This window comes from Saccopteryx leptura, chromosome 7 (assembly GCF_036850995.1).
Source record: "Saccopteryx leptura isolate mSacLep1 chromosome 7, mSacLep1_pri_phased_curated, whole genome shotgun sequence".
NCBI lineage: Eukaryota > Metazoa > Chordata > Mammalia > Chiroptera > Emballonuridae > Saccopteryx > Saccopteryx leptura.
The window spans coordinates 115,645,119-115,901,099 of NC_089509.1; the positions used below are offsets into that span (position 1 = coordinate 115,645,119).

Genomic DNA, 255,981 nt, shown 5'->3' on the forward strand with positions numbered 1-255,981 from the left:
TGGGGTCACAGAACTGACGGGCAGGCAGGGGGCACCGGGCTGTGTGTGCTTTGACGGGGGCGGGGGGCAGTGCTTTGTGTCTCCTTCCTTGCTGACTAGAGCCCAGCTTTTGTCCTGGGACACCTCCCTCCCACGTGGCCATCCAGGATTGGGTGTCATGGCTACCAGACGGTGGCCGCCGTTCTGGGCATCACACTCCCACTTGACCGTGTCTGGTGTAAGGAGTGTGTGGGCAGCGTTCTCTGTGTCTCTTTGATATAAAAGGAACCTTTTCAGAAGCCCTGGCCTCTCCCGATGTCTGCTTGTCATGGCTGAGTCAGTCAGTAAGCAGGAAGGGGCCTTGCCCACAGTGACTTTATCATGCAGGTGATGAGCACATTCATGCTATCTTATTAGCATATTAACTCCTCTGTTCCTCACAATGGCCCTACCAGGTGGGCCTTGGCGTTCTACGCGGGAGAAGGTTCAGAGACGTTCACAGTTTGTCCTAGGGTCATGCCTTGACTGCTGTGACCCAGGCCTGACACCAAGCCCAGCCCACATGACAGACAGGGCAGTAGGGCCCAGGTCACAGCAGGCGTCCTGACCTGGAAGCCAGGGTTCCTTGCTTGGTGGCTCCTGGTGACTTGAGCAGGAGGCCAGGCAGCTGGGCCAGCCATCTGCCAGCCTCCACCCCTGCACCGCGCGGCCCATCTGGCCAGCACCGGAGGCTGCTCCGAAGGCCTCCTGGGGGTGGGGGAGGTCGGATGCCATCACGGGGGGTGGGGGGTGGTTCACGTGTAGCGCGATGGCTGGATTAGCAGTAGCGTTTCCTGTGAAGAATCTGCCCACCACACACAGGCTGGCGCTCCGCTCGGTGTGAACATGCTCGGCTCTGGTCACGTGAGTTGTGCGTTGGGGCAGGCTCAGCTGCTTTAACAAGGAGCCCCCCAATGTCCCTGCTCTAACGGGACGCAGTTTATTTTTTTCCCAGAGCAATCATGGGTGTGTGTGTGTGTCAGGCACTCTGGGACCCCCGTTGTGGACATGGTTACTCAGGTCACCACTTCCTGGTGGGGTTGGAGCCTGGAGGAACATATAAAGATTCCTGCACCTGCTGCGGGGGTAGCGGTGCTGTGCCTGGCCGCAGAGGTCGCTGGGAAGTGCCGTCTGGTCCCGCCCAAGGGAGGAGGGGCCACGGGCAGGCCCCTCTGGGGCTTTTCAGCGATTTTGAGGGGTTCCTGTGTGCCCCTGAGGGAAGAGGAAGGGGAGGGGCCCCTTGGCATCTCAAGCTCTCCCTTGGCGCCGTCTGCTTAGCCGCGTCCCTCCGCCTCATGGCCTTTCCCGGCTGGCTATCTGTAACCAGGGACTGTTCTCCGGTCCTGGGCAGTGTTCCTGGTGGTGCTTTCTCCTTGGGCCCGGTGGCTGCAGCGGCTCGCCTCTCTGGCTCGGGACATGAAACCTTGGTGCAGGGGGGCCAGAGAAGGGGAGCTGGGAGACACATCTCACCACTGCCCCCTCCTCCTCTTCCCCTCAGTGGTCCCTGCGGAGCAGGACTTCTGCTCTGTGCTGTTCCTTCTTTCCACCCCCACCGGCTTCTCTGCGCCCCTGGGGGCCCCGGGGGTATGAGCCCGGGCGGTGTGACTGTGCTTGCAGACACCCAGGCTGGCCCCGGGGGTATGGGCCCGGGCGGTGTGACTGTGCTTGCGGAACAGAGGGGCTGCAGCAGACCCTGTAGACACCCAGGCTGGCCCCGGGGGTATGGGCCCGGGCGGTGTGACTGTGCTTGCGGAACAGAGGGGCTGCAGCAGACCCTGTAGACACCCAGGCTGGCCCCGGGGGTGTGGGCCCGGGTGCTGTGACTGTGCTTGCGGAACAGAGGGGCTGCAGCAGACCCTGTAGACACCCAGGCTGGCCCCGGGGGTGTGGGCCCGGGTGCTGTGACTGTGCTTGCGGAACAGAGGGGCTGCAGCAGACCCTGTAGACACCCAGGCTGGCCCCGGGGGTGTGGGCCCGGGTGCTGTGACTGTGCTTGCGGAACACAGAGGGGCTGGAGCAGACTCTGTAGACACCCAGGCTGGCCCCGGGGGTGTGGGCCCGGGCGGTGTGACTGTGCTTGCGGAACACAGAGGGTCTGCAGCAGACTCTGTAGACACCCAGGCTGGCCCCGGGGGTATGGGCCCGGGCGCTGTGACTGTGCTTGCGGAACAGAGGGGCTGCAGCAGACCCTGTAGACACCCAGGCTGGCCCCGGGGGTATGGGCCCGGGCGCTGTGACTGTGCTTGCGGAACACAGAGGGGCTGGAGCAGACTCTGTAGACACCCAGGCTGGCGTGACTGTGGACTCGCTGTGACTGTGCTTGCAGAACAGAGGGGCTGCAGCAGACCCTGTAGACACCCAGCTGGCCTGACTGTGGACTCGCTGCTGCTGTTTCTCTAAATAGTATGCTTTTCTGCATTAATTTGATCTTTAAAAATACTATATTGGAAAGTGCTCTTAGCTGGCTTACTGAATTTTGGGGTGCCTTTGAATTTTGCACCCAAGGCCTCACCTTACCCTAGTGCCAGCTCTGTGCTGTGTAATCTGATTCTGAACGTTAGAAGCTCAGACTCTTGGTTCTTGTGGAGCCACTGGGTGACGGGAACAGCAGGTCTGTCTCCCCCCTGCATCATCGGGGAACGCCCCGCTCACATGTGGCCGTGCACGGGTGACTGCGTTCTTCAGTCTCCTCTGCAACTTTACCGATGTGCTTTCCTGTTAGTCAAAATGATGTATTAACTGAGATTTCTAGAACATTTCCTTAAAAACATGAAGGCATGCCACTCTTTCCTCCTACTGCTGGCTGGAGGGTGGACGTGATGGCCGGACCTCCAGCAGCTAGCTTGGCCATGGGCTGCCCTTGAGAACGGACGTGGGTATTGAGGATGACAATTTTGTATGGGCAAAGCAAAAGCATATATGGAGAGACATGAGTTATACCTATTATGCCAGTGCGAGGCCAGGTGTCCCTACAACAGAGATGAGTAAACAGGTGCAGAACTTCCGAGCAGACCGGGGTGCGCCTGGGCAGGTGGCTGTGGCGTGGAGGCCTCAATGGAGGCGTGGTCTGAGCGCCGACTGGGCTAGGCCGGGGAGCTGCCTGCGCTGGGGAATGGCAGCTGTGACCGCGGCAGCCTGGCCGTGGTGCTGGGGTAGAACCCGCGTCCGCACGAGGCCAGAGCCGGGACTCAGCCTTCGCAGGCTGGATCACAGAAGCGTGAACAGGTTGCGGACGGACACAGGGAAGATGAGCAGCTGGCTGGGAACAGACACTGTCACTCACGGTGTTGACAGAAGCAGCTTCCGCCCTAAGTCTCGCGAGCTTTGAAGGGACTCGTGTTGCCAGCCAAACTCCACACTGGCGAACAAAAGCCTGGGCTCGCGAGCCCAGTGCAGGTGTACCCGGAGGGACAGTGGCCGTGCAGGGATCTCTGGCCAGCGCGCTGGGCAGGCGCTCACCTCGTGGGCGGGGTGGGGAGGGCGTGTGACCCTGTAGCTGCTTGAGCTTGTGACTGCTGCGTGGGTTGTCACTTCTTTTTCCCAGAAGAGAGGTCTCGTTGTGGCCATCCCCACCCCTGTACTGGTTCCGGGCTGGGCCTTAGTTTGTCATTCAGCCATGGACTGAGCTGTGAGGTCTTGCCCAGCCTAGAGGAATGTGTCGTCGACCCCCGAGACCCTAGACCTGGGCAGGGAGCGGGAGCTGGTGGGGCTGCGCTGCCTGCCTTGGAGAGAGGGACACGTGGTCGGCGGGGGGTGGTCGCGCTGTTAACGTTGATTGGGTGCGTCACATCCTGCGTTTCCGTGTGGGAAGAAGAGGGTGGTGGGTGGGGACCGAGGCGGCCTGGCCTCGCCCCTCCGCTGCTCACCGCACTTGGGGTCTCTGATGGCCAGCCCCGCCTGCCCTGTTCTCCCTCTGCTGTCATTTGAGTGGAGCGACAGCAGGGTGGGCGGGGCACTTATTTTGAGCCAGTGGTGGCAGGCTGGGCGGGGTACTCTGCATCTGACAGGGTGTCCTGGCGCCGCTGGTGGCATTTCGCCACACGGAGAAAGCCCGGGGGAGCTGGAAACCGACTTGGAGAGAAAGGCCCAGGGCGCTGGGCCGCATTGTGGGTCCCGGCGCCGCAAGCCCACCGGTGCTCAGGTGGTGGGTTGCGTTTGGTCGGCTGCGAGTGAAGCCGGTGGGGCGGGAAGGGTGTGGGGACTGCGAGCTGGAGACCTCCCCCTCCGGGCTCACGTCCTCATGGAAGAGCAGTGGACGCCCAGGACCAGCAGTACACTTGGTATGCAGGTTGGTGAGCTGTGTTCCAGCCCTGCTCTGGCTGGGACAGCTGAGAACAGAGTGAGGGGAGGAGCTGTCACGTCCCCTTCCTCACAGCGTGAAGGGCCCCTGATCCTTCACAGGGAAGTCTGTGAAGCTGTCATTTTGAGTTACTGAAGTCTGGCACACCCCTTCCCGCAATAAAATGTCCCAGGGCAATAACTGTCTGCAGGGCACCCCCGGCTAGTCCTAGTTGCTTCTTCCAGCAGTTTCCCAGGAGTCTGCACTCAGCTAGCACCAAACACGCTGTTGTTTTGTGGCGGCCCTGACGTAGTTCTCAGCATAAACGTGTTTACTCGTGGCTGAACGACACGGGAAAGGGGACTGAGGGGGACCTGAAGCAGTCAGCTCACAGCAGAAACAAAAGACAGCCTGACCTGTGGTGGCGCAGTGGATAAAGCGTCGACCTGGAAATGCTGAGGTCGCCGGTTCGAAACCCTGGGCTTGCCTGGTCAAGGCACATATGGGAGTAGATGCTTCCAGCTCCTCCCCCCTCCTCTCTGTCTCTCTCTCCCTCTCTCTCTCTCTTTCTCCCTCTCTCTCTCCTCTCTAAAAATGAATAAATAAAATTTAAAAAAAAATTAAAAAAAAAAACAAAAGACAGCTTGAAGAACCGTTTATTTGTAACAAAGTACAGCTCTCTCCCTACAGCCCCAGCCCGAATTTAAAGAAGGGCGGGAGCGAGCACCCCAGGAGACGGGGCCAGGCGTGCTCACCATGGACAGCAAAGGCATGCCCGCCGCCCTGGCCTGGAGAAGGCACATCCAGGAAGGCCTCCGGCTTCTCAGAAGCAAAGCTTTGCAGCGGTTACTTTAGTGTTTCATTACTTTGAAACGACAGAAGGGCAGAGCAAGACGTGGCAGTTACAGCAGAGGAAGGGCTGGGCTTCAGGCCGCATGTGACGCTCTGAGTTTGGACCGTCACTAACACACATGGTGCCCCAGGGAGACGACCCACACCCCACCGGTGTCCCAAGAGGCCGGAGCATCGCAGAACGGAATGTGGGCAGCTCGCCAGTCAAGAGTCCCACTGGTCACAACAGCTGCTCCAGTGCAAACTGACCAGTGTGAGACCCAGTCGCCTCAGACAAGTACGTGGAGGAGACTGAGGGTTCTGACTGGTTCCGACGGGCTAGAAGGGGCTCCTCCCCCAGGTGTCAGGTCCACGGGAAAGCCGCCTGGGTGCAGCATTAGCGGTCCACCTGGCAGCGAGCACGCCCTGGTCGAGTTGTCCTGGTCCCAGCCAGTGACACATGCTGCCTGCCCGCTGGCCGTGCTGAGGACAGGGAGAACCTTTGTCCACTCGAACGGAGGCTTCTCGGGACTGTCGGTGCACGCGGGTGTCCCCCAGGACCGCGGGGCCTTTCTGATCAGATGCAGTCTTCACTCAAAGCTGGGAGGACCATGTGCCGTGTGAGGACCAGAACACAGACTCCTTGCTGTCCAGCATGAGCCAGGCCGTCAGAACCTTGTCGTCCGCAGTGGGCGGGAAGCGGGTGACCGTGTACACATTCTGGCAGATGGGCCAGAGGCCAGCGGTGCCATCTTGTCCATGCCTGCAGCTAATGCAGGTCGAGAATGTTTCTCTAAGGGTGGTGGCGGGGCCAGGGGTGGTGTGGGGCAGCACCTGACTGGCACCTGTGACAGTGGCCCGGCCTACGCGAGCCCACAGGAGGACGCACTGCGTGGCCTGGTGGTCAACAGTCTTGCTGGCCTGACGCCCAGCATCCTGTGCTCGTGAAGTGGAGGCCGCAGGCCTGTATTCGCAGGGCGGCAGCCTGCAGGCCCACTGTCTGCACCAAGCACCGTGCCACGGGGTGGGGTGGGGTGGGGTGGGGTGGGGGTGCAGGGCCCTGCGCCCACCGACGACCAGGCCCACAGACACCAGCGGCTCCAGAACCAGCTCGGAGTGGACACTGAGCCCACGGGGCGTCGGCGGGCGCCGGCGCTATCTGAATCTCCCGACGCGGATGGACAGAGAAGCTTCTGGTTTGTGTGGCCGGCCAGGCGTCTCTGCACTGGAGACCGTGTCCCTGCTCTGCACACCAGTGGCTTCCCGGCTGTGGGATAGAGGCTGTCACTGACTCGCAGTTCTGACCCAGGGCCCACCCACACAGGACCACCGTGGGGAGCAGGGAAGGGGGACGTGGCGCCCTCGTGTGGCCTGCGCAGGGTTGACGGTGTGGACCGCAGTGAGTGGTTTCGGAGGGTGGCCCGGGAGGGGCCGGTGGGTTTGGGGTTTCTGGGCCAGAGAGCCAGTACGCTGGGAGAGGGATAGAGGGCCCGGCTGGGCGAGGGGCGAGGGGCGAGGGTCCAGCGCTGCGCACAGAACCTGGGAGCAGGAGGGTCCCTTCCTGCGGGAGGGCTCAACTTCACCGAGCAGAGAGGGGTCCAGGGAGTGGCTCGCCGCCTCCCGGAGGGAATGTGTGGGAAAGATGGGGACCAAGGGGCACCTGTAGTGCGGGGAGGCCCTGTCACCTTTTCCTTCTCCCCAGAGCGAGCTGTGTCTGGCTTTCTGTTCCAATGTCATCTCCGACGGTACTGAAGTCGTCGTCCTCTTCAACCAGGAGATTCTGCATTTGAAAACAAGGACATGTTCAGACGTCTTTCTAGCCTACATTTGAGCAAGGTAAGTGTATTCCTGTCAGCACCAGGGGAGAGCCACATGTATGTAACCTGAGCAACAGAGGAAACACTCCACTGCCCGATGGCCGCGGGCGCAGGCAGAGCGGAGAGACACCTCGCAGCTGACCTGGCTGAGTGCACCGGCCCTCCTGGAAGGGCGCCCCCAGGTCAGGGCTCCCGTGGCAGAGGGCCACATCAGCCACGCCCGCGGAGTCACGCTTTCGCCTGTGGATAGTCCCTTTCCACTGGAGGCTGCTAGGAGCATGCCTGTGCCTTTCACCTCCTTGGTATTTGCCAGAAGCTTCTAGCACAGTTATAGATGCAGGGCGGGCCCGCTGGTGCACTCAGTTTTGTGTGTACAGTCATTCACCGTGGACACTGCCCGCCACGCCTGAGCAGCATCCTCACGTGGCTTCGGGGAGCTGGTTCTGGCCACTCGGCTGTGACTGCTTCTCCTCTCAGAGCAATGTTTTCTCCACATTGTACTCGAGCCCAACAGCTGGTGCGTCATCAATGTGCTTTTTAAGAGCTGTGAGACCTTACAGAGTAAGAGAAAGTATGGAGATAACGGGACACCCGGCAGGATCCCAGGTAGCATAATGGGGGCTGGCAGTGTGGCCCGATGGTCGGCGCAACGGGGCTGGCAGTATGGCCCTGCGGTCGGAGTAACGGCGGGCTGTGTGGCCCTGCAGGCGGTATGGCCCTGCGGTCGGCGTAACGGCGGGCTGTGTGGCCCTGCAGGCGGTGTGGCCCTGCGGTCAGTGTAACGGCGGGCAGTGTGACCCTCCAGTCAGCCCCCGCCCCCAAACTGTCAGTGTGCGCACGGCTGCAGCTGTTAACAGTGCTATTACCCGTTCACCGGATTTGCTCACTTTCCAGTGTTTCTCGGGGAAAGACAGACTTGGTTGATGTCCCTCCTGCACTAAGCTGAGCCCAACACGAGTCTGGTCTCCGTTCCCACCTTCACTGTCCCCAACAGCTGCACAGCAGTGTGGCCCTCAGCACTCACACTCCGAGTGGCCATTCTGTGACATCGTTCTCTTTCTAGGCCGGACCCTCGGCCGTGTGCTCACCGTGGCGAAGGTGGCTGTGCTGTTCCCCTTACACTGCTGTCCCACAGCTGGTTCGGTGCCTTTTCCCCGTTTTATGTTTTCTGAGTCATGTAGGTTCTTCCATGAATGCTGTCCCAGGTTGTGCTTCAGTGACCGCTTCTGTCCAGTCCTGTGGGGAACACGCGGGGAGTGTCACCTCTCCTGAGCAGGGCCACCGTCCCCAGACTGGCTGTGCCGTGGGCACCCCTGCGGGCAGGGGCGCAGTTCTGCGGGTCAGGCCACAAATGGCAGCACCCTGCTCCTGGGTGCGGCTCCCTGGTCACCAGGCGGCTGACCGCCTCCCGTCGGCTTCCTGGCATCCCGTTTCCTCTTCTGAGGACTGTCGCGTTCTCCCGAGGGGCTGGGTTATCCTTTTGAAACCGATTAGAAGCACTTGACTCATTCTGTTGTTAGACGTGTCTTTTCCTGTTTCTGGCTTGGCTTTTTATGGTTTCCTTTGATGTACGAAAGGTTTTTTTGTTTTTTTAAATTTAGAAATTTAATGGGGTGACATTGGTCCAGAAGAATCCATAGATCTCAGGTAAACATCTGTATAGCATTTGACTTGTTCAATGTGTTGTGTGCCCACCACCCAAAGCCAAATCGTTTTCGGTTACCATAAAGTCCCTCTTTGCCCCCCTCCCCTCCCCTCCCCCTTCCGCTAGTAACCACTTCACTTTTATCTGTGTTCATGAGTCTGTTTTATATCCCACCTGTGTGTGAAATCATCTAGTTCTTAGCTTTTTCTGATTTATTTCACTTAGCATAACATTCTTAAGGTCCATCCATGTTGTCGTAAATGGCAATATGTCATCATTTATTATGGCTGAGTAGTACTCCATTGTAGATAGGTACCACATCTTCTTTATCCAGTCCTCTATAGAGGGACACTGTGGTGCTTCCATGTCTGCGCCACTGTGAACAGTGCTGTGATGAATCCGGGTGGGTGTGTGTGTCTGCGTACCAGTGTTTTCGAGTTTTCCCAGTAGATAACCAGTAGAGAGATTGGTAGCTTTGTTCTTTTAAATGGATTTTGGTGAAGGAAGAGAGACAGGAACATCCATCTGTTCCTGTGTGTGCCCTGACTGGGGATTGAACCAGCAACCTCTGCACTCCAGGCTGATGCTCTAACCAACCAATCAAGCTATCTGCTCAGGGCGGTAGCTCTGTTCTTAATTTTTTGAGGAACCACCATGCTGTATTCCATAATGGCTGTACCAGGTTTCATTCCCAGCAGCAGGGATTGAGGATTCCTTTCTCTCCACAACCTCTCCAACACTTGTTACTGCCCGTCTTGTTGATAACGGCCGATCTAACTGGTGTGAGGTGGTATCTCACTGTAGTTTTGATTGGCATTTCTCTAACTGTGAATGAAGAACATCTTTCCATGTATCTGTTGTTTGTGTGTCTTCATGGGAGAAATGTCTGTTCAGGTCCTCTTCATTTTTCTTTCTTTTTTTTAGTGAGAGACAGACAGGAAGGGAGAGAGATGAGACGCATCAACTCGTTGTTTAAGCACTTAAGTTGTTCATTGACTGCTTCTCATCTGTGCCTTGACCAGGGGGCTCCAGCTGAGCCAGTGACTCCTTGCTCAAGGCAGCGATAATCCTATGCTCAAGCCGTTGAGCCTGCATTCCGGTGGTGCCCTTGGGGTTTCAAACCTCGGACCTCAGCATCCCAGATTGATGCTCTATCCACTGCGCCACCAACTGGCCAGGCCTTCTCATTTTTTAATTGGATTGTTTGTTGTTGAGCTTTGTGAGTTCTTTATTATATACTTGGGATATTAACCCTTTGTCGGAACTGTTGTTTGTGAAGATCAACTCCCATTTGGCTGGCTGCCTTTTTGTTTTGTTGTCAGTTTCTTTTGCTGTGCAGAAGCTTTTCAATTTAATGTAGTCCCATTCATTTATTTTTGCCTTTACTTCCCTTGCCTTTGGGGTCAAATTCATAAAATGTTCTCTATGGCCAAGGTCCATCAGTTTTCTTCTATGTAATTTATTGTTTCAGATCTTATATTTAGGCCTTTGATCCACTTTGAATTAATTTTTGTGCTTGGGGACAAACTGTAGTCATGTTTCATTCTTTTGCATGTGGCTTTCCAGTTTTCCCAGCACCATTTACTGAAGAGACTTTTCTGTTCTCCATTGTGTTTTGGCTCCTTTGTCAAAGATTATTTGCCCATATACACGTGGTTTGACTTCGGGGCAGTTGATACCGTTCCGTTGGTCTGTCTCTCTTTCTGCCAGTACCATGCTGTTTGATTGTCATGGCTCTGTCTCTGCCAGTACCATGCTGTTGTCATGGCTCTGCAGCATAACTCAGTCAGGTAGTGATGCCTCTGGCTTCCTTCTCTCTTCTCAGGATCGCTTTGGCTATTTGGGGTCTTTTATGGTTCCATACAAATCTGATGACTTTTTGTTCTATTTCTTTAAAAAAATGACATTTAGATTTTAACTAGGATTGTATTAAATCTGTATATTGCTTTGGGTAATATGGCCATTTTAACTATGTTGATTCTTCCAATCCACAACCATGGAAAATATTTCCATTTCATTGTTTTTTTTTCAGTTTCTTTTAATAATGCTTTGTAGTTTTCAGTCTATAGATCCTTCACATCCTTTGTTAAGTTTATTCCTAGATATTTTTGTTGTTTCAATTGTAAAAGGAATTATTTTTTTTCCCAGTTGACTTTCTGAGATTTCATTGTTGGCGTATATGAAAGCAGAAGGCTTTTGTATATTCATTTTGTATCTGCGACCTGACTGCATTTGTTTATTGTTTCTAATAGTTTCTCAGTGGAGTCTTTGGGGTTTACTACATACAGGGTCACGTCATCTGCAAAATGTGATACCTTTCTTCTTCTTTCCCAGTATGAATGGCTTTTACTTCTTTCTCTTGCCTGACTGCTCTGCTAGGGCTTCCAGTACTGTGTTGAATAAGAGTGGAGGGAGTGGGCAACCTTGTCTTGTTCCTGATTTTGGAGAAAAAGCCTTCAGGTTTTCACCAGTTAGTATGCTCTGGCCGATGTTGTGCCATCGGCGGCCTTTACTATGTTGTTGAGTTCCTTTCTGTGCCCACTTTATTGAGTGGTTTAATCATAGTGGCTATTGTATCTTATCAAATGCCTTTCTTGCATCTATTGATATGACTGCTCATAGGGAATCCTTAACATAAAATATGAATTACTAAATCAAGGATTATATTAAATCAATAGTTTAATATCAATAAATTAAGGATTACAATGATATATTAACCCTTAATATAAAAAAATCACCGCATGACAACAAACTAGGTTAGTCCAGGGACTGTAGGATGGCCCGCGTCAAGGACACACTTACGTAGCGACACCACACTCGCTGGCAGGAATGTTACTCTAAAGACTGCATTTCCTAGGACAGCCACCCTCTAGATTCGTCACCCAGAGTCGATTAAAGAAGAAAAACCATATGGCTGATCAACAGATGCAGAAAAGGCCCAGAATGAAATTTAGCAGAAGGAACCCGAGCAAACTGGGGGCGGAAGGGCCCGGGCCGCCCGGCCTCGGCAGCAGCAGGTTAGGAGGAGACCCCAGGGCACTCTGGGGGCGGGAGGGCCCGGCAGCAGGTTAGGAGGAGACCCCGGGGCACACTGGGGGCGGGAGGGCCCGGCAGCAGGTCAGGAGGAGACCCCGGGGCACACTGGGGGCGGGAGGGCCCGGCAGCAGGTTAGGAGGAGACCCCGGGGCACACTGGGGGCGGGAGGGCCCGGCAGCAGGTCAGGAGGAGACCCCGGGGCACACTGGGGGCGGGAGGGCCCGGCAGCAGGTTAGCAGGAAACCCCGGGGCACAGGGATTTGCGGCAGGCCCAACGCTTAGCCTGCCCCCGCTTCATTAGTCGGCTCCCCGCTTCATTCCCTGTTCCCACAGACAACTTACACGGGCTGTCTGCGCCTTGAAGATCTGATCAAACGTCTCTACTACATCATGTAATCGTGGTGTTTCGTCAGAGCTGTCAACTTGCTGTTCAACAACTTACCTTAATACCAATAATATCTCCATCTCTCAAGTAGTAAGGCGGCCCCTGCAAATTATCTTGCCTTTTCTTCCTTTTCTTCTTGGTAACTTGCTGGTTCTGTGGAAAAACCAAGCATGTTGAATAAAGAAAACCACCTCGCACGTCCGAACGTCCTGTCTGTGGGCAGCGGTGGTGGTGCTATTCGTCGCAGCAGGGTGGCCCACGGCCCCGAGGAAGCCCCAGGTTACCCAGCGGGCCACCGGGAGCCACGCGGCCTTGTCGGGGAAGTACTTGGCGATCTCCGTCTTCTCCACAGGAAGGGAGTAGAGCTCGGCCAGGCGCTGCCGCAGGGAGCTGGCCGTGCCCCGGGCCGCGTCCCACACCACGTCCACGGGCCGGGCGTAGGCCCGCTGGCCGGGCAGCCGCATCTGTGTCCGCAGCAGCACGTCCTGGGGGCTGCGCCAGAAAACAGCCCGAGGTCAGGTCGAAACTGGGAACTGTGTGGTCACTGAGGGGGTGCGGTGGGCGGCGCTTCCCCTGCCTCCTCTCACTTCTGCAGGGAGCTTCCCAGAACCAGCCGCAGTCACCGCCCCGAGGCTGTATGACGGCAGTCCGCCCGCACTGGCTGTGACCACACGGCATCAGGGCGGCCCGCTCTCTCCCGGCACGGTGTTTCCGGCGGACCGCCGGTTGAGAACACTGCCCTAAGCCCTGCCTGCTAGCGGGAAACCCTTTTATTTTGATTTCCTTCAGTCTTGACCCAGGACAGAGGTGAAGCTCCCCTTCTGAGGCAACAGCACAGTCCTCTGGGAGGAAGCCGTCCGTGGGGCACGGAGGGAAGGGGCCAGCAGAGGGTGGGGGCCTGGGCACGGGCCGCAGCAGCTGGGAAGCTGGCAGGAGAAAGCTGTCTGAGCTGCTACACGGCTGAGTGCTGTGGGGTAGCCGGCGGAGGGCACGGGCAGGGACCTGGAGGACCAGGACTCAGAAAGGGGCTGAGTTAGATGCGGAGGCTGTGACAGGAGAGGAGGTGAACACCCGGGTCCGGTGGGGGTGGGGGAGAAATGCAGAGAGCTCCGGGCCGCCAGGGAGAGAGGAGGCGGCGGGAAGGGGATGGAAGCGAGTGCAGAGCACGGTCTTCAAAGGACACTGCTCGTTAAAAATCAAATAAACATGGCAGAGAGTCACTGTCATTATTACAGAAAGCTCACACAAGTTATACCCCGTTAAGAACAGGCAAAATATATGAAATAATTCATACACTCACAAAATACAAATGACTTACAAGCCTTTGAAAAAATGCCCAATCTTAGCAGCAAAGCATTGAAGCAAAGAGACAAGATAACCACTTTTCATTCATCAGTTTAGCAAACATTTAAACAGCATTCAGTGTTGGTGTGAGGGTGAGGAGAAGTTAAAACTCAGAAGCACTGCTTTACCCGGAGTCAAGTTACCTGGGTAGCTTACCCAGAGGAGAGTTACCAGTTTATTCTACAAGGTTTAAGATGTCCCTGCCATCTGACCCAGAAGCTCTCCAGGACATCGCTCCTGGTGACAGAGCCTGCACAAGGGTGCACTCGGAACCGCCGCAGCACAGGATGGTCACGCACGGCTGACGGCGTGCCACCGGCCGCTGGGCCACAGGCTGACCACAGGAGGGGCAGCCCCGTCTCATCAGGCAGCGGGACTTTAGGAACCTTAGTATTTGGTGATACTAACAAAAACGTCTTATAAAAGATTTTCCTATACTGAAAAAATAATAGAAGGTTTGATTGTAGACAACTTCTTCATTCAACAGATATAAATAATTACTGACTCTGACAAAGGCACCGTCCATGTCTGTGTCGGGGACACCACCAGGACCCAAACCACGAAGACCTTGCTTTCCCAGAGCTGACTCCCTAGTCGTGGGAGACAGGTCAGCACAGGTCACTGCTAAGTACCTCATATGTCAGCTTTGCTATTAGGAGGAAAACAGGGGCTGGAGTGACAGGTGCTTCTCTAAGTCAGTGTGACAACAGATAACCCAGATGCACCGACACAGCTGGATATGAGCATCTTGCTGATCCTTCGAGATCATTACAGGTTCAACGTGCATTTGGGACTTACTGAAAAATTCTCGTTTTTATGAGAAAATGAGTTTCACATTCTAGACACAGATATACAAACACATTTCTAGAACACAACCGGTTTTAAGTTGCCAGACTACTTAGAAGAAGTGAAGAAAACTGCTGTTCAGTTATTAGATTTTTTTCCCCCCATGTCCACAGCTAAACTTATCCCCAGGTCCCAGGGCAGGAACCCAGAGCCCATGAGCGGTGGAGCTGGCTGTAGCAGCCATCTGGGCCAGTCCCTGCTATGGGGGGAGCAGGGGCTGAATTTGACTTGGCTGCGGTCAGTTATTAGATTTTTAAGACGCTGCCCACTATGATAAGACGTGTAATTTTCTGTTACGGGATGACTTACCCTAAGTGTTCCTCGTTCTGAAGGGGCTCTAAGCAGATCTCAGTTCTCTGTCCCAGTTTATATTCCCTGATAATAGAAAAACAAACCAGTGAGTGGCATCGTTTAATTTTTTAAAACATCTTTTTGTCAATTTAAGCTTTTATTTTTTTTGTGAGAGACAGAGAGAGACAAAGAGATAAGAAGCATAAACTTGTAGTTGTGTAACTTTATTTGTTCATTGATTGCTTCTCATATGTGCCTTGACTGGGAGGCTCTGGCCGAGCTAGTGACCCCTTGCTCAAGCTGGTGATCTCAGGGTTTCACACCTCAGTGTCCTAGGCCAACACTCTACCCACTGCACCGCCACTGGTCAGGCAATTTTAAGCTTTTTTAAGCAAAATATTTTACATAACATTCAAAATTTAAGAAATTACTATGAACAATTATACTCCCAACAAATTGGCCAACTTAAAAGAAATGGGTAAATTCCTAGGAACATACAACCTGTCCAGGATGAATCATGAAGAAATAGGATATTGGGACAGACCTGTTATTAGTAAGGAGATTGAATCAGAAATCTCCCAATGAAGAAAAGTCTAGGACTAGATGGTTTTCACTGATGAATTCTACCAAACATTTAAAAAAGAATACCTATTCTGAAACACTTCCAAAAAATAGAAGAGGTGGGAACACTGCCAAACTTGATGAAGCCAACATCATCCTGATAACCAAACCCAGACAAAGACACTAAGAAAAGAGAATTAAAGGCTAATATCCAAGGGGCATAGATGCAAAAATCCTCAACAAAATAACCACAGGCTGAGTTCAACAACACATGGAAAGGACCACACACCATGATTAAGTGGGTTTACACTGGTAATGCCAGGTTGTGTCGAATATGTGCCCATCAGTTAGTGTAACAAACCACATTAACAGAATTAAGGATAAAGATTAGATGGTCTCCATAGATGCAGAAAGAAACACTTGATAAATTCAACATCTTTTCATGTTAAAAACTCAGCAAACTGGATGCAGAGGAAACGTCCATGACAAAGGTCACACGTGACAAGCCCACAGCTACCATCACCCTCAAGGGGAATGGCTGAGAGCTTTTCCTCTACGATCAGGGACAAGATAAGGACACCTACTCTTGCCACTCTTTTAATAGTATTGGAAGGACCAGTCAGAACAATTAAGTCAGAGAAAGAAATAAAAGGCACCTGAATCAGAAAGGAAGTAGTAAAATTATTTCTATTTGCAGATGACATGATGCTATATTTAGAAAACCTTAAAGTCTACACCAAAACACTATTAAAACTAATAAATGCGGCCCTGGCCGATTGGCTCAGTGGTAGAGCGTTGGCCTGGCGTGCAGAAGTCCTGGGTTCGATTCCCGGCCAGGGCACACAGGAGAAGCGCCCATCTGCTTCTCTACCCCTCCCCCTCTCCTTCCTCTGTCTCTCTCTTCCTCTCCCGCAGCCGAGGCTCCATTGGAGCAAAGATGGCCCGGGCGCTGGGGATGGCTCCTTGGCCTCTGCCCCAGGCGCTAGAGTGGCTCTGGTCGCGGCAGAGCGATGCCCCGGAGGGGCAGAGCATCGCCCCCTGGTGGGTGTGCCGGGTGGATCCCGGTTGGGTGCATGCGGGAGTCTGTCTGTCTCTCCCCGTTTCTAGCTTCAGAAAAATATAAAAAAAAATAATAAAATAAAACTAATAAATGCATTCAGTAAGTTTGCAGGATACAAAATCAATATATAAAAATATACATAAACAACTTTCAGAAAGAGAAAGTTAAAAAAATATCTCATTTATAACAGCATCAAAAAATAAAATACTTAGGAATACACTGAACTGAGGAGGTGAAAGAACTTCTGTCCACTGGAAACTACAAGACACCGATGAAGGAAACTGACAAAGACACAACTAAATGGAAAGATAGTCCATATTCATGGATTAGAAGAATATTGATGAAGTGTTCGTACCACCCAAAGTGATCTACACATAAAATTCAAACCCTATCAAATGTGGATGGCATTTTTCACAGAAATAGAAAAGCCAATCCTAAAAATGTGTGTGAAACCACAAAAATACCCCAAATAGCCAAAGCGATCTTAAGAACAAGGCTGGGGACATCACGCTCCCTGATTTCAAATTAGATGACAAAGCTATAGTGATTACAACACTCTAGTGTCAGTATAGAAACAGACGCAGAGATCAACAGACACAGTAAACCCACACATATGTGGTCAATTAACTTAAGACACAGGCACCGGCCCTGGCTGGTTGGCTCAGCGGTAGAGCGTCGGCCTGGCGTGCGGGGGACCCGGGTTCGATTCCTGGCCAGGGCACACAGGAGAAGCGCCCATTTACTTCTCCACCCCCACCCCCCTCCTTCCTCTCTGTCTCTCTCTTCCCCTCCCGCAGCCAAGGCTCCATGGGAGCAAAGATGGCCCGGGCGCTGGGGATGGCTCCTTGGCCTCTGCCCCAGGCACTAGAGTGGCTCTGGTCATGGCAGAGCATCGCCCCCTGGTGGGCGTGCCAGGTGGATCCCGGTCGGGCGCATGTGGGAGTCTGTCTGACTGTCTCTCCCCATTTCCAGCTTCAGAAAAATACAAAAAAAAAAAAAAAAAAAAGACACAGGCACCAAGGCTCGGCAATGGGGAAAGGATAGTATCGCCAATAAGTGGTGTTGGGAACACTGGACAGCTTCATGCAAAAGAATGAAACTGGACCACTGTCTTACTGCACCAGACATAAAAATCAACTCAAAATGGATTCAAGTCTTGAACCTAAGTCCTGAAAGCATAAAACTGGAAAAAACCACAGGGGGTAAGCTTCTAAGCTCCTTGACATTGGTCTTGGCAACAGTTCTTTGGACTTGATACCAAGAGCAAAGGCAACAAAAACAAAAGTAAACAAGTGGGACTACATCAAATGACAAAGCTCTGCACAGCAAAGGGAACCATCCACAAAATGGAAAGATGCGTGCTGGTGCGGATGTGGAGGAGAGGGGACCCTGGTGCTCTGCTGGTGGTGTGTGAACTAGTACATCCACTGAAAAACCAGTCTGAGGTTCCTCAAAAACTCGGCACAGAACACCAAGTGACCCCGCAATCCACTGCTTCAAGGTCTGCGGGAAAGGGAATGGGACAGGCTAGCCAAGGGACACCTACTCCCGTGTTGACCGCAGTCCTTCCTGTTCCCAACAGCTAAGATGGAAACACCCCAACTCCATCAACAAACGATGGGGAAAGATGAGGGGCGCACGCGACCACTCGGCCTCGGACAGGAGGATGCTGCTGTTTGCCACAACATGGGCTGAGGGACACGTGCCAGATGCTGTTTACTTACACGCGGAATCTGAAAAAGCCAAACCCACAGCAACAGAGACCAGAACAGTGGCTGCTGTGGGCTGGCAGTGGAGGACACGGTGCAATCTGCAGTAATAAGGTGACTGAGTTCGGGGGTCGAAGGTGCAGCACGGTGATTTCAGCTAACAATACTGTCTATACTGGAAGGCAGTCGCTGAGAGAGTAGATAGTAAATGTTCTCACCATAAACAGAAATGGTAACTGTGGGGTGTGACGGGGTGTCACTCACGCTGCAGTGGTTACCATTTTGCATTATGTGTGTATCAAATCAACAGGCTGTGTGCCTTAAACTCACACAATGTTGTATCAGTCATGGCACAATAAAGCGAGGAAGGAAAAAACAAAGTTTTGTTCCCAGTCTCCAGAGTGCAGTGAAAATACATGAAGCTACACTTTCTACTTGACCCGGGAAACTGAAGCTGTCCCTGAGTGTGACGCGACACCCGTGCCCTCAGTGGGTGTGCAGTCACTGAGCTCGGAGAACCTACCTGAGCCGCTGGTTTCCGCGCAGAAGCCGACCGGGGCGCCCGCCGTCCATTGTCCAAGCTCTAAGGAAGGTCGGGGCCTGGACGGCGCAGGCTGACAGGCGGGACAAGCTTGTGGCCTAGAACGGAGACAGACGTTTGGCCGAGGGTCTGAAAATGTACTCACAAACGGACTGCGTGGGGAAAGAGGGAGCACTGCATGGGACAGCTGGAGGAGGGGAGCCCAGTGGTGTCACAGCTGCTGAGACTCACAAACGGGCTGCGTGGAGAAAGACGGAGCACTGCACGGGACAGCTGGAGGAGGGGGCCCAGTGATGTCACAGCTGCCGAGATTCACAAACGGGCTGCGTGGGGAAAGACGGAGCACTGCACGGGACAGCTGGAGGAGGGGGCCCAGTGATGTCACAGCTGCTGAGACTCACAAACGGGCTGCGTGGGGAAAGACGGAGCACTGCACGGGACAGCTGGAGGAGGGGGCCCAGTGATGTCACAGCTGCTGAGACTCACAAACGGGCTGCGTGGGGAAAGACGGAGCACTGCACGGGACAGCTGGAGGAGGGGAGCCCCGTGATGTCACAGCTGCTGAGACTCACAAACTGCGTGGGGAAAGACGGAGCACTGCACGGGACAGCTGGAGGAGGGGGCCCAGTGATGTCACAGCTGCCGAGATTCACAAACGGACTGCGTGGGGAAAGACGGAGCACTGCACGGGACAGCTGGAGGAGGGGGCCCAGTGATGTCACAGCTGCTGAGACTCACAAACTGCATGGGGAAAGACGGAGCCCTGCACGGGACAGCTGGAGGAGGGGGCCCAGTGATGTCACAGCTGCTGAGATTCACAGGGCGCTCTCTTCAATGAAATGAGCCTTGTAAGTTTTGTACAATAATTTCTAAATCTGAGCCAAAAGCTCCGTTTTAATAATTGTTTTAGGAAATGAAACCAGTTCATTTCCACGTGAGGGTAACTCCGAAGAGCAGACTCGACTGGCTTTCTGCTGACCTGACTCTCCCACCGCGTTCGCTCTGCCAGGGAAAGAGCTGGGTTCTGAAATCCTTGACAATCTTTGCGTCTTACTGCTAGGCCCAACTGCTGAGTAGGTAACTATAGTATTTAGTTTATACTATATAAAGTGACCAATGATTTGTCCATTTTTAGCTTAAAAGAACAGCAATTTTGTATCTTTCAATCCAATACCAAAAAAAAGTTTCTTCCCACTTGTCAGAATATAACCATTTTCTTTTTTTGAGGAATGAGGTCACATCATGCACTGGGGACACACAGGTCAAATGTCAGTGACTGATACTCATATTGTCTGCCCCACCTTTTTCCTTTAAGAGGAAGAAGGGGCCCAACCTGTGGTGGTGCAGTGGATAGAGCGTCGACCTGGAACTTGGCAGTCACAGGTTCGAAACCCCAGCTTTGCCCAGTCAAGACACATAAGAGACACAATTACAAGTCGATGCGTCCTGTTCCTCTCTCCCTCGCCTCTCTCTATAATGAATAAAATCTTAAAAAAAAAAAGAGGGAAGGGGTGTTCATTTCAGTCCAGCATCTGAAGCATTTAATATTGTATTTGATCCAGCCTTTCCATTTGGACCGAACACTACGAATGTTAGCGCTTAAGAAGATAATATGTCTAGTTTTGCACCCCAACACAAAGCCGATATTCTGACCTCCTGGGAAACTGACAACTCCTTTTAACTAATAACACAAAACACAGAAGTCACAACAAAACAAAAACAGTGTACAGTGATTTTCAACCTTTGTTTCTCACGCACTCAAACTAATTACTAAAGAAAAAGGGGCCCTGACCTCTTCTTCCTTAGTAACTAATTTATTTGTGCCATGAGATGAAAATGGTTGTATTTAGTCAGGGGCACTGACCTTAGTAATTAGTGTGTGTTTGCGCCATGAAAAAAAAAGTTGAAAATCACTGTACTAAACTATGCTTTACAAATGTTTTAATAAATCAACATAAGCTGCAAATCACCACAGACACATGGAGATAAAAGCAGGGCATGCCTGTCGCCTGGCGGAGGGGAAGGCAGGCCGCCAGCCGTGCGGACAGAATGCCAGGCAGCAGTCCCAGCATTACCCCGCCCCCGGCATGTGCCACGTGCCATCAGAACAGCCTAGCGCGGGAAAAGGAGACGGTAAGAGATTAACCTCCCGGAAGAGCCCAGGCACGCGAAGGCGCGGCAGCAGGGGGTCTGACCTGTGCCTTCAGCTCCAGCAAGGTGGCACCTTCCGAGATTTCCACGTCTCCCAGATAGTGGAGCGGAGCGTCCGCGTCCACGTGCTCGTCACCAGGAGCCCCTACAAAGGACAGATCCAGGTGCTCGGGAGGCGCTTTCGGCGCACTACTTCCCAGTTCTGAAGTGCACGCACGGCGCGGTCTGCAGCTCCTCTAGTGCAATTCTGCCTGCGGGACCCCGGCTGAGCTCGCATGTGGACCCCGGCTCCGGAGGGGGCACGCCGTCCGCCCGTCCGCGGCGCTCTCAGTGGGGCGGCTCTCGGGTTCACACCGGTGAAATCCACCCAGAACGTTCATGTCCACACTCTTCCCTCAGAGGGCTTTGCTGGTAGGACACTGCCGTTCCGATGCCGCCTTCCTGTGTCCTCCTCCGCACACCGCCCCCGCCCGCCTGCCCCCGCTGTTCCTTGGCCGTATGTACAAGAACGTGACTCAGGAGAGGCAGGCCAGCGTCCTTACCTGTCTGTCCAGGGCCCGGGAGGAGGCCACAGTCAAGGTTTACTGACTGAAAGAACCCTTGACAATAAGAAGGCCTACATTTGTCTTAAAAAGGGGGAAATAAAATGCTCTCTCACCTGAAACTCTGTAAAAGCTGGCAACTGAATTTAAAATTCATAATAATTTACCTCAGTTTGCTTTAATTAAATGTCTGTTTATTGCTAGGCACACTGCTAATACAGAATAAAGTTAGATTATACATGAATTAAGCGGAAAAGCTTCAGAAATGTTTCTCCTTTCATCTCAAGGACACCAGAAGCCCACAGACCCTTAGGAATCTCTCAGGAATTAAGAATGTTTCTTATATGTTGCTATAAAAAGGAATACCAAAAAATGAATCTATTTTTATAGATAAACGCTGATTAAACATGATTTTTTAAGTTTGTAGCCAACTCTATATATAATTATTATTCTATTACCAAAGCATTTTTAGGGTTAGTTAACATATCTAACCCAACAAAAAAATAGCTGCCAATTTCATAGCTAATTCAATACGAGTATATTTTATTTCTCTAAACATATATTCCTAACTTAAAAAGAGTACAGAGATAAGATTTTGATTTTCTATAATTTCAAAAATGAGGTTTAAAACATAAAAAATACAAGTGTGTAACACTCTACCCCCCCCCCCCCCGACATTAAGCATGATTAAACATGTAGAGAGTTGGTCCTACATAGTTACAAAGGCAAGTGACTGGTGCTTTCTTTACAAGGAAGTGGAAATCCACTATTTACAATGGACATTCCAACTCACTGTCAGTGAATTCCGGTGTGTGCGGAATTCTGTCTGTGGGGAAGCAGAGAGGCAACTCAGAAGTCAAGCCGGTGTCTGCAATGCCCGCTGGCTCTTAGAGGCAGTGAGGCTGGTGGAAGGCCCCGGGGCAGGTCCTGGGGACCCACTGGAGCACGGGCTCAGCCCTGTCTCTGCCCAGCTGTGGCCCTATCAGAGCTCAGCATCAATACCCCGTCTAGACGGCAAATGAGGCCGCTGTTCAGACTGCCAGGAGGACCTTGAGAGATGACATATGAAACTTCCCTGAGAACCTTTACTATACTGATACAATGTAAAGACTGGGACAGATAGCACCTTAGGGAGGTTATGAAGCCCGGCATCAAACAGGATGCTGTGACTGCTATGGAATGACTCACGGAATAAAGAGGTTCTGATTTCCAACTGTACATTTAGAAAATAACTACGTCACCTGCCCCTCAGCAGAAGCAGTCATTTCACTTTCTTTAGGACACGCAGGCTGCGGGGGCTCTGCTATGTTCTCACCTGGGGCAGCGGCTCTGCAGATCCCGCCTGGAGAAGGGGTCCAGTGCGTCTGGTCTCGGTGGCTCTTCCTGGGGGCCGCGGGCCCCCGAGGCTGGTACCACCAGATGGGCACCTTCAGGAAACCCTGCAGAAGGAGCGTGTCTAAGCTGTGACGTCACAGATCACAGGGACTCGCACTCCTGCTTCCAGAGAGGGACATCTTGGTAACAGAACATGTCCCTGAATTTATCCCTTTCCCTTTTAGATGTGTAACTGCCACACATTATTTTATACTTTCTGTTTTTACAATCGAAGGTTTAGGGAATGAAAGTCATACTAAATGGTCTTTGCTTAGAAGTATCTCAGTAACTACAATGAATGAAAAGTATAAACAAACTGACAGAACCAACCACATCAACACTCGGGCGCTGGAGAGCAGCACCAGCGCGATGTGCCAAGCACGCCGCCCAGCACGCCGCCCAGCACGCCGCCGCCTCTTCCTGCACAGCCCCCAGCGGCCTCGGAGCGCCAGCTGCCTGCCACCTAAGCGGGGTTCCTGTATGCACACCACGTGAAATAAGCCCGTCCTTAAGCATCTCCTGTAACTCCAGTTTAACTGGTGAACTGGTTCTTCCCTCCCCTTCCTTCAGTTAGTGAGGAACTTCCGGGGCTCATAGGGATCAAAGATGCTGTTCCAGCGCTGAATTTCCAAGAGAAGGGAATGAAAAAACCCACATAAAATATTTTACATACATATTCAAGAAATGCATAGTGAAATGAGAATCTTTTCCTCTTTATTATATAGGAGATTAATATTATATAGGAGAAGATTAACTTAACCTCCGTTCAATGAGGAAGTATAGCCAGAACAGTGGAATTCTATCAGTTCACGTGTCAGCCATCAGAAACCAGGAAGCCCAGCACTCCGTACGCTGCTAAGAGGCGGGCAGAGTGGGGACAGGAGCATGCACCGCCCCAGCTGGGGGTCACCGCACTGCCACCCTGAGCGCCCGAGCCTGACCGGCCGTGCCGCGGTCTAGACTGTGTCTCCGACAGGCTGGCCCCCGCATACAAACAAAGCCACAGGAGCGAGGACAGTCACTGCAGCTGCTTATGGGGGCAGGGTATCGTGGTGGGTCCAGGAATCTACCCTGTCCTCGTAGACATGCAGAATGGCACCGTTAGGGACTGTTTTGCAGTGTTATCGATGTCAACAAGACTGGCAACAACCTTGATCATCTTCGAAAGGAGATTGGTTAAGTAAATTATGGCACCTCCATACAGTGGAAGACATATATGTCCACACAGTACAGGGCCACCAAACGGAAGGAAGATGCTTTGTGTGTACCGGTGCAGCACGCACGGGTGGGCAAAGCAGGTGTACAGCTATAATACAAGAAGCAAAATGAATAAATTACCAGAATAATTCTGTAGTTTGTGTACTCACAACTGTACACCCACTTTTTCCCCCTGTGTATGGAGAGGGAACGTGTGTAATCCTGTGTGCACATGGCTGACAGAGGACTGCAGCCGGGGAGGGCGCCTGCGTGGCTGAGGGCGGGACACCCACCTTTCTCAGGCCAGCTCTTATACACCGGGGATTCTCTATCGTGAGTGTCAGCAATTACTAATTTAACTTTAAAAGCCACGGTATAAAACACCACCGAATCCACGAAGCCATGAAAAAGAAGCAGGTAGGTCTGCATGTGCTGGCATGAGGGACTCTAAGATATATTAAGTGAACAGAAACAAACCAGCAGGCGTAAACACCTGTGGACTAGGATCCCCTGGAGGGAACGAAAAAGGACACACATCTATTTACATTTAACACACACACAGGCACCAGTATTTTCTTGGAAGGACATACGAGGAAAAATAAGTTAATTGTGGCTCTTTCTGGGGACAAAGACGTGGTAGGAACTTGTTTTCCACTTTATAGCCTCTGCCATGCACGTTTCTAATCACAAGCAAATGGTTTATCTGAGTGCTAGAATTTTGGCTCACTTTTTTTATCTTTATATGTGTCCACATTAAAAAAACTAATAAATAATGGTTTTTAAAAACTGCACTGAGCATGTTGATGAAAGAGCGGGGAGTGTGCCCTGTCACACACGCTTCCAGGACTGTAAATCTGGTACAACTCTTCGGGCAAACAGTTTGGCAACATATATTGGCGAATCTTTAAAAATTTCATACCTTTGACTTGTTAATTCCATCTTTAAAAGTACCTTAAGAAGGACTGGTTTTTAAGTACTAGCATAAGAAAATATTTAAAACAAGCTAAATTTCCAACAGTAGGGATAAAGAAAATTACCTGTGATAAGTCATACACTGGACACAGTCATTGTTTTTGGATTTCACAGTCAGGTTAAAAACTCGGTGTGAAAGGACAAACTGTGTCTACACCTGACTTCACGGGACAGACGTGCGACGTGGGGGCTCCGGGCCCGGCACGCTGCCCAGCAAGCCCCTGGTCCCCTCTGTGGCTATTATAGCGCCTCAGTCCCCAGTGAGGACATGCCACCTTTGAGGTCAGACAACAAGAACTAATACTCACAGAACGTCTGTGTGAAGCAAAGTCTTACCAGAGGAAGAAGTTTTCCTTCGATTAAAAGCAGAGTGTCCCCAGAACATATCATTAGCTCTTTCAGCGTCGCATCCTGGGAACACAGAAAACTCTCTTTTGTTACTTGTGACTTCTGCAAGGAACAAACAGACCACTGGACTTTTTTGTTGAACCCTATGCCTCCATTACCCTAAATGAATGAATGAATGATAAAAGCAGATGTTGAAGAGTAGGAAATGATCTAGACCTATAAAACAGTCTGTCATTATATAAATTATGAGTGTGAACTCTAAGTCTCCAAAGAGATTAGAGGAGGGGGAGAGCGACGAGTCGAGGGTGACGAGAGCCCGAGTTACAGAAGGTGGAATTTTAGTTCCGCCTAAAAGACGGGTTGGAGTGGGAAAGCTGGAGGAAACAAGAGAGGGGAAGGACTTTCCCGTGAAAAGGTGAACACAGCCACGTCGAGGTTATGACAAGAATAAGGGCGGCTTGTTATGGAAAGTGCTCAGCCACAGACTGATCGGAGTATGCAGTATCAGTTGGAGAGTAACGGGAGAGTAACTGGGTAGGGAAAGTTTGTCAAAGCTCGAAAAGAGCCTGACCAGGCGGTGGCGCGGTGGATAGAGCGTCGGACTGGGATGCAGAGGACCCAGGTTCGAGACCCCGAGGTCGCCAGCTTGAGCGTGGGATCATCTGGTTTGAGCAAAAGCCCACCAGCTTGAACCCAAGGTCACTGGCTCCAGCAAGGGGTTACTCGGTCTGCTGAAGGCCCGCGGTCAAGGCATGTATGAGAAAGCAATCAATGAACAACTAAGGTGTCGCAACGAAAAACTGATGATTGATGCTTCTCATCTCTCTCCATTCCTGTCTGTCTGTCCTTGTCTATCCCTCTCTCTGACTCTCCCTCTGTCTCTGTTAAAGAAAAAAAAAAAAGCTCGAAGATGTAGAGTAAGAAAAAAGGAGTTTTTAGTTCTTTTGAAAAAAGCCATTCAAGACTTCGGAGAAGGGGTGTTTAGAAATCAACCTGGCTGCCACACACGTGACGTAAGGAAGTGGGGAGCACCCGGGCTCGGGCAGCCAGCTGCAGTGATTCAGTGAAGAGGGAACGGCTTGAACCAGGAGGCCAGCAGTGGGCACTGACAGGCCTTGGGGCGCTGAGCCCAGAGCTGAAGGCTGGCAGGTAAGCAGAGGAAGGCGCTCCTCAGGTGACCAAGGGCCAGATGGGGAAGACAGACAGCACATTCGAGCAGAGGAACCCGTTTTGAGGGTAATGAGTTTGCTCTAAACAGTTCTGGAATTGTTTGATACCATTTTGGGACTTATCAGAGAAGAAAATGTGGAAATCATCTGACTAGATTTTATTCTTCTGACATCCAAACTGTCCTGAAGAATCTTTGAGGTCCACTTCTTACTCTGGGCAGTCCAATTCCTGGCCAGGATTCTATATTGTTACAGACTGCTTCACAGCATGGAGCGTTCCAGAGGACAACCCCACTACACCTGCTTAAAGCAACCTCTGTTGATGTTCAATGCCACCGTCCACTACTGAACAGAAGCAGCAGGCAGATGCATGGGGAAGGGGCGGCTGACCATGATTGGCTAAACGTTCTCTCAGACCTTTACTTTGGACTTACTTCTAAGGCCATGAGTTTGGACGGGAGGCTTCACGTTATTGTGATCAATAATAAGATTACCCAGTTTCATCTAGCCTGTGATCGTTGTTCCTAAGGCTACGCTAAGACTTTGGCTGGATTTAGAGATGCAGCTTGGATCAAAGCCTAGGTGACTGGTTGGTAAGATGAATTCTGCCATCAACTTACAGAGAAACTCTGAAATTAAAATATTCAGGTTTCAAAATTCAGAGCGTATCTTCATATTCTTTTGTCAGTTCAAATGTCATTTGTTCTCTAAAGTTCTCCACCTCCTGATGAACTACTGTTCCTATTATCAAAAGAGGACGTAAGCCCTGGCCAGAGAGCTTGGTTGGTAGAGCACTGCCCTGATATGCAGAGGTTGCGGGCTTGATCCCTGGTCAGGGCACATATAGGAACAGATCGATGTTTCTGTCTTTCTCTCTCTCCCTTCCTCGCTCGCTAAAATCAGTAAGTACAAATTAAAACGAAAAGGAGGACTTACTACAGACGTTAGAAACATTCCCCCTTAGCTGACGCTTCCCTCCGAATGCTCTCAAACAACTACAGGAAGGCGAGTGAGAGCAGAACCATGTGCACATTCCTGTCTCTTGAACAAACTGAAACGTTCTCTAAAATGTATTCACGTGGGTGAGGTGGGCACTGCATGCGAACACCACACAAGCACCGCCAGGTGGGAGTGGATGGATAAAGGAAGTCTCACTTCTTCACGCAGAGGCTCCCCGGCTTCGTAGCACCAGTCCATTTTCCGTAAGTGCCACGTGCCTCCTACGAAGGAACCGAAATCAGAGGGGACACAACTTCACAATATGTTTTCAGAAAGAGTTTGTCAGGATGACCCTTCTGGGTAAGCAGATATCAAATGGGACTTGATCTAGTAATTTTTTTTTTTTTAAAAAAAGATCTCTTCCAGAGCTTGAAAAACATTGTTCCCCCAATTTGGTTAATTTTCTTCCTGTTTCACCAAGAACAGATGTATAATTGCATAATTAACATACAGTTGCCAATAAAAATAACACTGCCTACTACTCTCCAAGCTACACGAGGCCTTGATTATTCACATGCACACACATGACATGAGGTATGTGCATACTGGGCAAAAGTAGGTTTACAGTTGTTCATATGGAAAATAAGAATAGATGATACAAGAATAAACTTTTGTGTACTCATAACTGTAAACCTACCTTTGCCACACCCCTGTGCGTAAGTATACAATTTATACAATTCCTTCTACATCATGAAGTTGAGTCTCATTGCACTGCCTTGGCTGAAAGTATACACTAACATCACTCAGCAACTGATGACATGTACAACAGAAATGGGTCCCATCCAACTAGCGGTGACTCTAACAGAAAACTGCGTTTGGAATAGCACTTAATGAAGCTGGAGTCTGTTCTCCACATGCTCGCTGCCCCGGGAGAGGGGAGAAGACTTCTGGAGGAGAGGAAGCAGAGGGGAGCAGCAGCTGGAAATCCCGGTTGTTGAGAAAAGCAGCAACGTCTTCTGAACAGACGACTCCCTGACACCCAGCCGAAGGCACAGACACAGATCTCCCATCTGTCCTGCACGGGCCACAGGCTCTGAGCCCCACTCTCCTTCGCAGACCCTTTTGTCATTAGTTCTAGTTCTAAATACCGTAAGACATAAGAACATTTAACTTAATCTAAGGACGTTAAAAACCCACACCAGCAGTAAGTTAGACGTGAACACCGTTCCTCCTAGCGCAGCAAGGCGGGAAGAGCTCAGGCTCTGAAACCAGACGGACTTGCTCTGGAAGTCCGGGTCAGCCTGTCCTGTCCTCTGTGTCCTCTGTGAAATGGGACCGGGTGGGAACCCCTGCCCGGGAGCCCTGCCGGTGAGGAGAACCGGGACAGTGCCCGGCAGCTCCGGAGCATGCGGCCTTCCCATCCAGACGGCGGAGCCTCAGGCTTCCACCTGATGAGGTCGGAGGACGGCAGAGCATTCACCCGGAGCCCCTGCAGATGTCCTGCACTGATCATTTCATTCACACCACATTCCCTGATCGAGACCTCAAAGCAGCATGAAACAGTCACTGAGACTGAATCAGTGAGGCTGAACCTTGTCTCTTGTGCCTCTGCTGGGCCCTGGCCAGGTTCTCTTTGCTCAGGGTAGGGACTTACGACTAGTTTTCCTTTCGCTTGCACACAAAAACCAGAATTTATCACATACATGCAAATGTAAAGTGTGACTGGCAACCCCGGGAAAAACAAAACGTTTTCATCAGGTTTATAACTAATTTCTTATAAGTAAAGGATGTGGACAGATCATATAGCATCGTGCCCTGTAACGTACCTGGTAGGCCAGATTTCTCCAGCATTATCTTTAAACACTGTAAAAAAAAAATGTTTATTAGTTTCTTGTTTCTGAGTTACAGAACTGTGAGAAACAATATTTTTGACCTGGGCCTATTTAAGTCTGATTACTTTTAATACTTTTCAAATAAAGATGTACATGATTAAGATGCTTAAGGGAGCTCTGCTTCCTCAGAGCTGGGTGGGCGCCAGGAGGGAGGCAGTTGCCCGTTTGTAACCGGGACTCAGTTCCAAGGTCTGTTCGTCCACTTCCAGGCCTGTCCTATGGCTTTCTCTGTGTGAAGACTAATAGTGGACTCTGAGTAATTAGGCCGATTTCACACACACACACACATCAAACTCTGAACCTATAGGAGGAGATCAGCCTTTATTTGGCACTCATGTAAATGGATCTAGCTCACACTCGCAAGGGTCCTCAGCTGCCCGGTAAGAACAGACCCTAGGAGGTGCAAGGTGCAATGAAGATCCGTTAGGTAGCCGCTGGAATAATCCAGCTGAGAGATGAGCACCGTGATGGCAGAGGTGGGAATGAGATCCTGGATGCAGCCTGATGATAGAACCAAAAGGATTTCCTGAAAAACTGGATGTGAAGGAGCACAGGAGAGAAGGAAGGATGACGTCAAGGTTTCCAGCCCCACGCAAGCAGAAACAGCCGCTGGGTGGGCTGGGATTGGCGGAGGCTGCCCGGGAGAGCCGCTGGATGGGCTGGGATTGGTGGAGGCTGCCCAGGAGAACGGCTGGGTGGGCTGGGATTGGCGGAGGCTGCCTAGGAGAGCCGCTGGGTGGGCTGGGATTGGCAGAGACTGCTGGGAGAGCCGCTGGGTGGACTGGGATTGGCGGAGGCTGCCCGGGAGAACCGCTGGATGGGCTGGGATTGGCGGAGGCTGCCCAGGAGAACGGCTGGGTGGGCTGGGATTGGCGGAGGCTGCCTAGAGAGCCGCTGGGTGGGCTGGGATTGGCAGAGACTGCCGGGAGAGCCGCTGGGTGGACTGGGATTGGCGGAGGGTGCCCGGGAGAACCGCTAGGTGGGCTGGGATCGGCGGAGGCTGCCAGCGGGATGTGCAAGCCTGCAGTTCTGGGCAAGGCCCAGTTTAAGAACTGGGCACGGAGGTGCTCATGGGCAGAGGGAAGAGGAAACAGCACACTGAGAAAGGTGGCAAGGGACACCACCAGAGCTGCGGTTTTCTGGAAGCACGCGACTGGTGTCTCAAGGAGCAGCCATCACACACGTGCCCGCCGTGGAGAGAGAAGGATGAGGACTGGGAACTGCTCACCGTGAGCAGCATGGGCCACGTGGTGGGAGCTGTCAGTGGCGCAGTGAGGGGGCAAGGCCGCCTACCATCTATTCAGAGAACAGACAGGAAGACAGACACATCGCACCAAGGGAAGGTTTTGTGGTTTCCTTTCTTTGAAATAAAAAAACAAAAACACTAAAGTTCAAAGGCAACTGAAAAACTCCGAAAATCTTTATAGCATAGAGCAAAGGGTAAAAGAAAAAACTTACTGAAAAAATGTTTTCAAATGGAAAACTTCAAACACACGCAGAGGATGGTAAAGGACTCGCAAGTATCCGTCATCCAGTCTCAATCAGTTCAAGGCCACTCCTGTTTATCACACCCCAACCCAATTCCCATTTTGTACCCCAGATTCATTTGAAGTAAATGTCATCACATCATTTCATGTATTAATATTTACAAAAAGATTAAGACTCTTCTAAAAAACATAACCCTAAAACAATACATTAAAAAACTAAGAATTCCTCAATAACTAATATCCAGTCAGTGTTCAAATTTCCCTACTTTCTCCTAGACTAGTACTAAAGTCAAGTTCTTTTGGTCTGAATTAGGACCACACACTGCGCCTGCCTGCTCTTTTTATTAAGACACTTTTACCTACAGGCCACCACACCCTGAGTTTTCCTCTTTGGGACTGTGCATTTAACACATCCCTCTGTCCCTGTGCATCTTATAAACTGGTACTCAGACCTAGAGACTTGATTGGACTCAGGTAATTTTCTTGGGATATTTTTGGGCAAGTGAAGGATGGGAATTGCTTTAAACTTTTTTTTTCTTCTTTTCCAAGTAAGAGGAGGGAAGACAGAGAAACAGAATCCCACATGCACCCCAACCAGGGCATACCTGGCAACCCCCACCTGGGGCCATGCTTGCAACTGAGCTATTTTTAGTGCCTGAGGTGGAGACTCCACAGAGCCATCCTCAGCACCTCAGCACCCAAGACCAATGCACTCAAACCAATCAAGCCATAGCTGCAGGAGGAGAAGAAAGAGAGACAAAGAGACGGAGAGAGAGAAGAGGAAGAGGGATAGGGGGAGAGAAGCGAAGATGGGTGCTTCTCCCATGTTCTCTGACCAGGAATCAAACCCGGGACATTTATAAGCCAAGTCAACACTCTTATCACTGAGCCAACCGGCCAGGGCCAGCTTTAAACTTCTGTGATGCTTAGGTGTGCTCTTTTTGGTTGTTAGCCTAAATCCATCAAATCATTGGGAGTTGAAAAACTCATAGTCTAAAATTCTTTCTTCTTTTTATTAGCTGGGAATGTCTATTAAAAACCTGTTATCGCCTGACCAGGCGGTGGCACAGTGGATAGAGCGTCGGACTGGGATGTGGAGGGCCCAGGTTCAAGACCCTGAGGTCGCAGGCTCATCTGGTTTGAGCAAAAGCTCACCAGCTTGGACCCAAGGTTGCTGGCTTGAACAAGGGGTCACTTAGTCTGCTGTAGCCCCACGGTCAAGGCACACAGGAGAAAGCAATCAATGAACAACTAAGGTGCCGCAACGAAAAACTAATGATGGATGCTTCTTATCTCTCCCTGTTCCTGTCTGTCTGTCCCTGTCTATCTCTCTCTCTCTCTCCCCCTCTCTCTCTCTGTCTCTGTAAAAAAAAAAAAGAAAAGAAAAGAAAAAGAAAAAATGTGTTACCTATTTGTTTTGTATAGCCTACAAAACAAAAACAGGAAAAATACTTGATTCTTTCCACTTGGTTACCCATAGGTAGCCAACAAATACAGCATTTTTCAGGATCACATTGAACTCATGGGTTTTATGTCTATACCAATCTACTTTCATTATTATTCCCACTGAGGGTCAAACAGTTTCATTTTTGACCAGTGGAAGCCTCTGCAAGTTGGCGAGTTGGCTCCCGAGTCTCTGCCAATGCCAGTCATCTGTGCTGACGTTATAGCTTTCTGTTCTTTTACTTTTATTATTTTGACAGAGACAGAGAGAAAGAGAGAGGGGGACAGACAGGGACAGACAGACAGGAAGAAAGAGAGATGAAAAGCATCAATTCTTTGTTGCAGCTCCTTAGTTGTTCAGCGATTGCTTTCTCATATGTGCCTTGACGGGGGGGGGGGGGGGGGGGGGGGGGGGGGCTACATCAGAGCGAGTGAACCCTTGCTCAAGCTGGCAACCTTGGACTCAAGCCAGCTACCATGGGGTCATGTCTATGATCCCACACTCAAGCCAGCGACCCCTCACTCAAGCTAGTGAGCCCGTGCTCAAGCTGGATGAGGCCACGCTCAAGCTGGCAACCTCAGGGTTTCGAACCTGGGTCCTCTGTGTCCCAGTCCGATGCTCTATCCATTGCACCACTTCTTGGTCAGGCATGACTTTCTGTTCTTGACCAGGTGTTCCAGACTCATCTGACACTTTCCTGACCTAGATATAGAACCAGCCACCATTGCTCCAAGACACCCTGATTCCTTCTTGTAGGAAATGGTATTTAGCAACCACATTCTGGGTGGTAGGGTGCTCACTACTACCAGGTTGGTCATTGTTTCTAAGCTATTTCAGGGGGAAGAATTAGAAAAATACTTCTTTAAAGAAAAAATACAACTGCCTGACTTGAGTGGTGCAGTGGACAGAGCGTTGACCTGGGATGCTGAAGTCCCAGGTTTAAAACCTCGAGGTCGCTGGCTTGAGCATGGGGTCACTGGCTTGAGTGTGGGATCATCAACATAATCCCAGGTTGCTGGCTTGAGCAAGGGATCATTGACTTTGCTGGAGCCCCCTGTCAAGGCACATATGTGAAGCAATCAATGAACAACTAAAGTGATTCAACTATGAGTTGATGCTTCTCATCTCTCTCTCTCCTGTCTCTCTTGCAAAAAAAACAAACAAAAACATCAAACTCATCTGACTGTTCCTAATTCAAATTCAAAATACAGACTTTCCTTACCCACACTGATGTTATTTTCTCTCCATTTCTAACACTGAAAGTCCCAGTTCTCAGTGACATCAATAACTATGTGTTTGCTTTATCATATAAACACACACCTGCATACAAATACTCATACCTATGTGTATGTGATTATATGTGCACAAGTGAAAACACAAAAGAAATATGCCAAAATGCTGGTATTAGTGGCATAAGAGATAAAGGAGTTGTTTTAATTTTTTCCTTTAATCCATTTCTACATACCCAAAATTTCTACACTCAACAAGTATTAATAAAAAAATAATCTAATTTAAAAATAATAATTTCAAAAATAATTACAGTTGGTTCAGCAATCTTCAGGCTCCCAAAACTATTCCTTTAGTGAGCACATAGACTTCTTTAAAGTATATTATGTAAACCCTAGCCTTAGCACTTCCAAATTCTAATACCAGTTACCACTGTTCCCCATACCAACACCTACAGACCCCTCCCCTCCCCCCTCAAAAAGTAAAATTACTTACATCTCTCACAGATATTGTTTCTTCTACTATGATTTCCATCTCTGCCCCAGGTTGAATGTCACTCCCCACAGCAAAAAACAGGAACAGCTAAGATGGAGAGAGAAGTACGAATTCAACTTAGTCCAAATTTTAAAATTCTACAAATGTATAATTTACTTCCAAAAAAAAAAAAGCCAATATAACCATAAAACTTTAATTAAAAAACTCAAATTATGTAAAAACAAGACTATATTGGGTGATTAATTAAAAAAATCTTTGAGTATAATTTGATTTTTTTGGTATTTTTCTGAGGTGAGAAGTGGGGAGGCAGACAGACAGACTCCTGCATGTGTCTGACTGGGATCCACCCGGCATGCGCATCTGGGGCATTGCTCTGCTGCAATCGGAGCCATTCTAGCACCTGAGGCAGAGGTCATGGAGCCATCCTCAGTGCCCGGGCCAACTTTGCTCTAATGGAGTCTTGGCTGCAGGAGGTGAAGAGAGAGAGAGGAAACAGAGGGGGAGGGGTGGAGATGCAGATGGGCACTTCTCTTGCGTCCCCTGGCCGGGAATCAAACCTGGGACTTTCACATGCTGGGCCGATGCTCTACCACTGAGCCAACCGGCCAGGGCCAAGTATAATTTGCTTTTTAATGAGAATAATGTGTGTCAATGACAGAATGCACTACTGTGCACAGATGGTGGTCACAGGATACCCATCAAGGGCTTTCTGCCCAAGGAGGGGAGGGTATGTTGGGTAATTTAGTGTTACAATGTGAACAATAATATTGACCACCTGGAAATGTAAGATGCTTTATCACCAGTATTTCACTCCTAAAAAAAATCTCTCACAGACACTTTATTCTTCTATGATCTCCATCTCTTTCTTGTCATTCATCAACGGGATCTGTGATTACTACAGAACGTAAGCACTACATTTGGCTGTGACCTTATGCTCCGTCCACATCCCGCAATTCCCAAGGCCCCACAGGGAAAGGGAGTCTGCCCCATCAGCTCTGTCCTCTCTAACTCTACCCCTCCCCCGCCCCCGCATCCGCAGCCCTCCTCCAGCCTGCTGGCCTGGCCCAATGGCCAGAGCTCAGGGACGAATAAATTAAAGGAGGTGGTTGGGTGACTAAGGCAGCAAATTCAGAACCAGGGAGCCCTGATATGGGCCTAGCCAACCTGGATACAGTCTCAGCAGTGAGGACAGAAACAGGACTTGTGGGCTGCAATAAAAGTTTACTAATTCGGTAGGGCCCTACAGAACTACATGGATGTGTTCCTAAGATAAGAGGTATCACATAATGAAAACACTCTTAAGCATAGGACTATTACTGCAGCAGTGACGGTAGGACTTATAAAATGAAGACAGGGCTGTGGGAAGGCGGGTTCTGTTGCCAAGGACCTCTGTTACCTGACAGGAAGCTGGTGCTTTTCCCGGACAGAGGCCCAGGGTCCTCCCCGTCCTCAAGTCTGCTTCCTTCAAAGGAGAGCTGTCCGGCACTACAAAGAATTTTGAGAACATAATGAATGTTATTAATTCCTACCTGTCTCGGTGTGTGTACTGCAACTAGTTCTTCTTTGAAAATCAAAAATGTCAAGAAAGAAAAAAATAGTTGCAGTCCAGTTATGTTTGATCTTCAATTTCTACCCCTAGGACAGCGGCTTTAGGTGACCCCTGTGTTTTGGTCATTCGACCCCCGCCGGGGTCGCAACCCACAGGTTGAGAACCGCTGCCCTAGAATATATTCTTCTCATTATCTGCACAGCAATGCTAAGACATAAGGGGTGGTTATGAGTATTATAGTCATATTCATAAATATCAGAAGGCTGTTGTTCATACAGATTAAAATTTAGATATTCGGAATCGATTCACGATGTACTAGCTTCTTCTAAGTTGGCTGCCTTAGTGACCACCATTAATAATTACACTCGTACATCTAATGACAATGTGTCACAGAGGCAGGAACAAAGACGCTATTCTTTAAAAGTACTGCAAGAAAGTCAGCAAATAAAAAACTGACAGTAAATCTAGAAAGATGTAACAAGATCAAAATCATGACTAAAATGAGGATCGGCTGATCAGAAAAACATGTTTCACTTTACAAAATTCAAGTATTTGATTTTTTGGTTGAGATATCTGTAATATATGAAGAGGACACCTGTCGGACAATAGGCCCTATAAATCAACTTCTAAAAGGTAACAATAATATAAGACATTGGAGGCCATTATTTAAAGCAAAAGTATTAAGAAAGTTGATGGCAAGAACGTGTGTCAGCTTTTGAAGGCTACTGCAGAGATTTACCTGGACAAAGCAGCTTCCCATTTCTATCAATAGGTCTCAAACAGCTGTTCTCCACTACAAGTAAAAAGAAGCTGGTCAGCGCACCAAACAACACTGGAGAGAGTCTCTACTGTGTTACTAAGCAGGAAGTCACAAGGGAAGGGAAAAGAAAAACCAAACGCCTACCCACCCCCCCCCCCCAAGGAGCGCAGTCTCCACTTGCACTGCGATCCCCACCCCCGCAGACAGGGGCGGAGTCTCCACTTCGCACCGCAGGGCAGGACTAGGGACCAAACACCCCGACCCCCGCAGACAGGGGCGGAGTCTCCACTTCGCACCGCAGGGCAGGATTGGACCGCCAGTGCCAGCTGCAATCTCAGTAACAATGAGAAAACTACAGTTGTTCCTGACCTTGAAAAATTTTTGTCAAAACATTGAAAATTGTCAGTTATACATGTGAAATGACAAAAAAATTGTGACACTGATATTTACATTGTAATTTTAAAAACTAGAAACACTGATGATTAAAATGTTTCCCTTCTTTGAAAAACACATCAAGAATAGTTAGGGTTTACTTGCCTCTCACCGTATGGCTCACAATACAGCGAGTGTCTTTTCTGTTTCCCAGTGACCAACACACTCAGATTCCTAGGTTTGGATCAGCTTCCAGTACTTGACGTTTTGTGCCTTGAACCTCATGAAATATCTCCAAGAGCCCCGTTCATGTGAAGCTTTTTGCCAGCGTCACTTCTCCTGGGACAGGCCCACTGTCCTCACCCTGGGTAAACTCATGCTCATTCGGTCCTCCACCTGCGAACCTAGTCTCTCAGAGGACCACTGGCCATGGTCAGCTATCTCTTCTGTCCCTCCACACTGTTTTGTTTCCCTGCTGTACTTTGATCGTTGGCCAATTTGGTCACCTATTCCTATGAAACGTCACATGGGCCTACCGCTGGGAGGCAAGGAGGCAATGGACCACACGCTGCTATCTACGCGGTGAAGTTATCGGACACGCAGTGATGCACATCACTTCTGTGGTGACCTGTGGACTGCAGCAAGTAGCCAAGTTTGTGCTTTATGCAACTACTCAGCTAAATGCAGTGGTAGCTGAAGTTTGAACCGTGTTGCTGGGTAACTAATGTTATGTAACAAACTGTGATCACTGCAATTCGTGCACATTGGAACCTTGCAGAGACTGCCTCTATTTAAAATATGTTAGGTGATTTTTTTATGCCCATTAAGTGGATTACGGCAGGGGTGCCCTATTTCCGAGGATGCAAAGATCCTGCTTTGGGGGAAAGAGCATACCAGATTTAGTCCAAACAGGATTCTTACAAAGTTGGATGTGAAGCGGGCAGCAGGGGAGAGGTGGAGCCCTCTGAGAGGGCAAGAATGGCATGGGTCTGAGGTCTAATTTTATTAGACCCGGGTGGAATCTCTCGCTCAGATCCTGAGATCTGTATCTTCTATTAGTCATATGAGACTAGCATATTTATTAACTCTAATATAAATTTGACAACTGACTCAGCTTATGAAAAGAATTCACCTGTTACAAAGTATATTTTAAATACTGTCGCCTTAACTTTCCTTTCCTTTTCATTCAGAAAGCACTGTACATCTTCCCGGAGCTGGGCGCTGTACTGAGGCTGACCACACAGGGGTAAGCGGACAGCCGTGGGCTCTGCCCTCGGAGCCCTGTCTGCGGGGCAGGTGGACATTCGCCACAGACACACAGGTGGGCACAGCATCACTGTGACAAAGAAAAGTACATGGTGTTGGGAGAGTAAGACAGAGCCTGAGACCGTGTGCTCAGGGCAGCAGGAGAAGCAGCACATCAGCTGAGACCTAGTGGCCGACTAGAGCGGAGGACAGTTCGTGCGCTGGGAGCTCCCAGACCCCAGCCTGGGAGGGTACATGCGGACGCAGAGGAGCGGACCGCAGCAGGGTCAGGCAGGCAGTGGTCAGACAGAGGGGATCTGGCCGAGGGGGTCTGGCCGGCGGGGCTCAGGGAGCCGCCTCTTTGCAGTGGCAAAGCCCATGGGGCTTTGGGCAGAGGGGCTGCCCGACCGGCACACATTTGAGAAGCTCACCTGCCGTAAGAGGAATGGTTTGGAGGAAGACTGGTTACACAGATTTTACTTGTAATAAAACAAGGCAGTTTCACTGCATAGTGCAAAATGTTTGATACAAACACTCAGCAACCACCAGCAAATCAAGATATAATTTGCACCCCCCACAGTTCCCTCATGCCTCTCTGTAGTCAACCCTCCGCCCCCCAATTCTGGTCTGCCTCTAACTGTAGCTTATCTTCTTCAGAACCGCCACAGAAATGGAATAGGAGTCTACTCTCCCGTGCCTAGCTTCTGCTTGGCATCATGCCCCGATCATCCACGTGTTGCTTTCATTGGTGGCGGTGTCCTGCTGTGGGGACCCACCACAGTCCCGTCACTCGCTCCGCTACCCGTAGGCATCTGCACTGTCTCCGGTTTGGGTTAAGCACATCTGTGTGCACCATGTGTGAGGACATGTGCTACAATTTCCTTGGCTAAATATCTAGCAAACTGGTAAGTGAATAAGTTTAAAGAGGAAGGAACAAGCTCACTCCACCCAGACGACTCTCACTGTACTTGTGGCAGTAAGGACGCTGTCATAGTCGCTCCACCTCTTTGCTACCTCTTGGTTCTGTCAGTATTTAAAGCTGTCACCATCCTACGGAATGTGTAGTGGGTGTGACAGTGGCTTCAGTTTGGTGGCTAACGACACGGAGCACCTTTTCCTGCAGACTGATCATCTCTAGGTCGGTCTTCTTTGGTGAAGTGTCCTCCCAATTTGGGTTACACTGTTTCTCTTCTGATTAGCTTACAAGTATTTTTTTTATACATCCCAATGTAAGTCTATTGTCAAACATGTGCTATAATTCTTTTTCTCTCAGCCTGTGGCTTGTCTTTTCAAATGTCTTTTGAAGAACAGAAGTTCTAAATTTTGAGGTAGTCCATTTTATTAGTTTTCTCTTTCATGGTTTATACATTTTGAGTTGTCTAAAAAAAATCGTTTCCTTATGACAAAAGTAACAACGATTTTTCTCCCAGCAATGTTAGCTTTAGGTTTTTCCATTAGGCCTGTAATGCAGTTTGAATCTGGTTTTTGTATGACCTAAGGCAAAGCTGGAGTCCTTTCCCGTTTGTAGCTGTCGGCGGGGTCCAGCACTTCCGCTGAAATGTACTGCTTTCCCATGGAAATGCCCTGGCATTCTGCTGCAAGTCAGCTGGCTAAAGATGTATGTATCGGTTCTGGATTCTCAGGGTAGCTCTGGTGTGTATGTTTGAGGCTTCAAAAACTAGTTATGAACACTGTGGCACATTCTTCATAAAGGGGCTCTTTTAAAGTGTGCAAACTCTTGTTAGCTCACTGGCTATACAGAAACAGGTCACTGCTTGGGGCCCTGTCTGTGCGCCGCCGCAGCCTGCTGGCCCGGTCTCGTCTCCGTGTCACTCGTATGCCAACACACTACTGTCTCAACCACACAACTTTACAGTAGTAAGTCTTGAAATCAGACAGTGCAATTCTTCCCAGATTGGTGCGCTACTTAGGTTATCTGCATTTCCACATAAATAAGTCAGCTTGCCAGTTTTCACCACCACCACCGCCAACAAAAATCCTGCTAGGATTCTGAGTGAGATTTCACTGATGCTATAAATTAATTTTGGGAGAATTAGCCTCTTACATAACAATATTGTGTTTTCCGTCCCAAGAACATGGCACATCGCTCCATTTATTCAGGTCTTACATTTTTTACAGCAATGTTTCCTAGTTTTCAGTGTACAGGTCTTACACACATTTTGTTAAATTTAGCCCCAAGTACTGCATGATATCTTGTTCTAAGTGTTTTCCTAATTTTATTTTTCTTTTGTTTTTGTTTGGAGTAAGCATACAATGGATTTTTGTCTATTGATTTGAGTTCCTGCTAAACTCATTCTTTCTAGTAGCTTTTTAATGGAATCCTTAGGATACACAAACAGATAATAAGCACAACAGCACTCACCATCACTGCATAAGGGGAATGCAATTAAACATACCATGTTACCAGTTCATAGTTACTAGAATGGCTACAATCCAAAATACAATTACAACTATGGCCAAGGATACGGAGAAACCATATCCCTGACACAGTGCTGGTTCAGCCACTTTGGAAAATAGTGTGGCAGTTTCTTAGAAAGTTAAACACAAATTTGCCATTTGACCCAGCAATTCTAATCCCGTATATCTACCCCAGAGAACAAAAACACATGTCTACACAAAGACAACGTGAATAGCACACTATCATAAAAGCCAAAAGTGAATGGATTAATCAGCTGGTGATAGATAAACAAAATGTGTTCTATTCATACAGTGGGACACCAGTCAGCACAGGAAAAAGGGACACATTACTGATGCAGGCTAGAATCACGGATGAGCCAAAAATAGAATGCAAAGGGAAAGGAGTCAGATACAAAAGACAACAAAGGACACGGCTCCATTTACAGGAACTGCGCAGAAAAGCCAATCTGGACAGACAGAAGGGAGAGCAGCGCTGTCAGGGGCTCGGCATGCAAACAGGAGGAGAGATCGTTCGGAGTGATGCAGATGTTCCAAGGCTCAATTACGGTGATGGCTGCACAACTCGAGGTGCTAATAATCACTGAACTATACTCCACCGTGTGTCTGACAGTAAGTAAATTACACCTCAATAAGACTGTCTGCCAAGTGAATAGTACGATAGTTTATGTAGATGTAAAAACACAGTATACAATAAACACATATGGAAGCATAACATGTATATAACATGAATACACGGACTGGACACATACCCAGACCAGATACACTGGCTGCGTCTGGGGAGGGGAGGGAGGAGGTCTGAGGAGGGGGATACAGAAGACTCTGCAATGTTTCAAACAAAAACAAACACAAGGCGGAATGTTAACATCTGTCCATTTTGGGTGGTAGGTGCATGAGTTTCCCCTAAATTATTTTTTGTACTCTCCCATAATTTTTCTCAATTAAAAACCAAAACATAACTAAATTGAACCAAAAAACACCCAAGAGCAAACATAAATGATTACCTAGTTCCTTCATTAATTTTAATTCCTTTATGGCTTTAATTCGAATATCAAACACCACCTAAAATAGAGAAACAGACTAATGACCGCATATAAGTTGAAAACAATGGGAGACGGAGAAAATGGAGACGGTCAGTGTGTGCACACAGACAGAGTTATTGATTACCTGAATTGAGACAGTTTTAGCCTATTCGAAAAAAATATTTTCCATCACTGAAATTCATTTTCTCTTCTACAAAGTTAAAATAAACAACTTAGATCTTAAAAGTTTTTACCGAACTGATGTTAACTGCAACAGAAAGGATTCCTACAAAAAACCAGAGAAAACAATTCCAGCTAGAAAAATTTAAAAACCACTAAACTTTTGGTAAGACCAAATAAATTTCAGGTGATCATATCTTTTTAATGTTAAGAATGATGAATTCAGTGCCAATAAAGCATAAATAATATAAAAATGTACAATACTAATCCAAAGGCACTATTTAAAGTGACTATTTAGATTACTTTTACAGCTGTTCTTCTTTTTCCTTTTTAGTTTAGGCTAACTGCCTCTAGGGCACACAACTGTGGCCATGTCAGGGTAAAAGTGACCTCAGAGATCCACTGTGCCCTTCCACCATGCACCACACGGGGCGAAAAAGGGTCAGAGCCTTTACCAGTGTCCCACTCAGGGTGAGGGAAGCAGGTGTCCCTTTACTGTCCCAACAAGTATTATCGCACCTTAAGAAATTATAATACTCATAGAAAAGAAATCATTCTAATGTTTCTTTTAATGTTATAGAAAAAAAACTTAATGAATTGAGACTACTTATATATAAAAAGATGCTTTCTGAAATAATGTTTCAGGACCAATATCACAGTCTTCAAATGGAAGACTGAAGGAATCCCTTTTAAGAATTTGGCTTTAGCCTGACCTGTGGTGGCACAGTGGATAAAGCATCAACCTGGAATGCCGAGGTTGCCGGTTCGAAACCCTGGGCTTGCCAGGTCAAGGCACATACAACAAACAAGCAATGAACAACTCAAGTGAAGCAACTATGAGCTGATATTTCTCTGTCCCCACCCTTTCTCTCTGTAAAATCAGTAAAATCTTAAAAAAAAATATTGGCTCTGGCTTTATATAGAGCACAGGGTATAATGTAGCAATTTCAGTTAAGCTTAAGAAAACAAAAACAACACAACACAAAAACAAAACATATATAAACATATTGAAAATACCAAAAAGACCCTTGAAAATAGCGTTTCATATTTTGATAAATTTAATATAGATTTGTATTTTGATGTAGCAGTATATATTTGGTGACAAAGCTGGAGGATTCCAGGTACTAATTAAAAGCTAACTCCCACATTCTAATTCTAGGCTTTGGAGAATAAGAAGGCACATATTTTCTTGAGATATGCCAAGGATGAATAATAGGTAAACAAGCAATAATCAAATGTTAAAAATAAAACATTGTATTACATTTGGAGAAGTAAAAAATTTTATAAAAATAAATAAATAAATAAAACATTGATTTCTTAAGATTTTGAAGTCTACTGAGACTTTTCTGAAAGAATAAACTATACCTTTCTAAACAAAATTCTGTGAACTAAAACACTGTCAACCAAACTTTAATTATAATCTACTCACTGTGTTAACAGTGGTCGATATTCTAACTTGCTCCTCTTCGGACTCTGAGTGACAGAAATTTTTAACTTGGACCCAGTCCACCTCATTCTCACTGGTGATCCAGTTCCCTTGCTTGATCAACAAACTGTAGGTAAAAAGATGTTTTAAAAAATGTGTCATTACACAGCACTTTTATGAACAAGGAAGGATCAGAAAATCAATGTTTTCTTAGGTACCACTTCTAAAATTCAGCATGTGTCCCTTAATGTGATTAAAGGTGACCAGCTTGTACTGAGCTGGCTATATGCAAGCTATCTTTTTAGAGTAGTGTGAGGCAGTACTCTATGGAGTCTATGTTCACGACTCGAAATATTCTTTGACTTAGACAATTTGTCGCCACACTTTGCAAAGAGCTGTTGGAACTGAACTTCCGCCTGCACACTGGAATCCCGAGGCCTTCAGAGAGCAGCTGGGCGGGAGCCCAGCACAGGACTCCCCTGAGCTGAGTGACAGGACAGCCAGGTATTGGGCCAACTAACACTGCATCAAAGAGCCACAGCGAAGGGGCCGCTCCGTCATGCACACTGTGTATTTGTGTCTTTACTCTAGAGTGCTCGTCTGTGAAGGAACACAACAGTGGAGCAGCTGTTCTAACAAAGCTCTCCCGGGGAGGAGTACAGGGTCCTGAGGAAGGCACCAAGGGGGCCCGAGAAGTCCTCTTGGGGGGGGGGGGTCAGAGCCCTGACCCACAAGTCTCCCCTCTATTCCAGTTATCCTCTCTGCACTCCACCTGAAGTTAGCAGTCCTACACACAGCCACGTTTTAAGCACAAAGATGTTCCCTGAAGCCAACCTTAAAAAATAGTGAAAAGCTGGATGATGATGACAACGATGACAATGACAATGACCATGATGATGCTATCTATGATAATCAACACTTAACTGTGTCTCCTTTGTAAGCACTTAACTCTTCCAAATCTTCCAACTCTGTGAAGCTGGTACTAATTAGGACCCGCACTTTACAGAGACACTGAGCAGAGGGATGAAGTGAGAGGCCCGTGGGCACACTGACAGGACGTGATGACGCTGGAAAGAAGCGCTGGCCCCGGAGTGCTGTCCTGGCCCCTGCCCTCTACAGGTCCTCCCTCCCAGCGAGCTAAACCGGAACATCAACAGAGGTTTCTCTGCAGCCATGGAACGAGGGCTGTGGGACTCCACACGGGAAAGCAGGACAGGACTACCTACAAAATAATCACTATGCTCAAAAAGAAAAAACCTTCAAAACAAAAAACCAATTCTCTGAGCTCAAGCAGGAAAGCTAACAGCGACTGACATTACGCAGGAGGTGCAGGGACACTGTTCTCAGTCTCCTGTCTTCATGCCTGGACTTCCCAAGTCCTAATAAATGTATTATCACCTTTAAAATATCAACACATAATGAAATTTTAATTACATACACCCGGTAGGGAAAGAAGTGTTGGAAAACGCCTGTCAAAGAGCAACAGTGACAGATCTACACAAAACAGGCAGCGCCCACGTGCTCCGCCCCGAGTCAAAGCCACCGTTGGGCAGCCACCACCAGAAGCGGCACAGGCTCTGGGACCGAGCATGTTCATGGCACTGATACGCAGGCGCTCTTTCACTGTCTGTAACCTAAAGTCCCCAATATATGGAAACGGGGGGGGGGGTACAGTGTATGACAATGACTATAGAAACTGACATTATATACTGTCAAGACACAGATAACAAAAATGAAGAGAAGCAGCATTTCTGGGTTCCAAATGCGACCTAAGGAATCTAGGGCATAATGCCCCATGTGACTGCACACGGGGGCAGCTGGGAGGACCCCTAGAGGCATAAAGGGGCTGTGATGAAAAACTGAATCGCCTATGGGATTCTTGCCGCACACAGGTCATTCTGGCCATGACCTTAATACCCTCATAAAAAACCTCAGGAACTTTCTCTGTGAAAGTGCCTTCAGCTTTATAACGAGCAAGAATCAGCGTTCCTCAGATAGGAGTTTCCTTCATCACCAGCTCACCTGGACTGCATCTCCCTACGCCTACATTACTCAGTTATCCCACTGACAAAAAAAGTCACATTACATTTTCCCCCAACTTGCCCAACCTAGATCATTCCTACTTACAACATGCAAAACAAAATGTCCAGAATTAAAAAAAAAAAAACATTTAATTCTTATTAAAGTAAAGCTTTAGAGTTCTAAGAGACAGTGATTTAAGTAACTAAAAAATCCTCTTTTTAGCGAGTCACCTGCTCCCGTTGGTCGTGGGCTCCTGCACCAGAATGGAGCTCCCGTCTCGGAGGCCCTGCTCCCTGAACGTCTTCCGCAAGCCCTCCTCGGGGACGGCGAGCCAGCCGTCCTCAGCCGCGGCCTCCGTCCCGCAGATGGAGACGGCTCCCGCAGGGATGGCCAGGGCCGCGAGCACAGCGCCCAGCTCCGCGTCGGCCGGGAAGACGCGCGGCGCCTCCGCCAGCCGCCCGCACCCCGCGCCGCCCGCCGCCAGGTGGAGAACATTCAGAAGCAGCGGTTCACAGTCGCGGCCCGTCGGAATCCGGACTCCGCCCACCTGCAGCCACCGCGACACAACCGTCAGCACAGGTTACACTTGTCAAAAGTCAGTCAGCGTGATAACATAGTAAAGACTCCTCTTGCAGGGTAATTCTCGTGTTTTTTTTTCAAGTAAAATCAAGTTTTCACAAATGTCTTATAAGTATCAGAAAAGCAAAATTTTTCTTTTGAAACTTTCTTAGTTGCCTTTTATTTTTTAGAAGAGTAATCTGGAGTGGGGACAGAGATGGGGGAGTCCTCGGTGGCGGTAACGAAGCCTGGGAAATACGGGACAGGCCCGGGACAGGCCCAGGCCAGGGCACTGCGTGGCTGAGCTGGTCCTGTCCGCCCCAGACTTAGGAACTCACTGCGCTCAGCCACTCCGCAGCTCCGTGCGCTGTCCGCCCCCTCTGAGCTCCCACGGGGAGCATGCGCACCCCCCCATTGAGGCCCAGGCCAGGGCACTGCGTGGCTGAGCTGGTCCTGTCCGCCCCAGACTTAGGAACTCACTGCGCTCAGCCACTCCGCAGCTCCGTGCGCTGCCCGCCCCCTCTGAGCTCCCACGGGGAGCATGCGCACCCCCCACTCGGCCCTGCATCAGGGCAACCGCACCATGAAGCCTGCATCTCTGTTCTGGCCATCTGGCACACAGCCTGGCACAGTGGGGCGCTCAATAAATCTCTCTAACACACAACCACTAATGGACTAGACCTGAAATTAATAACTATTTCACTAGTTTTCTAATATCTAATTGCCTTTGCATATGCTGAATAAAATTTCATAACAATGGCTTTAAAAACTCCACAACAATCATGAATGTTTCTTTAATCCTTTTTACCTCTACTCCATTCCACACAAAGATGTCCTCCTCGTCAGCAATTTCAAGCTCACACAGTGTCAGGTCGTCTCCTAGGAAGATGACATCACCGGTGAGACCGTTCATCCCGACAATTAAAAATAACTTAGAAACAGAGCTGACACATTTAATTTTTTTTTTTTTTTTTTTTGGAAAAATCAGTTAAGGAAAATTAAGAAAAACACAGTAACTATGTTTATTATATTAATATTATTTTTATCTTTATTCCCTCCATCACACTCTTCAGTTTGTTTCTTCCATTTTAGGTAAGCCTTCCCCCGGTGCTATATAAGCTTTGTGAATAGAAGGGCCATTGTACTGGGCACTGTGAAGGGGAGTAATGCTTAACCCAGGCCCCAGTAATTATCTGTCATGTCCTTGTGTACTTCATGTCTCTACGCCTCAGTCTGCTCGTGTATAAAGTGGGGCTACAGGGATTTTGTGACAATTAAATGAGATAGTTTACATAAAACACGTATCTCAGTATTTGGCACAGTGAATTCCCAAATAACTGACCACTAGGACAGCTGTTATGACCGTCTTGTTATTTAAAGGAAGTACATACTTTTAAGCTTGGAAGTACATTTGTTTGTTTTGCTGCAAAATGTGAAGCTAAGAGCTGGGTAAAAAAATCAAGTTATAAGAGCTAAAGGGTTTCAAATCATTTTGCTCAGATATTCATGGCATTTAAAAAAAATTTGCAAAGCCTTATAAAAAATTAATTTGGTAGAGAGGCAGCCTTAATTTCAGAAAATATAAAATTTTTCCATGTTAACAGAATTTCACGTTACATACATTAGACACTTTCTAAGATGGATAAATTACATGGTTAAGAAAGCAGCGTGAAGGGGGAGAGGATGGCCAAAAACAGTGAATCACAGGTGAACCCCACAAAAATCACAAAGAAACAAAATGATTTACTGTGTCTCACTCTTATCTCACCATCAAGTGTCTGGTAGATGTGAAGTCCGGCTGGTACAAACTTTGCAACACTAAGAACCATGTCTCCTTCCCAGAAGTCCAACAACTACAAAATATTTATAAAAGAAAAGAGAACAAGGAAAAGCAACATATATCACATCTCTAGGTTAAATAACACAGGCAATGTGCCAATTTACTTTACATATGTGGAGGCTACAGAGAGCAAACAAATGAATATCCCACCCCCACCAACACCAGAAGTGAGGGAAAAAGACAGCACTCCTTGTTGAATTATTTAACCTCATGCACCAGAGACGGGAAGGTCCTGGCATACACAAAGAGCACAGGGACCATCTAAACCAGGGGTCTCAAACTCGCGGCCCACAGGTCGCATGCGGCCCGCCGAACAATTTTGTGCAGCCCGCAGACTAATCCACGAAGTTCAAAATATTTTGGATAAAATTAAGTAAGCCTAGGGGCCTACTTGTATTTTTCATTTCTCTAGCATCCTAGCTAGATATTAGCTTAGTTAACAGCAGTTGTGATGCGAACTACAGTTTCTGGTCGTTTTGTGACACTGAGTAAACTGCATGTACGATTGTGCTTGTTGTACTGATTTTTTTTTGTTTTCAACTGCAGTGAGCAAAGTGTTGCGTAACAGTTGCCTTTTGTAGACCGAGTGCGGCCCGCCGAACAGCTGTGATCTTGCTCTGTGGCCCACATGCTGAGTTGAGTTTGAGACCCCTGATCTAAACCAGTCTACAGAAACTCTGGGGAGACCACTCCTCTCAGAGGTAAAGTCATCAGCATGCCCACCCCAGGATCTGTCTGAAACAGCAGAAATGCTTTGTTTAATGAGTGCTGTTCAGGAAAAAGCAGCACAGCTCTAACACTAATATTCTCGTTACCTGAAAAAAATGTCTCCCAGTGTAAATTTAAGAAGTGTAAAAGATTACCAGAAGTTTGTTTTTTAAGTTTGTAGATCCAAGACTCTGGGGACTGTGGTCACCTCACCAAAATGACATCACCCATAAAGATGAGACCCTACACAGCCTCTCCACACGCCACACGACAGGTTTCTCAAAGAGGAACTTCATGTTTACAAGTGATTAACTGTGTCAACTTCAGGGCCACTTCTAAGGTAACAGATGTGCACTTACAGGTCCTTTTTACTTGTCACCTAATGTCACCCTAGATGGGTCAGATCCCTGACTCCACCTATATCAACACTGCCAGAATTGGCTCAGAAATGAACTTTTAATGCAAAAGTTCAGAGATATTAAACAATTTTAGAAATCCCAATGCTGATCCAATATTTAAATATCCTTAAATCAACTAAAGTTTAAAAAGAAATTGGCCTGCTTTTCTTTGTACAAGAGGAAAATCATAAAAAAGCTAATAATTTTGGTAACTGATACAGTTTTTCAGAAAACTTATTTATTTTTTTTTTTTTAAAGCTTACATTTTCTACCTCCCTTTTCCTTGGGGTGCAGATGTGTGATTAAATGGGAATAGAGAGTGGGGAGACCAGGACTGGAGTCCTCGTCCCACCACTAACCAGGAGCCTGACCACGGCCAGTCACAACTGATTCATCTTAAAGGGGCTACTGAGCTGGTTCCCACAAGTGGAAGAACCAAATGATGTCATTAATATGAAAGCACTAGAAGTAAAATAAAGAGCACCGTGGTCAGTGTCATTAAAACACAACTGCGTAAATTATTTGGAAACAATGATTAGAAGGTTGTTTTTACTAGAAACCAGCAGACACTTTCCTCCACTTAGCAATCTTACTAATAAACTGAAAGGCAGGAGAGCTCGCTCCTGTTGTTCAGCAGTTCTTGGTTTCAGGCAGCACGCCCACCTTTATCTCTTCATTCCCTTTAAGAACAATTCTTATATTTATTTTTCAAAACATAACCCTGCACTCTGTCTCTCCCCAGATAAAACACTCTGCTGATTCTGCCCGAGCAGCCCCTGGCCGGGCTGCAAGGCCGCACAGAGAAGCCTCCCTAAGAGACTTACCAGCCAGGGGGACATCGGGCCCCTCCCTCTACAGAGCTGGAGACGCAGGGTTTTCCTAAGCAGCTTTGAAACAGAATTGTATCTTAAAGGGGATTTTTTGAAAAGAAGAGTCCAGTCTGAGATGGACCTTAATATCTAAATTAAGAGGAAGTGCAGCTAAATTACCTGAAATATTGATTGTCGAAGATCTCCTAAAGTTTTTCTTTTGTCAAAAGTTAAATCCCACACGCTTTCTGTTTGAGAGACTACTGGGTGCAGGGCCCCATTGAAGAAATGATAATGAGGGCCCAGGTGGAGATGCAATTCAAAATTATTGTTCGTAGAATCACATTCTGCCCTTTAAAGAGGCATAAAAAATATGTAAATGCTATGTCTTTTTATAACAAACATGGTTCCATCTCAAACCAAAAATAGTTGCTTTACAATATAAGTAAATTCTCCATTCCACCTAATTAGAATTAACATCATTTTCTTCCATTCTCCAAGAAGACTCATTTCAGTTTTGAATGAACAGCAAACTTGCAGCTCTGCTACTGTGAACTCCAAGCAAGGTGAGCTTTAACGTGCACCGTGCAACGCTGCTCTGAGTACTGACACTGCAAATCTTCCAACCCTGAGATTATAATTACGAACAAAATGCTAGAAACCTGCCCCTAATAAGTCAAGTGTCAGATTAACAAACTTCTACTTCATCCTTCCTTCCACTGGGTCCTTAGACTCTCCCATAAAACATCTGATGTTGAGCTCATGACCCTCCTGAGGCTACTGCCCGGGTCAAAGGCCCTCAGCAGCCTTGGGGTACCGTGCCAAACACTCTACTCCAGGCAGACGGACCACTGGAGGGCTGGACGAGGCTATCGCCACCCATCAGGTACTTCCGACACATTCTATTAGTGCCGTCAAAGACAGCATGAGCTTTGCTGATGACCACCTGATTGAAACCTCTGGGTGTGTGTGTGTGTGTGTGTGTGTGTGTGTGTGTGTGTGCGTGTGTGTGTGTTTTACACCAACTGCTAAGCCACACCACTCATGCAGGTTTTTTTCACGCTTAAGATAGTTTAATTTTAAGTGTTTATATTTTTAGTGTCTTGATTTTTACTGAGATTTCTTTTCATCTTGGTTTGCCATTCAATCTACCTGCCATTTTTTCTACAGCTTCAAGTCAATGATTAAAATGTTGAACACATCCCTGTTACATAACCAGCCGTTGGGGTCCACAAAAAGACCACTGACATCCATTTCTCTAACCCAATACCCCACCAACCGTGTCGGAGGACAAATAAAGCTCTTCAGGGTCGAAGGTTGGACCTCAATAGAGATTGCTGCGACCATCCCTTTAATAACCCACGACGGGTTCTGCCCAAGACGGACAACAAGCCCAACAGGTGGTAGGGTCTTTGCCCAGCTCTGGTCGTCTGTCACTAGACGCCAGCTCTCCACAAGGACATAAATATGAGGGCTGATTTCCACAGCAGGTTCTCCTTGTACCGAGGGAGTAACCTGATAGGCCGGGGTACGATTCATTTAGCTAACTACAGGCTCATGGATTTCTCCAGCTTTCTCAGGCTTCAACTCCTACTCAGCAATGGCCAGTTCTGTGTCATTGCTTTGTTCATTCTCACAGATGAGGATAATTTCAAAGTAGAAGATACCCTCACTATAAAAATTCAGCAGCTAAACAGATATTAGCATAAACTAGTTGAGTTTTTTTCTTTTTAATTTTCATTATTGAATATTTAAGATCTAAATTAGATCCCCCTTCTCCAGAAAAACCATTCAATCTTTAAAAGTACGTTAAAGTTACCTTTTTGTTTGTAGTTCAATGTTGGCTGCATCCATTTCACTCAGCAAATGACAGGGGACTTTGTACCTCGGGTTAGCGTGAGCTGTGAACAAAATGTCACGGCCTTGGGCTGACTGGCCGAACCCAGCTGCGGAGAGGCTGCAGGGAGGCCGGGAGGGGCTGCCCGGGGCCAGGGAAGCCCTGCCTGCCTGCCCACCCGCCCACCGGCCTGCTGCCCTCACCTGCCCGCCAGCCTGCCTGCCCTCACGCCTGCCCGCCCGCCCGCCCGCCCGCCCGCCTGCCTGCCCTCACGCTTGCCCACCCGCCAGCCTGCCTGCCCTCACGCCCGCCTGCCCTCGCGCCCGCCTGCCCGCCTGACTTGCTGGCCTGCACGAACACCCAGCTTCAGGGGATCTCAGCTCCATCCAAAAAGTGAAAACATTAAATTAGGGAAAGGTAAACAGTTCTTTCAGCCAAGCTAGAAGAATCCCACTTCTTCAACTCTCTTTATACTTTTAAAAAAGCATACCCATCGGTTTCTTCCTGATAACTGTAATAATTTAGCACTGTAAAAATTCTGAAAGTTGTTTTTAAAAATGTAACAGAAATTGGCCCTGGCCGGTTGGCTCAGTGGTAGAGCGTCGGCCTGGCGTGCAGGGGATCCGGGTTCGATTCCCAGCCAGGGCACATAGGAGAAGCGCCCATTTGCTTCTCCACCACCCCTCCTTCCTCTCTGTCTCTCTCTTCCCCTCCTGCAGCCAAGGCTCCATTGGAGCAAAGATGGCCTGGGCGCTGGGGATGGCTCCTTGGCCTCTGCCCCGGGCGCTAGAGTGGCTCTGGTCACGGCAGAGCGTCGCCCCGGAGGGGCAGAGCGTTGCCCCTGGTGGGCGTGCCGGGTGGATCCCGGTCAGGTGCATGCGGGAGTCTGTCTGACTGTCTCTCCCCGTTTCCAGCTTAAGAAAAAAAAAAAATGTAACAGAAATTGATGTTACCTATAATTCCACTCCCAAGAGATACTGCTAAAAGCTGGTATATGTACATCTGGTCCTTTGTCCATACTACCCAATGTGTCTTGTACATACACTTATTTAAAGCAATTAAATTTGTTACAAGATGGAATTGTATCCATCAAATTTGCAACTTGCTTTTCCATTGCACTTATTATTTTTCAAAGCTTTAAATGACTGCACAGTAGTCCATTCTTTAAATAGCTTAATTAATCTAACCCATTTTTTTCTGTTAGACATTTAGGTGATTTCTAGTAGTCATTATTACAAAATAATGGCAGTAACAAACATCTTTGAACATAAACATTTATACTCAGTTCTAATTATTTCAAGACAAATCTGCAGAAGTAGCATTAATTTAAGGGTTTTAAACACACGCGGCCAAAACTGGCTGTGCTACTTTATCTGTCCGCCAGCTGCTGAGGAAGTCAGCTGCTGACCCGGCTCTCAGAAACATCTGACTCAGTAGGAAGTGTGTCACCTCGATGCTGTTCCGACTCCCATTTTTGATTACAGGTTAGGTTTAAAATTTTTGGCCCTGGCCGGTTGTCTCAGTGGTAGAGCATCGGCCTGGCGTGCAGAAGTCCCGGGTTTGATTCCCGGCCAGGGCACACAGGAGAAGCGCCCATTTGCTTCTCCACCCCTCCCCCTCTCCTTCCTCTCTCTCTCTCTCTTCCCCTCCCGCAGCCAAGGCTCCATTGGAGCAAAGATGGCCCGGGCGCTGGGCATGGCTCCTTGGCCTCTTCCCCAGGCACTAGAGTGGCTCTGGTCGCAACAGAGCGACGCCCCGGAGGGGCAGAGCATCGCCCCCTGGTGGGCATGCTGGGTGGATCCCGGTCGGGCGCATGCGGGAGTCTGTCTGACTGTCTCTCCCTGTTTCCAGCTTCAGAAAAATACAAAAAAAAAAATACAAAAAATAAACACAAAATTTGAAAAGTTTATTGGTTTGTTCCTACTTCTTTATTTTTAAGTTGCTTATTTATATCCTTTTCCCAGTTTACTCCTGAGGACAATGGAATATACGTAAGAGCACACTCCAGATAGGGGAGATGTATTTGCTGTGTATCTTGCTGGTTTTAACTAGCTTATCATTTGCCTCTTGATATTGTTTAAGGCTTATTTATAACATTTCCTTAATTTTTTATTTCTTTTCTTTTAAGTTTAGAAAGGTCTTTCCTATCTTAAGATCAGAAAAATATTTATATTTATACATATTAAGGTTCCTTTTTTACATAAACATTAAAAGAACTATAATTTTAGTCAAGTGATTAGTATAATTTTAAACAGTGATTAGGATAATCATAACATTATGTTTTTACTGAGAGAGCAAATTTTCCTCCATTAGACCCTTCTTCAACTTTCATTAATTTACATTAATCTTCATAAATTTTAGAGTCACTTTGTTCTATTCTTTCTTCCCCCAAAATAGTCTATCAGAGTTTTGGCTGGACCTTTATTCACTTCCTGAGCAAATTAGAAAACTGTCGTTTACTACATATTCCAATTATGTACATATTAAATTTCAACTTAGTGGAAAAGATAATACATTTATATAATTGTTCCACAATGTATTTATCAGAACCATTACCGTATCTACTTCTCCCCTTAGAAAAATATAAAGTCCTTTCTGGTTATGTAACTGTTTCAGATGCAGAAAGTTAATTTCCTTTGACTGTATTAACTGCTTTTTTTTTTAACTGATCTTAGACAGAGGAAGAGAGAGAGTGAGAAAGTGACAGGAACACCAATCTGTTCCTGTCTGTGCCCTGACCGGGGAGCAACCTGGCAATCTCTGTGCTTTGGGACAATGCTCTAACTGGCCAGGGCACTTTAGTCTTAGTCTTTATAAAAATGATCATTATTCTCATCCTCTAACAAAACTATCCTCATCTCTAATCACATATATGTCTCCATCTAAAGAGCTTTCCTAGTGAGGATTTTTTACATTTGAGTAGACCTTGGGAAGTGATCAAAGTCTTACAGATTGATTCATGTTAGTGGCTTTAATTAAAAAATTTATCACTGTCTCAACATTTAATCTCCTTGGGATGAGTTCTCTTAGAAGGTTCAAGAAAGAGTACTTCAAAGACATTTCAATGGCTCAGAGAACAAACACATTCCCTTGAGAGAAAGGAAACAGGAGTGAAAGTAGGAGGGGACATATGGAAGTAAGACCAAGGCCACTGACAACACAAAGGCACCACATGACCAAACGATGGGGCTAGGCCTGGGGGTCGGGCAGCCGCACTCAGACGTGCCCGCCCACAGCCGCACTCAGACGTGCCCGCCCACAAGAGCCACTCGTCCAGTGTGTGTAAGCTGGGAAAATAAATTATGTTAGTAGAAAAATATGAACTTAAAATATAACAGGCCCTGGCCTGACCTGTGGTGGCGCAGTGGATAAAGCGTCGACCTGGAAATGCTGAGGTCACCGGTTCAAAACCCTGGGCTTGCCTGGTCAAGGCACATATGGGAGTTGATGCTTACAGCTCCTCCCCCCTTCTCTCTCTCTGTCTCTCCCTCTCCTCTCTAAAAAAATGAATAAATAAAAAATTAAAAAAAAAAAAAAAAAAAAAAAAAAAATATAACAGGCCCTGGCCGGTTGGCTCAGTGGTAGAGCATTGGACTGGCGTGCAGGAGTCCCGGGTTCGATTCCCGGCCAGGACACACAGGAGAGGCGCCCATCTGCTTCTCCACCCCTCCCCCTCTCCTTCCTCTCTGTCTCTCTCTTCCCCTCCCGCAGCCAAGGCTCCATTGGAGCAAAGTTGGCCCGGGTGCTGAAGATGGCTCTATGGCCTCTGCCTCAGGTGCTAGAATGGCTCTGGTTGCAATAGAGCGACGCCCCAGATGGGCAGAGCATCGCCCCCTGGCGGGCGTGCCAGGTGGATCCCAGTCAGGCACATGCGGGAGTCTGTCTGACTGCCTCCCGGTTTCCAACTTCAGAAAAATACAAAAAAATAAAAAATAAAAAATAAATATAACATACTGTTGGGTTTCTTTTGGCATCATGCATTTCTTACTTTAGCTTAAAAATACTGTGTTTTTAAACGTTCCAAGAGTAAACCTCCTTTTAAAAGGGTAACAATACAAATCACATTTTTTTTTCTTTTTGTATTTTTCTGAAGTTGGAAACGGGGAGGCAGTCAGACAGACTCCCGAATGCGCCCGACTGGGATCCACCCGGCACGCCCACCAGGGGGCGATGCTCTGCCCATCCGGGGCGTCGCTCTGTTGCGACCAGAGCCATTCTAGCATCTGGGGCAGAGGCCATGGAGCCATCCCCAGCGCCCGGGACATCTTTGCTCCAATGGAGCCTTGGCTGCGGGAGGGGAAGAGAGAGACAGAGAGGAAGGAGAGGGGGAAGGGTGGAGAAGCAGATGGGCGCTTCTCCTGTGTGCCCTAGCCGGGAATCAAACCCGGGACTTCTGCACACCAGGCCGACGCTCTACCACTGAGCCAACCGGCCAGGGCCCAAATCACATTTAATATTTATATTTTAAAGTCATCAACCTAAACAAACAGGAACATTTTTCTTTCCATACCTTCGGGGGGTCTCTGCAGCTGGGACTTCCGGTAAAATAACATGTAGGCACTCTCTTTGCCCTGAAATTGCTGCTCAATATCTTTTTCCTCAATGGGCTGGACCTTGGAATCATTTATATCAAACCAGTGGGGGCAGGACGGTCCATCGTTCAATCCTGGAGATTCTAAATTAAGTGTCTTGAAAATCTGTTGCTCCTTCCTTTGGAAGTCAGACTCGGCTTGCAGAGAACAGTTCTTCAACAGACTAACTGTATTTTTATCTGAACTGAGTAGAAATAGCTGAGAATGAAGCTGTAAGAACTAGACAGAAACAAAAACCAAATATTAGGTTAACGATTTTCTTTTAAGTAGAAATTATTTTTAAAATCTTTCATCTTCCTTTTTGTTATTAGATATTTTAACTTGACCTTTATTTTTGGCCTGGCCAGCTAGGATGAAAAAAATTCATTTGGGCCATAATAAAACATTTAACAGAAATCAGAGTTCTGCTTGAGTGTGGTAGTGCAGTAGATAGAGCCTAAGGATGCTGAGGCCCCTGGCTCAAAACCCCGAAGTCCTGGGCTTGAGCGTGGGCTTGCCAGCTCGAGGGCAGGGTCGCAAGATTGAGTGCAGGACCATCAACATGATCCAAGGTCTCCGGCTGGAAGCCCAAGGTTTCAGGTTGAGTCCAGGGTCACTGGCTCAGCCAGGGGTCACTGGCTCGGCTTGAGCTCCCACCCAAGGCACAAATAAGAAGCAATCAATAGACAACTATGAGTTGATGCTTCTCTCTTTCTCTCTAAAAAATCAGAGTTCTCTCTGTTAAATAATCTGTTACATCATGAAAGAATGTTGTCATGTCACAATCTAAAAATATTTTAATTATACCTCAATAATGCTATTTTTTAAAAAGTACTTTACAGGAACAGATTAGGTAGAACAAACAGTCTTGAAATATTTAAAACAATCTAAACAAAGAAAGCACAAAACAAAGACAATAGCACAGTGAAGCCTTAGAGAAGAAAATTTCAAAACTAGTGACTCAGACAAACTCTTCTGGATTAAGGTAGTAATTGAGCCTAATTATTGTTCAACATTAACTACCTTGAATGTGTTCTGTCCTGGTAGCTGTCAGCTAACTTGGGAAACTGCAGCATACACAGGCTTAAGCCTTAATCCAAAGACCATTTCTCAGGCTCCTCCGGCTGAAGGGTCAGGAAGAAGACACTGTTCTGTCCCCCCTGCCCACCCCTTCTCCCTGCCTTCTCTCCTCTCCGTTATACAGGAAAGTACCCGGCAGGTACACATACCACTGGCTGAGCCAGCCACCATCATGGAAAGGAAGGCGAACACCTTCTCTTGGGAAGAAATACTGTGTGGTCATGCCATCTTTCACGTCAAGTATTATCTTATCACAAATAGAAGGGCATGCGGCCTATGACATGTATATAACACTGTATAACAGGTGGTAAAATAGTTTTGTAGCTAACCTGTTTAGGTGCAATAAAAGATCAACAATTTGAAACCTGTGAGTAGTGAGTGATCTTACTGTATAGCCAATTTTTAATTTGTTGGGTAGATGAGGGGTAATCCTTCTAGGCTGCACACTTCAGTGCAGTTTGCTCCCAGTACCGGAGGAGAACTGCCACTGAACTGGCCCTGCTGATAAAAATGCCAACCTCGCCCTGGCCGGTTGGCTCAGCGGTAGAGCGTCGGCCTAGCGTGCGGAGGACCCGGGTTCGATTCCCGGCCAGGGCACACAGGAGAAGCGCCCATTTGCTTCTCCACCCCTCCGCCGCGCTTTCCTCTCTGTCTCTCTCTTCCCCTCCCGCAGCCAAGGCTCCATTGGAGCAAAGATGGCCCGGGCACTGGGCATGGCTCTGTGGCCTCTGCCTCAGGTGCTAGAGTGGCTCTGGTCGCAACATGGCGATGCCCAGGATGGGCAGAGCACCGCCCCCTGGTGGGCAGAGCGTCGCCCCTGGTGGGCGTGCCGGGTGGATCCCGGTCGGGCGCATGCGGGAGTCTGTCTGACTATCTCTCCCTGTTTCCAGCTTCAGAAAAATGAAAAAAAAAAACAAAAAAAACAAAAAAAAGCCAACCTCTAGATAAAGTAAGGAAAACTGTTTGCAGAGCAACCAAAAGCAAGTCTAAAGTGGAGGAAGCATAATCCTTCAAAAAAAGAGAAGCAAGCTCGATGAGCTCCACATAAACACACTGCCTCTCAGTCCGTATCAGTGCACAGGGCAGGGAAGTCAAGCAGAGCCTCAATAAACCCAAGGATACTACAGTCATCGCGTGTTCTCCAAGCACAAGGGAATCAACCAGAAATCAACTTATAGATATAACAAAAAGGTAACCAGAAATCCTCCACATATTGGGAAATTAAGCAACACATTTCCAAAATACTGTGGTCAAGGAAAGAATCACAAGGCAATGACAAAATATTTTGAACTAAATGATAATGAAAACACATCAAATTTAGGTATAGCTGAATTGTGATTAGAAGGAAATTTATAGCTTTAAAAGCATGTGTTGAACCACAGAAAGCACTGCTCTAGAGACTGAGTTGAGAGATGGCACTGCAAGCGGAGGCTACTTCCCAGGAGAGCTGATGCTTTGTTCCTTAAGGAAGATGCACTCCATATTAACAGAATAAAAGAGAAAAACGATATGATCCTTCCAGTATGTAAAACAAACTGCATTTGATAAAAATTCAACCCCAAGATGAAACCATCAGTCAAGGATGAATAAAAGCTAACTTCCTCAAACTTAACACTGAGACACTGACCTAATCATTTAAAATGAAGACCTTGGCCTGGCTGGTTTGCTCAGTGGTGGAGCGTGGCCTGGAGTGCAGGAGTCCCGGGTTCGATTCCCAGCCAGGGCACACAGGAGAAGCGCCCATCTGCTTCTCCACCCCTCCCCCCTCCTTCCTCTCTGTCTCTCTCTTCCCCTCCCGCAGCTAAGGCTCCACTGGAGCAAAGTTTGCCCGGGCGCTAAGGATGGCTCTGTGGCCTCTGCCTCAGGCGCTAGAATGGCTCTGGATGCAACAGAGTGACGCCCCAGATGGGCAGAGCATCGCCCCCTGGTGGGCGTGCCGGGTGGATCCCGGTCGGGCGCATGCGGGAGTCTGTCTGACTGCCTCCCCGTTTCCAACTTCGGAAAAATACAAAAAAAAAAAAAAATTAAAATTAAAATGACCATAAAACGTTCCATGAACTCCGGTCACTAAGCTACATTCACTTATGAACTGTGATCTGACTTAAAGACGCACCTGAGCACTCCCTGAAGTACGTGAGCTCTCTGCTCCCGTAAGAAACAGCTCTGAGTCATGCATTATGTGTTCTGCTGCTCTGCTTGTTTTCGGTCGAGTTATCTCTTACTTCTGGCAGTACCAGTTCTTGCATCTGATTTTACAGCCTAGGAAACCAGACCACCAAGTTTACCAGAACTGTGCATGTATAAAAGAAAGATCACGTGAAATGTAGGTGAATACCTGAAGATATTTCTCTGAGTAAAATGGTGTTAGGGTATGAACTTTGTGACTCTTCTTTGCTGTTGTGATTAAAAAGCCTTCCCTCTTTTGCTTACTTCTTGATTCTATAATAAATTACTTAATTTAATTAATACTTAATAAGTAAGTTAACTGAATTCTAAGCATTAAACAAAAACACTGATTTTATTTTCACGTAATTTAAATTTCCTTCTGCAAAGGAGTCTGCATTGCTGGGATAGTAATGTTTCCTGGGCAAAGGGCATTCTGTAAGAATGTCATGTATTACCTTTCTCAGTGGTCCATACTGTTTTCTGTACTTCTTGTTCCAAGATACTCCTGTCTTTTTCAGAAGTTTCTGGCCCAGCTGATCAACAAGAATTAGATTACTCTCCTCCTTGTGAAAGAAAGACAAAGTCATTGAAGAAAATCTGATGAGATATAACAGTAACAATAAGTTCAAAGGGACCAACAGAATTAAAGGTGCTTCTAACAGCAAACATGTAAGTAGATCCATCATAATTACTTCAAAATAAAAAGTTTTCTAAAAAGTAAATTAAACATCAGTTTAAAACACTTGAACTTTGCCACATTCCATGTGCCAAATTTAAACATTTAAGGAGCAATATCCAAAGAGTATCCTGAGGTATAGTAAATTTCTCATATTATGTAGGACTTTTAGAAGAAATATTTAAATATAAAGAAGTTCTAACAGAGGGTAAAAAGTGACCAATACAGGGTGAAATATGTCCCCTACCTTCACTAAAATTCCTATATTGAATCTTTAACCCTCAAAATTTCAACTGTGACTATTTTTGGATAGGGCCTTTAAAAGTTAAAATGAGGCCACAGTGTGCGCCCTAGCCCAATCTGACTGGTGTCCTGAAGAGGAAATCTGGACACCCACAGACACTAGAGATGCACATGCACAGAAGGCCTGTGAGGACACAGGGGGAAGGCAGCCCTCGACCAGCCACGGAGAGAGGCTTCAGAAGAAAGCAAACCTGCCAACTCCTGGATGTTGGACTTCCAGCCTCCTGAGCTGTGAGAAAATAAATTTCTGTTCCTTCAAGCCACCCATAACAAGTATTTTGTTATGACAACCCTAGCAGACTAATACAATGACCACAGACCAATCGGTTAAGGGACTCAGCTTAGTTCTCAGTAAAGAACTATAAAAAACTGTTTATTGAAAATGAATAAATAAATGAAAGGAAACCTACCATCGTTACAACAGGGTGCTGAGCAAACATTAAAAGTCACCTATGTGAGGTGTCACCAATATAAGGAGTGAAAAAGGGGGACATAACTTTAGGTCCTACGACTGTTAAAGAACACTGCAGGAAACGGTAAGCTCTAAAATACATAGCATGGTAAGTGAATCCCAATCCTATTTAAAATGACAATAGTAATCCCAAAGACACCCCAACCCACTCCCAACAGACGTGCACAAACACGGAGGAGACGGAACGCAGAGAGCACACGTCAGTGTCACCAATGCCTGAGTGTTTGCTTTATTCACACTTACTTTCTTCACACAGTTTCTAGTTTTCTTTCTCTCTCAAGTATTCTACCATGATTATATGTTTTCTTTAGAACCAGAAACTTTCCAATAGAAGAAAAGTTTAAAAATAGACATAACAGCCAAAAGAAAAAGACAATATCAGGTCTACCAAGTCAATCTCCGAGATCAGATGAGATCAGGCCGTTCCGGGTGGTATGGCCGTAGACATCAGCCCCATTTCCATACATCTGACACGCACGCGCACACACTCACTCTACCTCGGATAAGATTGCTTTTAGAAGCATCAGTGGATCTTCACTCTGAACACCTTCCAAATTCACATCTGGCTGACTCTTTTTCTCCTAGGAAAGTAAAAAATTAAAAGTTTCTATCACAAAGGGGAACCCTGTGTATAGATTGTCCACCCACTATACAGTACACTTGAAAACTAATACAAAATAAAATGGGATGTAAGCTAAAATTGAAAATAAAAGCATTTTTAAAAATTTAAAAAAAAAAAAAGGTTCTCTCACTAATCCCTTAAAAGGTAATTTACAAAATAGGAACATTTACGCTATGGAGGTTTCATGATGGAGAAATGACAATAAAAACAATACAATGTGTCCAGGACTTTGGCTTCCAGGTCCGGCGGAATAAGCCCAGACAGCCGTTTTAACCACTCCGGCCTCTTCTACAATGAGAACAGCGAGTGGTTCAAGCCCACGGCACCCGGGAGCCGCGGCACCTTCCCGCTCAGCGCGTTCCGCCCTGCTGGCCTTCAGCGTCATTCTGCTCAGAACACCCTCTGGTCTTCGTCCAATGTGTCCTCTTGTGTCGGCCTAACAAAATCTGAGCCCCCTTTGCAGGCTCAGCTCAAACACTTCCCTCTGCTTCTGAATCCCCGTTTTCAACCCCATTCTATCAAGTTACTGGGAACGTGTCAAAATTCCTAGTATGGCACTTTTAATGATTTATTTTTTCATACATGTCATCTTGCAAAAGTATTTTAAATTGGCTTAAAACCATATATTTAAATTGACCTAAACAATTAACACAAGACAAAAATTGTGAATAAACAGTAGAACAATATGGCAGACTAAATACAACCGTCCTGCTGTAAATTACTAAAAATGCTAGATGAAATAAAACAGAAACAAAAACCTTGCACTAAACACATGCTGAGCTAGCTGGGGAACAGGAGGAAAACCCTCGGCCTCAGGCAGGGGGACCAGCAGGGAGGTGCAGAGACGAGGCTGCCGGCTGCCCCGTGGTGGTGACACGGGCTCCCAACATGCGCTCAGACCCGACAGGGTCCGGGAGACCAAGCCCAGGGATCGACCGTAGGAGGGAACGGAAAAGCAGTGTGGAGAGCAAAGCCCAAGGCAGTAGGCCCGCCTGCCCTCCCGAGCCACGTCAGAGGCCCGGCGGAGCCCGGCCCAGCTAGAAAAGACAGCCCAAGTCTGAAGGAGGGAGCACAGAACCGCAGAGACAGCCGGAACCACAACCCAGAAGCAAGGCGGACCCTTGAGACACACTGCCTCACTGCAGCGTGACGCCCCCTCTCCGTGCGTGGCCTCAACGGTACGCTTGAAGATGAGACTGTGAATAACATTTTATGCGCCAAAGGGCTGAGGATAAATCCCACCAGCTAAAAGAGTGCCCAAGATCTGGCCCAGCTGAGGACAAGCTGCAGCAGCCACGGGAGGCGGAGAACTCGCCACAGTGGAGGCGGAGCTGGCAGAGGACAGCACGCTGTCCAAGGCTGAAGAGACATGGCAACGCTGGAAAAAGGAGACAACAGATGGAGGCATAGCGGGAGGAAAATAAACAAGAACAAGGAGAGAGCTACAAGGGGTGAGGCAGGGAAAAGTAAATGAAGAGAATAATAAATACGGATCAGCCCTGCTCACAAGCTCCTATCAGAATGGAATAAAGGCTGCAAACCCATCTTCTAGAGAGAATGGGGAAGAAAGCGAACACAACTGCGGGAGAAGGTGGAGAGGATGCTGTACAGAACACAAACACGCTGCTCCAGGGCCCTGGAAATGGGACAGCGGAGGGAAGGAAGGTCACACGGTGAGATCAGCTCACACTCAGCACGGACACACGGAGGGCTGCACAAAACCAGAGGAGAAGCGTCTCTCCATCTGAGCGCGATGTGCCCAGCACCCTGGTGTCCTGACAGATGAGGCACAAGCGTCTGAGAGTGAGGCTTGTACGGCTTGCTCAGCCCAGAACCGGAGCTCCAGCAATGACAGAAGTGGAAGGCGAAGGACTGGAAGACGTGCACAGACTGTCTTTGCCCAAAGACACCCAAAACCTAAGAAGACTTAGCAAGATGCTGGCTATAGAATCAGTATGCTAAAATTAACTGCATTCCCATACACTGGCCACAGACAGTTTGAAAATACAAAGTACAGATCTAGCCACAGAGAACATCACCCTGGTAAACATTTTCCTGGTAGAACAGTTTGGCTTTTCTAATATTCAAACTATAGGAAACATACACATCTCGCAATACACTCCAAGTCCAACTGACGGAGCATCAGAAATACACAGATGTTGTGAAAAGCAAACTGAACGTCAACAAATGTGCATCTTGAAGTTCGGGGGCACCAAGAGAAGCCATAGTACTACATGTGAGCAACTATTCATTAACACTATTAACTATCTGATAATCTGAATGATATGTTCTAAGCATTCTACATCCTACCATAATGGTCTGTATATTACATTTAACTGCTTTAGTTACATTTAAAAAGCTGATTGAGAGCTTGGGGTTGGTGGGTGATATAATTGCAAATAACTGCAAATAATTGGAACTAGATTCTCAGTTTGGGTTTTTCCTCAGAACTTCTGCAAGTTTTTTTTCTTGAAAATATTAAAAACTTTTTCATGAAACATTATAGAAGCTCTAAAAAATGAAGACACATTGTTTTTATATGTAGACTAAAACCCCCACTATGTATGTGTGTGTGAGAGAGAGAATACTGACAAGCTGATTCTAGAAGTGTTCATAGGAGCATCAAAGCCAGGACAGGACCTGACCTGTGGTGGCGCAGTGGATAAAGCGTTGACCTGGAAACGCTGAGGTCGCCAGTTTGAAACCCTGGGCCTGCATGGTCAAGGCACATATGGGAGTTGATGCTTCCAGCTCCTCCCCCCTTCTCTCTCTCTCCCTCTCTCTCTCTCCTCTCTAAAAAAAAATGAATTAAAAAAAAAAAAAAGCCAGGACAGGCCCCCACCCCCACAGAATAGCACCCAGGGAGTCCTTGTCTACCAGGTATCAGGACTTCTTCTAAAACTACAGAAATTAACAACACGGCATCTGCCAAGGAACAGAGAAAAAGAACAAAGGAACAGAAAAGAGAGCCCCAAAATGGATTCACACATAAACAATTGATACAATAGGAATGGCACTGTACATTGGTGGGCAAAACCTGAATTATTCAATAAGTGGTAAAGAGCAGTTGGGTACTCAAATGAGAAAAAAAACCCCTCAAACCATTCATAGGAAACCATTCCGAGAAGAATGAAGTGTTCAATGTAAATGAGAAACAAACTTAACTTCAGAGGGGCACACACAAAACAATATATAGATGATGTACTACAGAACTGTACACCTGAAACCTCTCTCATTTCATTAACCAGTGTTGCACCAATAAATTAATAATAAAATAAATTAAAATGCCCCCCCACCCCCACAGGAAGAAATCTTCCTCTTTGGTTGGCGCCATGAGACAGACGGAAAGCTCCGGAGTGATTCTGAGGGAAGGAGACCTGAGCGACAGGCTCAGTGAGCCTAACACATGACCCCGGGCTTGACGCCACAGGAGGGAAAGAACGCGATAAAGAGTCTGATCAGACACCTGGTGAAACTGACAGACGACATGTTAGATAAAAACATCCTGTCAGCATTGAAGCTCCTGGTTCTGATCTGCACTCATGTAAAGGAATGTCCTTGTTTTCATGAGATAAGCACCGAAGTATTTAGGGGTACACTTAATTTCAAATGGCTTAGCACTAATAATCATAATGTCAACTGTGTGTTTATGTGTATGTGTGTGTACACAGAGTCTGTGCTTGCACAGATGTGGCAAAATGTTAACAACTGGAGAATCTAGGTGAAGACTGCACAGGCAGTGTTTGTACTATGCTGGTTATGTTTCTGTAAGTGTGAAATTATTTAGAAATAAAAATTCAAGACTTCCACCTATACTAACTTTCAATGCCTTTAAAAGTATTCTATAAAAATACAATAAATGGCAAAACATTATCGTCACCAATAACAGGACTAGAAAAGAAAAAAACATTCAAATATACTTCTAAACTAGTATCTGTGCTCACTTGAAGTTGCCAGTTTCCCAAATGATCGACATCTTTAATGTACACATGATAATGTCCTCCATAGCAACCACCTTTGTGAATAATAACCGAGAAGAGGTCGTACATATATTCCAAGTCCTCCAGGTCACTCTATGAGAGAAAAGAACATAAACACTGACACAGTTTACACAAAGCGAGACGATACATAAGCAAAGGGAAATAGAATTTTAACTATTGAAATTAATAAAAATTTCACTGCTTATTATAATTATTTAAGGGTAAATTAAAATAAGTGTGAACACTTGACTTTAAATTTTAAAATTCCTAGTTCTTAGAAAATTATCTAGCATTGATCCAATACCAAACATTACCCCAACCAAATTCTGTATCTGGGTTAAACACAAAAACATAAACCCAAACAAGATGCCGTTTTTATGTACTGTGGCTAAGATCACATAAGCCAATGCACACTACCCTATCAGTGAGTCATCTATCAGTCTTAGCAAACCTGTCTTTGTATGATACCTATTGTTCTGGTCTATAAATATGCTCTTTAGCTGAATTTTTCCTATATTCCATCTAGATTTGTTACGTGCCTCTAAGTCAAGGCCATGGCCACCATCTGTCACTGCACCTGACACTTCAGTCCTCTGCATACAAGAGGAATTTAGCAATTGTGAAAACTAGCTGGTTTTGTTTAGAGGCAGGTTAGTGGAATGAAAAGGTTTTTCTTTTTTTTTTTTTTCTTTATTCATTTTAGAGAGGAGAGGAGAGATAGAGAGAGAGAGAAGAGGAGGAAGAGCAGGAAGCATCAACTCCCATATGTGCCTTGACCAGGCAAGCCCAGGGTTTAAAACTGGCGACCTCAGTGTTCCAGGTTAACGCTTTATTCACTGCGCCACCACAGGTCAGGCAGGTTTTTATCTTGATTCTTAATTCTATGATTCAACTTTTTTATAATTAATGTACTCTATAATTATGACTGATCCAACAGATGAACACCTATACGGGCATTTAAAGAAAAATCTACTTGAGCTTAAGAGATATTTTGCATATGGGTGCTATTTGAAAGGGTGCCAATTATCTGAGGATCTTGGTTGCTTAAAAAATAATACTTTTTGCCTGACCTGTGGTGGCGCAGTGGATAAAGCATTGACCTGGAACACAGGTCGCTGGTTCAAAAAATAATACTTTTAAAATAAGCAGCATTTTTTAAATGTCTGGTTCAGGCAAAAGACAAGAGAGATATAAAGATGCTAAGTGATCTCTTTTTTCATTAATACAGACATCAAAATGAAATAATTCTGAAGTGCTCAATGTTTTATTTATTTGTTTTGTTATTTCAAAGTATGTTAAAATTGTTGGACAAACTGCTTCGTAGAAAATGACAAACGGGCCCTGGCTGGTTGGCTCAGTGGTAGAACGTCAGCCTGGCGTGCGGAAGTCCCGGGTTTGATTCCCGGCCAGGGCACACAGGGGAGGCGCCCATCTGCTTCTCCACCCCTCCCCCTCTCCTTCCTCTCTCTCTCTTCCTCTCCCGCAGCCGAGGCTCCATTGGAGCAAAAGATGGCCCGGGCGCTGGGGATGGCTCCATGGCCTCTGCCCCAGGCGCTAGAATGGCTCTGGTCGCGACAGAGCGACGCCCCAGATGGGCAGAGCATCACCCCCTGGTGGGCATGCCGGGTGGATCCCAGTCAGGCGCATGCGGGAGTCTGTCTGACTGCCTCCCCGTTTCCAGCTTCAGAGAAATGCAAAAAAAGAAAAAAGAAAAGGATAAACATTTTCCTGTATGAGATGATGGATGTTAACAAAACCTACTGTGGCAATCAAGAAGAGTTAAATAAAAAGAACTGAGAACAAATCCCTACTTGGAAATTCAAAGGGACTGTAAGGAGCCAGTGGTTCTCGCTGGAAATGATTCTACCTGCTGCCCTGCCCCCAGAAGGCACGGACATGTGACAAAGTCTGAAGACATTTCTGTCACTAGGGAGGATGCTGCTGTCACCTAGCAGATAGAGCCAGGGACGCTGCTTCGCACCCCACAGCGCATGAGACACAGCACAGCGCCAAGGCCGAGACTGGAACAGGTCAACTGAGACCAGGTTGGTTTTTGGGTTCAACCCTGAGAAGGGGGAAAAAAAGAATTGGAAAATAAAAGAGTTCAAACCTGTTCACAAAAAGGCTTCAGATTGATCCGGAGAGGGAATGTATAACAGCTGGTTTCCTTGTACCGTTCACACTTCACAAAATCAAAATTAAATCTTAATAACGAAACAGTAAGAAAGGGCGGCAGCTTACGTAATTTGGCTGACTGTTAAAAAGAAAAGATTGTTTAGGTTTTTAAAAAGCAGTTTATAGAGAAGAATACATAATGTTTCTGAACATATAAAAAGGCAAGTTATGATACAATAAAAGAGAAGTATGTCCTTAAGTCACAAGCTCATCATGATGGACTGAATATAGATAGCCCTTGGTATAAACTCATCTAGTTCATAGGACTAACAGTGATCACTTGTTTACGCTTACACCTACACAGTAACGACCCGATCTTATGTTTTTAGTGTTCACCCCCTAAGATCAAAGCTTCCTGAAGAAGCATGTCATAACCGGGCCTTCCCTCTCTAACAGGCTTTCCTGCCCGAATCCGGGCCTTCCACCGTCTTCTTTTCATTTCCCAAGAACTGGAGCTCTTACTCCAGGGCCTCAGGAGCGTTTCAATGGAGCCCGACCCTGGAAATTACATGAAAAATTGCACATTTATATATTTTTCTGAAGAGAAAATCCAGCTTTCTTCAACCTTCAAAAGTGTCCTAACTCCCCAAATGTTAAGATCCACTGACTGGTGTTTTAGTTACTGTTCTTCAAAGCTGGTAAAAAAAACTTTTCTTAATTCCTTGCTTTAATACAAAACATGAAATTAAGCTGCTTTTTGTTTAAAAGTCACCAGCTTTTTCCAACCCCTTTGTACTAATGGCATGTGGGAGGGGGGGCAAAAAATCCTTCCCCATATATAAAATTACCCCAGATCACAAATATCTAACATTCCTAAAAATAAAACAGCAATCCTACAAATCGAGTGGATAATAAAAAGAAGTTAAATGATAAAAAGTGATTTAACCACACAGCAGATTTTTGAACAAGCTCGAAAAAATACATCTAAAACAACTAACTCAACTACAATGCGGCCGAGAAAGATGACCGCTCCGGACAGGGAAATCTGCATTACCTGAGGCGGTACAGCGACACCAAGATTCAGAATGCAACCAATCTCATGCAACCAGAATAGAATGTAATTTTTCAAGTATTAAGATCAAAACATTTCCACTAAAAAAGAATTAAACCAACGATATAAAAGGGACACGAAAGAGCTGCTTTTGTTTTAGCAAAAGGTTCGTTTTACTGATGTGCAAATTGAGTGAAACTAAAACTAAGAATGTAGTTAAGCATCTTTCCAAGACTTTTTATGCTCTGAATTTTATATTTATTTTGTTAAGACTGTAGTTGTAATGCCAAAGGTGAGATACAAAGTACATAAGCAAACAATGTATCGATACTGTAAAATAACTGCATGTGTAGCAATGAAGAAAGCTATCTATTTTCAGAGTAGCAGACAAAGAAAGTCCAACAAGCTTCTTAGTTGGCAGACATAAATCCATATTACCTTCTTCATAATGGTAATTTGAAAAAGCAAGTATGGTGGGGAGTTTATCAACAAAAGGTGTATTTAAGATACACTGAGGCCTGACCAGGTGGTGGTGCAGTGGGTAGAGCATTGGCCTGCAACTCTGAGGACCCAGGTTCAAAACCCTGAGGTCGCCGGCTGGCTTGAGTGCTGGCTCACCAGCTTGAGCACGGGGTCGGTGGCTTGAGCGTGGGATCATAGACATGACCCCCTGGTCACTGGCTTGAGCCCAAGGTCGCTGGCTTGAACACGGATCACTGGCTCGGCTGGAGCCCCCCAGTCAAGGCACGTATGAGAAACAATCAATGAACTAAGGTGCTGCAACTAAGCTGATGCTTCTCATCTCTCCCTTCCTGTCTGTCTGTCCCTTTCTCTCTTAAAAAAAAAAAAAAAAAAAAAAAAGAAACACTGACATACAAATTTTTCCTGGGAAAGAAGTTGAGAGAACTATTGGGCTGAAAGCTTAACAAATTCTTTACTATTGAAAATTAAGATGCAGAGCTGTATGATGTAAACGAGTTTCCGCTCCTCAGTACTAAGGGCCTCATGTGTGTCTTCGGGCTGCTTCCGACACGCGGACCCTGCCTGGCAGGCTTCCCGCCACCAAGCACTCAGTGGGCACTACGGAGAGGCAGAGTGTGTCTGTACCTTTGCTGCTCTCACCAGCCTGTCACAAGTCCCACAGCGGTACAAGTTGTCAGAGTCAAAAACTTCCTCTTCCACATACATGTTCCAGAGAGCATCTTCCAAACCTGATACGTTTTTGACTGCTACTGTTAGATCTAAGAAGTCTTCCTGAAATACACACAAATACAATACCAAAATAACAATTTCACAGAAGGTCACGTATACATCACCAATTCGCATACATACTGGGAACAATCAGATAATGTTTTCCTAAAACACTGTACACACGAAGATACAGCTCTCCTCATCAGACACTGAAATTCACACCACCAAATTCCCTTTCCTAAAGCAAACTGTAACTGAGCTTAAACTATGTCAGGACCCAGTTTACGAGTTCACTGTAAACTGTAAATGCAATAAAGCCTATTTTATGAGGAGCTGCGACAAACCAGCGCGCTCCCATCTGACAGCAGCGCGCGCAGCTTTGTGGGCACTGAGTCTGGACTAGAAGGCTGGTGGGGCTGCGACCCCAACGGGAATCTGCCCCCCACCTCCAGCCCATGCTGGTTTAAGACACTCTGAGGAAGTTCTAAGAAAAAAATTAATTTGAACCAGGAAAGAATGTATTCTCATGAAAATTAAGAAGAGGGTATTCTGCAAAACGGGAGTCTGTAAATTCCATTATAACTACATTTGATTTACTACATGTTTCTAGTAATAAACACTTAAAATCTGACAAGTTTAAAGAATATTTATTTAGCTTTAACAGCACTAAAGGGATTATAGGGGCTGTAAAATAAAAGTTCTAGTCAGTTCGTGGTGGAAATCTAAAGTTACAAAAGTAACAATAGATATGTGGTTTATAATATAGGTAGGTGAAAAGTTAATGTCTGTAATTTATCATGTGCCTTTATATATTGATATATATGGTTTGAAATTAGTCTGTGAATTATCAGTATAGTTAAGTCAATCATACACTAATTCAAAGACACACACAGCTTAATATTTCCAAATTAGGTAGGGCCAAACATATCAGCACAGGCAATAAGGGTCTAAAAGTATCTTTCATCACTAGTGCTCATAAAAAATAGAAAAAGAGAAAAGATACATATTTTTTTAAAAAGGCAATTAATTCAACATTTAGAAAATAAAATTTAATTTTTTACTCATACAGTTACATACAGAAAACTTTCTGTCCTTCCTGTCATAACACAAGATTTCTATTAAAGGACAACGATGCTGGTGAAATCATTTGCTGTCTACGACCAGTAGAGCAAATGAAGATGGTTTTTATCAGTGGTAGTCAACCTAGTCCCTACCGCCCCCTAGTGGGTGTTCCAGCTTTCATGGTGGGCGGTAGTGGAGCAACCAAAGTATAAATAAAAAGATAGATTTAACTATAGTAAGTTGTTTTATAAAGATTTATTCTGCCACACTTAGCGAAAATCCGACATAAAGTACTTGGTAAGTAATTATTATTATATGCTTTAACTTGCTGTAACTCTGCTTTATAAGTTTTATAAAGTAAAACTTCCCTACTTTATAAATCACTATTACTATGGAATCGGTGGGTGGTTAGAAAATTTTACTACTAACAGAGATACAAAAGTGGGCAGCAGGTATAAAAAGGTTGACTACCCCTGACTTACACGAACAAATTTCCAATTTCCAATTAGACTAAATGGGCAATCTGTGTCATGACAGGAACTGAAGGTTATATGGAGTTTAAACCCAATTATAATGGCTTTCTGTATATATCTGATATATAAACATATTTAAACATGTATAATATTTAAACATAAGCACATACAAATGAACTTTCTCAAAGACAATAAACTAAATCCAATATTTAATTACGGATGTTTGTCAATACTTTATTTTTATTACTCCTCTAATTAAATCGATAGTACTCTAACCACTAACCATGATGAAGTCGCTTTCCTTATGAGGCCACAGACCTCTACTTGTAAACATCCCAATTCTATTTTCTAAATATTAGAGTACTGAATAAAACTGTAAAACTGTGTTTTAGGTATCTGCTTCTTTCAGTTCACACAGAGAAGCCTGGATTATAAATTTATGACTTAGATGTAGCTAGAGTATAAAAAAGCAAACAAACAATACAGTGATTTCTAGTAACAGACATTTTAATCATCACATGGTACTAGAGGTGAATTATATTTAACGAAGTAACTTATTACTAAAATACTCTTGCATATTCACCTGCTTTTCACTGACATTCTTACATTCTTTACAAACAATCTGGTTAACAACGGTTCCGTGATAGAGGCGATTGATGAGGTCATGGCCGGAGGTCCCAACTAAAGAGGTTTCCAAAGCACTAAAGAGAATCCGATTCAGTTCCTGCACATCATGTTGCCTCATTTCCTATAAAACAGGTAACTTTTAAATGTGACTGTGCGCTTCAGATTTTTTAAACAGATATTTGAAGTGAAATTAGTTAAAAAACAAGATTTATCAAGAAATCCAGAGGTAAGAATCAATCAAATACAAGGATGACTAATCTAAGTAAACTGAGAACAATTAAGAGATCACCACCTATTTTTATCTTTATTACAGAATGAAAATCAGCAGGCGGTGTTCAGGGTACGCACGTAGCTCAGCTCACAAGAAAACAGGACAGTGCATTCATTCTTGTGGGAACACGTGCATGGCCACAGAGAGGAAGGAACAGGACAGGCGCCCGGCCGGCCATGAGCTGGGCGCACGCACAGCGAGACGTCACTCGGACCGGAGGGACTGCCGAATGACCAGTTATCATCGCTTCGACGTACAGACCAACGGAAACAACACCAACGCAGTGCTACTGACAGAACTTCCAGTGGAACTGTTTTAACCTGCTAGGAGTCAGGCCACTGTGTATGGACCTCTGAGCTGCTCCTTCAGAACCATCTATAAACCAAAGCCACAGGGGACACCACACTTCAAGTGGCCCAGGAGCGGAGGAAGAACGCAGGAGGGGAGAACCCGGACAGCGAGGTGGCGGGGGCCGCAGCAGCTGGGGCTTTAAGGGGGGCAGCGAGTGCTACTAAGAGCCCCCTGAAAGCAGAGAGTCTCCTGGACTTGGCACATGCTGGTCATGAGTGACCCTGACCAGAAAGGTAGAAAGGAGGGAAGACAGAGGAACAGATGGAAGATGCAGAAGTAAGGGCGGGGAAGGAAGGCAGCTATAGAGACAGGCTGCGTGTGGAGAGAAGCCGGCGAAGCGGGTAAAAGCCGCAGCAAGAAGTGGGGCTCAGGGTCTTTGTTCCTCCTTTCTGTCTAAGTCACCAGGACCTAAAGTTCTTCCGTATCACTGGCTCTGATGGGGCAGAGAGCTTGTAGAAGTTTTCAAGCTCTGTTTCTGAACAATCCTGTTTGCCAAAAGTGTCTCAGAGACCCTGTCTGCCTCTGCAGGTCCTAAAAGGTTTCCTGCAGATTTTATTTAGAAATAAACGAGGTTTTCATAGCTTTAAGAAGTATGAAACCAGCAAATTAGTGGAAGCTCATTATCCAACACAAAGGGAAACCCATCAGCTGATGACTAGACTAAAAAAGGCAACCTGTGGCGCCTCCGTCCAATAGAATATCACTCGGCAGTGAAACGGAAGGAAGTGTCCACACAGCTCCCGGCTCCGCTGCTGTGAAATGTGCAGGAGAGGCATCTGCTGCCGACAAGTGTCCCGTGTTGTATACAGAGAGACACCGTTCAGGGACGGACAGAGAAAACGAGAGGAAGTCGGACACGGGGACACAGGAGGACCCTGAGGAGAGCCAGGGCAGGGCAGGGCAGGGCAGGGCAGGGCACAGGCAAAGGCCTGCCAAGGACAGTTTCCTAGTTCTGCCTGAAGCAAATGTTCAAATCAGAACACCAAGACTGAAACACCAAAGCATGTCACAAGGCAGACAGCGTGACTGCCGCCCCGCTTTCTCAGCTGATTAAGCAGTCGCGATACAAATGGTCATTTCCACGTAGCAGGTGTTGTGTCTCCACTAAGCCACAGAAAGGTTCTCGGGGTATAAATCGTCAAGATCAGCTCCCACACTTCTCCCGGTGTTACCACCCTCTCCCCACCCCCAAATCACAACCATTCCTAAAATCCTGCAAACAGTAAGTGTCCAAAAATATATTTCTGGATCACAATTATGTAAAATGAGAATAAAACATTTAAATAGCATCTTGAGACCCAAAATCAAAATTAAAGAGGTTAAGGAACATATTAAAGCGGGTTTTTCTCTGTCTCGCTGCTCGGTTCCCCAGAGGCGCCCGGTACCTCGCTGTCCGTCCACCCGAAGCTGTCGGTGAGGCCGGCGGTGGAGGCGGCGTCCTGGTCCAGGAGCAGGAGCTGGGCAAAGAGCCGCTGTAACTGCAGAGGTATGGCCCGAGCCTGGACGAGAGCAAACGCGTTCCTCAGCGAGTCTGGCCAGCGGCCGGCTGCTGAGAAGAACTGCGTGCTAGGTTTCCTTATCTCCTGTTCACTCCGCTCACCCGGGAGTTTACAAATAATCACAGACGGCGAACTAGCTAAGATTCATTTTTCTTTGAAAATTAGACCCAAAATGTTTCAGCTATCTGGCGTTTCCTAGCTTGATACAATTCAGACCAACATTAAAACCAGAAGAGGCCGTAATCAACTACCCAACTGATTACAGACGGAGAGTCTCTTAAGTCTCCCAACAGCTCGTTTTTCTCTCAGGTCCCTCGGCCGCAGACACCCCCCACGAGGAGCTTCCCGGTCCCCGCTGGCTGCAGACCCAGCCCGTTCCGCCCCATCGGGCCCTGGGGGCCAGGCTGACAGAGAACGCCACTCAGCGCCTGGCCTGCACACCAAAGTTAAGCATCTAAAGTGAGAACCAGTCTTTAGAAACTTTCTTGGCAACTGGACCTTGCCATGACCTCTTTATTATGTCCTACAGAAGTAGGATCTGCAACAGGTCGAAAATTTAAAAAAAATACACAAAAACTGGCCCTTCGCCACACAGGTGGTCTGAGAGGCACGGGGCTGGCTCTGAGATACTCCTTGTAGGAAGTACCGATTTCAGCCGAAAGCGACAAAGTTAGGACGCGTGAGCAGGGAGGCACATGATTGACCTGCACTTACGAAAACACCCAACTGAAAGCACACTGGTCTCTATTTGTCCCTGTTACGAATGAGTGCACGAGGTAGTTCTGGTTTACTAGTGTGGACGATTTGCAGGTATTTCCTTCCCCGGAGGAATACACACAGTAGAGGTATGCCTGCAAAGTGGCAGCGACATCACATTTGGGAAAGCAATTGTTTCTTGAAAGGAAAATTCCATTACCACTCGGGTATAAGCCAAGTCACTTTCTGAAAACAGGAATCATATTTGGTAATAAAATTGATTTCTATATGAAACTTAATTTCTTCCTTAAAAAAACATTCCCTCAATACTCCAGAAACAAACAAACAAACAAAACCCTGTAAACCCCAGACTTAATACCTTTGCATCAGGGTTATCCGTTTCCTCTAAAGAACCGAGCTCTTCTGGGCCAAGAGAAAATAGTGCTTCTAAAGAGAAAAGCAGAACCAGAGATGTAGATGGCATTACTTCATCTTAGAGAACCAAGACCACCAGTGAGTGAAATCAGTAACCACCCAGGAGCGTAACTGCGCCAATCCTCATACCCTTACTCTTCACGTGTTACTTTCTGGTGACATTATCTTTAACCACTGACTATGAAGGCACGCTAAGGTTTCGGTGTGAAAAATCCATAAAAGGAAAATTATGCCTATAAAGCTAAGAATAGTGACATCAGAAATCTGTGATGGCTTCCTACTGCCCATGGCAATGGGTCCCTAAAGCCACACAGGGAATATTGGGAAATATGACAAATATATCATAGTGTCATATGTGATCAAATAACAAGCCACATGGGAGGTTCCCAATCATTCTTTTCTGAGAAGGACTCCCTTTTACCCTGAGAGCATGCCTTCCTTTTCTGAGTATGCAAATGTTTTTCCTGTGTTGAGGGCACTAACAGATGGTAGTGGTCTTAACCTGGAAAAATAAGTTGGTAACCCAGTGCCAGTCTCCAGAATATTTTGTATAATCCAGCATCCAGCTATGCCACCCAGTATGGAAATATCGGAATCTTTTGGGAAGGCTATATTCAGACCCAGAGAGGAACGCCAACCGGGGAACCCGGATACGCCAGAGAGAGAGAGAGAGAGAGAGAGAGAGAGAAGGGATGGGATGGGCGTTGCCTCCCACTGGCAACCACTGCTGCCTAGTGGTCAGGAATGTTACCTTCCTGCTGAGTTCCTGGGAGGAAGCAGGAGAAATGAACTACAAACATAAAGGCAAAAGCTTAAAAACCACACAAAGACTTTCACAATTATCTCCCCCTATCTCAGCTGCACCGGCCTGGGAGCACAGTGGAACCCCATCTAGCACAGCATTTACACTCCATAAAACAGGACTCCAGCCTGACCTGTGGTGGTGCGGTGGATAAAGCACTGACTTGGAATGCTGAGGTCACGGGTTCGAAACCCTAGGCTTGCCCGGTCAAGGCACATGCAATAAGCAATCAATGAACAACTACAGTGAAGCAACTATGACTTGATACTTCTTGTTCTCTCCCCTCCTCTCTCTGTAAAATCAATAAATAAAAAAAAATAAATAAAAAAAAACCCAAAAAACAGGACTTCAAAAAGCTCCTTCCCCAGTTCTCCGGCAGTCCTTACTCTTTCCAAATGACACCTCCCCTGCAGTAAGCATCAGGATTCATGCTAAGCCTTACAAGGGGGGTCCTTCTGCTCTAAGATGTCAAGCCATGTGCTTGGTCAGCGATCTTTGCTTGAGATGTCCCGGGACTCAGCCCTCTCCTTGCTGAGTGGTGCCCTCCATAACCTGCACCTCCCCAAACACCTGCCTAGGTCTCTCTTTAAGGCTACTTTTCTACTTCAAGTTGCCTTTTAACTTCAACTATATCAGAAAAGTTCTAACCCCCCTGGGAATCTGCGTATCTGTGCTGAGAATTCCCAAGGGCGGAATTACCGAATGTACCGGGGACGTCTTGTTACGGAGGGAAGGAGTCAAGGACTAGAGGCCTTGCTCCGAAGTCCCACATGCAGTCCAAACCACCAGAACGGCCCTGCAGAGGGGATGGTGGCAAACAGTTACAGAATCTCCGGAGGCAGGGAGTCTTTCTAAGCCGAGAAGCAACAGAAAATGCTACAAAGACTGGAGCAACGTGCTGTGGTGTGAAGGGGACGCGGCCACGCCGACACGGCCAGGCCAGCTGTCCTCAGAATACGGAGACACTGTGGAGGGCTGAGCTACAAAGCCACAGGAAGGCAAAGTAATGTTCACACTGAAACCAAGACAACACTGAAACTAAGACTCGTGCAGGAAGCTGTTTGGCAGAGATGGAAACGGGACAAACATGTTGAAAGAAATAGGGCCAAAAATGAAGGGTCCAATAAGGTCGACTGGGTTCTTGTATGTCGTTTTTGGGAGATTCTCCTATACTCTGACCATAAATCCCCCCTTTAAGTGAGAGGAAGGGAGACAGACAGGCTCCTGCATGCGCCCCGACCAGGATCCACCTAATAACCCTGTTCTAGGGCCGATGCGCGAATCAGCTGAGCTATCCTCAGTGCCTGGGGCCAATGTGCAAACTGATCCAGTGCTGGCTGCAAGAGGGAAAAAGAGAGGAGGGGGAGAGGGAGGGTTAAGAGAAGTAGATGGCTGCTTCTTATGTGTGCCCAGACTGAGAATCAAACCCAGGACGTCCGTACACTGGGCCAATGCTCTATTCACTGAGCCAACCGGCCAGGGCCACAATAAACCCCTTTTAAACTGAGCTAACTTGAGGGGTTTCTGCACACAATTCCTTTGTCCAACATCTTGGGTCTTTGGAATTCCCTATTTCCAGATTTTAGAAAGGTAATACAAAAAAAGGGCTATCATCATGTTAACATTATACCCCCAATGCTAATGTCTGGTACAAATAGTATCCGTTGATCAAGGAGATTAATAAATATTCTTGGAATAAATGAATGAATATTCACCCAAGTGCGAGAAACTACCAGGGGTTCCCAAACTTTTTACACAGGGGGCCAGTTCACTGTCCCTCAGACCGTTGGAGGGCTGCCACATACAGTGCTCCTCTCACTGACCACCAATGAAAGAGGTGCCCCTTTCGGAAGTGTGGCAGGGGGCCGGATAAATGGCCTCAGGGGGCCACATGCAGCCCGCGGGCCGCAGTTTGGGGACACCTGAACTAGACTATAAAAGGCCTCACATCAGGTCAGGTGACCCTAAACAAGTTCAAATCAGATCAGGTTGTCAAAAGTTTTCTGAATTTCAGGTAAAATGATCACAGACTGTATAAATAATGTGAACACCCCCTCCCCCGCCCTACTTCCAAAAGGCAGGATATAACTCCTTTGGGTAAGTCTGGCTCACATGTTTATTCCTTTGGAGAAATTTTAAAAGTTAAAAAATACAGTATAATAGTCATGAAGGCCAGCACTTAGGACAGAAAAGAAAGATTGCCTTAGTTTTTAGTTTTGTTAGTCAACATTACTACAACTACACAGAATATGCTTAAAATAACTTAAGCTTCACATGACCACTTTATGTGTTACAGTAACAATAAACACATGCTGTAGAATACACCTTTGATACTTTGTCTCTTTGTGATCTCACTGGAATTAATGACACCTTTGATACTTTGTCTCTTTGCCATCTCCCCGTAATTAATGACATGTAGAGATGAGCGCATGTAACACAGCATTACCTCTGAATTCAGGTGTGAAATGCAGAGTCTGAAGAAGGGAATTGAGGTAGCAGGTGCCACCCTGGTTTCTAATCCCGCTTAACTTGGTGAACTCTCTGGGCGCCGGTGGCTCAGCAGCTGCGGTCTTTAATTTCCTCCCTCTTCCATACTGATTATTTGACACACTGGAATAATCCTCTTCAAACAGGTTCCCAAACATTGTGGAACTAAATGCTACCCTTTAAAAAAACATGACAGGTTATGAAATGCTTTATTTTATTTTATATTTTTTTACAACAAACTTTCTCCATGTCTCCCTGTCTTGAACTTGGGTCTACCTCTTTCCAAGTCGTTCCTTTAGAAAGTACACACGGTTGTTGGGGCTTTGGAGACATCCAGACCTGGAATTCTTTTATCGCTGGGCCAGTTAGGAAACTTGAGCTCCTGGTCCGTAAAATGGGATACCACCCATCACGCTATAGGTCATTTAAACAAGCAAATGACATATAGTAATTAAAGAAAAGCATTTAGCCCATCATGAACGAGATGTTTTTTAAAAGGCATACTGGCATCACTAATTAAAAAAGACAAAACAAAACAAAGAAACCCCCCCATCACCACCCCTAAAACTCCGGCTGGGGTGGCGAAGGCAGTCCCAGGTTCTGAGAGCTGTCCGTCAAGGGCCTGGGGACCGTCAGTCCCTTGCTGAAATCTCTGCTTCTCACACTTCCTGTCCCAGGTTACGACACTGAAGTTAGTTAAACGGAACAGATGTATCTTTACAGCAGCTCAGGGCACGGCCCCAGGGATGGAGGGTCGCTGGAAGGGGTGGGGGGTCACTGGGGAAAGAGGACTGTCATGAAAACCACCGACCAAAGGCCCTCTCCGCGCTGTCCAGTGACCCCGACAGGAACCCCGGGCCCGGCGCGGGCCAGCCCTCGCCTCTCCCTCCTTGGGTCGTGTCGCCCACACGATCCCTAGGCCTCCCAGGTCCCTCCCGAGAACCCGGGCCGCCGACTCCACTTACTGCCTAAAGCCCAGACCCCCACCCCGGCCAATGCCCGACACAAACGGACGCGCCTCGACTAGGCGCCGCCATGTTGGCGCGGGCGCGTCTCCCGCAGCCTCGAGCGTGAGCACTTCTACGGAAGGCGTGGACTACTCTTCCCAGAATGCCCCGCGACAGCTCCGGCCTGTCGCGCACAGCCTGATGGGCAATGTAGTTCTTTTTTCTCGGAAAGGTCGGGAGTCCGGATGGGAGGGCTGCGCCTGCTTCCTCGTCGGTTCGTGTTAGCGAGTCCGCGGGTCCTCCAGGACAGCCGACCACTCATTCATTCATATTTACCGTGTACACTAAATGCTGTTCGCAATCCGTACTAGTTGCAGGAGATCACTTGTCTTCTGTAATGGCTAATTCCCGTGTTACTTATACAATGGAAGGCATTATCACGTTTGCCGTGCACTTTCAAAGACATTTCCCAGTGTGTCTCGAGTGAATAACGTTCTGCGTAACCTCGAACCTTTATAATACCCTCAGTGTTTGTTTGCACCAACTCTAAGTAGCATGCACAGAACACACCAAACATATCTCAAAATGATCCTGTCTTACTGCTTTGAACACCGTTAGTGGCCTGTTTCAGTAGCGTGTGTATGTAGGGTCTCCTTCTGTCCTCTCCTGGATCCAATCTAGCCTCCACTCCGGAATGAATGAGGGAGACGGGGAGAAAATCCTTCGGACTTCAGCTAAAGGTTCCAGAGATCGAGAACAGCTGCAAGGCAGCCCAAGTGAATGCCAGCCTAAAGGATTTGTATTTGGAACACTAGAGAGAGACTCCTGCATCTGGAAATGTTCGGGAAGTGTCGGTAGAGAAAGAACTGGAGGCAGCGGACCAGGACCAGCGAGGAGGCCAAAGGTCTAGAGCAGGAAACCACAGTGGGAGTACCCTGTTCTCAGCATTCTTCACTCGGCCGGCCATTGCCCCTTGGCAGCCTCCGTGGCATCCTATCCCCTGCTTCTCTTTCTGCCTGTTGTCTTTCCTTGGCCGGCTGAGCTCCACCCCCCTCTTCCAAATTAGTAGATATTCCTCAAACTTCCATTCCCCGATCAAGAATGAGCACTGGGGGGTTAGCTGCACGAGGACACAGGCTGTTAAAACCAGAACCATTGTTGGCATGGAGGCTGAGATGTCTCCGACGTGAGTGCCTCAGCCCTGGAAATTCCAGGGCGTGACCATGGCACGGATTAGGAGAGGCCAGACACGCGGCAGGTGCCGTGCAACCCGGTGGGTAAAAGAAAAACACCCAGAGGGGATTCAGTAGTTCCCAGCAAGGGGCGACGAGCTGCTCTTCATTTTTTCATTTGCTCATTTAGTCTTTCTTTCTTTTTTTTTTAAATTTCTTCTTAAATATTTAGTGAGTATGTTTATTTAATAAGCATCTACTATAAGTGACAGGCACAGGAATTTTCATATTCATCTGACTGACAGAGGTCCCTAAATTCACGGAGCTCGCTTTCCAGTGGAGGAAACTAAGAAGAAGCGAGGTGATACTCGTAGTGATAAGGAACTTGAAGGAAATAGCAGAGGAAGGTGACAGTCAATGACAAGGATTGGGGTGGGGCTGTTTCTGATGTTGGTCTCAGAGCAGACTTCTTAGAGGAGAACTCACCAATGAGGAGGCACCTGAAGAGCCCAGGAAAGACCCCTCCAGGCTGGGAGAACGGGCGGTGGAGGGGGTACACAACCGTACTTAATTTCAAGTAGTCTTCTAAATATTTTTTCACTAGAAGTTTACGTTGTTGCAGGGCCTCTACATTAAATAGAATAACTCCACCCCTACAGGCTCACAGCAGCTAGAAATCCTGCAGTGATTCCCCAGATGTCAGTGCCCCCACCCCCTGCAAGCAGTAATAATTTGGGGCTAGCTCTTTTTGAGCCTCATCATTACTTTAGAACAAAATTGGGGCCTGACTAGGTGGTGGTGCAGTGGATCGAGTATCGACCAGGGATGCTGAGGACCCAGGTTCAACACCCTGAGGTCGCTGGCTTGAGCACAGGGTCACCAGCTTGAGCACCGGGTTGCCAGCTTGAGCAAAGGATCATAGACATGAACCCTTGTGTTCGCTGGCTTGAGCCCAAGGTTGCTGGTTTGAGCAAGGGGTCATTGGCTCAACTGAAGCCCCCCACCCACCATCAAGGCACATATGAGAAAGCAATCAATGAACAACTAAGGTGTCACTACTACAAGTTGATGCTTCTCATCTCTTTCCTCTGCGCCTGTCCCTCTCTCTCTTTCTCTCTCAAAAAAAAAAAATAATAATAATAATTGGGATTTTGACTCAAATGGTTGACATGAGGTAAAAAAAACCATGACATTGGCCTGAAAAACTTGCAATTTCACTTTATTTTTTGTTTTCTTATCTATGCTGTGCTACTTCATCAATTGGTTATGCAATCTGTGCCCAATGCTATAAACAAGACCCTTTCAAACTGAAGGTCATGTCTTAATAGTGGGTTACCAAATTTATTGAGAGGGGTGGTAAACAGCATTTAAAAATAGAGAGAGAAGGGAAAAGAAATACAATAACATTGAATTGGATAAAAATATCAGAGTCCTGAGGATGAAGGTAGTTATGTGGAGCTTTAAAATTTTTTAATTTATTGAGTTTTAGAGAGAGAGAGAGAGAGACAGAGATAGAGGTCAATTTGTTGTTCTACCTATTCATGCCATCACTGGCTGATTCTTGTATGTGCCCTGACCAGGAATTGAACCCACAATCTTGGCATGTCAGGACAACGCTCTAACCCACTGAGCTACACGGCCAGGTCTGTGGAACTTTTGTTTCAGACATAGAGATCTATACTTGTGGACTGAGTTTCCATGTTTCATGTAAATTATTGCTGTAGGTCGTGAACCAAGTTGTTTGAAAGCCACTCTCTCAACCCTGTCAGGCCCTTGTGCCAGCATCCTCAAGAAACTATGTAAGCATTACAGAGTGTGGGCCAGTGGTCATCTAGCGGGAGGAACAGACAATGTTTTTGGAATACTGAAGTGAAAGAGTAGAACTCGTGTTGATACGTATTCCTTAATGACATTATTGAGGTTAATTGCATATGATAGTGTGCATATATATGACACATAGAATTTCGTAACTTTCGATGTATGTGAACTCCAGTGAACTCGTCACTACACTCTGGATCGTGATTAACCCTGTATTAGTTTCCTGGGGCTGCTTGAACAAAGTCCCTCCAACTGGTGGCTTAAAACCCTACCTGTATCGTCTCGCAGTTCCGGAGGTCGAAGTCTGAAGTCAGGACGCTGGCGGGGCCTCGCTCCCTCTGAAAGCTGAGGGGAGCAGCCTCTCTCGCCTCTTCCCAGCTTCTGGGGCTCCCCTGCCTTGGGCAGCTCCCAATCTCTCCACCTTTGGCATCAGATGGCCTTCTCCTGTGCGCTCCTGCCTTCCAACGGCTGTCTTCTTAGAAGGACATCACTCAGATTGGGTTAGGGGTCCACAGTGCTCCAGGATGGCCTCATCGTAACAGTTATATCTGCAATGATCCTATTTCCAAATAAGGTGATGTCCAGACATACTGGGGGTTAGGACATCAACACACCTTTATTGGGAGAGGGCACAATTTAACTCATAACAACCTCCATGAGTTTCCCTGAGCCCATGTGTAACCCTTCCAGCTCCACTTCTGCTCGTGCTACCCCCCTCCCTCCCTCCCAACCTCCCGGGCCACTCACCACTGACATGCTTTTTTGTCACAATAGATGAGCTTACATTTTCTAGAATTTTATATAGACCTGATTTACCTAAACAGAATTACACAGTATGGATTCTCTGGGCTGGCATAGTTTATTCTGCAGAACCATTTTGAAATTCATCCTTGCTGTTCCTATCTAAGAAGTTTGCTCTTTTTTTTTTTTGTTGCCGAGAAGTAGCCACTGTATGGATATGCCACAGCTTTGTTCATCCATCACCTGCCATAGGTACCTGTGCTGCTACAGTATATAACTGTCTTTTATGTGACAGGGAAAGTCCCACGGATGCTCATATACAAGTTCCTATTTGGAAGTATTCCGTATTGTTTGTGTGCTGGTCCTTCAGGTGTGGCCACTGGAGGAGACACAGGAGAGGCTCAGGAAACCAAGTTTATTATGTTCACAGGTCCTCGGGACAGGAGGGATGACGGGCCATCAGGGTCACAAAGGGGAGCTACGGGGTTGGTCAGGAGGCAGGAGGAGCAGGAGCCAGGGAGAGCCCCGGCCAGAGCCTTTGTTGGAGTTGTGTGGAAAGGCAGGGCAGGGCAGGGCAGGACAGGACGAGCAGCTAAGACTGGCCACTTAGAATATTCAGCTGTAGGGGTGCCCCCTACTTGCCTGTTCCCCAGCCCTGGGATGATTGGCTAGGGAATATTGTCCCCAGTGGCTCCAGATAGGTTAGTTTGTAGGTCAAAGGCAGGCACTGTGCTGGGTCCTCTGTTATCTGTGTAATGCTGGGTAGCCAGGTGTAAGATAGGTGCGTGTTTACCTTTTAAAGAAGCCGCCAAACCATGGCACAATTTCCCCAGCAGCACGTGGGAGGCCCGGCTACTGCACACGTTCACCAACACGTGAACCATTCCAATCGGTGTGCAAATTTAATTGTGGGTTTACTTTGATTTCCTGAATAACTTATAATGTTGAGCATATTTTTTATGTCTCTACCACCTCTATATTTTCTTTGATAACATGTCTGCTCAAGTCTTAGCCTATTTTTAAAACTTTGGGGGTTTTGGTTGGTTTGTTTTCACATTAATAAATTTTGAGAATTCTTTATATATTTTGGATAGAACACATCCACCACAAATAGATTCTCCCACTTTGTGGATTTTTTAAAAGTAAAATTTTAATGTTTGAGTAGATTGAGATTTACACCAAGCTTGCAAAAAGCCAGTTTAATAATTTTTTATATACCCACAAGGTGAGGTTATCAATCTTGTCTCCCCTCTGGTGGCCACACCCTGGAGGCCTAAGGGTTTGGAGATGGGATGAGAAGGGCGGTAGTGCTGGGCGCCGCAGAGACCCCTGGGAAACGTCGTTCTACTGCCAGCGAGGAGGTCAGTGGGGAGAGGCTTCCAGGCTTTCCTTGCGAGCTGGGATGTCAGTCTTTTTCTGGGCTCGTCTGTGGATAAAAGTCAAATTTTCCTTTGAGAAAAATTCCAAAAATCCAAGCTGTCTTGAAATTGACTTTTTCTTTTTGATCGTTGCGAGCGCACAGGGTTCAAAAATCACGGCTTAATAATTCTCTTTGTACACTGGCATGGCAGCTCGTGGCACAATCTAATCTGTGCCCAGGCAAAGATCAGAACTCCTGTTATCTGGAGAACATGCCAGGAAGTCCTTCTCCCTCAGTAGGCGCTGTCATTCATTATATTCTGATGAGTAAATCATTGGCCATAAGTGTGTGTGTGTGTGTGTGTGTGTTTATGAGTATGTGACTACACGCCCTCTCCCGGGGCAGGCTGTGTGCCTTTACTTCTTCCCTTGACAGTGTGGCAGGAGAGCTGACTCCAAGCAGCTGGGCTGTTCCGGGCTGCCGCTATCCGATGGCTCCACAGGTGCTGGCTGGCCTCCTTCCTCTCTGTGTGTGTCTCCTGCTGGCACCTGGCTGTACCCAGGCAGGCAAGCTGCTGGTTGTGCCCATGGACGGGAGCCACTGGTTTACCATGCGTGCTGTGGTGGAGAAACTCACCCACAGAGGGCATGAGGTGGTCCTGGTCATGCCAGAGGTGAATTTGCACATGGGAACGTCATTCAATTATACGGTAAAGACTTACGCGACGCCTTACACCCGGGAGGATTTTAATCGTCGGTTACAGACTTTCGCTGACATTCACTGGAAAGTTCGGGCACAAAGTTTAACTCCTATGCTAATGGGCACATCCAACAGTACTTTTGATTACATTTTTTCACGTTGTCGGAGTTTGTTTAACGACAAAAAGCTAGTGCGGTACTTAGAAGAGAGTTCTTTTGATGCGGTGTTTCTAGATCCTTTTGATATGTGTGGCTTAATTGTCGCCAAATATTTTTCCCTCCCGTCGGTCGTTTTCAGCAGGGGAGTGTTTTGCCACTATCTTGAAGAAGGGGCGCAGTGCCCCAGTCCCCTTTCCTACGTTCCTCGATATCTCTTTGGGCTCTCGGATACCATGACCTTCAGGGAAAGAGTGTGGAATCACATTATCCACTTGGAGGAACATTTATTTTGTAGCTATTTTCTCCGAGTCGGCTTAGAAGTTGCCGCCGAGATTCTCCAGACGACTGTCACAGCCTACGACCTTTTCAGCCACACATCCATTTGGTTGTTACGATCGGACTTCGTTTTGGAATATCCCAGGCCTGTGATGCCCAACATGATTTTCGTCGGGGGTATCAACTGCCAGTCGGGGAAGCCCTTGCCGCAGGTGAGCTGCCTCTCCTTTTAGCAAGCTCCGAGTAATCCGGCTTGGACACGAAAGGAAAGCCGAGATGTACTGAACCATGGTTTGTAATTTACACTGGCTGCTTTTGCAATTCCTTCCTGGTTCAACACGTTATTTTGTATAGTCAGTGCCTTTCATTGTTGAGTTAGCTCATTTTATAAAGCTGTCCCCTTTGATACTCATGTGTATACAGTTGAGATAACTGTGAACCATTTCCAGGCTGCATTTTTTAAATACTGTTTTGGAAAAAATACTGAAAAAGACGGTAAGAAATGAAACTCTTTTCTTGTTAAGCAGATGCAAGCGACCGTAGGAAAATGCTTTTAGCAGTTTTGTGTGCATGCCGTCCAGATGTTCTGAAATTGTTTTCCATATATGTAGATAGCTAATGTAAGTCCTCACATTCGTCTTATGAAAATGAAATCTGGTCTCAGACTGGCCATATTTCTCTTGACCTTCCTGTTTTCACTTGCTGATAAAACATGGATCTCTTTACAGCTAATACATACATTCTTTTTTTAAATTTTTAAAAAATTTTTATTTATTCATTTTAGAGAGGAGAGAGAAAAGGAGAAAGAGAGACAGAGAGGGAGAGAGAGAGGAGAGAGAAACAGAGAGAGAAGGTGGGGAGGAGCTGGAAGCATCAACTCCCATATGTGCCTTGACCAGGCAAGCCCAGGGTTTCGAACCGGTGACCTCAGCATTTCCAGGTCAATGCTTTATCCACTGCGCCACCACAGGTCAGGCCATACATTCTTTTTAAGAGTTGCATAAAATTCTTCACTTTGGATACACTGTAGTTTATCAAGTAACCAATACTGAGTCATAGTTAAACTATTTTTTCTTGCTTTTTCGTTTTATAAGTAAAACTATACCAAAGTTTTTAAAAACTGAGTTCTTTACATTCCTATATTTCCATCATCTCGCTCTTATGGTAGTAGGCCGGAAGCCTCAGGAGTAGGTAGGGTCCCTGGGTCTAATGTATTGTGCGTTTTACCAAATTAACACATTACTTTCAAAGTATTAAAAAACCTTACACAGCCGGTTGGATCAGTGTTAGACCGTCAGCCCAGCGTGTAGAGGTCCTGGGTTTAATTCCCTGGCCAAGGCACACAGGAGAGGTGCCCATCTGCTTCTCCACCCCTCCCCCTCTTGTTTCTCTCCCTCTCTCTCTCTCTTTCTCTCTCTCTTCCCCTCCTGCAGCCATGTCTCAATTGTAGCAAGTTGCTCTAGGCACTGAGGATGGCTCCACGGCTTCCACCTCAGGCGCTAAAGAAAGAGCTTGGTTGCTGAGCAACGAAGCAGCAACCTCAGATGGGCAGAGCATTGTCTCTTAGTGGGCAAGCTGGGTGGATCCCGGTTGGGGTGCATGCAGGAGTCTGCCTTCTTGCCTCCCCACCTGTCACTGAATAAAAAAAAAAAAAAGGAAAAGAAAGAAAGAAAAATCTTACACTTTGGTCAACATACATGAGAGTTCTTGTTTTTCCATACCCTCTCCAGCTTCAGATGTGTTTAAACTTTTAACTTTTTTGGTAAAAAAAATTCTACACAGCTGCTTCTATTTTGGTAGATATGTTTGGTCCTTTGCATTCCTCTTTGGTGAATTCTATTCGCATTCTTTTCTTTTTTCTGAAGGAAAAAGATGAGAAGTATCAACTCATAGTTGCTTCCCTTGTTCACTGATTGTCGCTCATACGTGCCTGGAAGCATACAAACCTCATTTTATTATTTTTTTCTAAAAGGATTGTCCATTGTCCTAACATGATTTATCCATTGAATTGAAAGTCATCGTTATCAGATTTTGAATTTCCATATTTATTAGCATTTGCCTCTGAACTCTCAGTTTCGGGAAGGGAGTGAGGAGACGGGTCCATAAGGAATCCCGCGACCAGTGAGAAACCACTGGCGGCCCAGAGGACTTTTAGGAACAAGAAGGTCGATTGCATGGTTTTGAGTAGTTTTCTCTGTGCTGTGCTGAGACGGCTCCTATCTTAGGGACCCTTGATCTTCATGAAAAAGTTTTGCTACCTGAAACAGCCCGGTCTTTGGAGTTGCTACAGGGGTGTGGCATTAGGAGATTGAGTATATGTTTTATTTGAAATTTTAAAAAAATATCCTGGAGACATAGAAGGGAAAGGACAGCAGGATCCAGTAGAAGTTGCAAATAGGAGTTGAAAAGGAATGGTGATTGGGGAGGGCCCGAGACTCCGGACAGGACAGACAGGACGGTGAGTGGACGTTTGGCTCAATCTTATCTGGATCTTAAGGAGTAAACTGGCCCCAGCTGACATCGACTCGGCTCTTAATTTCCCAAAACCCTTTTGTGGACTTTTCTCTTTTCCTGTGTCCTCCGTCTCTCTTCCTTGCAGCTCCCTGCTCCGTTTTCTTTCTGTTCCACTTCCCTTCTCTGTCTCCTTTCCCCACCACATTTTTCCTTCCTCACCATGAACGTCTCTTCCTCACCACGAACCCTGCCACACAGAGGGGGCAACAAGAAAGGGCACCCCACTGGCTGAATCCTGCGTGGCGGGTGTTGGTAGTTAAGAAGTGGGCAGTGAGGTCATACCCCAAATCATGCATTAAACACTGGCGGGCGGGGTCAGGAGGTGGTGCTATCTTACACTGTTTGGGCAAACGGACTCCGGGGTCATCCAAACCCGAGTTCACACGTGAATACTCCAGGTCTGACACTGAGCAGCAACATAACCTTCGGTAAGATCTGCAGTTACTACAACCAGTTAAATGGGGATAAAATAGTACTTAGTCTTTTCCAGATTAAATACGATGATGCCCGTTAAAGTGCCCGATGTGTGGCAAAGAATGGGGGATAGCTCTAATTGGGTGGGTGATATGCATTTCCTAGCACAGTTATTTCCAATCTCCACACACAGTGTTAACATTTAACTATAGGATCAGGCTCTTTAAAACAAACACACAAACACACAAATAAAAAGCTATGATCAGATGTCAATAGTCCCCTTTTTGGGCAGCCTCTCAAGAATTATTTAACCCTCAGGCCCTGGCCGGTTGGCTCAGCGGTAGAGCGTCGGCCTGGCGTGCAGAAGTCCCGGGTTTGATTCCCGGCCAGGGCACACAGGAGAGGCGCCCATCTGCTTCTCCACCCATTCCCCTCTCCTTCCTCTCTGTCTCTCTCTTCCCCTCCCACAGCCAAGGCTCCATTGGAGCAAAGATGGTCCAGGCGCTGGGGATGGCTCCTTGGCCTCTGCCTCAGGCGCTAGAGTGGCTCTGGTCGAGACAGAGCGATGCCCCGGATGGGCAGAGCATCGCCCCCTGGTGGGCATGCCGGGTGGATCCCGGTTGGGCGCGTGCGGGTGTCTGTCTAACTGTTTCCCCATTTCCAGCTTCAGAAAAGTACAAAAAAAAAAAAAAAAAGAATTATTTAACCCTCAGATGGGTGGACTGTTCCTTAGGGAGAGTTTAAGAATTAAATAGAACAAAGGATAACACAGATCGGCATCATTTTTGGCCTCCTCTTGCAGATAACAGAATTGGAGGCACAGAGAGGTTGAGTGACTTGCCCATGGTCATGCCTGTGGGAAGTGGGGAAGCCAATCTTTGAACCCAGACATTCTTTTTTTTCTTTTTAATTGAGATATAATTCATATCATAACTTTCATCCTCTATAAACATACAGTTCAGTGATGTTTAGCATATTCACGAATACCGGCAACCATCCCCACCCTCTAACGCTGAAACGTTGTTCCCACTCCAGAAACAAACCCTGTGCCCCCTGATAGTCCCCTTCCCTGACAGCCACGAGTCTACTTTGGGTCTCCACATATTTGCCTATTCTGGGTATTTCACACAAATGGAATCCTGTGATGATACATGGACTTTTGTGAGTGACTTCTTAGTGTTCAAAGTTTATCCATTTTGCAGCTTGTACATTACGGGTACTTCACCCTTTTCTCTGGCTGAATAATATTCCATCACATGGTGAGATATATATATTTGCATATATGCATATATATAGCTTGTTTGATTTTGTTTTAGTGAGAGACAGAGACGGAGACAACGGAGACAGACAGTGAGGGAGAGAGATGAGAAACATCAGCTCTTAGTTGTGGCACTTTAGTTGTTCACTGATTGGCTCTCATACATGCCTTGACCTGCGGGCTCCCAATGAGCCAGCGACCCCTTGCTTAAGTCAGCAAGCTTGGGCTCAAGCCAGTGACCTTGGGCTCTAGCTGGCTGAGCCCGTGCTTAAGCCGGTGACCTAGGGGCTTTGAACCTGGGCCCTCAGCTTCCCAGGTCGACGCTCTATCCACTGCACCACCACCTGGTCAGGCATATTTTGTTTAAACGTTCATCAGTTCATGCATGTTGGTTGTTTCCAGTTTTTGGCTGTGATGCGTTTGTCGCTCTGAATATTCTTACACAACAAACTGAACCTTCTGACTTTAGAGCCCTCGTACCTGACCTTTACACTTGACGGCCTCCCTTTTTCGACTGGACACTTTTTAGGAAACGTCCTGCCCGTGTGGCCTTTTGCGAAGTTCTGTGCTGTGAAACTTGCCAAGGGTGTGTTTGACTTAGGTCACGAGGCCTCTAATCACTCAGTGGACCTGACATTTGTTGGTTTTTGCAGTGTTAGAGGATAACATACTGTTGACCCTTTTTTCTTTTTCTTACTTAAAGTAAAAGATTCTTTGATGAAAAAATATCTATGGGCCCTGGCCGGTTGGCTCAGTGGTAGAGCGTCGACCTGGCATGCAGGAGTCCCGGGTTCAATTCCCGGCCGGGGCACACAGGAGAAGCGCCCATCTGCTTCTCCACCCCTCCCCCTCTCCTTCCTCTCTGTCTCTCTCTTCCCCTCCCGCAGCCGAGGCTCCATTGGAGCAAAGATGGCCCGGGCGCTGGGGATGGCTCCTTGGCCTCTGCCCCAGGTGCTAGAGTGGCTCTGGTCGCGACAGAGCGAGGCCCCAGAGGGGCAGAGCATCGCCCCCTGGTGGGCATGCCGGGTGGATCCCGGTCGGGCGCATGCGGGAGTCTGTCTGACTGCCTCCCCATTTCCAACTTCGAAAAAATGAAGAAAAAAAAAAAAAAAAGAAAAAAAGAAAAGAAAAAAAAAATCTATGGAGAACTTTAGGTGTGCGTGGCATGCCGTCCAGTAGGGAGACAGACATTAATCAGTGATAAATCAGGAAACATACTTTGTAAGAGAAGTAAAAGGCGTAAAGAGAGCTGATGGGAGGCCTGGCAGGGTGAGGAGGCGAGACCGAGGGGCCTTGGGGGAAGAGTGTGCCAGGCAGGGTAGACAGCAGGGGCAGCAGGAAGCCAGAGGCCTGGCAGGGTGAGGAGGTGAGACCGAGGGGCCTTGGGGGAAGAGTGTGCCAGGCAGGGTAGACAGCAGGGGCAGCAGGAAGCCAGAGGCCTGGCAGGGTGAGGAGGTGAGACCGAGGAGCCGTGGGGGAAGAGTGCGCCAGGCAGGGTAGACAGCAGGGGCAGCAGGAAGCCAGATACCCTGAGCTCCTGAATGTTTGGAACCCAGGCGTGCTCTTCCCCCCTCACCCCTGTGCTTGAGGGTTACTTTGCCACAGTAACTGCAGGCAAGTGGAAGTCATATTTTAAGGGTCTTCTGAGTAGCTCCTTTGTCACGGCTCCCTAGTGGCCTGTGCCCTTCCCCAGTGCTCTTGGCTACTGAAGCCACCACCCGTGTTGATGCAGTCCCCCCCCCCCCCGGGGAGTCCTGGACCACAGCCCCCACGGTAAGACAGATGTCTCACCAGGCAAGCCATTCTTCTCTGGACTACCTTGTTCCATCGCTGGGTGACTCAGACCTGACCATGTCGGACCTGCACCAAGTCCTAGGTGCAGAGCAGTGATTACTGTGGCCCCCACTCCACAGGCTGCCAAATGGATTAAATTCTCCCCACGTCCCTCAGCATATATACCGTCTAAGTCACTTGATGCGCTGATCCACAGCAGGACCCACCCACATGTACCTGTGTCTGTACAGCTCTTTAATAGCCATTTATTAATTTCATTGTGCCATTTTTGTAGTCTGGATTCAGTAAGTGTCTTTATTTTCAGGTCTCAAACATTTTTCAGGTCTTTTTTAACTCTTGTAGGTCCAAGCCCTGTTCCTCATGAGTTTGTGGGTCAACCTTTCTAACACATTCCCTTTCCTAGTATGACAACACTCCTCTGCCCACGAATACGGCTCCCTTCCACTTAAAAGGCCAGGTGTCCTCTGTTTGCTTTTCTGGAAATCTTGGGTCATCCCATGATCTCTCTCTCTCTCTCTCTCTCTCTCTCTCTCTCACACACACACACACACACACGACCTTGTAAGAAAAAAAGAGAAATGTTTCCTAAAGGTTTCTGAATTGGCAAGGTGATGTTTCTCTGGTGATGTTTCGGAACATGGTATTAATTCTTTCTTTCATCTCCTGCCTCCAGTGAATGTCCCTTTGGGCCTCAGCGGGCCCCACAACCAGGCCATACCCTTCTGACAGGCCTCGTGTTTAGCAGCACAAAGACGGAAGCAAGGCTGTGCTAGGAAGGGCCCGCCCCGGCCCTCAGCAGAGCGGGGTGTGGGAAGCCTCGAGGTCTGTAGAGCACCTGCTTCTCTGGCTCACACACCCTCCCTCCCTGCAGACGCACTGCTCTTAGAAAGAGCTTGCTGAGCCGCTGCCCTGTGCCTGCCCTGGACGGTGGGGCCTGCAATGCGCTCCCTTTGTGACCATTTCGGGGCCTCCTTGTTGTCTCTAGATGGACCCAAACCAGCCAAGTTGCTGCCACCTGCTTGGCTCTGGCCACTGTAAATGGACAACCTTGCTGGTGCCCCTGTCCCTGGGAGGTTGCCTTCCTTGGGACCAACCCTGCGCTTGGGATGGTCTCTTCCAGCCTGTTCCTGGGGCGTCTTCTCCTTTCCCGGGGCGTCTTCTCCTTTCCCGGGCCCCAGCCTGCCTCCTGAGCCAGCGGGCGTGGGTCAGAACGGCACCTCGCGTGCCAGCGGAGCTGTGCGTGACTGGCAGCGGGCGAGTCTGCTCTGGCTCCCACATCCCTCCCTTTCTCTGACCTCCTTCAGCAGTGTGACGAATCAGGCAGGACACACCGTGCGTGACCCTCTCTCCCTGGCTCTCACTTGAGAAACCTGAAGATCGGGAGTTGGGCCACGCCCTCGGCTGGGGGGCAGGGCTGGAAGCAGACTCCGAGTTTTCTGACTCCTCCTCCTCGGGGTCTCTCGCCGCCCCCGCTGCTTTGGCTGATAACGTCTCAGATCTTAATGTCCAAAAGGCAAGGGACAGATTCTATGCTCAGAGTGCCCTTGATTGGCTCTTTTCAAAAAAAGAGCACATGGTTCTTTAAATGATCTATTTCATGTGCGTATCCTTACATCTTAAAAAAAATCAATGAAATGTGAGTGTAAAGCAGGCAAATCAAAACTGAGTTCATTCATCCAGCACACGTGTCCCGAGTGCCGACCGACCCCATGACAGGCGTTGTTCTGGACATGGGGCGCGCAGCAGAGAACAGAAGAGATCATCTCCCCCCCTGAGGTACCCCCATTCTAGGGGAAGGGGTGGGGCACACAGTAAGCAAACAACAGATGGGTTGAAGCCAAATAAGGAGGGAGGTGGGGCGTCCGTGGGAAGGGCTGGGCTCCCTGAGAAGGGGTTCATCAGAGAAACCCTGGAGAGGACACTGAGGGGGCCTGGGGTGCAGGGGGGGAAGCAAGCCATGTGGACATGCAGGGAGGAGTCCACCCCTTGGTTCTGAACACTGTCTGGAGCCGAGGTTGGCGCACTGCAGCCAGGAGCCAAATCTACGCGGCTGCCTGTTCTGATGAATGGAAGTGGAGGGAACACAGCTGTGCCCGTCTGTTCCGTGTCTATAGTTGCTCTCCTGGTACAACCGCAGGATTGAGTCGTTGCCAAGGAGTCCAAGTGGCCTACCAAATCCAAACTACATACTGTGTATGCCTTCAGAGAAAATTATTTGCCAGCCCCTGATCTAGAACAGCAATTCTCAAAGGACGTTCTGGAAGCCCTGAGGATCCCCGAGACCCTTTTAAGGGTCTGCGGGGTCCAACTATTCCCGTAACAGTTCTAAGATGTTCCTTGCCTTTTCCACTCTCTTTTTCTCCTGGGGGGTATCGAGGAGTTTTCCAAAGACTTCACGAAGTGCAGCCACGACAAGCAAGTACACAAACAGGTAGGATAGTCCCCGTCTGTGAAGACAGACATTAAAGGGACTTGCAAAAAATGTAAAACAATCTCATTCTTTTAACTACTTTTTGTTGTTGTTGTTTTTGGAAATACTGTATATTTTTTTTTCAGGAAAGATGTTAACTTGTAATGAGTCTATTCTTCTTATCTCAAATTAGTAAGGATGTATTTTTAAAGAAGAGTCGGTTTTCATTTCTGAAACAGTTCCTTTGGGCAGACATGACCACATGACCCAAAGTTCTAGAGGATCCTCATTCATTGAGAGCATAAAGGAACCCTGAGACCAAAAGGTGGAGAATGGTTGATCCAGAAGCAGCCAATTCTATTTTTCCTTCTGCAGCTGCAGAGGTGTTACCAAAAAAGGCCATTCCGTAGGCAGCGAGCCGCAGTTTCTCCTCTGTAGAAGGGCGGTCAGCTTGGGGTTTGAGTTACGTGAGACGATGGATGAGTGTTGGGGTTGAACTTTGTTCCTCCACAAAAAGGTAAGTTGAAGTCCTAACACCCAGAACCTCAGAGCGTGGCCTTCTTTGGAAATACTACAGTCGCTGCAGATGGAATCATTGAGTTCATTGAGGTCATTAAGGTGGGGCCCCCTCCGGTAGGACTGGTGTCTTTACACAAAGGGGAGCTCTGGACACGTGCGCGTGGGGAGGACGCCCTGTGACGAGGGAGGCAGAGGCCGGGTGGTGCTCTTCAAACCCGGGAGAAGCAGAGGTGGCCGGCAAACCGCCCACCGGGAGCCGGGAGGGAGAAAGGCTGGAACGGACCCCCCTTGCGGTCCTCAGAGGGAACCCGTCCTGCCTGCCCAGTCCTTGACCTCAGGTTCCCAGCCTCCAGAATTGTGCAAATAAATCTGTTTATCGGGCTGCCCGGAGAGCGGTGCTTTGTTAACAGTGGCCCCAGGCCACGAAGGCAATGGGAAGCTGTTTTAGAAGCCGACGAGAGTCAGGGGCCCTGATGCTATGGCCGCCTTCTTGTTCCAACCGCTGGCTGGTCGAGTCACCTCCATCAGATGCTCTGTCACCTGCTGACTTTTCATCAATCCATATTCCTCCATGTTCTTCTTCATTGCCCCCCCTCTTCTGTCCCCTTCACCCCGGCTACGTAGCTCTTACGTTCACAGTGTGGGGCCGTGAGAGGTGTTAGGAGCGCTCTTTGACCACCAGAGTGCCCCTCGGTCAGTCCGTGCCAGTGGGCCGCCCGGTCCGCGGGACCTGCACTCAGTTCATTCTCGCAGCCCCCTGGGGCAGGCACGGAAGCAAGCTCACCTGACAGGTGCAGCCCTGCCGGTGAAGGGAGGGAGGTCTCCCAACTCAGAAGGGGAAGGCCGGCTCTGGAATCTGTGCTCCTCCCCACAGCGTGGGGACTGTGGTGTCAGGGCACCTACGTGAGAATGAGAGTCTGTCTTCTGATGGAACAGAACCCTTCAATAACAGTGATACAGCCGGGGCGGGGGGCAGGTCCTCCAGACTCCTCTGTGCCCGCCTTTTCATCCGGCCGCCGCCGTGGTGACCAGGGTGTGGGGCGGGCAGCTCCACTGTGCTGTTCAAACCCTGCATCTGGCCTCTGCTCACGCTTCCTTTCCGCTGGGAGGCAAGCGGACAGGAGGCGGGAGCCCGACGGGCACTGTCTGCACACTCATCGGTGCTCGGGGGAGCTGCCGCGCCATGCCCGGGGCCTCGCCCAGTGTCCCCACCCGGCAGAGGCAGGCGGGTGGGCCCAGACAAAGACAAGTTCAACCCAAAAGCTCAGGCAAAGGCAAAGAAGCCAAGTTGGCTCAGGTGTGCTTAAAAACAGTTAAATATTAATTTAGGCTCCTGTACTTGTAAGGGCACTGTCCGGAGCCAGGAGGGGCAGGCCGGGTCTGGGCCGCGGCCGGGCTGGCAGGCAGGCGGGGAAGGCGGCCAGGAGCCCTGCAGGGTAGGGAGGGGAAGCCCTTGCCTTCCGCTGCGACCTGCTCTCCGGCAGGATGGCCTGCCGGCTCCGGCTCCGCGCCCCCCGGGGGCTCCCCGCGGGGCTTCTCCTCCTGGCGCTCTGGGGCCCGGTGCTGGGTGACCGGCTGCTGGTGGTCCCTCAGGACGGGAGCCACTGGCTCAGCATGAAGGAGATAGTTGAGATGCTCAGCGACAGGGGCCACGACATCGTGGTGCTCGTGCCGGAGGTCAACCTGCTTCTGAAAGAGTCCAAACACTACACGAGGAGAATCTACCCGGTGCCCTACGACCAGGCGCAGCTGCGGGACCGGTTCCGCGCCTTCGGGAACGGACACTTCGCCGAGCGCTCGCGCCTGACGGCGGCCCTCACGGAGTACAGCAACAACATGATCGTGGTGGACATGTTCTTCACCAACTGCCACAGCCTCCTGAGGGACTCCGCCACCCTGCGCTTCCTCCGGGAGGGCGCCTTCGACGCCCTGTTCACGGACCCGGCGCTGCCCTGCGGGGTGATCCTGGCCGAGTACCTGGGCCTGCCGTCCCTGTACCTGTTCCGGGGCTTCCCCTGCGCCCTGGAGCACAAGCTCAGCCGGAGCCCGAACCCCACGTCCTACATCCCCAGGTGCTACACCCAGTTCTCAGACCGCATGACCTTCTCCCAACGGGTGGCCAACTTCCTTGTCAGTCACCTGGAGGACTTTCTCTTTTACTGTCTGTATTCCAAGTACGAAGAGCTGGCCTCAGACCTCCTCAAGAGGGATGTGCACTTACCCACCTTATATCGGAAGGGCTCCGTTTGGCTCTTGAGATACGACTTTGTGTTCGAGTACCCCAGACCAGTCATGCCCAACATGGTCTTCATCGGGGGGAGCAACTGTAAGAAGGAGAAGGAGGCTCTACCTCAGGTGGGTGGCTTTACCTCTTTGTGATCACCCTGCTTCTTCAGGGGCAGACATCGTTCTTACACCTTCTGCTTCCCCCGCTCATTTGGCTCCTCCAGTGACGGTCACCTGGGAGGGCTGCCTGGAGGAGGTGCCAGGTGTGAAAGAGAGGGTGGAGGAGACCTGAGGTTTCTGAATGATGCCGAGGCTTTGAATGAAAACAGGGCTCATGCCTGGCGAAGGCAGGAGATACTTTTTAGCTAGGTAATCTGGGGACAGTCACAGGTGAGTCTTAGGAGTTTCCAGGCCGAATCCTACCCTTACCTGTTGAAGAAAGAGATTAAGAGGACAGTCTGGGTAAACACCTGTTCTTCCAACTCCATGTCATGGCTTTTTTCCCCAGCCTGAAACCAGGGGTCAGCAAACTACAGCCGATGAACCAAATCAACCCAGAAGCCTGTTGCTAGATGGCCCAGAGCTAAGAATAGTTTCTATATTTTTAAAGGGATGTTGAAAACAATAATAAGAAATCTGGCATGGAGATGTAGGTGGTCCACTAAGCCTACTTCGTTACTATCTAATCCTTGACAGAGAAGGCGTGTTGACCTCTGACCTAAGGCAAGCCTTTGTAGACACCCTCTGGCACGTGGGGAAGAGGGCTGAGCACGACTTTGGAAAATGAAAACTTGTGAGTTTGGGTGGATTTTCTTGGGTTATTGTTTTACTATGTATACCTTTAAAAGGCTCCAGATCACTCTGCCTGTCAGTCATACCAGAATTCTCTTTTCCAATGCGTTTTTTGTTTGTTTTTAAATCAGAAAGAAAGCCTCACATAGGTTCCAAGATTTTTACCGGCCTTCTTTGCCATCTGCTGATTTCTGTGTTAACACAGCAAACAGCAGCTAGGAGCCAGCAGGGCCAAGGGTGGTGAGCATAACTGGACGAGTTCTGGGGAGCACGGGGCCTGAAACAGAAATCTCCTGTGTCGGCAGCACTTAATCAAGACGTTAACAAACAAAAGTGTAGTAAGAAATACTCGGCATGAGAAGGGAAAATATCAGTTTTGGTACCTTGGTACTAACCATGTATTTAAAAAACACACAAACTGTATTTGGTCATATCCAAAAACCAGATGGTAGCGACCATGCTTTCTGAGCCCTGTGAAACTTGACATGTGCTTGATGTCCGTCTGTCCGTCCACATCCCAGGCATCGTCCCTGCGTCTCGCCGCAGAGAACAATGTGCACTTAGCAACTTGTGTTTATCATTATGAGAGGCTAAATTACAGCGATTCAGATCAAGTTCCTTTGGTCAAATGATCAAACCGTTTCAACAGCATGAAACAAAATGTGCGCTTTAAGGTAATGAGGACGTTTTGGGGTCATACAGAGGTGGTAGGGGCACAGCCTCGTGGAGGTACTGAAGGCCACGGAATCGTTCACTTGAAAATGAACGGTTTGTTTTGTTGCAGGGCTTTGTCTCAATAAATTGTTTTTTTTTTTTTAAAGACACGTTATGGGTCAGAAAAAATAAAGGCCCGATTTATTGCTGAAAATCTCCCTGACCACTCCTCAGTGGGCAAATATCATGATCAGGCAATATACACAACGTAAAGAAGACAAGTGGCCATTAGAAGTGTGGAAACCTATTTAGCTCCAGAAATAACCGGACACTTTCAAATGAATAAACAATGAAGATTTCTGCATAGTAATTCAGCAGGCATGTTGTTTTGGGTAACTATTGGCCTGCTTTCAAACATATACTGATATATATATATATTTTTGTTGTTGTTGTTGTTGTTGTATTTTTCTGAAGCTGGAAACGGGGAGAGACAGTCAGACAGACTCTCGCATGCGCCCGACCGGGATCCACTCGGCACGCCCACCAGGGGGCGATGCTCTGCCCCTCTGGGGCGTCGCTCTGTTGCGACCAGAGCCACTCTAGCGCCTGGGGCAGAGGCCAAGGAGCCATCCCCAGCGCCCGGGCCATCTTTCCATCTTTGCTCCAATGGAGCCTCGGCTGCGGGAGGGGAAGAGAGAGACAGAGAGGAAGGAGGGGGGGGGGTGGAGAAGCAAATGGGCGCTTCTCCTATGTGCCCTGGCCGGGAATCGAACCCGGGTCCCCCGCACGCCAGGCCGACGCTCTACCGCTGAGCCAACCGGCCAGGGCCCCTGATATATTTTTTAAATATGCGCCCAGCCTTTGGGAAACCAGAGCCTTTGGCGAGTGTTCCGTGGGTCACACTCTGAGTCACAGCCCAGGAGAGCGCACCGATTCCCAGGGTAGCCCGCGCGCCCCTGGCCCTGCCCGTGGGGGCGGCACCAGATCCTTCCCACGTATGCCCACGTTAGTGTGACTCTAACCACAGCCCCTCCAGCCTCCTCCACCCCAGGAGGACCCCGGCCCCCTCAGAGGCTTCTCTGGTGTCTCTGCCCAAGATGCCGCGGAGAAACCCCTCGGCTGCCTGGCTGGGGGTTCCCACTGGGAGGCTCTCAGAGGCCAGGCGGCCCTGCCTAGGGCTTCCTCCCCTGCCCCGTGCGTGCACACTGTCACCTGGCCCCAAAGCAGTCGTGTCCGTGCCACGTTCTCGCAGGTACCTTTCTTTCCCTCTGCCCTCCCCCCCCCCCCGGGGCTCTGGATCAGGCTGGCTGTGAGGACACTCTCTCCCATGTCCTTCTTAGTCAGTCGAGACCCCGTTTGTTGTCTCTTGGCTGACTTCTTTTTCTGTTGGGAGGCTCAGGTTTCAACATCTTCATCTGAGAAGAGCTCTTAGCTTCACATCTCATTATTAGAAGGGCCATTGGAGTGCTACTATTAGAACAAAGGAATTCAGATAAATCCTGGTGTCTTCCGCTTGCAATGCAAGCGAGCAGCTCAAAGTGTCCAAAAACCCCCGGTTCTACTCCCCCCATCAGAGCAACACGGACCTTGGAGGTGAGTCCTGGCCAGAGCCAGGCTCCCGGACCTGCACATCCCCTCTGCCCAGCCTGCTCTGTGGTGGACTTCTGCTTCCTCGTCTGAAAATGAGGCCAAAGGCTTGCTCAGCCCTGTCCGGGTTGTTTGAGGGTCCCATGGGCAGCACATAAAAGTGCATGAGAGAGAGAGAGAGAGAGAGAGAGAGAGAGAGAGAGGAGAAGGAGAGAGAGCTTTGTGGGCCTTCGGGCCCCTACTCCCCTTATCTCTGCACCTTCACTCAACACAAGCTGAAACTCTCTGTGAGGTGACAAAAACAGTGTAGTTTCCCTGCACCTGCACACTCTCTGGGGAGCATTTCCTGAGTGTAACAGATCCCGATTCCTCAGGACTAGCTCTCTGTTCCCAAGATTTCTCCTCTTGTGTTCTGGAATCATCTAGATAGTGGTTCTCAAATGAGGGTGATTTTGTCCCTCAGGGGATAATGTCTGGAGACATATTTGGTGTCACAATGGGGAGAGGTGGCGGCACTGTCCTCTACTAGCCAAAGTCCAAGGATGTTGTTAAAATTCTTACAAAGGACAAGAAATACCCATTCACTCGCTCCTAACAGAAAGTTATGTGGGCCAAAATGTCAATAATGCTGAAATTGAGAAATGCTGAGCTGAATAAATTCCAAGTGACTCTCAGCGACCTCTACCCAGCAGGGCCTGGAGCTGGGCGGTGAGGGGCACCAAGCCTCCTTTGCCCACCCATGAGCTCACCTTGTCCGCCCCCCTCCATAAGGGCCCCTGCCAGCAGCACCCACTCAGCCTGCAATCTCAGCATTTATTGGTTGAGCTGAGGATTGAGCTCTCAAACAAGTCAGGGGAACCAAACCCCAAAATGCCAAGTCATTCTTAATAAGCACTTTTCAAAATACACGACTCGGGCCAATGTCTACAGTTCTTATAGTCTCTGGTTGGCTTCTCTTTCCAAATCCCGTGTTTATCTTTCATGACTGTTTATTTCGGAGATTAACAAATGTGTGGAACATTTTGAGAGCACTGTTTCTGTTACTAAGCAGTTATCCATAGAGTGGCTAAATACTAGAATGGGTAAAGGTTAAAAAAAAAAGTATTCAACATAAGTAACTGAAAAACCAGACACTTAGTTGACTTGTAATTTAGACAATTCGAGGAGAATGAAATTAAGTGAGCTATTTTATATTGAGATATAATTCATCTACCATACAATTCATTTAAAGGTTACAATTCAGTGGTTTTCAGTATAATCACAGAGTTGTACAGCGTCACCACAATCATTTTTAGAACATTTTTAATCACTCACCAAAAAAATCCTCCTGTACCAAAAAGCAGTTACTCCTCCTTCCCTCTTCTCCCCGACCTCTGGCAACCACTAATCCACTGTCTTTCTCTCTGGGTTTGCCTATTCTGATCATTTCATTCAGAGTGAATCATATAATAATGTGACTGACTTTTTTTCACTCAGCATAATGTTTTCAAGGTTCATCCACATTGTAGCATTACTTTTTATTACTGAGTGATTTGTTCCGCGGATATACCACGCGTGTATCTACTCATCAGTTGACAAACATTGGAGTTATCTGCACTGTCCCCAGTGCCTCTGTAGCTTTGATTCAGGCCCTCAACTCTCACCAACAGGCTCCCAATAGGACTCCCTGGGTCCAGGCTGACCCCCTCTAAATCACTCCCTACTTCTTTGCAAGAGGGACATTTCAGGAACGTAATGCCAACGACCACACCAACCTCAGTGGCTGCCCCAGGCTCTAGGAGAAAGCTCAGACTCTCCTGCTTGGCGCACAAGGCTGGCGGCATTGAGACCCCCTCCAAAAAGACATGTTGAAGTCCTAAGCCCTAGCACCTCAGAACGCGACCTTCTTTGGAAACAATCTCTGCGGAGGTCACCAAGTTAATTAACACGAGGCTATTAGGGTGGACCTGGATCCAATATGAATGGCATCCTTATACAAGGGAGGAATCTGGATACAGAGACAGACATATACAGAGGAAGACAATGAGAAGACCCAGGGAGAAGACGGATGTGTGACTGGAGAGATGCATCTATAAGCCCAGGAAGACCAAGGATTCCAGGCAAACACCAGGAGCTGGGAGAGGCAAAGAAACGCCCCCCCCTAGAGCCTTCACAGGGACCTTGTCCCTGCTGACACCCTGATTTGGGCTCTGCCCTCCAGATCGTGAGACAACACAGTACATCTTCCTTGTCCTAAGTCCCCCAGGACGGGCACTTCTCAGCAGCCCCAGGAAGTGAATGCCACATTTGCCGGCAGCCCCCTGCTTCCTGCTCGCATGCTCTGGGAGTTTGCCGAGCCATTCAGCTCTCCCACTGCTCAGAGTGCTTCCTGCCAGCGCCATGCCTCTGTGCAAAGTACGGGGAGGACATCAGAGCCCTTGAGAATGAGTTTTAAGGGCGGGGTGTGGCTCCAACCGTGGCTTGGCCTCACCCAAAGAGCCTTGGGCTGGGAAGTCTTCCCCACCATGAGCCTGTGCCACCTGATCACCTTGTGTGCGGACGTCTTTCGGGTTTCAGGCGCAAAGAATGCTCCTCTGCCTTCGTTTGCAGCGTGTGGGTCCCACGGCACCCGGCCAGCTCTACTGCTCTATCTGTCCTCTGAGGGGAGGGAACAGGGTGGCTCTGCTGCAGCACAGTAGGGGTGCATGTGGGGGAACTGCTCTGCGTCCCCTGTTGTAGACACCTGCGGGCCGGGGAGGATCAGTGTGGGAGCGGATCTCACCCTGCCTCTTCCCCATGCCAGTAAAGCGTGTTGCATCCAGTGTGTGGCTACATTGTACTCTTCTTGGCGACTCCAATAATAAGATGCAATGGGCAGAGGTGTTGGGCTGTCTGTCCCTGGTGGCTGGCACGGCAGTGGTCTTCACTGTCCTCCGTGAAGTTGGAGCTCTCTCCTGGGATGGGTACCCAGTTCTGACGGTGCAGTGAACAGGGTTGCTGAGGAAACATACCCTGTGGGCTTCTCAGCCCTACTGGTCCAGGGTGGTGCTGGCTTCCTGGGGTGAAGGGCTCACTGAGGTGATGGCCACCCTCTGGCCACACGGAGACAAGTGAGTTGTAGGTAAACTCGCTATTAACAGGGAGGAGCTAGTACAGTGGGTGTGGGTGGACATCCGCAAGCTGGGTGCTAAGAGGAGCAGGGAACCTCGACCCGGGCCTCTGGCCACTCTCCGACTCCCCCGTCATCGCTGTCCCCTCTTCCCCTACAGTTTCTGCCTGTTTTTGCTTTCTCTCTAGTGCTTTCAGACATCTCAAACTTTTTTTTTTTTTTTGGTAAAAATTTGTAACCATTACCTGTGAGAGCACTGGTCTGATAGGAGCTACTCCTGTAGCACCAGGAGACCAGATTGCTTCCAGGTGAGTTAAATTTATTTTCTGCCGTGTTAAAATCCCAGTGAGATGTTGTTTGGCCTTGCATGAATCTGGGACAAAACCAAGATGGTTACAATGTGAAGTCGTCCCTCCCAGGGCGCTGCGTGCCTCTTCATTGATTCTATCCAACCGGAGCAGAGCAAACACCATCACCACCCCCGTCCCCTAGGTTACGGCCGTCTTCCTGTTGGGCTTATCCCCTCTCATCTGGCTAGACTGTAACCACAAGGCAGATGATCACCGTGACAAAAGCTGGAAAGATGGCCCTCCGGCAGGTGTCCAGTGTGGTTACACTATACAGGGAACAGGGACTATTTACTGAGTTCTTACCAGCATGAAGGTGACCCAACCCTGGTGACTTGCAGCGTCTGCCACTGATATTGGCAAGAACCCTTGATGGCAGCTTCTCTTGCTAAATGATGATCACAGCAGTGGCAGCAGCACCGATCACAAACCTGAGGTAGAGCCTTCCCAGTTATCGGCTCTGAATACTCGCCCTCCCCGCCTTTAATGTAAGACTCGAGCAGCCCCGAGCCTACACACACAAGTAACGCTGCCTGGCTTTTTGTAGAAGTGATTGGAGGACAGAAATGATAGCTGGGATTTAACCTGGGAGTAGAGAACAGAAACGGAGCCTTGGGGGGAAACACACAGTATGTGTCTGACAGGAAGGGGATCTGAAAAGGGGAACAGAGAAGTCGCTGCTGGGAGAGGCAGGAAGAGAACCGGGACATTAGGCTCAAAACCTACCAGGAAGAGTTAAACCAGACGCTGCCTACCCAGGGTGGCTGGTGTTACATGGGAAGTGCCTTGGCATGCACGCATTTGTCCGGTGGTGGGATCTCTCACAGGGGTCATTTCCTCCCAAAGGGGAGTCTCAGCCTCGCATCCCGGTGACCTCGGATGCGGAAGGGCACACTCAGTGAGAGAGATGAGTTGGACAGCTCAGCTCAAGGAGCCCACCCACATCACCGTCCCCTCTCCTGCCCCGGGGCGAACAGGACAAGGAGGCGGCAGCCAAGCACATATGGGAGTCACTTTCTGGAGTGGGGTTGGCCTCACAGGCATGTGACCCATGAGGCTGCACAGGGCTCCTCCCTCGGAAGGAACCCACCGATTATCTAGCCCATCCTGTTCTGGAGGAATCTGTCCTTATGAGGACTTAGGAGTATAAACGACCTTGCAGAAAAGCCCAAACACGACCTGCAGAATGTATTAAAAGCCAGGTGAAGGTACGTCCCTGCCCTAGACAGAGCAGCAGGAGATGGGAGCCTTCCGCGTCCAGGAGAAAAGGAACTCAAGCCCTGGCCGGTTGGCTCAGCGGTAGAGCGTCGGCCTAGCGTGCGGAGGACCCGGGTTCGATTCCCGGCCAGGGCACACAGGAGAAGCGCCCATTTGCTTCTCCACCCCTCCGCCGTGCCTTCCTCTCTGTCTCTCTCTTCCCCTCCCGCAGCCAAGGCTCCATTGGAGCAAAGATGGCCCGGGCGCGGGGGATGGCTCTGTGGCCTCTGCCTCAGGCGCTAGAATGGCTCTGGTCGCAACATGGCGACGCCCAGGATGGGCAGAGCATCGCCCCCTGGTGGGCAGAGCGTCGCCCCATGGTGGGCGTGCCGGGTGGATCCCGGTCGGGCGCATGCGGGAGTCTGTCTGACTGTCTCTCCCTGTTTCCAGCTTCAGAAAAATGAAAAAAAAAAAAAAAAAAAAAAAAAAGGAACTCAGGCAGAGCTTGGTCTGAGCCAGGTGACAGCTCCCTCCTGTCCTGTGGTGAGCAGGCCCTGGGGGGAGGGTACTCTGTGACCCCATTGCGTCACTGCCCACTTATGCTTCAGACAATAGCAACTCTCGTTCCACGAGGTAGGTGTAGACTTCTCAACAAACCCGTGTGCTGTTTTCAAGTCTCCAGTTCAGGGTTTCTCCAGGTATTTCCACACTGGACAGCTGCTTCAAGTAGATGCTTCCCTGAGTATTGCAAGAGCTGTCCTGTGTGGAAGAGGAATGAAACCAGAGAGCAAGGGTCCCCGTCCCGTTAGAGAAAGCTGTCTCAGCAATGTTGTGTCTATCTTCTGGGTGTGCTCTATTTTACCCGCCAATAGGAGGAAAGAATGATCAAATATGGTCACATCCAGCAGAGAGCTTTGAATGGAGGTGAGGACTAGGCACTGGTGGCTCCTCAGACCTCAGTCCCAGCCCCGAAGACACGGTGAACAGGAGTGGGTGGCGAAGAGAGGACACGGGCATCCACAACCTTGTTTGGGGAATGGAACGAAAAACAAGAGAGTGAACTAGGAAGTCCCCTGGAGAGAGCAGCAGACTCAGTTGAATTTCTCCAAAATCAGGGGGCTCGCTCTCACCCCAGGAAGAGCAGAGGGTGAAAGGCCAGTGGTGAAAGGGGAACAGTTGAAGGAAGGGCATTCTATAATGATTAACCTAAGTAGGGCACCTTGCCCTCCAATGACATGCCAATCCTGTTAATTGGCTTGATGATACGATAAGACAAAGAAAACAGGTGTAGGAGACACAGGGAACATGAACTGCTTTCGCGTCTACGGAGATGGCCGCAGGACCCCAGCTGCCCCTGCTGGTGCTCACGGGGCTACTGCTCTTCCTGTGTGTCGGGCCCCGGGCGGAGGGCGGGAAGGTGCTGGTGGTGCCCATGGAGGGCAGCCACTGGCTCAGCATGCGGGAGGTCGTGCGGGAGCTCCACTCCAGAGGCCACCAAGCAGTGGTCCTTTCACCACAGGTGACTATGCATGTCAAGAGGGAGGACTTTTTCACCCTGAAAACCTATGACATTCCCTTCACCCAGGATGAATTTCAGTATCTCCTAGGGGGCCAGATTAATGTGATTTTTGAAAGTGAACATTTTCTGAAAAAATTTTTTAAAATGATGCCAATTTTGAAAAATACGTCTGCAGTCTTTCAGAAGTCTTGTGAGGAGCTGGTGCACAACAAGGACCTGTTGAGGCATCTGAACGCCAGTGCCTTCGATGTGCTGTTAACAGATCCCGTCTACCCCTGCGGGGCAATGCTGGCTCAGTACCTGTCGCTTCCTGCTGTGTTTTTCTTGCGTAATATTCCATGTAACTTAGATTTTGAGGGCACCCAGTGCCCAAATCCTTCCTCATATATACCTAGGCTTTTAACAGAGAATTCAGACCACATGACATTCCTGCAAAGGGTCAAGAATGTGCTCTACCCTCTGGCCCTGCAATACATATGCCACATTTGTTGGCCTCCGTATGCAAGGCTGGCCTCCGAGCTTCTTCAGAGAGAGGTGTCGTTGGTGGATGTTCTCGGCTACGCATCCGTGTGGCTGTTCAGAAGCGACTTTGTGTTCGACTACCCCAGGCCGATCATGCCCAACATGGTCTTCATCGGGGGCATCAACTGTGCCAACAGGAAGCCGCTATCTCAGGTCTGTATTAGTGCTTCTATCCAATCGGTGTGCCAAGTTGAACACATTTGATTTTTAAAACTAATTCCAAGCGCTTATGTGCCTCCCAGTCGTTCTGTAGATTTCTACCTCTCCTTTTCCACCAAACGGTCCTGGTGAGATCAACTGTTCGAGTGCCTCCAGTGGTGTAGTTCAGGTTTGCAATGGTCATTAAGAGGAATGAGGGGCAGGGGTGAAGTTCCGTAATAGGATGTACAAGCAATGGTGTGATTCACCCAAGATGGTCCTTTTCTAAAGGTGCTGTCTTCATATACTCTTGTTTCTCTTCATATCGTATAAATCTTTCGCCTTTTTAAAGGTGCTGTCTTCAAGGTCGTGCAATTTTCTTCAGCTGTGTAGGAGCAGAGAAATTGAGTTGTGATCAGATCCATCAAGGGTTTTTTGCTTGAAGTGGGTGTTCAGTGGAAGGATAAAGGAACCAGCAAACTGTATTTGTTGACATGATAGCTTATAGTGGTCCTGTCTCAGAAAGGACCAATAGAAATATAATGAAAGCCACATGTCATTTAAAATTCAATTTTGAAAAAATTGTCTTAAACTATTCCCTATTTCACTAAATTTTGCTCAATTTATATTTAAAATTTTAAGTTTTTGCTTATATAGTTGCAGGATTAGTGCACATGATCGTATTGCTGTTGTATTTTCTTCCTAGTTAGCCTTAAAAAAAATTAAATTGTGGTGAAATAAACCTAACCTAAGATGTATTACCCTTAACCATTTTTATGTGTACAGTTTAGCAATGTTAAGTACTTCAAATTGTTGTGCAATTAAATCTCCAGAACTCTTTTCATTCTGAAAATCTGAACCTCTATACCCATTAAACAACTACTCCCCACTTCCCTCTTTCCCCAGCCCTGCCAACCATCATAAAGTAGTAGTCTCTACAAATTTGACTACTTTAGCTATCTCATATAAATGAAATTATACAATATTTGTTTTTTTGTTACTGGCTTATTTCACCTAGCATAATGTCTTCAAATTTCATTCATGTGCTATATATGAGAATTTCCTATCTTTTGAAGCTGGACAATATTACACTGTATAGATACACCACATTTTGCTTCTCTGTTTATCCTTACTTAGATGGACACTTGGATTCTTTCACTTTTTAGCTACTGTGAATAATGCTGCTGTGAATATGGATGCTCTTTAAGATCTTGGTTTAAATCATTTTGGGTTTTTATCCAGAAGTAGAATTGCTGGATTATATGGAAATTTTATTTTTACTTTTTGGAGGAACCAGCATACTATTTTTCACAGTGGCTGTGCCATTCTACCTTCCCGCCAACAGTGCACAAGGGTTTCAATTTCTCCACATCCTTTGCAACGCTATTATTAAGTAGCCAACCTAATATGTGCGAGGTGGCCTCTCACTGTAGTTTTGCTTTGCATTTCTATAGTGATTTGTGATGTTGAGCATCTCTTTAGGTGCTTATTGGCCATTTGTAAACCTTCTTTGGAGCCCAATGTCTATTCAAGTCGTTTGCCCATTTTTGAATGTTTTGTTATTGTTGAATTTTAGGAGTTCTCCATATATTCTGGACATTAATCACTTATCAGATAAATGAGTTGTAAATCTTTGCTTCCATCATGGGGAAGTTTTTTTACTCTGTTGATGGTATCATTTGATACACAAATTTTAAAAAGTGTCATCAAGTCCAATTTGTCTATTTTTTCATTACTGGTATCTTTGGTGTCATATCCAAAATCCAATGCCAAATCCAGTGTCTTGAAGCTTTGTCCTGTGTTTTCTTCTGGGAGTCTTGTAATTTTAGGTTTTACATTTAGGTCTTCGATCCATTTTGAGTTAATATTTCTATATGATGTTAGGTAAGGGTCCCGCTTCATCCTTTAGTATATAGATGGCCAGTTTTCTCAGCAACATTTGTTGAAAAGCCTTGTCTTTTTCCCATTGGTCTTGCCATCCTTGCCAAATATCATTTTACCATATATGTGAAGTCATCCATTTTTAACTTAAAAACTTCATAAAAAGTTTGCTTAAAGAATTTTTAATGACATTAAAAAAAATCCTCTTCCAACAGTTTCTTTTGATGTAAGAATTCCATTCATTCACACATGTATATACTTTAATTTTATTCCTTCTTTTTTTTTAAACAAGATTTTGTTGCTTTGGGAATTCTCTGGCACTTTTCCATTTCCATGTAAGTGAAGTGTTGCACCTTTAAATCTCTGCTCTCCTGCCTCCCTCTTTCACTCATTGGTACTCTTGTGGTTACACTGAGTTTACTCAGATAATCTAAGAGAATCTCCACATCTCAAGATCCTTAATCATATGTACAAAGTCCCTTCTGCCATGCCAGGTAACGTTCTTACAAGTTCCAGGATTAGAATGTGGACATATTTACAGGGCCACCTTGTGCCTACCACGCATGCTAAGCCTAAAGGTAAAGCCTGATCTTACTGAAAACTTTCAAGTTTTCTTCTAAGTTATTGAAATTTTTGTTCTCGTTCCTTTGGGAATGCCTGCCACCCATAGTTTTCTATTTTCCAATCTATGTTACTATCATCTTACTCTCCAACTTTATCTCCTCCATTTTTCTGATGTATCACTGATTTTACTTTCCGCATTATCATCTGTGATATTTTTAACTTTCAATGTGCATTTAAAAAGATTCATTTTTGGCTTACTTCAAGACAGTTACTGCCTCCTCCCCTCCAATGATAGGAATATGCTCATTTTCAATGAATAATTTTGTTTTCATAAGGCTCTAAGGCAAAGAATTTTTCTCAATTTTGTCAAGTGTAGTTACATCAAATGAAGCACTCCCCCTGGTCTTGCATATTCTTATCCCTTAAGTGGGAAGAAAAATGAGGTCCCTTTAGAGAACTCCACCTTAACAAAGCTTACTTCTGATTGGGTGTACTACAAGTTGCATGCTGGTGGAAGGAAGAGTTTTCTAAGTTACTAAAAAGTACAGAATTCGGCTGAGTGGGATAAAGATCAACAGGCTATTATATTAATGGGGCCATGGACAACGTCTTGGAGTGTAGGCACACTGGATTGCTGGTAATTGAAGTTATACTGAAAGGGTTAAAAGGAGAGTGGGAGCAGAGGAAACAAAAGGACTATGTGTTTATTGAGAAAGTGGAATTAGAAATTCGTAGAGATGAACATTGTGTGAATGATTTCCTAAGATGAGGAAGGTCTCTCTCTCTCTCTGTTTGGAGACAGAAGAATGGATCCACAGGAGAAGACACATCCTTTAATGATTATTCGAAGAGCATTCTCTCTTCCAAAGCTTTCTGTTGTGTGCGGAAAGCGGAACTAAAACCTGCTATGTATGGAGCTCCAGCCTGGGGAAGCATTTGGCTACTTGGATTCCGCTGAGATGGTCACAGGTCTCCAGGTCTCTTGAGACTCATAGGAATGTGTCTCTCCCTGCCTGGTGTGCTCTGTGGGAAGGTGCTTAGTGATTCCATGGTGGGAACTCCCGGCAGGGGACTTGAGATGGTCATCTTTGCAACAAAGGAAATTACTTTTTTTCTTGATCTGAAAGACCTCTCAAACTCTTCCATAAAAGATGAAAATTGATATACAGGTCTGTAGCAGCAGTATATATATATAATAATAAAATAAATAAATAAAATTTATTTATTTTAGAGAGGAGAGAGAGAAGAGGGGGAGGAGCTGGAAGCATCAACTCCCATATGTGCCTTGACCAGGCAAGCCCAGGGTTTCGAACCAGTGACCTCAGCATTTCCAGGTCGACGCTTTATCCACTGCGCCACCACAGGTCAGGGCAGAGCCAAGACATTTTAAAAGAGATGGTCAATTTTGAAAGTTCTTGAAATAAAATGCTTTATACTTCTGTAAAAGAGCAACTTCCCACTTAGGAGCACTAACCCAGGATATGTCAAAACTCAATGTTGTGTTTATCCTCAACTATTAGAACCGGCCAGTGCTGCTAAACACCCGTGACCTCCGAGTGACCCTGGGATGCCAGACTTTTACTGGACCCAACTGAAGGCTTTCCTGACCACTGAACAATGGGGACTTCTTAACCAACTGTGTAGATCCAAATGCACTAATTCTCCTATTCAGAGTGTAAAGTTTCGACCCTTAATTGGTATATCTACCATGAAACTAAGCACCCTTCTTCCTATCACTTCCAAACTCCTAACATCCTGTCTCCCCCTGATCCCTCAACCCTTTTTTCCAGCAAATTACTCAGGGAATGCCTTCACTGGTGTGAGTTCCTTTGCCTGGCAAGCAAATGACCTCATTTTAAAAAAGTTCTGTTCTATTCTGATATTTTTTTATATGGTGACTGCTTGCTGTGGTTTTTACAGACTCCCTGTGCCCCTGTGGGACAGTGGTGGCTGAATCCTATATTCCTGCTGCACAGTTTGCATATCACTCCACAGGGAAACTATTATAAGGGCACTAAAGGGTACCAAACCCATTCTCTTACAGTCTTTGCAGTTGGTCTAGTTCACTGTCTTTTTTGCTCTCATGCTTTACCCAAGCCTTTCCCTGGAGATGACCCTGGGGAATGAGGCACTTTGTGATGCCCAAGCAACCATACCCAGAAAGGGTTTTTGCTGGCGTAACAGACTATGCCAACAAAAAGCTACTCCTTCAGACATATGCATGTTGCCTTACACAGTCAACATGCCAAGTGAAACCTGGCTTTCTGTCATCCTAATTCCATATGAGATACCTCCTGCGCATGGCAATGGGCTGGTTTTATACAGTATAGCCTTACAGAAAGGCTTATTACATTTTCATCAGTCATAGTTGTAGACCCAAGATGGGTCCAGGCTAGCAATCAGATCTGCACTGATGAATTTGAGACATTGCTACCAATGTTTTATGAAGTCGAGTGACCTGAATATGGTTCTAATATATGAGAAATTCCGTTATTTTGCCTAACATGTTCCTGCCAACACTGATTTCAGTTCGGTGAAACTGATTTTAAGCTTCCCACCTTCAGATCTTTTAACAGAATGAATGTGGATGTATGTTTTTTAAGCCACCAAGCATGTGGTAATTTGTTACAGCACCCAGGAAACCAATACATCCACTTTGCCATGGTTATCTTCTTTTAAAGCCTGGGCTTACTGTCCTTAAACAACAGTTAACACTTACTAAGTCACCAGCATATATATGGAACGAATAACCATCTTTAAGCAGAGGTCTTATTGATATAGTCATATCTTTTGCAACTAACAACAACAAAAAAAGTAAAGTAAACCGTTTTATCTGGACAATGTTAACTTCAGAGCAAACTACTTGGCTGATTGCTATTTCGAATAAAATGGAAAGGCAACGTTCAAGGTGCTGTGCTGAACATTTTGTCTTCAGTACTATGAAATTAACACCGCCTGCCTCAGCATTGTTTAATAAATAGCAAAGCGTATACAGACATTTTACAACAGTTTTTAAAGAGAAACAAACAGTGGTCTTACTCTTGTGGTCCTGACAATAAGCACAAATCTGCATTGGTTGGCATGAGCTGTTTATACATTCTTGAGCGCAGTTATTCTGAGAGTTCACGCGCAGTCTTCCAAACAAACAAAGAAACAAAAATGTCCTCACAATGCACTTTCAGTGACACGTGGAGTGGAATTACTGGGTGTCGATGCGCAGCAACTGCTCTTTGCCATTTATTATCAGGGACTTTAACTCTCCGTCTTCTTCCACTTCCACCCTTTCTTGGCCATTCTCCACGATTCTCCTGGTGGTGACTTTTTTGCCATTAGTGATTTCGGTGGAGGTCGACACGGATTTGAAGTTCCCCATCCCACCACCCCTGCCGCAGGACATAGAGAGGGAGGAAAGGCCCCCGCTGCCCAGGGAAGCGAAGGGATCAAATCCTGTGTCAAGAGAAGAAAACCCCCCGAAGGATGGAAACGCGCTGAAGCTGGAGAAGAAGGAGGCGGGCCCTCTGCGTCTGCTTCTCCTGGAGCTCCTCCGATCCCCCAATATGTTCTCCAGTGGGTCGCTGAAGAAGTCAAACGAGAACGGGTCCTGGCTCCGGAACACCTCCCTGAAGACCTCGGCCGGGTCGCGGAAGGTGAAGATGCATTCAAAGGGGTCCTCGAAGGGGTGCTCGAAGCGGTCCTCGAAGGGCCTGCCGCTGCCGCCGCCGTCCTCCACGCCCGCCTGGCCATACCGGTCGTAGACGTCCCTCTTCTTGGCGTCCGACAGCACCTCGTAGGCCTGGGCCACCTGCTTGAACCTCCTCTCCGCCTCCTCCTTGTCCTCAGGGTTTTTGTCCGGGTGCCACTTGAGCGCCAGTTTGCGGTAGGCCTTCTTGATGGCGTCAGAGGAGGCCTGGCGGGGCACGCCCAGCACCTCGTAGTAGTCCACCATGTTGGATCGCCGGGCGTGGCCCCCCACGGGCCACAGGCCACGGGCTTTGGGCTACGGAAACACTGAGCAGCGGCGTGGAGAGCAGTCGTGGAGCATGGAGACTGCGCAGTGCGGCAAGGGCCGCCCAGGAGGACCGCCTCTTGTGACGTAGCTCGCAGCTCATTGGGCGAGGCCGTGTCCTGACCGCAAGCTAGCAGGCGTGCCCGTGCCCCACCCCACGCCCTACGCTTCAGCTTGCTCTGTGTCCTGTTTCCCGCGGGAGCAGAGGCCCCGCCCACTCCAGGCCCCGCCCGCCACTGGCACCTCTCACCTCCCGGCTCTCTGTAGACCTGTGTTCTCCAAATACAATACAAGCAAGAGGAATCTAACCCGTGCAGAATAATTTTCTTGAGGTTGGCTTTTCTGCAGGCTTTCCCTTGGCCTGAGGTACAGGTGGAGTGAATTTAGTTGTCTCCTGGGCTGAAGGACAGTCATTTATTTTGTCGGTTCTCTCAACTGTTAGGCTGCAGGACCCATCTGCTTTTGTTTAGGTGGATTAATGTCTATCGATGCTTACTCCATTCGGAATTAAAAGTCAGAAAAGTTCATTATTCAACTTAACAGTAAACCCATTACATGCAAACATTAAGTCACATTTTTATGGGAAAGTTACTTTTATAAAACAAAAAGATTTAGTGAAGATTGGCATCATTTTACTTTTTTTTTTTTTTTTTTTTTGCATCTCTCTGGCTTGGTCAAAGAGACATAGGTTTTTATATCTGCTTCTGCATTCTGTCTAGGGCCATACCACATGTCCTGAAGCCCCTGAGAAACCCCTCTCCCTACCCCTGTACACCTATGAGAGAACGAGAGTGACAAAGTCCAATATCATGATTATGGAAATAGTCTTGACTTTGTAAAATTCCCCTGAAAAATTCTTGGGGATCCCCAGAGTGCCCCAATATCAAAACGATTGAAACTTGCCAGCTGCGTTTCTAGGGGTGTGGCCAAACTTGGGATGCTGTGATTATTTCCACTAAAATTGCTATCTCACAACCACAATTTTATTTTTGACAGTTCTTGACATCAGATTTATCTCCATTTTCTCATTTTCTCTCTGACCCTGCATCTTTTGCTTTGATAAAGGGTGAGACAACACCAATAAAGGTCACTTAGTTCTAAGAGGAAAATGATTAACGAGTGAACTCTTAACATTTCATCATAAAAGGTGATAGATCCAGGAGGGTGCATGGGCTCCATCGCCAGAACACATTGCCAACTTTATAGGACCTTAACCTTACTGAGTGGAAAGCCGGGGACCTGGCCCTCGGTAAGCACGCAATAGACAATAGGAAGAAGCCGAATGGGAATAGAGTCCAGGGTGAACAAAGCCATGTGGGAAATTACAAAGCATATTTGTGGCAGAGCAAGTGATTTAGAATGGCTGGAGGAAAAGAGGCAGAAGGCAGAAGAGCAGAATGGCTTGAGAGGAGGAAGGCACTGGGACAGGGGGCTGGGTCCATTCCCAGCAATGAGGGCAAGGCTGAGGAGTCTGAATTTCATTCTGGCCCTTGGAAGCTGTTGGCCAGAGTTTCACCAGTGGTGGTGGTAGGGTGGGGCCGTGCAGGGGCTGCTGATGCCTGGAATCAGAAGACACAGATAGGGGTTGGGGACCCTGGGGGGGGGGGAGGCTGAAGCCCTGAAATAGGAGCATGGCAGCTGGATCTGAGAGGCAGTGGAAGAATTATGTGGATTCACTACTTCCTTGCTTGCATATGGGGCCTAGAGCACAGGAAGAAGGGATATCACAGCTACGCAGAAACATTTACTGAGTACTAAGGTCTGCAGAACCATGGACCGGCACCTGCCTGAGAGAGTGATTCCAAAGCTGATGCAGAAACTCTGCCTATAAGAAATGTAGATAGATAACTAGGCACACATGGGGACCGGAGACAGATGCACACTGCTAAAGCACACCAGCAGAATTAAAAGGAAAAAAAAGCTACAGAGAAAGACCACTTTGTTCCGCCCGGGAAGGTCTCATACATTATCAAGAGGTCAATGGACTTGTTTATGCAGCTCCTTTACTTTGGGAGCTTAAGCAACCTGTTCCCACCAAAGCAGCGAGGAGTGCGTGGAATGGTGGGTCCCTTAACGACTGGCTTCACCTTAAAAAGAAATTGTCTTCCAGTGGGTTCCAGTAGCTCTTTTGCAGATAACCACTCTGCAGTAGTCCCCCGAGCAAGACCACATCTCTGCCCTGCTCTGTGTTTCCTTAGCCACCTGTGTCCCCCCTTCAGAGCACATCTCACCGCGTCCTGTAGTTACCGGGGTGTTTGTCCACTGGAGTCCCCTGATAGGCACAAACTATATCTGACTTGGTTTTCTGCCGCCCGTTCTTAGCACAGTGCTAGCAGGGCCAACGCTTCACATAAGTATTTGGTGAATGGGAGAACTAGCGGTGGGTTTTGTATGTCAGGTCTGCTCAGGTTCTCGGGTAGAAGTTATTTTGGATTGCTTAGTAGTGGTTCTTGGTTGTAACTCTTGGCAGGGAGTGTAAATTGCCTACTTTTCATGTTAGTAAACTTAGTCATGGGCAGAGTTGGGCCCCAAACCATCTAGGTGCTCAGAGGTCCCAAGCAGCTCTGAGGGGCTGCATGAGGCAGGAAAGTCATAAAATTATTACAGCAGTGACTGTGTTTATAGTTCTTTGGCTCCATGTAATAATCTACAGATGAACTCTTGTGACATTGAGACTTCAGGAGAATTATTGCCCTTAATGTTGAAACTGGAGTATGAATTTCAGAATTGCAGATGAAGACACATCAACTAGCTGAAGCAGGGGTCCCCAAACATTTTACACAGGGAGCAAGTTCACTCTCCCTCAGACCGTTGGAGGGCTGGAGTATAAAAAAAAAACTATGGCCCTGGCCGGTTGGCTCAGCGGTAGAGCGTCGGCCTGGCGTGCAGGGGACCTGGGTTTGATTCCCGGCCAGGGCACATAGGAGAAGCGCCCATTTGCTTCGCTAACCCCCCTCCTTCCTCTCTGTCTCTCTCTTCCCCTCTCGCAGCCAAGGCTCCATTGGAGCAAAGATGGCCCGGGCGCTGGGGATGGCTCCTTGGCCTCTGTCCCAGGCGCTAGAGTGGCTCTGGTCGCGGCAGAGCGACGCCCCGGAGGGGCAGAGCATTGCCCCCTGGTGGGCAGAGCGTCGCCCCTGGTGGGCGTGCCGGGTGGACCCCGGTCGGGCGCATGCGGGAGTCTGTCTGACTGTCTCTCTCCGTTTCCAGCTTCAGAAAAATACAAAAAAAACACAAAAAACAAAAAAAAAAACTATGAACAAATCCTTATGCACACTGCACATATCTTATTTTAAAGTAAAAAAACAAACGGGAACAAATATAAATACAATATTTAAAATAAAGAACAAGTAAATTTGAATCAACAAACTGACCAGTATTTCAATGGGAACTATGGGCCTGCTTTTGGCTAATGAGATGGTCAATGTCCAATTCCATATTTGTCACTGCTAGCCGTAACAAGTGATATGATGTGCTTCTGGAGCCGTGACTCGTGCATCCTGCGTCACTGGAAGTAGTACTGTACGTGAGCGACGCTGCGCTTTGCGGCGCCGCCACATACAGTACTCCACATACAGATGCATCCGCATCCTGTGCTCCTCTCACTGACCACCAATGAAAGAGGTGCCCTTTCTGGAAGTGCGGTGGGGGGCCGCATGCAGCCCACAGGCTGTAGTTTGGGGACCCCTGAGCTGGAGCATTGCTCCCTCTTTTCTGTTCCCCCAGACTCGTACTGGGGGCAGAGTGCTGGGGTGGGGTGGGGTGGGGGACTTTAGAGTACGTGTGCATGTGTGTGTGGGCACACAGGTGTGTATGCTCATCTGTCAGCCCAAGACCGGAGGTTTGTGGAAGAAGAATGGTCATACAAGGAAAAGAGATTCTAAGGACCTACTCTAAGTGGCAGAATAAGAGGTGTCCTGTGAATGTGCCCCACAGGACACCAACACTTTACAGTTAGCAGTTTCTCCATGACTCTCCTAACAGATCCCCCAAGTATGGGTGGCCACTGGTGTTCATGGTCCAAATACTGGGGGGGGGGTGCTTTCATCCTTGGATGGTATAGAACAGCAATTGATCCCAAGAGGAAAGAGCGAGATGCTCAGTCCTGTCTGCACTCCAATTTGTTCTTTCTGCAGCAGGGGCGTTTCTATTAAGCAACTGCCATGTTTGTTCCCTGACCCTTCACCTGGTTGTTTGGGGCACCAGTGTGTGCTGGGTATTGCTGCACGAGCACATTCTATTGTACTTGGTCCCAAAGTCCTGCCCTCTGCCTCCTCTCTGTTTATTTCGATTGGATAACGACGGTGGGGACCACAGCTCTACGTCTGACTTCCAGTTGTAGATTTCTATAGTGGCCTCACATACCATTTTCCGGGCACTGCGGGAGGCCAGTGAGAATTGAGGTTAAGAGCAGGGTCTCTAGGCCCTGGCAGTCACGGCCTGGGTCTCAGTTCTGCTACTGAGTAAATGCAGGATTCTGGGAAATCCCTTTGTCTCTCTGAGGCTCGGTGCTTTTGTTGGTGAACTGGGAATAACTGTATCCGTCTGTACAGGATAATTCTAGGAGATCCCCTAAGATGTGTTGTCAAGTGCCTCCTACCATACTTGGCCCATGGTAGGAGGTGAATGCTCAATAAATACACATTATTTTTGTTCACCTCTCTCTTTTGCTTCAACAAGGTCATCAGAATTCCCCAGTGTCTTCCTTTCTCTAGCCCTGTGGGCCTGTGATAAGTATGAGTTTTGTTTGGTTGTCTATTTTAGTCTTTTATGTACAGAGTTCTTCTCACTGCCTCTCTGAATGAATACAGGGCTGTTCTGCAGAAGGCCCTCTGTGCTCATGTGCTCAAATCGGCTCCCACCACTCTCCATCCCGTCAGCACTCGGTTCCTTCTTAGCCCTTTGCACAACCTCTAATGGGTCTGTTTATCTGTGTAAGTCGTCAGCCTGTCTCTCTTGATGGAGGATGAGTTCTGGGGAGGCGGGAGCCTCCAGGCCCAGCGTTGGGCTGGATTCAGTAAATACTTGTAGGATAAATGAATCACAGATGATTGAACTGCAGAGAAGGACATTCTTAGAGGTTTCCATGGGTCAAAGGTGGGCTTGCAATGTCCTATTCTTTTTTTTTTCCTAAAAGGCATAGTTAGCTTTCTCTTTCATTTCTGGAAAGGAAGTCTAGTTTTCACCATATAGCACTCTTTCCTCTCGGGTAACGCTCTCTTGGTCCACGGAAATACCAACGTGACCGAGTAAGAAGTGCTAGAGGTGCTTTGCCTTCTCTGTCCATTCAAGAACGTGATCTGCCCGGTTGCTGAAAAATTCCAGCCAGTTGAAACTCTTGTCGCCTGTTAAGAAACCTAGTAAAGCCCTGTTAATTTCGAGAAGTGAACTTCCTGCTACCCTTACCTGACGGACAGCCGTCATCACGTGACACAATCAAACATTAACCTGGCGTATAGATTGGTTCTTGGAACAGGTACATGGGCGAGGACAAACCTCTGGCAGATGAAGTCTTGGTAGCAAAGGCCAGGGCACCATGGCGGCAGGGTACCAGGGTCCACGTCCGCTTGTCCTCGGCCTGCTGCTGTGTGCGCTCGGTCCGGCTGTGTCCCGGGGTGGGAGGCTGTTGCTGGTCCCCATGGACGGCAGTCACTGGCTGAGCATGCGCGGGGTCATCCAGCAGTTGCATCAGAGGGGACACGACGTAGTGGTCTTATCGCCTGACGCCGCGGTGCACATTACCGAAGGACCGTTTTACACCTTGAAGAGGTACCCCGTGCCGTTCCGAAGGGAGGACCTGCAAGCGTCTTTTATCGGCCTTGGGCATAATGCATTTGAGAAAGAGTCTTTCTTGCAGCGTTTTATCAAAACGTACAAGAAAGTCAAAGAAGACTCGGCTATGCTTTTGTCCGCGTGCTCCCACTTACTGCACAACGAAGAGCTGATGACGTCCCTGGCCGAAGGCAGCTTTGATGCCATGTTGACAGACCCTTTCCTTCCTTGCGGCCCTATCGTGGCCCAGTACCTGTCTCTGCCTTCTGTGTTCTTCTTGAATGGACTGCCATGCAGCCTGGACTATCAGGGTGCCCAGTGCCCCAACACACCATCCTATGTGCCCAGGGGTCTGTCCTTTAACACAGATCGCATGACCTTTCTGCAGCGGGTGAAGAACGTCCTCATCGCCTTGTCCGAGAATTTTCTGTGCAATGTGGTTTATTCCCCATATGAGTCCTTGGCCTCGGAGGTCCTTCAGAAAGATGTGACTGTCCAGGACCTGATGAGCTCTGCGTCGGTCTGGCTTCTCAGAAGTGACTTTGTGAAGAATTACCCCAGACCCATCATGCCCAATATGATTTTTGTTGGTGGGATCAACTGCGCCGGCAAAAACCCGTTATCCCAGGTGTGTAATCTGAGTGGGAAATTTACAAGCCTGTATTCCCGCAAGTACTTTGGGTAGATAGATGAATTTGCCGCAAATATGTTTGAATGAGCATGCCTTGTTTCAAATGTCCTCTTGTGTTAACTTCTACCTTGCAAATTTCCTAGGTTGAGTTGTAATTTCTGTCTGTCTTTGGCATTGTCTTCTTGGTTATGTCTTTGGATCTGAGACTTTAGGAAATATTCTTCAGGACTTTAATTCTGTGGGCTCCAGTGGATAATCATCAATTAGAGGCAGTAAGAGTTAAATACCATATGCTTAAAGAGCCCTGGGTTCAGGGTTCCTTGCAGAGAACAAAAGTGTTTGATTGAGTCAGGCATGCAAGATTCAAGATCGCTGAAATTTTGACATCTGTAGGCTCCAGGAGGGAAAGTTGTGTTACTATTCCTAGTTAAACCACCAGTTTCTAGATATTCCAGTGTCCTAATCTGTATTCTACAGTCTCATTTTGTCTAAGAAAGAAATAACCAGGTAGCCAGGCTCTGACATTGGGCAGAAGGGTGACGAGTCTCACTCTCTACAAGGCTCATCTGTTAATTTCTTTCTCAGAATTTAAGGTTGCAAAAATGTAGCGTTCACGTCCTCTTCCTGGAGGTGATTGAGGATAGCAGGAGAGGTGCCTCAGGAGATGGGTTGGGAAGGGTGCTCGAGGTGCCATCTCAGTGGGCATTCATTCATTTATTCTTTAAGCATTGTAGTGTGCCTTCAACGTGATGCACATTTTAAATGGTGATGTAACTGTCATTGCAAGGAGAAACTTTGGGTGGGGGAGAAAACACCAAGTGAGACATCAGGGCTGGGTTGTGCCTCCACCGCACTGCCGCAGACCAGCTTCCCTCAGGGGGTGCTCTGGTCCCTCACCTATAACGTGGGGAGAGACGCAGTGATCCCTGGAAGATCTCGTGGCAATAAGGTTCTGATACTCGGTGGCCTGTTGGGCAAGTTTGTGTCTGATTGGGGTGGTCTGGTTAAAAAAATAAAAAGTAGGTGCTATTGATTTTCTAAAAGCAAAAGGAGAAACCTGAATGGTATAGACTCCCATTCATGATTCTCTTTGAGACACAGGAAAAGGAAGAGATGAGATACATTACCAGACCAATGGGTACATCTCAGGTCAGAGGAAAGAAAGCTAGTCAGCATGTCCAATGAGAGAGGTATGAAAGAGAAATATTTTTGGTATCACTATGAAGGGTCCAAGAGAAATTGATTGTGCTTCACATTCATCTTTAAATTTGAAAGTCTTCACTTTGGAGACGTGCATACATAATGGAATTTCCTTTTGAAACAGAAGGGCTTCTCTATGAACTTGCATGAATTCCCGGTTACACTGGCCTTCTCATAGTTCCTGGGACATTCCAAAAAGCTTTCCCAGTTCAGCACCGTTGGACACTCTGTTCCCTCTTTCTGAGATGCTGTTCCCTGAATTTGTTAGGTAACCACCTTCTCATTTTTTCAGGTCAGCTTCAATGTCACTTTTCCAAGGAATCCTTCTCTCTAAGACAGCGTCTTGCTATTTCTTTGATAATACATCAAATACCATGATTATTTCATTTAGATAATCATTTACTGACTGTCTCTCTATGTGTGGGGACAGGGACCACTTCTGCCAGGGCACTGCATCTTTAACACTTGGCAATGGGTGTGCACATGACTGGTGTCCCATAACACCAGCATCTGAGGCATAGAGTAGGTGCTCACTCAATATGAATGAATGAAAACAAACAATATAAACTGAGGACAAGTCACCAGATAGGTAGTAATCCCCAACAGTTCTTTATATTTCTACAATTGTATACAAACATATGTAGACGTATAGAATTTTTGGTTGCTCATTGAGCACTGTATGCGCAGTTATCAGTATGTCATGGGTGTTGCTCTAGATCTAAATATTATATATGTGTTTTTAATTGCTACATAGTATTTGGTGATATTTTTGTGCCACAGGGTGTTCTGTTAGCTATCTATTCTAGTTGCCCAAGGAGGAACATTGAAGTTTATATTCCAGGGTTTTTTATATTCTTGTTATTTGAAACATTAATTAGCAAAGATAAAATGCTGTATAGTTTTTAAAGATATCAGGAAGTGTGTGATACCTTCCACTTTATTCTTCTTTTTCAAGATTGCTGAGGCTATTTGTGTTCTTTTTTGGTTCCATGTAAGTTTTTGGAATATGTGTTCTATATCTTTGAAGTATGTCATTGGTATTTTAATTGGCATTGCATTGAATTTATAAATTTCTTTGGGTAATATAAACATTTTAATGATGTTTATTCTTCCTAACCATGAACACAGTATATGTTTCCACTTGTTTGTATCTTCCTTGATTTCTTTTATCAATGTTTTATAATTTTCTGAGTACAAGTCTTTAACCTCCTTGGTTAAATTTACTCCTAGGTACTTTATTTAATTTTTTGTTGCAATAGTGAAGGGAATTGTTTCCTTAATATCTCTTTCTGACATTTTATTGTGTATAAAAATACCTCTGATTTCTGTGTATTAATTTTATATCCTGCCACCTTGCTGAATTTGTTTATCAGGTCCAGTAGTTTTTTGTATTTCTGTTGTGACAGTTGTTATTTCTCCATTCTCATTTCTAATTTTACTTATTTGAGTCCTCTCTCTTCTTTTCTTGGTGAGTCTCGTTAAAGGTTCATCGATCTTGTTTACCCTTTCAGAGAACCAGCTCTTGGTTTCATTGATCCTCTGTATTGTTTCTTTAGCCTCTATGTCATTTATTTCTGCTCTGATCTTTATTATTTCCTTCCTTTTACTACCTCTGGGCCTTACTTGCTGTTCTTTTTCTAATTCTCTTAGATGTAGGGTTGTTTATTTGAACTTTTTCTGGCTTCTTAAGGAATGCCTGTAATGCTATGAACTTCCCTCTCAGAACTGCTTTGGCTGTGTCCCATAAATTTTGAGTTGTTGTATGTCCCATAAATTTTGAGTTGTTGTATGCTCATTATCATTCATTTCTAGGAATTTTTTTTATTTCTTCTTTGATTTCATTGTTAACCCATTTGTTATTTAATAGCATGCTATTTAGTTTCCATGTGTTTGAATATTTTTTAGTTTTTCTGTTGTGGTTAATTTCTAGTTTCATGCCATGTGGTCAGAGAAAACGCTTGATACTATCTCAATCTTCTTAAATTTGTTGAGCCCGCTTTTGTGTCCTAACATGTGATCTATCCTAAAGAATGTACCATGAGCACTTGGAAAGAATGTATATTCTGCTGCTTTAGGATGAAAGGTTCTAAAGATATCTATTAAATTGAATTGATCTAGTGTGTCCTTTAAATCTGCTGTTTCTTTGTTAATTTTCTTTCTTGAGGATCTATCTAGTGATGTTGGTGGGGTATTGAAATCTCCTACTATTATGGTATTGCTGTTGATCTCGCCCTTTATATCCATCAAAGTCTGTTTTATATAATTAAGAGCTCTGATATTAGGAGCGTAGATATTTATGATGGTCATATCTTCCTGCTGGATTGTTCCCTTTATCATTATTGAAACCACTTTTTTGATATTAATATCACCACTCTTGTATTATTTTGGTTTACATTACATTTCCCTCATACCTCTTTAGTTCCTTTTTGTCTTTAACCTTTTGTCTTTTTTTAATTATTTTTTTAATTTAATGATTTTTAAAATTAAAATTATTTTTTTAATTTTAAAATTATTTTTTTTAATTTTATGATTTTTAGAGAGTGAGAAAGGGGGAAGAGATAGAGAATGAAAAAGATCAATTGATTGTTCCACTTATTTATGCATTTACTGGTTGATTCTTGTATGTGCCCTGACCAGGGATCAAACCTGCAACGTTGGTGTATTGAGACAGTGCTCTAACCAGCTGAGCAACCTGGGCAGGGACCCAGAACTGGTATTTTTAAACTGGCCTGGCAAGCTCCTTTAATTGGTGAATTTTGCCTGTTTGTGCTCAACAATTGATAGATCTGATTGTAAGTCTTCCAGTTGAGTTTCCTTCTATCTGACTTTATTGTTGCCCCTTTTTCTGATTTTTGCCAGTTTGTCAAGTTGCTGTTTATTTTCAGTTTTCCCCTTTATTAAAGAATGCTACTTGTCAACCGATGGTCATTGGAGCCAATTGAACACCAACAGGATTTCCTAGATTGGGGTACTGTGAAGAAGGACACTTTGTTCACTGCAAACAGCTCTGTGACACAGCACAGCTGTGGGCAACACAGATGTGGAGCAGCTCAGTAGTGTTACGGCTCCAGTATGATACAGCTGGGCTGTGAGGAAGACCTTGGGTAAGGCTCCTCTCCGGCTAGATAGCTCTGCTCTGCTCTGGCGAGAAGTCTGCATTTTCCAGTCATTGGTGGAAAGGAAAAGTGCACTCTCTGAGCCACAGGGGCACTGATTTATATAGAGAGAAGTCCTTGCTCCTGGCCTCTGATTGCTCTGTCCTCATGCAAATGAGGAATACAAATCCTTGCAGTTTGAATGGCCAAGAAGCACTGTCTTGATTGGTCAAAATGGAGCCTCCCTGATTGGTTGCTGAAGATGCCAATGGGAGGGATATAGCTGCGCAGCTCTAATGGGGGAGAGTCTTAGTCTTATTAGTTAAAATAGGGTTCAAAGAACCCCTTTATAAGGGTTGGCTCAGACAGCAGGAACACGGCGCAGGTAGGAGGTTCAAAGTGGGAGGCAGGCAGCTTAGATCTGGCTTCTTCCTGAAGCAAGGTTTGCATGAGAGGCCCCTGTTTAGACACAGCTGCTAGGCTCTCTGTAAGTTGGAGCCCAGTTAGCCACCAGGAGCCTCTCTTGGTAGGCATCTTCTTTCTTGGGGTCAACATACTCTACACTTCCATTCCTCTAGTGAAGATTGTCTTGTTCCCAATGCTCTTGGTAAAAGTCCTGAACTTCAAGAATAAATGTAAAAATCTATATTCAATAAAGAGAATCCACAGAGAAAGCATGGCCTGGCATCGGATAAACTTTTGGGATGCCTGAAAAAACAAAAGATGGCAAAATAACACTGAGGGCAAAGGAATGGAACTCAAGGATTCCAAGGTGCCATTGCCCTCACAGGGGGAGACCATCTGTGTGGACATGTAGAGATTCAGAGATGCTATTCACACGGACATGTTGGTCTGGGGAAAATAGCCAAAGAGAAGGTCAGTGAGAACAGAGACTTGACAATGGCAAGAAGAAAGACTGGGAACCAGGGAAGCTTGCTGTAACCGTAGGTGACTCTGAATGCATAATGGGAAAGTGACAGGTTTTCAACATGCTAGGTGCTTAATAAGGGTTCTTGCAAAACAGAAGACACTTGGGAAGGGAAAATTTAATAAAAGCCTGAAACTAAAAATACTAAATTATCAGCAAAAGTAAGGAACTCTTTTAAAGGCCTCATAAGAGGCAGGAAAGTCAAGGGTTATTCTCAGTTCACAAACACGTTGCTCCACTCTCGGGCTGTTCCAGAGTTTGTGAAATTGCAGCAAGGTTCACGGGGAAGTTTTGCCAAGTAGGTGGTGGGTCTCACCATCACTGAGTCCCATAGGAGCAGGTCCAGAACAGGCGTGGCCATGATAACACAATCTACGCAGTTTGCCCTTGTGATCTCTAGGTGAACTTTGGCGCCATTTAAACTTTAGCCAAACGCTGATATTTAACCTTGGGTGCTTCCAGCGCTGTGGGTTCCTTTTGTGTTATCACACCCTGCTGATTGCCGAGGGGGTGTGGAGGGTATGCAAGGAGGGGAAATGAAATTTGCTCCTTCCTTGACACCATTCAATGGTCAAACGATTCAATGGTTAAACGTTAAGAGTGGTTTCACTCAGGAGTGAAAGTAATGGTCACTTAGAGCTGAACTGTCACTCCCCAGGAATGAGGGCTCTGGTGCAGATCTTAAGGTGAAAGGACCTTGGAAAGAGAGTCTTCGGGGTGTTCTTGCAGCAAACCCAAAATACAGTGTGGTGGTGGAGAGGATGACCTTTCGGATGAGCCCAGTGGAAAAGGCCAAGACCCAGCCTCTCGGAGTCAGAGGCTTGGAAGGGAGCTTGGGGCTGGGAGGGTGCACTGAACAGGGGGCTCTCCTTGGAGGAAGGCTAGGCCAGTGTTTTAGCTGCTCATGCTCTGCATCACGCTTGGCAGGAGTCTCTGAAAACCGTGTGTGCTGAGCCCTGCCCAGAGTCTCCAACAGCTTACATCTGGGGTGACCAACATCTGGGTCTGCCCATGGCTGTTCAGGTTCTCACACTGAAAGTCCACGCTCCAGGAAACCCTCAGTTCTGGGCAAACCTTGCCACACTGCACACCTCACTCATGCCCTTGGCATTCTTTGGAGACATATACCATCTGGAAGGCCCTGGCCGGTTGGCTCAGTGGTAGAGCATTGGCCTGGCGTGCAGAGGTCCCGGGTTCGATTCCCGGCCAGGGCACACAGGAGAAGCTCCCATCTGCTTCTCCACCCCCACCCTCCTTCCTCTCTGTCTCTCTCTTCCCCTCCCGCAGCGAGGCTCCATTGGAACAAAGATGGCCCGGGCGCTGAGGATGGCTCCTTGGCCTCTGCCCCAGGCGCTAGAGTGGCTCTGGTCGCAGCAGAGCGACCCCCCGGAGGGGCAGAGCATCGCCCCCTGGTGGGCAGAGCATCGCCCCCTGGTGGGCGTGCCGGGTGGATCCCAGTCGGGCGCATGTGGGAGTCTGTCTGACTGTCTCTCCCCGTTTCCAGCTTCAGAAAAATACAAAAAAAAAAAAAAAAAGAAAACCATCTGGAGACTCTCCGAGAGTTGATAACATCATTAATAACCTATAGTTGGAGGCAGAAATGACCTTCCTTATTATGCCTTGCTCTGTTTTCTCTAAGTGAATTATCACTGTGTGTGCACGTGTGGCCTTGCATGTCTGCGTGTGTGCAGGTGCTTGCCTGTGTATGTGTGTGTGTGCATGCTTAGGTTTCCTGAAAACGGGAATTGGCTTTGAAGGGTGGGCACAGAACAGGCTGAGCTCAGATGACGGCAGGGGGTGAATCCAGGGTCTTCCTTGTCCTCTGCCCGGAGACACGGCCACCGCTCTTACCTCCAGCTTCGCGTTTCAACGCCGTGGCTTCCTTTGCAATTCTTCTGACCGCCGCATCCTTCCGGAGCTTTCGTTCGACACCCATCTCTCAAGTCTGCTCCCTGGTATTTCAAGGATAGGTCTTTGACATTTGTGATCCGTATTCAGCTGAGTGGTTGGGAGTCCCTGCCATCACTGTCTCTCAGCCCCCCACACACGGACAGTTTCTGGACTTCCACGGTGCTTCCTCCAAGGAAACCCCTGACTGCTTTGTGACGTTCATTAGTAACTAGAAAACCACTCACTGTTTACAGTTCAGCTATATCCGAGCTCATTTGATTGAAAAGCAATTACTCTTTGATAAAAAAGATGACTTATCGGCAGGCAATAAGGATGCCATCAGCACCAGGAGGAACTTTGAACCCAATCAAATGAACCAAACCGTTCGCTAATGATGCTGTCTTGCGTGCAGCAGGGAAACCAGCTGGTGTGACCTGCAGGTGGCTTGTCGCACAGCCCCTCTCTGTTCTTCATTCCTTATTCCTTGGGTCACCCGGCCCAGAAGTTTCTTCAGAAGCAAGTCTCATTGTCTTGAGTTTCATCCTTAAAGAACCAAGACTGTAATGCCCATAAGAGGCCTTTGGAGTGGACTGCTAGGGGTGACCTTCCTTGGGTGACAGTGATGGACAACTTGCTATCAGGAATCAGCTTCTGAAACAAGACATGGGCAGTCGGTGAGGGTCATATGCTAGGTGGGTTGGGACTCAGGTCTGTTCGTCCCTCCCACGGTGGCTTTGGTGACCAAGGTTTACTCATGTGGCCTTGCCAGGTCCTGCACCCCACAGGAGGGGCTCAGATTGCTGGTGCACACTTGGCCAGGGTTTCTGACCCCCACCTTGTATCGCTCATACCTAGGAAAGGACATTTTGCTTTTATTGCACCTTATGGAACTCGCAAAGAAAGAGTCAGATGTCTTCCTGCTTGTTGTTCTTGCTAAAGCAGGAAAGTTGATTGACACTCTTTAGAAAGCCCTTTTCCAGGAAAGCTGGAAAAATGCAAGGTGGATTGGTTAAATGTCAGCACTGAGTTGACATGAGTATGCTTTCTAGTCATCCAAATGGGTGGCTCACTCTGGAAGACTCTGCCGCTGACGGCAGGGCAGCTGGAGTCGTTGAAGGTCGTCTCCTGGTGGAGTTCTTTCCTCAACTGTGAGCCTAATTCTTCACGTGCTGAACCTTTGTGCTTTGGCTCTATTCGTTCTTTCCAAGTGAAAGCAATGTATTCTAGAGGCCTTGAGAAGTGGTACAGGCCTTGACTACAGACTTTCTTAAAGGAGAAGGCAGGAGTGTTGGAGTCCACAGGAAGCTCTGGACTCTCTCTCAGCAGCCCTCCTGTCCCCTGGGACCCCGGCTCACAGCCCAAAGGGCTCCCTCCTCTCCACGTTCAGACTCACAGCCCAAAGGGCTCTCTCTTCTCCACGTTCAGACTCACAGCCCAAAGGGCTCCCTCCTGTCCCCCGGGGCTCTGGCTCACAGCCCAAAGGGCTCCCTGCTGTTCCCCGGGGCCCTGGCTCACAGCCCAAAGGGCTCCCTCCTGTCCCCCGGGGCCCTGGCTCACAGCCCAAAGGGCTCCCTCCTCTTCTGCAATGCGCCCTTAGCTCGCCTTCCCTCTTTCCCTCTTTCCCTCCCCACCGCCATCTGCTCTCTCCTTCCGCCCCCCTTCCCTGCAGCCTGCTCTCTTCCCCAAACCTTCCAGGGGCCCAGCCCGATGTCCTAGGGAAGTGGGTCAGGTGTAATCTCTGATAGCTTTCCTTTGGGAGAATCAATTAACACATTCCCTGAATTCTACTTCTGGAAGAACCGGAGAGATAACTCAGCACTGAAGCCTGTGAGCAAGACGCATTTCTCCCGTGAAATGGAGTGAGGCAGGGAGACATGCGGTAACACGCTAATACACGCTATAACACACACTAATACATACTGTAACACATGCTGACACACACACACACACACACACACACACACCTTTAGTCACATTCTCAAGAGGAAGATATCCGAGTTATAGCTTAATGTATGCAGTCGCCCGAAGACTAGGAGAAAAAATTAACTGGAAATTTCTCCCCTGGCTCTAGGAATTTGAAGCCTACGTGAACGCTTCCGGAGAACACGGAATTGTGGTTTTCTCTTTGGGCTCAATGGTCTCGGAGATTCCGGAGAAGAAAGCTATGGAGATTGCTGATGCTTTGGGCAAAATCCCTCAGACAGTAAGAAGATTCTCTGCTTATTTATCTCCACAAGAGGTCTAAGCCCAGAACTTGCAGTTCTGAATTAATTCTGATAGCTGCGCGTTAGACTTGGGTCTCCTGCCGTGTCCCAGTCATCAATAATACCAAGTTCTTCTTTCTGCAGTCCCGCTTCTAACGACCCTGCAGAGCCGCGGCCCACTTCGCTGCTTCGCTTGGGTGTCTCATTTACTCTAGGGGACTCATAAGTGTAGTAGGGGGAGTTTATTTTAAAAATAAAATAAACAAGATACTGTTTCTTCATATTAAATAGAAATATTCCTCCAAAACGCTGCTGGTTAGGACAGTGGTATATAAATGTAGATCTACACCCACTCGTTTATTAAGTAAACTTTCCCTTGGAGTGCTGAAAAGTGCAAAAATCGTAAATGGATATAGCTTGGTGAATTTTCACAAATTCGCAAAATGTTACCAGTCCCCAGAACCTTCTTAGTCACTACATGCCCTCTCCCCTTATCAAGCTTCTGTTCGTTGAGAAAACTCCACTTTCTAGCTACTATAGCAGATTTTGAAAAAAAGAAAAATCATGCTTTTTAAACTCTCTCCTTGTCCGCAAGGTCCTGTGGCGGTACACGGGGACTCGGCCGTCGAATCTGGCGAAGAACACGATCCTCGTCAAATGGCTGCCCCAGAATGATCTGCTTGGTACGTGGAGAGGATGTGACGTGTAGGTCAAAGCAAGGTTACATTCAGCACAGCAGTTCTAAAGGGTTGTTGAGCTGGGAAGTATGACGGCCACCATATTCCGCCCTGCTTTTTACCCAGCGGGGGCATCTCCGCCCCGTTTTCTTCCGCCAACTTCTGCTAGGGCCACACGCAGACGGCGCCGAGTGCTTTTCAGACCTTAGGTGATGCCAGCTCGGGACACTCAGCGAAGTGACCGCCGGCATCCCTCCCTTTTTCCTTCCCAGGCCACCCGAAGACGCGCGCCTTTATCACGCACTCTGGCTCGCACGGCATCTACGAGGGAATATGCAACGGCGTCCCCATGGTGATGATGCCCTTGTTCGGTGATCAGATGGACAACGCCAAGCGCATGGAGACCCGGGGGGCAGGCGTGAGCCTGAACGTCCTGGAGATGACGTCCGAGGACTTGGTCAATGCCCTCAAAACCGTCATCAATGACAAAAGGTAAGAGAGAAGGGGCAGAGGAGCGGCACCTGGGTTTCACCTGTCAGATCCGCAGCAGACAGTCACACAAATACGTAGAAATCCACCTCTGAATCAGGCGAGTTGGGATTACTATTCATTCTATGAAAGAGGGCTTGATTCGTATAGAGTCGTAGGAAGGATCTTAAATGTCCTTTTCCCTCATGGATTTAAAACCTAATTAAAAAAAGAAGGTCACCATCAGAAATGCCTGATCTAGAAGCCCCTACCAAGAGAGAAATATTCCATTACGGGAAGCATAGTGTCTGTAAGATAAAGACAAACCAGGTGCTCAGAAGTACAGTCTTTCCCAGCACTGAAACCTGTGAGAAATTTTGGCCATCAGCTTTATGAATGGGGTAGGGTGGGGTCATGTGCTGTCACTCATAATGAAAGGCTTATAATAAAGAGCAGGGATCACTTTGTTCAAATGGGGCTCTGAGAATGGTTCAAAAGGCAACAGAACAGCCATCAGATCAAATGAACCTCTACATGAAATTTATCGTCTGGTTGTCAAGCTCCCCAGTAATAGGCGGATGAAAACCTCGTGGAAAGAAGCGATGCCCAGGGGTAGATTTCAACCAGCAGCCAGTAATGTGTGTGTGCGATTGCGTGTGTGCGCATGGGCATCCATGTGTGAGTGCGTGTGTGTGTCTGTGTGTGTGTCGATGAGAGTGTCAGGAGACTTTCCCTGTAGTAGTTGCTTCATTTCAGGAAAGACGTCTGTCAGGAGGGCAGATGGGAAACCGGGAAGTAGGTTCAGATGGGAGGAGACATGGGAGGGGGGTGCATACTGAGCCTGGAACAAGCTGCCCAGAGCAGTAGGCGTGGTTCTCATCCCTTCACTCTGATTGGCTGCTTCTGGAAGCCTGGCTGGTCCGGGTCAGACTGGGATGCTCACACATCAGCACAATTAAAATTGACCTTCTCAGCCCTGGCCAGCTGGCTCAGTGGTAGAGCATTGGCCTGGCATGCAGGAGTCCTGGGTTCAATTCCTGGCCAGGGCACACAGGAAAGGCGCCCGTCTGCTTCTCCACCCCTCTCCCTCTCCTTCCTCTCTGTCTCTCTCTTCCCCTCCCGCAGCTGAGGCTCCATTGGAGCAAAGTTGGCCCGGGCGCCAAGGACAGCTCCATGGCCTCTGCCTCAGGTGCTAGAATGGCTCTGGTTGCAACAGAGCAACGCCTCAGATGGGCAGAGCAACGCCCCCTGGTGGGCATGCCGGGTGGATCCCGGTTGGGCGCATGCAGGAGTCTATCTGACTGCCTCCCGGTTTCCAACTTCAGAAAAAAAAAAAAATCCACCTTCTCTCCACGTGCTCATGAAGCTCATTCTTGAGGTTCCCATTAGGAATATAAATTTCATCTGTTATTCAGCGGTACAGACAACTACCCGAAAACTAAAAATGACTTGGTAGAAGTTCTCTAGTACATTATTACTATTATTTTAAAAAAAGACACTAATCCATCAGCTTAAGTTATTAATTCACTTCATCTTTTCCTTTTTTGAGCCACCATGACCTGTGAATTATCATGTTTCCAGCCCTCTAAGCTTAAACTATACATACATAAAATAAAGAGGAATGGAGAAAATCTAAACAGCAGATTATGTGACCAGGCCCTAGCGGGTGCTCAATAGTCAATGAATGAATGAAAGTCCAAGGAAATCTATCTTGCTTAAGAGCAGATTTATATAAATGAAAGATGCTGACCAGGATGTACAGATGCGTATCCCGATAGAATGACAGGCATGTTTAAGGACAGCGACGACCATAATTACTCCTGAGTAGAAGCATTTTCTCCCTCTTCCTTCTCTGCCCCGTCTTTCTTCTCCTTCTCTTTCTTTTTCTAGGGCATGAATACTAAGCTTTGAAATGTGGAACCCATCTTGGCTTGGGGGGCTCCGATTCAGCAGTCAGCACTGTGCCAAATAAACAGGACTCCATTTTTGCCTAAAAAGGCTGCATAGACACAGCCTCGTGCAACATTGAGATCAATTAAATTGACAGTATTAAAATGATCAATTCAAATGGCATTGTCTTGGAGATGGCACTTGAAAATGGCTTTTGCTTTGGCTAGATGTGATTGTTCACAAATTCAAATGGGAAGCTGTTCGTAACCTCTTTATCTTACTATCATATAAAGAAAATATAATTTAATTTTACCAAAATATCACTAAAAAGAAAAGAAGAAAGTAGCAAGTAGGTTTCAAATACTTTAAAATTATAATTTTGACTTCCAGTTTTCTTTTTTCCTTTCCTTTCCTTTCCTCTCCCTTTCCTTTCCTTTTTCCTTTTCCCTCCCTCCTTCCCTCCCTCCCTCCCTTCCTATAAAGAACATTGGGTATGTGCATGCATGTGTGTGTTCTTTGCTACTTAAAACAGAGACACATTTTTTCCTGACCAAGTTTGGGAAAACCTGGTAGCGTTTCTCACCGGAGGTAAGCGTGCAAGCATAAAGGGACTTCACTGCCGTCGGCGTTCCAGGCATTCATTGACACTGCTCTCTGTGTTTAGCTACAAAGAAAACATCATGCGCCTCTCCAGCCTCCACAAGGACCGCCCCATCGAGCCACTGGACCTGGCCGTGTTCTGGGTGGAATACGTGATGAGGCACAAGGGAGCTCCACACCTGCGCCCCGCGGCCCACGACCTCACCTGGTACCAGTATCATTCTCTGGACGTGATTGGCTTCCTCTTGGCCATTGTGCTGGGAGTTGTCTTTGTTGTCTATAAATGTTGCGCCTTCGGCTACCGCAAGTGCTTTGGGAAGAAAAGGCGTCCTAAGAAATCTCACAAATCCAAGGCACACTGAGGCGAGGGTGGGAAATGAGAGGGCCCCAAGGGGCAGGACCAGTGTTCAAGTCATGTGATGCTTACGGAAGAAACACTTCGCTGTAAGTTAGGTACGCAGAATGTTTTTTTTTGTTTGTTTGTTTTTTTGTTTTTTTTTAAATAATAATTGCTAGTCACACGTGTAGGTAGAAATATTTGAAAATGATTTCGGTCCCCTCCAGTACCTTTCATCTGGACGACACTCGTTACCTTTCCAGTGACTTGTCAGGAAGGTTGGACGGGTCTTTCCTTCACTCTGAATTGCTTTCCTTACTCAGACACGGGGCCTGTTGGGGACCCACGGCTGCCCCTACCTCCAAGGATATGGTTCTGACACCACCTGGCTTCTGTGGACTGTTGTGATGTAGTCCTTCAGTCATAATAGCAGGTCCTAATGCATCCCCATGCTCCACTAATGTCACTTTGTGTATTTATAGAAGGAAACGTTCATTCCTTCAAAGCCCAGTGCCTCCTACTTGAAATGAATGAATGACACGAGTGTCCTTTGAGAACAGCATGTGATTTCTTTCTTTGGGGTAAAAAGAATGGTGCACCAAATTGATGAGCCGTGTATTTGAGAGGATAATCGTCGCTCGTGCCGAGTGGGTCTGCATTTGATGAAAGGCCGAAGTGTTGCGTCTGGCCGGTGCCCTGTCCTCTGCCGTGTGCCTTCCACCGCTAAACACACGTTAATAAACTTGTATAAATGATCTCTCTCCGGTGTCCTTTTCATTGATGTTGCATTGATTTGTTGTTAAATGACATGTTCTAGTTACAGAAGTCATGCACGATTATGACAGAAGATTTGAAAAATACGGAGTTGTACATGTACACACACAATAAAAATGGCCTGCAGTCACGTTCCTCAGAGATCAGCCCGGGTGCTCTTTTGGCAAACGCACATACACTGTGGCAGCCAAACCATGTGTTTCCAGTGGGTCTCTAACACGCTTTCTCGCTGCACGCTGCCCCGAATGCTCCCCAGGTCTCCGTATAAACACTTCATTCGTTTTTAGGGGCCAAGGTCTACCCTATGGCATGGATTTACCAAGATGTATTTAACCACAGCTTCCGGGAAGATCCATACTTCTTTTCTTTTATAAAAGGGGAAAAAAAAACAACAGCTAAGTTTTTGCACATATTCCCGACTATTTCTGTGAGAAAGAACTTTCCAACAGAAGATCCATGGTTGTCTCAATTTGGGTTCCTCGGTGGTGAGGATTCAAGAGCAAGTTGGTTATTTGGGAATCCCAGGAAACCCTGTCTGTCATGGGCCAGCCGTGGGGAATTGGGACAGGGAGTGATGGCGGGCAGGAAGCCGGCTGTCCTGTGGGTGATGGAGCTGAGTCCCCCTGGTGGATGCCGGGAGTCGGTGCAGAAAACGCGCCAGGCCCTCCGTCTCTTGTCTGAGCACTTGCCTTGCCAGTAATTGGCTGCTCCCAAGTGGTTATTAATTTTCTCTGGAAGCCAGAGCGCCCACAGGAGAGAAAGGCAGGGGTGTGGGAGGTGGGCTTGTGTGCTGAAGAGAGAAGAACACGGGACATCTGGGTGGGGCAATGTCGCATCTCATTGCAAGCGCTTGGAAGTGTTCCTGGACTGCATTTCGAGGTGGTGTGAGAAATGTTTTAAATTTGCTTTGATTTTATTATTACAATTAAAAGTTGATTTTGGGTTTTTTAATTTTTTTTTAAATTTTATTCATTTTAGAGAGGAGAGAGACAGAGAGGGAGAGAGAGAGGAGAGAGAGACAGAGAGAGAAGGTAGGGAGGAGCAGGAAGCATCAACTCCCATATGTGCCTTGACCAGGCAAGCCCAGGGTTTCAAACCGGCGACCTCAGCATAAAAGTTGATTTTGGTTTTTACAAAGGCATGAGCCATTCATGTTTCTTTTTTAGTTCCTTCACTTGTTTTTTGATGGGGTGCATTACCCCGAGGATTTGCTGAGAGCACTGACTGCCCCAGGGAGAGTATCCTCTGTCACGGACTTGGGAGTATTTCCTCCACTTGTTCTTTGCCTTTAATCTTGTTCACGCCGCTGCTTGTTGCTTTGCGTTACTTGTAGGTGTTTTAAACTTACAGGCTTCCAACTTGGAGCTGGGTGTCCCGTGGAGAGCGAGGACTTCGTCCTGATCCCGGCCCCATTTGCTCCTTCCCTGGGCTGCTTTGGAACACAGGCTGTTCACACCAGTTCCCTCCCATCTTCAGGCCCTGGGGTGACCCTTGGACCATGTCCACCCTCCTTCCAGCCCTTCTGGTCCACCCAGAGACCACCTCCTGATCTCACTGACCATGCTCCCTGCCAGCCCTGTCTCTTCCAGGGACCCTGAGCTGTTCTGACCTCCCGGGTGCTCCTCAGCACTTCCATGTGTCCAGCCTTTATGGCCTCTTGTTTACAAGTAAGAGAACCCAACTCAGGATACCTTAAGCAGAAAAAAGGCTATTTTTGTAAGGAAATGGGTTTTCTGAGGACTCAAGGCTCATGGCCAAGCCTCCAGAGGGGCCGGGTGGAGGGGAGCCTCTCCTGTCTCTCCTGTCCCTGCGTGTTCTGAATGACAGCTTTTTCCTCTTCCCTCTTCTCTCGTCCTCTGCTCCTCAGTCCCTAGATCCCACAGGACACTGACTGGGTCCTCTCACACCCAGAGTTCAGAATTCCTGGGAGAGGGAATTTGATTGGTCCAGCTAGGTTAAATGTTCACTCCTTGTCCAATCAGGAGTCTTGGGGGAGGGATACCAGATGAAAAAAAACGGTGGCCACCAGGAGGCTATAACTGTGACCCCAATGGTCAGAGTCTAAGAGGGAACTTTGTGACCTGGGGAGATGCCACTAAATGTATTTACTACATACGTACATTTTCTCCACTCTCTGCCTTGACTCATATTTTTAAGCTCGCAGGTTTCTACAAAGATAATATTTTCTCATTTTCAAGTTAGTTCCCACGGAAGTGGAGGTGGGAAGACAGTGTAGGGTGTCTCATTCTCTGAATAGATTGCACCTGAGTCAAATATTGTTGTCACGATCTGGAAAATAAAAAGTACTTTTATTCTGGAAAACCAAGCAGAGTCCGCTTTTTTTCCCCTGGATCTCACCGTCTTTGTATTCTCTCCAAATAACACATTCAGAGGCATCTCAATTTAAAAAAAAAATTATTATTTTTTTTACTGTGTTTACATACTCACCATGTGTGTAAGAAGGAAGTGGTCCTTATCCACTACTCCCAAGAGCCAGATCCTTCCCAGTGTGATACTTTATTGCTCTTCTCATTCAGAGGAGAGATCTATTTCCCCAGCCCTTGAGTCCGGGCTGGCCTGTGACCCGCCTTGGCTGACAGAATGTGGCAGAGCTGATGGTGCCAGTTCTAAGTCGAGGCTCCAGGAGACCTTCATACTTCTCTGCTCACTCTCCCGGAAACCTGCCTAGCTGCTATGGGACACAGGTGTCCCCATCATCCTATTCACTTCAGCCAATAGCTGGCCAATTTCTAGACACTTGTGTGTGAGGCCATCCTAGACCGGCCACGAGGCCATCCTAGACCGGCCAGCCTTTACCCAACCCGCTGGCCACTGCAGGTGCATGAGTGAGTCCAGCTGTGCTTGGCTGGACATGGCCCAGATCAACAGACCCACCCAGCTGAGTACCCATAGACTTGTGAACAATACGAGTGCTTATATCCCATCATGAAGTTTTGTAGTGGCTTGTTCTGCAGCAATGGCTAACCAGTACATTCACTTTCGGTTCTAAATCCATGATGTGTCATGTGTGGGCTACCTACCTCTGTATCCACCACGGCATGCAGAGCCACACTTAGCTGCTGGGGACTTGCAACCCTGTCACCTGAGTAATCTTCGGAAGAGAAAAGAAGGCAGGTGGAGGCAGAGTAGAGGAGGCTGGGGACCAAGGGGCACATGATAATTGTCTTCTTGTGTCTATTCCGTATGTATCAGTATGTTCCCAAAGGGCAGACCGAGGAACGACGCACACACGTCTCAGGGAAGAAGTGTTTGGTGCTATGTGTATAGAGGACGCTTGTTGTCTAACCGCCCACGGTCAATGGAGTAGAAATGGGTTCATGAGGGTAATGAGCTTCCTGGCATCAGAGGTGTCCAAGCAGAGGCTGAGGAACTCGCTCCCTCTTAGCAGGCCGGGCGAACTTTGAGTGTAATTTGAGTTAAGCAGTCAAGACCCTGGTGGCTCTGCGTCTTGCTCTGTTGCCTTGTAATGCAGGAGAGCCTTCCAAAGGCCAGTGGGCCATTGCTCACGCTGACAACCTGGACTTCTCTCACGGCTGCACGAGACAGGGTAATCCTTCGGGCCCCACTTTCGGTCTAAGGAAACAGGTCTCTGGCTTCTTTGAGGTTCTCTCTCCTGAGTATTCCGCCAGTGGAAACCCCCTCCCCACCCTGCACGCCAGGCAGCCCCCGGGGAGGATCAATCCTCTTCTCCGGGCCTTTCTCTCGCCCTCCTCCTCCCCCAGCTACCTGGACCACACCTCCCCACCCTGGGGTCCTGTGACAGCATCCCCAGGGGACTTGGTTGTGAAGAACTCCCCCTCCCACTGCTTTCCTTTCCCAAACAGGCCACCGTACCTCGCCAGACACGTGAGTAACAGAAATGCCTAAACTGCGCGATGGAGGATTTTTATTGCAGGGCCCTGTGCAAGCCCTCAGCCGACAGAGACTCAGGGAGGCAGTTGGAGCTCAGAGTTCCGAGGGTCTGCGACCCAACGGTGACGGTTCTAACGCAGCACCTCACCCTGCCAGGGGACCCTGTCCCCATCTGCGTTACCGCTGAGGAGCCCGGCTGTCTCACGCTTTGACGACCAAGCCTGCCCTCGTCCGCGTTGCCGTTGGTGTGCGTCGGGCACAGGGCAGAGCTCGCTTTTGTGTCGGGATTTTCGTTGCATCTGGGAGAGAGCTCGGGAGGAAGGTCAGTGGTCGGGTCCCAGGGGGACAGAGCACAGGATGGTGAAGGGCCCTGGGATGGAGTTGGAGATTGAGGAACTCGGAAACAGGAGGAGAAAGATCTGGGAGCTTTTATTCTTCCCGCTGGACATCTGTGACAGCGTTTGTCTGTGTTTAAGAAGCTGCTGGTGTCATGTGAGCCTCTTGAAAGGACCATGAGATTTGCTCAGGTGGACTTCTAATTAATCTTTCGTTTTCAGTGTCTGGCAAAGAGGAAGGAGGACCTGCTTAACCAAGTGTGTTACTCATTTAATGCTGTGTAACAAATCGCCCTAAATTTAGTGGCTTAAAACAACACCGTTTATTATCTGGTGGTTGCTGCGGGTCAGAGTCCGGGCCCGACTCAGCAGGGCCCTTTGCTCGGGGCTCCCGGCCTGCGTCCAGGCCTGCGTCCGAGGTGCCGGCTGGCTGCATTCTTTCTGGGGCCCGGGGCTCTCTCAGGCTCATGTGGCTGCTGGCACAACAGGTCCTTGTGGCTGTAGGACTGAGGCCCGCAGCTCCTTGCCACATGGCCTCTTCCATCGGCAGTTTGCATCATGGCTGTTACTTTTCTGGCCTGCGGGAGAAGTTCTTTCCCCGGTTTGCTAAGATGGAGTCTGATAGGACATAAGGTGATCGCGGGAGTGGCTCCCCATCACCTTTACCATGTTCTATTGGTTAAACACAAGTCATGGGAACAGTCTACACTCAAGAAGGGATTGTACAGGGTGTGACTGACTCAAGGGAGGCCACTTTAGAGTGTGTCAGCACACCAAGAATTGTTACAAATCTTGTTTCTATGTCAAAGGAGCCTGAGGAAGAGATGGCAGAATCAGTGACAGACTTCAGTGGGGACCCACCCGAGGAAACGGAGGACCTGGAACCTTTGGAGCCAGCCGACAGTGGTGAGAAAGTCACCCACAGTATGTTCCTGTCCCATCACGGCCAGTGAGTCCTGGAGGATGAGTCCCAGCTGAGGTCTCAGTTTCCCCATCTGTACAGGACAGGAAGGTCCCTGCCCGTCACAAGCATGGGTGGAGCTAACCAAGGCTGCGCAGGGCCCAGGGAGGCGGGGCACGAGGAGCAAGCAAGCACCAAACCTGTGCCATCTCTGTCTCAGGGACTTTCCAACAAGTCACAAACCTCCTCAACATCATGGACAGTGAAGCAGCAAAGTCGGACACTGCCGGGGCCGGTCCCGACCTGCGGAAGGCGCTGGCCTCGGTGATCATCATGGAGAAGGCCGCCACCGAGCCCTGTGTGGTGATGAACGCCCTCATCCGCTGCCTGCAGGTGCCAGAGGTAGGGCCCCCGTCTCCCCCAGCTGCTCCTCTGAACCCGGCACGGCAGCTTGTGCGTCTGTCCATCCGCCGCTCAGCACACACGTCCTGACGGGCGAGGGGGCAGGGCCAGGTGCCGGGGTATGGAGATGGGCAGGATGGTGAGGTCCTTGCTCCTGGAGGGACCCCGTGTGGCCTGGGGCTTTTTTTTTTTTTTTTTTTTTTTTTTTCAGAGACAGAGAGAAAGTCAGAGTGAGGGATAGACAGGGACAGACAGACAGGAACAGAGAGATGAGAAGCATCAATCATTAGTTTTTCGTTGCGCATTGCGACACCTTAGTTGTTCATTGATTGCTTTCTCATATGTGCCTTGACAATGGGCCTTCAGCGGACCGAGTAACCCCTTGCTGGAGCCAGCGACCTTGGGTCCAAGCTGGTGAATTTTTGCTCAAGCCAGATGAGCCCGCGCTCAAGCTGGCGACCTCGGGGTCTCGAACCTGGGTCTTCCGCATCCCAGTCCGACGCTCTATCCACTGCGCCACCGCCTGGTCAGGCTGGCCTGGGGCTTTGACAATTTTTAAAAGCTCCTCCATATTCTGAGACAGTGGGTTTGGGGACCACCCCCCCCAGAGCAAGCGCAGAGCCAGTGGATAAGGGGGAGGGAAGACGTGGCAGACCCAGGGTGCAGGGATGCCGGCGGCCGACGTAGAGGATGCTGAAGGGAACGCGTGACGGGTAACCACGGTGGGCCTCGTACGACAGGGCAGAGCTTGGACCAGAGCATCTGCACTCCCTGGAGCTCTTATTCAAACCCAGATTGCTGGGCCGCACTCGGAGAGCTTCTGGTTCAGGAGGTCTGGGGAGGTCCGAGGAATCAGCGTCTCTAGCCAGTCCCCAGATGCTGTGGCTGCTGGTCCGGAGACCAGACTTTGGGAACTGCTGGATTTTAGACCGTCCGTTAGGGAGTGGGTAGCCAAGGAGTTCTTGAGAAGGCTTCTTTACGGCAAGTTTTATATCACAGAAATACATGAGGCAGCTGTGAAGAAGACGTGTCAGGTGTCAGAGCCCAGGGGCATGGGCCAGGAGTTTTCATAAGACATTTTAATTTTTCTAGAGATTTTATTCATTGATTTTTGAGAGAGAGAGAGAGAGAGAGAGAGAGAGAGAGAGAGAGAGAAGGGGTAAGGAGGAATAGGAAGCATCAACTCATAGTAGTTGCTTCTCATCTGTGCCTTTACTGGTCAAGCTTGAGGTTTTAAACCGGCAACCTCAGCATTCAGGGTTGATACTCTATCCACTGCATCATCACAGGTCAGGCTCATAAGACATTTTTAGGCCCTGGCTGGTTAGCTCAGTGGTAGAGCATCAGCCCAGTGTGTGGATGTCCTGGGTTTGATTCCTGGCCAGGGTACACAGTAGAAGTGCCCATCTGCTTCTCTACCCCTCCTCCTCTCTCTTCTCTCTCTTTCTCTCTACCTCTTCCCCTCTTGCAGCCTTGCCTTGATTGGAGCGAGTTGGCCCCGGGTGCTGGGGATGGCTCCATAGCCTCTGCCTCGGGCACTGGGAAGAGCTCTGTTGCTGAGCAGCGGAGCAATGCCCCAGATGAGTGGGGCATCGCCCCCTGCTAGGCTTGCCAGATGAATTTGGGTCAGGGTGCATGTGAGAATCTGTCTTTGCCTCCTCTCCTCTCCCTGAATAATAATAATAATAATAAAGATATTTTTTAAAATGTAGGTTTTCTTATAGTGCAGGTTTGGTGAAGCTAAACAGACCAGGAGGTGATTGCCCTGGAGACGGTCTGTTGTGTACAGACCCTGAGTGGGGCGGGCAGGCCGGGCCATGCAGGGCCGTGTGGGAAGCAGCAGGGCTGGACAAGAGGCCGGGGAGTGACAGGGAAACGTGGGCGAGTGTCTTTATTGTGGTCTCTGTGGGACAGGAGCGGTCCGGGCAGGGTGAGCAGGCTGAGGATTGGCTAGTTGGAATAATTTCAGCGGGCTCTGGGCAGACGTCTGTCCCTGTTTGTCTGGTATCTGGATTCAGGGTGGTTAGGACAGGTGGATAACGGCCCAGGGTGTAAGTTCGGTCGGTGGTTAGGCGGTGGGGTCTGGATCTGTTTGTCTGTGTTTAAAATGCGTGATCATGGGTGCATTGTTTACTCTGTAGGATTTGGCTAACCTGGGAGGGACAGCCTCTACAGAGTCAGCATGACCCCAAGATGTCAAAGCATCAGGAGATAGAGGAAATTAAAAAAAAACCAAAGAACATGATTGATATCCAGGCCATAATCAGTGATCAGTAGTAAGTGATAAACAGTACACAAGTACGCATATTTTTAAAAAATCAACACAGGGCCCTGGCCGGTTGGCTCAGTGGTAGAGCGTCGGCCTGGCGTGCAAGAGTCCCGGGTTCAATTCCCAGCCAGGGCACACAGGAGCAGCGCCCATCTGCTTCTCCACCTCTCCCCCTCTCCTTCCTCTCTGTCTCTCTCTTCCCCTCCCACAGTCGAGGCTCCATTGGAGCAAAGTTGGCCCGGGCACTGAGGATGGCTCTGTGGCCTCTGCCTCAGGCGCTAGAATGGCTCTGGTTGCAACAGAGCAACGCCCCAGATGGGCAGAGCATCGCCCCCTGGTGGGCATGCCAGGTGGATCCCGGTCGAGCGCATGCGGGAGTCTGTCTGACTGCCTCCCCGTTTCCGGCTTCAGAAAAAAAAAAATCAACACGGGTCAAATACTTTAGTTTTTCACTAATTAGTGAAGGAAACAGTACGATGTGAAAAAGAGAATTCTATTTACAGAGATTTATACTCTTTGTGAGACGACATTCATTTGCATCGCCACAAGCGAGGAGAATCGTGTCTTCCTTGTGGAGGCCACGTTATCAGTTTTCTGCAACTTCACTTCCTTCCCTGTGGAGCCAGATGCCGTCTGTCCCCTAGACAGTCCCGGGAGACAGGCACCCACTCCCGCAGGACCGAGACCCCCGAGCGGCTGGCCGGTAGCCCCGGGAGCTCCTCTGGAGGGCCACCCAGTGCCCGTTCTCTGCCCGTTTCCAAACCTCGGACAGTTTTTCTCTTGTGACTATCCCTATTCTCTAAGGCTCCATCTCGATCCCAGGGAAGGCTGGTCTCACTCACTACAGGCTGCCTGGCTCCTTTCGAAGGGGCAGCCACAGTGTGGAGTTAGCTTGTGGGCCTCCTCAGGGGCACCCTGAAAATCCAGAGTGGGCATGCTCAATGAATGGGGCGACGTGGCCCCCAGATGGGTGGGGGGAGTGAAGAAAATCTTTACTTTGTTATGTCTAAAGCACAGACAGAGATGTATACAGCCCATAAACAGATACATAATATAATACATTTGTAGTATTAAGGTTTCCTGGGAGGTGATTAGAGAAAATATGTCTAAGAAGGCTCCTTACAGAGCAATTAAAAAAAAAAAGATAGAAAATATTGAGCACCCCTGACCTAGAGCCATACAGTACTGAACAGGCCAGATCACACAACTCTTCTCTGTTCAGGAGTCTTTGGAAGTAACCTGTCTGATCGGCGTTTTACGGGCCTCTGTGGCTCGCTTTACCAAAACTAGGAAAACAAGACCAGTACTCCCTGGCTCTCTTTCACTGGTGAAACATACAGTACATTTGGGTGAATTCCTCTCTTCTTGAAGTCCCCAAATTTGCTAAGGTCTCTGGACTGTTGGGAAGTGAGCTGGGGGCGGAAGCTATCTTCCCAGAGGGCTTTGCCGGCAACGGTCCACAGATAGAGTCGGCCCTCCTTAAGAATGGCTCGTCATGCCTGAGTAAACGAGTCATTCTCAGATACGACTCTCCGGGTATGGTCTGGGTCACAATCTCTCTGTCCAGTCCCATCATTTGTAACAGTGATAAGTGCTGCGGAGGAATCAAAATAGAGGCGCAGGAACATTTCCTGGTCTCCAGCGCGCCCTCGCTAGGGCGAGGGGCAGGGCAAACCCACCTTCAAGGACTCTCGGTTGGGTCAGTGCCACATCTGTGGGGACCTGGCGTGCTGACTGTGTGACACCTGCCTTGCTGAGTCTGCCGGACAAAAGCGGGGACGAGAGGACAGATTTGCAGGCCACGCTGCCCCGGCCAGTTGGAGAAGTCCGATGGGGGGAGAGGAAGGGAGACGATGGCGGTGGAGGAGTAGGGATCTGAGGCCTGGGTAGTCTGACGATGGCGGGCACGTCCCGGTACAGAAGGAAGACCGGCGAAAGGGCGTGGGCGGCGGGGGGTGTGCCCGGCACGGCTGGCTCTGCGCAGGCCCCACTGCCCAGTCCAGGACCTTCCCGCCCGCCATATTGCTCCCCAGATCTCCACCCAGCGGAAAGTGAACATTTACAACATCCTCCAGGAGATCGTCCAGCAGGAGGGGGAGCTGGAGGAGCGGTGCGTCCAGAGGCTGGTGGCCGTGGCCTCCAAGGAGATGCGGGAGACCCCGGAGGTAGGGCAGCTCTGGGTTCCGTCGGTGCCCCGAGCCCCCGCCACCCGGGGGCTGGGCTGTCGGTAGGCACGGACCGCAATGCCCAAGGTCTTTATCCAGGCACCTCCCCGGGCAAGAATAGGCTGAGCGCACGAGGGCCCAGGGGGGCTGGAGAAGGCCTCAGGCAGGAGGGTTCTTTGAGGGTCCAGCTGGCGGTGGCACCACACGTCCCTCCTCCGTCCCCTCAGGTGGAGGGTTACACGAAGGCGGAGGTGGCCAGTGACACCCTGGTGGCCCTGTCCCGAAACCACTTCAGCATGGTCATGTATGAGATGCAGCACCACCTCAAGCCCCTTGACCTCACGGACGAATTTGTCCTCGTCACCTTGGCCAAGCTGGCCAACGGCAATGGTAGGGCACGGCCCCTCAGTGCCAGGCACGGCCCCTCAGGCTGCCCGCTGCTCCCTCCTGGTCTCAGCCCCCCCCCCCCCCCATTTCTCTCTTTTCTTATCTTTGTCTGGCGTTCCTTCTCTTCCTCTCCACGGGCCTCTCTCGGCTGCTAAGATTCTCTCTCTGTGACTCGGCCTCACATGCTGGTCTCTAGTCCTCTGTCCTTCCATTGCCTCCGAGACCCTCTCCTCTCTGCCTCGGAGGCCCCGTTCCTCTCTGCCGTCTCATCTCCCTTTCTCGCTTTATTTCCTTTCTCTCTCCCATTCCCTTTATTTTATAAACAGGCACCAAGCTCCCGGCAGGCACTGTGGTGGGTGCTGGGCCACAGTAATAACTACAGCGTGCACGGTGCCTGCCCTCACACAGGGCTGTAAACAAGTCAACAAACAAACAAAAACAGGTCACCACCATGTGAGGTGATGGGTGTGAAGAGGGCAGCCAGGGGGCCCGATGGGGAGGAGCGAGGGGACCTTGTCTCTGTAGGGTCCTTATTGATAAGGTGACCAACTTTTTTACAATAAAAAGGACAAAAATAAATTGAAGAAAACAATATTGTAAATAAAAAAAACATTTTATTAATTGCAACAATAATACACTATATGATAAATGCGTAATAAGAACATTTATAATATTTTATATTGTAATTATTAATTTTTAATAATAATTGTAAGAAAAAAGTACTCATTTAGATACAAATACCTCACATCACAGGCAATGGGTCGATTCTGCATCAATCGAACACATATTTACAGATGAGTCTTCCAATGTCAAAAAAGGGGACGTGTAGGAGGACACTTTTCGAGGGAGGACTGAACTTACAAAAGGACTGTCCTCCCTAAAGGAGGATGATTGGTCACCTTATTATTGAGGCAATGATGTTTTAGTGGTGGCCGGTAGGATGAGAGGTTGACATCTGTGTAAAGAATGGGAGGCACTAAGAGAGCATCACGTGCAAAGGCCCTGAGGCAGGGAAAAGCTTGGCTTCTCTGGAGAGCTGAGAGGTCCCTGTGACTGGACTTCGGGAATGAGAGGAGATGCTATAAGATGAGGTTGGACAGTTAGGCAGGCTGAGTAGGCAAAGAGTCTGGACTATATTTGAGGTCACTAGAACGGATTTTAGGCTGCAGAGTTGTCTGATGGGACTTAGCTGTTGTGTGGGTGGAGATGGGGTGGGGGACGTGTGACGGTGCGGTGATGGTGGCTGGGGCTGGAGCGCATTGGTGAGCGGGGGACAGATGGGAGACAGGGATGCGGCTCAGGTGGCTAGGACGGTGACAGATGTGCTGTGTGCAGGAGGGGACGAGGAAGCAAGAGTGACTCCCACATTTTAGGTCTGAGCAACGGAGGGTATGGCTGTTAATGTCCTGAGGTAGAAAACCTGGAGAGAGAGAGTTTGGGAGCTCAGATAAAGAGCCTCATTTGTAATGTATTGAGTTTGCATTCTATGCGAGACATCCACGCGGGGAGGAAGGTGAAGACAGTGTGGTATCGTGGGAGGCCTGCGAGGGTGACAGTGATTCAGAGGGTCTAGGGGCTGGTTGGGTCCCACCTTGCTGAGGGGTCACGGAAGATGAGGCTGGAGAAGGCCACTTGGCCAAGAAGTTTCACAGCGAGCTGGGGACGAAGCTGGGTGGGCTGGAGGGGGGTGTGGGTGGGAGGGGTGAGGACGGGAGGACTGGTCCCTGGCTGTGAAACGGCAGCCGGAGGGCGCAGGGGCAAGGGAGGGCCTAGGCCTGTGCTGTGCTGAGGCCAGAGAACCGTGCCAGAAGGACAGATGGAAGGACAGGAGGGAGGGGCCCAGCCAGGGAAGGAAAGTCCGGAGAAAGCGTGTTGGCGGGGCTGGGAGGTCTTCACATGGTGGAGAGCCTGGGCCCAGAGGGGGGTCGGGGGGCTGGCCCTTCTTCTCCCTGCCACCCCTTTTCTTGGTCCCCTTCCCTGCTCTGTTTCCTCCCTCTCTCTGTCCACCTATCTTCCTTCGGTTTCTCTTCTTCACTTGCTGTCTCCCCGTCTCTCCATGCGTCCAAGGAACACCTGTGACACCCAAAGGAGCCAGACCTTATTCCAAGGGGCAGATGTGTTCTGAGACCCCCCCTCCCCGATCTCCCAGGTCCTGCCTCTCCGGCTCTTCCCTGCGGCTCTGCCTCTGCCTTCTGTCTTCCTTCTGACCCTCCCCTCCCCCTCCCTCTCCCCTCCCCATCTTCCTTTCCCCACACCCACTTCCAGCCTGCCCTTCCCCACACGCTGACTTCCGCACTACTTCCGGTGGCCCCAGGGGCATAGAGGGGCTCCCTGGCTCAGCACTGTGGGGTTGGGGGGCCTCTGGAGGCGCAGGGGGTCCTCTCTGCCTTCTCCTTGCTGACCCTCCTCATGGCTACCTCCCCCCCCCCCCCGCCCCACAGTGTTTGAGTTCATGCCCTACATGGGCATCACCCTGGCCACCATATTCACGATGCTGAGACTGGTCAACGAGGCCAAGATGCGCCAGGTGGTGTGCAGCGGTACGTGTCCCGCGTGGGCCTGCGGGTCTGGTCCGATCGGGGTGCTGGAGGGGAACGTAGGGTTCAGAAGTGGGTAGAGGGGTTGTTGAAACCGGAGGTGGGCTGTTCCTTTATTCCCGAACTTTTGCTCCGTCGGCTACTTGGTGCAGCCTCTGATGGGCTCTCCGGGGTGCCAGAGAGGCAGGTGGCTTCTTGGGAGGAGGCTGACCCCGTGACTCGGCATGGCCAAGCCTCTCAGGAGGCCAGAGAAGGGAGACGGGAGCCGCAGGGGGAATGTCTCCGTGCTGGGCCTGACTCGGGCAGGTCTCTGAGGCTGTTCACATCAGACCTCCTTGCCCTGGGTTGTGATGACGCCATGTTTCCGTGGTCCCCAAGTCCCCGAGCGCTGAGGAAAATAGGGCAAACTGGGTTTGCTTCCTCTGCATTGGAGGTCCCAGGATGTGGGAAGAGTCACGTCCAGGCCTCACCCCTGACTCCTGCATGTGAATCTCACGGGTGGGGGCCTGGACGCACCTGTGTGCTTGACACCCACCCTGGGGGAGCCTTTCACTCCCAGGTGCGTGGGATGAAACCTAGGGAGCTGTGAGGGGGGGAGGGCAGGGAGGGAGGGACGCAGAGGGGGTGTCCCGGGGCTGTCTCCGGACCCCAGGAGCCCGCTGGCAGTGGAAGCGTGTGAGCGCCCCCTCCCTCCTGGACGAGGTGGCCCGGGAAGGCTGTGTCCTGCTTCTGGCCCTGGCTGGGCTCACACGGCTCCCCGTCGTAGCCATGGAGACGTTCTGTGAGACGGTGCAGTTCTACCTGAAGCATCTGGAGGACAGCGTGTACCCCGTGATGACCGAGGAGCAGTTCGCCATCAAGCTGTTCCCCATGTATCGCTATTTCGTGACCGTGTGGCTGCGGAGCCGCAATCTAGAGGTGAGATGCCGGCTGTCCCCCCCGGGTAACGGCTCCCCGGCCTGTGGGGCTTCCTTCCCCCTACCCCGGAGAGAAGGGGAGCTGACCGGTGGCAGAGCTGGGGGCGTGTGGCACCGACCGCACGGGCCCGGTGTCTCTGGAGGCCAGCTCGGCGGAGGCACTGGGGGGGCTTCCGGATGAGTGGCCGGTTGCTTGCCCGCGGGTGCTCTCCGAGCCTCCCAGCCGTGGGGCTGTGTCCACGCCAACGTTATGCGGTGGGACTGTTTCACAAAGGAAGAAAGTGAGACACAGAGAGGTTAGGTACCTGTCCAAGATCATCTAAGTGACACAGCCCGGACTCGTGGGGACAGCCTGGCCTCGCTGCCCACTTCTGGGACCTTGGGCGAGGACTCGACCCTATTTCCAAGGTCCCCTCTGTCGCGTGTCCTCGATTCCGTGGAAGGGGTTGGCCCCGCTGGGGGCCCTGGGCCACGGAGTCCTGAGACCCCGCTCCTGTGGCAGGTGAAGCTGGGGGTCATCAAGTCCCTGAAGCCCATGCTGAACCTCCTGCTGCCCAATGACGACCTGCGGGAGCAGGTGTACGACTACATCCCGCTGCTGCTGGCGGAGTACCGGGGCAGTCTGGAGGCCCTCTTCATCACACAGGTGCGGGCCGTGCGGCACACCGCCTGGGCTGCAGGCTTGGTCCCCAGGGGTCGCTGTGGGGTGGGAGAGTGGGGAGTGCCATCCGGCTGGAAGGTGGGGTATCTGACATGGTGCCATCTGCCAGCAGACCCAGTGTCTGTGCCCCACGAGGGGCCATGGGCCTGGTCTTTCTGTGGTTTTCTGGAGATGAACGCGGCCACTTCAGGGGAAAAGAATGAGATCTCAAAGGGTCTTAGAGGCCAGAGTGAGGCCGTGACCCTTGTCTCAGTGTCCCGGGGCTGCTACAACAAGGACCCACAGGGTGGATGGCTTCGAGCAGTGGGAATGTACCCTCTCACGGTTCTCACGTCCCAAGGCCAGGTGTCGGCAGGGCTGTGCTCCCCCTAAAGGCTTTAGGGGAGAATCCTTGCCTGCCTCTTCCGGCTTCCGGTGTCCCCAGGCATGGCTCCAAACTTGCCCTTCGTTTTCCCATGGCCTTCCTCTCCGAGACCCTCTGTGTCCCCCCACTCCACTCACTGGACGGCAGGCCCACCCCAAATCCAGGACCATCTCACCTCTGCTCCTCAACCAATGCCGTCGGCACGGTCCCTATTTCCAAAGAACCGCACATTCTGGGGTTTCTTCACCCCATGACAGCATCTAACCTGTGTGCGCCGAGGCGTGACCCACGCTGCCCGGCCGAGGTGTAACCGACTTCCCGACTGAGGCTGCAAAGTAGACACTCACCCGCAGGCAAGGCGGGGCCCTCAGCTGTAAGAGCCCGGGGCAGAAATGCCCTTGGTGGGTTGAGGGAGCCACCTGCATACCTCTCTGGCTAAAGAATGGGGCTCACCTCCAGGTGCTGGGAGAGAAAGCTGCAGACGGCCTCGAATGTCACACTTGGTGGCCTAACGCAGGGCCCCCAGCTTTTCACAGAGCGCAGGAATCGCCCGGGCGCTGGTTGACACGCAGGGTCAGTTTGGCTGGTTTGCTGCCTGGCCCGAGAGGCCACGGTTTCCTCCACACTGCGCAGCGCGGCTCTAGAGTGTGACTCTGAGTTGGCAGACGGTCATCTGCTACCGTTGACCCATCTGTTGCAGGTCTTGAGGCAGATCCTGGAAATGTCGGTCATCACCGGCACCCCCGTCCCCCAGATGCAGCTACACACCATTTTCACAGAACTGCACCTCCAGGTGAGGCCGGCAAGCTGGGCCCGGTACGGAGTTCTCAGGGCCGGTAGGCAGGGACGCGGGCTGTGGCTGGTGATTGGCCCCGGTGTGTCGGCAGGACGCGGGCTGTGGTCAGTGATTGGCCCAGGTGGGTCGGTAGGACGCGGGCTGTGGCCGGTGATTGGCCCGGGTGGGTCGGTAGGACGCGGGCTGTGGCCGGTGATTGGCCCGGGTGGGTCGGCAGGGACGCGGGCTGTGGCCGGTGATTGGCCCGGGTGGGTAGGTAGGACGCGGGCTGTGGCCGGTGATTGGCCCGGGTGGGTCGGCAGGACGCGGGCTGTGGCCGGTGATTGGCCCGGGTGGGTCGGCAGGGACGCGGGCTGTGGCCGGTGATTGGCCCGGGTGGGTAGGTAGGACGCGGGCTGTGGCCAGTGATTGGCCTCGGCAATGGGGAGACGGTGAGGGAGGCCTCGTCTGGCCTGTGGGCATCTGCATTCGCCGTTCGGCTGTGACCTCCCCCACACTCTCTGCGTGCCCCTCCCCAGGTGTGCACCAAGGCCTCCGCCCAGCAGCAGTACAGCGGCCAGAACTTGAGGGAGGTGGAGCAGTGCTTCATAGCCCTGGGTGAGGCCCCGAGGGAGCGCGCCCGGGCTGCCTCCTCCCTCCGGGGCTGCCTCCTCCCCTGCCCGGGCTCGGAGGGAGGGAGTGACTCAGACCTCCCTTCCCCCTGCAGCCCACTCCTTCCCGAAGGAGCTGATGAAGTTCTTCCGCAGCCAAATGGAGCTGAGCACGGAGGCCATCCGCGTGGGGACCCTGACCCTGATCAGGGCCGTGGTGGGCGCAGATGGTGAGCAAGGGCACGGAGGCGGGCGGGGGTCAAGGGAGGCGGTCTCGCCATGTCTGGGCCTCCGTCATCGCCTCTTTTCTGGACACAACGGGGTGGGCCATGGAGCCATCGCTCGAGGCTGCATCACACCTCTTATCCTGGAACCTGACCAGCACAGGGACCCACCTTCCCTACCCCCGAACCCTCTCCTTAAACGCTGAGTCCCTGCTGCCACCTGAATCCGCACGTCAGACTGTGAACCCGAATCCTAGCGCCAACCCCAAAGCTGAAGCAAAGGTGAACAGAAAGCCTCGTTACATCACGCAGGTCCAGCCCTAACGCCTCATGGACCCAATGCCCAACCTTCGTCTCAACCCCTGGTTCTGAATCCTGAAGCTCAACCTCTCTGGCCCTGCCCTGGGGAACAAAATTTTTGTTGCACCCACAAAAACACTTGTTCTCACCTAAATCGAGTGTGCTGATCTCAAATCTGATGTTAGTTTTTCTCTGTAAGCTACATTTTTTTTACAATTCAAGATTTTAGGTTTTTATCTTGTAAAATTTTCAACACTTAGTTTAACATAATGAAGTAGAATGTCTTCTTGGGCATCATCTTTGTGAAAATATAATAATTTATATAGTGCAGTAAATACACTAATACACTAAAAGATATGATTGCATCAGAATTTGTCTACAATTTCAAAATAGAACATACTAAAACACTTATTTTAATCATAAAATTTGCGCAAAACTTATTTAAATTCTATTCAGGCAAAAATTTGTGTTTGTAGCTCTTGGGTTTGTGTACTTGCTGAGGATAATCTCGTTTGATGCTCCAGCAGTAGTCTGCTCATCACTAACAGCTCCAGGATTTTCGGGAAACTTATCAAGGTGACTGTTCAGGAAGTGAATCTTAATGCTCATGTTACATCCAATGTAGTGGAAAGCCAACAGCATCCTTTGAACCAGAAGTTCATAGTTTTCTGCTTTTTTGTTGCTAAGGAAGTTCTATGTAACTGCCACAAAAGACTGCCATGCTGCTTTCTCCTCCTTATTCATCTTCCTGGGAAATTCTTCGTCACGTATGAGGGTTCGAATTTGAGGTCCATGGAATGCACCTGCTTTTATCTTCTCGAAAGACAAGACCGGAAAAGCAGAAATAATATGTTGAAAGCATTCACTTTATCTATTCAAAGCCTGAACAAACTGCTTCATTAAGCCAAGTTTGATGTGAAGTGGGGGGAAAATGATCCTGTCTCAATTAACTACAGGTTCATTCACAATATTTTGCATCCCTACTTCCAGAGCTACATGTTTCGGCCACTCCTTCTGTGTCCAGTGTTTCTCCCGAGCTCAGCTGTCCCACAAACACAGAAAGCAAGGATACTTCATGAAACCTCTCCATTGTCCTAGCAGGAAATTTACCATTTTAAGATCCACACAAATGATCCAGTTATGCTCCTCATACTTCAGAAAGTTGAGGACAATTTTTATGTCATTATAATCTTCTTGCAGATGAGCTGAATAACCAATTGGAACTGCTGCATAAACATTACCATTGTGTAGGAGAACACATTTCAGACTCCATTTAGAGTTGTCAAGAAATAGCTGTCATTCTGTTGGACTGTAAGTGGTAACACCTAGCTGGCTGAGAAGACTACTGATATCATGACAGTAAACAGTGTTTGTCTTCAGAAAGAAAGTCCACAAAAATTTGTTCACTCTTCTGAAATGGTTTACTTTAGCTGACCGGTGAAGTACATTCTTTTCTTGAAGGCTGGAGGCTAATAACTCAGCTGCTTTCTTTGATAGGCCCAAATCTCTTACTAAGTCATTTAATTCAGGTTGGCTAAACTGTTGAGGGGTTAATGACTGCTTGGCATTAGAAGAAGACCCTTCAGATTCTACAACCATTTCCTCATGCATCTTATCAAAATACACTTGATCACCATGTTCACTTTCTTTGTCCTTAGAAGAAATAAAACCATTGAAAACTGGAACCGGAGTGTCTCAGAGTGTGGGATAGGTCGTATTGCTGAAGGAATATTAGGATATGTGATCATATGCTGTTTTTTCTTGCCGATGCCCTTTGTATGGATCAGACAGAAATAACAGTCACTGCAGTGGTCCACGCCAAACCATGGGAATACCAAAAGGCATTCCTTTGCATTTTCCTTTTGTCCAGTCACGAAGCATTTCCTCACAATTATGATACACAATATGAGGAGCCCAATTCTTGTCTTGATTGCCAAGGGGAACTTGAAAATAGGCAATATATGCACGTGTCACAAATGATGAAATATTGCGCCTTTGACGTTGAAGTGTGTAACAGCCACATTTATAACAGAAGGTGTCAGGACTTCTTACATTTACACCTATTTGAAGAAGCCATGATTCAATCTTAAAATAAGAGGGTGTTTTTATCAGATTATAATTTTTTACACTTAAAAACAACTACAATTATGTAAAAGTGATATTTGTAAAACATTAATTGCCTTGTGGTTATGTTCAATCCAAGAGTCGTTGCCCTTTAACTCCAATTTCAAAACCAATGCACGCCATTAACTGTAACAAAAAGAAATTAAAATTGCATAAAAACTAGAGCATGCACCAAAAAAACATGGATTTCAGATATGGAATCAGTGATGCAGAAATATATAGAAAAAGTTCTAAAACCTCATGCAACAGAAAATGAAAAAAATTTGTTCCCCAGTGATCAATCGGGAAATACTGTCCCTAACAGAAGCACGAGCGCTGACCTTGCCTTTTGAACAAGGCGCCCCCTGCCGGCAGCACTCAGCCCTGCAGGCGCACCGTTAGAAGAACATGGGGTGCCTTCTGCAGGGCGCTTCAGCTGGGTGTCCCCGTGCACCCGCACACACCCAGCCGCACTCTGTGCAGGACCTTCCGCTGACAGCAAGCCCCTCTCCTCAACAAATGTGAAGTTAAGCATCAATGAGGTCCTTTTCACCAGTTCAGTGGGCAGAGATGATAATGGCTAGGGTTGGCCTAGCCATTTTTCTGTAAAAGGGGAGAGGAAAAATGTTTTCACAGGGTCTCTGGAACAATTACTCAAGCCGGCCATGGTAGGGGCCGAGCAGTCAGAGACGGCAGAGCACGGCCGTGTTCCAATAAAACTTTATTGTCAAAGACAGGCTTTGGGCTGCATTTAGCCTGCGAGCCACCCCTTGGCTAATCCCCAGTCTAGAATCACATGAAACCCATTTCTTACACGTCTCTGACGGGTGTCAATTGATAAAAGAATTCTGGATGCTCAATTGGATAGGGACCAAAACTAGGGGCTCAACTATCCAACTTTTTGTCTGTTCTCTGAATGACATAATTGCCCAAAGGTTCTTAGACAACAGTGTTCATTATAACATTGTGCATCCAAAACAAAACATTAGAAACAATCTAAATTGTTTTTCTAGAGGGGATTTGTGGAACAAGTTGCCGCGGACCAGCACGGCTGGTAACTGGGTCCTGAGGGAGAAAGGTGCGGAATTAAGAAAATAGACTCACTGAGAAAAGAGGGTGGGATCAGGAGGCCTCTTCAATGCTGATGGCAATATCCGAGCGCCCCATAGCCCCCAGTTTGCTTTATTATATAGCCATATGCAAATAAGGAAGTCTTTGATACAAAGTCACACATCTGAGGCAAAAACAGGAACTCTCTTAAGGCATAAACAGGAATCCTCCCACCATGCAAAAGTGAAAACAACCAACAGCTGAACAAACAAAGAGGAAGAGGAAGAGCATGTAAATTGCTTCCAGCAACTTAAGCAAGTGAAGTGAGCAGAGTGCAAATACTCAGCTTCATAGCCAATATGGAGGTGGAGGGGGGTAGAACTTAGCCTTTTGCTAAGCCTGGAATTTACAAAGGCTTTTCGCCACTTGCAGTCTACCACAACAAATGAAAGTGCATCGTGGAGTATATGCCACCACTAAGCGTGTCATCGATCCACACTTTTCTGTGGAAATACGGCCCTGTATCTGTTAAGTGTATTGATTCAGTATGAGATAGCATGAGCAGCATGCCTTAGGTTATTTGAAAGAAAATCTATTTGTTTGTTTATGCACAAATGGGTTTAGAAGGACACAGACTGGGGAGTGGTTATCTTTTCATTTTAACCTTGCAATGAACATACACTATATTTATAATCAGAACAATAAGGTAATGTTCCCCCTCGTGCCCGATGACCTCCTCTCCTTCCCTGTTTCTCCTCCACTGATGTTGACTTCTAGTGACACCTCGCTTTGGCCATGGCATCCACCTAAGCGCCCGGCCCTAAGTCTGTCTGTCCACGCTCTCCCCAGAATCTTCTCAGGGGAATGCTTTCTCACCTCCTATTTTAGCGGGGTGTGTTATCACCGGTTTAAAAACACAAAGCAGCGTGTTCCATGTGCCAGGCACTGTGTTAGCTCATTGCTGGTCACAGCAGCTCTGAGAGGGAAGTACTGTGATTATCCACATTCTACAGGTAAGGGAACTGAAGCACAGAGGGGTTAAGCAGTTCACCCGAGGTCACACAGCTGGGGTGTAGTGGGGCCAGGATTTGAACCCAGGCAGCCCGGCCCTGGGGCCCAGGCTCTCCACAGATGTGCTTTGCAGCCTGCTGTACCCACTGTGTGCCCAGCGCCATGTGCCTGGCGGAGGGGACTAAAACCTCTTAAGCGGAGACTCCACTTTCAAAGAGAGTCCAGCTGGGTTTGGAAGAGACACGTGCAAAGCGGAGGTCAAGGGAGCCAGGCATAAATGCCACTGCCCGCTGAGGCCCAGCACGAGGGGACGGGCTGGGCGTTGGAAGGACAGGGAGCCTTCTGAGGGAGGTGCCCTTTGGCATGTGGTGGGGGGTCGGAGGCTTGCAGGAGGCTGTGACGTGGAGAAGCCCCCTGATGTCTGGCGCCCTGTGCCAGGTGCTGGGCAGGCCAGCCGCTCCAGTGTCCCCTCAGACCCCAGCCCTGAGGCCCGAGGCCCTGCAGGCTGCGTTTCCTCTTTCAGAGCCCAGAATGAATATCAAGACCATCTGCCTGGCCATCCGGGTGGTCAAGAACACCCTCTCTGACACCCGCTCCAAGGTGACAGGGCAGGCGCCCGGAAGGGGGCGCTGCTGGGAGGCAGAGGGCAGTGGGCAGGCGACCGTCTTCCCTCAGTGGGCCCCTCTCCCGCTCTGTGGTGGTGGGGCCTCCTCGGACAAAGCCCTGCGACGGAAAACCCAGCTGCTGCCTCGGGGTGCTGTAAGGTCTCGCTACTGCATTTGAGAAAAGCAACTGTAGGATCCAGCCTCCAGCCTCCAGATGAGGGCGCCACTGCAGCTGTGGGTCTGGCCTCAGGCCCTGGGGGCTGCTGCCTACCCCCAGGGAGGGGGGTCCAGGATGGCAGCATCTGCACTAAGGAGGAGGGAATGGCGGGTTTGGGCTGGAGGTCAGGCAGAGCCGTCTTCAGTACCTGGAGGCTGGCAGGGGCAGGGAGAGGACGCTTGTTCTGTGCTGCCCCGGTGTGAGCCCCAGGGAGCCCCAGGACCTGAGGACAGAGCTGTCCCTTCTGTGCCCTGAGTGGCAAAGCTGAGTCTCCCGGGTGGGAATGCTGCAGACTGGGGCCCTCTGGATGAGATGGCGTGACGAACAGGGTGGGCAGTGGCCAGGTGGGCCCTGAGGCCCCTTCCAGCCCAGAGCACTCCCAGTTCTAACTGTTTCATGTCATGGGGTGGGTGCTGGACGCCGAGCCTCCCACCCTGGAGCCCACCCCAACCCCCAGCGCGTCCGCCGCCCTGTCCCCCCAGGTGAGGATGGCCATTCTCCGCATCATTGGCCAGCTGGCTCTGTCCGGCTTCCAGGACAGGATCAAAGGCTGGGGCCTGAAGTACGTGTCCATGCAGCTCACACTATCCACCTACAAGATGGTGAGTGTCCCTGGCATGCAGACGTGGAGCGGCGGGACTTGGGAAGTTGTTTCCAAAGTGTCGAGGAGAGTATGTACCTGAGCTGTAACCTGCATGCCGCTAGGTCCTTGGTACGAGCAGAGGCGGATTTCATGGCGGGCGCACCGGGTACGCGCCTTGGGCCCTGACTTCTGAAGGGCCCCGGAAAACCCGGACTTTACAGTTTTTTTAAGGGGCCCAGTATTTTTTTTCTGTGCCCGGGGCCCCGACCGACCTTAATCCGCCTCTGGGTACGAGTATGCTGACCCGGAGTAAACCACAGGTCCAAACAGGTGCAGCCACACGGGTGGGTGTCTAGAAAGCACAGAGAGACTGTCACAGCTCCAAGCATCCCGGAGGCTCAGCGTCTGGGCACCGAGCCCCGCGGGGGTGAGGAGACCACGGCAAAGCCCCTTGCCAGCCCACAAGCAGGGAGGTCCCCTTGGTTCTGTGATTCCAGACAAACCGCCGGGAGAGCTTTCACCAGAGGGACCTGGAGGAGAAGATGGTCCACAAAGTCACCATGGACACCGTGAAGATCATAACGTCTTCCGTCAGTGGGATGACCAATGTGAGTGAGCCCCGGCCCCTTGCCCGGTGGCGGGCACACCGCAGCTGGCAGCTCACGTCTGCATGGCTCCGGCTCGCGGGAAGGGTGCCTGCCCAGAGCTCTGCGCTGGTGCTTCTCCTGTTCCCGCTGCCTGGGGTGCCTGGGGGCCTGAACAGGAGCCGGTGCCAGAGCCAGGTGCTCGATGGGAACTTAGAGGCCCGGATGCTAGGGCAGTGCCTGGCACACTGTGGTGGGCCTCAACATGTATCAGGTGACTTATTGTCAGAAATGTGTCTGTTACCTGGCATCACTTTCACTCCAAGTGCGTGTGTGTGTGTGTGTGTGTGTGTGTGTGTGTAAAGAAAGTGACGTTAGTGGTTTAATTCCACAAACATTCAGTAAGTTCCTACTATGCAAAAGACATGAGGGCATACACCAGAGGAGCTTAGCGTGACCCCAAGGAACTCACAGGCTTGAAGGGAAATGAATGTGTCGACTTTTAATGGCAACACACTGTGAAACAGCAGTAAGATAGGGAAAATTTTACCGTGACAACTCAGGGAGGGCACCACTGTCCAGTCAGGGAGGCCGCGGGCCAGCTGTCCCCATCCAGCGGCAGCTCACTGTCCAGTAAGGGAGGCCGCGGGCCAGCTGTCCCCGTCCAGCGGCAGCTCACTGTCCAGTAAGGGAGGCCGCGGGCCAGCTGTCCCCGTCCAGCGGCAGCTCACTGTCCAGTCAGGGAGGCCGCGGGCCAGCTGTTCCCATCGAGCGGCAGCTCATCTTCATAACAGAAACCACGAGGAGGGTAACGATGTCCCCAGTTCATCGAGCGCCTGCGTGTGGCAGACCCTGTACTCAGCTGATTATCCCACAGCCCTAAGAGTCAGGGTCTCTTATTATCACCCTGCTTTTGTAGACGAGGGAACTGGGGACCAGAGGGACGTTAACTCGTCCCAGGCTGGGCAGCCGGCAAACAGTGGGGCCGGGACTTAAAAATGCTGTTTCCAGTTCACCGTCGTGGCTGGCTTCTTGGGGGGACCCAGGAGCCGGGGGTTCTGGTCCCGGCAGCTAGAACAGCTCGAAGGACTGCAGTCCTCTTAGTCGGTAGCACAGGGGCCTCCCCCTACACTCCCGAGGGTGTGGACTGAGGCTTCAGGAGCCCCGGGTTAGCTGGGGGTGTCCAGTGATCATCCAAGGAGAGGGGAGGTGGCATGGTGAGGCTGGAGGGCTGGAGACACAGCCCCACGACTCTGCGTTGTCACCATTCCCCAGAGAAACAGAGCCAGCAGGGACGCGCGCGCACACACACACACACACACACACACACACACACACACACTTTACTTCAAAGCGTTGCTGTGTGCCCTTGTGGGGCTGGCGAGTCTGAACTGGGAGGAGCAGGAGCCCGTGCTGCTGCCTCGAGGCAGAGTGTCTTATCTTCCTGCCCGGACAACCTGTTTCTTTGCTCCCGGGGCTCTTTGACAGATGGGACGGAGCCCACCAAAGGGCTAATCTCCTTTACGGATTGTGGGCGGCGGTCACATCTACAAAACCTTCCACAGCCACGCCTCGTTTAATGTTCGGTTGACTAACTGGGCACCGTACCCTAGCCACGAAGACGCGCAAACCTGACCATCGTGGTTGGCGAGCACGGCTCGGTCTCCCAACCTGTGTGCCACTCCACAGGATTAGGGGGCAGAGGGAGGGTCCTTGTCGTAGAGGACAGAGCTGGGCTCCCAGGACTGGCTGGCTTCCTCCGCCGTGTCGGCGGCGATGGGGGGTATGTGTCACTTAGACGGCCCTGACAAGGACCAGGGTTGGCAGCAGAGCCAGCCAGGGCGGAGGCTGCCCCGGGTGGGCCCGCAGTTCTGGGAGACAGAGGTGAGGCCCACCCCGTGGGCAAGCCCGGCCGTCTCCTCACGTGGCCATGGGCTGGCCCAGCTGATTCTGGCCTCCATTCCCCGCCAGGAATTTTGGGTGAGGCTCCTGTGCTACGTGGTGGAGACGGACAACATGGAGGTCCTGACGCCCATCTGCATCAGCCTCACAAACCTGGCGGAGCGCCAGCTCCACACCGCGGACCCGGAGGCCAGCGAGGCCAGCAGGAGCAGGCACGGTGGGCGGCACCCCCAGGCCGGTGGGTGGGATCGGGCAGGCGGGCCGCTCTGTGTCCTGATGTGTCCCCTCCTCGGGGGGGGGGGCATCTCAGAGTGCAACCCCCCAGGCCACGGGCCACCCTTGCCACATCTGAGGAGGTGTTAACACCGGAAAAACTTCCTCTGGCGGCTCAGTGCTCATGTCCCCGCGACCTAGCCCAGGTCCCACCCTCAGTCTCTCCCCTGATGTGACCTCTCTGGGCTCTGAGCCAGCTGGATGGACTGCAGACGTCCCCTCCAAGTCCTCTGTAAGCCGCCCCGTGGTGGTCCCCGCGACTGTGCATGGATGTCAGATTCTCAAAAAAGTGACCAGGCCTGACCAGGTGGTGGTGCAGTGGATAGATGCAGAAGGACCCAGGTTCGAGACCCGAGGTCGCCAGCTTGAGCACAGGCTCATCTGGTTTGAGCAAAAAGCTCACCAGCTTGGACCTAAGGTCGCTGGCTCCAGCAAGGGGTTACTCGGTCTGCTGAAGGCCCCCGGTCAAGGCACTTATGAGAAAGCGATCAATGAACAACTAAGAAGTTGCAACGCACAACGAAAAACTAATGATTGATGCTTCTCATCTCTCTCCATTCATGTCTGTCTGTCCCTGTCTATCTCTGCCTCTGTAAAAAAAAAAAAAAAAAAAAAAAAAAAAAGGGACCAGGCCCGCCTGTGCCCCGGAAGACACCCTTGTTCCCAGGGGGCTGCGCTCAGGGGCCCGGGGCTTTGCTGAGGGCACAGCTGACAGTGGAGGTGATATGGGGCACCCTTTAGGACCCAGGGACAGCAAAGGGTGAATCCTGCTCTGAGCACCCAGCCAGGCCACCCCAGAGGTCTTCCTCTTGTGCCCGCGTCCAGCTCAGGGCTGCTGTCTGCAATGAGCCCTCTCACTTGCAACTTCTCAGCGGGCCTGGTCCTCCCTGGCCCACTGGTCCGGGCACTGGGTTTGCTTCTTACAGACGCACTGACCCCCAAAGCCTGCAGAGGTGGCAGCTGGGAGGCAGGTGGCGGATGACTGTAGGCTCAGCAGATGCCTCTCGTGGGAGGTTCTGGTGTCCATTACACAGGGGGCTTATCCCGAAGGTAGCATCTTCTAAGCCCCAGCCCGCAGCGCGTGAATCTCCACTCTCCCCAGCAGAAGCCGATTGAAATGATGTTCCTTATGGAAAGTCCCCTGTGCCAGCACACTATGCTGGGGACAGTGGGGGGGTGTTGGGGAAGCACCGTCCGGGTCAAGTCCCCCTCGGGGACACAACGGGGCGCATCCTGGTTTGGGCCACACGCTGAATTCAGCTGGGGTCCAATCTCCTTCTTCCTCAGTGGAGCTGCCTGCGCCGCAAAAGCTGCTGGCCCGTCTCCTGGTGAGTGGCTTCCCCGGTTGTGCCCTGGCCTGGCTGAGGCCATGTCTCGTGGAGCCTCTCCTGTGAGCTCCTAATTCCCAGAGCCCCAGGAGTGGGGGGAAGCTGGACACTGGACACAGCAGAGCTCCCCCGGTCCCTGTTGTCCTTGCATAGATGTGCAGGGACAGTGTGCTCGGACCTGCTCTCAGAGTCCTCTGCTCAGCCTCGGAGCAGCCGCAGGGCCCCCCCAGGGCCCCCCCAGGGCCCTGGCCTGCCTGCCCGCCTCCCCGGGGCACCCCCAGGGCCCCGGCCTGCCTGCCCGCCTCCCCGGGGCACCCCCAGGACCCCGGCCTGCCTGCCCGCCTCCCCGGGGCACCCCCAGGACCCCGGCCTGCCTGCCTGCCTGCCTGCCCCGGGGAGGCGGGCTCCGTCCCGCACCCCTGGTGTGGACTCCGGATGCTGATCCGCGAGCCGTGGCACTGGGGGGTGGCCAGGCAGCTCCCGGTCTCCTCCCCGGTCTCCTTTCTGGGAGAGAGGTGCCCCGGCTGCCCAGACCGTGCAGAGCCCCCCTGGAGCCTTGCTTCCCTCCAGGTGCTGATGTCGTCCCCCTACGAAGGGGAGGGCAGGGGGATCGCCATGCTCAACCTCCTGAGGACCCTGAGCCAAAGCATCGCGCCCTCCATGGCCGACATGTGGGAGCTGGAGATCCCGCTGTTGATCAAGTACCTGGAAGGTGAGCTGCTCGGAGGTGCCCACCCTCAGCCAACCGGCCTCTCGGAGTGCAGGCCGGGGCACTAATTCAGGAGCCGAGGCTTGTGACAGACCAGCACAGCATGTGTGGGGCCTTGGAGAGGTGGGGAGGGAAATGCAGTGTGTGCTAAGCCAGGCTCAGGGGGTGCCCCACAGGGAGCAGCAGGAGAGAGCAGCATGTGTGACCCCTCTTTCTGCAGAACATACAAAGTTTACGTGGCATCAGAAGACCTGGGAGGACAAGCTGATTCAGGTGAAGAGGTGACCCAACCTGCTGAGGCCACGGCGGGGGACAGGGGAGGGATGGATGGAGGGACCTTGGGGGGGGGTTGGCATGTGGGGAATTCAGGAGCCCCTAAAGGACACATTCTTTTCTGTCAGAAGACTTGGGGAGTACCAAGCATGTCCAGGGTCTGTAGTAGCAGGGGAGAACAGAGGGCCTTCCATTCAGGGACTCCAAGTGCTCAGGAAATCAGCCGAGGGGCGACCCCTTCCCACCAGCCCCCAGACAGAGCTGATTCCCAGACCCATGAGCCCGCAGAACATTAACACTGCATCAGGGCTTTATGGATCTGGTGACCCAGAGACTAGGGAGGCTGGGTCACTGCTCTGTGTCCCCCAGCCCTCCTGGGGCACTGCCCATCGATGTCTTCCACCTCCTCAGTTTCTGAGACACTCCCTCAAGAAGACTCGGGGTTCCAACTGGAGCCTGCGTCTGGGCAAAGAGCTGAACAACCAGATCGAGAGCTTTGAGAGCCCCTCCCTGGAGAAGGTTGGTCCGCACGGTGGCAGGGCAGCTCGAACAAGGAGCGGGAGGGGTTCCAGAGATGTTGCAGTGGACAGGGTTGTACTGGGTGTGAGCAGCTGCACCTGTGGCTATCTACAAGGTCTTGGGAGGAGGGGTGGGTGGTCCAGACTGGTGGGTTTTAGGTTTTTGTTTAGTTTTTCTTTAAGAACCTGCCTTGTTGAAGCTGGGGATCTTTCCTGCAGTCACTAGCTCCCCCCATCCTTCTCACTGCCCTCCCACCCGACGCTGTCTCATAGCAGAGTCCAACAGACAGGGACTGAGATGTCCAAACAGGTTTTGGTGAATAGGGAAAGGGTGAGAATGACACTGAACTACAGAAGGCTCTAGGGGTCTCCAGGTTCTAGCTCAGCAGTAAGGAGGATAAAGCCTGGAGGGGGAAAAAGAAAGAGTGGACAGGCTGGGGTTTGGTGCTGGACTCCCAACTGTACTCCCTGCCCACCTGGCAGACTGCTGGACCTAGCTCCTTACACCTGACTCATCCAGATACTGGCCTATGGCCGCATGTGTATCTTTCACTATGGAAAGGTCTTTACAAAACTATACACATTGTTGAAAGAAGTCAGAGAAGTTCTCAATCAATGGACAGCATCCCATGTTCATGGATTGGAAGACAACATAGTGAAGTTCCCAAAATTTATCTACGGATGAAACATGACATCATAATTCCAACTGGCCTTTTTTCCCCCTTTCTTTCTCTTTTCTTTTCTTTTCTTGTCCTTTTTCAGAGATTGATAAACTGATCTTAACATTAATGTAGAAATGCAAGGGGCCCAGAATGGCTAGCAGAATTATGGTTTAATAAAAAGAACAAAGTTGGAGGACTCAGATTTTGCTATTCTTACGCATAACTGCAGTAAACAGGACAGTGGGGCACTGGCATAAGGGTAGACATATAGATTGATGGAATGGAATTGAAGGTCCAGATATAAGCCTCACATTGACTGTTTATTGATTTTTAGCAATGGTGCCAAGACAGTTCATTGGGGGAAAGAGTAGCCTTTTCAACAAATGGTGCTTGGACAACTGGATCACCCCTCACAAAAGAATAAAGTCGGACTCCTTCCTCACACCATACACAGAAGTTAACTCAAAATGGATTATAGATGTACATATAAAAGTTAAACTATAAAACTCCTGGAGGAAATAGACACAGGTATACATCCTTGAGACCTTGACTTGGGCAAAGCCATCTTAGGTATGACTATAAGCACAAGTGATGAAAGAAAAAAATATAGGTAAATCAGACATAGTCAAAACTAAATACTCTTCTGCTGAATATAGTACCATCAAGAAATGATAAAAATATTTGTAAATAAATGATAAAATGATAAAAAATATTTGTAAATCAAGTCTGGATGGGACTTGTATCTGAAATATATAAAGAACTTTTATAACTCAATAGTAGAAAGATTAAGCCAGTTTAAAAAATGGGCAAAGTTGGCCCTGGCCGGTTGGCTCAGCGGTAGAGCGTCGGCCTAGCGTGCGGAGGACCCGGGTTCGATTCCCGGCCAGGGCACACAGGAGAAGCGCCCATTTGCTTCTCCACCCCTCCGCCGCGCTTTTCTCTCTGTCTCTCTCTTCCCCTCCCGCAGCCGAGGCTCCATTGGAGCAAGGATGGCCCGGGCGCTGGGGATGGCTCTGTGGCCTCTGCCCCAGGCGCTGGAGTGGCTCTGGTCGCAATATGGCGACGCCCAGGATGGGCAGAGCACCGCCCCCTGGTGGGCAGAGCGTCACCCCTGGTGGGCGTGCCGGGTGGATCCCGGTCGGGCGCATGCGGGAGTCTGTCTGACTGTCTTTCCCTGTTTCCAGCTTCAGAAAAATGAAAAAAAAAAAAAAAATGGGCAAAGGATCCAAATAGACATCTGTTTTAAAAAGGGGCACAAATGGCAAGTAAGTACATGAAAAAGTGTTCACGATCATTACCATTAGAAAAATGCAAATCCAGACCGCAACGAGACACCACTCTGTACACGCAAAGGTGATTATGATAAAAAAGCTAATAACAAGTGTTGGCACATGTGGAGACATTTGAACCCCCATGTATTGCTGGTGTGAATCTAAAAAGGTGCAGTGCCTTTGAAAAACAGTTTGGCATTTCCTCCAAATGTTAAATATAGGGTTAACATATGACCTAGCAATTCCACTTCTAGTTGTGTATACCCAGCACACGAGGAATCATATGGCCACACAAAATCTAGTACATAAATGTTCACAGAAGCATGATTCAAAATAGCCAAAATGTAGGAACCACTCCACTCAAATGCCCATCAGTGGATGAACGGATAAACAAAATGTGGTACACTCATACAATGGAGTACTATTCAGCCATGAGAAGGAATAATGTACTGATAGATGGCACAAAAGAATGATCCTTGAAAACATGTCAAGTGAAAGAAGCCAGAAGTGAAAAAACACAAAAGAAAACATATAATTTTATTTATTTTAAATATCCAGAATAAACATCTCCGCAGAGTTGGAATGTAGGTTAGTGGGGAGAGTGTGGAGTGACGGCTGATAGATATAGGATTTATTTCCAGGGTGACAGAATGTTCCAAATTTAGGTTGTGATGAAGGTTACACAAGTCTCTGAACATACCATTCATTGCATCTGTATGCTTTAAGTGGGTTGATTTTATGATATGTGAATTATCTCTCAATGGAGATGTTTTTTAAAAGGTTTTTTTTTATAGGTGTCAACCAAAAACTGTGTTTGTTCAAAGGTATACCCTTCACAGGTGAGTATGTAAAATAAAAAATAGGGAAGTATATCATACAGGTATCTTCTACAGCTAAATATTACAGATTTGCAGGTAGAAAGTCTTAGCAGGTGTCAGTTTATGACCAGATGCCCATTTGAAAGAAAGTTGCATATAGTGTTTCATAAGTAAGTGCATACAATTTAACCATATTACAATAACTCACCTAGTTTAAGGGAAATAAATAAATAGGGTTTCATGGGCTCAGATGACTTTAAAAGATACAATTGGATATAGCAGCTTAAGTAACTTCATCAGGACCCTCCCAAGCTCTTCATTGCTGGACTGGCATCCTCTAGGCAGAAACAAGGTGTCTAAGCAGTAGCTTCCACGACTCATAAATCCAGTAAACAGCCAGTCCTGTTCCAAAATCAACAGGCAGAAGTCACTATCTTCTTATATACAAACGAAATAAAAAATGCAACATAATGAAAACATCCTATTCAAAGGACCAAGGCCTTGTAAAATACATAAATCGATATATATATTCAATCAGAAAATGTTACATATGTGAAATAATGTAGGACCAACCTGAGGAACACGACATTACAAGGAAAGAGATAGGGGAGCCACAGGAAGCCCTAATCAAATAGACACAGTCTCTTGTTTGTAAATAGAAAGTCTCAGGTTCGGAAAAGTGGCCATTGTTCTCAAATTAATCTGCAGCAGTCTCCACTGCCAGTCAATTTCCAAAAGGAGTTTCTGCGGAAATTTGACAATTTCATGAAATTTGACACGATTATGTCTAAGTTCATCTGAAAGGAAAACAAAAATATAAGTGAATAGCTACGACCATATTGAAAATGAAACACATTAAGGAAGGTCTCGCTGCCCCTGAACACTCAAAGATCGAAGTGTCCCAAGTAGAATAAAACCGCGGAGAAACCAGAAGAGTACGTGGGTGAATATTTATATATATTATCTTAATGTGGAATGGGGTCCATATGCATGAAAAGAAACCAAGAAAGACGAGTGTTTCCTCTGTGAAAATGACAGTTTTCTGTGTGACAAAGCAAAACTACCATAAATAACATGAAAAGGGAGAAAAGAGACACTGGGAAGCTCTACCACTGAAGGTGACCTGCCAGTTCAGACTTCCGACGCGCAGTGGTTAAGAAGCGAGCCTCAGACGACGCTTGGTTTCAAATCCTGGTTCTACCACGTCCTGCTCGCTTTTTCAATTATAAATACAATAATTGTAGTTACCTTCCAGAGTTGTGTAGATTAAGTGCGATGAGACATGTTTGTTGTTATTTTTTTCAAATATATACACTTAATTCTATTTTTTTTTCAGTGAGAAGTGGGGAAGCAGAGAGACAGACCCCTGCCTGTGCCCCTACCGGGGTCAAACCGGCAAGCAGGGGCCAATGCCCTGCCCAGCTGGGGCGTTGCTCTGTTGCTCAGCAACTGAGCTCTTAGCACTTGAGGAGGAGCCCATGGAGCCATCCTCAGTACCCAGGGCCAACTTGCTCCAGTTGAGCCATGGCTGCAGGAGAGAAAGAGAGGGAGAGATAGAGAAATGAGAGAGGGAGGGGTGGAGAAGCAGATGGGTGCTTCTGTGTGCCCTGACGAAGAATTGAACCCGGGACATCCACACACTGGGCCAATGCTCTACCACTGAGCCAACCAGCCAGGGCCTATACTTAGTTCTCACAAATAAAAACAAAATAGGAGACCTGGCCAGATACCTCGGCTGGTTGGAGTGTTGTCCCAAAGCGCAGAGGTTGCTGGTTCTATCCTTGGTCAGGGCACAGACAGGAATAGATCAATGTTGCTGTCTCTCCCTTCCTCTCTCACTAAAATTAATACAAATTTAAAATAATAATAATAATAATAATAATAATAAAAAGAATAACCAAACAGAAAATAGGAAAAGAAAATAGAAATTCAAAGAATAGATCATGAGAATGTGCAAAGGTAATTAACACGACTAATAAACAAATGAAAATGCTAAAGCCCCACCTCTCACTGATAATGACCTACGTGAGAGAGAATGTGGGAAAATAGGTCCTCTTGGATTGGTGAGTAGGAGTGTAAACTGATTCAATTTGTATAGGAGAGAAATTTTGCCCTCAATATTTGTAATATGCTTGCCCTTGTACATACAGTCCAACTGTCCCTGAACATTTATTTTAAAGAATGTAAAAAATGCATAGACATCAGCACATTAACAAAAAATTTAGGATCTGGCCGGTGCCCTAGTGGATTGAGCATTGGCTGGATGTATGGGCATCCTGGGTTCAATTCCCGATCAGGGCACACAGGAGAAGTGACCATCTGCTTCTCTCTCTCTCCCTCTCCCCTTTTCTCCCTTTTTTTCTCCCGCAGCCAGTGGCTTAATTGGTTTGAGCTCATCAGCCCCTGGTGCTGAGATAGCTCAGTTGGTCTGAGCACATCTGCCTCAGGCACTAGAAATAGCTTGATACTTGAGCATCATCCCCAGATGGGGCTGCCAGGTGAATCTCAGTTGGGGTGCATGCAGGAGTCTGCCTCACTATCTCTCCTCTTCTCTCTCTCTCACACACACACACACACACACACACACACAAATGTAGAGGACTGTGTAGTGAACTCCACACACAGTGACCCCCAGAGGGTGGAATAGAGAGGCCTGAAGCTTCCTCTGTCCTCTGCCTCTCTAGAGCTTCCTGTACCGGGCCTTGGGCTTCACCTTGGCCACGGGACTGGAGGCTGACAAGGTGGAGGTGTTGCTGCTGGAGCTGCTCTACAAGACAGACTACGGCAAGGACTTCGACAGGGAGGTGAGGGCACCCTGCAGACCCCTCCTGTCCGCCAGAGCTCTCTGGACCCTCAGGAGACACGGCCTGTGCATGCACGAGTGCCTGTGTGTGTGCATGCATGCATGCACGTGGGTACCTGTGTGTGCACAGGTGCCTGCGTGTGAGACCGTGTGTGTGCATGCTTATGTGCACGGTGGGGTTCCTCCTCTGCCCCCTGCCGGTCCCCTCACCCCAGCTGACTGGGTCCCCCCAGGGCGTGATTCTGTGCTTTGGCCTGTGTGCCCGGGGCCAGGTGAAGACGGTGCTGAACGTGCTGCATGAGTTCGAGGAGAGGATCCAGGAGTCGGAGCAGTCCTGGCAGATCGGCGCCTGGCGGGTAAGGCTTCCAATCCCTCCACACCGGTCTTCGCGGGCCTCTTAGAGCCATAGCGCTCTCAGCACCCGACCGCGCTTCTGACGCAGTCACAATAGGAAACCCCCCTTAGAGCCATAGTGCTCTCAGCACCCGACCGCGCTTCTGACAGTCACAATAGGAAACCCCCCTTCGTGCCTCCTGTCGTCAAATGGCCGCAATCCGGGGCCAACGCCAACAGAGCTCTTGCTGTTGGGTAATTATAATCCAAAGACACAGGTGGCCCTTTCTGGACCCAGGCGTTGTGGAGGACTCCTAGTCCCCTGTTGCTTGTGATGAGGTGCCCGGGTGCTGGCTGGCAATGCAGGGCCCCGGGCCCCCCCAGAGCCACCGGGTCTGAGGAAGAGAGGGTGCTTCCCAAGTGTTGGGAACCCGTCTCAGTGAATCAGTGGGGCGGGCGGGAGGGGGTGTAACGCCCACTGTGGTGTAGACAAGGGCGCTGAAGCTGGTCCACAGGCACGCGGCTGGCCAGCGGTGAAGCCAGCCGTCGGACCCAAGCAGCCTCTGGTGCAGCGTCCCGCTTCAGGGCCTGGTGCCACAGGGGGCCTGAGTCGCCCACGGGCACCCACCTGGAGTCACAGGTGCCTCAGGCGTTGGCCTTGGCCTCGACGACCCTTGTCCTAGAGGTCGGGCAGTTTGGATGGAGGGTTTCTCAGCCTTCTCCACAGAGCAGAACCCGAGACCCAGCTTTTTGTCTGCAGCCTGGCAGGGTTTGGGAGCCTCCCGCCCCACTTCCACGGTGGGTTTGGTGGTCTCCAACACCTCCTCCCGGGAGAGCAGGGCTGAGGCTGTCTGTGCCCCCTGGGTCCCCAGAGCAGGCGGCTGGCAGGCGGAGGCATGCAGGCGTGCACAGCCAGTCAGCGCTTAGAGGTGTCCACACAGCTAACCGCTCACAGCCCGTGGGCAGTCACGCTACTATACCCGGGGCCTGGCATGCTGTAGGTGCTCAATGAGAACGTATTGCCCGAACGAATGAATGAGTGAGTCTGACTCAGTGGCTCTCTTGGCCTTGTGACCGGAGACCACTCATGAGCACTTAGAGGTGTCCACACAGCTAACCGCTCACAGCCCGTGGGCAGTCAGCCCTGCTCTGTCCTGCTCACCACGCTACTATACCCGGGGCCTGGCATGCTGTAGGTGCTCAATAAGAACGTATTGCCCGAATGAACGAACGAGTGAGTCTGACTCAGCGGCTCTCTTGGCCTTGTGACCGGAGACCACTCATGCGCACCTGGGGCAGACCCTGCTCACTCCCACTGGGGCAAGTTGAGCACGTCACCCCCGCCCAGTGTTTCTTCCCCTTGCTGCCGGCCCTGCAGAAGGACCACCCCTGGAGGCGGGAGACGGTGAAGAGCGCCCTCATGGTGATGTACAGCTGTGTGGCCCTGCACTGCCACTCGCAGACCCTCCTCAGCCACGTGGAGCATCCCATCACCGCCAAGATCATTCACCACTACACCAGCAGCTCCCAGGTAGCCCCAGGCAGCCGCGGACCCACACTGCATGCCTGGGAGAGGCCCTCCCTGAGCGGGTCCGGCAGAGAGTCACCTGCGTCCCTCTCTGGGTGGTGGCAAAGCCAGGAGCCGGACCTAGGCACCCTTGGCCCACCTGGAGACAGTGGGAGTCCTACCTGACTTGTGGCATTTGGAAGGCCCATAGCCCCAAGCAGTGCTATTATCTGCTGCGGGAGGTGGTGGGGGGTGGGCACGAGTCTCCAGAAGTCACACGATGAGTCTCTCTCCCTCCCTCCACCCTTGCTTCTGCCCCACCCCGCACCCCAGACGTCTGACCCTAGACCTTTCATAAGGGACACCGTGTGGGGTTGTCTTCAGGAATGCAAAGGGACAAACTACTTTCTTGGAAGAGCAAGGAGGAGAAAACACGGAGACCAAAGCAAACATTCTTTTATTGTTATTTTAAAAATTGTGATAAAATACACATAATGTAAGATGTGCCGTCGTGACCGTTTTGAAGTGACGTTAGGTTACGTAGGTTCCCATAGTTGTGCAGCGTCGCACCACCCGTCTCCAGACCTCCTCCTCTTGTAAAATTGAGACTCTCCCCAATCCCTCCCTCCCCCTGCCCACCGTTCCCCTTCCTGCCTCGGACTCTGACTACTCATAGAGGCAGAATCACACAGCGTTTGTCCTCCCGCGTCTGGCCTGTTTCACTCCGCATAAATGCACGTTGGACAAGCGAATACAATGTTATCTCCATAGTTTATTCTGCCTCTCTGGCGACACACAGGGCTCTGTGCCCTGGTCAGCGAAGGTGCCCACTGACCGGCACTGCTGCCCTCGGGCACAGGTATGGGGGGCCTGGCCCACGTCTCTGCCATGCGGCAGGGGCCCTGTCCGAGTCTGAAGGACAGAGTGAGGTCCGTGGCTCTCTGAGAGCAGAGGAAGGCCAGTCCTCAAGCGGCTGCAGGGGCCGGGTGCGAAGGCCGCGGCTGCAGGGGCCTCGGGGCTTACTCTCAGCGTGCCTCTTCCTCCCTTTCGTTTTGGTCTGAGCACAGGACATCAGCCTCAAAATGGCCTTCATGAAGAGTGTGGTGCAGGTCACCAGCGCCATCGAAAACCTCAAGGACCCCGAGGACTTTCAATTTACCCAAAAGACGACTCTCACTGCCATTCTGGTGGTAAGCGGGGGTCCTCGACATGGGTGGGTTGGACATCTAAGTCTGCTTGCGTTCCTGAGGGCTTCAGGGGGACACGGGGTTCCAGGGTCTCTGAAGCCCCTTTCACCCTCAGTTCTACTTGGGTCCCACTGTGGGAGCTCTGAGTGTGATTTCCTTGTGTGTGATAAAGCGGTTCACCGCCGGGAAACAGCCAGGCTCTGTGCGCCCCGAGGGTGCTGGTTCAGTGCTGGGACACGGGGTCCACTGGGTCAGCCCACGGTAACCCCAGGAGGGACCTGGGGGGTAGGTATCAGCTCTAGTCAGGGCTTAAAGCTATTTTTGCACAGAACTTTGGAAAGATCTAGAAAACATCAACTGCCCCAAGGCAAGAAGAGGTGACAGGTGCCTGATGGAGTGTGTGGGACAGCCACGTCCCTGGCTGAGACCTCCCCACGCCCTCACAATGCCTTGGCCCTGGACACCACTCAGCTGTGTGGGAAGCAGCAGGGATGGAAGTGAGATGTGCGGGGGGGGGGGTGCGGGGGGGGGGGACAGGAGGTACCGAGAAAGAAGCAAACATGCATTTGGCTCTTGTCTGGCCCAGCAACTGTGCACATGCAATTTCACGCCAGCCTGTAATTTCAGGCCTCCGGCTCCTCCCCTTACACGCAAGGGAACTGGGCTCAGGCAAGGGAAGTGTTTGCCCATCCACGCAAGTAAGGCAGACCCGAGCGGAAGCACCCGGCCATCCCAAGCCCCGTGCCTTCTGCTAGATTTTGCCCCCTTCCCCGAAAATGTCAAAGGCTATGGGATCCTAAAAGTGTCAGGTCTTCATGACACCAACACAGGGAGTGCCGCCACCATCAGGGTCCCTGAGAGCTAAGGGCCCCTGTCCCACCCGGCCTGGGACTCTGGGTGGCTCCGCGGCTCACCGCCCTGCTATGCCGGGCAGGGGATCATCAAGGCAGAACCGACCGACAACCTGGTTTCTCCCGTGCGCACCATGGCGATGGACGCCCTGTCGCACCTGAGGTGAGCTGGGCCCCTGCCTCTGCCCCCTGCACCGCCCCTGGGTAGCCGCCAAGTTCAACACCATCCCTCAGTGCTGTGTGTGTGTGTGTGTGTGTGTGTGCGTGCGTGCGCGCGCGCGCGCGCGCGGGGGGGGGGTTGTTCCCCTCCTTACTCCTCCCTGCAGGGGTCTTGGTAGCAGTTTCCTGAGCAATGGACCCTCCTGGAAGATGGGGGTCTGCTTCCACCAGCTCTCTCCCTAGTTCTCAGCAGTATTACAAGCTGGGCTCCTCTCCTTGGATGGGAGGTGACTGGCAGGTAGGTAGGTGGCTCTTCAGTTCATTAGGAGACGTTTTGAGTGAGAAGCCAGACAGTGATGCTGAGTAACACAGCAGGGAGACGGCCCCCTTCCAGCTGGGTTGGGCTCAGTCAAGGAAATTCTTTATCGACATGGTATTCATGCAGCTAATACAAATGATGTAGGTAATAGAACACCTGAGGTTTGCCTTCCTGGAAGTGTCCATCCCCTGGGGGCAGGGCGGGGGGGGGGGTGACAGGGAGGGGAAGAAGCTATGCGTTGGTAAAATCTACGTCTGAAGTGGTTGGGCAGACCCTAGGAATTCCCCACCAGCTGGGGAAGATTCATCATCTAAGTTCATAGCAGAATGGCCTGTTGTGGTCAGGGAGGAGCAATGAGATGTTTCCAAGCGGGAGATGGACAGGGCCAGCCCAGGCATCAAGTAGGAGAGGTGGCCCTGGGCCCCTGAGTCTGCCCCTCAATCTCAGACACAGTCACTGGACACTGGCGGGCGGACAGAGCCAGGGTCCCAGGGAAGGAATGCACACCTGAACCCCCTCGCAGAGAAGCTGGCCCCCCTCTTGATCTGTGATGTGCCTCCACACCCCACACTGGGCAATGGGTCTCAGCCCCCCACTGACCGCTCCCTCCATCACTTTCTTCCCCCCCTAGCCAAGTGAAGCCTTCCTACTCCACAGAGGAAAACAGCGAGCTGATGGATATCAGCATGAATTCTGTCATTTCTCTCCAGCCCCCAGGAAAGGACAATGAGTCCATTAAGGTAGGTCCCTCTGAGCCACCTCATTTTCTGAGTCCGGACTTGGAAGTTTACGTTAACATGAGTCGTGCTAAGAGCCGACCATCCTGAACCATTCATGTATGGTTAGAGGCAGCAGGGTGCATGGTTCTGAAGGTCCCCATGGGTCCTGACATCCAGCCTGGGGAGGAAGAGAAAGAGTATGGAGCATTCAAGAGCCACTTCGCCCACTTTCCATTGGCCAGAACTCAGTCACGTGGCTCCACCTAGGTGCAAGGGGTCCTGGGAGATGTAGTCCCAGATAGAATGGCTGTTTTCCAGGAACACTGTTGGAAAAGGAGGACGAATCTTTCGTGGTCAGGTAGCCACCTGGGCCTCCAAGGCCCATCCTTGGATGAGGAGTCAGGAGAGCTAGGCTTTTAGTAGTTGTTTCCTCCTTTGTAAAACGGGTTCCTCTTAATAGATTGTCTTGTACGCCACACGAGAAGATAAAAGAGTGAAGGACAAAATCAGAGAAGTAAAAGGGGTGGTTATCAGATTGTCTCACACTGTGCGTCCCCCTCATTGCTGCCCGGCTCTCCTGTCTCTTGTCGTAGACCCTGCACACAAATGCCCTTTGTGCCCTGGAGAGGCTGATGGAGGGTCTCATGCAGAGGCAGCTGGACCCTAAGGGGCTGCAGGAGATGGTGCACGTGAGTGGCCTGGCAGAGAGCCAGGGATGGCCACCCCTTCCAGAAAGCTGGCCCGATGGCCAGGCCCCCTCTGGGAAATGGGGGGAAACATTGTTCTGGTCATTTTATTTAGATAAAACTACAAATTTGCTGAAAAGTCGCGAGTAAAAAGAACTCTTGCATACCTTTCCCTAGATTCACGAGTCTTAATATTTTGTAACACTTTCTTTTCTGTTTCCCAACACACACACACACACACACACACACACACACACACACACACACACACACACCTTTTAAATCATAGAGAGTTAACTGCAGATATTAAGAACAAGAATAGTCTCTTATATAATAAAACAATGATCAAAATCAGGAAATGTAACATTGATAACGACGCTATATTCTAATCTAGGGTCTATATTCAGGTTTCACTAATTGTTCCAATAATGTTCTTTCCAGCTGTTTTTTTCCTGACCTGGGACCCAGTCTGGATTATACATTGCATTTAATTTGTCTCTTTAGTCTCCTTCAGTCTGGAATAACTCTTCAGTCTTTGTCTTTCATAATCTTGGCATTTTTGTATAGTACTGATAGTTTTGTGTTGCTTTTTTACAATAAAAATTAGGTCGCTTGCTTATTATAAATTGAGTTTTTAGAGGTTTTATATTTTCTAGATACAAGTCCTTTATCAGTTATGTAAACTGCAAATGTTTTCTCTCCATCTGTGACTTGTCTTTTCATTAATTTCACAGTGTCCTTTGAAGAGCAAAAGTTTCTAATTTTGATGAAGTCGAATTTATCATTTTTTTCCCTTTGTAGATCATGGTTTTGGTTCATGGATCATGGTTTTGAGGTCATATCTAAGAAATCTTTGCCTAGCTCGAGATCACAAAGATTTTTTTTTTCTAAAGCTGTATGGTTGCAGGTTTTGCAATGAAGTCTATGATATAGTTTGAGTTAACTTTGGTCTATGGTGTGGGTCAAAGTTTATTTAATTTTTGTATTTTTGCACATAGGTAGCCGATTGTTCTGGCGGCATTTGTTGAAAGGACTACCTTTTTCTCCACTGGATTACCTTTGCACCTTTGTCAAAAATCAGTCGCCCGTGTAGGTGCGACTCTATTACTGAACACTTCTTCTGCTCCATTGATGTTATTGCCTGTCTTTACGTCACTGTTATAATAAGTCCGAAAATCAGGGGCAGGTTGTGTGAGTCCAACAGACTTTGTACCTGGCTGTTGCGTCCCACAAACATTGACATGCTGTGCTCTAACATTATTTCAGTGCAAAATACATTTTAATTTCTCTTTTGATTTTTTTTTTTTCTTGGACCCATGGGTTATCGAGAAACTTTCAAATATTTGAGGATTTTCCAGAGGTCATCCTGTTTGTGATTCCCACTCTAACTCCATTGTAGTCTGAGGCCATCCTTTGTGTGATTTAAACCATTTCGGATGGATTGAGACTTGTTTCGCTGTCCACGCGGGGTCTGTCTTTGGGGAACACTGTTGTGTGAGCTTGGAAAGTGTTCTGTGCGTGCGCTGGAGTGCTCCTCAACATCAGTGAGGCCAGCTGGATTGACAGGGGTTGTTCAAGTTTTCTGCCTCCTTCCTGGTCGTCTGTCTTCTCGTTCTGTCTGTGTTACCGAGAAAGAGGTACTGCAGTCTCTATCACTGTGGTCTGTTTATTTCTCCTTTCGGTTCTATCAGTTTTTGCTTCACACGTCATTAAGCTCTGTTATTAGACGCATGCGTGTTTGGGCCCTGGAATGCAGGGCGGGCTGTGTCCCTGCCCTGACCTCGGTGGGCAAACATTTGGAGCAGGGACCAACACGTTAATTAGTCAGGGGCCATCTTGGTGAGGATGAGGAAGCTTTCTCCCTGCCCACAACCTCCTCACCCTAAGCAGTGGGGTCTGGGAAGGAAACCGGAAATGCCTAGAACCATCCGGAAGCATTGGAAGCCAGATCCTGAGTAGGAGGAATGAAGAGAGCAATCGCTGGCCAGGACAGGGCTGGCCCTGGGATTTTAACACCCGCCTTGTGTGTTCTGGGCTCTTGTGTGTTCTGTAGCTCCTGGAGAAGTGGATCTTGTCAGAGAAGGAATGGGAGAGGGAGAAGGCAATGAACCTCCATCTTCATCTCATGCAGATCTACGTCCAAAGCATCGGTGTCTGCGTGAGTGCTGGAGCTCCCCGTCCCCCCGCCCGGGTTCCACCCCCTGAAGAGTCCCCCGGGAAGAGGCTGCCTCTTTACAAACCTTGACAAGTACCAGAAACATCTAGAAAAGCAATGAGGTGTTTCTGTGGGCTCATGGTGGAACACGGCTTGCTGGGACAGGTCTCCCTACATTGGTTGGCTCCGCCCTCTGTGGTGTTCTGGTCTTCGGGACGGCCGGCATTGGAGGGAGGACAGTGGTGTCCTGGGGCTGGGGTGTGGGACCAGCCTCGGGGCTCAGGGCTGGGTCATGGTGAGCCAGGGTGGGCAGGAGCCCGGTGGAGACGCAGCAAAGTGAAGTCGAGGCCGAGACTAATGCTCAATAACATTGAGGCCAGACACTGGCTTTTCGGATGCAAGTCTCACACCATCCCCTGAAATAGGAGACGCCATTATTCTCACACGAGGCACACGGGGCCCAACGTTAGGTGCCTTGCCCAGGTCACGCAGCTAGTCAGTGGGGAAGGCCAAATTTGGACCCAGGGCTCATAATAGGGACAAGACAGGTCCCTGGCACGGAGCCTGGGCCTGGCTGCTGGCCTCCAGGGACCCAGCTCTGGGGCTCAGGAGGCAGGAGCTTAAGGATCAGATGGACGCTGGCACCCTCCCGCTTCCCTTCCCAGTCAGGGGTGGTGTTTTCAGAGCAGGGTTCACCCTCTCTGGCCGTCCACTACCCGGCCCTTGGGCAGCATCAGGTGTACATGACAGAGACGGCCCACCTTGAGGTCTCCTGTCCCTCAGATCCCTCTGAAGCTGGGGCAGTTTGGCACGCTGGTTGGACTCATCGCCCCATGTACCTGTGACTCCCACAAGAGGACTCGCATGGTCTCAACGGATGTCCTGTCCAGCCTGCTGGACCTTCATGGTATGCCGAAGGCGTGACGTTGTGACCAGCCTCTGCAGGCCGGGAGGGAGGGCGGACACCGGGGCTGCCAGCTTCGGGGCTCTCCGTGTGTGTGTGTGTGGGGGGGGTATCATGACCCCTCAGTGTAGACAAACAAGGGTGACCAGCAGAGATGGCAGAGGGGGTGCAGAGCTCACGGAGAGGCCATGGAAGCTTCTGGATGGTGAGAAGCTCACTGGTTCAGTGTGACTCACTGAGGGCATGTGCTAGGCACTGAGGGACCCCATGGGGACAAGGCCAGCTCACAGATACTGAGGACACAACAGCATAGCCGGCCAGAGATGAGCCGAGGGGAGAATGCAGTGCGGTGACCTTTGGACGGGGAGAGTGTGCCGCTGGCTTGGTGGCTGGTGGGGCGTCCATCACCGAGGGCCTGTGGGAGAACAGGCCTTGGAGCCGGGCACAGAGGCTGCGTGGGGAACGGCGGTGGAGCGAAGACAGGCAGGGATGGGATGTCCAGCTGCTGAGGTGTGGTCCAGCCCCGCAGGGCCGAGGTGCTCCGAGGGCCAGGACAGGAGGCCGCCCCGACGCAGCCTGGGGCCGGGCCTTCGGTCTTCCCGAGCATGCCTGAAACTGTCCTCCCACCAGCAAGCCAGACCTGCGCTGCCTGGGACGCTTCCAAAGAGCTGGAGCTGGCGAGATGTAAGGAGGCCCTGCAGGGCCCGGAGGAGGAGCTGATTCTCAGCGTGTCCGCCAGGATCGCCAAGGTGAGGAGCCAGGGAGGCTGTGTGGGCTGCCGGGCGGGTCTCCCGGCACCTGGATCGGCTCCGGAGGTGGGGGCGGGGCAGGGCCTTGCTCAGCCTGGCCGTGTGGTCTCCAGCCTCTTCTAGGATTCACAGCATCCATAGCCTTTGGTCCAGCTCATGCCATCCATACTGTAGAGGCCTACAATATGTGAGGTCCCCATGGGGCTTCCTGCACACAGTAGGTGCTGTCTTCACTCCGTCCTCATGATGTGCTACTCTGAGGGTGCAGGAGGCCCCAGAAAGAACTGAACCTGAGGCCCAGCACACAGGCCTTGGCACACGGGCAAGCTGATGGCATACTGGTGACTGAACATGGCCAGAGCCACCCAAACTCTCGGGCCTGCAGAGAGGCAAAGTCACTTCCGCCTCAAGTGGCAGAGGGGCTTCCCGGAGGAGGGGGGCTTGTGGAGTGGTGGAACAGATTGAAAAGCTTCAGGGCTCAGGGCGTACCCTGAGGGAAGGCTGCAAGGCAGTCAGGACAGGGCGGGGAGGGTTTGGGGTGACACTTCCAGTGCAGGGCCAGGGCAGGCTGTGGGGAGTGTGGGCGTGGGGGTGTGGCCCGGAGGCTGGGGCAGGCCTCGCTGAGCCCTGGGAGTCCCGGACCTGGGACGCGGTGCCGGACCCCAGGAACGGCCTGCTCTGGCCCTAGGTGGCATGCGTGCAGTTTAATTGCGACGAGGTGGTCTCCCTAGTCCAGAAGCTCTGTGAGAACATCGGGGCCATGGACCCGCAGCACGACAACGCTTCCGTCACCTGGATAAGCACCTTCCTGCAGATGCGGGTCAAGGAGCTGGAGGAGGACAAGGTAGCAGCAGGCCTGGGTCGGGCTGCCTGGAGCTGGGGCCGCCTGGGGCTGGGGCCGCGCGGTGCACCCTGGTGGGAGGGACCAGCGGGGCTCAGCTGCAGCTGCGGGCAGCACCTCCCAAACCCCCGGCCGTAAAGAGGAGGGGCAGACAGAGCTTTGGAATGAGAAAGAAGGTGTTGAAGGAAGCCGGGTCAGTAAGTGGATGGTGGACTAGGGCCGGCGGCTCGCTCTGGTAGAGCGCACTGCCTCCCGCACAAAACCCTGGTGAGGTCCGAGAGGAGACCCGAGAGTTCACTGGAAGGGGTGCTGGTGCTTTGACCTACCCACTGCTGAGTGGGCGATCCCTGGAGGAGGGCTATGCAGGAGGGTGAGGGCAAGAGGCCCCTGAGGGCCAGGCTGCCCTGGTGACGCCAGCTCCTCCCCAGGTGGCGGAGATCCTGGGAGCCATCCTGGTCCACCTGCCTGTGGTGGACCTCCCGGAGGTGCGGCGCCCCCTCATCGAGGGCATCCTCCTGCTGGCTCACTACCACCAGGAGCCGGTGCTCACGTCGCTCCTGAGACAGCCCCTGCCCATGCAGAGGTGGGTGCCCTGGGGGGGGGCAGGGGCTGCTGAGCTGTCCTGAAAGACAGGGACCTTGAGTGGTGCCCTGTCCGGCCCTCTTCCTGTGTCCCCCTCGGGAAGTACAGCCTTTGGGGAACTGTGGACCCGGCTATGTGAGTTCTAGTGGGAAATTCACTCTCCGTGCTCACTTTGATCTTGCTGGACTTGCCTCTTTGGCCCTTTGGGTACCCCAGGACCGCACCTCCCTGTCCCTGAGGGGTCAGGCCTCTTAGAGTCACTGTCCAGGGGCCCCTTCTCTTCTTAGCCGGGCCAGGGGCTCGGACTTGGGGCAGAGGAACGGCACGTCAGGTCGTAGTGTGGCAGGGCGCCTGGCCCCTCTCCCGGGGAGTATGGCAGTGGGAGCCCCTCAGAGACGTACTGGGAGGACGGGAGGCAGTGGGAGCCCCTCAGAGACGTCCCGGGGGGAGGAGGACGGGGGGCAGTGGGAGCCCCTCAGAGACGTCCCGGGGGGAGGAGGACGGGGGGCAGTGGGAGCCCCTCAGAGACGTCCCGGGGGGAGGAGGACGGGGGGCAGTGGGAGCCCCTCAGAGACGTCCCGGGAGGAGGAGGACGGGGGGCAGTGGGAGCCCCTCAGAGACGTCCCGGGAGGAGGAGGACGGGGGGCAGTGGGAGCCCCTCAGGGACGTCCTGGGAGGAGGACGGGGGGCAGTGGGAGCCCCTCAGAGACGTCCCGGGAGGAGGAGGACGGGGGCCAGTGGGAGCCCCTCAGAGACGTCCCGGGAGGAGGAGGATGGGGGGCAGTGGGAGCCCCTCAGAGACGTCCCGGGAGGAGGAGGACAGGGGGCAGTGGGAGCCCCCCTCAGGGACGCCCCTCAGAGATGTCCCGGGAGGAACCGGGGGGCAGTGGGAGCCCCTCAGAGACGTCCCGGGAGGAGGCCGGGGGGCAGTGGGAGCCCCTCAGAGACGTCCCGGGAGGAGGACGGGGGGCAGTGGGAGCCCCTCAGAGACGTCCCGGGAGGAGGAGGACGGGGGGCGGTGGGAGCCCCTCAGAGACGTCCCGGGAGGAGGAGGACGGGGGGCGGTGGGAGCCCCTCAGAGACGTCCCGGGAGGAGGACGGGCCGACACCATTGAGCCTGGACCACCAGCCTGACACAGTCGGGCGCTTGGAGGCTGTCACCCGAGATGTTCCTTGTTCATCAAGTAGAAGGCCTGGGAGGGACTTCCGAGGTCACCTAGCTATGGAGCGGGGGCCGCCCAGCGGGCTTTGGCTTTCCCCGGGGGTTTGGGGGGACTGTGAGCCGGGGCACAGAAAGGGGGCAGAGCACAAAGTCAGGGACCAGGGATCCAGTTACTAACCTTTGGCGGCTCACGGCAGCTCCCTGAGACCCAGCCTCCAGGGTCATCTACTCCCCACGGGGCTGCCGAAGGCCCCCCAAAGGCTCTTACCTGCCGGGCTGCACGGCAGCTGACTCACAGTCCTTGTCCCTGGCTTTGGCTAGCCACCTGGCGGAGGTGTGGCTGGCCGTGGCGGAGAACGTGCCCTTCGCCCGGACGATGCTGCACGGACTGCTGGGCCGGCTGCAGTCCTGGCTCACCCCCCAGGCCAACGCCACCTCCAAGGCCGACGTCTGGCGCCTGGCCGCGGTGGACCCTCTAATGGTGAGGCAGGGGGGCCGGCCTCGGGGTGCCTCGGGGGCTCGGAGGAGGAGCCCCAGTGTCCCCAGCCCTTCCCTCTGCAGGCCCTCTGCACCGTCCACCTTCTCATCAAGAAGATGGACCAGGATGACACGCTCCTGGACCTCTTCCCGGACCTCGTCTACACCCTCCTCATGCAGCTGGGCGGCAGCCAGGGGCCGGAGGCCGCGTCGCCCGTCCTGAGGACGTGGCGGCTCGTCCACGTGGGCGCCCTGCCCGAGGAGCTGAACCTGCGGAGGTGCTCTGGAGGGCAGGCGGCGTGGGGCGCCGGGCGGTGGGCCCCGGCTGACCCGGTGGCCTCGCAGACCCAGCCCTAGCCCCTCGAGCTCTGCCCGGCCGGGGCTGGGACCCCGTTTCACAGACCGGGTGTGGCTCTTGCTCCTCTGAGGCCCGTGCGTGCTCCCAGCGGGAGCCATGACACAGTCCCGCCTTTTTCCAGGATCACAATCAAAGCCATGAAGCTTTTGTTCAAGAGACTGAACAGCGGGCAGCTGGCGCGCACCCTGGAAGAGCAGGGCGTGTGGGCCCTGCTGGGGAGCGGCACCACCTTCCTGCAAGGGGCCGGCCTGCTGGCCAGGTGGGTGCCCAGGTCTCCGCAGCAGGCAGCGGGTGAGGGCGGTGCCCGCTGCTGGGGGCGTGCCTGGGTGCCCCGTGCCCCATACCTTGGGTTATGGCAGGAGCATGCAGGGCAAAGGGAACGGTTCCTTCCGACCCTTCATGCGCCAGAGCAGGACATGTGAGGTCAGAGGCTGGTGGGGCTCAGCCAAGGCCACACAGGGCTTCTGAGCAGGGTCAGGACGGGGTGGGGGTGGGGGTGTCCCAGGCCCTGATGACTCGCGAGCAGCCCTCATTCAAGTCCCTTTTATAAAAAAGGTGATGGGGAGTAAGTACTTCAGGGGCACCCCCTGGAGAGGAGGGAGAGGCCCAGAGATGTTAGAGCTGCCAACAGGTGTCCAGCTCCCGGGCACCTGTGGCCGGCAGGAGCCGAGACGCCCTCCCCGCCCGTTGGGCTGTGGTCCCCTCCGCAGGCTGTGCATTCAGAACCCGGGGAGCTACAAGCAGAGGCTGTCGGAGCTGGTGCTCAGAGGCATGGCCTCGGAGGTCCCCAGCTGCCGCATCAGCAGCACGGCTGTCTGCGTGGAAGTGAGGCGCGCGAGTGGAGGGCGCGTGGGTGCGGGGGAGGAGGGTTGGCCGACCCCCAGCTTTCCTTGGGGGGGGGCGTTTGTCTCTGGGCACTCGAGCTCTGAGGGGTATTGGAGTCCACGAGGCAGGTGAAAGCCCCTCCTTTGTGAATTCATTTGGTCCTTCATTCATTCCTTCTGGGGCAGGCACTGTGGGGAGAGGGCCTCAGATGTCCTGTGCCCTGCAGTAGAGCAGCTAAGGGATGTGTCTAGTGCCACAGCACCCAGGTGGCCAGAGGAGGGCACCACGGGCTTCCTGGTGGGGTGGAGACACTGGGGAGGGTCCCTGCAGAATGGCTTAGCCAGGCTGCAAGGCCGGGGGCAGGGGTTATGGCCACTGGGAGCTCAGCCATGCTTCCATGTACTTGGGGCTCTGATGGGGTCCCCTCTATGGAGGAGCCCTTGTTGTCCCTTCCTGGTGGGGGAGAGAAGTTTCTGGAAGCCGATCCACTTTGAGGAGAAACCTTATTGGCTGTAAAAAGCCCAATGTACCCCACAAACCAAACACCAGCCTCATGAGGGCCCCCAGACTGTTTCTGTAACAGGGCCGGAGAGGAAATTTTCAATTTCGGAGTCACCGGTTTGATGTTTCGTTTTCTTTAGGCTTCTGTAAAACACCCTCTTGTGCGTGTGCACACGTGACCACACACATGCACACACATGTCAGAGGGGTCCCTGTTGGCCTGCCATTCTGGCCTTCTGAGGACGAGGCTGATAGTGTCGCTGAACGGCAGACAGATGAGGGAAAGTCACGCTTCTCGGGTGTCCCCATCCGGACGCAGCTCCTGCGCAGGGCGGCTGTCCCACCGTGTTCACTAAGGGTCGAATGACACATGCGTGTGCTGACATGGGTAACACCTGGCGTTGCCCACACACTTCCTTACCGAATCCTCCTTATGAGGCTGGGGCCGCTACCGCCTGCTCACGGGTGAGGAGACCGAGTCCAGGGAGGTCGTGTGACTTGCCAGGGCCCCACAGCCGGCAGGCGGAGGACCCAGGAGTGGGCCCCAGTTCAGGCTTCGCGCTCTCCTGTCCACAGGGAGGCCGTTCAGTGCCCTGGCTCTAATCCCACACCCAGTCCTGCAGCCGAGAAACGCCCCCACCTCCCGGGGATAACGGCCCGCCTTCTCCTTCCCAGTTCATGAGCGACCCGGTTCTGTACCAGGAGAAGCTGCTGAAGCCGGCGGTGTCGCTGCTGGAGAAGGGCGTGGACCAGCAGGACGAGGTCCTGTGCGTGCTGTCCCTGCGCGCCCTCGGCAACATGGCCCTGGGCGCCCCCAGGAAGGTGCGGGGTCGGGCCTCGAACCCAGGTCCGTGGGCTGAGGGTTCCAGGCTGAAATGTTCCGGTCACCCAGGGGGTCCAACCTCCACCCACGCCCCAGGTGAGGCAGTACCGGAAGCTGCTCCTGGGACGGTGCCTGTGGTCGCTGCGAGACTCCGGCAGCGCCGTTGTGCTCTCTGAGGGCATGGAGGCCCTGGCCAAGATCCTGGTGGAGCTCCGGGAAGGGGACGTCGGGTCCTTCTTTGACGCCATCTCCAAGCAGTGCAGGGCTTTTTTTGACAGCGTGAGTCTGGACGAGAGCCGGGCCCTGGCCCTCGCTGGGGGGTGGGGGTGGGGGTGGGGGCCCACAGATGCCCTTCTTTCCAGTAGAAAGGGCGGAGGGTCCCCTTGGGTGCTGATATATCGACTGGTGGACCATGGGATCTCACGAAAAAGAAAAGTCTTGTTCTGGGGCCGTGAGACCCTTCTCCCTATGATCAAGGAGGGAGCTTTGCCTCCGAATCCCCCGGCGCCCACAGATACTCCTGGGGCGGCGGTAACGGGTGGGCGGGGACCCTGCTGGGCACCGCGTGCGTCCGCGGACGCAGCGCAGCCTCACCCGGGAAGAGAAGGCCACAGCCACCAGGGTCCCGGAGCCCTGTTGCAGCCTCCGTCCTGGTGGCACGACCCCGGAGGCTTCTCTGGGGTCATGGCATGGCACGGGGCCCGTGGAGAAGGGCTGGGGTTTGGAAGGGCTTCGGACTCCCCGCGCCGGGGCTCAGAGCTGCTCCGCCCCTCCCGGGCCGCAGGAGACCGACGTGCTGCGCGTCAGAGCCTTCCTCCTGTTCGGCCGGCTGGCCAAGGTGGTCAGGATGTCCAAGAAGCACTTCTTCAAGGGGGAGGTGAAGAGAGCCTGGGTCCCGCTCCTGCTGCATTGCCAGGACCCGTGCCCGGACGCCGCCCGGGTAAGACACGCCCTCGGCCTGGCTTTGCGTCCCAAAGCCTGGGGTCCGCTGTCCCCGGAAGGAAAACGTACTTTGGGGTCTGCTGGCTAGCCACCTGCGGTTTCTCCTCACCCCCCTCCCCAAACCCCACTCAGTCTCCCGGAGAGCCCAGAGGTCACACGCCGGGCTGGGGAAAGGGACCTTTCACAGCGACCCACAAACGGCTGACTGAGAGCCTCCTCCCCCAGCCTCCACCACCAGCCACCCTTTCTGCTACCAGACTCGCTTTCGGCTCTTAGGGTTCAGTTATACTTAAACCTCCCCTTCAACGTCTCCTCAGCTGCTCCCTGCGGGGCAGGCTTGTGGGGTGAGGGCGGAGGGGGCTGTGCCTGCGGCCCTGTGACCAGGTTTCTCCTTCCCCTCCCAGTCCCAGCTCCTCCGACGCTGTGGGTGGGAGGAGGGAGAGGAAGGGCACCCCGTCTCCTGGTCTAAGGGCTGCCTCTCAGGCTGACACTGCCTGGCTGGGGACACACGTGTGGGGACCCTCTCAGCCGGTGCACGGCCCGTGACCCTGACCTCCGTCTTCTCTGCTCCCTGTCTTCCTACATAGCTCGGGGAGGGGGTGGTAGCTGAGATTAGGGGCCATTCTGCAAAAAAACAAGTGACAAAGTTGTGGGGATGTAGCTGGCTGCCAACAAGGGGTCCTCAACAGATGACCTTGAACTGGTGCCTGAGTCCCCAGTTCTGAGGTCGCAAGATAAGTCCCCTCCATTCTGCCCCTGTGAGGGCTCCCGGTGTGCCCGTGGGGCGGGGGGTGGTCTGGGAGGCAGCCACAGGGAGCTGGGGGAGCCCCGCAGGGCCCCTCAGCGCTCGCTCGCCCTGCCCGGGCTCTGCCGCGGGGACACTGGGCACAAAGCACCACCTCTTGGAGATGCCTTTCTTCACTAGTCCGCACTCCTCTCTACCGAGGTTCCTGCTGTTATTTCATGTGTCATCAGCAACTGTCCCGTGGGGTGGTGCTTCAGGGAGAGCACGCCAGTCAGGCGACCGAGGGGCTGTGATGAAGGAGCCACAGAGAGGACAGACAGGTTGCGGGGACCAGTGTGGGATGGAAGGAGCTGGAGGCTAGCCCCAGCTGCGGCCCCTGGCGCTGCTGCTGCCCCTGGGGAACAGATGCCCAGCCCCCCTCTTCCCGCCCTCCAGCTCCCTGCCGGCACCGCCTGCCGTGACCGAGCCCACCAGAGGCCGGCTGGTGCAGCACTCGGGGGCGGGAGAGCTGGGCGCAGGGCATGGGGGGAGAGGAGAAGGCTTGCTCCCACCCCGCCCACCCCAGCCGGGCACCCAGCTCGGTCTCCCGAGGGGCAGGTCCCAGGCAGGACGGCTGAGGACAGGAAGGTGCTGGCTGACGGGGCAAGTGGGCTGCACCTGCCCCCAGGGGGGCTTTTTATAAGTGTGCACAGAGCCCTTCTCTCGGCTGGCGTGGCTCTGGTCCCAGGTGCCCTCCCAGGGCCCACCAGCCCTTCTGCTTCCCAGGGCTCCCTCTGGCTTTACCGAAGGGACGCAGCCCGGTCGGAGCCCCTGCCCGGGAACCCCGCGATGGCCTGCCTGACGGGCCTCCCGCGTCCCGCTCTGTGCCCCCCCCCAGGCCTGCAGGGCGACCATGTACCAGTGTGTGCACTTCTGGGGCTGCAAGGCCCTGGACTCCTCGGGGCGCAGTGACGCCAGTGGGGCTGACGAGATGACCGCTTTCCAGACGACCCTGTGCTCCTTCCTGGTGAGGCAGCCGAGGGCAACCGCGGTGTGGGAGGTGGCAGCCCGGTGGCTGGGGGCGCGGGTCTCCGCTGCCAGAGAGCCCTGTCTTACCTTCGCCGCGTGGGTGTGTTCAGACCGGAACCGTCCAACGGAAATGGATGCAAGCTGCATACGTGGTGTCTTTTTTTTTTGTTGTTTGTTTGTTTTTAGTGTGTTCCAAAAGGAAAGTTTCTTTTAAAAATGCCTGGGTGCAAGCGGGCTGAGACCAGCAAAGGGTGTCAGCCTCACATACCTGTTTTTAAATTTCCTAAAGGCCATGTCAAGAAAAGTGAAAAGAGAGAAAACCAAATTTAATCACTGATTTTTTTTTAACCCAATGGATCCAAATCATTATCATTTCAACATGTAATCAATATAAAAGTTTTCAATATAGGCTAGCCACATGCCAACTGTTAGGACCACATACCTAGCCATTGGCTACTGTACTGGACAGGTTTGAGATGAGTGTCTTCTCTTCTCTGGGTCAGACGAGAATGTGGCCGGGGGCTGAAGGCTGCCCGGTGTCTAGTTTGCTGTGTGACGCTGGAATGGGCACTGGCCCTCTCTGGGCAGACCCCCCTGCACCAGACAGGTGGGAATTCACTCCGTGAGCAGTCGGTCTCCGGGGCCTCAACCTCCGCAGCTGTGTGCCACTTGCTTTTTAAAAAATAGATTTTATTTATTGACTTTTGGAGAGAGGGGAGGAGAGAGTGAGAAAGAGAGAGAAAGAGAGGGAGAAAGAGGGGGGAAAAGTGGGAAGCATCTACTCACAGTAGTTGCTGCCCGTTTGTGCCTTGACCAGGCAAGCCCAGGGTTTCGAACAGGCGACCTCAGCGTCCCAGGTGGATGCTTTACCCACTGCGCCACCACAGGTCACACTGCATGCCACTTGCTTTCTTGCAGACTCAGAAAAAGCCAGCAGTTCTTTACGGTTTCTTGCTAGAAACAATGACCTATGTGAAGAGTAACTTGTCAAGGATCAGAATCGCTTCCTGCAACCTGGCAGGTGAGCGGGCAGGTGTCCCCTGATGCAGGAAGGACCCTGGAGGCCATCGGGTCAGAACAGGGTCTGGAGGGGATAGGGACAGGTGTCGGGTCCAGAGCTCAGGTGTCCCGCTGTGCTGCACCCCGCCTGATTCTCAGTCAGGCGTCCTCAGCTGCCTCCCCGGCAGAGACCTCACAGGGTAGAACCAGATGTCTCGCTGACCTCATCTCCGTGACGAGTTTCTCTGGCTGTCACTCAGGGGTGATTATGAAGCAGATGTCTGAACACTCTCTGAAAAAGCTGGACTTCGTGGCGTTACGGAATTGTGAGTCATGGGTGCTCCCTTGCCCCCGGGGAACTCAGTGAAACGCCGGGGGAGCAGCCCGCTGACCCTCGGTTGTGGGTTTTCTCGGGGATTTGGGGGTTGTAACTAGGGTCCAGAGATGGAGGTCTTGTGGGGGTTTCCCCGAGGAAGACAATTCTCTTTGGGTGGAAGGTCCATTTGTCCCCTGGCTTCTGCCCCCTCACAGACATTTATTATGAGGCTCCCGCCCCGGCTCCTTCAGCTGATCGAGGCAGCAATGGGGTCCTGGGGGACCCCCCTGTCCGTTAGAGATGGGACATGTGCGTGAAGTCACAGCTCCCTCTGCCGCCTCCTGGCTTCAAAGACGGGGTGCCCCATCCGCAGCCCATTAGATGCCCCCCGCAGGGCACGTGCACAGGGCGGGGTCCACTGGCGGCCAGGGGTCCTGACCCTCCCCCTTGGGCCTGCTCTCAGCTCTCCAGGAACTACAGCTGGACGCAGATCCTGGGGTCCGGAGGGCAGCCCTGGAGACTCTCAAAGTCTTGGATGCCTGTTGTCACCCCCAGCTTCCGGCTCCGCCCTAAGGGCTCCCCTAGGCGGCCCGCATTTCAAGTGCCAACCGCCTCCTGACGGTGCCCACCCCGCCCACGGCAATGCAGCCCGCCCTGGATTTAGTTTGTAAGCAAAGCACTGTTCTGAGATAACCCATGTCCCTTCCTTCCCATGGAAATAAACCTCCATTGCCACGTGGAGTGTGGATTCCTGACTGTACGACAACGACATCCAGAGTCAGGACAGGAGAGGGAGAGGCTGACATCAGGCCCCGCGGGGCCGTGTCGCTTTCCCCGAGGGCGTGCCCAGGTCAGCCGGCCCCTCTCAGCCCAGAGCAGCGGAACCCACCTGTGTCCTCACCTGTGTCTCAGTCCCGGCCATGCTGACGGCGTCCGGTGCCCACGGCCAGGCCTGACAGAGGGCCTCTCCCCCCCCCCCCCGGGAGCCCACCCTCAAAGGGAGAGGCGGCGTCTACCCGCTGAGCGTGGTACACGTTTGAGTGCAAATGTTCTGTGTAGTTTACGGGGTCTGTTAGTGGCACAGAAGCAAGGCCAGTTCCTTCTTCCTCCCCTTCCTCTGCTAGAAAACAAGACATCAAAACCCGGTTTCCAGGCTCTCTGGCAGTGAGGCCCGCAGAGACCTCAGCACAGGCCTGCTGCGTGACAGGCTGGGGGCGAGGCAAGGCACAGCAGTTCTGGGCAAGAAGGAGTTTCCCCGATAAAGGGGGAAGGCCTACAATGGCAGGGGCCACCCCTGCCTTGTCCCCCAGGGAAGCCCTAACACGAGTGTGAGGCCATCCGAGATGGGGCCTTTATGATGGGATCAGTACCCACATAATAGGCAGCAGACAGCGCCCGCACTCTGCACTCTGCCGTGTGAGGACAGTGAGGAGGTCCGGCCTGCAGGCCGGGGGCGGGAGGGCGGGGGTGGTGTGTCTTTATTGGAACCTGACCCTGCTTGCACCCTGGTCTCTGACCTCCAGCCTGCAGCACGGTGAGAAATAGGTTTCTATAGTGTGAACCTCCCAGTCAGCAGCATTTCGCTATGTAGCCTGAGCTAATACACACAGGTAAACCAACAGGTCACACGGTCCCAGCACAAAGATGCTTGCAGGCGGAAAAGGTTCGTGTTGTCACCTAACATCGGGAGACTGGCTGCCTAGGGAAGGAATGGGAAGATATGTTCTCTTACCCTGTGATTTTCTATCTAAAATAAAAAAACTCATAATGCACGGCAATATAACAACCACTCAACATAGTTTCAGCCACTATGTTCTGAATATTTGAAACATTTTATCAAAGATACTATAAACAGCTCCAATAGGAGTGGTGAGATGTCATGGATGCCACCGGGCCACAAGAGGGCTTGGGGACCACTGCGGGGCTGTCTGAATACTGTGTGCCAGGGGTCCCCAAACTACGGCCCACGGGCCGCATGCGGCCCCGAGGCCATTTATCCAGCCCCTGCCGCACTTCCGGGAGGGGCACCTCTTTCATTGGTGGTCAGTGAGAGGAGCATAGTTCTCATTGAAATACTGGTCAGTTTGTTAATTTAAATTTTCTTGTTCTTTATTTTAAATATTGTATTTGTTCCCATTTTGTTTTTTTACTTTAAAATAAGATAAGTGCAGTGTGCATAGGGATTTGTTCATAGTTTTTTTTATAGTCCGGCCCTCCAACGGTCTGAGGGACAGTGAACTGGCCCCCTGTGTAAAAAGTTTGCGGACCCCTGCTGTATGCTCTCCTCTGGAAACAGAAAATGACTTTTCCCCATTAAGCGAGAAGCAGGAAGGCAGTCACTCTCCTGTGTGCACCTCGACCAGGATCCACTGGGCATGCCCACCAGGGGGCGATGCTCTGCCCACCTGGGGTGTTGCTCTATTGCAACTGGAGCCATTCTAGCACCTGAGGCAGAGGCCATGGAGCCGTCCTCAGTGCCCAGGCCAACTTTGCTCCAACGGAGCCTTGGCTGCGGGAGGGGAAGAGAGAGACAGAGAGGAAGGAGAAGCAGATGGGTGCTTCTCCTGTGTGCCCTGGCCGGGAATTGAACCTGGGACTTCCACATGATGGGCCGATGCTCTACCTCTGAGCCAACTGGCCAGGGCCAGAAAATGACTTCTTATGGGTGAATTACATTTAATTTGCTACCTGTGAGGTAGAAGGTATTCAATCCCACAGGTATGAGTTTAAGACTAAGCAGCGACAGTTTTCCTTCGGGGATCACCGTATCCAGGGCTTAAACTTGGGTTTCAGAGAAAAACAAATTTCTCTAAGGACATGGGAACGTGAGGAGGGAATCAGTCCTCTTGGCATGTCTAAACTCAGCATAGAGAACAATGCGCCAAACAGCCCTGGGAAGGATGATTAAACGGAGCAACTTTATTCCAGCAGTTCATTAACCAAGAACTGTCAACTCAACAAGACCGATTTCATTGACCTTGGCTTTCTGAAGAGCAGAGAACTGAAGCAAGTTCTATTCCCGAGAACTAAAACGCACCCCCCCACACATTGGACGAGGGGAGAGAGGGACGGTGGGACGAGGGGGCAGAGGGACGAGGGGACAGAGGGACGGTGGGACGAGGGGGTAGAGGGACGAGGGGGCAGAGGGACGGTGGGACGAGGGGACAGAGGGACGGTGGGACGAGGGGGCAGAGGGACGGTGAGACGAGGGGAGAGAGGAACGGTGGGACGAGGGGACAGAGGGACGAGGGGGCAGAGGGACGGTGGGACGAGGGGACAGAGGGACGAGGGGGCAGAGGGACGGTGGGACGAGGGGGCAGAGGGACGGTGGGACGAGGGGGCAGAGGGACGGTGGGACGAGGGGACAGAGGGACAGTGCCCTGATGGAGCTTGGCTGCAGACATCCAGCTTCGAGTTTTCTAACGCAGATTCCCGCCTCTTCCGTCCTGAGAGACGCGCTCTTCTTTCCTCTAGGAGAAAATAAACCAACAAGAACGGTTCCAGCACAGTCACTGGAATTACCAACGCCAGGCCCCCAAAGCTTACTGTTTCCCTATTTACTCCAGTGCCTGTGTATACAGTCTACAGTGTGTTCACTGTAGAAAATGACCCCGTGCTTAATAAATACCCTAATAAAAACCCTAGAAAAACAAAGAAACAACCCCCGCCCCCCAAAAAGCAACAACAACAGCAAACTGAGAGTAACCCTAAGCCAGCGAGCGGTGCACACCGGTGTTGACGTTGACGGAGCTTTCCAACCCCGGCCCCACCGGGCACGCGCTGTGGGCTCAGCGGCTCTCAGACTTCAGCTGAACCTCCTCATTTACCCAGAGACAGAAGCTATCTCAGCACAGGGTTCATGGGGGATGCAGGAAGGAGGTATAAACAAGGCTCAACATGGCCCGAGGAACAGAAAGCATTCAGATATCAGCATGTTAATTCCTCTGGAGTCACAGCTCACAAAAATTCGGTCTCTTTCCTCAAGAAATTGATATTAGAGAAAGAAGGAAAATGATTAAATATGTTTATATTGTGGTTTAAGATGGAACTGGTGGTGGAGATTTTCACACTTCAGGGGAGCGAGGAGGGCCCGCCCCAGGGGCCCCCACGGCGGAGCTGGTGAGAAGGGCGTGGTGGTTGGCACACGGATGGTGGGCTGGAGGCAGAGGGGGGTGGGAGGGGCCCGTCATGCTCCAGGGGCCGAGCTGCAGGCGGCTGGAGAGGTGACGGGTGCAAGCAAATCAGGAGACACGGGGAACAGCACAGGGACCAGACCCAGGGAGGACAGGGCTCAAGGTCAGGCACGTGGGACAATGGGACAATGGCATGTGATGTATCCGGCCAGGAGAGCTCAAGGTCAGGCACGTGGGACAATGGGACAATGGCATGTGATGTATCCGGCCAGGAGAGCTCAAGGTCAGGCACGTGGGACAATGGCATGTGATGTATCCGGCCAGGAGAAGCCTGAGACGGCCCTGGCCTCGAGGAGTCACCTTTGGTGAGATGGACCCTTTTAGCTGAAAAACAAGGGGACCCCGGAGGGTGACAAGAGGTGATCCGAGAGGAAACAATGAGCACAGCTTTGTGCTCCCCAATGTCTGATGAGCACGTGGCCAGACCCCTGGAAGCCTCCACCTCACGGGACCGATCACCCTGCCGGTGGCCTGGTCTGAAAAGTCAAGTGGGCTTTGGAGTTACGGGGGCGGGCGGGACGAGAGGGAGGCCCAGACACGGGAAGACGCCCAGAGCGGAGGAAAAGGTGACCGAATCCAGCCAAAGGCCTGCCCGCGGCGGCCCCCCCACCGTGCGGCTGCCCCCCAGGTCTGGAGTGACCCCGCTGGCCCCTTGTGGGGTCTCACCAAAGGTCCCTAGCCCGGGTGTCACGGATGAGGAACCTCTCCTGTCACCCGAGCACTGACATCACCCCTCCCCTGAGAAGACAGATTACAACTCAGGCGGTTTAATCTGTCTGGTTAGCTCACGTATGATTTTATACACAGGAACAATGAAGCAATAAGACAAAACACATGGGAGTTTCTAGAACTGAGTCGAGGTGTTGGAGCCACAGACCTAGAGGATCTGCCTGTGTCCAGACAGTATCCTACAGTGACACCTAAGGTGGCACCATGTGCTCCCTGGGGGACATGGTGGCACACGAACACGGTGGGTGAGAAGCAAGGTCTGAAGTTTTCGGGACACACGAGAAAAGAACGGAACTCCATTTGGAGAGAAAAGGGAGGCGCTGTGGTGAGGCAGCCTGGACAGGGTGGCCCTGGAGAAGCCCAAGGGTGGGGCGGGGGCTGGCAGGACAGCACTGGTCACGAGGCACCTGTGGTTCAGGCCACAGGGACGGGCGTGAGGAGCTGGCGTGGGAGGGGTGGTCACAAGGTACCTGTGGTTCAGGCCACAGGGACGGGCGTGAGGAGCTGGCATGGGAGGGGTGGTCACGAGGCACCTGTGGTTCAGGCCACAGGGACGGGCGTGAGGAGCTGGCGAGGGAGGGGTGGTCACGAGGCACCTGTGGTTCAGGCCACAGGGACGGGCGTGAGGAGCTGGTGTGGGAGGGTGGCTGCAGGCGGGCACAGGCCGGATGCAGGCGGAAGTCAGGCCGGAGTGGAAGGGGGAGGAAAGGACGCCCGGAGCCCGGGGCCGAGCTCGCCAGACAGAAGGGGCAGCGGCGGCCCCGGTGGCTCAGGTCAGAGGGGCGGTCACTCCTGCGTCCACAGCACCCAGTCCCACGGGTAGCCACAGCATTCTGCTTTTGAAATATTTTTCAAACCAGGTGTCACATGGGTCTGATGGCTGACAAGTCCTAGTGGGCAAGGGCAGGGAAGGGCCCACAGGGGCCAGAGGGGCGAGGATGGTAACAGCTCAGGGGAAGGGGTTCAAAGAGCTCACAACAGCTGTTTTCTGAGTGTGAGATGAAGAGGCAGGAAATGACAGTTTGACAGCGAGGGACAGAGCGTGCAAAGTGACGCAGCCCCCTGGACAAGACGCAGAACTCCAGTGAGAGCCTCCGCCTCGATGCGTCTGACCACGGACCTGTGCTTGATGGAAGGGGATGAAATTTGGAAGAAAGTTCAGAGAATTAACATGTACAGTACAGAAGACCACATCCAACAACCACTCACCTTCTTCCCCCAGTGGGTCTGGAAAGAGCCGGCCTCCTCCCCTGTCCTCGGGAAGGCCCTGCCCACCACACGGAAGGGGTCACGGGAATCAGCCCGCCCCCTTCCGCACCCATCACGGTCTGGTGACCGGCTTCTTTTCCCACGGGGCTGAGGGCTGCACCGGGCAGGCAGGGGGGAGCGTGGAGATGGATGGACCTCGATCACGGCTGAGCCCAGCAAACTTTTTGAGCTCCACCGGGGTGCCGATGACAGCTTCGCTGGGCCCTGGAAGCCAGAGTCCGGACTGGATTTTCCAGAGAAGCCTTCCCTTTGATTCGGAACCTGCACACCTGCTTTATCTGGAGATGCTCGGGTATGAGAAGGCACCTTCGTCCACGGAGGCGATTTCTGGCAACACTTCTGATAAAGCCGGTCAAATTTCTCTTTAATTTTGTTGTAACAGTCTCTGACAGAGTCTGGAGATCGTACCCTGGGTAAGGAAATAGCTTCGCTGATTGATGCTGACTTCCTGTACATTCCAGGATGACTTCCTCGGAAAGGGTCAGCTGTAGGCTCAGAGCAGCCCAGGGTCCACGTGGGGTGGCTCTTCCCGAGTGACGGAGAGGGATCCCTCTTTGGCGGGCACCATCCTGTGTCAACGGCCTGTTTGCCCAGGTTTTCAAAAGCCTTGCCGAGACTCTTAGCTTTCGCTCTGCAGAAATGTCTAGCTGGCTGGTGGGTTTCTGAGCCCCCGGGGCTCCCCGGACCACCTGTGCCCGTGCTGGCTGGGGAGGCCGGGCAAGGCAGGCGGCGCTGCCCCCTGGGGCTCAGACAGTATTCCTGATGCAGCTTGTCAAACCTGCTTCCAAGCTCCCTGGGGTGCCATCCTTCGCCCCACGGCCGCCTTGGTCTGGAGACTGTTTTCACGGGAGAGATTAACCACTGCAATGTCATTACCCTCTTTTCCCGACTGAGAGGAGGCGGTGCCCAGGAGTCTATGGAAACCCACGGCCACAACTTCTGCGGCGTCCGCGTGAGCTCCTCCCAGATCCGGAGTCTGGGAACCTCCAGAACAGCCCTTCCCGATTCCAGTCCTGCCTTCCGGGGGCCAGGAAGGGGTCGGAAGTCCCGGCAGTCTCCCAGGAGCCCTGCCTCCCGCTCCGGCTTGGCCCGGGGCCGGAGTCTGTCCCGGGAGCCCCGCTGAGCGCGCGTGTGCCGGCAGCCCCTGCAGCACGTCCTGTTCAGCGAGCCCCGGCACCTGGGCCTCCTGCGCGCGCTCCGGCCCCGGACCATGACAGTCTTGGTGGAGATGACGCAGGAGGGCTTGGCGCTCAGCAGCCCGCTCATGGAGCACAACATGCCCGCGTACAGGTCGCTGATGGTCACGTTGCAGAGGCCGTCCGCCTCGGAGGACTGGCTGCTCGAGAAGCTGCTGCCACTGGCCTCTTGCCACAGGACACTGTCATTTCTGGGCACAATGGCCATGTCTGCGGAGCAAGGGTGTGAGGATGTGACCAGCACAGGCGGACTCCCTTCCGAGACAGGGCCACGGTGTCCTGGAGAGAAGCACACAAGGTCAAGGCATGTCACCATTTCAAATAGTCTGTGGGCAGAGACCATGGGGCCTAAGGGTGATTGTGACTGTTTTTTTTTTTTTTGTTTTTTTTTAAGCAATGCAAAAGAATAAAAGAAAAATTTCATGAAGGTTTGGGAATACACTCTTCTCAATGGTTTCTTTCTAGCTACTATTAATTTCTACTCTCCACCAAACTTCCCAAAAGGAGTCCCCCTTCCCCGTGGGACAGTGGGGTCCCCAAACTTTTTACACAGAGGGCCAGTTCACTGTCCCTCAGACCGTTGGAGGGCCGCCACATACAGTGCTCCTCTCACTGACCACCAGTGAAAGAGGTGGCCCTTCCGGAAGTGCGGTGGGGGGCCGGATAAATGGCCTCAGGGGGCTGTATGCGGCCCGCCGGCCGTAGTTTGGGGATGCCTGGCCTGTAGAGCCTGGCTGCCTTGTCAGAGACAAATGAGGAACCAGAAAATCACGACCTTGTTTGCCTCCAGGGAGGGCAAAAGGAATGAGTCTGGATACACCTCTCCAGACGGCTGACTTGTACACGATGTCGAATGTTTCATATGTTAAAAAAAAATTAAACCAACAAAGATGGGGATCACTCTAAAATTAAACAGACAGAAAAGATGACCCTAACTCTATACAAAACTGGTCACAGACGAAAGAGAAAACAATCGAAATAACTCAGTATACAATATCCTGGACATGCCCCCGCAGTGGGATTGTCTAAGGACAAGAACTGCTGCTTGGGGGTCCGGAACGGCAGGCCCAGGCACCAGCTCCGGCAACAGGCGTGACCCGGCGGCTCCGGGGAAAGACCTCCAGGCCATCGCAGGAGCGCCCACAGAGGACTGCAAGGAAAAGGCACGTGGGCAGGGAGGGATCTGATGGGTCTTTCCTCAGCCAAGCAGCCAGACTCGAGTCACCAACAACGGGACAGACTGATAAGATGTCCTCAATGGACACACTGCCTATGAAGTTTGTTGGCCAAAAACGCTGAACATGAATGTAACCAGGAGAAAACAACTGGACAAGTCCACAGGGAGGGACATTCCGCAAAACTACCAGCAGCCAGGACGATTCAAGCAAGTCAGCGAGGGGAAGGAGGACAACGGTGACAGGAAGGCCAAGGAGCCTTCTGGACAGAAGGGGACACCTCACACACCGTGGGTGCTGCACGGGCCGAACAAACCAAGAAAGGCCACCCAGCGGGTGACGGTGTGCTGTCACTGCGACCCTGCTGGCGAGTGCCCGGCCGGAGGCTGTTCTAGCATTGCCCTGCCTTCAGGAGGTACTTGTGAAGCACCTAGGGATATCTTTGGATGCAAAGGAATAGATACAGCGTGTGTGTGTGAGATGATTAACCAAGTTGACCAAAGTTGACGGTTAAATGTAGGTGAAGCATGTAATTTACGGCATGAGTCCTAGGTTTCCTAGAGATTCAAAAATCCTCAACATAGCAAGTTGGGATCAGGAACAAATTAGCAATTAGTATGCCAGAGTCCGAGAGGGAAAAAGCAGTGAGTTTTTCAAACTCTTAAGAAGAATCTACCTATCCATGGCAAACGTCTGTAAACGGTTTACGTCAACGAACCCTGCCCAGCAAACACGGGGCGTGCTCAGCCTGAGCGGCGGTGCCAGGGGCGGGTGGCTCTGCCGGCAGCGTGTGGGACACGGCTCACACAGTCTGTCACACTCACCAAGGGCAGGACCGGGACGCCAGGCCAGGGAGGGCACCACGCTCACACGTGTGTCGGTTCCACCTCCGTCGTCACTGAGCTGAAATCAAAGCAAGTGATTTTCACAAAGGAGTTGTGAGCTGTCAGCAAGGGGCCCAGGACGATGGTTCTCCCCCAGTGCCACGCTGCAGGTATGGGAAGGGACCGGACATCTGAGCTTGGCAGCAGCAGCGACAGGTGTATGCCATGACCACGGACAGCGGCCGGCTGGGCTCACAGCAGTGCTGGGGAAAGTGTCTCGGACAGCGGCCGGCTGGGCTCACAGTAGTGCTGGGGAGAGTGTCTCGGTCACACCTGATACTGCATTCGGGTGGCCTCCCGCATGGCCCACCCTGCCGCTCTGGGACGAAGGCATTTCGGGTGCACCCACTAATTCAGGGGTCCTCTGGGCAGCAGCACAGGAAGGAAACACATGTTCCGGGAGAGTTTGCTGCCTCTGAGACGGGTTCTTTATCCCACACGTGCACTTCCTAGCTATCTGGTATTAAAATGCCCTTTATCTTGTTAAGAGCTATCGACAAGCCTTGTAAAGCTACGGAGGCAAAACACTGGGGGACAGGCCGCAGGAGAAGTAGGCGGCCCGACCCTGGGAGACGGGCTACCGCTTGCAGGGCTGATCCTCTCCACCCAAGGGCGGGGCCCCACTAGATATCTGATGGGCAATGGGGTGGGGGCAGTGACACACCCACAAGCGTCCTTGACCTTGGGGCCCTAGAGGACCCTGAGCATTGACTCAAGGTGAGTTGTGAGCGAGAGGGCTGGGGGAAAATCGCTCCTCACGGGTTCCGTGGAGAGAGAACAAGAACTGGCCACCCCGTGCCTCCGGGCGCCGCCTGTCTCCGGTCAGTTACACATAGACACGTACTGTGGCATGGGTCACCTCTGAGCATTCTGCATCCTGTAGCAGCATGTCCACTTGGCTCAGGTACTTCCTTCTTAAGTCGTCCTTCAAGGGGCTCCAAGGCACTGCGGGCTGACAGAGGAGAGAGGTCAACACTCCGAGGGCTTTTAGGGATGGACAAGCTCTTGGATTCTGGAATAAACTGGCAAGCTCATTCATGTGCAACCTTTTTTTTTTTTTCAAATGAGAGGAAAGGAGATAAAGCCCTGACCGGATCCATCTGGCAACCCTTTTGGGGCCAATGCTTGGACCAACTGAGCTATCCTCAGCACCTAGGGCCAATGCTCAAACCAATCGAGGCAATTGCTGTGAGAGGGAAAGAGAGAGAGAAAAGAGAGGGAGGGAAAGAGAAGTAGATGAACGCTTCTCCTATGTGTCTTGACCGGGGATCAAACTTGGGACGTCTGCATACCAGGCCGACACTCTATCCACTGAGCCAGCTGGCCAGGGCCTTAATGTGCAAATCTTTAAATGATGTTTCTCAAAGTCACTTTTCATTTCCCGCTGGTTCTAGTAAAAGTGGTCCAGGCCCACCTGACCAGGAATCTGACCGTAGGAACTTAAGAGTGGTACCGGTCCGAAAGGAAGTCAGAAGACAGAGATACCGGTCTGCAGAGGGTACGACAATGCTGCTAGAGCAGGACAGAGGAGAACCAGCTGCAGGTCCTCAGGTGTGCTCAGGACGCAGCTACCAGAACGGGCCCCAATCTGTAGGCAATAAAAACTCTGCGTTCCAACTCAGGAGGTGGGGAGGCTGGCCGTCTCTCCCCGGCCACACAGTGCCCACAGTGGGTCTGTCTCTCCTCTCTGCAGCCGAGTGGGGCGAGGCCGGGCCTGGGGACGCAGATGGGGGCAACGCAGACACGCACTGTCCCGCGTGTCCCTACTGTGGGGCTACCTACTTCCCCGTCACTGCTCCTCCCCTGCACAGTACCCACAAGCACTCCCCCGGGGCCACCACTTTCCTCTAGGTAGACACTCACAGCCACTCATGGCTGCGTGAGCAAACCCATGCACCACACCGAGTGACTGCGGAGGAAAACCAGACTGCAGGTCCTCTAGCACCTGCCTCGGGCCACGTGGGACGCTCCACGTTGTGTGTGTCCCCATCTATCCCAGAGGGGAGGAACGGGGAGAAGCAGATCCTGGATAGAGACAGGTGGCTTCCCGGACCTCGGGGGCAGGCTGGGAGACAGCCCACAGAATAATAGCCCGCCAGAGTATGTGACCTCGTGACCCGGTGGGCTTTCAAGGGCTCACCTAGGAACACTCCCTAGAACACCTTCCTGGGACACGGCCTCGATGGAGAGAGGTCGACCGAGAACCCGGCTTTCAGGGTCGCGGCTCGATCAAGGCGAACAGCACAGCGGGAGCCACAGCTGTATTTTTCTGTGTGCGTGCGTGCGTGCGTGCGGGGGCGGGGGTGTATCGGGACACGACGATGGCGACACCCTCCAACCTCTGGGGTAGGGGTGGCTGCCGAGTGGTGGGCTGAGGACTGCCCCGCTGCCCAGGGGAACTGCGGGCAGGACCGACGACGTGAGGGGCGGGAGGAGCGGAGCGAGCCTCAGAAGGGGAAGGTGCAGGAGCGAGGGTGCGCACCTGCGCCCCCACCCTGACTGCCCCCCTGTCAGTGCCGGAGGCGGGTCTTACCATCAGGGCCTCCGCGGCCAGACTGTCCCGGGACGAAGAGTCATCAGCACCACTGTTTTCTGATTCTGAAAGCAAAATAGCATTATTTCAACCAGAATTTTAAGAAAGCTGGCATTTTCCTCCAGCATGGCGTCTGTATCCCTTGAGCGTGTTCACACTATAAAAATCCCAATTGCTTTAAGTACGCTCCATTTAAGGACAGGTCACCTGTCACTGTTCCTGAATATTAGAGACACAGAGACCCCATTCATTAGAACAGAAATTGCCTCAAGGGCTGCAGACAGGGAGAAGCGGCTTTAACGTCCCTTCCAGCTCTTTCGATGACCTCTGACCCCAGAAGATGAGTCCTGCTAACCCAGCAGCGTCCAACAGAACTTTGTGCGATGACGGAGAGCGCCCTCTGCTGGCCACTGTAGCCACCGGCCACACGGGGCTGCTGAACACTTGGACCGTGGCTAGTGCGGCTGGGGAGCTGAATTAATTTTAAGTTTTATTTCATTTTCAATTAATTTGAATGGCCCCAGGTGGCCGGTGCTACCATACCGGACAGTGCGGCTCTAGAAGGAACTATTTCCAATTATTTCAAGCAATCCAGGAAACTCATGGACCCAAGGACTTAAGAGTTAATACGTGTAGCAACACTGGTAAACGGAACGTCTGTGAGCAAATGTCTTCAGCTGGTCTTTCTAGTTCTACTCTGAACGAGCTGTTTTCCCTGGAGGATGTCCCTTCCCCCTACTCCTGACTGCCCCGCAGAGGAGGGCTGGGCGGAGGGGACAGAGGCTGCAGACGGGCCTGTCCCAAAGCTGTCACTAGAGTTATCTCACTGCTCCGAGGGGAGAGCCAGGTGTCAAGAGCTGAGGTAGAAGCGGGCTCTGATCTGATCTGGGCCGTGGGCCCGCTGCTCATCAGAATGAACACTGTCAGTGGACTCTCACTGGTGAAGTTCAAGAGGTCAGGTCAGGCACGGGCTGGGTTCTGCTGGTGACCCAGCGCAAGGGGAAGCCCCTGCAGCGCTCTGAGCAGGGGACTGGAGTGACCCGACTCGCATGACCCCAACTGTCAGTGGGCAGAGGGAGCCAGGAGCCGGTCCCGGGGGTGTCCAGGGGGCGCGGGGACAGAGGAGCAGGAGCGACAGTGGGGGCAAGGGGCACAGGGCAGCGACGTCCTGGATGCGAGGGGCGAGGGCGGGGCTGGGACAGGGCTGCCGGGTTTCTGGCTCGTTCTGTGGGGCAGGTGGTGTGAGCCTCGTACCAAGGGTGAGTCTGTGGGTTGACCTTTCCAGTTTAGATATGCAGGGTTTAGGCAAAGTATTCAAGGAGAGAGGCCACGAGGCAATAGACACACCCAGACAGGGTGTGGGCTGGGGATTCCGCCGGAGCGAAGGGCTCAGGCCAGATTTCGAGAAAGGCCACCCTGTGAAGACAGGAGGTGGGCTGAGGAGGAAGGAGAGAGGGCAGTGCCAAGGCCAGGCTTTCAGAAGCTGCGAGAATAGGAAGTCCCTATGGGAAAATGAGAAAGGAAGACAACAAGATGTTTGTAGTAGTTAGTGGTTCATATCACCACTTTCTAAGGGCACATCTCAGGTCTTAGCAATTCTTGACATTATTATTTACAAAAAGTTTAAAAAAATTGGGTGGGGGGGGGTGTATGTTTATTACTTTAGAATATTTGAGTACTGTCTGCTTATGTGCCAAGTATCACAGTGAAGACAGCTCCTATGGGGAGTGTAGGTGGAAATAACTGGACCCTTTAAGATGTCCTACCATATAACATAGACCTTAGAGAAAGCCGTGGTGAGGAATCCAGACTTTAAATGTTGTAACAGAAACAAATCAGCCCTCGATTTCTGGCCCAGGGGACACTCACCCTCTCCCAGGTCCTGTGTGTTGGGCGCGGGCAGCTCGTCACCGCCAGCTGAGGCCGGCCCGGGGCCGTCATTCCCACCGACAGTCTTCGCTGGGGAGCCCTCCAAGTGCAGAAGGGGACACAGACACACTCGTTTCAGCCACACAGTTCAGAGCCACTGGGAAGTAACAAGCCTCCGGCCCCCCTCTAACGTGGGAGAGCAGGGAGCCCACAACACTTCTCTTCCAGCCCAGGCAGGATAAAGGCCTCACACCCTCTAGCAGGCGGTTGAGGCCCCCTGTCCGTGGTGTCCAGATAAATTCAGGGAGAAACAGGCCAACCAACCCGGGCTTCGGAAGACAGCGCCAGGCAGGACAGGATCGTGACCCTGCGCACGGCACCCTCCCTAATCCTCTTCCCTGTTCACAAGGCATTTCTTTCCCGGAAGGACCGGGACTTGGGCTTTTCTGTAAGAACTCAACTAAGTAAGCTCGCAGCTGTGGCTCAAGTGTGGGGCTGGGAGGGGTCTGTCCAACTGGCCCAGCTCTGCGTAGGGGTTCCAGCTGTCAGAGTCCCTCAGCCTGTGGCAGAGGAGACTCGGTGCGGGGGGTGGGGGTGGGGGGGCAGGAAAGGCTTAAACATCCATCCCGTAGCTCCTCCCTGCACTTGACGAAGGAAAGAAGAAATGATTCTTAGTCCTTACAAACAGGGAAACAGTAACGTGTCCACACCTTCATCCCCACCAGCACCCCTCCACAGCAAGGCGTGCTGGCAACCAAGCACGGCATGAAATACCTGGATTTGTTCTTGGGTTTTTCCCGTTACTAGTCCTCCACCCCAAACTCTCAATCCTTAAGACAAGAAAGAAAAATGACCACGTTAGTAATCCTGAACACCGAGCTTCTGTTTCATCCGCATGCAAAGAAAACCACAATGAGAGGCAGAGGAAACTACAGTATTAAAACCAACCCTTATTTCTGATCATCTGTTGTTTTTCCTCTTTGTAAGGTTGAAGTTCTCTTTTTTTAAAATCGAGATTAGACAAAAATTGGTTGTTAATGAATATCTCTACCTACTGGGCAGCAGCTGGTCAAATTTCACCATGAAGCCACAAAGTTAAATGGAAAACAAGAAACACGAGTACCAAGTACTGTATTTATTCCTTCAGTCAGATATAGAGGGCAACCTACATACCACAAGCAGAGATGGGGGGGGGGAGCGCTTTCGCAGGCAATCCCTATGTTCTGCGAACAAGCGTTAAGCGGTCAACTCAAGTTCATCATCAGAAGGGACCAGTGGGTGTCAAGGCTTGAGACAGTCGTTAATGATAACAGCAGCAAAAACTTCCACGGTGCTGATAATGTTCTACACCTTTTCCAAGTGCCCCTTGGTTCATCTTCACAAAAACTCACATGTACCTCGAATAGGACTTCTAACCCCCTACTGGGACAGGCATTCACCAAGTTCACTGTACAGAAGGAGATACAGCAAAGTGGTCAAGTAAACAGCCCAGGCCACGTGCCCACATGGTGGAGCCAGGCTGTGAACCTGGGACAGTGAGTGATTGTGCTCCTGGCCACTGTGCTACACAGCCTTTCCAGAACAGGGTGATGCTTGAGCAAATGCCCTTGGGAGTCAAATCCAGGCTTTGTCACCTTGGCTAATTGTAAAGCCAATAGGCGCAGCCACCATCACAGCAGCCTGGCCCGTGCAAGTCCGTATAGGATTCGGACAGACGGTAATGAAACGGAGCCAAGAACTGGTGGGCCTTTACCTTTAATCCTAGCTTGTACCCAGTAGGCAAGTAAAAACACACACTGGGCTCCAAAACCCACTCATTCAGTGCTCACAAAGCCACTGACTTATCCGAGTTTCCTAGAATCAAAGGTTTCTAGCTCACTAGCCTTATTCACCTCTATTCCCCATCTCCTTCTCTCTGCACAAACTGGCTTCTCCTTCAGCATTCTACCATCTTGGCTGCTTCTCCTGGCCTTCTCCATGTGGCCTTTCTCTGCTCTCCTCTCTAATGCTAATCTCAGGAACCAAAAGAGCAAACTGCAGGTCTGCCCCACTTTATAGTGTAGATTCAAAACCTTTAATCCAATATACAAACAAGGAAGTCTCTGATACAAAGTCACTTATCTGAGGCATAATGGGATTCCTCATGAGATTGCACCACCCCACATCAAAAAGGGTGGGAAAGGCTTAGTCCCAAAACCAAGTCCCAGGATACAAGGATCCTGCCTGTCCACAGCCCGCCCCAACACACATTAATATAATCACGCCCATCCCAAGTAGGAAGGGCAACTAATACCATCACCTGGGCGATGGGCTTCCATGTGGGCAGCGCCATCTTTAACAAAGTGAGCATAATATATTTTATCTGCCCAAAACTAAGTGACATGGGGAAGTTCATTAACCTCTGCGTTTTCCCCCTGCTAGGAGCCAAGGATGATTTTAAGAAGTGACCACCTCGCAGGATTGAGAATCAAAAACCTGACTCTTAGAAGTATACATGTACTTCTAAAGTAACTACTATTACTTTCTTGCTACCTTCATCACATCAGGGTGGGAGTGTTAGTTCCACACTATTCCCTATGGTGTTGCCTTAAGTGGAAATTTACACTACAAGGGTGGTCAGCTAGCAAGCACTCACCAGACAGACCACTCCCTAATGAAGTGCTTCTCCAGGCTAAGCCACAGGTCCGGGGACCTGTGCTCCCATCAACTAGCACCTTATCAGACTGCAGACACGCTGAATCGGCATCCAGAGCCCCAGGAATCCGTGTTTCAACAAGCTCTCCGCACCCAGAACCCCAGGAATCCGTGTTTTAACAAGCTCTCCGCATCCAGAACCCCAGGAATCCGTGTTTTAACAAGCTCTCCGCATCCAGAGCCCCAGGAATCCGTGTTTTAACAAGCTCTCCGCATCCAGAGCCCCAGGAATCCATGTTTTAACAAGCTCTCCGCATCCAGAGCCCCAGGAATCCGTGTTTTAACAAGCTCTCCATGTGCCTTCCACGTGCTATAAAGTGTGACGGCTACTAAGGTGTTAAGGTGCTTCAACAGCTGTCCTCATCAAAATGGGAGCCAGAAATGAATTTTCACTGAAGTTAGTGGTATTCAAGATACACGAACTGGCAAAATATTCCAGGCCCATCCTTAGTGAAGCCTGTAGGAATGATACCTGAAGAGCCCTGTGTCCTGCCCTAGGGTTCGAGCTGTCAGAGCCGGCCTGCCGCAAACCAGACAGCAACAGGAAACTGCAGGCGGAATCCCTCAGCTTCTGCCTGTGTAAACTTGGCACCCAAAGTATGGCTGGGTCAGCTAAGAGGGGAAAGAGCTAGATCTTCACTTAAAGAGCAGGTCCTATCACCCTTTCTGTGTCTGTCTTACCCAACACCCGGCAGGACTGAATCCGAGACTGGCATTCGCTAGTAATGATGAGTTGGTTACAAGGCCGAATGGAGGGAACTGACAGCCCCACCCAGTGCAAACTTTCTCTGGTCGTTTTATTGCAGGAATCAAAGGAGGACAAAAACGTTCAGACAACTTGATGAAGGAAGTAGGATTTATTCAGCCAGCAGAGTAGTGTGACCCCAACAGAGGCAACAAAACTCATGCTCCCCAAAGTTAGATTTCTTACATCTTATACACCTTTACAGCTTTAGCTTTCACGTAACAAATGCCTGATTTCTATGACTTCTTTGTTTGCAGGCCTATGTGACTTTCCTGTCTTAGGGAGGGGAAGGGGAGAGGTGGCTAGAGGGTCTTCCCTCGACAATCCCACCGCAGTGCATTTCAAGGAACAGATAACCAGCAAGGCCCACACCCGTGGTTTGTTATTTTTCAAACCTTTCTGTCTGCCCTTGTTCCCTCAGTCAAGAACACTGAGATCACAGGCTCTAGTGTAAGACCCCAGACATTGCAGGCTCCCCTCTCCTCTGCATTCTTCTGGTTTCTCCTCCTTCAATTTACCCAAGAGAAGCCCTGATACGTAAGTCAGTTTGCAACACCAACCATTGTCAATATTCAGAAGGGGGAGGGGGCGATGATTCCCTACCCTGGGGCGTACGGTAGGTCAGCGTGGACATCTGTACCAGCGGGTCATCCTCGAAGGGTTGGTTGTACTGCAGGGAGAGGAAGGGGCGTCACGTCGGGTCCCAGGGTGCAAGGAGCCCGTGATGCGGGAGGAGGAGGCGCCACCGCGAGGCTGGTCTGGAGACGCCCCCCACCTCCCACCCCTCCCCCTGCCTCCAGACCGCCACGCTCGGCTCCCAGGACCCCTAAAGCCGCCTTCCCCTTCCCGGCCCCCGGCCCCTAAGCCCCGCCTCGTCCCCCTCGGACCCTCAGCCCTTAACTCTGCCTCCCCTTCCTGCCGTCGGCCTCCCACACCATCCCCCAACCCTGCCTTCTGCTTCCTTCCACGCCGGCCTCGCGCCCCTCCCAGCGGGCTGGGGTGGGGTGTGCACCTTCTCCAGCAGCTGCTGCATGCGTCTCTGGAAGCGCCGGCGGTTATCACCGAGGCTCTGCCGCAGCGCGTCCTCCGCGGAGACCTCGCCTTCCATGGCGCGCAGGAAGCCCGAACCCCGACTGCAGCAGGAAACCCCGACGGCGAGCCCTTCCCCGCGTCCCGGTTCAAATAAAGACCCCGCCGTTCCTGCCTACCCCTCCGGCTTCCCATTGGCTGACGTGGAGATGGTGAGTGCTGATTGGCCGTTTCAAACACAGTTAACAGAGCTTTTTTTTTTTCCTCGGCCAATCCGCGCCGGAGTTCCCGCATCTGCCCCGCCCCGAAGTCTGGGGGGGGTGACCGGGGAGTACCGCCGCGCATGCGCACCGTAATGGCCCGATGGGTCTCGGGTCGCTGCGGTACCTGGGAATAACAGCATCAGGCCAGAATCAAGCTTGCTGGTCTCCCAGTCCTCTTTGATTGACTTCCTCACACCCATGGTCCAACGTGGTGGCCCAGCGAAGGAAGCAGCCGCGCGTGATGCTCCTAATTTGGCACCATTCCCTACAAACACACACCGTCCTCCCTCACACACACCTTAGCAACCTAAACAGGTGACCCAGACCCACTGCCAAACTCGTCCCTTACCACTGCCCACCTCCGTGTAACTGGGAAGGACCACAAGTCAGTTCCTTCCGGGTCAGCTGGGTTTGGGGGCAGGCTGCAAGGATGGGAGTGGGGTGCTCAGCCCTGCTGCAGAACCTCCACTTCCGGCGGCGCCTGCACAGCGCCCTCTGCTGGCCGGGCCAGGCTTTTGCAACCATCCAAGTGCTATTCGAAATTATGTCCCCAGGAGATAACTCTCACTAGGATTATTTCAAGTCTGCTCCCAGAGAGGTGCCTGCCTACATTTTATAAGAAGTTATATCACACATGGGGACTTGGTCTTCACAGAGTTACCGTGCACATAGTTTTATGTTGGAAAGGTGTGGAAATGACATCACCTGTCTGTAGTTGGAGAAGCACAGCTTTTGGCTAGCCCCAGCATTGACATAGAAACTGCTCTCTGACAGCGAGACGTCGCTCTGAGATGCATGATAAACCACAAGCATCCAAGAAAGGGGTTCCCTCTCTTCTGTCACTCCAGGGCTGATGGAAACAAAGGAATGGGATGTAGCGGGCAGGTTGGCTTTCCAAAGGGTGCCAGTCAAAGCTCACAAAGTGTGTTTATCCTTTGATTTAAGAAGTCTCCTTCTTTGCGATTTACCTTAAGTAATCAAGGATGTTGGCAAGGACTTAACTGTAGGATCTGTAATGAAGCATGTTTATAAAGTCCAATATGAGAAGGGAGGTTGAGTAAATGATACCTATCTATGTGTTCCATTAACAACAATTTTGAAGAACTGTATTTATTGTCATCTTAAATACATATAATTTTTTCTTAGTATGATGGGGATTACAAACATATGTATTATATATTTGCACATAAAAATATCCATTGTATGTTTTAAAAATCCGAGTATGTGTATATTGAAATGTTTCTGGTGTTTTCACTGGATGATGGTATTATGAATTATTATTATTATTTTCAATCTTATTTTTATTAATTTTAACGCAGTGACATTGATAAATCGGGGTACATATGTTCCGAGAAAACATCTCCAGATTATTTTTACATTTGATTATGCTGTTTACCCCTCACCCAAGTCAAATCGTCTTCCGTCACCTTCTATCTGGTTTTCTTTGTAGCCCTCCCCTCCCCCTACCACCTCCCTCTCCTTCCTCGCCCCCTCCCCACCCCTCCTCCTCACCCCCTGTTACCATCACATTCTTGTCCATGTCTCTGAGTCTCACTTTTATGTCCCATCTATGTATGGTTCATATAGTTCTTAGTTTTTTCTGATTTACTTATTTCACTCCGTATAATGTTATCAAGGTCCATCCATGTTATTGTAAATGATCTGATGTCATCATTTCTTATGGCTGAGTAGTATTCCATAGTATATATATACCAAAGCTTTTTAATTCACTCATCCTCTGACGGACACTTGGTCTGTTTCCAGATCTTCGCTATTGTGAACAATGCTGCCATAAACATGGGGGTGCATTTCTCCTTCTGGAACCGTTCTATGGTGTTCTTGGGGTATATTCCTAAAAGTGGGATAGCTGGGACAAAAGGCAGTTTGATTTTCAATTTTTTGAGGAATCTCCATACTGTTTTCCACAGAGGCTGCACCAGTTTGCATTCCCACCAGCAGTGCAGGAGGGTTCCCTTTTCTTCACATCCTCGCCAGCACTTTCCTATGTTGTTTTGTTGATGAGCGCCATTCTGACTGGTGTGAGGTGGTATCTCATTGTGGTGTTTGTTTTTTTTTTACAGAGACAGAGATAGACAGGGACAGACAGACAGGAACGGAGAGAGATGAGAAGCATCAATCATCAGTTTCTTGTTGTGCATTGCGACTTCTTAGTTGTTCATTGATTGCTTTCTCACATGTGCCTTGACCGCGGGCCTTCAGCAGACCGAGTAACCCCCTGCTGGAGCCAGCGACTTTGGGTCCAAGCTGGTGAGCTCTTTGCTCAAGCCAGATGAGCCCGCGCTCAAGCTGGCGACCTCGAGGTCTCGAACCTGGGTCCTTCCGCATCCCAGTCCGACGCTCTATCCACTGCGCCACCACCTGGTCAGGCTCATTGTGGTTTTAATTTGCATTTCTCTAATGATTAGTGATGTTGAGCATTTTTTCATATGCTTATTGGCCATCTGTATGTCCTCTTTGGAGAAGTGTCTATTCATTTCTTGTGCCCTTTTTTTTATTGGATTGTTTGTCTTCCTGGTGTTGAGATTTACAAGTTCTTTATAAATTTTGGTTATTAACCCCTTATCAGACGTACTGTCAAATATATTCTCCCATTGTGTGGTTTGTCTTTTTATTCTGTTCTTATTGTCTTTGGCTGTGCAAAAGCTTTTTAGTTTGATATAGACCCATTTGTTTATACTGTCTTTTATTTCACTTGCCCGTGGAGATAAATCAGCGAATATATTGCTGCGAGAGATGTCAGAGAGCTTACTGCCTATGTTTTCTTCTAAGATGCTTATGGTTTCACGCCTTACATTTAAGTCTTTTATTCATTTTGAGTTTATTTTTGTGAATGGTGTAAGTTGGTGGTCTAGTTTCATTTTTTTTCAGGTTGCTGTCCAATTTTCCAACACCATTTGTTGAAGAGGCTGTCTTTACTCCATTACCTCCTTTGTCAAATATCAGTTGTCCATAGAGCTGTGGGTTTATTTCTGCGTTCTCCATTCTGTTCCATTGATCTATGTGCCTGTTCTTATGCCAGTACCAGACTGTTTTGAGTACAATGGCCTTGTAGTATAGCTTGATATCAGGAAGTGTGATACCTCCCCCTTTATTCTTCCTTTTTAAGATTGCTGAGGCTATTCGTGTTCTCTTTTGGTTCCATATAAATTTTTGGAATATGTGATCTATATCTTTAAAGTATGTCATTGGTATTTTAATTGGTATTGCATCGAGTTTATAAATTGCTTTGGATAATATAGACATTTTAATGATGTTTATTCTTTCTAACCATGAGCGGTATATGCGTCCACTTGTTTGTATCTTCCTTTCTTTTATCAATGTTTTATAATTTTCCGAGTACAAGTCTTGGTTAAATTTACTCCTAGGTACTTTATTTTTTTGTTGTTGTAATAGTGAAGGGGATTGTTTCCTTAATTTCTCTTTCTGACTGTTTATTGTTGGTGTATAAAAGTGCCTCTGATTTCTGAGTATTAATTTTATATCCTGCCACTTTGCTGAATTCATTTATCAGGTCCAGTAGTTTTTTGACTGAGACTTTAGGGTTTTCTATATACAATATCATATCATCTGCAACTAATGATAGCTTTACTTCTTCTTTTCCAACTTGAATGCCTTTTATTTCTTTTCTTGTCTGATTGCTGTGGCTAGGACTTCCAGGACTATGTTGAATACTAGTGGTGAAAGGAGGTACCCCTGCCTTGTTCCTGATCTTAAGGGGATTGCTTTTAATTTTTGCCCATTGAGTATGATGTTGTCTGTGGGTTTGTCATAGATGGCTTTTATCATGTTGAGGTATGTTCCCTGTATTCCCACTTTGTTGAGTGTTTTGATCATGAATGGGTGCTGGATTTTATCAAATGCTTTTTCTGCATCTATTGAAATTATCATGTGGTTTTTCTCCTTCCTTTTGTTTATGTGATGAATCACATTGATTGATTTGCGAATATTGTACCAGCCTTGCCTCCCCAGAGTAAATCCCACTTGATCATGCTGTATGATTTTTTCCATATATTGTTGGATCTGGTTTGCTAATATTTTGTTGAGGATTTTAGCATCTATATTCATCAGGGATATTGGCCTATAGTTTTCTTTCTTTGTGTTGTCTTTGCCTTGTTTTAGAATCAGAATTATGCTTGCCTCATAAAAGGAGCTTGAAAGTCTTCCTTCCTCTTGAAGTTTTTGAAATAGCTTGGAAAGGATAGGAATTAGTTCTTTGAATATTTGGTAGAATTCACTTGTGAAGCCATCTGGCCCAGGACTTTTCTTTGTTGGGAGTTTTTTGATAACTGTTTCGATCTCATTTGTTGTAATCGGTCTGTTTACGTTTTCTGATTCTTCCAGATTAATTTTTGGAAGATTGTATGTTTCAAGGAATTTGTCCATTTCATCTAGGTTGTCTAGTTTTTTTGCATACAGTTCTTCATAGTATTTTCTTACAATATTTTGTATTTCTGTTGTGTCAGTTGTTATTTCTCCACTCTCTTTCTAATTTTATTTATTTGAGTCCACTCTCTTTTTTTCTTGGTGAGTCTAGTTAAAGGTTCATCAATCTTGTTTACCTTTTCAAAGAACCAGCTCCTAGTTTCACTGATCCTCTGTATTGTTTATTTAGCCTCTATGTCATTTATTTCTGCTCTGATCTTTATTATTTCCTTCTTTCTACTACATTTGGGCTTTACTTGCTGTTCTTTTTCTAGTTCTTTTAGATATAGGGTTAAGTTGTTTATTTGAGCTTTTTCTAGCTTCTTAAAGTGTGCCTGTAGTGCTATGAACTTCCCTCTCAGTACTGCTTTTGCTGTGTCCCATAAATTTTGAGTCATTGTATGCTCAATATCATTCATTTCTAGGAATTTTTTATTTCTTCTTTGATCTCATTCTTTTTTTTATAAATAAATTTTTATTAATGTTAATGGGGTGACATCAATAAATCAGGATACATATATTCAATGAAAACATGTCCATGTTATCTTATCATTCAATTATGTTGCACACCCATCGCCCAGAGTCAGATTGTCCTCCGTCACCCTCTATCTAGTTTTCTTTGTGCCCCTCCCCCTCCCACTTCCTCTCTCCCTCCTTCCCTCCCACGCCCTCCCTCCCCCCATCCCCAGTAATCACCACACTCTTATCCATGTCTCTTAGTCTTGTTTTTATGTCCCACCAATGTATGGACACATATATACTATGGAATACTACTCAGCCATAAGAAATGATGACATCGGATCATTTACAACAAAATGGTGGGATCTTGAAAACATTATATGGAGTGAAATAAGTAAATCAGAAAAAACCAAGAACTACATGATCTCATTCTTAATCCATTCGTTATTTAACAACATGCTATTTAGTTTCCATGTGTTTGAGAATTTTTGAGCTTTTCTGTTGTGGTTGATTTCTAGTTTCATGCCATTGTGATCAGAGAAAGTGTTTGATATGATTTCAATCTTCTTAAATTTGTTGAGACCACTTTTGTGCCCTAACATGTGGTCTATCCTAGAGAATATACCATGAGCACTTGTAAAGAATGTATATTCTGCTGCTTTAGGGTGAAAGGTTCTGAAGATATCTATTAAATCGAGTTGATATAGTGTGTCCTTTAAGTCTGCTGTTTCTTTGTTAATTTTCTTTCTTGAGGATCTATCTAGTGATGTTAGTGGGGTATTAAAATCCCCTATTATTATAGTATTGCTTTTGATCTCGCTCTTTATATCCATCAAAGTCTGCTTTATATATTTAGGTGCTCCTATATTAGGTGTGTAGATATTTATAATAGTTATATCTTCCTGTTGGATTGCTCCTTTTATAATTATGTAGTGGCCTTCTTTATCTCTTACTATATTCTTTGTTTTAAAGTCCATTTTGTCTGATATAAGTATTGCTACCCCAGCTTTTTTTTTTTTCATTTCCATTTGCATGAAATGTTTTTTACCCATCCTTTTACCTTCATTCTATGTGCATCTTTTGTTTTAAGGTGTGTCTCTTGTAGACAGCATATGTATGGGTCCTGTTTTCTTATCCATGCAGCTACCCTATGTCTTTTAATTGGATCACTTAATCCATTTACATTTAAGGTTATTATTGATATGTAGTTGTTTGTTGCCATTTTATTCTTTAAAGCTGTATTCCTCTTTTGCTATATTCTTTTCCCACTTTGATCTGTTTATACCATGCCCCTTAACATTTCCTGCAGCATTGGTTTGGTTGTAATGAATTCCTTGAGTTTTTTTGTCTGGGAAACTTTTTATTTCTCCTTCAATTTTAAATGATAGCCTTGCTGGATAAAGGAGTCTTGGTTGTAGGTTCTTGTTCTGCATTACTTTGAATATTTCTTACCATTCCCTTCTGGCCACAAGTGTTTCTGTTGAGAAGTCGGAAGTCATTCTTATGGGGGCTCCTTTGTAGGTGATAGCCTTTTTTTCTCTAGCAGCTTTTAATATTTTCTCTTTATCACTTAGCTTTGGTATTTTAATTATGATGTGTCTTGGTGTAGGTTTCTTTGGATTTCTCTTTAGTGGAGTTCTCTGTGCTTCTTGAACTTGTGAGAGTTTCTCCTGCATTAATTTAGGGAAGTTTTCAGCTATGATATGATTGAACAAAGTCTCTATCCCTTGTTCTTTCTCTTCTTCTTCAGGAATCCCTATAATGCGGATGTTATTTCTCTTTATGTTGTCACAGAGCTCTCTAAGAGTTTCCTCAGACTTTTTGAGTCTCTTTTCTTTTTTCTTCTCTGCTTTCATGCCTTCATTCCAGTTGTCCTCCAACTTGCTGATTCGATCCTCAGCTCTATCCATCCTGTTTTTAATTCCTTCCATTGTGGTCTTCATTTCTGATATTGTATTTGTCATCTCTGACTGATTCTTTTTTAATATTTCAATATCCTTTTTTATACTTGCTATTTCTTTATTTAGGTGTTCGTGATGACCATCCATTGTTGTTCTAAGATCCCTAAGCATCCTTACAATCATTATTTTGAACTCTGCATCCGGAAGTTTGATTATTTCCATATCACTCAGTTCATCTCCTGAACGTTTCTTTTGTGGTTTCATTTGGATTGCACTTCTTTGTCTTCTCATTATGTCTGTGTGTTTGGGTGTTTTGTTTCTAGAGCTGGTTGAGTCTAGGCTTGGTGTTGTCTTCAAAAACACATTTCAGAAATATGCTGAGCACCAGTCCAGCAAACTCAAAATACGAGATGGAATGGAACTTGTTTCTCAGCTGGATGATAACATATCCATCTGCCAGTGCCACAGGAAAAGACTCTGTTTCAGAGTCCTAGTGGTCGCATGGCATTGAAGTTCTCGCTTCATCCAGCCCCTAAGGACGTTCCAATTCTTGATAGCCCCAGTAGGCCTCCCGCCTCCTGCTAGTATCGCCCCATGAATTATTTTTTTTAATTAATTAATTTATTTATTTATTTTAGAGAGGAGAGAGAGAGACAGGGAGAGAGAGAGGAGAGAGAGACAGAGAGAAGGTGGGGAGGAGCTGGAGGCATCAACTCCCATATGTGTCTTGACCAGGCAAGCCCAGGGTTTGAACCGGCGACCTCAGCATTTCCAGGTCTATGCTTTATCCACTGCGCCACCACAGGTCAGGCCCATGAATTATTTTTAGTATTAGTTTTCCTCAGCTGATGTTGGGAAGATAAAATATGTTATGCTCACTTTGTTAAAGATGGCGCTGCCCACATGGAAGCCCGTCGCCCAGGTGATATTAATGTGTGTTGGGGGCGGGCTGTGGGCAGGCAAGATGCTTGTAGCCTGGGGCTTGGTTTTAGGACTAAGCCTTTCCCACCCTTTTTGATATGGGGTGGTGCAATCCCATCATGCCCCAGATAAGTGACTCTGTATTAGAGACTTCCCTATTTTGTATATTGGATTAAACGTTTTGATTTCTACACTATAAAATGGAGGCAGAATGGGAGCTTGCGCTCTCTTAGTTCCTGAGATTAGCATTAGAGAGCAGAGCAGAGAGAGGCCACGTGGAGGAGGCCAGGAGAAGCAGCCAAGATGGTGGAGTGTTGAGTGAGAAGCCAGTTTGTGCAGGGAGAAGGAAGGAGATGGGGAACAGAGGTGAATAAGTCTGGTGAGCTAGAAACCTTTGATTCTAGAAAACTCGGATAAGTCAGAGCTTTATGAGCACTGAATGAGTGGGTTTTGGAGCCTAGTGTGTGTTTTTACTTGCCCGCTGGATGCAAGCTAGGATTAAAGATGATGGCCCACCAGTTTTGACTCCATTGTTTCTTTACCGTCTGTCCGAATCCAATGTGAACCTGCATGGGCCAGGCTGCTGTGATGGTGGCCCTGGCCACTGGCTTTACAGCTCCATTTTCTAGAAGGAACATGTATTCTGCAATTGGGAGTGTGTGCCACTCATATAATAAAAGCACAGCAGAACTGTGAGAGGAATCATGTGTTTTTATCTTGGCTCTACAAAACTAGAGACCACTTACCCAAATAGACATGCATGGCTCAAATGTTCTAAAAGTGCTGCCAAACAACGTTTCACCATAATGATACCTCGCCTCCCAGCTTTTACCTAGAAATGTTTTTTTTCCTGGGAAAATTAGGGCTCCAGTTCCCTTGGGTGACGTTCCCACCTCAGTTTTGTGTGGTGAGAAATTGCTTTTTCTTCTTCACCTTAGGCTTTTTGCAATACAAATATACTCTTCAGGCCGTGATTAATGTGTTTTAATGGCCTATCTATTTTTTTTTTAAATCAATGAAAGGAATTTACATTAAAAATAGAAGGCAATTAGATTGATTCGGATGACCTATTTTTAATCAGTCCCATTATTCATGGATCTGAACACTCCCAGGACCTCTTTCTGTGAAGCATTCAAGGATCAGACCTTTTGTTATTATGTGTGGATAATTTTAAAACAGGAGGCACCAGGTTAATTGATAATTTGCAACATAGTTTTCAAAAAAATTCCCTGCCTTAGAAGTGTTCCCAAATTGCCTCTCTCCTTTCTCCTTTTATCAACCCATTTCAGTTCCTTCGACCTGCCCAAGGTTTACTGGAGTAAGTTTGAAAAAAATACAGAAGCAACTTTCTCCTGTCTCTTGAAAAGTTTGGGTGTATGCAGTTCTCACTTACAATTAGCTTTCATGTGAATAGTGTTACATCTTCTCCCAGTCATCTTTCTGTCTTTACATTCAGGCACTGTTAGGATTGCTTCTAATGTTCTTCTTTCTTGTGAGAAATGAGGATTTCTGTGCTTCTCTCATTTATCACAATTATTTCTTAACATTATTATAAAGTGTACAGAATCGAGTTTTTTTTTTAAAAAAACTTCTCTGCCCTGGCCAGTTGGCTCAGTGGTAGAGCGTCGGCCTGGCGTGCGGGGGACCCGGGTTCGATTCCCGGCCAGGGCACATAGGAGAAACGCCCATTTGCTTCTCCACCCCCCCTCCTTCCTCTCTGTCTCTCTCTTTCCCTCCTGCAGCCAAGGCTCCATTGGAGCAAAGATGGCCCGGGCGCTGGGGATGGCTCCTTGGCCTCTGCCCCAGGCGCTAGAGTGGCTCTGGTTGCAGCAGAGCGACGCCCCGGAGGGGCAGAGCATTGCCCTCTGGTGGGCAGAGCATCGACCCCTGGTGGGCAGAGCATCGCCCCTGGTGGGTGTGCCGGGTGGATCCTGGTCTGGTGCATGCGGGAGTCTGTCTGACTGTCTCTCTCCGTTTCCAGCTTCAGAAAAAAAATACAAAAAAAAAAAAAACCAAAAAAAAAAAACTTCTCACTTGTTTTCTTATTTTAAATGGCTTTTGTATCACTCAACGGAATATATATTTCAGAACTCCATGAATTCTCCTTCATTCTATAGTTCTGAAAGTATTTGACGAGAAGAATACTCCCATTTCAACGCCCAATCCTTTCTATGGTCTGTAAGTCGTACTTTTTACCACATACTTGAATTTATTATGAAAATGTTAGAAGGTGAAGGGATTAGCTGACAAACATGTATACATAACACACAGACGCAGACCACAGTGGAGAGATGGGCAGAGGGAAAAGGGGCTGGGGGCAGGTGGAGGTGGGCGTTAGCGGGGGGCAGACACAAAGAGACTGCTTGTGGTGGGGGGGTGCAGGATGCGGTGGGAAGATGGTGTTACACACAGACGCAGACCACAGTGGGGAGATGGGCAGAGGGAAGAGGGGCTGGGGGCAGGTGGAGGTGGGCATTGGGGGGGCAGACACAAAGAGACTGCTTGTGGTGGGGGGGTGCAGGATGCGGTGGGAAGATGGTGTTACACACAGACGTAGACCACAGTGGGGAGATGGGCAGAGGGAAGAGGGGCTGGGGGCAGGTGGAGGTGGGCGTTAGCGGGGGGCAGACACAAAGAGACTGCTTGTGGTGGGGGGGGGTGCAGGATGCGGTGGGAAGATGGTGTTACACACAGACGCAGACCACAGTGGGGAGATGGGCAGAGGGAAAGGGGCTGGGGGCAGGTGGAGGTGGGCATGGGGGGGGCAGACACAAAGAGACTGCTTGTGGTGGGGGGGGTGCAGGATGCGGTGGGAAGATGGTGTTACACACAGACGCAGACCACAGTGGGGAGATGGGCAGAGGGAAAGGGGCTGGGGCAGGTGGAGGTGGGCGTTAGCGGGGGGCAGACACAAAGAGACTGCTTGTGGTGGGGGGGGTGCAGGATGCGGTGGGAAGACGGTGTTACACACAGACGCAGACCACAGTGGGGAGATGGGCAGAGGGAAAGGGGCTGGGGGCAGGTGGAGGTGGGCGTTAGCGGGGGGCAGACACAAAGAGACTGCTTGTGGTGGGGGGGGGTGCAGGATGCGGTGGGAAGACGGTGTTACACACAGACGCAGACCACAGTGGGGAGATGGGCAGAGGGAAAAGGGGCTGGGGGCAGGTGGAGGTGGGCATGGGGGGGGGCAGACACAAAGAGACTGCTTGTGGTGGGGGTGCAGGATGCGGTGGGAAGATGGTGTTTTGCTGAGTTGTGCCCTTGAGGCCTGTGTGGCTTTGCGAACCAATGTCACCCTGACGAATTCACTTAATATTTTAAAAAATGTTATGTTCTTGGATTGCAGCTATTCCTTTGAAATTAATAATATTTTCTAGTGTTCAGAGGAGAACCGATGGGAAATGTCTCCTTCACCGGGAGCATTTGGAAGTCATTTGCACTAAGTGTCCTTGAGCCTGACTGACACTGTGAACTTCCGCTTTGAAGGTCCTCGGAGTTTAAGCTAGTGTGCTTCAGAATGTGGACAGGCAAGCTGAAACCGAGACAACACTCGTCAGCGAGGCCCCGATGGAAGCTTTCCCCTCCCGTGTGGAGCCGGCTCGTATTCACGGCAGGTTTACGCTCACCAGGCTAGGGGCATTGTGATGGTTCATTTCATGTCCGCTGGGCTACGGGTACCCGGCTATCTGGTAAAACATTAGTTCTGGGGTGTGTCTGTGAAGGTGTTTCCAAGAGAGTCTGGCATTTGCATCAGTGGAGAGAATTTTCTCTCTCTGGCTGGCCGAGTGACCTTGGCGTTCTCCTGCCCTTAGACTGGGACTGAAGCCCTCAGCCCTGAGAAGGTTCCTGAGCATTCACACCCACACTGGGACCACACCGTAGGCTCTCCTGGGTCCCCAGCTTACAGTGGGCAGATCGTGGGACCTCACAGCCTCCGTAATCACATGAGCCAATTTCTAAAAATAAAAAAATCTCTTAAATTGGTTGAGGATTTTTTATGGTCTAACACAGTGGTAGTAGTCAACCTGGTCCCTACCGCCCACTAGTGGGCGTTCCAGCTTTCATGGTGGGCGGTAGTGGAGCAACCAAAGTATAAATAAAAAGATAGATTTAACTATAGTAAGTGGTTTTATAAAGATTTATTCTGCCAAACTTAGCGAAAATCCAACATAAAGTCCTTGGTAATTAATTATTATTATATGCCTTAACTTGCTATAACTGCTTTATAAATTTTATAAAGTAAACTTACTTCCTTACTTTACGTTGGAATCCATGGAAGTCTGAGAAGACCAGAGTAACAGGCTTTATTGAAAGGAAGAAAGGAACCCTGCCGGGCACTTCTCCTGGAGAGAGGAGCACCAGTAGAAGCTGGGGGGATGAATTTTATAGGGTAAAGGGAGAGTGTCGAGCAAGTGGGTGTTGAATTAAAAGTCCTGGTATGGTGCTTTGACCTGTGGTGGCGCAGTGGATAAAACGTCAACCTGGAATGCTGAGGTCGCCGGTTCGAAACCCTGGGCTTGCCCAGTCAAGGCACATATGGGAGTTGATGCTTCCTGCTCCTCCCCCCCCTCCTCCTTCTCTAAAATGAATAAATAAAACCTTTAAAAAAAAAGATAATTAAAAAAAAAAAAAAAAAAAAAGTCCTGGTATGTCCGGAATGCTCCTCCTTAGGGCGGCTTGCCAGCTTCTTGGAATTTCTCTGTCTCAGGGGCGATAGTCCAGTGAGTAAGGGTGAGGTCTGACAGATAAGCGGAACATGAAAAGGGCAGTTTGGAATTCACGTATCTATCATTTCTCAACTCTGTGGTATGATAAAAAGGCAAAGAGGTGGGGGGAAGGAAAGGGCATGGGGTTCAGGAAGGAGGTTTGTCTCGGACCGGCCATCTTCTGGAGTTACTTCCTGCTGTTATCCCTATAGGGGGCCTCCTTCATGAACACCCCCCCCCCCCCCGGGGGCAGTTGGAGTAGGGGTTGTAAAAGCATTTGATTGTAGGTAATTCTGGAGATTTCTCTCATTCCAGCCTTCAGGAACTTGATAAAGAAAGAGGCAAGCATTAAAATTAGGTACAAAATTAGAATAAGGTTTTTTTCCCACCATTGTTCGGAGTAGGGATGTATTTATAGGGCTCCAGATTTTTCTGTTTCGCGAGGGCAGGTTTCAGGGTTGGTGTGTAGGGTTAGGTAGATTTTTCCAAGTTTCTGATTGGCGAAGGTCTGCATGCGGTTCTGTAAGAAACTAGTGAACAAACATAAGAGGCAGGGTCCAAAAGTTAGAAAAATAAATAGGAGAGTGAGTAGACCAATGAAAGGCAATAGTCAAGACACCCAGTTGTGAGAAACCACTGATTCCAAGTTTACGAATTCGCTGGGCTTCAAAGAGAGAGAGTGGGAATAAGACAGGGCAGTGGCCAGGCCCCTGACCCTAGACCTATTATTTACTTATTTTTTTGTATTTTTCTGAAGTTGGAAATGGGGAGGCAGTCAGACAGACTCCCGCATGCGCCCGACCGGGATCCACCCGGTATGCCCATCAGGGGGCGATGCTCTGCCCATCTGAGCTGTTGCTCTGTTGCAACCGGAGCCTTTCTAGCGCCTGGGGCAGAGGCCATGGAGCCATCCTCAGCACCTGGGCCAACTCTGCTCCAATGGAGCCTTGGCTGCGGGAGGGGAAGAGAGACAGAGAGAAAGGAGAAGGGGGAGGGGTGGAGAAGCAGATGGGCGCTTCTCCTGTGTGTCCTGGCAGGGAATCGAACCCTGGACTCCTGCACACCAGGCCGATGCTCTACCACTGAGCCAACCGGCCAGGTCTAGACCTATTTTTATAGAAAATTTTAAAGCAACAAGGAGAAGAATTACCTGTATAGCTTAATTGGTCCTTAGATTGACGGGTAGTGTACTAGGAACTGGAAGAGGCTCATGGGGTGGGATTAGGTTGATACTTGGGGTGAGATAGATTAGGGTACAGGTTTCTGTCCAATTAGTAGGGAGACACACATAGGTGTTGGTCCCACACAATTAGAAAGCCCCTGATTGGGTGAGGCAAGCTGAGAGGTGAATAGAGAATAGATGGACAAGGGGTTGGTTTTGTTTCTGTTTCTGAGCTCCAGATGGTCAGGGTGGAGGAAAGAGTCATCCCAATAAGTGGAGAGAGTAGAGGATTGTTAGCTAGGGTGACTAATTAAACATTCTTTGAAAACTAGTTTTCTGACTGTACAAATTCTTTTTTCTCTGTATAAACTTCCTACCACCTGCACAAACTTTCTACAACTTACATCAACCATCAGTTTTCATGCATTTTCTTATCCAGAAATAACTGGCCTTCATAACAACTTGCTTTTCCTTTTTCTTTCAAAAGTATTTCCATACCTTATACCTTCTATTATCAAAACCATATAATTCCTTTCTAGTCAGAACTCTTGATTTCAAAATCTTTAACTTTTAGTGACAATTAAGTTGACTTTTTTTCTCCCTAGTTTCCCTTTTCCCAAAGTCTAATTAAAAGAGTCCTTAGTTTTTTTCATATATTCGCCATACATAGACCAACCAGCTTCAGGTTTGTGGTTGGAGTAAGGCCTGCCATTTTTCTACCTTAGCAGCAGTGGGAGTTGTCAGGATCATGGTGGGTGGACCTGTCCACGTGAAAGTCAGTCCTTGGGTGATGTAATGCTGGAAGCTTCTCTTGGACAGTCTCTGAACAGTTTGCTGAGTAACCTGTAAATCCTGCAAGTACTTAGGGAAAGGGTGGTTACATTTCTACACTTTGCAGCTAGAGTTTAAGTCCTAGTGACCAGCTTCTAGCTGGAATTAGCAGCAGGTTCCAGCCTACAATAGGCATGGGTCATTGAGACAAGAGGAATAAATGAGATACTATATATTAAATAAAGCAATAAAATCAGACTGTCAATACCCACAGGAGAGATCTTCGAGGGATAAATAAAACTCAAATATTCAGTCAAGACGTAGTAGATGGCCCTTGTGTTTACAAGAAATGAGATCAGTTTATCTGCTACTTGGAAGAAACACCTTAGGCTCGTGAACAATGTCCTTGGACCTTCAGTGGCAATTGCCAGCACGCTGGGCAAGGTCAGCTCACAGGTAGCTGGAGCAGGGCTAGAAGAGACTAAACCCTCCCTCCATGGAGCAAGGGGGCAGCTTACCTTCTCGTGTCCCTCTTTCCACAGCAATGATGTGTTCCTTGATGGGGCGGGGAAGTCTGGCAGGCTTCAGTTCAATGACCTTTCTTTCCACTCTGGAGCAGGGCCCTATGAAGCCCTTTCTGAGCGCTGGAGCCTTTAAGAGCATATGCCCAAAGCTAGTATTTCCTGACTTCTTTTGGGCCTTATTTGCCTTTTCTGTTACTTCCTTGGCCATTATAGACCTTAAAAGCCATGCTCAGAAGGTCTCACTGAGGGTCTTGACTAAGAGAGCAAAATTGGGAATCCAGTGTCTAAAGAAGCCTATTAGACCGAGGAAAGAAAGGATTTGATTTGCGATGGTAGATGGTTGTAGACTGTGGAGGGTCTGAGTTCGAGTTAGGGTGAGACTTCAGGTGATGGGGGTTAAGGTGATACCCAGATAGGCTACGGACTGAGAATGAAGTTGAGCCTTAGCAGAGAAGACATGATATCCCTTCACAGTGAGGAAGTTAAGAAGGGTGGTGGTGTGTCTCCTTGAGGCAGGCAGGGAGGGGCTGCAGAGGAGTAGGTCATCTACATATTATAAGAGAGTACTAGTTTTGAGATTGCATGCTGCTAAATTCTGAGCTAGTGCCTGCCCAAACAGGTGTGGGCTGTTTCTGAACCCCTGGGGTAAGACAGTCCATGTAGGTTGCTGGGCTGCATTAGTGTCCGAGTCAGTCCAAAAAAAACCCCAAAACCAAACAGAAAGTAAGAGTCAGGGTGCAGAGCAGCGGTTCTCAACCTGTGGGTCGCAACCCCGGTGGGTGTTGAACGACCAAAACACAGGGGTTGCCTAAAGCCATCGGCAGGGTCCCGACCCACAGGTTGAGAACCGCTGGTGTAGAGGAATGGTAAAGAAGGCATTCTTGAGGTCTAGGACAGTAAAGTGAGTGTTGTTTAAGGGAATCTGTGACAGTAACCTGTAGAGATTAGGGACTACTGGATGGAGGGGAACTACTGCCTCATTAATTAGGTGTAAGGTTTGTATGAGGCGATAAGCCCCTGAAGGTTTTGAACAGGAAGGATGGGGGTATTGCAGGGAGAGTCCGTGGGGATGAGTAAGCCTTGATTTAAGAGGCAGGTAATTATTGGTTTAAGGCCTTAGAAACAGACACAGTTACACATTAAACAAAGATTTTTACTTCCAAATTATAAATTAAGTAATTTAAATGAGCGTGCTTTATTTGTTTCAATTCAAATTATACTAGAGATATTTTCTGACAAACAAAGAGACAAGACAGATTATTCACTCACACAGCTCAATAGACAGCTCTGCTTGTTAAAGCTTTTTGAGATGGCAGGGAGTTGCCAGCATAGAGGGGAGGAAGAGAGAACGCAGACGGATGGACAGTGTGAGCTGCTGGATGGAAAAGGAGGAGGGACAGAGTCTGCAGGAGGAGGAGGAGGAGGAGGAGGAGATTAAAGTACTGGTGGTGGCGCCACGTGGTTAGAGGAGTCAAAAAGATTTGGAGCTCTGAGGAGAGGGGAGAGGACGAGGGGGAGTGGAAGGCACAGTCAGTCTCTGAGGAGGGGGAAGGGTGGGTCAAAGAAGAAAAAGAGACAGAGCTGCCTGTCTGTAAGGAGGGAGGAGGGGTTTAAGAACACAGTGGAGAAGGGAGGGGCCCCTGGCCAGCAGGGGAAGAGAAAGAGAGGATGGTATTTGCAAGTGAATGAGAAAGAGGATTCAGTGAAGAGAGGGGAGGGGGATTTCTGGAGGGAGATTTGCAGAAGGACCAGAAAGGGTTCCTGAGAGAGGGGTGCCCCGGGGGTCAGGCAGGAGGGGGAGAGAGTTGGGAGTCCGTGGAGAAGGAAAGATTAGGAGCGGAGTGTTGGGCAGATAAAATATATTGTGCTCACTTTGTTAAAGATGGCACTGCCCACGTGGAAGCCGTTGCCCAGGTGATATTAATGTGTGTTGGGGGTGGGCTGTGTGCAGGCAGGATCCTTGTAGCCTGGGGCTTGGTTTTAGGACTAAGCCTTTCTCACCCTTTTTGATGTGGGGTGGTGCAATCCCATCATGCCTCAGATAAGTGACTTTGTATTAGAGATTTCCCTGTTTTGTATATTGGATTAAAGGTTTTGATTTCTACACTATAAAATGGGGGCAGAACAGGAGCTTGCTCTCTTGGTTCCTGAGATTATCACTAGAGGAGAGAGCAGAGAGGAGAGCAGAGTAAGGCCACGTGGAAGAGGCCAGGAGAAGCAGCCAAGATAGCGCAGTGTTGAGTGAGAAGCCAGTTTGTGCAGAGTTTGTGCGAGGAGAAGGAAGGAGATGGGGAACAGAGGTGAATAAGTCTGGTGAGCTAGAAACCTTTGATTCTAGGAAACTTGGATAAGTCAGTAGCTTTGTGAGCACTGAATGTGAGTGGGTTTTGGAGCCCAGTGTGTGTTTTTACTTGCCCGCTGGGTGCAAGCTAGGATTAAAGATGATGGCCCACCAGTTCTTGGCGCCGTTGTTTCTTTACCGACTGTTTGAATCCAATGCGAACCTGCATGGGCCAGGCGGCTGTGGTAGTGGCCATGGCTACTGGCTTTACACGGAGGTTTTAGGTGAGGTTTCTCTGGACAGAAATGGCCTGTGTGTAGAACAAGCGGCACAGAAATTAAGGGCAGGAGAGAAGGGAGAAGGAAGCCTGCAGGTAAGGAATTTCATAAGCTTTCCCAGAAATTGTCGAGATCTCTTAAGATATTGTAATCGAATGTCCTGTTTTCAGGGCACTGGGAGTCATTGTCTAATTTGTATTGGGGCCACGCCATGTTACAGAAGAAAATGAGTTTTTTGGCTTAAAGTCAGAGAGGCCCAACTTAGTGAGGTTTTTTTTTATGAGACTTCCTAGAGGGGTCTGGTCAAGAGGCTTAGACTCTGAAGAGCCCATAGCGGAGACAGGTGAGCAATAGGGGCATTCCCGCCTTTTGTCACTGTCCCAAGAGGAGAAAATCTCCGTGTGGGGGAGTTGTCCCTGATAGAGGTTGTCACCACCTGTAAGGGAGTTCCGAGAGAGAGAGTGGAGAGGTTTGGCTAGGTGCCTAGTTGTAAAGCCAGCAGCCGTGGCCAGGGCCACTATCACAGCCGCCTGGCCCATGCAGGTTCGCATTGGATTCGGACAGTCGGTAAAGAAACAGCGGAGCCAAAAACTGATGGGCCATAGCCTTTAATCCTACCTTGCACCCGGCGGGCAAGTAAAAATCCACACTGGGCTCCAAAACCCAGTCACACTCAGGGCTCACAAAGCCACTGACTTATCCGAGTTTCCTAGAATCAAAGGTTTCTAGCTCACCAGCCTTCTTCTCCTCGGTTCCCCATCTGCATCCTTATCCCAGATACAAACTCTACACAAACTGGCATCTCACTCAGCACTCCGCCATCTTGGCTGCTTCTCCTGGCCTCCTCCACGTGGCCTCCTTTAGCTGCTGGCTCTACTCTCTCCGCTCTCTCATGCTAACCTCAGGAACCAAGAGCCAAGTCCCGTTCTGCCTCCATTTTATAGTGTAGAAATCCAAACCCTTAATCCAATATACATAATAGGGAAGTCTCTAATACAGTCACCCTCTGAGGCATGATAGGATTGTACCGCCCTACATCAAAAAGGGTAGGAAAGGCTTAATCCCAAAACCAAGCCCCAGGCTAAAGGATTCTGCCTGCCTTTAGCCCACCCCAACACACATTAATACCACCTGGGCAACGGCCTCTTTAACAAAGTGAGCATAATACATTTTATCTGCCCAACACTAGTCTTCCGTGCAGTCTACTGAGACTGAAAGTCAAACCCTTCAAAAGCTGAGGCGTGTCAGAGAAAACCGTCCAACCAGAGAAAATTTTGTGGAAAAGAGGAGCCGACCGGGGAAGGGGAAGGGAGAAAACTCCTTACCTTCTGGTCCAGCCGGGGTTCGGGACAGGGTTAGACTGCCGGCCAATCGACCTACAATTACACATCCAAACAGAATCAGGGAGTAAGCCCGGGACGAGCTGCTACTGCCCATTGCTTCCCTGGTTGTAAGTTTGGACGGCAAAGAGGGATCGTCCAGGCAGTTAGTACCCTGTCCCGGGTTTTGGCACCAAATGTTGGAATCCATGGGAGTCCAAAAAGACCAGAGTAACAGGCTTTATTGAAAGGAAGAAAGGAACCCTGCCGGGCACTTCTCCCGGAGAGAGGAGCACCAGTAGAAGCTGGGGGGATGAATTTTATAGGGTAAAGGGAGAGTGTCGAGCAAGTGGGTGTTGAATTAAAAGTCCTGGTATGTCCACAATGCTCCTCCTTTAGGGCGGCTTGCCAGCTTCTTGGAATTCCTCTGTCTCAGGGGCGATAGTCCAGTGAGTAAGGGTGAGGTCTGACAGATCAAAAGGGCAGTTTGAAATTCACGTATCTATCACTTTATAAATCACCATTACTGTGGAACCGGTGGACAGTTAGAAAATGTTACTACTGCCCTGGCTGGTTGGCTCAGTGGTAGAGCATCAGCCTGGCGTGCGGGGGACCCGGGTTCGATTCCCGGCCAGGGCACATAGGAGAAGCGCCCATTTGCTTCTCCACCCCCACTCCCTCCTTCCTCTCTGTCTCTCTCTTTCCCTCCCGCAGCCAAGGCTCCATTGGAGCAAAGATGGCCCGGGCGCTGGGGATGGCTCCTTGGCCTCTGCCCCAGGCGCTAGAGTAGCTCTGGTGCGGCAGAGCGATGCCCTGGAGGGGCAAAGCATCGCCCCCTGGTGGGCAGAGCGTTGCCCCTGGTGGGCGTGCCAGGTGGATCCTGGTCGGGCGCATGCGGGAGTTTGTCTGACTATCTCTCCCCGTTTCCAGCTTCAGAAAAATACAAAAAAAAAAAAAAAAAAAGGAATTGTTATTACTAACAGAGATACAAAAGTGGGCGGTAGGCATAAAAAGGTTGACTACTCCTGGTCTAACATTTGGTCAGTGTAAAGCCAGTAGCAACGGCCACCATCACAGCCGCCTGGACCATGCAGGTTCGCATTTGATTCGGACAGACAGTAATGAAACAACGGAGCCAAGAACTGGTGGGCCATTACCTCTTAATCCTAGCTTGCACCTGGTGGGCGAGAAATACACACAGTGGGAAAACACTTCCCTTTCCATTCAGGGTTCCCAAAGCCACTAACTTATCTGAGTTTCCTAGAATCAAAGATTTCTACCTCACCAGCCTTATTCACCTCTGTTCCCCATCTCCTTCTTTCTGCACAAACTGGCTTCTCCCTCAGCACCCTGCCATCTTGGCTGCTTCTCTTCTCCTCCACGTGGCCTTTCTCTGTTCTCCTCCAGCATAGGCTCCTCTGCCCCATTTTATAGTGTAGAAATCAAAACCTTTAATCCAATAAACAAACAAGAAAGTCTCTGATACAAAGTCACTTATCTGCGGCATAATGAGATTCCTCATAAGAGTGTACCACCCTACATCATGCAATCAGTCAAGGGTGTGGGGAAAAGCTTAGTCTTAAAACTAAGCCTTAGGCTATAGCCACCTTGCCTGCTTACAGCCTGTCCCCCACACACAATGCAAACTATAAGCGAGCAAACATATATATCATATTTACAAATTTATTTGACCAACAGTCAGTCTCAGCTTCATGACTCTGCTCCCGACAGGAAGGAGAGCTGGTGTTCGTCACATTTCAAATTCTGTGCTTTCTCCACTGATCGTTCTTGGTTCTGTGGTGGGCAGTTAGACAGACACAAGCAGAGCAAGGGCGACGGGCCAGGTACAGAACGTCACCAGGGCGGACAGCCTCGCATACCGAACAACAGGCAACACTGGGAAAACAAGGACCTTGCCTCCAGGGTGACCTTTCTTCCCCAGCACAGGGGGAGGTCAACCTTTTTATCCCTCCCGCCCACTCTTGTATCTCTGTGAGTAAATTTATAAAATTTTCTCACTGCCCACCGGTTCCACAGTCATGCTGATTTATAAAGTAGGGAAGTAACTTTACTTTATAAAATTTATAAAGCAGAGTTACAGCAAGTTAAAGCATATAATAATAATTACTTACCAAGTATTTTATGTCGAATTTTTGCTGTTTGGCAGAATAAATCTTTATAAAACAACTTATTATAGTTAAATCTATCTTTTTATTTATACTTTGGTTTCTCCGCTACCACCCACCATGAAAGCTGGAACGCCCCCTAGTGGGCGGTAGGGACCAGGTTGACTACCACTGCCCTAGCATTTTGTTGGGCATGAAGGTTAGACCTCCCTGAACTTTCATATTGCTGGCCAGGGCAATGTGGTTCAGACTCTCCCGACCTTTTCTCCCCTGGCAGGTGACTAGTCACGTGGTAGGCCCCCTTAGATGAGAAACAAAGGGCCAAAGAGTGGTCTCATGGGCGTCCCACGCGGACCCTTGCACACCCACTCTTTTGAGCACTAGCCCCTATGAATAACATCTGGGTCTCAGTTGTGTTTTAGCTGCAGGCCCAGAAAAGCAGCAAAATCAGACAAGTGATGCCACGATTGACCTCAGGACCAGCTGCATGAACTAATGACTCCTTGCTTGGACTCTGACCAGTCTGGACCCATCCGGGGAGCTCATGACTGTAAAAGAGTGATGGGCGCCTGACCTGTGGTGGCGCAGTGGATAAAGCGTCGACCTGGAAACGCTGAGGTCGCCGGTTCAAAACCCTGGGCTTGCCTGGTCAAGGCACATATGGGAGTTGATGCTTCCTGCTCCTCCCCCTTTCTCTCTCTCTCTCTCTTCTCAAACATGAATAAATAATAAAATAAAAATTAGAAACCAAAAACTAATTATTTAACTTATTTGCTTAGTGACTTCTTTGTTCATCTGTCAGTCGGTTTTTTTTGTTGGTCTTGATATTATTTAACTTGTGTGGGGTGCCGTGAACTAAGATAAGTGAGGGGGAGGGGGAGTTCTTTAACTAACCTACCTATTAGTTACTTTTTTATTGCTCAATTTCATTGGCTAAATCTTCAATTGAAGGTTGGTATTTTGTACACTTCAAGCCCAAGCAAGCACTACTAACTTCATCTGTCAATCTGTTTCTTTTGTTGGTTTTGACATTATTTAACACTGAGAATAAGGTCTCACAAAAGTACGTAGAGGGAAAATTTGTGAGTAAAGCCATTGCTATATTTTTCAGGGTGCTAAAAGTGCCTGGTAATCGGTTCTAGGCACTCCAAATTTCCTGTTCGTAGTGGCACTCCTCTTGATTCTCCAAGCGGCACCTTTCCAGATTCTCAAGCTTTGACCTCAAGTTCACAAACACCTGAGCCCAGAGGCTGTCTTGAAATTCTGCAAGTTGCATCTTGTGTAAATTAAGATGGCTGCCGCTATTTCTAATGGCGGGAAACGGCACCCATAGCACAAGCCCTCGCCTCTCCCAGCCTCCCCCTCACTTATTTCAGTAATGATAGTCAATTAGAAATCCACGACACCCCAGAACAGTAGATTGGATGATGGTTGCTGTGGTTATGTGGTCGCTAGTAATGGCGATCACAGGGCCCCCAGAGATGCGTCCCCTGCAGTATTCCACTGCTCCCTACTCCGCCAGCCGGAAGTGAGATCAAAGATCCCCTAACGGCCTAACCAGAAGTCCCAGAACTAGACGCTCTGTGCCGGAGTTCTGTTGTTTTGGCCTACAGACCTCCGGCACAGAGTGTCTACACTACAGCCAATGTTTTATCCTCGGCTAGTGCACCTGGCCGTGCAGGAGCCGAGGAGGAAACGTCCTTCTCGGCATGCGGCCCCATACTTCTCTGGTATGCGGCCACGTGGCCGCGTGTCATTGAAAATGGCTACATGTGTCAGTGCTGACACGCGTGTCATAGGTTCACCATCACAGCCCTAAAAGAACACGGCTGGAGAGCTGATGGGTATTCTGTTGAGATCCTCCCTGGGGACCTCCCCTAAAATCTCCACCCTTAAAAGTCTTTAGGATGGAGGACCAGCTCTCTCCCTCCCAGGAGCAGGCCTGGGCCTTTCCCCTGTCCCTCCTCCCCTTCTTCCCCCCTCAGGCATCTCCCTTCTCTCTCTCTCTCTCTCTCTCTCTCTCTCCTAAGTAAAAGGGGCCCTTCTTCTGCCTCTGTAACTTATTTCCTGAGCCCCTGTCTTCTACCCCTCACTTCTTCCATCTCTGTGACTTTCTAAATAAACCTTCTCTTATCTGATAGTTTGAGTCTCGGCTCTGAATTCTCCCCTAGCCAGAACTCCAGGACTGAGGTGGCTGAACCCAGGTCTGATCCGACCTCCCTCATCGGTCTAACACCCGGTGCCGTTTCCACCGCCACCGCCAGTTAGTTACACCATCTAGCGGTTTTTATTTTCTTCTTCATTTTTCAAAGCACCCACTCTTAGATCAACTTATTATATTAGGCTTACACGGTTTATATCTTTTAATCAAGGAGTGTTTAACTTTACATTTTTGCATTTTAAGGATTCTCCTCTTTGCTTTACACTTCTTGTTGTCGTCTAACTTCTTGACGGGACTGCCCGCTTAGTTATTTTCCTTCTTTCCTGTTTTACGCTGGAAATGTTTAAAACTGGCACGGTCCTTGGAGCCAGCAGCACAGATGAGCGGACTTCGGGCCAGGCTGCCCGGGTCCAGAGCCTGCCTCTGCCCCGTCCTCGCTGTGCGACCCTGGCGAGGTGCCTCTGTGTTCTCCCCTGCGGGCGGGAAGAGCGCCCTCCATGGAGGGTTGTGATGGAGACCAAGGCGGTGAATCTACCACATGCGACTGGGACTTAAGCATTTATTAAATTACTTCTTGAACAGTTGCCGAGTGTACCATTGCATGCGTATATTGTGCTTTGTTTGACCGACTCTGGGCTGCGGAGTAGCGGGCTCTCATCTTTGATCTCTGACTACCGCAGAAACACAGAGCCTGGCATTTCCCGCCTGGGCGTGCCACAGACAGGAGCCAGCAGAATGGGTCCCCCGAGAACTGCAGGGCACGTCTGCAGAACATTCGGTAGACATGGACAAAATGCCCCCCTTGGGGACGGTCTGCCAACGTGTGTAGTCCTACAAGCAGTGTCTTCCTCAACACTGAACAGTTGAGCTTCTCTAGTCTGATGGGTGAACTCTCTTGTTTTCTTTTTTCTCAGTATGTGGAGCATAGTGGTATAGCTTTAATGGCCGTCGCTTTTCCCTTTATTTGTTGAATTGTCCTTTTCTCGGTTCTTTGCCCCTTATGTCCTCTGCTCAGGGTGTCCATGGGGCTCACGGGTGGTCTTGATTGAACGGCTGTGTGAGAACATGTCAGGGGTTGGGAGGGGGTCCCGGGGCGATCTGTTTCCCACACTGGGTGATAAAATGAGTGACCACGGTAACCCTGTTCATTGAGCAGAGACTGTGCTAACCAGTGTGCATGTACGGTAGCTGTCAGCAATCTCAACCAAGGAGGGAGGTGACCTGTGTTGAAGTCCCAAGCCTGCAGTGTTTAGTCAAGGCCTCAGCTATGTCATCTATAAAATGGGGATCATACCTAGTTCATCAAGTTATGGAGATTAAATAAAACAAGCGAGCTAAGAACACCCGGCACAGCACCTGGCATAAAGTGTAATGGTTGCTAAGCAGCGTAATTTCCCAGCCGTGCAGGTGTGGGGCTGGAAAACAGGCAGAAGAAGGGGGTGCTTCCTAGTCACTCTGCAATGCCTTGAGTGACAGTGACAGGCGTATGTCCATCCACGTACATGAGCAGGAAAGAAAGGTGGGTGGAGGCGTCCTTTTCCATTTAAATTCCTTCAAATCATGTTTGGTTTTTTTTTGGTTTTTTTTTTTTTTTTTTTCTGAGATCTGGAGAAAAAAACTACCACCTTATTTTATTTTTTTTCAGGTTTTTAAAAAATTATTTTATTTATTTATTCATTTTAGAGGAGAGAGAGAGAGAAGGGGGGGAGGAGCAGGAAGCATCAACTCCCATATGGGCCTTGACCGGGCAAGACCAAGGTTTTGAACTGCCGACCTCAGTGTTCCAGGTCGGTGCTTGATCCACTGCGCCACCACAGGTCAGGCCATCAACTTATTTTAGAGAATAACTTTTGGATCTAGCTTCGGAGCATTAAAAAGCCAGATGGAAACCAAGCATGCGTTAGTGCGTGGAGAAGGGCAGAGATTTCTAAATGGCTCTGGTACGGAGACTTCAGCTAAATTACTTTCTTTCTCTTTTTGGAGGGCAACATACTTCCGCATTTCCCGGGGGTCTGCTTGGCGCTTTCTCTCTGGGCTTTCACAGGACGCCTACGTGTCGCGGAGGGAGCCTAAAGGACTATTTTGCCCCGAGAGTGACAACGTCACGCTTCTCTGCCGCAGCTTTGAAGGGCCACGAGCAGGGAAGGCTGCTTTTCAGCCTGCAGCTTTCCTCTGGACCCTAGTGGGAGGCTTCGCTGACCTGTCTGATGGCTCTGGGGATCATGGGAAGGGAGTTTCTAAGCCCCGGTGGCGCCGTGGGTCCCGTCCCCTCCAGCAGGTCTTCTGTGTGTGTGTGTGTGTGGGGGGGGGGGGGAGTGAGGTTCAGCTCCCGTCCCACGGATTGTGGGGATTGTACACCCGCCTTGTCGGCCACTTGCTCTTCGATTGAAGACAAGTCTCAGGAAGGGGAGAATGTCTATCGCTGTCACAGAGAGGGTCATTGGAAGTGACACGAACATCCTGGAAGTTGGGTTCATAGATCCCACTGCTGGGATGCATAGGACACAAGGGACCTGACTTCATTATTCGTGGAAACGGTTAGGAGCTACAATTAGGAGTGCAGGTCAAGAGGGGAGTCACCACTATCTGACCACCTGAAAGAGCCCCGTGGCCACTTACCCACCGTGATCTTGCCACCCGCTCCGCCCCATTGAGAACTGTGGGCGAGATCCACTGGAAACCTAGTTGTCAGCCAGCCACACCTGTATGTCATGCAGTCTTTCCTTCTTCCTGCTGATTGGAGGAAGTGCAGGCGTGGGGACGGTGCTGCTACTGAAATAACAGTGACAATAGTGGTAACAATAAGCATATTTTTTTTTGTTAAATCTTTTCTCCTTTTAATGTGAGACTGATCAACACAGAGTACAGTGCAAAACATCTGTGGGCAGTCGGAAAAATGCTCACAGGACAACGGCCCTGGAGCCCACAGAGATGAGAAGCGGGGTACCACCTGTGCCCGAGGAACCCTCTGTGTGCCCCTGCCCACTTAGGTGACCCTTACCCTGACCCTGTGCTGCTAGCATCCTCACTGTGCTCCAGCTCTGCACAGGGGACTGTGTCCTAAACAATGAGCTGAGTCTGGCCTGGGTTTGAGCTATGTCTCCGTGGGAACGCCCTGCAGGCTGCTGTTGTCTCTGGTCAGTTTCCCAGGAAGACAGCTTGGAGACAGGGTTTAAAACAGGACATCTACATGGGGGTGCCCTTAGGGTTGACCCCTGTGGGAAGGAGGGGACTGGAAGATAGTAGGCAGAGGAGGGAGTCGGTTGTGAGGCAGACCCCAGGGCAGCCTCTGCCCACCACACAGGACGAGGGAGGTTCTCCGACAGATAGTTCTGATTGTGCCACATTGGACCAGGATGGCCAGGGCTTTTGATGCCCATATCGATAAGTCGTTGGATGTGGACCCCCCTAGGAAGGGGCACGACCTTGGGCCAGGTGGCTACCTGCAGCCTGGGTAATGCAGCTGGAGCCCTCTGCATGCCCATCAGCTCTGGGTTGACTTCCCCATTGGCACAGGAGGACCGTGTTAGGGCCACCATACTATTAAGGGTCACAAAGAGGTTTTTAATTTTGGCCTGACTAGGCGGTGGCGCAGGGGCTAGAGTGTCCAACTGGGACACGGAGGACCCAGGTTTGAAACCCTGAGGTTGCTGGCTAGAATGCGGGCTCATCTGGTTTGAGCAAGGCTCACCAGCTTGAGCCCAAGGTCACTGGCTTGAGCAAGGGGTCACTCACTCTGCTGTAGCCCCCTGGTCAAGGCACATATGAGAAAGCAATCAATGAACAACTAAGGAGCCACAACAAAGAACTGATGCTTCTCATCTCTCTCCCTTCCTGTCTGTCTGTTCCTCTCTCTGTCTCTGTTACCAAAAAAAAAAGTTTTAATTTTGTTTTTTTAGATCAGTGGGAAAAAAATGGATGTAGACAAGCCTAGATTATATTAGTCTCTATGTCAACACAGTTTTAAAAATATAATTATATATATATATATATATATATATATATATATATATATTTAATAGAAAGAAGGTTGTATTAGTTGCTCATGGGTGTTGTAACATGTGAGGTCAGTTGGCAATGGGGGAAGGTCAGTGAGGAACCAGGCCCGGGAACTTTGGCTGGAATCGCCCACACCCATGTACGCCAAAAGAAACTTCCCAGAAACACTTTGGAAAAGAATGACTGTCTCTCAGCCAATAAAATTTTGCCACATCATATTAACCTGACCACTCTACTGACGCTATAAATTACCCCCAGGTGGGAGAATCCACATGACTTCTCTGGCTCAACTTTCACGGACCAGAGAACCTCGTCTGGGATGTGCTCTACTAAGTAAAGCTTTTGCTATTCCACACTTCGTGGCTACGCTGTTCTTTCTTCCTCAGCAGGGAAAATACCTTACATTTGTTGCCGAAACCCGGGAGGAGTTTGAAGTCCACAAGGGACCTCTCCTCTCTCCTTCCCTTCCAAGGAAAAACCAGGATCTCTGACCTCCCACCCACTTCGGCACATGGTGCGGTAAGTTCCCTGCCTCCAGCCTCCTCTCAGTTCTTTCCGCCGAGACTCCCTTTCTGTAATCGCAGCTGCGTCAGGGACCTCTTATACATTCCGAGTGAGTGTGTGCCCGTGGAGACGTCACACCCACTCTACCTAACTGTTCAGTGTCCAGAGTTTGAGTTGTGGGATGCCAATTCTCATCTCTGACCACTCCGAGGGTGAAGGCGGTCCTGGGGGCACAGGAATCTAAACCTGATTAAAAAACCCTCCTGGAGTGCCTTATCTGGAATCTCTCCCTCCCGAAAGAAGAAGAAACTGATCTTCTCCACTGTGGCCGGGTCACTATACCCACTGGATAATCAAACCAGGTGGCCTCCTGAAGGGACTTTTTTTTTTTTTTTTTACAGAGACAGAGTCAGAGAGAGGGATAGACAGGGACAGACAGACAGGAACGAAGAGATGAGAAGCATCAATCATTAGTTTTTCGTTGCACATTGCAACACCTTGGTTGTTCATTGATTGCTTTCCCATATATGCCTTGACCGCGGGCCTTCAGCAGACCGAGTGACCCCTTGCTCAAGCCAGCGACCTTGGGCTCAAGCTGGTGAGCTTTTTGCTCAAACCAGATGAGCCCGCGCTCAAGCTGGCGACCTCAGGGTCTCAAACCTGGGTCTTCTGCATCCCAGTCCGACGCTCTATCCACTGTGCCACCGCCCGGTTAGGCCTGAAGGGACTTTTAATTTTAACACCCTCACCAATTTAACTACCGCCAGAGAACTGGGAAATGGTTGGAGATCCCTTCCATTCAGGGCTTCTAGTATTTGCGCTCCTGTCCTAATCTCTGTGCTGCCTGCTCTATGGTGCAGGCCCTTTTTGGTCAGAGAAACCTCAGCTAAACCCTCCACTCCTGGTCTTTCCTACTTTGCAGAACCCCAACTCTCTCCCCGTTCTGCCTGACCCCTGGGGGCGCCCCTCTCTCAGGACCCCTCTCTGGTCCCTCTGTGGACCTCTTCCACTCGGGTCTCTTCCTTCCAGGAAGCCCCCTCCCCTGCCGGCCAGGAGCCCCTCCCTTCTCCTCGGTGTTCTTAAACCCCTCCCCCATCAGGCCGCCCTCCTCTGCTGGCCGTTGGCCTTCACGCGGGTTTACACGGCTCCTGACCCCACGGCCCAACCCTGATCTTCTTGCAGGAGGACCTGGTTCTGTCCTGCCTCTGGCTCTGGAGTTTCCGGCTGGATCAGGGTGCTGGGCTCCCCAGAAGCCCCCCCCCCTTATTCTCAACCCCCAAACCCTTATCCAAGACCTGTGAACATGACATTTAAAGTTTTTAATTGTTGCGGCTAGTAGAAAAAGGCTGAGGCTGTTCGCCAGGCCCTCATGCAGCAAAAGGTAATGCTCCAAACCCAGGCTCTTGTGGCAGCCCTGAGGCCAGCAGAGCAACAGGGGCAAGGCATAGGAGGTGCCCGACCCAAGTCTGGGCTGCAAAGAGGAACCCCACCAGGACCTTGCTTTAAATGTGGCAAAGAGGGTCACTGGGCCTGGTAGTGCCCCTGCCCGAGACCGCCCACTAAGCCCTGCCCTAACTGCAAGCAGCCCAGTCACTGGTGAAGCGATTGCCCCCTTTGGGCAACAGGCTCTTGGCGCCTCTACGTGGAGGACAAGCCACCCAAATGGGAGGCCAAGGCAGCCAGGTGGGCTCACTGCTTGAACTCCTCGGACTCATAGACGACTGACACGGCCCAGACTCGAAGACCCCCATCACCCTTGCCAAGCCCAGCGTAATGCTGCAGGAGTGGGTAAGTCCATCTCATTTCTTGTGGACACGGGGGCTACCTTCTCTGTTTTGCCATCATACTCTGGACCTCTAGTTCCCTCACAGGTCTCGGTTATGGGGGTGGATGGGACCCCATACGGTAATATTGACTACTCCCACTGCAGCCAAGGTCCTGGGGCAAACACCTTGATACCATGTCTCTCGCCTCAGGCTTGCCCCCATGCAGGACTGCTGGCAGTCAGAACCACTGGGCCCTATCTGTCTCCAGCTCACTAAGAGGTTGGGCCCTGCAGATCCTCCTGTTGCTCCTGTCCCTCCCACCAGAAATCTGCATCCGGAGTGAGTTAAAGCAGGAAGCAATGCTGTTCAATGAGACTGGCCCAATGGAAGAAACCATCAATGTCCTCAGCCGTCTGCAAGAGAAACTACACAAAAATCTCTCCTCCTACAACCTGCTTAACTCCTGGTAGCAGCCACCCATCCTCACTGGGCTGCCCCTATCCTAAATCCTCTTCTAATTATCAACATCTTACTCATATTTACTCCCCTTTTTAAAATCCTTACAGGACCACCTCTGCGAAGTTTCTCGAGTCACAGTCAACCAGATGCTCCTACACCCGTATACGTGACTCTCCTCAGAGCCACCTCCTTCCAACCTCCCCTCCCCACGATGCCCCTAACCGGTAGGAAGCAGCCAGACGAATAGCAGCACACCTGTCTAACATAGAAGATGGGAATGTGAGGCCGGTTGTGAGGAACCAGGCCTGGGAACTTTGGCTGGAACCGCACACACCTGTGTGCACCAAAAGAAACTTCCCAGAAACACTTTGGGAAAGAACCACCATCTGTCAGCCAATGAAACTTGGTCACATCATATTAACCGGACCACCCGACTGACGGAAGCTATAAATTACCCTCAGACTGGAGAATCTGTGCGACTTCTCTGGCCCGTTTTGGGGACCAGAGAACCTTGCCCAGAATGCGCTCTACTAAATAAAGCTTTTGCTATTCCACACTTCGTGGCTACGCCCTTCTTTCTTCCTGGGTGGGGGGGAATACCTTACATAACAAATGACCACTTAAAACAACAGGTATTCATTCTCTCCCTGTTCTGGGGCTGGAAGGCTAAGTAAGTGGGTTCTCCTGGAGCTCCTGGGCCCTAGGAGCTGGGGAGAGTCTATCCCGCGCCCCTGTCCGCTTCTGGAGGTGGCACCGCCTCTTGGCGTGCTCTGCTTAAGGAAGCCTCGCTCCAGTCTCTGTCCTCGTCTTCACGTCACCTCTCTTGCTTTTTTTTTTTTTAATTCTTATTTATTTATTTATTTATTTATTTTTTACAGAGACAGAGACAGAGAGTCAGAGAGAGGGATAGACAGGGACAGACAGACAGGAACGGAGAGAGATGAGAAGCATCAATCATTAGTTTTTCATTGCGCGTTGCAACATCTTAGTTGTTCATTGATTGCTTTCTCATATGTGCCTTGACAGCGGGCCTTCAGCAGACCTTGCTGGAGCCAGCGACCTTGGGTTCAAGCTGGTGGACTTTTCCTCAAACCAGATGAGCCCGCACTCAAGCTGGCGACCTCGGGGTCTCGAACCCAGGTCCTCTGCATCCCAGTCCGACGCTCTATCCACTGCGCCACCGCCTGGTCAGGCCTCTCTTGCTTTTTAATAAAGACACTTGTCACTGGACTTAGGGTCTACCCAATCCAGGATGCAGGATGATCTCAGGTCGCGATCTTTAACTTAATTATATCTACAAAGACCATTTTTCCCAATGCTGTGCCATTCGCAGTTTCTGGGAGGCATCTTTTTGAGGGGCTCTCTGTTCGACCCACTACCCAGGTGGTAAGATGGGCTTTGAGGGGAGCCGGACACAGAGGGGAGACTGGGGTCGCCACCCTCTTTGGAGGTGTGTGGGGACGGAGAGAGCAGGCGAGCGCTGGAAGGGAGCTGGTTGGTGGGCAGTGTTTCAGGAGCTTGGCCAATAGGGGGAAGCGGCAGCTCCTAGAACAATGGAACTGTTACTACACTAAGCTCCCGCTACGCCCTTATTGCTTTGATCAGTACTTGGCGTGAGACAGATACTTAGTAATATTTGTATCAGAGAATGAATAGACGCATGAGTAAATGCTTACTGCAACTCCGATTTCTAATGCAGAGACACAGGAAACAGCTTATTTGTTTAAATGATAAAGAAGGGGCCTGGTTAAATAGATCCTAGTGGTCTCTAAATGGAATAAGTCTTAGAAATGTACTTACTGACATAGAAATATTCACGAGATGTTAACGTGGGAAAAGTGCATTATAAAATAGTACCTCTGGAACCATCCAATTTTTGAATGTACACGTTTACTAAAATCTGGACATGGTGCCAACGACTGTGAATCGCTTTTTTTCCCAGTGTAAGATTACTAGAGACTTAAATGTGTTTTTGCATATTTCTGTTTTCTAATTTTTTTTTTTCCCAGAGAGAGAGAGGGATAGACAGGGACAGACAGACAGAAACAGCGAGAGATGAGAAGCATCAATCAGTAGTTTTTCATTGCGCGTTGCAACACCTTAGTTGTTCATTGACTGCTTTCTCATATGTGCCTTGACCGCGGGCCTTCAGCAGACCGAGTAACCCCTTGCTGGAGCCAGCAACCTTGGGTTCAAGCTGGTGGGCTTTTTGCTCAAACCAGATGAGCCTACACTCAATCTGGCGACCTTGGGGTCTCGAACCTGGGTCCTCTGCATCCCAGTCCAACGCTCTATCCACTGTGCCACCGCCTGGTCAGGCTGTTTTCTAATTTTTAATTGCTTGTGTGAATTAAAAACACCAAGAGCAACAGGATGTAGGAAGACAAGGAGCACGTGCTAAGAAGCATTCCCACAGGCATAGCTGAAAGGAAGAGGAAAATCCATAATTCAAGTGGAAGTCAAGGTCATCCCCAAGCTGCAGCCCACAGCGCTGCTGCACAGGAAGTTCCACGGCCCAGTGCCCTGGGCGCCTGGCACCCAGCTGAGAGTTTCATCAGTCCACTTGGTGGGTCTCCATGTTGTCTGCATACCAGAACACCTAGGGAACTTTTAAAATAGTGACATTTGGATGGCCAGGCCTCACCCCAGGTGTTCTGCTGTCATTGGCCTGGGGTGGTCTGGGCTTTCGTGTGCTTTAAAAGCCCCTCTTACTTGCCCCCAGGGACTCTAATATGCCAGCTGGGTTTAAAACCACAGGTATAACTCACTTTATATCTCATAGCAACCCTAGAGGGGATATTCAATTATCACCTTCATTTTATGGGTGAGGAAAATGAGGCACAGAGAGGTTAAGCAACTTGCCTAGGGCCACACAGCAGTTGCAATTGGAATGCAGGCAGCTTGACTTTAGAGCTGACCCTCTTAAGCAAGATCTATATGGCCTGTGTGCTATTTTGAAATTGTAGATGCCTGGGCTTAATCTGATATAGTCTCACAGTTAATTGAAATACGGGTAAATAAAGGATATGACGTACTCAGATGTCATTTGTAACTGATAAGGAAGGCTAAGTATTTAAATGAAAAATTATTATTTCTGCTCGTAGTAGTTCCATCTACAATCTTCTACTGAGTGGAACCTATGGTTTGACCGACACCAGCTTCTTCATCCTTTTATTATGAACAAGGTCTTCAGTCGACTCTTCTTCTACGGGGTTACTTTTACTAACTACCTACAGTTGAAATGAAAAGTGCGATTGTTGGAACGTTTGGGGAAGAAATCCAGTGTGTGGATACTCAGAAGGAAAGAATTCACCTCTGAGATTCCGCACCAGGGAGGCCTCTTCCTAAGCTTGTCAGCCAGGCACAGCCCTGCCTTCTCAACACAGCCCCGCCCCTCACAAAGCCCCGCCCCTCACAAAGCCCCGCCCCCTCAGCACAGCCCTGCCCCTCGGCACAGCCCCGCCCCTGGCACAGCCCCGCCTTCAGTGTAGGCCCGCCTCCTCGGCACAGCCCCACCCCCCGGCACAGCCCCGCCCCTTCGGCACAGCCCCGCCCCCGGCACAGGCCCGCCTCCTCTGCACAGCCCCACCCCCCGGCACAGCCCCGCCCCTCGGCACAGCCCCGCCCCTCGGCACAGCCCCGCCCCTTCGGCACAGCCCCGCCCCCGACACAGCCCCGCCCCCGGCACAGGCCCGCCTCCTCTGCACAGCCCCACCCCCGGCACAGCCCCGCCCCCGGGCACAGCCCCGCCCCTTGGCACAGCCCTGCCCCCTGGCACAGCCCCGCCCCCGGCACAACCCCGCCCCCTCGGCACAGCGGGCGGGGCTTGGTTTGCTGGTTTTGGGCGAGGTTCGTTTCTCGGTCTGCCAGCTCTAGGAATACAAGACTGCCCCAGAATTCCATGATGCAGAAGACATCGTCTCTATTTCCGTAGAAGAGTCACAACACTGCGGGGGAGCCCGACAGATGAAGGGGCAGTTGGGGGTCACAGGACGTGCGACTCAGAGAAGCAAAGGGCGGAAGTGGCTGGTGACAGGTGAAGAAGGTTCTTGAACGAGGAAGTGCTCGAGCTGCCCCTTCGAGGCTGAGGGTAGGGCTTGGCCGGGCGAAGAGGCGGCCGGAACGTGCCCAGGCGAGAGGGCACGCCAGCGTGCAGAGCCCGGAGGAGAGAAAGAGCCCCGGGCGGAGGGGAACCGCCGGAACGCGAGGTTCGAGGCCGTGGAGAAGACAGAGGAGACTGTTGCCAGCCGGCTGGCTGGTGTTCAGGCATAGCCGGGAGGAAGCAAGTTTGTAAGGCGGGTAGCAATCCAGTCGGTGGAGCCAGTCTGGCGAAGAGCTCTCCCGGTGAGTGGGCCCCATGCCCTCGAGCTCATCACGACGTGAAAGCATCTTCCCCAACGTTGCCAAGGGCACTACTTCTCCTGTCTGTAGGCCATCTTCACCATTCCTACCTCAGTTTTCCTCCTTGACACTCAGGAAGTCCCCGTTCCGCATGGGGCAGGCCCGAGAGAACCGGAACAGAAAACAGCCCGAGAGGAAACAGCTGTCTGTTCAATATCCCCGGCTGGGCCTGAGTTAGGAGTTCGTGTGGACCAGGTGTCATGAAGAAACCAGGAAAAGGTCTGATCTGATCATTACGGGTGTGGCCAGTACACCCAGTGTGTCAGCTGCACAGGGATATATATCTGAGCTAGGACAATGCCTCAAATGCTCATCGTGTCAAACCACCCGCGGGCATTCTTAAGATTAGCATCATCTCTGAAATCAGGAAAGCTAAGGGCAAAAAAAAAAAAAAAAAAAAAAGTAAAAATTCTCACCTGAAGTTTGATGGTAGAAGGTGGGGAAGGAACTCCAATGACAGAATCAGGTTGATTTTGATCCTAAATAGCTTATTCCTTCCTCCCGTGTCGGTCGTGGGAGAGAACAAAAATTCCCGAAGTGGAATCTATCACCCGGCCCTTTAAAGAACACATTAAAGCACCCAGTCCTAAGTGGTTTTAAGCACACAGCATCACAGGACTCGATAAATAATTGATATAAATTAATGGCCAATGAAAGAAACAGATCCTCACTGATCTATAATTACTGGAAGCATCCTCATATATTTTTCATAAAAGTGTCGTTCCGTTGCAAATTCTTTTTTTCCCCCTCTAAAATCCAGTGTATTTAGGATCCAAATGGCTTTCAATAATGGCTCTCAAGTGCTCTCAGCGTCCGAGCACCCCGTCAAAAGGAGCAGCCGAGAAGCCTGTGACTTGGGCACCCCTTTCTTGTCTTCTGGTTCCTCCTGACTCTCTGACCAGGACCAGTGACACCACGGGAGGGGGCTGTGACGCCCAGGGGCACCCGTGGGCACCCTTCAGCTCCCTGTCACTGCCAGCACGTCCCCCACCATGCCGCAGGGAACATCCGGGTTTCAGAAGTTTGCAGGAGCAGAAGTGAGGCCCTGGGCTGGCACGAGAGGGGGGTTGTCAGCCCGGGCAACTGCTAGGACCACCCGTCTCCTTCCAGGAGAAAGAATCGTGCTGTGAAGGGAAGTCTTCACATGCACTTCCGCCCCTCCTTGCAGAATGAACGGGGGTGGGCCCTGCCGCTGGTCCGTGTTTGGGGATGTTCCGTTACTTAACTCTAGAAACAGAACTGTTTGCAGACAAGAGTCCCGTGATAAAGGAGCCTTCTCCTCGTCCAGGTGTGCAGCACGGCCGTTTGAAGTGGGCCGCGTGGTGTGCGGATGCTCCGCAGGCCAGCCAATGCTTCCTGGGCACCGGCCGTGCCAGGAGCTGGGGAGGGGGGGGCACAGGTGTCCTGCTGGTCACCGCCCTCTCTAAGGCTTCTGGTTGTTTATACCTGAGATATCACATCATGCAGGGACTTTTCACTTAATTTTGCACTTGTTTCTGGTCTATGGAAAATGGTTCTGGAAAATGGACAAGAGGCATTGAACATATTTCAGTCTGTGTGGTGTATCCCATTCCAGGATTAGTAAAAAGCTAGTCACAGGCCAACAGGGTGAAAGCATACACCAACGCCCCTACAGGGACTGGGACCCCACGGTGATGTCCGCTCCATTGTGGCTGTTCTCACTTATGCCATTGGTTTTTGTGTAAAGGCTAATGATGTAGAAATCGGAGCGGATCCTTAACCCATGGTCGGCAACTGATCAAAGATGATGTATTCAAGGCCAGCCTGAGTCTCACGGGACCAAAATCGAAGTGTCGGCTGGGCTGTGTTCTTTTCTAAATCCGTCGAGGATGTTCTTAGATGAGCATCATCTCTGGAATCTGGGGAGCTAATGGCGAACAAGAAGGGGGGCTGTAGAAATTCTCACCCCAAGTTGAGGGGGTAGAGGGTGGGAAAAGAACTTCATTGTCAGGATCAGGTTGGTTTTGATCCTAAACAGCTTATTCCTTCTTCCCATGTCGGTCATGGGAGGAGTTCTCAACCAGGCACATGGGAGGCAGGACGATGGGGGAGACTCTGGGAGACGAGGTGTCACCAGGTTGCTGTAGGCCGCCGTACAGCGGCGGTTTTATCCCGGCTACGATGGGGAGCCCCAGGAGGGCTCTAGAAAGGGATCTGATGGGATCTGACAAGTGCTTGGACAAGGAGGTGACTTTGGAAGCGACTGACCAGCAAGGCGCTGTGACCAGCTTCCAGGAAAGAGATGGCAGTGTCTTGAACAAAGGAAGCAGTGACCAGATAGGTGGGCAGATTTGAGGTGCATGGAATCAGAATGGGAGGCAGAGCCAACAGGGACGACTGCTGAAGAGAAGGACCAAGGTGAGCCCAGCGAGCTCGATGGTATCTGGAGCTGCTAGCAGGAAAGCTCCGGGCAAGGAAGCGGTGGAGGGCAGCTTGGACTTGGGCACTCTGATCGGGACCTGGTAGGTCCGAGAGGCTTATGAGACACATAAATGGAGACATCAGGGACAATCCTGAAGTTCCTGAAAACATCCCTTATCTCCTAACGAAAGGCAGCTGAACTAGCCCTGACCTTTGGGGCTCATTAGGGCCAACCTGCCTCCCTGTGACTCAGAGTGTGTGCCTGTATGTGTGTAGATGTGTCTTTGTGTGTCTGCCTATGTGTGCCTGTGTGCATGTCTCTGTGTGTGGGTGTGTCCCTGTGTGTTTGTATGTCTACATATGTGTGTGCCTGTCACAGCTGAGCAAAGAGGGACAGCAAAAGGCCCCTGGAACCAGACAGCCTGGATTTCAACCCTGGCTCCTCTGCTTGCGAGCGACCTAACTGAGGGAGAGTTACGTGACCTACGTGGGCCTGAGCGGGTGACCTGTAAAACGGGGCCGATGATACAGGGGACACCCCCTCCAGGTCTGTTGGGAGTCTCAGTGAGTCAGCTCATGTGAAGCGCTGGGAACCGTGTGTCTGGCACAGAATGGGCGCTCAGCGAATGTCAGTTAGCTAGCTGTTATCACACGCACAGAGCTGCAGTGAGGTTCTGATGTAAACTTGTTCACAGGAGGAAGTCTTCACTGGGCAAGCGGGTCAGCACTTTCCTGCCGGAGACCCCACCCTGTGGGAATGGATACGAGGAAAAGGCCTAGTCCTCAGTCAGGGGGCGAATGCCTCACCCAAACAGACTGGGTCCCCATCAGCACCGGCACCGGTTCTTTCACCCCTAACACGATTTTTACTGGACTGGCTTCCTGGTGTGGGGGCTTCGCCTCCTCCGTGAGCCGGAATCCGCAGCCCCCCGCCCGTCCCCCTCTGACAGATGGAATGGCCTTCTAGAGGTCATCACACTGCGGTGCCCACTCTCCCCTTGGAAAGTGCCCTTCCCGTCAGCTCACTGCTGGGGGCAAATATTTCCTTATTATCTAGGGTCGCTCGGCTATTTTTGCCTCTGACATTAGAACCCTTTTCCACTGAGGGACCCATCTGTGGGCTGGTAATACTTCTAATAATCCTAATTGTTCGCCGCGCCTCCCGGCCTCGTTCCATTACACTCCGTCTCCCGTGGCCATTATGCTTTTAAGCCGGGTTCAGGCGTCCCTCCGGCCGTGGGGTGGGTTTCTCACCCCCCGGAGCAGAAGGCAGACGGAGCGGTTCGGCAGACCCAGCGGGCACGCAGCCTGTGTTCCTCCCCGGCCCGTCCACGCAGAAGTGGTCACAAATCACTCCGAACTTACTTTGTCTCCCCGAGCCCGAGCCGCGATACGGTAATGCGGCTAAAAGGGAAGAAATGGGCTCTCATCGCCCGGAGCTCTAAACGGGGGCAGCAGGGTCAGATAGGCCAGACCGCCCGCCCTGAGTTCTCGAGACACAGAGCCGTTCCCTCTCCCGTCTCGCTCGGGAGCCGAAGCCCTCTCGGGCTGGAGTCAGGGCCAAATATTTCCTCAGGAGACCCCCACCACCCACACCCTGGCACCCGGGTAGCCTTGGCTAATTTGAATCGCAGATTTTTGAATGTAGTTCCCTGGGAGGCTCTTCGGAATGATCTATCAATACATTCAGTCTCAAACCCTGTTTCTAACTCCTCGCTCAGCAGTTTGGCAGACAGGCTTGTCTTGTTGTCGTGGAATGTTTATGCATTGCTGTGAGCACATGGCTTAGCCCTCAGCGGCACCCTCACCGGTTCTTTGCTCTGCGTCCTGGATCCCAAGCTGAGAGGGTCACACTGGTGTTATTGTTCGAGGTGAGGACACCAGGCTCAGAGAGGTTGGGGGCCTTGCCCAAGGTTGTTGTTGCCCTGGAGCCTGGGCTTTCATCCCGACCTACCTTCCAGAGATGGGGTTCTTAGTGACTGCAGTCTTCTGCCTTATTCTGAGTGATTTACTCTAAATGCATAAGGAAAATTGTCCTTGTTTACATTTATGTTGGTGAATAGCAAAGACTTGATCTGTGAGTCTGAGTTACTCTTGATTCTTTTCACTTTGGAATCTCTGTCACCTCCATCTATATCTCTGTCTCTCTCTATTTTCCTCCCCATCCACATCTCCACTGTCTCCACCATCGCCAGTGTCTTCATCATCTTGATCTCTACCATCTCTACCATCTCCATTGTCTCCATAATCTCCATCATCTCCACTATCTCCACCATCTCCACCATCTCCATTGTCTCCACCATCCCCACCATCTCCATTATCTCCACCATTTCCACCATCTTCACCGTCTCCATAATCTCCATCATCTCCATCATCTCCACCATCTCTACTGTCTCCACTATCTCTACCATCTCCATTATCTCCACCATCCCCACCATCTCCATTATCTCCACCATTTCCACCATCTTCACCATCTCCATAATCTCCATCATCTCCATTATCTCCACTATCTCCACCATCTCCACCATCCCCACCATCTCCATAATCTCCATCATCTCCACCATCTCCACCATCCCCACCATCTCTACCATCTCCATTATCTCCACCATCTCCATAATCTCCATCATCTCCACCATTTCCACCATCTCTACCATCTCCATTATCTCCACCATCCCCACCATCTCCACCATCTCCACCATCTCTACCATCTCCATAATCTCCATCATCTCCATTATCTCCACTATCTCCACCATCTCTACCATCTCCATAATCTCCATCATCTCCATCATCTCCACCATCTCCACCATCTCTACTGTCTCCACTATCTCTACCATCTCCATTATCTCCACCATCCCCACCATCTCCATTATCTCCACCATTTCCACCATCTCTACCATCTCCATAATCTCCATCATCTCTATTATCTCCACTATCTCCACCATCCCCACCATCTCTACCATCTCCATTATCTCCACCATCCCCACCATCTCCACCATCTCCACTGTCACCATAATCTCCCTCATCTTGACCATCTCCATCGTCTCCATTATCTCTATCATTTCTATCTATATCTCTGTCTCTGTATCTCTCTACTTTCATCCCCATCCACATCTCCACCATCTCCATCATCTCCACCATCTCCACCGTCTCCATTATCTGTATCATTTTTATCTTTATCTCTGTCTCTACCTCTATTTCTGTCTCCGTCTCTATCTCTGTCTGTATCAACTACTGGTCATTTTTGTTTTCAGTCCCAGTGTGGCTTCTCCTATGCAAAGAAATTTGAATGCCAGACATAGAAAAATCATTGAGGAGCGTTGGTTAGCCCCTTACGTCTGGTGTAACTGAGGAAGGCTTTCCACAAGCATGAAAGAGTTCCAAGCTCCTACTTCTTATCAAGTCACTCAATAAAACCTTGATCTCTAAAGAGGTGTCAAGCCCCACAGTTGTCTGGTGCAGTCATCTTCAGTGGATTTGGGAAGATGTGAGGTTTAATTAAACAAGGGGTCCAGGGCGAGCCGGGCTGGGTGGCCCATGCTGAGACACCCGGGACGCAGGGATGGACCAGGAGCTTCTCACTTGACACCACAGGAGAGACCGGTGCCCAAAGGAGCTGGCTACATCCGATTCTGTCAGGGAGGGCAGAATTCCCAGAGCACCGAACCCAGACGGGCCCCTTCTCCCCTAGGCAGAGGTGGCCCAGGGTCAACCAGGTGGACTGTCTTCAGGTGGGCGGCATGTTCATCTTGACCACTTTTCTGTCTCCCACGTCTCTCCTAGCTGCCAGCCATGGAGCTGACCATGGTGCTGGCAGGGATCTGGTTCTTCCTGAGCCCTCACTATCCAAAGAGTGACCATGGACCAACAGCATCAGCTCCCTGGGAAGGGCCTTGTCAGAGATGTAGCATCCTAGGTCCTGCTCCGTATCTGCTGAACCCAAACCTGCACGTAACAAGCTCCTCTGGTGATTTGTGGGCACACGAAAGTTTGAGACGTGAGCTCTTTTTACTCCACTGCAGATGCTGGGATACGAGCTGGAAGGCTGAGGCAGAGGGGACTGAGGGAGATCCTGCAGATGCGTGGATTCGGTTCATGTTAGGGTGACACTTGACACCCTAAGAAGGGTTTGGTGGTTTTTGCGAGGGTGGGTGACGCATGTTGAAAGGCTCATTTACTCTAGGAACTCCCCATCGGAGTATTGCTTCTGAGGCCCGTAAACGCGTTCTGTGTCCTGCTCACTGGCGCGCTGGCGAGTCCTGCAGATCGCTGTGTTGGCTAGAAATTCCTCCAGGTGCAAACATGTGGTGGTTCAGAGGAGATGGGTGGAAAGCCCCAGTTTCTACGGGATGGTGCACTCCCCCCCCCCCCCAGATGAGTCAGAGCTTAGTTTTGACATGAGGACCAGGGATGGTGCATTCTTGATGGAGGCGTTGCCTAAGCCAGGAGCCACGCTGAGCTGCTGAGATAGTGGACCAGCCATGCTGACATAGGAAGGTAGCCAACAGTTTCATTTCTTTTTTGACTCTCAGTGTGTTGGTCATGTAGATCGTGGTTGTGTCAGCTGTGAAGAGCTTTCTAGAACCTGCGTGGTGAACTGCAGGCGGCGGTCAGAGAACAGCGGCTAGGTTTCTGGGTGCTAGTGTCAAGTTTGGATCACTGTGGGGCTTTAGCGCAAAGGGTCAAACAGACAAGAAATAAGAGGCAAAGGGGTGCTGCTGAGCTGCTGTGAGGGCTCAGGGGTCGGCCCCCTCGGGCGGGGCACCTGGCGCGAGAGCTCTGGGTGCTGCTGAGCTGCTGTGAGGGCTCAGGGGTCGGCCCCCTCGGGCGGGGCACCTGGCGCGAGAGCTCTGGGTGCTGCTGAACTGCTGTGGGGGCTCAGGGGTCGGCCCCCTCGGGCGGGGCACCTGGTGTGAGAGCTCTGGGTGCTGCTGAGCTGCTGTGGGGGGGCCCAGGGGTTGGACGCGGCCCCCTCCGGCGGGGCACCTGGCACGAGAGCTCTGGGTGCTGCTCTGGACATGACGTCACCAGCCTCCTCCTGGGCCGTGGCCATGCTTTGGGAACCTGAATTGCCCACTGAACAAATGTCTTGCCTCGTGTGCCTGTGTCCTCAGCCCGGCCCACTGGCAGGGTAGATGCCCTACCCTTGCCATCCTCAGGGCTTTCCCGGGGTGACCGGGAAGCCAGGAGCGGGTGTGGTCAGCTCGCCGGTTTGGAGAGAATACACTTACCGAGCACTTGGGTCTCGGCACCAGATCCGTTGCACGTGTGCTGTTCTGGGGTCATGGAAAGCGTTCTCCTGGTGAGCTATGTGCGCTTCAGAGTTCGGGTGCCAGTGTCGACCTCTCCCCTCCCTCGTAGAGAACGAGCCCCGGGGATGGAATCAGGGTGCACCCCCGTGGCGTGTGACCCTCCTCCGGTGGTGGCCCACCTCCAGCCAGCTGTCCTTGCTCCGGGGCAGCTCACTGACCCCGGCTCCGCAGGCTGTGGTTTTGCCTTGTTCCCGCCAAGCAGTGGCATTTCTTCTGATGGCACGGAGGTCCGGGCTCAGCAGGTCTGAGCGGGGCCGGGAGCGTTACCTCACCCCGTGCCCCTGGTGTGGGTGCAGGTGGTCACCAGTGACCCACCCTGTGGAAGCACGCGGGGCTGGGTGTTGCTGGGCGTGGGACCCCCAAGCACCCAGACCCTGAGTTAGAGGAACAGAGGAAACCGGAGGGAGGAAGGACACCCGCGCGGCTGATCCTCTCAGGAGTCCCCTCCCCACCCCAGCATGCTGACAGCCCCCGACGCAGGCGTAGGACCCCACCTGACTAAGGAAGAGCTGGGTTGGGTGGTGCGTCCAAGCTCTCACAGTTAGGTAGCAAAGGCTCCGAGCTGGGATCTCAAACCCACGGCAGTCTCACTCAATATTTTTTAAAAATCATGTTTACTGTGGCAAAATAGACATAACATAAAGTTTGTCTTCTCCACCAATAAGTATGCACGTTCACGCTGTTGCCCAGTGGTCCTCGTGACCGCCCCCCACCCCCGTTTCATTCTGTTGTGATGTGTTTTCTCGCAGCACAGAAAGCGGGGAGGCCAAGCCGGGAACCAGGTTTGCCCCTTCGGCAGGGAGCGTGCTGACAGGTTCTGCTCCCCTCGGCGGGGCGAAGAAGAAGGCTCTGGAAAACCACGCCAGGCCAATGTCCCGATTCACCCACGGAACCTGTTCTGGGAACGGATGTAAGGTGCATGGAATCATCTCCGCTGCGGCCAACGATTTTGCTCAGAGACGCCACCTTCTGGCACTTACAGGCAACGCAGCAATTTAATACAGTAGTTCAAATCCTAAAAAAAAAAAATACAGGTTTGCCTCCAGCGAAGAATTTGGGCATTTTGCCAAGTTGGATACAATGGCAAATCAGTAGATTATATATCTACACCTATACATCTCTATCTTCCCTATACAGCTCTACCTATATCTATGTATCTCTGCCCCTCGCTTTGCCTGAGGGTGTTTACTTACAGCAAAGAGCTGAAACTCACACAAGACTTTAAGGACTTATCGAAGACATTTGAATAGAACTTGTTTAGGCCAGATGATAATTGGATACAACAAGTTTGAAGTTAGGATGGAAATTAGGATAGAGCAAAGAACCTGATGGTTTAATAATCAGGAAAACAAAGGAGAAAAGTTTATCCTAACTTAATTAGCCTGACTTTGAGACCGGGGTTCCTGATACTTCCGACAGTATGGGAATGCCCATGTTGCTGCTCCTGAGATGGACCCGCATGGCGGAAGGTGGGGACGTGGGGTGGGGTGGGGTGAGGTGGGTGCGCCTCTTTGTCCTCTGGTTTGTCCTCTGGGTCTTTCTCTCTAGGCATATTTTAAACCCAAGGTGAAATTGTACGCGCCCTGGTTTGCAACCTACACCCATCACTTGGCAACAGGTATTTTGAACCTTTCCCTGGGACCACAGCTCTAAATCAAGATTAATTCAATGTCTCTGCAGTATTCCGTCCGACTTAGGTGTGCATCACCCCCAGTTCTCTTGTGCCCGTCCAAGCTCGTCCCGTCTGCCACCAGCTCCCTTGTGCCTGCGGCGAGAGTGGAGGGGGGCCGCCACAGTCCCGGCACCTTCCTTCCACGAGGGGGTGCCTTCAAGATATACTTTGTTCTTCAGTCTACAATTTTCTAACGTTTTAGTCTTTTCCCGTTCATTTATTTTTGGCTTTCAAACTAGATTTTAGGTTCTGCTTTGCAATTCTACCTTTTTTCTGAAAATACCTGGAAGGATATTGCGTAGACTGAAGGCTTAGGAGAGCGAGAACAGGGTCCCTTGGCTCTGTCTGTGTGCGGTACGTGGGAGGAGGGGAGGAAGTCATAGGGGTCTGGGAAATGTTAGTCCTCAGATCCACATTAAGGGCGGTTTGGAGATTTCTCTGACTCTCTCTCTAGTTTTTACTCTCTCTAGCCCCCCCCCTCCCACTCATCCTCTTTAGTTGTTTTCAATTTCTGGCTAGATCTCTTCTGACATGGGTCCTCATTCAGATCAAGCACCTGTCCTTTCTAATTTTCCACAGTCTCCACCCTCCCTTAGTGCCTTATATTCCATTCATTTTCATTACCTGCCTGACCCTTGGAATATTTGAGTTTGTGGTCCTATGTTAAGGGTTTATTTCTTTTTGTCAAAGGGGTTTTCTCCCCGAATTGAATATACTCTCTGAAATTATTATTATTGTTATTATTTTTGACAGAGACAGAGAGAGAGTCAGAGAAAGGGACAGCTAGGGACAGACAGACAGGAAGGGAGAGAGATGAGAAGCATCAATTCTTTGTTGAGACACCTTAGTTGTTTGATTGTTTTCTCATATGTGCCTTGACCAGGGGGCTACAGCAGAGTGAGTGTCCCCTTGTTCAAGCCAGCGAACTTGGGCTTAAAGCCAGTGACCTTTGGGCTCAAGCCAGTGACCATGGGGTCATGTCTATGAACCCACGTTCAAACCAGTGCCCCTGCATTCAAGCTGGTGACGTTGGGGGTTTTGAACCTGGGTCCTTCACATCCCAGTCCGATGCTCTATCCATCGTGCCACCGCCTGGTCAGGCTGCTCTCAAAATTAATTGCATCTGATCTCTCCTTTGAGATCTTGCTCAAATCCCTCTGCCTTTACAAAATTCCCCTTGGTACTCATTACATTTAATCTCCATCCTCTCCGCATGTGTTTGCTCTGTGTAATCAATTTTGAAATTATGCTATCATATTTCAACTTGTCTGTTGCATATACCTTGTGTAAATACATAATAGAAATAACAACCAACACTCAAGAAGCATGAGCTATAAAAAAACTATTTCAGCCTGACCTGTGGTGGTGTAGTGGATAAAATTTCACCCTGGAACACTTTGGTTGCTGGTTCAAAACCCTGGGCTTGCCCGGTCAAGGCACATGTGGGAATTGATGCTTCCTGCTCCTCCCTTTTGCTTCTCTCTAAAATGAATAAATAAAATCTTAAAAAGAACTATTTCAGTGATGTGTGTGGTGCATCAGTTAAGTAAAATGACTGAAAGTTGCCTACCAGCATAGCATTCATTACTTCACCTCTCCTGTGGAGTTCTCACAAAGACAAAGTATAGTTCCAAGGGGCATGGAAATGACTCTAAATTAATGAAGCTTGCCTTGCTGAGCCTTTGCCCCCCCCCCCCCCCCCCCCCCCCCCCCCAGCTAGCCCAGTTCTGAATATATGATGGTGTGGAGAAAGTTAGCAACATCTGCAAAAACAAAGAAAGAAACCAACCAACCCCCAATGCTTATTACATTTCCTCTATTTAAAAATTTCCCCCTTGAATCAAGAGCTTCTAACCCACTAGTTATTCTTGTCATCACTTTCCATAATGAACACTTCCTATTTTATTTGTGGTTTTAAAAATACGCCACTAATTGTAAGAAGTTTAAATTTCAGCATGGTGTAACACGGTGGCACTCACTCTGGGCACATCGCAGGTGGGGAATCTGTGTTCTCTCTTGATGAGCATTTAAAATGCCCCGCTTGGTAACGAGGCCGGCTTCTTTCCCGCGCACTTGCTAACTGCCCTTGCTCTCAGAGCCCTCTTTCAGTGCCTGAAGTTTTCTTCTGCTCCTCCTCTTGACAGAGCCTCAGAGAAGAAGGTGGGGCCCAGGGAGCTCCGGGTATAAAAGCCCTTTCCTCTCGCAGGAGCAGGACCTTTGGAGTGCCGGCGAACCCTGCCCGCCCGAGATCATCCCCTGGCTGGTAAGTTACCCTCTTCTGCCTTTCCTCTCTTCCGGGAACCTTGTGCTTGTTGTAACGCGTAGAACTGGGGCGGGTTTGGCGTCTCTGAGGAAGGGCATCCTTTAGTTAGGATGTGACACCGAAGGGAGGCCAAATTTTCACGGACACCTTTTAGCGCTCGCTCGGATTTATTTAGAAGTGGAGACATCTTTGCTAGATTGTTGAATGATTTAAAATATAATTACAGATCTCTCTCTCTCTTTCTCTTCACCTCTGATTGATAGAGTCACAAATTTCCTCAAAGGAGCTTTGCTAGAAAATTCACATCTTGAGGCTGTGGCTGAGTGTGTAACCCAATCCCGTGTTCTGAAAACCACTGGTAACACAAGAACACGGGTTTTCCTTAAATCAAGGCTGGTGGAAACACACGTCAATATCGAGAAAGAACGCATTCAAACAGGCGGCATTCCTTGGTCCTAGAAGGAGAACGTGCATTTGACTGATTCTTACATACGCTCTCCCCTTCCTTCCTCTCTCAGCTTCTGAAGCACACTCATCGCTTGTATTATTTAGAAGCAAGAGACACTGTGGAGTTGGATGAATAATTAAAGGTTTTATTTCTATTTAATTTTGAACCCATTAATGGCCGGGGGCTGAGTTTCGGCGTGAAGATTCTTAAGCTGAACGTAAGGAAATGGTTACTTCTTAGTTTTATTAACGATGTGCTGATACAAATACACATATCATCATAGGCGTTTGAGCTCGCCAATATTTTGAGCGTGCCAAGAACTTTCTCTTTTCAAGTTGTGACTTTGGATTTGTAATTCTTTAAAATTTGAAGCAGTTATCATCTATCATTAATTATTTTGTGTTGTCTGAGAATTGATGTTATTCATGGTATCCCTGAAGACAGTCGGGTTCCAGGTACCATAGGGACCCTCTGCCGTTCCCCGTATTCTAGGGGATTCTTGGGATGTAGCACCTTCAAATGTCTGTGGCCGGCTCCCACCTCTTGTCTCTCACGTTTACCCTTTGGGGTGGGAAACATTGGGATCAGCGACATCAGGTGCCTCTGTTGGCTTTTACCATTTTCTCAACTTTTTCCCATCTAGTCAAACTTCAAAAATGTGGCAACTAGAAAAGCAGGGTGACACCACACCCCCCAGTCCTTTAGCAGCGCATGGGACGTGGAGGCCAGGTGTACGCTGACGCCTGCAGGTCACTGCCGCTCCTGCGTGCACCACGGGAGCGCGCCTGCTGGCAGGGGAATTGGGAGGCATCTCTGGATGGTGTCATTTACGTGTGAAGCTTCTGCAAGTGTCATACTCATCAGTACAGTGAATAATTGATGGGAGAGAAGGGTGCGGATGGCTGGAGTTTGGATGGGCCCTCTGGCATGTTCCCAATGAGCATGAACAGTTTAGTTCCTCTCTCACTCAGAGTTATGTAAGGCGGACTCCCTCCCTCCCTCCCTCCCTCCCTCCCTCCCTCCCTCCCTTTCTCCCTCCTTCCCTCCCTTTCTCCCTCCCTCCCTCCCTTGCACCCTTCCTCCCTTCCTCCTCCCCTCCCCTCCCCTCCCCTCCCCTCCCCTCCCCTCCCCTCCCCTCCCCTCCCCTCCCCTCCCCTCCCCTCCCCTCCCCTCCCTTTCCTTTCCTTTCCTTTCCTTTCCTTTCCTTTCCTTTCCTTTCCTTTCCTTTCCTTTCCTTTCCTTTCCTTTCCTTTCCTTTCCCTTCCTTTCCTTCTGTGAAGAGACTTAGAACCATGGCCATGGTGGTTGGCCGCTACCACACAGTTGTATAAAGACATGCCAAACACCATTCTTTTTTTTTTTTTTTACAGAAACAGACAGAGTCAGAGTGAGGGATAGGTAGGGACAGACAGACAGGAACGGAGAGAGATGAGAAGCATCAATCATCAGTTTTTCGTTGTGGCATCTTAGTTGTTCAATGATTGCTTTCTATATGTGCCTTAACCTTGGGGCTACAGCAGACCAAGTAACCCCTTGCTCAACCCAGTGACCTTGGGTCTAAGCTGGTGAGCTTTGCTCAAACCAGATGAGCCCATGCTCAAGCTGGCGACCTCGGGGTCTCGAACCTGGATCTTCCGCATCCCAGTCCAATGCTGTATCCACTGCGCCATCGCCTGGTCAGGCCAAACACCATTCTTGTGTTGGGACGAAACCATCACAGATTGTTTTTTGTTTTTATTTAAAATTATTCATGAAAAACAATAATAAACACAACATTAGGTCACCATGACAACCTCTCCCTTCACAGAGAGGTAGTTGTAGTAAAGTAGCCCAAAGTGGCTTCAGTCTAAGGATTGTGCCCTCAGGGTCAGCTGGTTTGGGTTTGAATCCTACCATCTTCTCCTGATCAGTGTGACCTGGGAGAAGTTCCTTGATCTCTTTGTGCCTTAGTTTTCTCACGTGTTTAAGTGGGAAAACAATAATTCATGGAGCTCGTGGGAGGGTTGAGAGTTGATACATGGGAGTGTAGCTCGGTGCCCAGCACGTGATTGGCCTTACCCGAGACGTAGCTGCTGTTTGTTCCTGGGGTGAGGACGCCGCTCCCTGCCTGAGGAGGATGTGTGGGCAGGGCGGGTGGCGCTGTGTAGACTCCGGCCGTGACCACAGAGGAATTCCAAGCCTGAACGGGTCCACTCCTGCCTCTCAAGCCCCTGTGAACTACATGCTCGTGGTCTAGGAAGGTTCAGTGCTGGTTCTATACAAATGTGATGGCAGCTGATGATGGGGAAGGCGTGGGTGCTGTTTGCAGGACCCTGGTTTAGCCCAGGGCATCTCTCGCGGGGGGTCCCCCTGGAACCTGTTAGAGGAAGAGCTGCCGGGCACCTCAGGTGGGGCCTGCCACCTCTCTGAGTTTCACGAGGTCTCTGTGACTCACTGTGTGGAGCGAACACGTGTTTCTCGGGATGGGGCCTGGAGAAGCTGCCTCTCTGGTCTCCATGGTAGTCAGGATCTAGACGAGCTGCTCTGAGCTTCTGAAAAGGGTGAATGGTTTTTCGGAGCCCATTCTGACTTTAATTTTTCTGGGGTGACCTCTGCCGAGGGTATGACGATGCCATTCATTTCATCAGACCTGTCTGCGTTCTTTGAGAACAATGATCACAAACCAAGATAATCAAGGTACCGACGAGAATATGAAAGCAATGATTTTACACAGTTAAACAAGTAAGTCCTAACTCTGGCCAGACGTTCAGATACCTATACTCACTGGGGGCTGCTGTAGAACTGCGTCCACTGAATTTTCCTTTAGGGACCGGTCCTCGGCATTCAGGACTTTGTAAGGAAGAGCCGCAGGCTGGCGCGCGGGCAGTCAGGGAACTGCCCAGCGTGAGGACCCGTGTTGGTCGGTCTTTTTTTTTTTCCCCCCACAGGATTTTATTTTTCCTTTTAACTTATTTTGAAATAGTGCTAGATTCACAGGTCCCATGCTTCCTTCCCCCAGCCTGCCCAGTGGTGACACGGCACATAACCTTAGCATGTTATTGAAACCAGAAAACTGACGTCCGGGATACCACAGACTTTGTTCAGACTTCACCAGTGTGACGTGCACTCACGGGTGGATCTTTTCATGCAACTTTGGCACAAGTAGATTTGTGTAAAAACCACCACAATCAAGTTATAGAATTGTTCCATGGCTAGAAAGATGGCTGCAGCTGCCCTCTATAGTCACAGCCCTCCCCGCCCCCTGCTCTGGCCAGACACCCCCCTGCGCCGCCCCCTTGCCCCGCCCCCCCCCTCTGCTCCGGCCAGACACTACCCCCACCCCCTGCACCGCCCCCTTGCCCCGCCCTCTCCGCCCCCTGCTCCGGCCAAGACACTACCCCCGACCCCCTGCGCTGCCCCCTTGCCCCGCCCTCCCCGCCCCCTGCTCCGGCCAAGACACTACCCCCACCCCCTGCGTCGCCCCCTTGCCCCGCCCCTGGGAGCCCTTCGCCCATGGCCTCTGTCTCCAGCACGTGGTCTTGATTTTACTGTAGGGGTGCTGTGGGGATGCCGTTTCATCTCTTTGCTTTGGATGCAGTTTTTAGCAACCTCCCCTCCCCCACAAGCAGATCTTCCAGGTGCCCGGTGAGCCCCTTGCTCTACCAGAGCCTCCCTCTCCTTTGACCCTGTCCGCGCACCTCCCTCCTGGTCCCTCTGTATGCAGTAACACTGCACAGGTCTCTGCGGCTCTTCCTATGCTGAGGGAAGTCAGGGACCAGGCCTGCCTCGTTCAGCGTCCCATCCCCACAGCAGCCTGGCGCGGTGCACACAGTCGATCTGTACAAATACGTGTTGAGTGAATAGTTTAAATGAATAAACAACGCCCCCCACACTCTCCCAACCCTCCCTCGGTGTGCAGGCTACTTCCACATGGCCGCCCACAGCCCCGACAAGGAAAGGCCTGAGACCCACGCTCAGCCACACGGCCCCGAGGCCTCCGTCACCAGGGCCTGACTCCTCCGTCCAGGGGGCTGTCCCAGGCCAGCCTCCGACCCTCCCACCCCCCAGAGACCGAAGCTCCTCTAAACCTCCCTCGGAAAGGCCGGTCCAGGCTGTTTAAAACAAGTGCTTCTTCTACTCCTCTCCCTAGGCGTTTGGAGGACGGGCTCTGAGTATTAATTGGTGCTTTACATACATGATGGTAAAACCGCAGGTCAAGACCCAAATAGCAAATTGCTTCTAAGTAGCGCTCTGCCGGTCAGGAAATGATTTCATTTGCCTCCCAGCGAAGAGAAGAGACTGCTCACTGGGTTGCAACGGGGAGAGTGCCGTCTCGCTCCCTGGTCACCATCCGATTTGGAGGGTGTGGGAGCGTTCTTTATTCATTTAAATTGTTCACTCAATACGTGTTTGTACAGATCAACTGTGCGCGCCGGGCCAGGCTGTGGGGACAGAGCGCTGAAGGAGGCAGGCCTGGTCCCTGACCTCAGCAAGCTCCCGGGGGCCACAGGGGTGGTAGAGGGTCACTGGGTGTCACAGGGTACCACCCTGAAGAAACAGTTCGTGAGAGAGGATGGGATGGCCAAGAGATGACCAGAAGGTAAGGGCCTGAGGAGAGGGTCCAGGCAGGAAGCGGAGAGCCCCGGGGGGGGGAGGGGAAGCCAGTGGCCCAGGCTGGGCGGGGGAGCTGTGGGCCCCTGAGGAGGCTGGAGGGGTGAGGGAGGTGGTGGTGATGGCAGGGGTGTCACGGGCCTCTGGGGGGAGCTGTGGGCCCCTGAGGAGGCTGGAGGGGTGAGGGAGGTGGTGGTGACGGTGGGGGTGTCCCGGGCCTCTGGGGGGGGGGCTGTGGGCCCCTGAGGAGGCTGGAGGGGTGAGGGAGGTGGTGGTGACGGTGGGGGTGTCCCGGGCCTCTGGGGGGGAGCTGTGGGCCCCTGAGGAGGCTGGAGGGGTGAGGGAGGTGGTGGTGACGGCGGGGTGTCCCGGGCCTCTGGGGGGAGCTTGGTGCCGGGAGGAGGCTGGGGAAGATGGGTGTACAGGAAGGATGGTGGTGTTGCCGTTCTAGAAACGCCATGTTGACTGTGTCTGCGGACAGCCGGGAAGTGGTGGGTGTTGTCTGCAGCGTGGGGAGTGGTCTTTGGGAGGCAGAGGCTCCTGCCGTGTGGGAGGGGAGGGTCTGAGCGTGAGAAGAGCCGGAGGGCCACCGGGGAGGTGTCCCCATGGCATCCGAAGCCCCTGTGAGACCAGGCGGGAGGCTGCTCCCGCACCTGGGAGGGTTTTACCGGTGTCCCTGGGGCCCATGGCAGCCGAGTCTCGGGGTACCAGAGGCCATGCCCGCCCTCAGGGCCTTCCACCGCGCTGGCTAGGATCAGGGTCAGGATTCCCCTCCCCCACTCGACAGCTTCATCCTCTGGATGATATGGGGTGCTAGTGACAGTTTGTTTTGTAAATTCTCTTTACTCCAAATCCATTAGCTTAGAAATAGCTGCTATTTTATTTTATTTTATTTTTTTTGTGTGTATTTTTCTGAAGTTAGAAATGGGGAGGCAGAGAAACAGACTCCCGTGTGCACCTGACTGGGATCCACCCAGCACGCCCACCAGGGGGCAATGCTCTGCCCATCTGGTCCATTGCTCCACTGCAACCAGAGCCGTCCTAGTGCCTGAGGCAGAGGCCATGGAGCCATCCTCAGCGCCTGGGCCAACTTTGCTCCAATGGAGCCTTGGCTGTGGGAGGGGAAGAGAGAGACAGAGAGAAAGGAGAGGAGGAGGGGTGGAGAAGCATATGGGTACTTCTCTTGTGTGTCATAACTGGGAACTGAACCCAGGACTTCCAC

General features: G+C 50.1%; 5 protein-coding genes and 1 non-coding gene across 16 annotated transcripts; 2 read left to right on the top strand and 4 right to left on the bottom strand.

Annotated features, from left to right (window-relative positions):
* Positions 1 to 2,787: 2,787 nt before the first annotated feature.
* Positions 2,788 to 78,770, bottom strand: USP40 (ubiquitin specific peptidase 40). 8 transcript variants are annotated; one of them, XM_066346333.1, is made up of 34 exons: positions 78,658 to 78,750; positions 77,969 to 78,106; positions 77,652 to 77,869; positions 74,348 to 74,415; positions 73,159 to 73,272; positions 71,108 to 71,272; positions 68,906 to 69,052; positions 66,743 to 66,886; positions 64,597 to 64,725; positions 60,528 to 60,611; positions 59,035 to 59,142; positions 55,273 to 55,573; positions 50,745 to 50,826; positions 49,106 to 49,277; positions 46,939 to 47,023; positions 45,979 to 46,049; positions 44,843 to 45,159; positions 42,594 to 42,717; positions 40,967 to 41,024; positions 35,889 to 35,942; positions 34,997 to 35,085; positions 33,601 to 33,687; positions 28,882 to 28,918; positions 27,272 to 27,336; positions 24,936 to 25,010; positions 22,372 to 22,495; positions 20,559 to 20,659; positions 18,346 to 18,461; positions 14,511 to 14,576; positions 12,296 to 12,503; positions 12,069 to 12,164; positions 6,814 to 6,908; positions 4,942 to 6,395; positions 2,794 to 4,708 (listed from the first exon to the last, which is right to left on the bottom strand). In XM_066346333.1, the coding sequence occupies exons 3-33, from the start codon at positions 77,848 to 77,850 to the stop codon at positions 6,284 to 6,286; spliced, it is 3,693 nt and encodes a 1,230-aa protein (XP_066202430.1). In that variant the 5' UTR covers positions 77,851 to 77,869; positions 77,969 to 78,106; positions 78,658 to 78,750; the 3' UTR covers positions 2,794 to 4,708; positions 4,942 to 6,283. The 8 variants fall into 8 exon arrangements, with proteins under 8 accessions (XP_066202436.1, XP_066202435.1, XP_066202433.1 ...); XM_066346331.1 differs by lacking the exon at positions 77,969 to 78,106 and having other exon boundaries at positions 78,658 to 78,770; XM_066346334.1 differs by lacking the exons at positions 60,528 to 60,611; positions 77,969 to 78,106 and having other exon boundaries at positions 78,658 to 78,770.
* Positions 14,303 to 14,438, bottom strand: LOC136379257 (small nucleolar RNA SNORA5). The gene has a single exon (XR_010746739.1). It is a non-coding gene; the product is annotated as a small nucleolar RNA SNORA5 (small nucleolar RNA).
* A 5,372-nt stretch (positions 78,771 to 84,142) lies between the features above and the next one.
* On the top strand, positions 84,143 to 132,123 carry LOC136378883 (UDP-glucuronosyltransferase 1A1-like). 4 transcript variants are annotated; one of them, XM_066346257.1, is made up of 5 exons: positions 84,143 to 85,075; positions 127,878 to 128,009; positions 128,606 to 128,693; positions 128,960 to 129,179; positions 131,710 to 132,123. In XM_066346257.1, exons 1-5 carry the CDS (start codon positions 84,221 to 84,223, stop codon positions 132,005 to 132,007), a joined length of 1,593 nt encoding a protein of 530 aa, XP_066202354.1. In that variant the 5' UTR covers positions 84,143 to 84,220; the 3' UTR covers positions 132,008 to 132,123. The 4 variants fall into 4 exon arrangements, with proteins under 4 accessions (XP_066202354.1, XP_066202351.1, XP_066202353.1 ...); XM_066346254.1 differs by lacking the exon at positions 84,143 to 85,075 and adding an exon at positions 94,975 to 96,127; XM_066346256.1 differs by lacking the exon at positions 84,143 to 85,075 and adding an exon at positions 104,955 to 105,857.
* Positions 111,059 to 112,602, bottom strand: LOC136378884 (dnaJ homolog subfamily B member 3-like). The gene has a single exon (XM_066346258.1). It carries the CDS (start codon positions 112,231 to 112,233, stop codon positions 111,487 to 111,489), a length of 747 nt encoding a protein of 248 aa, XP_066202355.1. The 5' UTR covers positions 112,234 to 112,602; the 3' UTR covers positions 111,059 to 111,486.
* A 5,641-nt stretch (positions 132,124 to 137,764) lies between the features above and the next one.
* Positions 137,765 to 185,908, top strand: MROH2A (maestro heat like repeat family member 2A). Its single transcript, XM_066346518.1, has 41 exons — positions 137,765 to 137,870; positions 138,086 to 138,267; positions 142,570 to 142,701; positions 142,929 to 143,091; positions 145,530 to 145,628; positions 146,392 to 146,543; positions 147,045 to 147,188; positions 148,268 to 148,360; positions 148,882 to 148,960; positions 149,070 to 149,183; positions 154,165 to 154,241; positions 154,946 to 155,065; positions 155,544 to 155,654; positions 157,602 to 157,749; positions 159,093 to 159,133; positions 159,704 to 159,845; positions 160,063 to 160,115; positions 160,527 to 160,634; positions 166,069 to 166,188; positions 166,421 to 166,543; positions 167,899 to 168,051; positions 169,095 to 169,217; positions 170,149 to 170,228; positions 171,175 to 171,283; positions 171,856 to 171,951; positions 174,002 to 174,106; positions 174,887 to 175,010; positions 175,638 to 175,756; positions 176,445 to 176,600; positions 177,026 to 177,180; positions 178,663 to 178,822; positions 178,903 to 179,096; positions 179,298 to 179,435; positions 179,887 to 180,001; positions 181,178 to 181,324; positions 181,422 to 181,604; positions 182,110 to 182,265; positions 183,890 to 184,018; positions 184,939 to 185,041; positions 185,280 to 185,345; positions 185,799 to 185,908. Exons 1-41 carry the CDS (start codon positions 137,765 to 137,767, stop codon positions 185,906 to 185,908), a joined length of 5,028 nt encoding a protein of 1,675 aa, XP_066202615.1.
* Positions 185,909 to 188,247: 2,339 nt separating this feature from the next.
* On the bottom strand, positions 188,248 to 204,288 carry HJURP (Holliday junction recognition protein). Its single transcript, XM_066346147.1, has 10 exons — positions 204,264 to 204,288; positions 203,635 to 204,038; positions 203,226 to 203,292; positions 199,958 to 200,013; positions 199,184 to 199,283; positions 197,315 to 197,379; positions 195,626 to 195,733; positions 194,722 to 194,800; positions 191,467 to 193,001; positions 188,248 to 188,805 (listed from the first exon to the last, which is right to left on the bottom strand). Exons 2-10 carry the CDS (start codon positions 203,728 to 203,730, stop codon positions 188,755 to 188,757), a joined length of 2,157 nt encoding a protein of 718 aa, XP_066202244.1. The 5' UTR covers positions 203,731 to 204,038; positions 204,264 to 204,288; the 3' UTR covers positions 188,248 to 188,754.
* Positions 204,289 to 255,981: the final 51,693 nt, after the last annotated feature.

Bases quoted from the DNA above. Each gene is read 5' to 3' on its own strand.
- USP40 (XM_066346331.1), bottom strand. From the start codon at position 77,850: ATGTTTGGGAACCTGTTTGAAGAGGATTATTCCAGTGTGTCAAATAAT. The intron at 73,273-74,347 runs GTATTAAGTCTG...GCTCTCGTCCAG, and splicing joins CGGATAACCCTGATGCAAAG to GCTCGGGCCATACCTCTGCA. The intron at 6,909-12,068 runs GTAAGTTGTTGA...TTTCAAATGCAG, and splicing joins GAGATATTATTGGTATTAAG to AATCTCCTGGTTGAAGAGGA.
- LOC136378883 (XM_066346254.1), top strand. From the start codon at position 95,258: ATGGCCTGCCGGCTCCGGCTCCGCGCCCCCCGGGGGCTCCCCGCGGGG. The intron at 96,128-127,877 runs GTGGGTGGCTTT...CCCTGGCTCTAG, and splicing joins AGAAGGAGGCTCTACCTCAG to GAATTTGAAGCCTACGTGAA. The intron at 128,010-128,605 runs GTAAGAAGATTC...CTTGTCCGCAAG, and splicing joins TGGGCAAAATCCCTCAGACA to GTCCTGTGGCGGTACACGGG.
- LOC136378884 (XM_066346258.1), bottom strand. From the start codon at position 112,233: ATGGTGGACTACTACGAGGTGCTGGGCGTGCCCCGCCAGGCCTCCTCT.
- MROH2A (XM_066346518.1), top strand. From the start codon at position 137,765: ATGTCAAAGGAGCCTGAGGAAGAGATGGCAGAATCAGTGACAGACTTC. The intron at 154,242-154,945 runs GTGACAGGGCAG...CTGTCCCCCCAG, and splicing joins TCTCTGACACCCGCTCCAAG to GTGAGGATGGCCATTCTCCG. The intron at 185,346-185,798 runs GTGAGTCATGGG...GCCTGCTCTCAG, and splicing joins CTTCGTGGCGTTACGGAATT to CTCTCCAGGAACTACAGCTG.
- HJURP (XM_066346147.1), bottom strand. From the start codon at position 203,730: ATGGAAGGCGAGGTCTCCGCGGAGGACGCGCTGCGGCAGAGCCTCGGT. The intron at 199,284-199,957 runs GTATTTCATGCC...CTGCACTTGGAG, and splicing joins AAACCCAAGAACAAATCCAG to GGCTCCCCAGCGAAGACTGT. The intron at 195,734-197,314 runs GTAAGACCCGCC...CTCCTCTGTCAG, and splicing joins TGGCCGCGGAGGCCCTGATG to CCCGCAGTGCCTTGGAGCCC.